The sequence below is a fragment of the Eublepharis macularius genome, chromosome 1 (genome assembly GCF_028583425.1).
Source record: "Eublepharis macularius isolate TG4126 chromosome 1, MPM_Emac_v1.0, whole genome shotgun sequence".
Lineage (NCBI taxonomy): Eukaryota > Metazoa > Chordata > Lepidosauria > Squamata > Eublepharidae > Eublepharis > Eublepharis macularius.
The window spans coordinates 195,853,024-196,141,381 of record NC_072790.1 but is presented as its reverse complement, the minus strand read 5'-3'; the positions used below and the strand labels follow the sequence as shown (position 1 = coordinate 196,141,381).

The 288,358-nt window shown below is 41.2% G+C and overlaps 1 protein-coding gene across 7 annotated transcripts; it reads right to left on the bottom strand.

Annotated features, from left to right (window-relative positions):
* Window positions 1-76,034: 76,034 nt before the first annotated feature.
* Window positions 76,035-282,147, bottom strand: EML4 (EMAP like 4). 7 transcript variants are annotated; one of them, XM_054982940.1, is made up of 24 exons: window positions 281,842-282,147; window positions 164,842-165,024; window positions 137,186-137,315; window positions 133,194-133,382; window positions 128,767-128,895; window positions 128,130-128,155; window positions 127,378-127,410; window positions 120,659-120,782; window positions 118,262-118,411; window positions 117,079-117,148; window positions 115,717-115,827; window positions 111,548-111,643; window positions 108,436-108,570; window positions 107,312-107,447; window positions 102,550-102,701; window positions 100,566-100,691; window positions 100,324-100,455; window positions 99,890-99,957; window positions 96,292-96,380; window positions 92,906-93,003; window positions 85,468-85,555; window positions 80,135-80,233; window positions 79,180-79,310; window positions 76,035-78,678 (listed from the first exon to the last, which is right to left on the bottom strand). In XM_054982940.1, exons 1-24 carry the CDS (start codon window positions 281,864-281,866, stop codon window positions 78,208-78,210), a joined length of 2,991 nt encoding a protein of 996 aa, XP_054838915.1. In that variant the 5' UTR covers window positions 281,867-282,147; the 3' UTR covers window positions 76,035-78,207. The 7 variants fall into 7 exon arrangements, with proteins under 7 accessions (XP_054838915.1, XP_054838880.1, XP_054838890.1 ...); XM_054982905.1 differs by lacking the exon at window positions 281,842-282,147 and adding an exon at window positions 182,555-182,867; XM_054982915.1 differs by lacking the exon at window positions 281,842-282,147 and adding an exon at window positions 182,555-182,867 and having other exon boundaries at window positions 133,203-133,382.
* Between the last annotated feature and the right edge of the window lie 6,211 nt (window positions 282,148-288,358).

The window sequence follows — 288,358 nt, the reverse complement described above, 5'->3', positions numbered from 1 at the left end:
TGAGAGTCTCCAAGGGCATGCGGGCGGACCTGGCTGTCTGGGAGACCTTCCTTGTTGAATTTAATGGGGTTTCCCTCTGGCGGGAGGTGTTATTACTGGAGGCCGAACTACAGGTGACATCAGATGCGTCAGGGTCTACTGGCTTCGGGGTTTATTTCCGGAAGCACTGGTGTGCTGAGCAGTGGCCGCCTGATTGGCGTGCAACTGCGGTGGTACGGGATCTCACCTTTTTGGAGTTTTTTCCAATACTGGTGGCAGTTCATTTGTGGGGACGGGAGCTGGCTAATCACACTGTACATTTTTGGTGTGATAACCAGGCAGTGGTTCAGGTCGTTAATTCATTGACTTCTAAGTCCCCAAGGGTGATGCGGTTGGTACGGGAATTTACTCTGTTATGCCTCCGGAAGAATATTTTGTTTAAAGCCAGGCACGTTCCGGGGGTGGACAATGGTCTAGCAGACGCTTTGTCTCGCCTGCAGATGGCGCGGTTTTGGAGTCTGGCTCCGGAGGCCGATCGGCAACCGGCTCGGATGCCGCCGGAGTTGTGGCAGCTTGGGAGGCCGAAGTGTGTCGGGCTATTCAAGTACCCAGCACGAGGAGAGCATACCGGAGAGCGGTAGGGCAGTTGGAGGAGTTTAGGAAGGCAGCGGGTTTGGCTGAGAGCTGGCCGGTGCCGGTGGAGCATGTGCTCCAGTTTTGCATCTGGCAAAAAAATAGGGGGTTGGCGGTTAGATCTATTAGGGGGCAGCTGGCGGCATTAGCCTTCGTTAGTAAATCCCGGGGATTGCCTGAGGCCACGGGCGATTTCCGGGTGAGGAAGATGCTGGAAGGCTGGGCTAGGGAGAGTGCCCGGAGGGTAGATTCCCACGTACCCTTTTCCCCGGCAGTCCTTCGGGGGTTGAAGGTTGCTTGGAAGGAGGTTTGTTCGTCGCATTATGAAGCGACGCTTTTTCACGCGGCCGCCATGACGGCCTTTTTTGGGGCCCTGAGGGTCAGTGAATTAGTGGCCCAGGCAGGTAAGGATAGCTCCGGTCGTGCTCTGATGGCCAAGGATTTGAGATTTGAGGGAGATGGCGTTACCCTTATCATTCGTTGGTCGAAGACGGACCAAAGGCGAAAGGGGGCCGTGGTGCGTTTGGGCCCTTGTTCTGATGTTGAGTTATGCCCGGTACGGGCGTTGCGTAGGTATTGGAGGGTGAGGGGAGATGGCCATGGATGGTTGTTTTTACACCAGAACGGTGCTCCTCTTACGCGTTACCAATTTTGGGCGGTGACGAAACGGGCCTTAGCTACGCTGGGCTTGACGGGGGTGAAATTTGGCACCCATTCGTTCCGAATTGGGGCTGCGTCCACCGCTGCAGCTATGGGGTATACCGGGCAGGTAATTCAGCGGGTGGGTAGGTGGAGATCAGCTGCCTACCGTTCTTATGTGCGCCCCCTTTTCCCATGTTAAACATTGTTAATTGATTGTTTCGTAGGTGTTGGAGTGCTTGGTGCCAGACAACGGATCCTGATCTGCGGGCACAGTTATGTTTTTTGGGCGGCCCATCAGGCGAGACGGACGTCAGTGGGGTCCCAGCTTGGATTGAGCCAGTGGGCTGTGGTTGAATGGCTGGGTCGCCGTGGCCTCAGGTGGTCGGGCTTGTTGCCTTTGCTGTTTGGAATGGGGCGAGGTGAACCCCCCCATATCCTAGTTCTACATTTGGGTGGCAATGATTTGGGGATGCTTCAGGGCAGGGCCCTGTCGGTACAGGCCCAGTCTGATTTGCGCCTTATTGCTGAACGCTGGCCGGGGGTACTGATAATTTGGTCAGCCATGGTTCCTCGTGTGGTTTGGAGGGAGGCTGGGTGCCGTCAGGCTATTGAGCGGGCACGAATGAAAGCCAATAGGGCTATTCAGAAGGCCCTGGAAGGAGGGCTGGGAGTGTACTTGCCTCATCCGAGACTCAGGGCCACGGTGCCTGGCCTCTACAGGGGCGATGGAGTGCACCTTTCGGAGGCGGGCAATCAAATATTTTTAGACGACCTGCGGCAAGGGCTACAGTTGGCTCTAGGTTATCAGTGGGGCGCCAAGGCCTAAGCAGAGGCTTGGCCGTGGCGTTGGCAGGTTTGGGGTTAAGTTAGGGTGCGGGCCGGTGAGCACCCTTGGCGCTTCCCCTTTTAGTGGGAAGAGGGGCCTGCCTGAGGGGCTGGTACTGCTTTGACGGCTGCCAGTTGGGGGGCAGGCTGCCTTTGGAAACCCCAGCTTGCGAGTCCTTACCTCACTGCTATACGGCTGAGGTGTTAGGAGCTTGGCAGGGGGGTGACCACGTTGCCTGGCCGGCCGGGTCCGCACCATCCAAGGGATGGGTCGCACCCGGGGCTTTGGGGCTCGCCCAGACAGGTCAGGGCGGTGATCTACGGCGATACCGTGGCCTGACCTGTACCGCTTTAGACCCTTGCCGCTGTGTGTTTTATGTTGATGTATATAGTTAATAAAGTGGCCCTTATATCCAATCTGGTGTCTGCCTCTTTATTCCGACTAGGGTGGCAATGCGGCACTTACCCGGTGGGCTGGAAGCCTTTGACCGGGTGCCGGTATTGCCGCCCGGGAAGGAGCGAGGCAGCACCAGCTCCGCCCTCCTTCCATATTTGGTCGGCTGGGCGGGCAGAGCAGAAGCGCGAAAGCGGCTCTGCCCGGCCCAGCCTCAGTCGCCGTTAGCTGCTCGGCCCACCCTCCTCTCCCTGTATTGGTGCAGGATTAGCCGGCTGCTGTTGACAGAGTCAGGTAGGAATTTTTCCCCCCTTTCTTAAATTGGCAAGGTAGAGAGGGGTTTTTTTGCCTACCTTGCACCAATTGATGGGATTGAGGAATTGGCATGGGGTGAGGCTATCCCTTGGGTTATGGCAGGTTTGGGGTTAAGTTAGGGTGCGGGCCGGTGAGCACCCTTGGCGCTTCCCCTTTTAGTGGGAAGAGGGGCCTGCCTGAGGGGCTGGTACTGCTTTGACGGCTGCCAGTTGGGGGGCAGGCTGCCTTTGGAAACCCCAGCTTGCGAGTCCTTACCTCACTGCTATACGGCTGAGGTGTTAGGAGCTTGGCAGGGGGGTGACCACGTTGCCTGGCCGGCCGGGTCCGCGCCATCCAAGGGATGGGTCGCACCCGGGGCTTTGGGGCTCGCCCAGACAGGTCAGGGCGGTGATCTACGGCGATACCGTGGCCTGACCTGTACCGCTTTAGGCCCTTGCCGCTGTGTGTTTTATGTTGATGTATATAGTTAATAAAGTGGCCCTTATATCCAATCTGGTGTCTGCCTCTTTATTCCGACTAGGGTGGCAATAACTTAACATATACTATGAAGAAATATATCCAGTTTTGCAATAGGGGAAGGTGTCAAGAGACACGTGAAATCTGCATCAAAGTAGACATTTAAACAATATGCTACAAAGGAAAACTGTTCAAAAACACAAAATCACGTCCTGTTTTAGCTTTGCATTTTGCACTTCAGCAAACCTGATTTTTGACTAAATGTATTTTCTACTATCTTTATGGTATAAAGAGATCAAAGTAATTGACTTAAGTGGACACTGGTATATGTCACTGTGGAACCACTTAAGGAGGCTTTAACATTAGAGATTTTATGATTACTGGTGCTATCAAATATTACCGGCTCAGGTGTTGTGGATTTGGTTTGGACTTGTGCATTGAATAATTAGCATTGCACAATATATATGCATTCTATATAACAATGGCATACATTGTGCATATAAAAGGCATACATACATTTAAATACCATATGTCTTCTGCATAAATTTTATTAAAATGCATAAAATAAATAAATTATTAATACAAAAATTTGCAGAAACTGATCACAAGGATAACATAAGGGAGGGAGAAACAAGAAAAGACATTTTCATTTGTAATGACTGCTCAAATTACAAGCTATTTAAGTAATGACTTTTAAAAAGTCACATTCAAATGTGCTTAGAATCTGTCATTGTTTATCTTCCTTCACACTTTTCTTTTTTGATACAGTGGTAAGAGTTTTCAAATCCCCACTCTGCTTTGAAGCTCAGAAGGTATCCTTCGGGTCTGTAACCTCCCTCATGGGATTGTTATGAGAATAGTGTATGGTGAGATCAAGTATGATGACCAGACAGCGCCAGATCTAGGGTTGCCCACGCCCGGGGCAACCTTCGCCGGGCCACTTTGTGCATGCGCACAGCGTGCATGTGCTCCCGCGCTACGTGATGACGCCGGTGACATCATCACGCGGGGCGGAGCAGAGGCAGCGTGTGAGGCTGGGAAGCTGTCGCGCCATTCGCCTCCCTGCAGGCAAACGGCGCGGGCGGCCTCGCAGCTCTCCACGCTGCTTTTGCCTGCCGCGCAGGGCAGGGGGCAACCGGCTTGCCGTGCACCCCCTGCCCTACAGGGCAGGCAAAAGCAACGCAGGGGGCTGCGAGGCCACCCACGCCATTCGCTGGCCCTGCAGGATGGGGCGGCCGGCTTGCCGGACACACCCTGCCCTGCAGGGCAGGCAAAAGGCAGCGCGGCCACCTGCGCTGCTTTTCACCTGCCCCGTAGGACAGGGGGTGGCCTGTGTTTTCTAGGACTTGTTTTTTAAAAAAAGGCTCTGTTGCTAGTTAATAATATAGCTGCTCTTGTCACTCTCTCTTCTTGACTCTCACTCAGGCCTGACATACAGCCTTCTGACCACAGAATTTGCAACAATTAAAACCAATGATTAGAGAAGATACCTCGTTAATCATCCCAATTTATCCCAGGTAATTTTTTTAAAAAAAATCTAATTGAAGTTCCTCTCCTTAAATGTCTGAAGTGAGACTTTTGCCACATCCTTTCTTTTAGGTCTGAGCCACACAGCCTGGAATTCTTTAAGGTTCATCATTATAAGACTTCTGTGGTAGATCAATACAGTAGGGGGGGGGTGCAGACATTAGCCCCTTAAATGGGTTTCTTCTGCTCTACCCTCAACACTGAATGCTTGGTCATACTGTGCCAAGCTGTCCTGCTCACTTTATATACTGTCTGTGGCAAAGCTCACCTGTTCACCCCTCACTTTGTTCCGAGGAGGGCATGCCAGAATGGTAGGCAAGCCAACTCTCCTACTATGGTAGGTGATTTCCTGCAGCTGCTTCCTGAACCCTGCCACTGCTCAAATGAGTAGGGAGGGGAACAGGGAGGAAAAGATATCATGTACATGTCAATGTCACTTTCAGCTAAAACCTGTCAATGTTACTTTCAGCTAAAACCTGAACGTGCTGTCACTGATGCTGTAGAATTTCACTGACCTCTATGTACACATTGTATTTTTCTCCATGCCCCACCTCCAAAGTCTCCCAGAGGTTGCAGGCATCTGGCAACTCTTCAAAACAGCTTTCTCTTAGGCCTGAGCCAAGCAGCCTGACATGCTTTAGGTTCATCATTAAAAAGACTTCTGAGGTGGAAAAAATATGTTCATGTTTTGATTCCAATGCATCTTAAAATACAATATTTCAACAATTTTATCAAATAATTTTTTTCAGCCACATATATGTTCAGCCCACCTGGTAAGCAGTCAGAAGGTATAGAGAAACTTAGGCAGTGCTGCACAATCCAGGATGCTAAGATATGAGAAAGTAAGAAGCTGCAGCTGCTACCAATTGTCTGGTCTGAATGCCTTTGTTTTGCCTTTGTTCATTCAGAAGACAAAAAAGGCATCAAGGGATTTTCCTTCCCTCAAAACTTATCCTTTTCATCTTGACAGCATCAAAGTTCCTTCAGTTTTCATATTTATCTCTGTTTCTACTCTGCACACATCTGCCCATTGTACCTCAATCTCCCCATGCCTCCATTTTTAATCTTTGGGAATCATCCTTTTTCTTTGAACTACCATAAACATAACAATATAAGGAAGCTTCAGACGAGTTTTGATGGAGATAAATAATTTCTTTTGCCATTAAGAGGCAAATACTAAATATATTCCTTCGTGTATATTCTTGTGACAACACTGCATTAGAATTTGCTTTGCCAAAATGAATAGATTAGTCTACAATCATTTCCCAAGCACCTGAGAGTTTGTTGATCAAAACAACAACAATAACAAATAACCAAGGGAAATTTGTTTGTTAAAAAGTCATATCCATGGTCGGTGTCTAGGAGAGGAGAAGGGAGGTCACTGCTGTCATGTCCTTGCAGCTGCTGAGGAAGGGGCTGCGGCTGTGGCTGCCGAACTTGGCCGCCGGCCTTGTCAGGTGCATCATCTCTAAGCCCCCCCCCCCCCCGGGACCCGATGAGCCTGCTGGAGAATGTGATTGGCTTCACTACTTTCTTTCTGGTGATCATGGGACCTTCTGGCTATATCTTGGCAAATCTCGAAAGCTACAAGAGTAGAGAATGAGAAGGGAAAACTAAGCTCCTGTCCTGAAGAACAGCTGCGATCTCTCAGCTCAGCTGCATGATTTCGTTCCAGAAGAGGAGGCTGGCATCTCCCATGCCCTTACTCCATGAGGACCAGTGTCCTGAAATATTACTCTGTGCCGTTTCCTGGACCACCGAAGATGTAGTTCAGGAGAGGTGCTCTGAGGAGACTTATGATCTGTTACAATAAATCATACTAATGATCTGTGAAAAGAAAAAAAAGTCATACCCATTAATTCAGAAATGTTGTTTGTGTGTCTATCCATCATTAATTCAGAAAGGTGTCAGAGTTGCCTAGTTGTGCCTGAAGCAAACTAGCACCTCACAGAAATAGCCTGTATTCATGTTTACCCTCTGACTAAAAAAGCAGCTGCACAATTTCTTTTTGTCCCAAAGGAGTTGCATATGCATTGGAAATGCTAGAAGGTAATCGAAAGCCCAGAACTAGGCTTAACAGGAATTGTGGCTGCTGCTGAAAGTAGGAGCCCTTATATCTTCTCTTCTTCATTTTAAGGACACACCTCAAAGACTCTACTGCTTCATTTAGAAATAGGCAGCATAACAGTAGCAGAAGATCCAACAATATGCAGATCCATTCTTAATCTTACCACAGAAAAATGGAGGAGAAGCTTTGGCGCCTTAAAGATTACTCAATTAGATCACTACCTTATGCTTCAATAGACTAGAACCCACTGCACCAGGTACAATGGATGAAGTCAGCTCTAGTCCAGCAAAGCTTATGCTCTAATAAATCTGGCCGTCTTTAAGGTGCCACACAAGATGCATTTCTGTTTATCCTCTGGAAAAGTTGATGACAAATTATGTACTTGGACAACATTTACATAAAAGTACTTGAGCAACATTTACTATCTAAGTAAGCCCTGACCTAATCTCATCAGCCCTCAGAAGCTAAGTAGGATCGGCCTTGGTTAGTAATTGGGTAGGAGACCTCCAACAAAGACCAGGGTTGCAGACGAAGACAATGGTGAACCACCTCCGTTAGTCTCTTGCCATGAAAACCCCACCATAAGTCAGTCATAAGTCAGCTATGACTTGATGGCACTCTCCACCACCACCAAGCAGTTGCGAAAGGAGAGATTGCCAACTTACCAGTAAAAATGTTTGAGGTGTTATTTTTGCTTTGTGGTAGAAGAACAAGAGGCACTGCCACTTCCCCCCAGATCTTAAAAAGTAAAATTACTACATAGATTGTGTGCTGCATTCCATCTCTGTATTTTCTAAAACATTCAGGCTCTGTCTTGCCCACTCCATCTAATTATGATTGTTTAATTTTTTTAAAAATCAAGAACTGACAATATTAGCAATTGGGCATTTATGGCGGTGTGGAGGAATTTACATCTATCTGTATTTGAGTCATGAGGAATTCCCTCTGCTTCCCATTCAAAGATGTAATTTAGAGAGTACTGAGGAAAGTGAAACAAGAAAAATGCTACCGCACATGTGTATAAGCCAATAACTTTCTTAAAAGTCACACTGAAAGCCTCTTAAAAAACTAGGGACAAAAGCATCAGCTCTTCACTAGGGCCTGGGTTGGAGCCAACTACATTTTCTACTGGCTGGATCCAAATCAATCTTTCTTATATTGTGCTTACTGAGATGGGGTGTGTATCTAGTATGGATTCTAGTATGGAAGCATCAGGAACAGGTAGCATATATTTTTAATTTAAAATTTTATTTATCATAGTCAAAGTACATAATGGGAATGTTACACAGTTTATCAGCTCCACTCTATTTACAAAGTTCATTTTATTTGCAACGTTGCATAGCCTGAAGCCCTGTTCACAAGTTACAATGAATGCATGTACAATCCATGTACAGTGTACACTTCATTGTTCTTTATCTGCATGTTGAACTATTCTCATGTTGCAGTCAACACACGCACAGCTGCACTCCATATTTACCCAGGTATTGGTCCCTACTTTGTAAAATGAATGTGCATTGGCTCTTTCTTACAGATTACACACATATAGGCAGGATTTACATGTGTTTACTGTAACATGAACAGTCCAAGCAAAAAGGCTTATTCTGAGACTATTTCTGATATGTAATATTCAATACATTTTACATAGCTAATAATGCCATTAATGCCCATGATCAAACCATGACAGTCAAAAATCAGATGAGTCTAACACTGTCATCCTAAACAGAGTTGCACCTTTCTTTTCTTTTAAATATTTTTTATTATTTTTCCAGACATATATATACAGACATGAGACAGTTATCACTTTGCTTGTCGATATCTATTTCTTTATCTCTTAGATTTCATCTTGTTACATCTTTAATTCAAAAATCAGATGAGTCTAACGCTGTCATCCTAAACAGAGTTGCACCTTTCTAAGTCTGTTGAAGACAATAGGTATAGAACAATGTAACTCTGCTCAGGACAGAACTGTAATTCATACATACTACACAGTAGAGTGTTGAAGGAGCTCTTTCTTGATAAAGTTCTGTGTTCAACTTTTTTAAAACCCTGATTGATGTGCCCTGTTCCTCCTCCTGCTGTGTGTAGATAATCCAAGAGTGGTCATGACCTACAAGCAGCAATCAGTTTGCTAAATTCCTTGCTGTGCCCCCAGTTTAAGTTCAAATCCTTTGCTGATTACAAGATTGTTCTGAGAGTTACCAGGGGCTTAAATTTAATCTTCAAGAAGCAGAAGAAGCTGAGAGACTCAAAACCCGTCTGCTCATGCATTTCTCTTATCAAGCCATAAACCACCACTAAACAGTCACTTCCTAGTTTTAGTAACAGATGAGAAAGTAATGACTTGAATACATAAAAGAAAATTAAGATACACAATTACATTTGGTTTAGCTTCTTTCACTGTCCAATTGAAAGTGTTGCTGCAATTTCTACTGTCTTAGAACTATGAACCACAAGGGAGTGAACTGGGAGTGAACTGGTTCAGATGTAACAACAAACTATTGCTTCCTGTTGCAGGTGAGTGCTGGGGGGGAGAGCGGGTAGGGGGCACGGCAACAAAAATCACACAGACACAGTGCTGGAGATAAAGAGGCCACAACTTTATTGAGATTACAGCTCAGGGAGCAAAGGCACACATAGCTGAAGGGAAGTCTCCTTTTACTACCCACTTCCTCTGCCAACAACACACCTCCAGTCTATGTAAATTAGTGCTGGCTTTCACACTTAAGTACTTTTACTAAAGTCTTCTTTAAACCTAAAGCTGTTCCAGTTAGGGCAAACTTTTCCCTTTTCCTCTCACAGAGGGTGACTAGATGGTCCATTCTTGTCAGATTCCAAACTTCAACTCCTCCAACAATTTTGTCAGCATCAATTGTTCCCTTCTCATTGGCCAATCACAGAGAGGGAGGAGCAGTCTGTCAATCATTCTTCCTTCAAGCAGTAATTTAAACCTTTCTGTTCCACAGTCTAGGTGCTGTACTTAGTAAACCTTTCATTTAAAAGCCCATTTCATCACAGCCTTAAATAAAAGCCTGGGTAAAAAGAAACATGTAAGCCTGGTGCCTAAAAGAAAGTAGGCAAGTGCCAGGTGAGCCTCAAGAGCATCCAGGTTGGGATGTATGTAACCAAAGAGACTCCATATTAATTCTTTTAGTATTCTAAGTGCTTCATTCACAGGTGCCAAGATGTTCCAAGCAACTATCTCACAGAAGAGGATTGTTTTGGCTATCGCTTTTCCAGCCTTGGGAAACTTTCGCTTTCTCAGCTTCAAAGAGATTGTTTTGAGAACTATGGGGGGAGGCTGGGTCTGCTGGGATCTGATACTTTGTACCTTATGCTTTGCCTGTCATTCGTAAAAGGACCCAAACAGCAGATCAAAGAACAGTCAGTTCCTACTCTGAACAGACCTCATGGGTCCGTACTCTTCATACCAGTAACATCGGTCAATCCCGAAAGAAAAACACATGTCCACGTTCAAGCTCTCATAGACTCGGGCTGCTCTAGAGACATTATTGCACCGGCCCTAGTAAATGGATTAGTACTTCCCATTAAAGAGCTGGAAACTCCGGTCATCTTTGAACAAATGGATGGCACTAACATGAATCCTGTCACTACTGAAACCGTGCCAGTCATCACAGGCATGGGACAGCATTGGGAGACAAGATCATTCGTAATTAGTGCCACCACCAAATATCTGTTGATTCTGGGAAGCAGATGGTTGTGGGATCACAACCCCTACATAGACTGGGCAGTTGGGAGTATCACTTTTTCCCATGATACCTGTAAAAATCACCGCTGGGACCAAAATTGGGGTAAAAACCCAACCCTCATTGAGCAAGCCCTTCTAACTCAAGAAGAAATCAACCAAATACCTAAACAGTACAGGGCGTATACCCAAGAAGAAGCAAACTCTCTACCTCCCCACAGGAGGACAGATTGTGCCGTGGAGATATTACCGGGTGCATCTTTACCCAAAGGCAGACTGTATCCCATGAGTTCTAATGAACGGGAAGAGCTCCGCAAATTCATTGACACAAATCTTTAAAGAGGATTCATCAGACCCGCTAAGAGCCCGCATGCTGCTCCAGTACTTTTCGTTAAGAAGATGGGGGACTAAGACTTTGCACAGACTTTAGAGGGCTGAACGCCGTGTCCTCCAGGAACGCCTACCCCATCCCACTCATCCGAGATTTACTCAACGTCGTGGCGCAAGGTAAGATCATTACAAAATTGGATTTAAAAGATGCTTACTTCCACATTCGTATTAGAGCAGCCGATGAATGGAAAACTGCTTTTAATACACCCCTCAGCCAGTATGAGTACTTGGTTATGCCTTTTGGCCTGGCCGGGGCCCCTTCGGTTTTCATGTCCATGATCAATGAAGTATTGCATGAATTCTTATACAAAGGAGTAGTAGTGTACCTAGATGATGTCTTAATTTATTCAGAATCGGAAGAAGAACATGTAGAGCTCGTGAAGAAAGTACTGAGTACTCTAATGTGTAACAAATTGCCCATTAAACTGTCCAAATGTGAATTTTACAAAACAGAACTCACTTATCTGGGATATTGCATCTCCAAAGATGGTCTAAAAATGGATCCGGGCAAAGTACAAGCCGTACAAAACTGGCAAACACCCACTACCCGCAAAGAATTACAATCCTTCTTGGGTTTTGCCAACTTCTATAGAGAATTTATAGCGAACTTTGCTCAAATAACACTCCCCCTAACTGAACTGTTAAAAACCAAAGACAAGGGGGACCAAGCCAAAAAACCAAGTGCCAAATTGTCCTGGACGCCGGAGTGCCAAGCGGCGTTCAATCATCTTAAAACCCAGTTTATCTCTGAACCCATCCTACAACACCCCGACGAAAATTGCCCCTTCATAGTACAGGTCGATGTCAGTGACACTGCGATTGGAGGCGTCCTCTTACAGAGGGGGGAGGATGGTAAACTTAAACCCTGTGCATTCCTGTCTCGAAAATTTTCTGAAGCTGAAAGAAATTGGAATGTCTGGGAGGAGGAGGCGTTCGCTGTAAAAGCAGCACTCGCTGCCTGGAGACACTGGCTAGAAGGAGCCCGTCATCCTTTTGAAGTGTGGACAGACCACAAAAATTTAGAAGCCTTACGCAGTCCCAGAAGACTAAATGCTAAGCAACTGCGTTGGGCGGAATATTTCTCTAAATTCAATTTCACTTTAAATTTTTTGCCTGGCAAAACTAACTTTCTTGCCGATGCTCTATCGCGCATGCCCCAACACAAAAGCAAGAGGGAGGAGACGATAGACACCGTCTTTTCACCTACGCAATTAGGGGGAGTGGTAATGACGTGCAACCGCGCAACCCAACCTCCCCAACCCGATCAAGGGTGGAGACTAAAACTGAAAGCTGAAGTGGAAAAGGAGGGGGGGAACGTACTCAAAGAGAAATTACAACAATCTGAACAAGGAGAATGGCTTTGGGGAGACAGCTTCTATGTACCCAGCAGTTTAAGGAAGGAAGTATTACAACGCTGTCATGACGCCCCTACGGCTGGACACTATGGGTACTTGAAAACACTCCACTTAGTGCAACGGCAATTTTGGTGGCCGGGCATGCGCAAAGACATTTCTCAGTATGTAGCGTCATGCCCCATTTGTCTCAGTGCCAAGTCCCGCAAGGGCAAGCCACCGGTACTGTTACAACCTTTAGAAACTCCAAGCAGACCATGGGAAACAATATCCATGGACTTTATTACCGACCTGCCCCCCTCCAAGGGTCACAATTGCATTTTGGTCGTAGTGGATTTATTCTCCAAACAAGCTCATTTTATACCGTGCACCACTATACCTTCGGCTCGGAAACTAGCGGATATCTTTCTAAAACACATTGTAAAACTGCATTCTTTTCCATCAAAGGTGATTTCGGATCGCGGCGAGCAATTCGTTGCCAACTTCTGGTGGGAGCTTTTTCAAATTATGGGAATTGAGCAAGGTTTAAGTTCAAGCCATCATCCTCAAACCAACAGACAGTCCGAAAAAACTAATCAAATATTAGAACAATTCCTCCGTTGTTATATTAATTTTCAACAGGACAACTGGGTTGATTTGCCCCCCCAGCAGAATTCTCGTATAATAACAGTATACATGCCTCCACTGGAGAAACTCCCTTTAAAGTCGTTTATGGCTTCCACTTCAAACCCTTCCCGTTTGAAGCACTCCCCCCTCCTGCTTCAGCAGCCAAGGATGTTTCAGACTGGTGGGGGGAAGCTACTCAGCAATGGACTCTAATTAAAAAGCATCTAGACAAAGCCAAACAGGATTACAAAAAATACGCAGACCGCCATCGTGTGGCCGAATGGAAGTTACAACCAGGAGATCTTGTTTACCTCTCAACAAAAAACTTGAAAGTAACACAAACCAGCCGCAAACTAGCTTTGAAATTTCGAGGACCCTTTCCTGTTCGTAAAGTAATCAATAAAGTGACTGTTGCCTTAGATTTGCCAAAGAATTTACGCCATGTTCATGATACCTTCCATGTCAGCCTTTTGAAAAAGGCTCCACCAGCAGACCTCTGGCATGCTCGAGCCCCTCCTATTCCAACTTTGATCAATGATCAAACCCATTATGAAGTACAACAAATTTTGGACTCTAAACTTAAAAGAAATCAACTGTTTTATCTTATCAGGTGGAAAGACTTTGACTCTGGGTTTGATGAGTGGGTGCACTCTGTACATGTTCATGCTCCTCGGTTGGTTAAGGCATTTCATAATTGTTATCCGCATAAACCTGGGGGAGGAGCATCTTAGAGGGGGCAGAATGTCAGGGTTGGGATGTATGTAACCAAAGAGACTCCATATTAATTCTTTTAGTATTCTAAGTGCTTCATTCACAGGTGCCAAGATGTTCCAAGCAACTATCTCACAGAAGAGGATTGTTTTGGCTATCGCTTTTCCAGCCTTGGGAAACTTTCGCTTTCTCAGCTTCAAAGAGATTGTTTTGAGAACTATGGGGGGAGGCTGGGTCTGCTGGGATCTGATACTTCGTACCTTATGCTTTGCCTGTCATTCGTAACAATACACGTGTACCAACCCAGATATTGCGTCTGGGCCAGTGGACTATAATGATTGCTTTTTCAGTAAATCTCTTTTGGAAATAACGGACTCTTGTCTGATTGCAGAAGGTAGTCTGGATTACAATTATTATTTAGCCACAGATCTGACACCTACATATGAAGTTCTCCTGTTGAAAAGCCCTGTTTCTCGTTATTACTACTTCTTTTCTGAAGGCAGGGTACACAGAGAGCAGGGGTTGTGAGGAAGATCTTAGCTGATGGGCTGGACACTATGGAAGAAATCATTTTTACATATCTTATTTAGTTATATTGAGGAAACTGAAAGAACACCCTTTAATATGCTAAACATGATTTGCCCACTATTCATCCACCCAGCAAACCAGCTGTTTCCTTCACATGCAGTGGCAGCAAAGTGGGGGACAGTGGGAGGGCACAGGCTCCTGCTCTTCCTCAGCCACCCTCTCAGGAGGCATCTCAATCCACCACACTGCACAGGATTGCCAGGTCCCCTTACCCTCACAGTGGATAATGAACCTGGGTACGTCTTTGTTTGTGCACAAAGTACTCATGCACTCCTGGGGGTGGTGCAATGACATCACTTCCAGGAAGTGACATCATCGTACAGGTTCTGGGAGCATTCCCACACTTCACAGTGGGCCATTTGGGCTGCGAAGTGCTGGAGCACTCCTGGAATGGTGCAATGATATCACTCCCAGGAGTGTTGTTGTTGTGCCGCCCCAGTGATATCACAGCAAAGCTCACTGTCAGGTGCTTGGCATCACCTGTCATACTCTGCAAGGTCCTGTGTAATGTTTGTACTCTGGGGATATGGGCTGAAGCTGTTCTCTAACTATGATGTGAGGGGGCTATTTCTGCTGTTATTTGTGTGTTCTCTCCATAGCCTGGGAAGCAGCGCTTTCACAGCCTTGACACTGCTGACATACCATCTCTGCTTTTTCCCATTTAGCGGCTTCCTCCTGAACTGGACTGTGCTTAGAATCCTACATATGCTACATATGTATTTGTAGGGAAATGCCACTCCTGGCAAGGACAGAGTAAGGTCATGATTCTAGTAGCTTATCCATAAAATTCTTTAACTCATGCAGTTCCTGGACTCATGTACTGAAGTCTTTGAGAGTTACTCAACAGATCACTCACCTATAATAATTGTATGCTGATAGACCTAATACAAGCAGTGATTTCTTACGCATCTGCTATAAGCAATTCACAATTGCTTAGTTATTCTGAGAAGCTTTGTTTAGTTACATTGAGTACCAAAGGCAAGAATTCAAATTCTTGTCTCAGACATAACCGGATAATGGCATTGTGTGTTTGCCAGATACATTCAGGCAGAAAGGAATTCTTAAATATTTAGACAATGGCTTATTCTGTAGGATCACACATGCACAAATGTAACATGAGCTGACTTTGCACTAAAAAGGTGACATGCATACTAACATTTCTGAGAGATAAACTATGAACCAATCATATTGTAACTAGGTACAATGAAGTTGTGATGTTATAATAGTTATAAAAACTCTGCTGCTCATCATGGGAGGAGCCAGCGGGAACCATTTTTGGTATTTTGTTCTCTCTCCTATAATTGCAATTAAAGTTCCATAGAGCACTCACTCCACTCCAGCCCTTTGTGTCTAATTGGGAAGGGCACAGAGAATTAGCTGTTTTGAGGCATAACTCCAGGAACACACCTGGGAGGCCTATGCCCCCGCCTTTCCCTTTGCTGGCCAAGTGAGTGGTGGCAGGTGGTGGAGGGTGGAGCGGGGGATCCCTCACCCCCACCAGGGGAGCTGGGATCCCTAACTATATAGGCCTGATCAGGAGTGGGCCTTCGTAGCATTTTTAAATCTACTTAAAATTAAAGCAGCATCTCCATGGGGGACATGATGATGTCATCACATCTAGTTTGGCCTTAAGATGGCAAGACACAAGCAAATAAGAAGAGCCTGTCTTTTTCTGCAGCTTGTATTCTTCCTTCTTCCTTTCTTCTTCACCCTTACATCACATAGAGGGGCAACCATTGTTAGCTTTGCCACCACGCCAGGGAAGCTGGGGGAGTATTGCTTTCCCATAAAGTGACAGGCTGCTGAAACTTGTTTGCTAACCAAAGTTTTAAAGTGATTTAGCCTAATCTACTATGCAATGACTATCATACTCTAAGGTTAGAATGTTATTTGATTATGTCCATTTTGTTCAGTTTAATGTACATTACTTTGCCTCTTACAAACAATTCATTTGTAAGAACCATTTCCCTTGGAAACTTTTACATGGCAGTAACTGCAAAGAAACCATTAATATGCAATGGATATACATGCATAATTTAAAATTGTTATCCACAGATGAAAATACACAGTATCTCCTTTCTAAAAAGCTCACTTTACTAAGACTCAGTTCAATATTTGACTTTTTGAGCTTGGTCAGACATCTGCTCCTGCCCTACAGTAGTTTAGCTTATGCTAAACTATTAACTTTCGCTTGGAACCCAACTGTGTGTATTGATTTAGTCATGAGTACACACCAGGGTTTGGGAGGGCAGGAAATATAATTTTTTAAAATCAATCTCATAAATATAGCTACGAGAAAAAGTTCAGCTGTCGGTAGAGATAATTACCAAAATTACAATCTGCCATCCTTTGTGATTTCTGCATTTACTTATGAGATGTAGGATCTAGCTATAGAAATGACTGCCATGTGGCACAGGTATGCATCGGTCCAATCAATGCACATATGCAGCAATCAGCTGTTTTGGAGGACTATCAAGGGTAGATTTGCCAATCTCCAGTTGGGACCTGGAAATCTCCTATAATTATCACTGATCTCCAGACAACTGAGATCTGTTCCCCTGGAGAAAATGGCAGTTTTGAAGAGTGGGCTGTATGGCATCACATCCTCATGGAAGTTCCTCTCATCTCAAAACTCTGTCCTGCCCTCAAGAATTCGGGACCCCAAGTCCCCTCCATGGAGAAGTGGGGAAGGCTGGAACAAGGTGGAGGAGCTCAAGGGGACTGGCAACCTCCAGAAAGCCCCCACACTGTTCGGAAAGCAAGGACCATGGGAGTAGCCAACATGGCTACGAAGCTACAAAAGCCAAAAGTCCGACAAGCGAAAATGAATTGAAGCGAAAACAAAGCAGATTCCTGATAAGACAAATAAAGACAACTGGAAGACGCTGCATTGCGACCCTACAAGACTTCCCATCAAGTAAGAAGATTGTTTATGACTTTACGAGGGCTAACCAGCTTGATTGCAAGGCAGTTGCCCGGGCGAAGGCTGGGAGGAGGGAGGAAGGCACAGAAGACTGATTGCAAACTCTCTCAGCAGAGAGCTGGAAAGCAATAAATCCTTTGAAAATATAAATAAAAGTGAAGCTTTCTACCACTTTGACGAGAGTCAAAGCTTTTTACCACTTGGACATAACACTTAAAAGTAACTTTGAAATGGCTTTCCCAGAAGAAGTACTTTCCAACTTGCAAGAAATTGCTAAATTGATGACTGAATTAATAACTAAAGCAGATATGATATTTGGATTGGAAATGGATAAAAACACTATAAAAGATGATGAGGCAGAAGAAATTTTTAAAGGGGCAGACCTAGCTGAAAGAAAACTACAATGGATTGAGGAAAAGTTTGGCCTGCAAAATGGAGGAACACATCAGTACGTCTCTGTAAAAAGACAAGGCATAAACAAGAAAGAGGAGGGGCAACAAAGCAAACCCATGAAGAAGAAGCCCAGCGTACCGTTTCTGAATGAGGAGAAAAGAATGCAACGTATCTTAAAGAAGAAGAATAAACAGAGACCTAACACTATTCTTACTAACCCCTTCCAGAACTGGTTAGAAGATAAGAAGAGTTGTCTTTGGGGGTGCAGATGGGGAAAAGACTTGATGTACCATTTTACAGGGAGGAAGAAGAAAAAAAGAGAATGAAATCCAGATTGTGATCCAATAATTTAAGCTTAACCTTTTATATCTATCTGTCTCTCTAACCTGTTATACTGTTAAGGGATAAGAGAGAGGGGGGCCGATGGAGCTTTTTATCTTCTCTTTTTTTTCTTGTTTGAAAGAAACATAGATTATGATTTAGGCTCCCTCTCTATGCTTAGTGATATGTAATATAGACTTATTGAAAGTTTAGATGTTCTGTAACATGTTCGATTTTGTATATTTACTGTTAATAGATTAGCGATAATGTGATAATTGGGTCTTTGGAATTCTTTAATCCTTCCTAGACTTTAGCTATTTTCTTTAGAATATAAACTAGATCTTAAGCCAAATATTTACCTGTTCTTCCCAGTCTTAGTATTATGAAAATTCAAATATATAAATGTAGATGGCTTGGATAAAACAGATGAAAGACCTACCCTCTCTAGAATATAAATTAGTGTTTAAGACAAACACTTATTTGGTCTTCCCAACCTCACAATGATGAAAATTCCAATTTATAAGTGAAGATGGCTGGGTTAAAATAGAGGAGAGAATGAGGGAAAACTGGTATAAAAATGTTCCTTTTTCCTATACTGATATATAATAAAAATCATTTATCTTTCTGCTTATACTCTCTATTTTTCTATTTTTATCTCCTACTCCTGGAATGATTAAGGGATTAACAATTTTGGTTAAAATGTAAGAGATTGGAAATGTGATTTATGCATAATATATATAAAGGAAAGAATTATTAGAAATGAATTAAGAAATAGAGTAAAGTGGATAAGAAAGCATAGAACGTAAATAATGATTGCAGAGATTAAAAGGGAAGCTTGAAGGTAGAAGGGGCGTTAACTGGGTATGTAATGTCTTGCTGTATTTATGGATGGATGGATATGTGTCTTGTACACGAATCTGCTATTGAAACCTTTTTGTCTTGTTGTAACCCTTTTCCCCACTATAAAATCCAATAAAAATCATTTATATTAAAAAAACCCTCTGTCCTGCCCAGGCTCTATCCTCAGATCTCCAGCAACTACCCAATCTGGAGTTTGCAACTCTAATCAAAGGTCTGCTCCTGTCCCTTTATTCACTCCTGGCCTCAAAAAAAAGTTGAGCACTGTGAATGCCAATTAACTCATAGCACTATGTTCACATATCCTTGGCTGTGGGTTCAGGATGAAGAATTGTATGCCAGTACTTTTGAACATATAATTCCTTAACAAGCTATCAACATGATTAGCTTTTATGTTGCTTTATATAAATGTTCAAGGAATATGGTCTGCAGAGGTACCGTCTCCAACATAACTAAGACAGAATATATATTGATCTATGTCCTTTCAATCCACTCAGCAGTTTGAAGCATTCTTTCTGCATAAATGGCTCTACCTTGCCTAAAGAGCCACAAGGTTGGAGGAAGGCTTCAAACTTCACTGAATGGAGTGGTAAGATACCAGTCATTGTTCATTAGTCTCTCTCTCTCTCTTGCAGGTATAATCACTGTCAGCAATGATTAATAATATTCTTTCAAGCGACACCTGGTAAAACTGATATCTGAAGAAGGGAGCTCTGAAGCTTACACTCTGAAAATCTTGTTGGTCTCTAAGGTGCCACTGAACTCAAAACCTGCTGGTACAACTTATTATGGAATAGATAGGGTATAGTTTAATTTTTGAATTATAAAATTCAGAGCAATTGTATAACTTTGCAAAGCTCAAATCAAGATCTGAGGAAAAACTTTTCAATTTCATACAAGCAAATATGGGAAACTGGTAAATTTCTCTAGCTCTCTGCCATGTAAATCTTTAAGAAACAAGTCTAATACAGTCTATGGTGGTGAAAAAGGAAATATCCCCTAGAAAGCCTCTGTATTGTTGCCTGGCAACATGCCAGTAGTAGGCCTGGCTTGTTCCCTCTAGGCTTGGAGGGAGAACGTAAAAAACTGTGGGAAGTACAGCGAAGAGTGCCTGCAGAGGTGCTGCCTTTCAACTTAAGCAGAAGGGCAGCATTTTGAGGAGAAGTTTTTCTGTAAGAACAACTGAAATCATACCAAGAACTAGCTGTCACTCTCAGGCCCCATTACATGAGCCTTTTCCACAACGTATCACTAAAGGCAATGTTGCTGGGAAGGAAGGATAATCTCCCAAAACCATGTGCAAACAACAATAACAATAACTTGCCAGAACATTTTTCTACTGGGTCTTTCAAAGAATTGCAAGTCAAGAGACCAAAAAATGTGATTTTTGCTTCACACTTTGACTATGGAAAGTGATTATTGGGCTACTCCTGTACATCATTATTGTTTTTCAGAAGATAAATGTTATAAATCCATCTTCCCCCTTTTGCAATAGAGACTTTGGCTCAAAGTTGAAATTCAGCTCTGAGAATCAGGAGACAATTACCTTGTGATCACCAGTAGACCATTTTTGCTGGTTGGAGACAAGGGGAAGGGTTAACTTATAGCCGTGACAACTGAAGGAATTTCAACAGATTACCTGATCCTTTTGACAAATAAGGAAGTCCTTAATTTTCATGCTCTGTTCAGAGCACCCAGAGACAGTTGACTGGCTGGAAGGCTGTGTTTGATTAATTACTGTTATAGTTCAGCATAGCAATTCCTGTGTTCTTATGTGAACTGAAAGTACCAGGATGTGAGAAGAAATGTAAATAGCTTCATTGGATTTGAAGAATTTAGTCTGAGCACCATTTGGTAACTCAGGAATAGAACTAGGGCTGCCAGATCCCCCGGTGGGGGCAGGGGATCCCCCACTCCTACCCTCTGTCCCCCCACCATTCATTTGGCCTGTGGGGGTGGGGGGAGAAGGCCTGGGGAACAGGCCCAGAAGGCAAAACACTTCCTGGGCCAGTGTGCAGCATCCTTAAGTGCCTGCTGTTGGGCACAATCACATCATTCCCAGAAGTGACATCATCACACCTGGTGGCAGCACATGTACATGAGGAAGTCAGCTATAGTAAGAGCCAGGTTCCCCTCCCCCCCAGGAAGATAAGGAGATCCGGCAACCCTAAAGAGAACTGATGGGGGAACTCTCCCTCAATTTAATTAAGAATTCGCTTGTTATTTCAGAATAAGAAAAAAAGCTCACCTTGTTTTTGTGGTAAATTCTTACAGTCAATAGCATTAAGGTAGGATCTAGTGCAGGATCGATGCATCGATGAGTTGAGAGGGAGAAATCAAGGAAATAGATTGATCCAGCGTTCAGGTGATGCATTGATTCAGCATGTGTGCAAAAGGAAAGGAAAGGGCTAGTGCTGTGATGTCACCAACGATGGTATCACTGACAAAAGCACTAGCACTCATCAATCCTGATTCCTGACACGTTTTGCCACGGTGCAGACTAAAAAGAATGGCATCACACTGGCCAAACATGAGAGGTGCAAAAGGTCTCAGACAAACTGATTCCATGCCTTTTGGCTTGCCTTCCAGGATAGTGAGGAGTTACGTTCTCGGTGCAGAAGGGGCTATGGTCTCTCTGCAGTCAACAAAATCAACTAATGAAAAATTATCCACTTTTGTGCATTTCCCAAATGGTCAGCCTGAATGCTGACCTCATATATGCACAATATCTTTTTTTACATTCCAACCAGAAAATAACTTTTCAGGGAAGAAGCAATATGAGCTGGACAAACTACTACTCTAGTACAAGATCTGTTCAAATCATTTTACTATCCCCATTGTCAGACACACAGCACAGGAGCAAACATGCTCCTACACTCAATCTGCTGTTACTCTGCTCTGAGAATGGAACTCCACAAGACGTATGGGTGCGTGTTGGGTCCTGCAAGGTTCTCTGGGAAGTGTAGTTAATTAAAAAAAAGCCAGGGAGAATTTGAACTGGAGGCAGCTCGCTCTCTCTCTCTCTCTCTCTCTCTCTCTCTCTCTCTCTCAAAAATCCTCTGGGAGCTCAGGATTGGGGAGGGAGGAATGAATGCAGGAAAATAGTAGAGGATTTTTGCATGCACAAGAGAATCCCAGTCCCTCCCATTGTTCTTCTCCTGGCAGGCAATCACAGTGCAGATTTTCTCTCCCTCAGCTTTTCTCCTAGCTCCTGTTACATTCCCAACCCCCTGGTCATCTCCAAAGTCCTGAAGGAAAACTCCGCCGAGAACTTGATTCTCGAAAGCTTATGCTAAAATAAAATTGGTTAGTCTTAAAGGTGCTACTGGACTCTTTTTGATTTTACAAAGAACAGGCACTCTACCAGAGAGATTCTCTCTTACAAAAATTCTCTCACTCGTGCAAAAAAAATCAGCTTTTTTCCTTTCTTCTGTTACATCATCCATGTCCTCCCCCCCCCCGCCCCCACCAAGCTCCTGGAGGATTTGAGAGAGAGAGAGAGAGAGAGAGAGAGAGAGAGAGAGAGAGAGAGAGAGAGAGAGAGAGAGAGAGACTCCAGTTGTGATTCTCCTCTGCTGAAAATTGCATTGAGTGGCTGGGGTTTCGTTTAATACTACCCCTCCCAGGAAAGCTTGCGAGACCCAACACATGGAGGATATCCTATCTTGGATCCAGGTAATAGTGGCATGAGTAGGAAGAGAGCACACAATTCCTCCCCAATCATACCTCTCTGGTTCCATCCAGGACACTGTGGAATGTCCATGGAGATGGGTCTAGGAGATGAAAACAACAGATACAATTCACATGTCACCTCCTGTTAATACTCCAAGCAACCGCTTGGGTCACTTGAACAGTGAAGTGGCCTGCTCCAATATGCTCACCAGGCACATACCTGTCCTGAGACATGCAGTGGCCAGTGAGCTTCAGTTGCAGACAAATTACAAAAATGCTGGAATTCAGAACTTTTCAGACCATATTGAGATCTATGACAGTCTAAGAAGTCCATTATTTTTCCTAACCTACTTGACTCTTTGAGGTCTGCCGTCTTACAGCAATATGCTGCCAAAGCAGATCAAAGATTCTGGCACTGAAAAACCATTCAGGGTAATAAGTGGATCGACAAATACATCATGATTCATGCTGATTTATGTGCCATGGGTGTTTGTTTTTGCAGGCTATTGAGCAAAGGAAAAATGATAACAGACTATAGTCCATCGATCACTGTATGGAACTGCATGCAAAGGTAAGCACACAGTTCTCCACTCCATTCATCATCATTGCCACTGGAGAATTCACAAAATGTGAATTAAGTTATCAAAAAGGGTCCCTCTTGTATCATTTCATCTGAAAAGAAGTCTTTTCCGTTCTTAAAAAAAAAATCTCCTACAGAGTATTTAAAACCAATGCTCTGGATAAACGAAACCTCTGGAGTCGGCTGAAGTTTATATCATATATCTGCCTGCAAGCTTCTTCCAAGTTTGTTTTCACTGTCATTTCAGTATTATTGCAAGGCTTCACCTGCTGGCTAACACTTCGTCATTAGGCAAGGGAAGACGTTCTTTCTCTGTGACATCTTCTGGAGGAAGAAAATCATCAATATATCTAAAAGACAGTTCCAAGATTCTGTCACTTTTTAGGTGACTGACAGTGCAGTTTCAAGCACCCTTCTAAGCCACTGATTTCAATGATGTAACTTAGGATGGCAATGTAAGAAAATAAAAACAGAAAGGGACAATGAAGAATAGGTTGCTTTGTCTTCCTATCATCTATGCAAGTAAGAGAAACCTGGCTTTCTAAGAGCTACGGAAATCCAGAGATAGAGATTAGGCTTAGCCCAGTGAGTGATCCCAAGAAAAGTGAATTTCATTGCTGTTTGGAAAAGCAAGTTGTTGCACTTGGAGACACTGCTGGGATGAAGGAAAAGGACCTGTTTTCTACACCTGACCCTGACCTCAGAAATAAGACCTCTCAGCCAAGTGTAATGTCTTTTTTTGCAGAATGTGAACTTGGTAGTCATTGTGCATAGAGGTGTATCTATTAATGACATTGATTAATTGTTGTTATAATCTAATCAATATATTAATAGACAGATTAAAATCTATTCAAAGTGAGTATTGGAACAACACTAAAGGAAATGCTGGAGCAGAAGCAAAATCAAAAAGAGTCCAGTAGCACCGTTAAGACTGTTTTTGATTTTGCTATTACAGACTAACACGGCTAACTCCTCTGGAGCAGAAGGAAGCCTTGTTCCTAGAATTACCTGGGGGCCCCATCTGTTCATGACACTGTTGACTCACATTTAGAATATGATATACTAAGGCTTCTGGATCTCTTTCACATGTACTAATGCCAAGACAAGTTCCCTCCATTCTATAATTATGCATTTGATTTTCCCTACCTAAATACAGAACTTTACATTTATCTCTGTTAAAATTCATTTGTTAGTTTTAGCCCAGTTTTCCAACCTGTCAAAATCACATTGAATCTTGCTTCTGTCTTATACTGTGTTTGCAACCTCTCTCAATTTAGTATTACCTGCAAATTTAATAAGCATCCCCTCTATTTCTTTATTCAAGTCATTTATAAAGATGTTGAACCACACTGGGCCCAGGACAGATTCCCTGAGTCTACTCGTTGCCTTAGATGGCCTAAATAATTCTTGAAATGGCTTGTTTGGCATTTTTCTAATTGATTGGATGGTTCCTGGTTCAAGAGAAATACCCCCAACAAATGATTCGAATGATCCCCCCCCTTTCCATCAACTCTCATGCATTTCATTTGTAAAGGTTGCCCTTGCATTATAGCCTTGGGGAATACATGGCTTTCTCAAGATCTAGGATAATTTGATTGCTGGACTCAGGGCATTATATCGTTCTTTATTGTTTAGTTCCACTTCACAAAAAGCAGACATCAGGTATAGCTTCACTGAGACCAAGTGAACTGCTGAAGTCATCTCCTTGCCAACAGTGACTACCAATCTTCGCCACTTAGCTTGACGAATGCTTACCCTACAGGCACAGAAGTGGCACATAAATTTGAAATTTATTTTATTTTTAATTGCAAACTAATAAGATCAAGGCAAAGGAATTTGCTTTGTCATAAAAATGATTATTATGACCTGAGAAAATTTATGTCACATGTCCATTATATCCAAACTTACTAGACCCCATGCTCTCTTGAGTTCTCAACTGGGTATGGAGGAGATGTCCTATCTGCCAACTGGATGCTGAGTTCCAGCCTTTCAGCTCCCGCCAGCATGAGTTATCAGCAAGGGATGCTTGCTCTGGGGGAACGTTCGTTGTTCCGCCCAGACTGCATCAGCGTGTGCTGGAGGCACTTCAAGTGGGACACCCAGGGATTGTCAAAATGAAGGTTCCGGTAAGCACTAGTAAGCAGAGCATAAATTCAGAAGGAAGTAAATTCTAAAACCTATTTTTCATCTTTCCAGAAATGCTTATAAAATACAAGTTAATGAAAGTCTTTTCATGGTAATGTATTGAAACGAATTGAATAGACATGCTTATTTGTTTCATGTTTATATTCTTTTAGCATGCTTTTGGAAGATATCAACATTTATTACAAGGCGAGGCACAGCACTTGCAGAACAATTAAATAAAAACTGATTGAAATTCTAAGATTTGTAACATTGTACTTTATCCTACTCCTGCATTAACTTCTGAGAAAATATGTCACAGCTGTACTGTTGGTAAAAGCCTTCTCATTTTTTAAAACTGCACTTGGTTTGGAATTAAAACTTAAATCACCTTCAAATTCTATGCATTCTTGGATGATGACATAGAATAATACTTCAGCTTGGATCCAGTAGAGGATTTTCATAACTGGAAGGGGGGCAATTTTTGCTGATTCTCCCCTCCTGCCACAGAGCTCTAACACTAACCCCTCCCTTCTCCTGTTACTGTGGGTCTCCTGTCCCTTGAGAGTAACATTTCTGGAAGTATCTTGGGCTGCAGGAGGCAAGGGGAGAAAGGAAAGTGTCACTCCTCTGATGGAAATCTGCTCTGGATCCAAGCCAGGGTCAAATAAGTGCCAGTAGACTGAAATCTGACAGCACCATTATTGTGATGAAGCCAGAACCGCCTTTGGTTTTCCCAGCCCAGTAACACATCGGATCAACCATACCATGAGACAGCCTGCCACAGGTGGCAGCTTTGCAGAGGCTTGGTAATTTTGTCATTTTAAAAACTTCATTTATATCCACGCTTTTCTCCCCAGTGTGGACCCAAAGTTATACTCTTATCCTCACAACAACAACCCTGTGATATAACCTAGTCTGAGATCGTGTAACTGGCCCAAGGTCTTCCAGAGAACTTCTGTGGCAGAGTGGGGAATCAAGCCTAGGCCATCATGCTAGCCACTACACCCTACCGTATTATTATATGTTGCAAGGCCCATAAACTGGGACAGTTCAGCTGCCTTTTCTTTTAGTTGTCAGGGACATTATAATAAGGCACACATATGCACCAAAAGAGGAGGTTTCAACATAAAATGTCAAACATTATATTTTTCCTTATAAGAGTGTACACCTTTGAAGTTAGAGGTGGCAGCTACACAAGAAGTAGGAAGGGGCCCAGCAGCTGTGAGAAATCAGCATGTAATTACACACCTGAAGTAATCTTTCCCCCAAGATGGACTTTTTGGATGCAAACTAACCGATAGTTGAGCATTCACCTCCCATGATCACTACCTGCATACAGGACACAAATCAAACTGGTGAGTAATTGAGCATCCTTGACCTTTCAAGACACTCTCAAAGTACTGCATATTTACAGATAAACTCACAAGAAAGCTGTTTTTGGGGGGAAAGAATATCATAGAAACATGGGTGAATGGTCACTTTCAAATTCTCAAGCCCTTAATTTAATTGGGAATTTTAACTGTGAGTGGGAAGACCCTGAAGGGTAGCTAATGCAGAAGTAATGAAGCATGCCTAGAGAGTGAAATTATTTCCATATTGGCCTCATATTTAAATGAGCTAAATGATCTCTGAGAATCAGCTCCATCACCAGCTAAGAATAACACAACTGTCAGGTCTATGGATGACAGGCTATGGCAGATAGATCCCTGTACCTTCACAGCAATGACTCCAGGGTCTTGGGTGAAATGGCTTTATTCAAGGAATCAAATCATGTTCATAGATATGTCCACAGGTTGATCAGAAGGTTGACAGGAATAACAAAATCTGTAAAACTATGGCTCATGTAGGTCCTAAGTACTCACTCCCCCCCCCCAATCAGGAAAACACAACTTTTGGCGTGAATCAGTCCTGAGAACTCCCTAAATAGTTTACATGCTTCGTCTAGACAGGAGAGAGGCAGTAGATTAAAAATGAAACACGGTATTCTTCTTCCCCCTGAGAACTAGCAGGTTTGCAAGGTCAGAGACACTGAGCTTCAAAGCACAAGAGATAAGACACTCTGGATACAGCAGGCCTGTGAATACAAGGCAAGTTATAGCATTAGCAATATGATATCAAGACACAGCATAAAACAATGGTTCAGTACAAAACACTGGTTCACAGCAATACTTCTGCTGAAAATAATGGCATGGATGGGTGACAGACATGACAACAACTGGATTCCAGCAGCTAGTGACCTATTAACTGAGAGAATTAAAATTTAGATTAAATGGTCAAACACTCCCAGAATGTTGGAGAGCACATTTTGATCCTTTTTAGTACCAGGGACAATTGGGGATTGAGATTCTATCTTCAGCTTAACTTGCTTGAATTGGAAAAGATGTCACTCCTTGGCAAATGAAAAATTCTCCATAGAAGTACATTTTCTCTTGGGCAAAACAGTTGCACAGTTTGACAAGAGGCTGGACAACTATTAACAGATTGCCAAATAATTTAATGTTCTTTACAAGCAACTGTGATGAGATCATTTGGGCCAGAGCCAAAGTGCTGGGAGAGCAGGGGAGTTAAACTTCCCCCCCATTGTGTCACATTAGCTGCTGTTAGCATGCTAGGGGGCGGGGAGAAAGGTTGTCTGCCCCTCTCTTTTTCCTATACTGGGGCTAATAAAGGCGGGGATTTCTCTTGGGAGAAAGGGATGGAGGAAACAGTTAATTCTCCCCCACCTAATTCCCAGTCAATATTAGGCCTTCGCCTGATGCTTTTAAAGTATTATTACTTAATAATCAGATGATTTTAGGCAAGATAAGAGAGTACAACAGATCAATATTTTGTATTCCGTTATTTGACAAGTAAATATGCCAAGGATTTGGAGAAATAAACCTTTTGTTGTTTTTGCCAGATGACTCTGACAGGATCAATTGTGATGAATTATAGCAGAAATTCCAGAGTAGTTATATTGACAGAGATAGGGAGGCTCTACACAGCCTGAGACATCAATGCAGCTGGAATGAGGGGCTGAAGGGCATCTTTTGGGGCTGGTCCCCAGTACAAGAGGTATAAAGCAGGTCTTCTAGTTCCTTTTTGTATTTAATCCCAGCATGATCACTTGTCCATCAGGTAGTATTGAGTGGCCTATGGAGATCTTAAAGAGCCCACTATCAGTAGCAGGGTACAGCTATAGATCAATTCTGTCATGATACGTATGACTGGCTTTGGAGCCTGCCCCAACAGGATTGCCAACTCTGAGTTGTGAAATTCCTGGAGGTTTTGTGATGATGGTGGGGTAAAACCTGGGGAAGGTGGGGTTTAGGGACGGGAGGGAGCTCAGCAGGGCAATGTCAAGCAAGCTAAGCAGGTTATAATGCTATAAAGTCACCCCTCCAAAGTAGCAGTTTGGTGTAGTGGTTAAGAATGCGGGACTCTAATCTGGAGAACCGAGTTTGATTCCTCACTTCTCCACTTGAAGCCAGCTGGATGACCTTGAGTCAGTCACAGCTTCTAGCTCTCTCAGTCCCATTCCACCTCACAAGGTGTTTTGTTGTGGGGATAATAATAACATACTTTGTAAACTGCTCTGAGTCGATATTAAGTTATCCTGAAGGGCAATGTATAAATCAAATATTATTATTATAATTATTTCTCCAAAATTAATCTCTGTCTCCTGGAGATCAGTTGTAATTGCAGAAGCTCTCCAGGCCCCACCTGGAGGTTGGCAGCCCTATGACCCAAGCATACAAGTGAACAGCTGATGACCAAGAGATTAATCAAAAGCCCCAATTTTAACTACCTAAGGGTTTGCTCTTCAGAAACGGAGTCATTGAAAATTGCTTTGTTCCGCTCCACTTTTTAATGAGATCTGTTGATTTTATTTTTATGGTTTTATTTATGATTTTATTTATTGTATTTTAAATTGTGGTTTTTATTATGTGACCCACCCTGAGCCCGTTTGCAGGGAGGGCAAGATATAAAACCAATAAAACAAACAAACAAGTGATGTCTGTCCAGGGTTGTCCCAGCTTTTAAATAATTCACTCGAAATAATTTCCCCAGTTCATTTAGGAGACAAAATAGGGAGGTTATTTGAGTTGGAAGGACTTGAAATATTGCAAAAACATTTCACAAGCTCTTCAAGGTGTCTCTACTGGAAACCCTGATGCAGTAATTTGAAACATGAATAGGATTCATGACTACTAATCTGCATGTTCGTGTCAAGTTTTCTTCACTATTTTGAAGAAAAGAAGATGGGAGACCATAGACTTTCCAAACTATGCACTGAAACAGATCAAGTCTAAACTGCAGAACAGCTGGATGCCTTATTGTGAAATCAAAATGTAGGCATTTGGCGTTGATTTTCTAAATATAAATAAATTTTGGAGCCTGGATCAGGTGCATAAATTTATTAAAAACAGTAACTGCACATTTTATGTTTGCATGGAAATGGAATCAATCAGAAATTCATTATTCTCTCACCATATTTCCATTTCATTAAAGTGCCTCATGCACTTCAGAGCAGCTTGTATGACTGGAATCTGCCTCCCTCCAAAAGTCCTTTTTTGCTTTATGACTCCAAATAAGTTCCTGAGGAATACTTTTGGAAAAGTGCTCCAGACCAATATTTCTATCTGTCAGAAACTGGGAGGGTTGAAAGAATACAGCATTATGTTGGTTCTTGTGACATACCTGCTGTTCCTAGGGGAAAAACAAATGTATTGCGGACCTGCTAATTAGGTTGCCAAATAGACAAAAGAGTTGCCAGATTTGCACCAGCCATTCAGAGACTCAGAAGGGATTTTGTTGAAATACGTGTAGCAACAGCATCTGTATGCATTTTGTTTCTTTGTCCCAGTGTAAGAAGAAGCATGGTCAATTTAATTTCCTGTTTCAGTCATGTCATTTAAATCCTCAACCTTTTAAAAAGTTTTCTGGTAACTGTCTTAGTTCAATAATAAACTTTATACATAAACAAGTGGTGAACCCACAAGGACTTTCAGGGGCCACTCCATTTATCGCTGTATCCCCTTCCTTACAATATTTCTTCTTTGTCTTCTCCTGGGAGCCCCCATATCTCCTTCCCTTTCACTGCTGTGTTCTTTCCTTCTCACTCACCAATTAACCTCTTTTTTAACTCCCTGTTACCCTAAATGGGGGACTCCTTGTCCGTTGGTGGAATTACCATGCAAGAAAATGCAGCAAAAGGGGGTAACTGCGAGATCCTCCACCAATTTTTACCAGGTTCCTTCCCTCAGAGGACTCTTGAAATGACCAAGTGGGTGTTTTAAGAATGATTTTTATTAAGGGGTATCAAAAAGCAATCATACAAGAACATACACCACACACATGTAGAGCTTCCTAGGAAAAGCAGAGAGGAGTTTGGATAGAGTTTCAGGGTTTGGGGGTTATAGTTACCAGTTCAGTGCTGTGCAGCAAGAAGAGAGAGCTCAGACATGCCATCTGAGAGTGGTCATGCATGGATCTGAAAGGCACACACACACTGAATGAGACAGCGGGTAGTCCAATTATACTGTGCCCCAAAACAATAACTTAATGGTCATCTCCAGGGTGAGACAAAGGACTGGAAAGCTATCTCTGGAGAAGGCTGTCTCTGGGGTAAGACAAAAAAACTGGGAAGGTTTGATTAAGCCTTCCTGAGAGAAACTAAAGTTATCAGTTATGATTGCTGACCCACAATAGCTGGATAGGTGAGGCTATCAGAGCCCTTAATAGTCCAGGATGGGAGATTGGATAAGGGAATGATTGGCAGGTTGTATTAAGGAGATTAATTCAGGAACTCCTGGAAGATCCCATTGTCTTAGGATCTTGGAAGATCCTGGAAGATCCCATTGTCTTAGGATCTTTGCGCATCTCCAGGGCATGGGGGATGAAAGCTGATCTTGCCTGGTGACTCATATATCAGTAATTTTCCAGCTCCCAGCTGCATGCCCCATGAGCCTTTGCTAAACATGCAAATTAAACAACCCTAGGTACAGCTCAGTTATCTGCTAGTCTGGTCTATCTACGTATCTGCAGTCTATTAATCAGGCCTAGATCCTAGGTCCCAAACCCATTTTCCAGTACAGGCTTACATTTGTATTATTGCTTTAGTTCATTAGTACTGCATCTTTTTATTATTTATTATTATTTATTATTATTTATTATTATTTATTATATTTATAACCCACCCTCCACGCAAGCGGGCTCAGGGCGGGTTACAACAGAAGATAAAATATACAAGATAAAATCAAAATAAATTAACACAGCTTTCTAATAAAACACCTGCTCACTGTATAAAAACCATATAACATCTGACTGAGGTGGAGGTGCGGCTTAACCATGCGTGGTCGCTCATGTATGGGGGGTAGATGGTCAATACCCCTTACAGACATGGAGTCTGGGAGAGAGGCTCATTTGGTGGAAACCCTGATGGCCTCAACCATATGCCTGGAGGAACATCTCCGTCTTACAGGCCCGCCTGAAGGAGACAAGATCTTGGCGGGCCTGGGTGTCCTCAGACAGAGAGTTCCACCAGGTTTGGGCCAAGACTAAAAAGGCTTTGGCCCTGGTTGAGGCCAATTGAGCCTCCCTGGGGCCAGGGACCACCAATAGGTGCTTACCGGCTGATCTCAGCACCCTCTGGGGAGTATATGGGAAGAGACGGTCCCTCAGGTATGCTGGTCCCACTCTGTTTAGGGCTTTATAGGTTAATACCAAAACCTTGAACCTAATCTGGAACTCCACGGGAAGCCAGTGTTGCTGCTGCAGAACTGGATTTACATGTGTCCTGAAAGGCACACCCATCAAGACACGGGCAGCAGCGTTCTGGACCCGTTGTAAGTTATGGGTCAGACTCGAGGGAAGCCCTGCGTACAGCAAGTTAGAGTAATCCAATCTTTCTCCCCAGTGGTGACCCAAAGCAGTTTGCATCATTCTCCTCTCCTTCATTTAGACTTACGATAATCATGTGACATAGATGAGGCTAAAGTCACCCACCAAGATTCCATGGCAGAGTGGAGATTTGAAACTCAGTCTCCCAAATCCTAGTCTGACAATCTAACCAGCACGCCACATTGACTTTCAGTTTTCCCTCCCTCCTTCTCTTCCACTGGCAGCCTCTCCCTGGGAAAAGTCTGGCCAAGTTGTAAAAGTCATGTGGTAGCATGTTGCTCAGGTAAGTTGTGTGGTACCACTGCCAGACACAATCAAGTCATGCAGAGATTGCCACTGGGTGCAGGTGAATTGTGTGACATAAAGTCATGTGGTAGCTACCATTACGCCTGGGTGAGTCAGACAAATTGCACGGTAGCAAGTTGCCTGGTGGTTACTGTTGGGCCTTACTCCAATGAGTTCTCCCTCCAGGGCAGGAGGGAGGAGAGTGGGGGTGAACTGGGAGGCCAAAAGAGCCCTTTCCCCACCTTTTACTGACAGAAATTAAGGTTTGAAGGCTGTCAATATTGTAGTTGCCTAGCATCTCTGATTGTTACTGAGCATTTCTTTCTTAAAGGTACAGGACCAGCTTCTATTATTTGGGAGGTTAACCCCCCTCAATGCTTTTTAAAGAAAACATTTCAGGTTTTACTGCAACCTTGGGGCTTTATTAGGTTTGTAGAAAGATGTCATATGTCTTCATGGCTCCCATCTCCAGATTTAAGTGATGGGGCCACATTGACAATTAGATATATTGATACAGATTTTGAACACCACAGAAGCAGTTATTTGGATTTTCTTTCTCAGACCCCAGTATTACTTGGACCATCTCAGGTACCCTTTGTGACCTTGATCAGCTTGCCAGTCTCATCTATAACAACAGCTACAGTAAATGAAAGTAAGATGAAAATACAGTCCACTGGAAAAATACCGTATTGTGCCAGTTGTCAACACGACTATGTGACTTGACGTTTGAATACATTCTTGTCCGCTAACGATACATTTCTCTTCTCTTTCCAAATCTGAATTCCAACTGCTTCAGCTGAATGATGGTCTGTGTTTGCCGGTGTGCTTTTGCAGATGAATGGCAACCAGTCATTGCATTTAATGTTTTTAATCATCCCGTATGATTCCAATGAGAGCAATCTACCAAACTGCTCTGGAGGAATGCTGTACTTTCTTTGCAACATAAGTATCTGAAAATGAGAGCCTGGCTCTGCAAAGTAGTAAAGTTTTACTGGCCAAATGAAAACATTTTTAACCAACTGGGTTGCTTTCACTTCCATTTGAATTTCCCATGAAGCACTCATCTTTCATAGCTGTTATTAACCACCTAATGTCATATTAGTGTTATATAGGCTTGATCACAATACAAATAAATAATTGCAGCTCCAGAATTACAAAAGTGCTCTGAATATGAGTGATGAAATATTTCCTCTTCTTGGCAGTAAATGAGTAATAGCAATAATTCCAAGATCCAAAACTATAAAAAGTAAAAAAGTGAGACTTTCTTCAGTGAAAGAGGAGAATCATAAAGATAAATACCTCAATCCAACAAATAAGCATGGGAACTCCAAGGTGTGCATCTTGTAAGGGAGGTCAAGTCTAAATGTGCAAAGGAAATTCTTCTAGCCACCAGGGCTGCTTCATTCATTTCAGTGTTTGCATAGCTCTATGCCCTTCATAAAAGAAAATGAAACTTCCCACACGTATGCATATAGAACCTGAACACCTCCAGAGCATTAAGGTTGAGAATTTGTTCAAAGTACACAATGGGTATCATTTTGAGAAAAGATGCTACATGGAAATTATTGAGCAGTATTTAATCTATGCATTCTAGACCTGGGTTGACTCTTTGAAAACCATGTGCAAGTATGGAGGAGCACATAGACTGCAAATTTCTGATTTTCCACTGTAGTTTCATACACTGCGTATGGATGATTGTCAGTTTCATACAGCCATATGCCAAGGGACATTTACAAGCAGAATTTTACATATCAGGCAGCCATCCATAAGCTTGTGCTCTCTGTGAATTCATCTAATTAATGTTTAAAGCAATCTTACCTCATAGTCATTGCAATGCCTTGTGGCAAATGGATTTCTTGTGTTAAATTCAGTGCTGCACAATAAAATATTTCCTTGTTTATTAGCAACTTCACATGATGGCTCTGAAAGTTATTGCTTTGCTAAAGAGAGAAATGTCTATCTTTTTGCTTTCTGTAGCTTTCAAAATAATTGGGGGGGGGGAGGTTACCATGGGATCTGTCCCCAGCCCCATTGTGTGGATTTTTAATCCACTTTCTATAATTAGATATAATGATATTCCCTCTCACTGGATTTAGTGCAGGACAATCCTGTATATTTACTTAGAAATAAATCCCATTTTATTTAATGGAATAATGAGCATAATATTGCAGCCTTAGTTGTCTTTTCTGTGTCTTCTGCAACTCAAGAGTATCCATTTTCTAACAACCAATAGAGCACGCAATATTTTAAATGATAGTTGCCATGATGACACTTTTCCTTTCAATTCTGCTTCTAACCGTACACCTAATTCCCAGATCCTCCCCCCCCCTAGAAATCTACACAATGAAGCCACTCAAGGACAAAGCAGCTGTCTCTGCAGTCTTGGGAAACCCTAAGTTTGCAGAAAAATCTGAACATTTCTAATAATTAGGAGGGGGTTAACCCTCCCAGGTGGAACAGTGCTGCCTGCACATGCACAAATGTCGTGGTGGAGGGAGGGGGAATGGATGGCATTCTCCGTTGTTATAAGCATCCCAGAATGGTGCTTGACAGTGGAAGGAAGCAAGCAAGAGTGGAGAAAGGAATGGAATGTGGAATGGAAACTGTGGGATATGTGAGAGAGGAAAAGGAGGGAAAGGTAGTTAGGAAAGAGTCTGAGTGGAAAAACAAAAAATAGGTGATTGGGTGGGGGCAGAGAAAGCAGAGATGTGGATGGGTAGCCAAGCAACTAGGTGAAGAGGAGATGAGAAGTTCCCTGCCCATGAGTCCTTTCAGATGACTTGTATTTCAGAACATAGACTATCCTTTCACACTGCTACAGCATTACAAATCCAACTATACAAACTTTAGAGGCTGGCATAGTCCCTGCAATTCAAAGACTTCATTGTTTCCAAGACGTAGCCGCCATTCTTTGTGTGATCTGTCCCTTACAAAATCAATACATTAATTAAATTAAATTCATATTAAAGATGCCATCTGAGATTCTGCCTGAGCATGGGACTCCAGATTGCCTGTTCTCAAAAGCCAGCCTATAGCAACAGGAGTTCATACATTTTTAATGCACCCCATCTGCATTGCATAAGAATAATCACAATCAATAAAACATTACTTTCCAGATCAAGGAAACCCTGATAAAAATTACTTACTTTTGAAGCTGGAGGCTTCCATACAACCACTTCTGGGAATAGCCACCCACCATGCTTCAAAGAGTTGTTTCCAGCAAACTCATTGTTGGGGAAATTACATTATTTACCAACAAATATTAATAAAAAGTAGAAATTGTAAAACCAGGAATAAAGTCAGTTCATTTCCCGAAAATGACAAGGAAAACATCTTTTAAATCAGAACTCTCCAAGTCCAGTTGAAAATGGAAGGCAAATGGGCTTCTGGGATACAAATGACCTACATCTTTTCCACAGTGTGACACTGAGAGATCTCTGTCTTTTGGTGCTACACCTCTGAAGATGCCAGCCACAGCTGCTGGCGAAACATCAGGAACTACAATGCCAAGACCACGGCAATACAGCCCGGAAAACCCACAACAACCAAATGGGCTTCTGATTTCAGAGAAAGGGAAACAGCTAAATTTACTGCCCTTTATGTTTGAGCCAGCATGTTATAGTGGCTAGAGTGTAGGATCTGGGAGACCCAAGTTCAAATCAAGCTTACAAGGTGGGTTGGAGCCTATCATTCTCTCTCAGCCTCACTACTTAGCAGGGTTGATGTGAAGATAAAAGGGGGGAGAACTACATACACCTCTGGCTGTTTTGAAGAAAAATGCACCAGATAGATACATCATTTTTATACTGCCTCACAGCCAAGCCTCTCAAGGCAGTATATGCCTGCCTGCCTGCCTGCAAATCATTTGTATACCAATGTTCAGTCTTGTAGTGGTAAATTTTTAAAGACACAACATAATTACGTTACAGTAAAAAGATTTTAAAAGATGAAATTAAGAAATGCTATTTGTTCAACTATCTTTTATTGATCAAGTTCTAAAAACAACAAGTTACTGAAAACTGTAAAGGGGAAAAACTAATATAAGGATATGGGAGCCACAAGGTGACACTGTGTGGCATCAATACAAACTAGCTACATGACTGTATCATTTGGAGCCATGGTGAGGAAGAATTGATGGAGTTTTTAAACCACCTCAACAATATCCACCTGAACTTACAATTCACCATGGAGAAAGAAATCGAGGGGAAACTTCCATTTCTAGATACCTTGGTCATCCGCAAAGCAAACTTTCAGTTAGGTCACAAGGTCTACAGGAAACCATCTCACACAGATCGGTATTTACACAAAAACTCCAATCACCACCCTCGACAGAAAAGAGGCATAATAAAAACATTAGTAGACCATGCAAGACGGATATGTGAATCGCACTTTCTCAATGAGGAAACTAATCTAAACCACACACTTCAAGCAAATGGCTACTCCAGAAATGAAATCAGAAGAGCAATTAAACCAAGAATAAATCAAACAACCAAGGAAAAACAGTCTCCCACGGGAAAAATGTTTTTGCCATATATCAAAGGAATCACTGATCAGATGGGAAAGCTTATGAAAAAGCACAACCTTCAAGCAGTATTCAGACCCACCAGAAAAATACAACAGATGCTATGATCAGCAAAAGACAGTAGAGACCCCCTCACCTCTGCAGGAGTATACTGCATACCCTGCAGCTGTGGACAAGTTTACATCGGGACCACACAGCGTAGCATCCAGACAAGAATAAAAGAACATGAAAGACACTGCAGACTTGGCCATCCAGAAAAATCAACAGTGGCTGAACATAGCCTAACTCAAACAGGACACAGTATCCTATTCCAGGACACTAAAATACTGGACAACACTACCAACTACTTCATCAGATTGCACAGGGAAGCCATTGAAATTCATAAGCATAAGCACAATTTCAACAGGAAAGAAGAGACTTTAATAATGAATAGAGCATGGGTTCCAGTCCTGAAAAACACCAGGCTAACAAAATACTCTATACCCGACAATAGCCCTGCAGAGAAGATTAGCATATCAAGCACCAATCCATATGCAAAAGAACCTCCTCAGGATACAGAGAAGCCTACCCCCATTAGCATTCCACACCCTGGGAAACTCTTACAGGATGACTCAGCCCAACTCTACCTTCCTGAGTAGATATAAATTACCTGCCAACTTCTTTTCCACACTGTGACACTGAGAGATCTCTGTCTTTTGGTGCTACACCTCTGAAGATGCCAGTCACAGCTGCTGGTGAAACGTCAGGAACTACAATGCCAAGACCACGGCTATACAGCCCGGAAAATCCACAACAACCATTGAAATAAATATACACAACATATGTATATTTCCCTTAACGGAGCAAATAGCAGGCTAGCAGTGCTGTTTTGAACAGGAAAATGACACACCATTTTCAAAATGGTTCAGAGGGAATGGTTCAACTTCCTTTCTCCCTGTGCTATTTTCCTGATCAAATTAGCATTAAGCTCCGCAGCTTGGGTTACCAACCTCAAGGTGGGGCCTCAAGTTCTCCTGGAATGACAACTGATCTCCAAAACTACAGGGATTAGGTCTGCTGGAGGAAATGGTAGCATTGGTGGATCTGTATGGATCCATTCCACCCTGATGAATTATTGCCTTTCCCTCAATTCCTTCCTTGCCAGGTGCTGTCCACAAATCTACAGGCTGTGGTCACTGCAGCTCGCTCTCTCGTCACGGCCGCCACTGCCCCTGTGCTGCCCACGCCGGCAGGGACAAGGGGCGTGGCAGCAGCAGCAAGAAAGAGAGAGCTACCCGCTCTCTCTGCCCTCCCCAGCACGCATGACGTTGTCACGTGGGCACCTTTGACCCTGCCTGATGACATCACTCCCAGAAGTGACATCATCACGCACACCAGGAGCGCACGTATGTGCACTTCATGCTGTTGCTTCCTTCTTTTTGCTCCAATGGCAAAGTCTAAATATTCTTTTTCCTCTCCCCTTGATGGGGGCAATGGACAGCAAACAAATCCAATGATACAATAACAGTTGTTGGTATGTTGCTCTTTCATTGTAATTGTGGCCTAACTACTGTTTTTGATTTTTGCAATAATTTGTTAAAATGTTTTTTAAAAAGGTAGATGTTCTAATGTTTTGCTGAGATTTTTCTGCTTTTACTTTTTGGTTTGGTTTTGTTTATGTTTGTGTTAATCAACAGTTAGTATTGATTGTTTGGGTTTTATAGGATCCCCCCACCCATTTTAAAAGTTTTGTGGCACTATTCTGTATTTTTATTAAGCATTTTACCTGCACACTGAATACTGTTCCATGATTTTTAAACTCACATCTCAACCACACCAACAGCTCCAGCTGTACCATCTCAGGTTCATTCACTTGCTCATTTTCCAATATTATATATGCCTTTAACTGTCAACTATGACCTTCTGCTCTCTACATCAGATAGAAAAACCAATAGCTATGCAAAAAAAAATTGACCATGAATATGACATTAAAAACCATAACACTAAGAAACCAGTGGAAGAACAGTTTAATAATCTAGGACATGCCATTGCTGATCTAAGAGTGGCACTTCTACCAAGAAGTGAGGTTACAACAGAAGACTAGTGAACTAAAATTCATTAACAAGTTCAGGACAATTGATCCCCCCATCCCAGACGGAACAGCGTCATAGGATTCTTATTTCAATACAGATGCTAATTTTATGCATTTGTAACCTCTATGCCTCTCTCCATGTTCTAATCAAACTGATTACGTTTTGCATTGTACTTCTGTATCCTGACTCCACATGGCCCTTATTTGTAACAACCATTCCACTTTCTGACTTGAATATAAGGGCAGATGGATCTTCATTCCTATTTGTATCTGATGAACTGAGCTTTGATTCACAAAAGTATATAACCTGGAAAATTCCATTGGTCTTTAAGCTGCTCTTGGGCTCCAATTTTGTTCTCCTGTTACAGACCTACACAGCTACCTACCTGAAATTATCTTAACCAGATATTGTATTTCTAGTCCCTTCCCTGATTCTGTCAAAGTGGCATGTGCTGAGAGTTTTATGTCCAGAGAACCCAATGACTGTTGAAACATAATTTCCAGGTTCAGGGGCACCTGATTGGGCCTGAAGTGCATAAGGAGAGGAAGGAGTTTAAGTCCCATGCCATGTAAAAAACTCAAAACTTCATGTGTTTGTGTAAAGTGCTGTCAAGTCACAGTCAGCTTATGGCAACCCTGTAAGATTTTTAAGGCAAGAGACATTCAGACATGGTTTGCTGTCACTTGCTCTGCATAGCAACCCTATGCTTCCTTCATGGCCTCCCATCCAAGTACTGCTGAGACCCTTCCTAGTTTCCGAGATCTGATGAGATCAGGCCAGCTATGCAACAAATAAAAAATGGTTAGGGTTGGAGCCAAACATTGCTCTTCTGTTATTTCTGTAAGAGAAAGGCTTAAAGGTCCCATGGTAAACTTGAGCAGTATAAACTGACAATTTAGGAGAAAACACTGAAGAAAATAAATAAGAACAGACTATTTAAAGGTACTCATTAAAGGACTGGTATGCTTCCGCTCAAGCAAAAATGAACCTGAATACACTATTCCAGGTTAGTAGAGTCAGTGGCATTTTTGCAGACCAGCTTCAGGAACATGAAATGGTAACCCTTACGTTATAGCAGAGCTCCACCTAGTGCTTAGTTCCTGTGGAAAGTGTAATTAAATTTCAGCACATCTGTAAGGTGTTTTTTTAAAAAAATTAAAGCCTGCTTTTAAAGTTCTTATTCATTTCATATTGTGGTACCCTGCTTGCAAACTGGCTCATTTAACATGCAACCATGGCTTTTAGCTAGCACATCACAGTAGAAATAAAAAGGTAAGAGGCTATTTTGTCAAAGGGATAAGTCTGGCACATTGATTATTATATTCTGCCTTTCATTCCGGTCCAAGCACAGAAGTCTTGGAGCTCTTTTTCTTCCTTGTGCTTTATGCTGCTAAAAATCCCATGAGTTATGTCAGATTAGGAGACAACAACTTGCCTAAGATTACCTTATGAGTTTTGCAAGCAATGTGAGTTGAACCCCAGTCCCTATAGAAGACCCTGCTGGGATGGATGAGCTGCCATACAAATCCATGCAGGGACAGATTGTCTTTCAAGTATGATGTTCCCATTCATGAAAGAAGAAATGGACCTGGCTTGTATAACAGAGACATGGTTGGAAGAAAACTATGTGGTGTGTCCATCAGTTAGCAAGTTCAGTTTAAGTTATTGGGTATCACACATATAAAGCCCTTCATGGTCTTCATCCCTTGTATCTGCAGGACTGCCTCTCTCCCTATGCTCTGTCATTACAAGTTCGCTGATCTGAGCAGGGCTTTCTGCATGTGCCAGCCACCCTGCAAATGGGCAAAATCAACAGCTGCCTGTATATGTGCATTCTCTATTGTGGCCCCCGCTTTATGGAATGATGTGTTTGGCAAATTCAGGAAGGGTCTCACTCTCCTTAATTGTTCAAGAGAGCTTTTTTGCACAGATAATAGGGTTGTACTATAATAAAAGGGTTCAAAAAAATGCTTTGGTAAAGGGATTAGAACAGGGGACTATAGTGCTATGACTTTTCTGTTCTGTGAATATGCCCCTACTGTATCGTTTGACATGTCATGTTTAAATGCTTATGCTTTGCTATCAGGAGTATTTCAGCTCTGTTTCAAATTTTTAGTTGGCTCCAAATTTCTACAGACAAATTCCTATTACACTGTTTATTGGATGTCCCATCCTGTTAATTGTATTTGACTTATACTATGTAATCTGCCTTGAGTTGGTGAGAAAGGAGGACTATAAATAATATAAACAAATAAATAATAAGCATCTTGAATTGAACTTGGATAGAAATAAGCAGCTGGTGTTGAGACTTGAAAATGTGCATGAAATGTTTAGCCCCAGAAAGTAGCTGAACTGCTGCTTTCTGGACAAGTTGCATTTGTTTACAATGGCCATCCCAGACAGGGTATTACACTAGTCTACTTTTGAGTTTACTGGACACGGATGAGTGTGGCTAGATTAGCTGAAGGTAAAATTCCATATAATATGTTTTTTCTACCATATTATATAAACAGTTTCCATCATGTCCAGCATAATTCCAAAGATCTTAAATGTGTCTGTGCTTTATCAATCTTAATCTTACCTAGATTTAGTTATGGCTTGTTCTCCATCAGCCATTTCACTGCAGAATCCAAGCACTAGCCTCAGACAGAGATGGCAGCTTCTGGAGGCTTGTATATAAAGCTAAGTGAACTCAGCATGTTGAGGACTAAACATGAGCATGGACTGGGAAAAAACCAAGGACTATTGGTCCATGATCTGTCACGTTTCATGGACCACAGACCACAAACTTTTCACAAATCTGCCCCATTTGCGAACAGGTTTGTCGGACCATGATCTGTCACTTCTTGGTGCCCTAGGACCACCTCATTAGCACTCAGAGATGCCAAACTCACAGCAAGTCTTCAGAAGACTCTCCTCCAGCCACCCTCCAAGTTTGGCCAAGATTGCATTTCGGAGGTCTGAGTTACAGAATCCCAAAGCGGCCATCCCCAGGAAACTTCCAGTAGATAGAATAGGAGCCACAGACTCCAATTGATTTGCATTGGCTTGCAGCAATTGGTAGAGCCCTAGACTAGCCCAGCACCCCACAATCAAATAAGAATTGAAAGGGGAAAAAATGAGACAGAAAAGTGAGCCCTTAAGGAGCCCAATAAACTTGGTCCCAGAGCCTTCCTGCAGCCCTGAGACTGGGTTGGGGCAGAGCCCTAGGCTAGCCCACCACTCCACAAGCAAATAAGAATTGAAATTTAAAAAATGAAACAGAAGAATGAGCCCTCAGCTGAGGAAACCCAATAAGCTTTCTCTCAGATCCTTACTGCAGCACAAATCCCAAGCCTCCCTCTCACACAATCCAAAAAAAAAACTCCTGCAACAAGCAGTTCCTCCCTCAGTAACCAGCTGGAAAGTGAAACCATGACTCAGCACTGGGTGTTATATATATACTGCTTGCTCTCATAGAGAATAATGGTAGCTCTCTGGTTGGCAGCCAGTGCTGCCTATCAAGGTTTTCAGGGCTAAGATTGGTGTGTTCCAAAAGCAGCAGGAAGTCTGCAGGCAACTCCCCTACATTGCATAGGGAATTGATAGCTCAATACCAAGATGTCTGATTTCATGGACCAATGGACTGACGGACCGGCCCAAAAGTCATCGAGTCCGTGAAAAATGTGCGTCCCATGACTCACCTGTTTGCAAACACCGAACCGGACCTGTCCATGTCAAATTTTGGTCCATTCTTTGGTCTGTGCCCACCTCAATTGAGGACATCCAACTTCAAAGCTTCAGATGATATCATTCAATGGTCTTAGAGTCTCATTTTTACCATGTCCAGTGCCATCCTTCCCAGTCTGGCACCTATGATGCTGAACTTTCCTTCTTACTTTCCGAACTTTATTTACTTTCCTTATGTTCTCCCATGCTATTTGGAATATCATCAGCAAGAATAGTGGAGAAGGACCTCCCATGTATAATGACTTCAGGACAGGCTGTAGAGTCTCATTTATCACCCATATTTACACATTAAGGAAATCATACCAATAGTGCCTAATAGAAATCTGGGCTCCTTTGTTTAGTATATGGTGGAAAATTACCTACAGTAGTTTACGGAATGTATACAGGTCACCATTCCTGTCTTTGCTTACATTTTCCTCATGGGTTTTTTGTTAATCTTTGCCTCGGTACCTATTCCTTTTACGTTATATATTATCTTGACTAAGCCTTGTGTTAGATTTTAAGAAGTTGAGAGAGTCTTTTACTCTGGCTTAGTGAATGGGAAAATGTACTGTAGGTTGGTCTTGTTGCTGCTCTGTTATTGTAGTGTGGTTATTGGTCATTGCTTTCAGTATTATTCCTATAGATGGTTATCTTGCATTAGTAAATATTTTTATACCAGAAGCTCATGATTTGTCAAAGTGGTTCCATTAAAGTTGGTCCGATGATGTTACTTGACCAATAGAAAATTGCAACTTGAGAGAGTTATTAGATCTTTCTCTCCTCTATAAGTGGTGTTTTATCCCTGACAACCAGTGACAGCTATTTCACAGGATTCTGGTATACACAAGAAAGGCCCTGGTATAAATATTACTCTGGTGGTGTTGTGTAGGTTTGCACTTTGGACATGCTCATAGAGACACCTCTAGAGGCCAGGGAACAACCTCGGGTAGCCATTCAGGTAACAACCTGCTGGATAAATCCCAAGCTACAGATCCCAGTAACCAACAATAATATTTTGAAACCAGACTGTTAGAAAGGAAATGATGTAAGCACTCACTACTGATATGTGAAGCTACTTCAACAGCACTACATGGTCACTTCTATAAAAAAAAAAAAAGCTAAAAAATTAAAAAGAATGCACTCTTTTTATCAATCTATGCAGGTCACCTACCAGAGCACTCAACACTTTTCTATCCCATGATGTAGCCTAAAGCCAGACGGAACGGGGTCAAGGGAAGATGAGTCATCCAGAAAACCTATACTACTGTGATAACATATGAATGAAGGAGCCATATGAGCATCGTAAATGAACATTGGCTTTTATAACCAGATTGTTCCAATAAAACTAGTTTTTGTGCACTGATTACTTCTCAGCATCTTTGTGGCTGCATTCTGATGTCGCAAATAAATTGCAACATGTTTTTTGTTGAGAGCAAGTCAGAAATTCAGTGTTCCTTCTCTCTTCCAAATTCCTCCCACATATAGCATTAAATGGAAGATTCCTTCACATAAAAAGTCCACAATCCATCTGCAATTTGTTATGTCATATCATATTGGGTGCTTTAACAATCAGCAATTGATTTCTCATCTATAAACCATAATTAAACCAAGCCTTAGAATCCAAGGGTATAGGCAAGCAACCAACTGCAGTTTGTTAATGCCCCCAATTTGTACAACACAACAACTTGCTATTAAACTGAAGACTTCCTAAACCAGAAAGCCTCAATCTCAGCCTAGCACATTAACCAGAAAAGAAATACTGTTGACCGAAGGCTCATCACAAAGAAACAGGTTGGTTTCATGATATCTGAATGAAGATGGGGTATCCATGAAGTATGCTATGTATTAGCAACTTTTAATAAGATAAAATGGATTTTTTGTCACTGATTTGTTCCACAAGTACATATAAAAATCAATGAGAAATTACTGGAGCAAAACAGAGATTAATTTAGAATGCTGATGCTGTGCTTTGCTATTGCAAGAAAATCTCTTTTGATTATTGCATTTGAAATATTTTAGGCTTTCGGGCCGTGCTCAGCTGTAAAGTATTTTACTTTTTGGCAGCTTGAGATCTTGCTCCGAAAGCACATGTGAAATGCATTCCAGGGTAATCTTTGGGAAAAACGGGCCAGATGGTAGCAGTCAGATGTGACCCAATTCTTTAAGCTTGCACATTTCAAACAAGGGACCCTAGAAGTCTTGTGCTATTCACTCATTCAGCACATAAATACACATTGTTCCAGAACTGGTAAAACCACTGATTTTTAAGGTCATGGCACAGGAAAAAAGCACCAGGCGATTTGCCTTTGAGCTTAAAAGGTCCCACAAATAACAGCTGTATATGAAAGCCATCATGTAATCCCCAAACAGTTTGCAATCCACTTCCTGAAACAGAAGGATCAAGGGGATGGCCATCAATCTTCCAGCGGAGGCAAAGAGGAGGAAAGCAAATACTTGCTTGGGGCTTTATTGGAAAAGGAAGCACTTTTTTGTTTTAAAGGAGGCTTTGATGACAACCGACTTGAGCTGTCATAAAAATAGAGGAACTCTTTCCCAACAGTATTGGGATGCTCTATGGTTGATATTTCCATTGTATTATTTTTGTAAGACTTCCTGGTCTGTTGGAAATGTTGCAATTTCTGATTTTAGTCTGGGTTAAAAAGTTAGCATTCTTAACAAGATTTAAAGACCCTGTCTTGAATATATTAAATTAAATGAAAGTATGCATTTTGTAATTTAGGCACATTTAACAATATTATTGTGAGGTCATAGATCCAGAGGAGTTAGCCGTGTTAGTCTGTAGTAGCAAAATCAAAAAGAGTCCAGTAGCACCTTTAAGACTAACCAATTTTATTATAGCATAAGCTTTCGAGAATCAAGTTCTCTTCATCAGATGCCTGCATCTGATGAAGAGAACTTGATTCTCGAAAGCTTATGCTATAATAAAATTGGTTAGTCTTAAAGGTGCTACTGGACTCTTTTTAGTATTGTGAGGAGCACTCAAGATAAAGTCTTACATCAGAAATGGTTAGACATTTTATGGGAAAATAGAATTGCCACAATTTTTCTTGGTCTTTCAGCAGCTGCATCTTTTAGCACATGATAATATTTAGTTCCATGCTAGCTAGAGCCATAGGTGGAAACTTCAGGAGGGCTGAGGGGCTCAGCCCCCACCCCCACCCCAGGCAATCAGGGACACATGAAGGACTCAGTTATACAATGGCAGCTGAAGCACAGGACTGCCCACCCTTCCTGTTATATCATATTACAATTTTGATGATTCTTTAGTTCTTTGTTCCTGTTTGTTAATATATATTTGTGTTTATTAAGAATGTATATATGTATGTGTGTATATATGTATGTGTGTATGTATGTATGTATTTCAAATTTGTATTCTGCCCTCCCCACAAGCGGGCTCAGGGCGGATAATAACATATTAAAAATACAATTAATAATTATAATAAAAAGGAGTCACAGTTTATATAAACAATTAACAAATAAATGTTACAGAATAATTAAGAGATTCTGAAAGAAGATATATGATTCTGAAAATTAAGCTTCTGGAAGGATTTATGCACTAGCAACAATATATGTCCCAAACATTGTAAGAGAAAAATTTTATGAAAATGTTTTCCAGTCCATTTTAGATTTTCAAGAAGGAGAGATAATGATCTTTGGAGTCATGAATGGGGTAATGGATCTAAAAAAAGATAAGTGGAAAAAAATGAAAGAAGGCAAACTTCCCAAAAAAGTGTGTTTAATTATATGAAAATGTTACAATTGGAAGATGCTTGGATCTGAATACTAGAGACTTTCTTTTCTGAGAGACACCAAACATATTCAAGGATTGATATGTGCTGAATATCAAAAACCATAGTTATTAATCTAGAGAGTTCAAAGATACAACCAAACCCTTTTCAGATCACAATCAGTTAGTAGTTACCAAGTAATAAAACAGAGGCAGAAGGGGAAGATGGAGATTAAATTATAATCTTTTATTACACAAATACATAGTAAACATAGTTGCTATTATCATATAATTTTTACCATTTACAATATCATTGTTTATTATATATTTACTCTAACATCTAATGTGTACTTGCCAGAATATTCAGACTACATCCAAAATTCCTTTTTATTTTATTTCAAAATATAGTAATATATATATTATTTGAAAATGTGTTTGTACTCACTTATAGGATTTGAATTTAGCTTAACCTATAAGGAGATAACTCAAGTAGAATCTTCAAAATTGAGAATTAAAACAGAGGAGGAGTTGTCTTCATGTTACAGTTGGTTTCAATATAGGCAGATCAGAGATCTTTACAATTCGGATTGTTTGAAAGGAGGAATAAGAACGGAGAACTCAGAACTAGAAGAGGTAATTTTTCAAGAAGGTAAAAAGGAAATCTCAAGGATTTATAAAGTACTTTTAAATGGTTTACAGAAGATGAGACAGTAAAAGTACAGATGGTGAAGTGGGCTATAAATTTTAATAAAGAAATAACAATGGAGGCGTGGGAATATTTGTGGGAAACGACTCTGAAGACTACGGCTTGTACAAGTATTAAAGAGAATGTCTACAAAATGATTTATCGTTGGTATTTGACACCAAAGAAAATTGCATTAGGAAATATTAACATGTCAAATAAATGCTGGAAATGTAAAAAACATGAAGGATCACTATATCATATGTGGTGGACTTGTGAGGTAGCGAAGCAATACTGGGGAGATATAATTGAAGTAATTAATGAGGTTTTGCAAACCCAAATAAATAAGAACCCAGAATTGTTGCTACTGAACTTGGGAATGGAAGGTATTCCAACACAGTATAGAACATTGTCATTTTACATGATTACAGCAGTGAGACTCTTGTATGCGCAGAAGTGGAAAGTACAAGAAATACCAACTATAGAAGATTGGATGTATAAATTGTTGTACATGGCTGAGATGGATAAAATGACCAGAAAACTTGATCCAGATCTTGATCCAGGACAGTATAATGCAGACTGGGAGAAATTGAAACAATATTTAGAAAAAAAATGGGACGTGAAAGGAGCACTGTGGCAGTTCGAGAATTATTGAAATGTAACAGAAGAGAGAAGTGACTTTACCGAGGGGGGAATTTAATTATAAAAATCTAAGCTATTAATGGAGTTATGATAAAATCAAAAACTATAGAGTACTAAATAATGGATGTTTCACTATGGATATATAAGATTAAGATAGTTAGATATTATTTACAATATATAGTTTAAGTAAAGTGTATGTAAGAGATATTTGAGTATAACAATTACCTTATAGATTTACAAGAAGCCTAGAACAAAAATAGTAAAAGACGGATGAGTAATAGAGTATTAGAGTCTAAGCTAATATTAGAGTTAGGATGATGGTGGAGATGGCAAAGAACTTTGATGGCGAAGAACATAGGTGACTGGAAAGTAAAATGAATACAATGTTATATCTTTTAATATCTTGATTGCTAATATATATTATTATGCCAGTATTATTTTATGTAGGATATGTGGTTTAATTGAGGCATCCAAAGGGAAATTTATATTATAGAGTATTTTTAGTAGAGATTAAATAAGTTTAGAGAAAAGAGTATTAAATGTGTGTATAATAGGATATATGAGATATTACGTAATTAAATAATAAGATAGACTTAGGGTTGGAAAACTGTTGGAAGTCCACAAAAAGGGGGGAGGAAAGGGAGAGGGTTAGAAAAAGATCTATAAGGGGGTAATGTATGTTTTGAATAATACTATAATCTAATCCAATAAAAAATTTTGAAAAAAAAAACTTATAGGATTTGAGTTTGAAGTAAGAAGAAGATTGATGTATTGTCGAAGGCTTTCACGGCCGGAGAACGATGGTTGTTGGGGGTTTTCCGGGCTGTATTGCCGTGGTCTTGGCATTGTAGTTCCTGACGTTTCGCCAGCAGCTGTGGCTGGCATCTTCAGAGGTGTAGCACCAAAAGACAGAGATCTCTCAGTGTCGAGAGATCACACTGAGAGATCTCTGTCTTTTGGTGCTACACCTCTGAAGATGCCAGCCACAGCTGCTGGCGAAACGTCAGGAACTACAATGCCAAGACCACGGCAATACAGCCCGGAAAACCCCCAACAACCATCAAGAAGAAGATTGTTACTACTCTGAACTCTGTACATTGCTCAGAAATTGAGTGCACAGCAATTGTTTTGTATTCTGCCCTGGCTCAAAGACTTCAACCATAATTTAGTAAAGTAAATGCCATAAAGGGCAGCTCAATCCTAATCCCCAAGACAACGTCATCACGTGTGTGTTGATGTAAATGGGGTGCTGCTCCATGGCTCCCTATGAACTTCTTCAGGAGAGTCCCGCCGGTGTCTGAGCGCGACAAGGTGAGGTGTGGCCACTGCCAGAAGTGCCCACCCGCCATTCCCCTGACAACCCCACTCACACCAGCCAATGGCCACACCCCTCCCCAGGCATGCAGGTGAGGGGCAAGCAGCAGCACAGCCAATGGGAAGGCGGTGATGCCCGCTGCTGCCAATAGACTCCCCCTGTCAGAGAGCAGACATCCCTGCCAGGGAGGGGGGCAGAGGTGACAGTGAAGGTCCAGATTGAACACTCACCCTCTTGCCCATCCAGCCCCCATTGTCAATGAGGGCCAGGCTGGTGGCTGCATCTTGGTAAGCCTGCAAATCCCTGCTGCCACCGCCATCATTACAAGAAATAGGTTCCCCCTCCTTGAAAAGTATGGCCAGATAGTAGGGAACTGATCTCTGTTTCCTGGAGATTGGTTGTAATTCTGGGAGATCTCCAGCTACCACCTGGAGACTGGCAACCCTAATTAGTCCCCAGGTTCCAGAGAAGCAGGTGAGGGGCGGAGCCTTCAATGAGTTACAGGACTGCATGTTGGGAACCACATGGCAGGCTGGGAGGCCGTTTGGAATCGAGGGGAATGAAAAGCATGCACAAACTTGTGGCGGCGTAACTTGAACACATCACTACACCTCTACGATGTGAGAATGCTGGTTGGACCTCACCAGCCATGTCCCAGTCCTGGGGTGGACTAACAGGCCCTCCCCACACCGGATTGCCCAAGTCCATCCCTGCTTCAGCAAACACATCCCCCATCCCTGGCTGCAACTTCCCACATGCAGCAATCATCTTCCTGGCTTATCAGATGCCAGCAGCTTAGACTATCAGAGAATGAAAGTCATCAGTGCCCACCACCTGCAGACATTCATGGGCCACAGTTCAATTTCCACCCCACTGCATGAAGTTACATTGAGGGGAGGAAGGGGGCAGGGAGGCTGGATGGAGTGCCACTTGAAACATTTGCGAGAATGCGTGAGAGGACATTCTGACACGGAGTTGAGAGGGCAGCTACTGGCGGACTTCCAGCTTGGAGCTCATGGAGGGCTGAAGCAGCTCAGGGAGCTGGGCTGTCCATGCTGCTGTTTGTGAGGGCTAGTGGGGTGCCCACTGCACATAGCCCCCTGTTCTCAGGCGGAGAACAGGCAAGTACGCTCAAGACTCTGAGAGTGTGAGGGTCTCGGCTGTGGGGGGGGATCTACGCAACGATAACCCACCCAGCCTTGAGACCCCGCTCGTAGACGGGTGGCAAAGATCTCTGCAGTAGCTCTGAAGTCAAGTTTTTGGCTTAAGACCTCCGTACCCAAGCTTCAGCACTAAACTGGGAATACTGGACTACCATAACTACTGAAACAGTGATTACAACCCATAAAGAAGATTTAATAAGGTAAAGATTGCTCTCTCTCTTTGTGAGAAGAAAAATGGTAAAAGAAACTGAATCAAATTAGAAGACAAAAATTGCAAAAGACTTAATAACTTACTGTAAATATTCTGGCAAAGTAACTGAGAAAAAAGAATTTTTTAGAGAGGAACTAATGCGGAAAATAGATTATTGTTTACATACCTGTGGCTTGTAAGAGATAGCAAAGTGTGAGAAAGTTGAAACATCGCAAGAAACGCTGTGTCGAGAAGAGAAACCGAAAGTGCGTCAGTGCAATAGAAAGACTGGCTGGAAGCGGCCTCTGAGGAACCGGAAGAGGACATGCGCCATTTTGAAGAAGGGAAAGAGCTTGACCTCAAATTGGGCAGAAGTAGGACATTTTGGATAAGGGAAAGGGCATAAACTTCAAGTAAAAACCATAGAGAAAAGACGCCTGACATTTTGGATGCTAAGATCGCAAATTTTTAAAAGACTTTGTTAAAATTTGACGCTTAAGGTGAGGAAAGTAAATCAACCACGCCACGGAGTTAAGGAAAAGAGCGGACTCGTGGGAGCGAGGTAAGGCAAGCCCCATGATGTCGAAGAAAGAATGGCAAACGGCGCTGGACAGTCTTGATAAAAAAGTCGCAGAGGGGAATAAGGAGATCAAAGATATGATGCAAGAGATTGTGAAAGACGTTAAGGAGCTCAAAGAAACTTTTAAATCAGAGATGGTGGAGCTGGTTAAAAATATTGATGAGGTCAAGAAAGAATTACAATCGACACAGCAGAAAGTTAAAACAGTGGAAGATGAAACTGACAAGTTGGCTGTATCACACAGGATAGAAACCAAGGGTTTGAAAGAGAGAATGGCCATGGCGGAATGTAAACACATGGAAAAACAACTTAGATTTCGTGGAGTCCCGGAAGTGGAAGGGAAATCAACCCAAGAGCAGATTTCAGAAGTACTAGCAGAATTTTTGAATAAGGAACCGGAGGAAGTGGCAGCCTTTCTGGATGTGACATACAGAATCAACTCAAAATACGCAGCACAAAAAACCTACCAAGGGATATAATAGTCCAATTTACAACGAAAAGAACAAGAGAAGAGATTGTGAGCAAGCAATTTCAAAACCCTCTGGAAACTGGTGGAAAAAGAGTGAGAATAATGAAGGAACTTCCCAGGAGGGTTTTGTTGGAGAGGAAGAAATACAGAGAACTAGTACAAATATTGAAAGAATTGAACATCAGATATAGATGGGAAATACCAGAAGGATTGAGTTTTGAGTTTCGTGAGACCAGAAGAACACTCAGATCTGGACAGGAGATGGAAATGTTCATAAAGGACTATGAAAAAGACTTACCCAAAAGATCTAAAATTTGATAATGGAGTGCAAAATTATATCTTGGAATGTAGACGGACTAAATTCACCTTCGAAACGTAAAGCTACTTTCCACTGGCTATCTAAACAACATTGTAATATAATTTGTTTGCAGGAGACACATATTAGGAAACAGGATGTGAAATATTTAAAATTTGCTAAATTGGGGAAAGAATTTGCAGCAGCGTCAAAGCAGAAAAAAAGAGGAGTTGTTTTATATATTAAAGATGAGCTGCAACCGAAAGTGATTTTAAATGATCCAGAAGCTAGATATATAGCAGTGGAAATAATTTGGAACGCAAAGAAAATACTTTTGATTGGGATTTATGCACCGAATGGCGCTAAAGAGAACTTTTTAAAAGACTTACAGAACCAATTGGATGGACTGACATATGCTCAAATAATTCTGGCAGGTGATTTTAATGGAGTAACAAATTTGGATGATGATAAAAAAATGAAAGGCGCTCATAAAAAAAGAGGACTTTTGCCAAAATCCTTTTTTGGAATTAAAGATCAGGAAAATTTGGAGGATGTTTGGAGAAGAAGTAACCCTAAAATAAAACAATATACGTTTTACTCAGCGAGGCACTCGACACTATCAAGAATTGATATGATCTGGGCCTCTAAAGATCTGGAGGTATGGACTAAGGAGGCGGAAGTAATGCCTAAGGTAGGCTGAGATCACAATCCAGTAATGTGGAAATTTGGGAAAGGTACCAAAAGACGAGGATGGAGGATAAATGAAGACCTGCTGCAATCAGAAGACAATATAATGCTACTACAAAGAGAGACCAAATTCTTTATACAATATAATCTAAATAAAGGCGTTTCGACTGACAAAGTATGGGATACCTACAAAGCAGTAATCAGAGGAACTTTAATGGATTTAAACGCAAGAGACAAAAGGAGAAAAGAAGAAAAAAGGCAAGAAATTATGGAAAAGATAAAGGCCAAGGAGTTACAATTAAAGAAAAGACCTGGGAAGAAGAAGTTGTATCAAGAAATAAAAATTCTGCAAGAACAGTTGAGAGTAATGAACAATAAAGAATTTGAGTGGGAATTGAAAAAATTGAACCAAAAATCATTTGAAGGTGTGAATAAACCTGGGAAATACTTAGCGTGGCAATTGAAAAAGAAAAGGGAGAAAAAAGTAATAACTAAGATTCAAGAAGATGGTAAGACGTTAATAGACCAACTGGCCATAAGCAGAGCCTTCTTTAAATATTATGCAAAGTTGTATCAAAGGAAAGAAGTGGATTTGGATACTATTGACAAATATCTGAATAAGATCAACTTACCAATACTATCAGAAAAATGGAAGGAAAAATTGAATGCAGAAATAACGGAAATGGAAATAAAAGAGGCTATCCGGTCGACTAAGTTAGGGAAGGCACCAGGTCCGGATGGAATTACGGCTAGATTCTACAAATTATTGGAAAACGAACTGGTACCTTTTCTGAAAGAGGTAATGAATGGAATTTTAAAAGGACGAAAGATACCAGAGTCTTGGAATGAGGCCAATATATCATTGATTCCAAAAGAAAATCAAGATTTGAGTAACGTCAAGAATTATCGACCTATTTTGTTGTTAAATAAGGATTACAAAATTTTTGCAAAAATTTTGGCGGAGAGATTAAAGGACTGGTTAGTTGAGATTATTGCAGAAGAGCAAGCAGGGTTCCTTCCAAACAGGCAAATCAGAGACAATTTGAGAACTGTAGTAAATGCTATAGAATACTATGACAAACATTGTGAAAGGGAAATTGGTTTCTTCTTTGTGGATGCAGAAAAAGCGTTTGACAATTTGAACTGGAATTTTATGTTTGCCACAATGGAAAGGTTGCAAATGGGAAAAGATTTTATTCAAGCAGTAAAAGCAATATATAGAGACCAATGTGCAGCAATTGTAGTAAATGATGAGCTAACAAAAAAATTGGAAATAAGAAAAGGTACAAGACAGGGGTGCCCATTATCTCCATTGTTGTTCATCTTGATTTTGGAATTGTTATTGATTCAAATAAGAGAAGATGAGGCTATAAGAGGCATAAGGATTAAAGAATTTACCTACAAGGTTAGAGCTTTTGCAGATGATGTGATGGTCATAGTGGAAGATCCAATACAAAATATGCCAAAGTTGCTTGATAAGATAAAAGAGTTCGGAGATCTGGTTGGATTTTATGTTAATAAGAAGAAATCAAAGATACTATGTAAGAATACGACTAAACAAAAGCAGCAAGAATTAATGGAAATTACCGATTGTGAAGTAACACATAAAGTTAAATATCTTGGAACTGAGTTAACTGCGAAGAATATTGATTTATTTAAGAATAATTATGAAAAGCTATGGCAACAGATTGATAGATATATGATTAAATGGAATAAACTAAATCTATCATGGCTGGGAAGAATAGCGGCAGTTAAAATGAATGTGTTACCACGGATCATGTTTCTATTACAAACAATTCCAATTATTAGAGACACTAAACAATTTGAAAAATGGCAGAGGAAGATCTCTGACTTTGTGTGGGCAGGCAAGAAACCACGAGTAAAAATGAAAGTTTTGCGTGACGCTAAAGAAAGAGGTGGACTGCAGTTGCCAAATATTAGACTATACCACGAAGCAATATGTTTAGTTTGGTTAAAAGAGTGGATGTCACTGAAAGATTGTAAGCTCTTAACATTGGAAGGTTATAAGAAGCTGTTCGGATGGCATGCCTACTTGTGGCAGGATAAAATAAAAGCTGATTCTATGTTTTTGCATCATTATATCGGAAGGAGCCTCTTCACGATCTGGAAAAAATATAAAAAATGTCTGGGTGAAGGCATCCCCTCTTGGGTGGTACTGTTTGAAGTAATTGATCCGAGAGCTATCTACAATGAAGAACAACGTTTACCATATAAAGAGATATTGATTATGGAACAGAAAATGATAAGAATTAAATCGGAGGAAGAGTTATCTTCTTGTTACAGATGGTTCCAATATAGACAGATCAGAGACCTTTATAATTCGGATTGTTCAAAAGAAGGAATTAAATGGGAAAACTCAGAGTTGGAAGAGACTATACTACAAGAAAGCAAAAAGAAGATATCTAAGATTTATAAAATACTTTTGAAGTGGTATACAGAGGATGAGACGGTCAAAGTACAGATGGTGAAGTGGGCAATTAATTGTCATAAAGAAATAACAATGGAATCATGGGAATATTTATGGAAAACTACACTGAAGATTTCAACTTGTACCAGTATTAAAGAGAATGTTTATAAAATGATCTATAGATGGTATTTAACGCCAAAGCAGATTGCGCTTGGAAATGCTAACATGTCAGATAAATGTTGGAAATGTAAAAAGCATGAAGGATCATTGTATCATATGTGGTGGACATGTGAAATAGCCAGACAGTTCTGGGGAGATATTATAGAAGTAATAAATGAGATATTGCAGATTCAAATAAAGAAGAACCCAGAACTATTGCTATTGAACTTAAGCATGGAAGATGTTCCTACTCAATACCGAACATTACTATTTTATATGACGACGGCAGCAAGACTTTTATATGCGCAAAAATGGAAGGTGCAAGAAATACCAACTATTGAAGATTGGATGCATAAATTGCTGTACATGGCGGAAATGGATAAAATGACAAGGAAGCTGAGAGATCAGAATCCAGCGGAATTTTTTACGGACTGGGGAAGATTGAAAATATATTTAGAAAAGAAGTGGGACGTAAAGGGGGAATTATGGCAATTTGAAAATTATTAGAATGGATTTGTTATTAGAAGAGATAGAGTCTTTACCATATGAAGTGAAGTATTAGCTAATTGTTAGCCCAAATGTAAGTGGACTTAGAGTTAATAGATATTGTTAGAATTACTAAAGTAGATATTTTATCCGACTGTTAGTTAGTTTAAATTTAAATATATGTGGAGCTAATATAAAGTAATAGATAATAGATTTTAAGTTTATAACAATATTTTTGAAGTTAATAGATAGGGCTTAGTTGAATAAAAGAGTAAGTAACATGAGATAAGGAGTTACAGAAAAAGGGGACAGATTGGGAATAGATTAGGCTATAGGGTTGGAAAGCTGTTGGAAGTCTTGGAAAGGGGGGGGAGGGAAAGGGGGGGGAAAGGATAATGAGATGCTATTTGAAAGTTGTATATTAATATTCTCACCTAATAAAAATTTTCTTTAAAAAAAAAGAGAGAGGGCAGCTACTGGCAATGTCAGGCAGGCATGCAAAACCAGAAATTTGTTCTTTTTCAACACCTTTTATTAAACTGGAAAAAGTGCCAATGTCCCTCAGCTGGAAAGAGAGCCAAGGCAGTTTGCGCAGCCCTCATTCTGTGCTCCTAGGGGCGAGGCTGAGATGCGGACTGCCTTAGGGCTCCCTGGGCTGCATCTGAATGGCGCTTGTGGAGGATTCCGGGGAGGGGGGGGGCTGAAGCAGACATGCTCTATCGTCTCCCGGACGAGTCACAACGTGGCTCCAAGGGAAAGAGACATACATCGTGCCTGAAAGGGAAAGAGACATATGTGCTGCAAGTAACCCAGCCCGGTCCATGGCTGAGGCCAAGCCCACACTCCAACATCTTGGAAGATGCACATAGTAGAAAGCAGCAGCAGCAGCCCCACAGGTGCAGCTAGTGACCAGCTGATGCAAGACCCTCTAGCGAGGAAGCGCTCTGCCTTGGGGTGATTTTACCTTTAAGGGAGAAAGTCAACAGGTAGCTACAAACACCCGGTCAAGCATAGTTTTCTGGGCAACTGCCTCTGGGGCAGACAGAAGCTGCTGCCACCATCTCCTCCCTTGCTGGGCCTCACCTGAAGAGGATAGCAGTCAGGCGAGTTCAGGTGATGGGGCAGCCAGCACAAATCAGTGAGCCGGGTTAGCCACTGCCCCATCTCCTTCTTACCTGTAAGTGCTACCTCGCTCCTTACTGAGCTGGAACTTCAGAGTCAGATAACCTGCAAGGCGACTTGAGTAGTTATTGTTAGTTAGCCAGACATTCTGGACTTTGCCCTTCTTCCATTAAGCAAGTTCAAAGTTCTCCCAGTTTTCCTGCTGAGTCCCCTCCAGTGCACTCTCCCGCCTCATGCACAAAATCCGCACAGCAGATGGCTGACAGGCAGAGCCTTTGGTCGTGTGCTCACCTACCTGAGGTTATGAGCAGCGCAGCTGGACGTTTTGTAGGGTGCGTGAGCAGGTGATTGGGTGCAGGGAGGGGGGCTCACCCATTCCGAAAGCGCACACAGATTGGCCACCATGGTAGTTCCCATCCTGTGCGCCTTCAGGCAGCGGGGGCAGGGCTGGGCACCGTGAGAGGGGCTCAAGTTTTCCCATTCAATGGGCGCCTATGGGCTATGCTTCCTTTTTTGCTGGAGTAACTTTCCACCACTGCAGGGGACATTTCCAGGGCTGGAGTGGCTTTAGAAGCAAACTAACTTGCTCTCTGCCCCCTGCCCCGCCCCTCCCACATCAGCATGGGGACTTGCGCCTCTGCCTGGCCACCAAGCGTGCCCACTGGTGGCAACCCATTTGCAGTAATGCACCTCGGGCGGGCGCCAGCGGAGTGGGGTTTATGTCGATGTAAGTGCCATTTACCCGCGTGCAAGGCTTAGTTCTCTCCCTATGCAGTTTCCACCATGCTTCTTAGGATTGCACTATAAATTGAAGTAAATGCCATAATTTCATAAATGTCAGTACTAACAATGAAATCCTAAACAGAGTTACTATGAAATCAATGGGTTTAGTCTGGAGTAACATTGTTTAGGATTTTATTGTAAATCACCCTTATGAATAAGGCAGAAAAAGACTCCTGTAAATAAATGTCCAGGAAAATTTCTAGGGAGCAAGTTTGGTGTAGTGGTTAAGAGAGTGCAGAACTGTAATCTGGAGAGGCAGATTTGATTCCCCACTCCTCCACTTGAAGCCAGCTGGGTGACCTTGGGCTAGTCACAGCTCTCTGGAGCTCTCTCAGCCCTACTCACCCACAGGGTGTTTTGTTGTGGGAATAATAATGACATACTTTGTAAACCACTATGAGTGGGCATTAAGTTGTCCTGAAGGGCGGTATATAAATCAAATGTTGTTGTTCTTGTCGTTGTTATTAAAAATGTTCCCCTACAGGCTTTTCTGTGTTGCCTTTCTTAGTGTCAAATTTGTGACCATTCGTTTGTCCTATGCAAATGGTATGTATATTTGCAGATCGTAAAGTGACTATCCCAAAAGTAAATTTCAAAACCAGGACACAGGCGATTGCTGAAACACCACTATAACCACTGGCCAACTCCCACCTTTTCCTAGGTTTGGCCCAGGCCAGGAGTGTTGTTAGGGGTTGCCCAGGGTTGCCCCCCCCCCAAGTGTCTGGGGAGCCCCTCCCTAAATCCCTCATTACCCTTCCTCCATAGATAGTGACAATGGATGTCTGCGATGTCATTGGCTCCTCCCTATGATGTCACTTATAGAACTAGCATAGCAATACCTTTGGCCCAGCCTCAGATTCCCCACCCCTGGGAAATTGGAAAGTCTACGACCTTGATTAAACCTTAATTCTGCAGTATAAATCCAGTTAAAAGCATGGGGATTCTTCTGATCAGTTTGTGAGATAGCAGCAGCTCTGGTCATAACAAGTGGACAACTTTGAGAAACTTCCAATTCCACGGGGTTTTATTATCTGGGATTGTTTTTTATTTATTATGCTACCTAGTTTCATTGTTTGATGTAATCTGCTCTGAGCCTGTTTTACAGGGAGAGCAGAATATAAGTGCAATAAAAGAAATAAATAACACATGGAACTGGGCAAAATCCATTGTTTCCAGTCTACAATTGATTTCCCACAGGGGTGATTCCCCATTTTGGTTTCATTGCCAGTGCACATGCGAAATTATTCACAGTGGCAATGGAGCCTCCATGTGGGTCAAATCCCTGTTCTTTCCCCTCGTACATGCCATTTCGCGCGCCCCCCGCAGTAATTAAACAGGGAGGGGTTGCAAGTTTTTTAATGGTAATTTGTTTGGTGTAAAGTACACTGGTGGTGTGGAGTGGATGACAGCTGGAAGGAGAAAAGGAATCTGATATGGTGCTGGATGAATGAAGAAGCAGAAATCCACACCATCTCCTCCACACTTTCCCCAAACCTATTTTGAATACAATCTTTTATGAACGATCATATCAGAGTAGGTATGAGAAACTGCAGGGCAGATCTGGAAAGGAACAACAAAAGGATGATGTCCTGTGGAAACGCCAAAAACCTGGTGCAGTTTGGGAAGCAAGGCAGAAGCTAAAACATTGGTTCTAATGGCTAGGCAGAAATATTCAAATTTTGAATATAAAGAAGGATAAAGCCACAGCATACAAAAAATCATGATGCATGTGGATGATAGCACAATGGGTCTAATAAGTTAAGTCATTGGTTTTAATGTGGCTTAGGGTCTCTCTAGATGTGCAGGTTTTTAAACAGTTTGGTCTAGGTTCTGCAGCCAAACAGCAGTTAAAGAGCAAATGGCTGTTAAAAATAAAGGAGAGCTCAAACAACCTCAGTATGCCTCTGTAGGGGGAGAGGCTCCTCCCACATACAGTTTCCCCAGGTCACAATAGCAGGGGGAGTCCCCCCCCCATTTTTACTGCTCCATGTTCATAGAATACGCCACATGGAGCAGAAACAATAGGGGGGAAACGCCCTCCCCTACTCTTTTGACATGAGGAAACAGCTTGAGGGGGGAGGGAGGAGTCCCTCCCCCCCCCCAGGCGTTCTAAGGCTGTTTGAGCTCTCCTTCATTTTTAACAGCTACTCCCTAGCTGCAGGGAACTCGAGCTGGGACTGGGGAATCCTTTAAAAACCTGCAAGTCTGTCTTGGCCCTTAGTCATCATAAAGTTAACTACATTTAACTGGATCAGGCCCAATGCATTTATTATATGAATGAAGTATAATCCCCCCAGCCACACTCATATCAGCCACCTCTTCAAATTTCTCTTATCAATGCTTTTTTTAAATCCCTCCTTCTTTGAGAGGAATGTTTTCAGTTGCTCTTAGACAGGATTAAATTTTGCTGAATCTAGCCAGTCTCTCCCATCTATTAAATGAAACTAAGGCTTATCTAACTAATTCAAGAAGTGGAGAAAATTAATGAAAGGATTGCAAGAGACTTACATGCTCAAATGTGTCCTATCAGCAGGACATGTCTCTCAGCTCTAGCACATGTATTTGGGTTCCACATGATAAAGCATTTGGATCAAGCACCAGAATTCAATAGCCACCAGCAATCAATCAAAAGTTTCCAATAAGCATCAAAGCCTCCCAATAGGGATGGAAGTTAGACTGCTTCAGCTGTAGAGTATATACAGTTTCTATCCAGTGGGATCCAACAGAGAAAATGCTCTTTCTTCTTTGGGAAGCAGGGTAAGCGTTCTCTTATATAGCAAGGTTGTTGTTACTTCTGATGCATAGACTACCTTACACACAGGGAGAGTTCTCTGTGTGGTTTTCACAGTAGCAATGGAGAATCCATATAGCAGTTTCCTCTGCACCTTCCTTGCCTCACCCCTGCCCCCCACCTCCAAGGTCTCCATTCTGTCCTGCATAGCCTCAAGGCTTTAAAAAGAAAGGGTAATTTAAAAATTGCTATACGTAATATGTCAATTTCTGTTTTTTTCCCTTTAAAAAAGCCCTCCTAAGCCCTCCTGAGGTGTTGGAGGCTGTTGGCTGGGGCCCTAGGCAAGAAAAATTATGTCCCCACTAAAAAAAAAGGTTGCACAAAAGCAACTTTAGGAAGTGTGCAGCAAAGTGGAGGAAATGCTGAAGAGTACACAAATGCATGATGGTGCTAGGAAAGAGACTCATCCTGATAGGAAGTTCCAGCACAGCAAGACATCCATGCAGAAGCAGCCATGGAGATTGCTTACAATACCACCAAAAAGACAGATGAAGTAGAATATTCCCTCTACAAATTATCTCTGTAAGGAAGAAGCAGGATCAAGTCGTCAAGCTTTGCTTACACTACATCCCTTTGAGTTGCACATTTGAATGTTCCTTTCTGGGCAAAAATGCCCAGCATATATATAATTAACATATCAGAGGGTTATCATAGTTTTCACACTCAGCAGTGTGGGTGCATGTGAATGTTCAGGCCTATAGGCTTCCCCAGCACCGCTCCCATACAGCCTGAAGAAGTACTGCAAAAGCTTTACCACGGAGATCCATCACCTGCTGTATGATAGGGCTCTTGCTGAGCTGAACCATTACAAGAGCACATATATCCAAATGAAGCTGTCTAATAACTGAATCAGACAATTGGTCCAGATAGTTTTCTGAATGGCAGCTGCTCTCCAGGGTCTCTGGCAGATCCTTAATTTTAATTAAAAAATGCCAGGGATTTGAACCTGTGGGAGCTTTTGCATGAAAACATGTGCTGTACCGCTGAGGTTTTCCCTGTTCCAAAGCGGCATCTTCCTGATCCGCTTTGAGAACTCACCTCCCACATGCATCATCCTCATGCGTGTTTTGTAGGTGTTTGTCACAAAAAATGTCTCAAAACCGAAAACGCATTCTTTATCTGTGTCTCGTCACAAATGATGTTGGTGCATTTCCGCCTCACTTTCTTTTTTTGAGCACAGGCGGGATTCCTCTGTACCATTGTCTTGTCCTTCAGCTTCTGTAGAAACTATGCATGCATAGTACTCTGTTCTCCACCGTTGATTTCCCGCTCAAAGTTTTAAATGCAAAACTGATTAATAAATATGTGAACAGTAGATTAGCGCTATTTCATGATTCCATATTTAAAATAAAATCGGAAATGGCATTTCATTCTCAATATTGTTCCTAGACTGATATTCCAATTGCTGAGTGATCCAATGTAGCAAGCACTGCAGTATGTTTCCCTTTGTATATGTAGATATCATAACAGCACGACTGTTTTTTTAAAAAAAAATGTTAAAGGGAAGGAATTATATGATTGCGCATATGAGCAAGACGCATGTGTGAAGGGGTAATGGTGAGAGGAGGGGTTGGAGATTTGTGGGAGGGCTCTTCTCAAGAGCAAAAAAGCCTCCATATGCATTGATACAGAAGGATAATCGTGTGGAAATCCTGCATCAAAAATAAACAGACCAAAACGGGTCTCACAAAAAACGCTTAAAAACTGGCATCATCACGACTTGCTCACACATGGGAAATGATGACGCGTATAATGAGAGAGACAACCCACCAGAGTACCGTTGGTAGGCCATCCCATTAAGGATGTGTGGAAGCGGCCCATGTGAATCTTAGGAAGTCTGGTCCTCTTAGTTGCCAATCTAGGAGACTGCTGGTCTGGTCTCCCACACAGATACAATTTATAAGGGGAGGAGGTTTAAACAAGCTGCTTCTCATTTGCAATCTGAAATGCTGTACCTTGGCAAAATCAACACCAGGGCACTGCTATGATTGTGGATTTCTGCTCTTAATTGGAGAAGAATGCATCATATGGACATTTGCTTTTCCCCAGAGCTGCTTAGGAAAGAGAATTTAATTTCCAGCTTGCATGCGTCCCCACACAAAAGAACAGTTGTTGATTTTAGTAGATCATTCTATTGTTTAGCACGTAATCTGGGCTTGGCTTTTATTTCCTTCCTATAAATCCAAATCCATTTTATTCTCTCTTCTCAGTCCCCCCTTCCAGTTTCCCAACTGTTTTCTGACAAAACAAATTCTGATGAGATCTGAATTCACTAACATTGCAGCTGGCCTGCTGGTGAGTACACTCCGAAGAGCTTTTCTGCCTTTGTCATATGGAATCAATATTGCACATGGTAGCTCTCCCAAACATCCCAGCTGATACTGGGGAATAATGAGAATCTTGGAGCTCAGCGCAAGCTGTAGGCACAAGAACAAATTAATCGAGAGTTATGAAATGCCAGCACTGAGTCCATCAAAAACTTGCAGAAATTCTACAAAGCATCTGATTTTCATTCTCACTCTTTATTGTATGTTGTAAAAGATTATTTCAGGACAAGAGCTGGCATAGAAGAAATGTAATGAAAACATGTACATATAAAGTATGCACCACGGGGCTTAGTCCAAGCATGCTTCCTGTGAGACATGAATTGCACAGCAAACAAAAACAAAAAAGTTCCAAGTTCCCCTTCGCTCAAAGAATGTGTGTCTTGCAGCATGACTAGTACCTTGGAAATGGATCTTTGCCTCTGAAAAAATGACCTTAGCTATAGCAAAATTTTGCTTCCACTTATTGACTGAGCAGTTATAAGTCCATTGACTTTAATGAACTTAGAACGGTTCAACTCAGTTTAGGATTGTACTATAAGGCATTTTGGGTCAGTCACAGCTTCTCCAGAGCTCTCTCAGCCCCACCCACCTCACAGGGTGTTTTATTGTGGGGATAATAACAGCAAACTTTGTAAACTGCTTTGAGTGGGTATTAAGTTATCCTGAAGGGTGGTATATAAATCGAATGTTGTTGCTATGTTTTAACTGTTGTTTTTATATTTTGTATTTATTTTAAGCTTTGGTTTTAAATTGTTTTAATGATGTACTGGTTTTAATGGTTTATAAGATTGTTATTTATTATTTATAATAATAAATAATATTGTTTATTATTTATAAGATTATATTAATTTGTAAGTTTTAATTTGTTAGTTGCCTTGGTGGCTCTATGGGGCAGACAGGCAGAGTAGAACAAACAAACAAACGAATGAGTAAATAAATAAAACTCTATGGAAAATTCCAACTGTAATTGTCGAAGGCTTTCACGGCCGGAGAACGATGGTTGTTGGGGGTTTTCCGGGCTGTATTGCCGTGGTCTTGGCATTGTAGTTCCTGACGTTTCGCCAGCAGCTGTGGCTGGCATCTTCAGAGGTGTAGCACCAAAAGACAGAGATCTCTCAGTGTCACAGTGTGGAAAAGATGTAGGTCATTTGTATCTACTCAGGAGGGGTGGGGTTGAGCTGAGTCATTCTGTAAGAGTTTCCCAGGGTGTGGAATGCTAATGGCGGGAGGCTTCACTGTATCCTGAGGAGGTTCTTTTGCATATGGATTGGTGCTTGATGTGCTAATCTTCTCTGCAGGGCTATTGTCGGGTGTGGAGTGTTTTGTTGGCCTGGTGTTTTTCAGAACTGGAGCCCATGCTCTGTTCATTCTTAAGGTTTCTTCTTTCCTGTTGAAGTTTTGCTTATGCTTGTGAATTTCAATGGCTTCCCTGTGCAGTCTGACAAAGTAGTTGGAAGTGTTGTCCAGTATTTTGGTGTCCTGGAATAAGATACTGTGCCCTGTTTGAGTTAGGCTATGTTCAGCCACTGCTGATTTTTCAGGCTGTCCAAGTCTGCAGTGTCTTTCATGTTCTTTTATTCTTGTCTGGATGCTACGCTTTGTGGTCCCGATGTAAACTTGTCCACAGCTGCAGGGTATACGGTATACTCCTGCAGAGGTGAGGGGGTCTCTGCTGTCTTTTGCTGATCGTAGCATCTGTTGTATTTTTCGGGTGGGTCTGAATACTGCTTGAAGGTTATGCTTTTCCATAAGCTTTCCCATCTGATCAGTAATTCCTTTGATATATGGCAAAAACACTTTTCCTGTAGGTGACTGTTTTTCCTTGGTTGTTTGATTCATCCTGGGTTTGATTGCTCTTCGGATTTCATTTCTGGAGTAGCCATTTGCCTGAAGTGCGTGGTTTAGATGATTAATTTCCTCATTGAGAAAGCGCGGCTCACATATCCGTCTTGCACGATCCACTAATGTTTTCATTATGCCTCTTTTCTGTCGGGGGTGGTGATTGGAGTTTTTGTGTAAGTACCGATCAGTGTGAGTTGGTCTACAGGAAACCAACTCACACTGATCGGTACTTACACAAAATTTATGGAAAATAGGCACATCAATGTTTGCTTAACAGCCGAGGATGCAGAAGCATAGGGAAAAGGTAGTTTCTCATAGGCTTTCAGCTATATGGGTGCTAACTTTGGGTTGGGAAGTTCCTGGAGATTGGGGGGCTGAACTATAGGGAGGGGAGGGAGCTCTGCAAGGATGTGATACCACAGAGTTCATCCTCCAAAGCTATCATTTTCTCTACAGAAGCTGATCTCTGTCTTCTGGTGATCAATTGTAATTCTGGGAGAACTCCAGACTAGACTCCACCTGGAGGTTTACAACCCTATTAGGCTATGTGTTGGTAGTGAGAAATAAAAAGGAAAGAAAGTAGCAGAGTTTAATATGAGTGCATTGGAAATAAGTAGACAAACTTCTGTGGTTTTAGCTCTAGAAAAATACTTTTACTATATAACAGAGAAAAGGGTACGTTTAGTAAGAAAATAAAGAATATCTAACTAGTTACATCTTGATGGCTAGAGAGAAAGACTGAGATAGACTTAGAACTGAGACTGAACTGAACAAAGAGCAATAAAACCTTAGTATGTATGTTGTTTTTTTAAAAAAAATCAAACTTGTATTGATTAACCAAAACAAAACACGCAAAGTGTACAATACTCCAATATCCATAATATCTTAAAAAACTTAAAATTAAAAAATTAAAAGCAAAGGTGAATTTTTTTAAAAAATTCAATTAATTCAAAAACCCTTCCTATTTGGGATAATATTATTACACTTTAGATATTCTAATACCATATTCCACCCCTCTTCATGACTAGCATTACACATATTTATGACATTTTCCTCAAAAAAGGAATTGTTGGTTATTCTACTCATTATATACATCTCCCATAGTTGCATCTTCGTAGGTGGTGTATCCGATTTCCAGTATATGTTTGTAGCTAATTGCCCCCAATCAACTGGCTCAACCAATAGACAATTTTAGATTCCTTCATTAGGACTAAAGACTCTCCTAAGTGGCCCTATGCTAACTAGCTATTTGACTAAACAAACAGAATAACAATTTAACTCTTTCATGACTGAATGTAGGACGCTTGCAAAAAGCCCAGCGCTATGATATAAAGAACTTGTGTTGTTCATTTAGAATCCTTTAGGAATGAGCTGTTGACAAATTTGCAGCTGCTGGTACAGGTTCAGGTCTTGTTAGAATCAAGATGCCTATAGATCATACTACTGTGTACTTACTGTCTGTTGCAGTAAGTATATTTCTAGTGAGTAGTTTCTGTGTTGTTTAATATGTCAGGTTTGATTGCTTATATGATCCGTTCCAGCATTTTTTCAGGTCTGTATCAGATTTCTGCTTGTTTTCAAGTCTCTACAAATTTGCATTTGCATACCCTATTGCTTTGTATATTGAATGTCCCATCTCTCGATCATATTGACTTACGCTGTGCAAGCTGCTTTGACTCTCAATGAGAAAGGTTGACCATAAATAATGTAAATTAAAAAACAATGAAAAATTGCAATTCTTGTTCATTTCATATACCAGATCTCCCTCGGTTAATAAACACTGAATGGTTTCCTAGAAAATTGTGTACTGGGTACACAACAGAACAGTGGAATATCAATGACTAAACTTGCAGAGAACATCACAACTCAGAGCTGCCATATCACATTAAATGTGCCTCATCTTATGCTAATGGGTACCACCAAATTAATTCCCCTTTACCAACTATTAAGCATATAAAATTCACTAAAATCTGTACCCAGGGCCAGCATGCCCATTGAGACAGGTCCAGCCCCCTCCTCGACTGCTGAGGCACTGAAGGGGGCGCCAGAGGGGGCGCCGGGGGTGGGGGCATGCACCACGGAGCTGGTGTGCTTGGCCCGCAGTTGCTGCAGTTTGCCAGCCCTCCTGCCCCATGCCCCACGCCACTGCCGCCGCCAACATATGCCCTCAGCCGTGCACAGCAGCCACAGTCCAGGCGCTGCAGGCATCCGGGGCAGCATGTGGAACCTCCCTAGCCACCTGCCATGCCTGACTGGGAGCGCGGGCAGCCTCCGCTCATCATTCCAGCCGCCCGCCAGCCAATGGGGCCGGCTTGCAGTGTGATGACGTCACACGGAGTGATGTCATCATGCAGTCAGGGGGTGCATAGGGGCAGCCGCAGACACCAGAAACCCTGGCGCTGCCCCTGTCTGTACCTTCTTTTGCATTATATCAGCAAAAAATCTGTGGGTGTCTCAGTTGTGTAGTGGCTGAAATTCACACAGACCCTTTTATTGATGGCTGAAGACCAGATTGTCCCTGACGAGGAATTTTCAACTGAAGGCATTATTCTGACTGGTATAGTAAATCTGCCTCCATACAAAGACATTACTTTCTTCTTTCTTGTATAATTTTCTATGTGAAGGGGAGAGCCTTCAAGCATACAAGCCCTGGCTGTCTAAAGTGGTAAAGTGGTTCAGCTGACAGGTTTATTAGCTCAGCCTGCATCATCCAAGGAATCCCGTGATATTTACCACAGAATCCCAGTACATTACAGAACACCCTAGATGCACACAAACTGCATAAGAAGATTAACAATGGAGCATAAACTGTGTATGCTTTTTAAGGGAAGCTTGTCTGCCATTACAGACCCTCTCACTGACACACCCTAATGAGTATGAGAAATGTCAGGAATCCCCATGTCCACAATGCTATAGGTTGATTAATCATTTGTCAAAGTTGTCATCTTGCCAAGAGATAATAAACAGGCAGCCTTTAGCTGCCAAGGATTGCCACTAAATGGCCACTCTCCTTTTTTGCTGTCCTTTAGGTGTTCAGGAAGTATACATTTAACACCTAGTGAATGTGGCCCATCTCCATGGTGTTTCTCAAGAGGGGTGTTTTGATACAGACAAGGACAACTTCATGGATGCAATCTGCGTCCTACACAAACTGCATGAAGCCATATCTTACCAGACTCACCTAATTTTCAATCAAGTAAAGAGAACTCTACACTTTCTGGTTTGGTGAACACAAATGACAACTATGTAAACTGAGGGTACAGCTGGCTAATTTCTGGACCACCTCAGTGTCTAGGGTTGGCTGTCTTCAGGCTACTAAAATTATTAGCTTCTGACGAAAAGCTTAAGATTTTTTCCTTCAAAGATATAACAACAAGATGGAAATAGTGATAAATACACAAGCTCTTTAGAAATTCAGAAACTTAAATATTCTAAATACTGCCACCAGAAGTCAAGAAGCCTTCACAAGCCACAAAATTGATTTTGCACCAGTGTTTATCAATGTTAAAAATGAGAATATAGTACAAAATGGAGAACAAAATGAGAGTATGCTATACTAGAAATGGAATTTGCCAGCCAAGTGGAAAGAAAAGCACTTAATGTTCTTTTCCTCTAATAGCATGCAAATAAAATCCAATGGCTCTTCGTGAACAGTTTCAGAGAACTGATTCCATCATGTCAAAATGTTGAACATTAACCAAAGGTTTTATATGACAGATGATCAAGATTGCCATAATGCTCTTACATATTTATTTTTTAGGCAAATGGGGTAACATTCCAAGTGGCGACAATGACCAACAGCTTAAAAGGATAAACATATTCAAAAGGGGAATAAGTTTAGTTTATGCAGGTTGAGCTTCCACATTCCATGGCAGTATATCTTGCGATACCAGATGCTAGAGACAAGTGGCAAAGGAAGGCTACCATCACCTCTATGATTAGTCAGTGAACATCTGACTGGTATGCATGCAGAATTCAGAAGGGAGGGAATAAACTCAATGAGAGATCATGGGACAGAAAGGAGAATGGCACAAGAGTTTTCAGTTTAGCAATGAGTTTGAGGAGATAACTAAAGTTATTGCATGTAAAAGGACCCCCAAGAAATCTCTCTGTGATCCAATACAGCCTTTTTCATATGCTAGATATTGCCATATGAACTATTTATTCTTAAGTATTGCATAGTCCAACTGCATGCAGTTTCCCCATTCTTTAATCATTAAAACCAAAGCAAAACATCTGTCACAAATAAAAGACTGAAACAATGAAGTCCTTTCCATCTCCTGTGGAATGTGAATGAGCAAACAGTGAGTAACTGCATTCTGTTTTTCCATCCAACTTTAACTCTTCAGATGCAAGAAACTTTTGCTGTTTTCTTTTTTCAAATGCAATACAAATGGCATTGTTGGCTGCAGTTAAATCACAAATGGCAGAAAGTGGAAAATCCATCCTCAGAAGCAGTGAAACACGGATAATCAACATGTGAGGGCCAAATTCCAGAAAATGGGCTTCCACAAGGATTTAGTGCCTGCTGCTGGAGAGCAAGCATAAACATAGCAAGTTTGTTACCACAATCCGCAGATACAAGGATCACAGATCTTGCCTGTATTTCCTGCCCTAGTGGTCCTCTCTAATCCTGGGAACTTTTATTTCTGAGGTTATGGGACCTGCATGGAATAATAGCCATGTGAGTCAGGAGGCTGCAAAGAGAATGGGGCAAAATCACTCCTTTTTGTTAGAAGAGATATGCTATCAGGGAAAGGAAAAGGCAATTCCATCTCCTTCCTCTCCACTGCATCCTCACATCACCTATGACTTTTATTCCATTCAGGTACCACAACTCCTGGCAGAAACATTTCCAGGGGCAGGGGACTACAGGGCAGAGGGAGGGGAACTTGGAAAGGCTGACAGCCATGGGTGCTTTCCACTGATGAATCATATGATCCAAACTAACAGATCCTTGGTCTCATTGAGCATCACCAAGCGTATGTTGCAAGCATTCACATCTGACAACTTAGCATCTTTGGAAACTGACTTTTTAGATGTGTGTAATGATTTCTTTTTCTTGTTTATAACCTTTGCTTTTGGGCCTTCAATTGAGCTCCTCCTTATGTTACCTTAAATTTATACCTTAGGAGGGCTATGGTCACAACCAACAATCTTTTTTTTGCCATTCACACAGAGCTTCAGGTGTTCTCTACTTAGGGTTGCCAGGTGGTCGCCCTCCCCAAACCAGACCCTTCCAAAAGTGACATCATCAAACATGGCTGCACAGGCACTAGCCTCTGAGTGTCTCAGAGGTGGGGCTGCACAGTCATGGTGGCTGGAAACCAGCTTGGGCAGTCCAATCCTCCCGGGGGCATGCCTCTTGACTTGGAATGGAGAGGCGATGTTGCTGTGAATGGTGCCAGCCTCCAGGCCAAATCCAGACCTCCCTGTTCTGTGGCAACAAGTGGGACAGCTTCCTCCCTGCCACGCCACTCCTTCCTCTTTCTCATTTCTCTTCCTCCTCTTCTCCGTCCTCTACCAGGTGTCCAGTATTTTGATTGAGTATGTTTCCCCCAGAGAGTCCGACAAAATGCCAGACCATCTGGGTGAAAAACAGACACCTGGCAACCCTATCTCTACTTTAGGGTATGGCTTTTACCTTGAGAATGCCTTCCCTGTTTGGTTTGTGTGACCTGATATTGCTGTCTTCCTGACTCTTACAACACAAAGAAGGGCACCTTCCTGACTCTGTCAAAAGGTTTTTGTTAGGGGTGAGTATAACAGAAAAAAATGAGTCAAAATTAACAACAACAACAACAACAACAACAACCAATTTATATACCGCCCTTCAGGACAACTTAATGCCCACTCAGAGCAGTTTACAAAGTATGTTATTATTATCCTCACAACAGAACACCCTGTGAAGTGGGTGGGGCTGAGAGAACTCCAGAGAGCTGTTACTGACCCAAGGTCACCCAGCTGGCTTCAAGTGGAGGAGTGGGGAATCAAACCCAGCTCTCCAGATTAGAGTCCTGCGCTCTTAACCACTACACCAAACTGGCTCTCAGAACTTTGTAGTTTGGCTTGTTAAAGCAGCTTCCAGAACACTGAACCAAATCTGAGAAATGGGGCTGTAACAACTGCCCTCTTCTGAAAATTTTGTGTTTCATTTCAGTATTTACTGCATAGAGACCACTCAGCAGACCAGGCAACTGGGGGCCATCTGGCAGCATCTTGTTTTCCTTAATATCAAGTTTGTCTGTCTACATGTGCAATCAATTGGCTCCAGAGGGGAAAGAACGAGCCCTTAATGTTAATTCTGTTGACAGGAAGGGTATGTGCTTGGGGTGCATGAAGTACATTTTTTGTTAGTGCTTCCTGGGCAATGAGGTTAGATGGCATTGGCATTGAATGGCTTGTAGGGATCAAAGGTTTGCTTTGCACTGGAGAGGGGAGCAGCAGATGGAATGGTGCCATCAGTGCCATCCATGCCATCACCATCCCTTTTTGCATGCTGTTCCACACAATGCAAGGAAAGGTCAGCCTGACAACAGCACACACATGTGAATTTGAGGATGGAGGGGTCTTCTGCTACTTCTGAGACCCTGACTGCCACCAAGGCTCATGTTATGCAGATTAGGGTGAAAATGGGAAAGAAAAAGCAATTATTAAAGGAGAGCAAGGAGGTCCCAGGTATGTGGAGCTGGTTGGTGTCATGTCTGTGCCCCATCCATGCCACTACTTAATGCTGACCTGTTGTTTGCTGACCTGTTGTTTCTGAACCAATGTTTCATGCTATAACTTGATGTCATATTGCCAATGCCATAACTGTTTCCTTTCACAGGCTTATTGAAGCTCCAGGTGCCTTATCTAACGGACTGTAGAAACTTTCAGTGCTTCTGACCTTGTATACTACTCACTCCCATGCACTGCTATGTCTCAACTTTGATCTCTTGCTTTCTCAGCGTCTAGACTTGATCGTACAAATATGTGAGACGTTCACAGGAAGAGTTTGCGCCAAAAGTTCTGTTTTACTGTTGGGAGGGGGAAGGAGCAAACGTGCATGTTAAGAGGAAGGATTTTCCCACAGGTTACTGTTCCTGTCAACCTGTTCTTACTGCTTAGATGCGTCTGAGTAATTCTGCCTTGCTTCTGAGTAATTCTATGGACATATCTGTGGAAATGATCTGATTTCTGAATAAAGCCATTTAACAAAGAGCCTAGATTTCTTGCTACAATGGTACAGGGATCTATCTGCCATAGCGTGTCATCCATAGCCTGACAGTTGGTTCATATCCATTCAGTGGCCTTCTGCTGTTCCCTATGGACATCCTTAAGGAATCATGGGCAGGTTGAGAGAACATTGAAAGTAGAGATGTAGTCACCTATCTTCAGGAACTACAAGCGAACCTACAAGAACTGAGAGCAGCTGCAGTGGATAACATGCAAAGGGCCCAGCAGAAATAGAAGACCTGGTATGATGCCAAAGCCAGAGAGAGAGTCTTCAAGTCAGGAGACCAAGTCCTCGTGTTGAAGCCTTGGAGAAAGCCCAAGTTGGAAGTCGCTTGGGAAAGACCTTTTAGAATTGTAAATAAGTTTTCAAATGTCAACTATATGATAAATGTAAATTCTGAAACAAGGCAGTGTAAAATGTTTCATGTAAACATGCTTAAGCCTTACCATGATAGAGATAACCTGGTCCTTATGACCAGAGAAGGACAGAAAGAGAAATTGCATCGATGAGTTGGGGGAGATAACTCAAAGTAGCCCGATTCAAGTCAAGCAAGCCTTTATTGGCATATATAAAATTTTAAATACAGAGACTCCATACAAAATGAGATTAAAATACAGATAGTAGCCCGATTAGTGAGGTGAATTTGGCACCTTCCTTGACTCAAGATCAGCAATGGCACATTAAGGCTGTCTTAACGGAATGTCACACCATCATTTCCAATTTCCCAGGGGGAACACAGCTCAAAACAAGATTAATACTGGAGATGGTGGGCCTATTGCTCTCCCACTTTATAGAGTAACTGGCCCAAATGCCATCAGTATTGAAAGAGAAGTTAAAGAAATAATAACAACAACAACATTTGATTTATATACTGCCCTTCAGGACAACTTAATGCTACTCTCAGAGTAGTTTATGAAGTATGTTATTATTATCCCAACAACAATCATCCTGTGAGGTGGGTGGGGCTGAGAGAGCTCTAAGAGAGCTGTAACTGACCCAAAGTCACTCAGCTGGCTTCAAGCTGAGGAGTGGGGAATCAAACCCAGTTCTCCAGATTAGAGTCCTGCCACTCTTAACCACTACCTCAAACTGATGAACCTTGGACTCATTTTTCATTTCGAAAGTCTTTGGGTCTCACTGGTTATTTTAGTCCCCCTTACCTTGTGAGGGTGGTGGTGGTAATAAATGACATAGGAATTACCCAGTAGGATACTTATCACAATAGTCATGAGCTCTTGCTCTGGGCACAAAATTCTGAAGGGCACAAAATTTCTCCAGCCCCGCCTCTATACCCTCCCCGGGGCAGCCGAGGTGAGTCCCTTGTATCTACTGGGGAGACCCGTTCCTCACAATGATCCAGCCTCCCCTCCCCAAGCAGCCACTCATGCCAGATCTCTGCACAGTGCCAAATAGTCCCTCAGAATTTTGCGCCCGGGGCAAGAAGTGCCAGAACTCCGTTCCACGGTGTTCTGGCTGAAAAATAGCCGATTTTGGTGCTGTTGCATGCAGAAACAGCTGCACCACAGCCTCACAGCCAGAAGAGGGTGCATTACTGCATATGAAGCCAATGCATGCACAAGAGGCTTAAAATGAAACAACCCAAATGGATTAGTTCTGAGCCGGCACCGCCCCAGCTGGAACAAACTGGTAGTGAGCCGCAATTGTTCTGTAACCCCCTGAACCAAAACAGAAACTCTCTAGATGTGCACACCTAGCTTTTGCTGCTACCAAAGGTTTTCATCTCTAACTTGTAAAACAGGAAGCCTTTGTTATAGATCGTAGTTTGACCAAATGCTCAAAATGTGAGGGTGTAAAATTAAATTACAAAGGTTTGCACCAGATCAGATTTAACTGATAGTTTCTGAAACACTGTTCATATTGAAGTTTTTTTTACAGCTTCTCTTGAAGGAGAATTTTACATGCAAAATGCATTAGGCTAGTTTCAATTATCTGTTTCCCACATTTTTCAAGCTCACCTCCTTTTCCAATTGATTTGAGAGTTACAAGATAGTCAGCTGGTGAAGCCAAGTGAATGTTTCTTCACACACACAAGCCAAAGTTTACAGAGATCAATATTCCAACTGCTCCCATCCCTGGGACATTCTAAAGAAATGTTGATGCAGGAAGCACAAGTTAATCAAGTTTCCTCCCCCCATGCTTCTGGGTGTTGTACTGGGGGACAGAGAAAAGGAGAAGAGACAAACCTTCTTCAGTGCTCTAAATATAGGAGGAGGAGCAAATGGCCCCTTTGCTAGAGTTTTAAAAAGCTCCAGGACATGATTTATCTCTTCTATTTCTCTTCAAGGGAAGAATGTCTGCTCACCAGCTTTGCATTGTTCCATCTAGTCTATTCAGTCTACTCATGTTACGACCCCAAGTAGGATTGTTCTTTATCCAGTTACCTCAATATGAATTACATACATTGGCTGAGGGAAATTTCCAGCTAAGTGGAAATTCCCTAATGATTTAAAACTGCCCTGATATCAGGCAAGTAAGTGCAAGAATCCAGAAGCAACCTGGCTGCAAGATGATTTAGTGCACATTCTTGAACTCCAGCAGAGGGACGGCGACTTGAGACTCCAACCCAACTGATCCATCAGAGGCCACAGTTGGAGGATTTGATCCAGCCTCTTTAGACTGAAGGCAGAAGAAATGCTTATATCAAACTGGTCTCGGTGTTTGTGAAAACCCAAAATGTGAAACAAAAGCAATGAACAAATTCTCGAAAAATCCCTTCTGGCATCAAGGATATGACAGGAAGATAGTTTCCAGCACAGAAAAAGCAGAGGCGCCTTGAATGGTATTTTGTCAGTGTGGAGTCAGATTCATTTCAGAGATTTCACTGGCCAAATGTAGTTTGATTAGTGAAAGGAATAGTCTATTGTGAATCCCCATCATCTTGAGCCGTTTAGCCCTTATTAACCCTTCCCAGCATCTATTGGGGGAATTCAGTATGTGGGGGCCCCCATTCTAGATGCTACCTCTCAAAACCATAGTAAAATCAAATTTAAAAGGATTATTACTCACTGTAAACAACTCCTTACTTCACTCCATACTGCTATATATCCTTTATAAACAATATGTACAGACCCTGTATGGATAAGAGTTGGGGATGTATGTGGCTTACAAATATTAGTGAGAGGGTCTAAAATTGATGGGAATTGGTGGTGAAGTATGTGAATTTCATATTTTGCCAATAATTCAAGCATGATTATTTCCTGCATTAGCAGGAATACTTGTTTGAACTAGGGTTGATCGGTTTCCCCCCATCTATCCCATGGATGATTTAATTATACCCCACATTCCTGTGGAATTTACTTTCTTGTTTGCCAAAGTTTGTGAATCCTGAGAAGCAAAATTCTTGAAGTATAGAGAGAACCCCTCAGTAACTTTTGACCCATTCCCTCACTTGTCTGTAGAAACAGTAAACACACTTCATGGCTGTCCTAAAGTTCTTTTGTATCCATCAAGAGTGGATGATAGGAGACTTATTTTCTAAAGTCCTTTTGCATGTACTTCCACAATTAAGGAACTTCTGAATAAACACAGCCAAGGATTTATTCATTGTGTATGTATCATGCTTTCTCTGCCCCCAGATAGTCTATGGAATGCAGCCTAATTATTGTCAGAGGGCAGCTAACAGGAACACGGTGTCTTGGAAATGGGCAGCAGTTTGTTTTTGAGTTCAGTTCAAGGGGCTGGTTATTATATTTAAAACTTTTCATGACCTGGGCTCACATACATGGTCCGTCTCTTTGTCGTTGTTCCTGCACACCGACTACAGTCTTCAGGTTGCCTCCTGCAGGCTGTTCCTCTATTTATAGTGGCTTGGCAGGCATTGATCCCAGTCTAGGTCTTTTTGATTCTGGCTCCCACTATGAGAAATGGGCTCTCTGAAGAGGTGAGGGGAGCTCCCTTCAGAGGTGCTGCAAGGGTTGTTCATTCGCCAGGGGTTTTGATGGCATATGAACAGCAGACAGCTTGGGGGTATTTGGGGTTTTTATTTTATTTGGCTGTAGTCTGTAATGGTTTAATTTCCTGTAAGCTACCTTGAACCAAGAAAAAAAATGTTGTCAAACATTTTAATAAATATAGTATGCACAACAGCCACAAATGTACAGCTTGCAAACATGTAGATGCTTTGTGTGGACAGTGTATATTTAACTAGAGGCAGGGCTAGTATGCTCACTTTCTTCCTCTACACAGGCTGCCATGTATGTACACAAGCCATGAGTACATGGCTATTGAAATGTTTTAGTGTGAATGGGATGATTTTCTAATGTAATATAATTATAATGTCACATTACAGAATCTCTTGACTATAAAGATAAAAGAAGCCAAGCTTGGTTAGATTTTCATCAAAAATCTCATGGACTGAGGTTCAATGCAGTAAGCAATACAAGGGTGAAGGAAATTCTGATTCCATCATGAAATTGTTTTTATTTATTAATTAAAATGTTTATATCCAGCCTTCCCTCTTGGCTCAAGCCACTTTAAAGATAATAATTAGATAACAGTTTAAAAGCAAACAGTTGTGCAGGAAAATTCATGAAGATAACCAGAAAAAAATTACATCATTTTTGATAATTTTATTTAAATTTTCAGATTTTTCTGCCATGAGACAGGAATGCATGATAGATAGAAATGGCTCAAACATCTTCACATGACACACTCTTAAACCATATTTCATTCACAATTTCCCCCTAGAACATCTACAGTTAACACAATCCCACCGATTTCCATCCATTATCACAGATTATCCATTAAACAGCAGTTGCCAGTAATTTAAAGCTGTAAGTCTTGTTTTTTCCTTGCGTATTAGAAAATGTCCTTTAAACAACAGCATGACAATATCACAACTATTAACTCTAATTTTACATGGCAACCCCCAAATAATAGATATTTCAAAATAAAACACATTCTTTCATGGTGGAAAGAAACCTCTGTGCCCCATTAACATCAGCAGAAAACTTTCTAATTTTAGCATATTCCTTTTAAAGGAATCAATTACTTCGACACAATCATGTGCATCACCTGCTGACATTTTCTGGCAAATCTGCGACACATGAAAGAGCTCTCTAACAACATTACTATTTAACAGAGCACAGTTTAACAAAGAGATGGGTTGCTTGGAATCCACATCACTCTCCATTAGGAGAGAATTATTTTGAGGTTTTTCCAGAATGGATGTAAACAAGAGGATCTACATATATGTGTGTGAGTGTTCTTTGGGAGTCCATTTGAGTTTTCAATGTTACTAATGATGACTAGATACCTGATCTGTAGCCTTTGCTCCTGAGAAGATACTAGAAGGGAATGACAGTTCTGATGCACTTTGGAATGGCACAATCACGTAAACGCTTGCACACTTAAGACTTAACAAACTCATCCAAAGTTTCTAAACACAATTTTTAACTAAGCCCTAAAATATCAGCACATTTTTTTAAAAAAAGACCCTATGTAATCAAAATATAAACAAGTCAGAATATCTTTTCAGCAAAAACTTTTTTAAAAAAAGGAAAACTCTAGGTTCTTAAGAAAAATGTAGCAGACAGGATTTTTTTTATATGTGTGGTGTAAATTAAAAGTACTTTTAACTTTTTAACAAAATGCCATGATATCCCATAACTGGCCAGTTCTAGCCATTTCAGAGCTGCATGGCTTACAGCAACTGGGTAAGAAAAAAATCCAGCACACAAGAGAAAATCCCCAAATATCAAACAGAATCCAAGTTAATGTGACATTTATATTACAGCTATTAAATAGAGGCTGTAGGGAAAAGGCCTATTTGAAATTTTTCGTATTCTGACAGTCATCCTAAATAGTTTTCATGATTGATTTATTACTTTTATCCCAAGCACCACATTTCATTACAACGGTCTCCTGCTAGTGTTTAGCCTCTTATCGAGGGAAGGAATTGACATCTGAAGGCAAAGTTTTTAAAACTCTAGAATCAGAACTTTTGTCACCATGCAGTCAAGTCAGTTCACATGAAGTACAGTTCATATGAAGGTCACAGTGGGCATGCTTGAGTTTCAATAGGCAAACAGCTCCTCCTGATAATGGAGTTGACAGGGGTTTTTTTAACCTAAGCAACGCTTTTTTGGGTTGGTCTTTAGGCGTTGCCTTTGAGTTAAGAACATCCAGGGCAGAGCATGTCCAGAGCTTCAAAGGAATTGGTAGTGTCAGAAAATTGCATAGGTATTGATCAAGAAGGCAGCGAGCACCACCCACTACACACCTCTATTGTGATGTTGTCCTTATCTCCCCTCCTCCTCTTTTTAATATGAAAAAAGAAAGAAGAGCTTCATAAAGGCCTTGGAAGTTTTGTTTGCTTTCCTGCACCTGAGGTGCATTACTTAGCACCTCTGTTTGGTTGTTAAGATGCTTTGTACAGAAGACTGGTATTGATTTTTTTCTCCCACTCAGGATATTACTGGAGCTCATTTCCTCCCCGTCATTTGCATCATGTCTCTTTTTGACAACAATTCCATAGTTATATTTAATGTACGCTTACATCCTACCACCTTGGCTTAGCTTTTGACTGGAACGGCAAGGTGGCTTCCTTGCAATGGTTCCATGCACTGAAAACAGAAGATCAGACCAAGAAGTCTTCAACTGAAACCCAACAACTGGTGTGGCAGCTTGAGGCAGCTTCTCCTTCCTAACTTTAACCTTCTTCCTTTTTACAAAAGTACTCACACCGAGAGAAAAAAAATATATAAAGACCATCTTGAACCTGAGCTCTTAAGACACTGGAGAGTTTTCATGCTGGTCTTCGGTAATAGTGGATTCACTCTGCTCCTCACTTGTTTCATTGGCTGGATCGTCACAGTTTGGCTCACCTGGATCCAGACTACTTCCTTCACTCTGCTCCTCACTTTGCTCCTCATTAGTTTCTACAGTCTGCTCCAGATTATCTTCCAAAGATGCTGGGGAGGCATCCGCTACACTTTCATTCACTACTGTTTCATCAAAAGGCTGAGCACGGGGAACAGGGGTGCTTGACTGTACAAAGCTTTCACTGGGGTTTACTGGAACTTTTGTTGTACCCATGTCTACCATAATGTCATTCTGCGGCAAGGTTACTTTCTCCACAAGTTTCCATTGGATGATACTCATGTCTTTGCCTCCAGTTGAAATCAAGTGACTGTCATTATGAGTGAAGCTGACATTTGTCACGTGGCTACTATGGCCGCTGTATTCATAACTCCGGGCCTGTTGGAATAAACCAGGACATGAAAATTTGTATCTGATAAGAAGCAGTACATTGATTAAACAGTGGTTTCATAGCAACATCCCAACAACATGAATTTAAGCAGGAATTAAGAATGCTCCTCCACTTCCTCCCTCTCTAACTGGAGCCTACATTTTTAAAAATTCATGCGGTCATATATCCTTGTGAATTATGCCCTGTTGCAAGACCAAGTATAAACTCTATTTGAGCTTCACTGACATGACCATATAGTAGTCCATTAACAACCTTGAATGTACTTTATGGAGAATGTGGGATATAAATATTTTAAATTAACAGGTAACATTCCCAACTGCTACTCTGGTCTTTGTTCATGGTCTCCCATCCAATGACTAACCAAGGCCAGCCCTGCTTAACTTCTGAGATATGACAATAATAATAATTACCCTTCCAGATCATATACGTATGTACATTTTCTTTACCAGTCCAGCCTTTACCCCATAAACCGGGTCATTCAGATGTACCTTTGCTTTGGAGCAGGGATACTGAAATAGACGGACTTTACAAAAATCATCAGCAACTGCTATGACCTTCCTGTTATGAGATCTGATAAGAGCATTGATATCTGTTCCATCTGATCCTTCAGGCCACACTCCTTCAATATAAGACAATAAATAAATTAGGACTGTCTCCTGCTTAAGTATCTTAGGAAAGTGTATGAGTAGGTAAACTGACTACATTTGGATATTAATAAGATTAAATTAAGCATGACAAAAAAGCATTCTATTTTATATGCTCCCAAAAGCCCCAGATGACACCAACTTAGAGGAGTCATAGAGTAAACAGGCTAGGGAGATCACCACTCTGCATAACAGTGAAATGCAAGTTGCAGGTTCTCTTCAATTTCTGTACACGGCACAAATTTGAATGAGGACAAAGGTGTGCATGGAGAAGAAGATCTGACAGCTCCCCATTATGTTTTCAGGGCCTCAAACTGTTCCAGAGGGTGCTATCTTGCCCATTGGGGGACATCACATGTCCTTGGATACATGTTTTCTGAAACTACTTCACCATGTATGTTGTGGTCTTGATCTGAATTGGGTGCTGCGCATGTAGGAACTGAGAACTCACAACTCATATCTGACTGTTGCGCAAGATATGTGTATAAATCAGCCTGCATTTTCTCCCCCACCCACATTGCTCTCTCTCACACACATACTGGAAACTGTACACTTTGTAAAAATACCAGTATTTTGTTGTACCCAGATGCCAATGTGAACAAAAGATGCAATATATAACTGCCCTCCAGGTAATTAAATGATAATATTTACATAATGTACGTTCACTTCACCATGAAAAGTCGAACAAGATGAAACTGCAAAATACTTTTTAGAATGATAAACCTCCTCCTCCTTTAAACATGATGAATCACAGTTTTAAACGTGTGCACAGTAATGTTTAAAAAAAGCTGGGACTCACCAAATACTTGAAAGCCCAGCACACAAGTGTATGTTACCCAATCTACGTCCTTACAATCCGAACGATTCCTGATTAGTTTACAGCCATCTGGAATGCTCCCTTTTTAAAAAGAATGCAAAACCCACAAAGGAATTACATGAATGTGTGACATTTGTTTTTGCTTTGATTAAAAAAAATCATCTGAAAATGCTTAATTGTGCTGATGTTCTCTGCTTCAAAACATTCTGTCACCATTTTAATAATTTATGCTTAAGGGTCCCCTACAGCCTTGACACAAGGAACTTCAGAAACTTAACCTATACTGTTTCTATCATTCACCGTAGGAAGAGCTCTGGGAAAACAGAAAAGCAACGCTCACAAGTCCCTTATAGACAGAAAACGAATACCTCTGAATAATTTTTCACAACTTTGAGTTACATAATCCTAGAGAGTATTTTATTAACCACCTTCCTTTGTGGCTGAAAGAAAAATATCCTTCCCACTATGATTATTATTTTTTTGGCATAATAGTTAACATGTAGATACAACTGGCACTGAAGCAATGTGGGGCCTGCCCGAAGTGACCTTTTCTTGTCAATGTACCTCCACTGGGTTCATTTTGGATTTAACTCCTACTTGGAGAATAACCAAAGCTAGAAGTCAATCACAATCTGATTAAATCCAGACCACACCACCATAAGGAAGACTACCATGTATATCCCTAACAGCTTTTTTTTATTGCTTCTCAGCTTTTTAAACTGATAGGAAATTATCTTCAGCTTGACAGCTTGCAACCCTAAGGAATGCTGAGATGTGATCTTAGTGGAATGAAAAAGATGTTTTCCACAGTGTGGCATTCAGAATTCAATGTGCACATGCAACTTTCCAGTGCAAACAAACCCTAGTGTGACATGTCTAATGCTCTACAGCTTGTCATGGCTGGTAAGATATCCCAATGTAAGCTTGACAAGACAGAATTTAGAAATCAGCAGCATTTTGCCACCGAGATCTTCATTTTGGACTTTTGGGCTCTTCTCCTTTGGTACTCATAAATGGTGCTAATAGAATTTAAACCTACTTATAATTAAAATCTTTAATGTTCTCTTTCCTTTTTGGCCTCTTATCTGCTGTTTCATTCAATGTTCAGAAACCATCAGAGCTACCTTTTAATTATGACCTAAATAAAATGCCCATTACCAAGTTGCAGGGATGCTCCCTTGAGTCCCATGGGCTGCTCCCCCATCCCAATAGCATCTTCAAGTGCGGTATTATTTTTCTCATATAAGTTAATGAGACCCCATACTTCACAGCCCTTAAACCCCTTCATCAGAAAGGGGAATAACAGTGGATTTCCTTTATCTCAGCTGCACATTTTGGGACTTACAATTTGCCTCTTGAATTCTCATCTACAAGCTCAAAACTACTGGCAGGCCAAAGTAAATTTATTGGGTTTGGAGAAAGCTCATAAAAAATGCCAGAAATACTTCTGCTATTTGCTTGTTTAAAGAGAGCTGAAACTCATCAGGCCCAGACTGGTGCACTCCAAGACTGAATTTTTTCTCACAATGCATTTCTAATACACATAAAATGGATGCATCATTATACAAATTTCTTGTCTTTCAGGTTGAACAAAGCCTGGCATAACTCAAAAATAAGGAAAAAAGGGATACTGAATTTTAAACAATGCATGTTATTCATGACAACCCCTCCACAGACTTGCCCAGCACTTAAGCACTTTATCAGAGGCCTGGTTGTGAGTGTCACAGCTTGTAGAGAGAGATAGGTAAGCATTAGAGAGAGAGAGAGAGAGAGCACTCACTGTTGTGGCACTCAGTGTAGACCTGTGGGACTCTTCCAGGCGGTCAGGGACATATTGGGTTCTGGCCTACAGGAGGAGATAGACTGCTCTGCAGTCTGCTGTGATCATTTTGCCAAACACTTTGCAGATGAAATCTCTTGCATCCATTATGACTTGGATTCTACATTAGATGCCAACTTGACCAGATGCCAGTTTGACCAGTTGTGTATAACACCTTTCAGTTTGTCCAGTCTGAGGATGCAGACTGGATTCTCGGAAGCTTAAGACCTACCACCCACTTGTACAACTCTTGTTGCTCATGGATGCTTAAATCTGTGGGGAAGGGACAACTAGCAAGGTGGGTATTATAGATAGTACATGCCTCCCTGAGAGAAGGGGTGGTCATTGTGAAGTGAGCAGTGTTGTACTCAAAGAAGCCTACTCCGGACCAAGGAGAGATCATCTTAAAATGTACCATTCTTGAGCAAGGCGATTGAACAAATGGTGGCTGGGGAACTTCAGGGATTCCTGAATAAAGCAGATTGTTTGGAAACATTCTAATCTGGTTTCAGGCCTGGCCATGAGACTGAAATGGCCTTGGTCACCATGGTGACCTGCACCAGGAGATGGACAGGGAAGGGCAATCCTGTTAATTCTCCTTGATGTTTCAGTGGCTTTCAATACCATCAATAATTGTATCCTTGTAGACCACCTTTCAGTGTTGGGACTGAGAGGCACTGTTTTGTGGTGGATTTGGCTCCACCTTGAAGGTAGGTTTCAGAGGATGGTGCTGGGGGACTGCAATTCTGCCCCTTGGCCTCTTGCCCATGAGATTCCACAAGGTTCTATCTTGTCCCCCATGATTTTCAACACCTCTGTAAAGCTGCTGGAAGAGGACATCCAGAGATCTAGGTTGAGTTGTCACCAATATGTGGATGATACTCTGCTCTGTCTCATGCTTCCAGCAGATCCAAGGGATACTGTAGAAACTGTGAACAGGTGCCTGGGGGCAGTTTTGGGATGAATGAGGGCTAACAAGCTGAAACTTAATCCTGACAAAATGGAGGCACTACTGGTAGAGATGTTTCACCCTGTAATAGGGGGAAAGTGCTTGTTCTGGATGGGGTTGCACCCCCTCTAAAGGAGCAGTTTCATAGTTTGGGTGTTGCTAGGCCTGGGCTTCCTGTCGGATAAACAGGTGGCAGTGATGGCCAGAGGCACCTTTCACCAGCTTCAGCTGATGAGTTAGCTGTGGCCCTTCCTAGCTGGGAAAGATCTTGCCACTGTGGTGCATACCCTAGTAACTTCTAGATTAGATTACTGCAATACACTTTATATGGGGCATCCCTTGAAGCCTGTCTGGAAGTTGCAATTGGTAGAGAAAGCTGTGGTCAGAGTACAGACTGGAGTGGGTCGTAGGGACCATATCACTCCAGTCTTGTTCTATCTACACTAGCTCTCAATTTGCTTCCAGGTACAATTCAAGATTCTGGAACTGACCTTTAAAACCCTATATGGCTTGGGATCAGCATACCTTAATAACTGCCTACTCCCATATGAACCTACCTGTCCACTCCAGTCATCTTTAAAAGTTTTTCTTTGGTGCTGTCTGAGGCAAGATGGATGGGAACCTGTGATAGACATTCTCAGTTGTGGAGCCAAAACTTTGGAACTCCCTCCCCGGGGAGATTCTAATGTCCTCCTCTGTCATTGCTGTCTGCCAGTGGGTGAAGACATTTTTGTTTCATTTGGTATAAACTCTTACTTGCCTCCTCCCTGGATTGTGAGTGTGTGTGTGTGTGAATATATTTTTTATTGTGTTTCTGTATACATTTTAAATGTTAATTTAATGTTTTAAATGGTTTAATATTTGTTTGCCACCTTGAAGACCCATTTTGGGTGGAAAGACAGCATATAAATGTTTGAAAGAAAGAAAGAAAAGAAAGAAAAGATTTGGACCAACTAGATTTCCTGGGTGTGACATTTCGAGAGTCAAAGCTCCCTTCTTCAGACACATGAAGAGGAAAAAAGTAGGAGCTCACACTCTGTTTTGATTGCTCCCCCCCCCCTAATTGCCTTAACTCTCTCCTGCTCTTCTGTATTTGACCAGTCTCTGTATCAGGCATCTGACGAAGAGAACTTGATTCTCGAAAGCTTATGCTACAATAAAATTGGTTAGTCTTAAAGGTGCTACTGGACTCTTTTTGATTCTACAAATCTAGTTGGTCTCTAAGGTGCTACTGGACCCAAATCTTGCTCTTCTACTACAGACCAACATGACTACCCACCTGAAACTAAATAAGAAAACTTTTCTTCCCACATTGCTTCCAGCCAAAGTGGCAGGATAAAATACCATTTATTTTAAGGCAACTTATATGCTGCCTCTTCAGAGACCTACCTGAAGTGGCTTACAAATAAAAACAATACCACGAGGCTATAAAAATCAACATAAAATTATCAATACTAAAACCATCTAAAATTATATAAAACCTTAGGAATTTTCTCCGAAAGGGAGAAGGGTACAGCCATTAAAGAAGGCTCAAATTCTGGCCCTCATAGATGACATTAATTATGGAGTTATGATTCAAAGGCTGTCTTGCTGATCTTAATGGGTATCAAGCTCAAATGGGGAGAGGCATTACCTGAACACTCAAGGAAGTTTAGGATTTTCTAAGTCAAAACCAAACTTTAATTTGCTCCAGCAAACTATTTTGAACCCTTGAACTCCAATCAATGCCCTAATGAGCAAGAATTCTAGCACCCTGCAGAGCATCTTCCATGCACTAAAAGGGTTCTAACCTCAGCTTGGCCTATGACCAGCCACTCTTTTTCTCTCACTTGCTCATTTGGATGCAAAAACATTGGCCTCACTAACTAGTTTGTTGGAACAATTGCCCAGATAATGTATGCCAGGCCGGCACAACTTGGAACCTCCCTGAGCTGAATGGAGCCCAATAGCCATGTACTGTGTAATGCCAAGTGTTCGACAAACTTTTTCCTAAACCTGTCCCACTTTTTAAAGCCACATGCAGGGAGCACAAACCAAGAGTTTTATGAAGCTCCTAGAAGGCTTCCATACATTGCTAATGCCTTCAGTTTGGGGACCCAGAAGTTGCACAAACGGGTATGTATGTAGAGAGCTTTGAGCTCAGAGAAGTGCCACATCAACGCCCAGTATTACTGCTATTATTAAATGTCGGGATATTATAGTGTCAACACGCATCCCCAACAGTACCTGACAGAAGTCTCTAACTAGGCAGGCATATTATCCTTTTCAAAGCTGAAAGCCTGTTTCATGACACATCGCACACCAGCACCTCTCATCCCTGTAAACTGTTAAACTGATTAATGCCCTTGCAGAAATGCAAGCTATATTTGGAAGCACCATTAGGTAAGAAACAGCTCTGAATCATATCAGAAGGTCAGGTTACAGAAGGTCATGCTAGTTTCCCCTGTCAGCAAGTATTAAGGACCTTCAGCAAGCATCAGCTTCTTTCCCCCCACCCAACACTTTTCACTTACACAGGCTGCAAAGCAGAGACAGTTTTATACTCACAGTATAGTATTTCATAGTCTCCCGAATTTGACATTAGGAATTTATTGTCTGGGGACCAGTCAAGGTGTGTAATATAGCTGGAATGTCCCTAAAAAGTAAAGAACACAAAAATAAGTGAACTTGAGACTTCATTAGGATTGGAATTAAACACAAAACAAAACAACAAAAAAACAGCCACCAAAGGGGAGGTGGGGGTGCGGGGGAATCAACAAAACACTGAATATTTATTTTTTATTTTACTTCATTTATATCCCACCTTTCTCTCCAATGGGGACCCAAAGTGGCTCACATCATTCTCCTCCCATCCATTTATTCCCTCACAACAACCCTGTGAGTTAGGTTAGATTAAGAGCACGCTACTGGCCCATGGTCACTCAAGCAAGTTTCCAAGGCAGAATGGGGAACTCAACCTGGGTCTCCCAGATCATAGTCCATCAGTCTGGCCACTATACCATACTCCCAAATCAGCAGAGACAATTCTGTCCTGTTCCCCAATTAACTAATCCCTCTTCAAAAGGTTCAGATTGAAAGAACAATAACCAATGATAGGAGCAATCCATCAAGTTCTGTAGCTGTACAGAACCTGTTGGTTCATTTCAAAGGGCTCAGGAAGAAGTCCTTGAACAGCAAATGCTCGTGCTTTTGTACTCTGATCACTGACAACTGGGTCTTTTTGGACATTTCCTTCCCTCCATAATAACAAATATAACAAAAGAAGAGAAAGGAAACTAAAAGCTGGACGAATTCACAATAAAAAGAAATATCTACAATGAGACGAGACAAAAATTTTCATCTAGTACTGTGGTGAGAGGAAGACGGGAAGAGAATGGCAGTTAAACCAGGACTGTAAAATTTCTTTTTCTCTACTATACACTCAGTTTCATGGACCTGTGAAGCGTCCTCATGGCAAGTTAGCTGGGGCATCTAGCTCAGTATTGTCTTAAGCTGCTCTCCAGGGTCTTGTACAGAGAAAGATCTTTCAGAACACATGCTCCCAGAGGCCCTTTAACTGGAGATGATAGGGAACAAACCTGGATCCTTCTCTATGCCACAAATCAATGCATCTAATAGTAAATCAGCCTTCTTTTTTGTGTACACAGCTGTACAGACGGAATAGGGGGTCTCTACATACTTGGGGAGATTCCCCTAATAAGCAGGAAAAAAATCACTTTCTAAATTTACCAAAAGGGGGAGAGCCCTCAAAATCTGGCCTGATGAGGACAACTAAATATGTACCAAGAGCCAGCATTTTTGAGCAATTTGGTATCATTTAAAGAGGGAAAGGGCTAGGGAGGAAGTAGCAGTTTAATCCAGTTCCTGAGAGCTTAGAGAAGCCTGGAGGTGGAATTTTAGGGGGAGAGGTAGAATTTTACAGTCTGACCCTACCCTGAGTACTGTTTTATTGACTTCCTGTCCGTCAAATGGGTGGTGGCCATTTGACGGACAGGAAGGGCCAGAGGAGGTGGCCCCAGCCTTTCCTGCCACCCTGCGGGCCTGGAGAAGGCAGCATGGTGGCGGCAGCTCCAGCCCTCCCTGCTCCCCTAGCACCACGGTGGCCATTTGAGGGACAGGAAGGGCCGGAGGCGGTTCTGGCCTTCCCTGCTGCCCTGTGAGATGTTGCAGGCCCAGAGAAGACAGTGTGGTGGCAAATGGGAACCGGCTCTGGGCCATCCTGGCGTCATGCAGACCGTGGCAGCAGCAGAGGAGCTGGCTCCGGGCTGTCCCAGCCTGTCACATTCTGCTGCCACCGCCACCCAGGTGATCATCCCCTCCCCCTCTCCCTGCCAGCCAAGTAAGTGGGTGGGGGTGTAGGGGTTGCCCCAGGGGGGCGGGAGATGGGGGTTGCTCCTCCTCACTTCAGTATGCTCTGAATCTTTACGGAGCATACCAAAGCGAGTAAATACCAGAATTCCAAATTTCCCGTCCCCGCCATCTTTCTGGGATGTGCATCCCTATATGAAAGGACTGTGGTACACAAAAAGAGTACCATGTGACACAGGACATTTTTTTTTAAAGTTTTTTTAGGTGAACATCTTTTCAGTGTTTACCTTAAAACAGACTATTCGAAGTGTGAATGTCAACGTGTATTTGTTAAATTTAAGCTGCTATAGGAACAAATTGGGTAGGGGTAAGGAAAAGGAACAAACATCCCATACTATACAAGTTGCTCACACACTATGCCTTCCAAGGTCATTATGGTGGTAATAAACTTGCAGCAAGAAACTGGATGCTGAATTTTTCTTAAGGACAGAGCCTGATCTTTTCAGCGTCAATGGGAGGACTGGATGCTGACTGTGGCGGAAGCAATGTTGCAAAACTCATAAACAAAGATTACTGTAACCCTATTTATAGTCACCCTGCATCCAGGAGTGACATACAATACCTTCGGTCTACACAAGTTTAATACCACTGCCAAGGTTATGAGTAAGGATTTTTACACTTTGCTGCCTGGAAGCCTCCCTGGGTGCAAGGTGTACAGGCATAATTAAGGGCACAGTTTTGCAACAGCAACAGCATTTTCCGCGGTTGCAGTGATAATGGAAATGGTTTGCGGTGTGGAATGTATCAGTGTATAGTATTGTTCGTGCCAAAGTTTTGTTACAGAATTCCACACACAGGAAGGATAAAAAATGGATAAAATGAGGATGATAAAAATAAGCAACTGTCTTTTATGTCTGAACTACTTTTCATTTCCCCAAGTGGTCTTCAAGATAAACAGTGGTGTTTAAAGAGAAAAAAATTACTAAAATACAATACACAAACTGCCCTGCCCCCTTCTCAATCCTGGATCTTTAGGATCCTGGAAACTAGTTCTAACATAGGAAGGACAGAGAAAGGAAGGGATACAATCATTGACTAAATCCTGCCAGACATTTGGCAGCTGTTAAAATTCCTGCGGGAGGCAGCAGGACAGAACAAAGCAATTGGGAAGGGGCTCTGTTGTGGTGGAAAATCCCTCTGAGCAAGCAACTGTGACAGGCACAATATGAACATCTCATTGCTGCAATAGTCTAAATAGTGGAGTTCCACATTCCAATGGAAAAAATTTCCGTTCAGCAGCTACCACAATGAAAAGGACATTTCATGCTTCCCCTCTGATAGACTGTGAGAGTAGTTACTACTGGCTTGTTTGGACAGCAGAAATATGCAATGAGCAGATGCCTGCTTACATGGACACAGCCACTATATCCCATAATCAGTGAATCATTAGGTATGCAGACTTCACAAATGGAAACAAATGGTAACAACAAATTTGACAGTACATATGCAAAGACATGATTTAGTGCTCACTGGGTAAATCTGGGAGTAGAGCTAGTGGGTTGGATGCTATAAATACTCTGTTCATGCAAGGGAGGAGTGGGCAATTTTCCCGAATCCCCACTCCTGGCTGTATATTTCCATGCTACCTGATTGTTGTCAACAAGAGTTCCCCAAAGTTCCAGCAGTGAGTTTTGAGGGAGTGACAGATTGCTATCTGGGGGCGGGAGATCTACCTGTACAAATGGGAAGTTCATAAGATCCAACCCATTTTAATTATGTTCTATCGCTAGCAAAATAGCACACAGTTTGAGAGGCCTGGCTCATTCCTGATCCTCTTGTAAACATATCTGTGGGTTGAGTTCCCATTTGAATGTGAAAAGCAGAACTGGTCCTAAACGACTCCATACCACCTTTCATTCCAACATCCCCAATCTTCCAGGGAGATACTGTATGTGTTTTATCGCTCTCTTTGAAATGAGCTGGGATTTGCCTCTAAAACTCAGAAAGACGCAGTAAATGACCACACATACACAAACTTCCATCCTGCTATTTTAGTTGCCAAGGGAGATTTCATATAGCACTACATTTTCCTCCCCCCACCCCCACTCTTTGAAAATAAGCATGAAAGTTTGGCCTGGCATTCAAATCTGAAATACAAAATTATATCCTGAATGCACGTATCAGATTTCAATCATATCTCTCAAATGTCTAATGGAGTAATCATGTTGTGAAGAAACTAATACACAGAATGCCAAAGAGTCAAGTTAAGCCAGGCCTTTGTTCACTCAGCCAATTATAGCATAATACAATATACATAAACTGCACCTGAAAACGTCCTTTTGGACTCAAAGGAACTCTCAAAACTAGCAAGTTCTAGGAATGTATCTTGGGAGCCTTTATTACATTTAAACTGGAAGAAACATCATGTAGTTCTTTGCATGGTAATAGCAAAATAAAACAGGAAAGCAATTTAGAGATCATCACGGGAAACTCCATTCTGAAAAGGTGTCTTATTAGACTCTCTGGTAGACCAATCCTCCAAAGCAAAATGTGTGCCTGAAACATGCCTGCAAAACAGCTTGTGAGATTGGCAAAGCGGAACACAGCCAACCAGCCAAGTACTTTGGCCTGCAAGTTAGTTTATTTCCCAGCCCCTCCATTTATGCAGCCTTTGACTGATTACAACAAAGTGAATAGCATCAGAAAGATCAGAAGTTGGGAAGCACACTTTACTTGCATCTGTAAATGGGCAAAGAGGCTTTGCCCTTCATACAGGGCTAGGGAGAAATTCAAGGCAGACAAGAAAACAGGACAGGCCTGGAGAAGAAGCAACAAAAACTTCCAAAACCAAAGTTAAAAACTGCAAAATACCACAACAAAATTCAAGTTTAGCAATAGTGTGTTTTGCATTAAAAGCAGGCAATGAACCCTGCTGGCCAGCATTCTTCTCCTTTTCCTTTTATGGGAGATTTGTAAAGAGATTGGGACCAATGAGAGAAAAGCACCTCTCCGACACTGCCATTCCCCCTCCCCTTTCCCGTTCTGTTAAAGTGGTGGTAGCAGCAAGAGAAGAGAGTGTACCCTATCAAATTCTTTCCTTCTTATTACTCCTTTCCCCCATTCGGTCTACACAAAAAATTATCCTGACGCATTCAAAAAGAAGAAAATAGATCTAGAGAAGCTTGACAAATTGTATCTTGTTCTGAGGAGCATGACTGCAACATTTGGCTATTGCTGTGTTTGTTGACAAATAGTTATGTATTTATTCAATTTAAAAGTAAAATTAAGACTTAAAAAATGAGAGTCCCTACAGTCTTTCTGCAGATCATACAAAAATTTGATTCACAATATAACTATCTCAAAAGTTAGAAATTTCCCCACAAGGGGGCATTAGATTCTTTAGATATGCAAACCTCAAGCACAGCAAGCTAACAGTGAGTTTTAGTGGTTAAGTCTCCAACATCAACTAGTAGTAATTTGAATGCAAATGTTCTATGCTTTTCCTGTATAGCCTCAATTGATACATCCATCACCAGATACATAGTCCTTAATAGCTATTATTTCCTAATCTCATACTTATAATCAGCAGTGTGCTTAGGAAGCTCCTTCACACAGGGAATGGAGAAAAATGGTTGAAAAGAGAGCAAACCAGCCTTATTGGCAGGTTTCAGGTTTTCAATTGTTATCAGACTCAAGTGGGAAGATGCCATGGGGAAGCTGCTCCTGTTGCGGCAGTTACATGAGTAGGTCCCCAAAATGGGGAGAAAACTAGTTCTCTCTCTCTTGAATCACCCTAGGTACAGAAGCCTGGGGCCTAACTAGGACATTTGAGAGAACTAGTGGCTGGTCATGGCCACTAACATGGAGAATGAAAAAAACTTTCCACATTGACAGGAAAGAAAATGGAGATGTGATTCTTTCTCTTGGAAAGAAGGAACTTGACAAGAAGTAATGGGAAGGAAAGTAAAAAAATGTGTGGGCTGCTTCCTTTCCTCATAAAGTTTACTCACAGTACAGCTGGGGGAAGAGGAAGTCAACGATTATACAATGGCTCCAGGAAGCAGGAAAGCCTCCAACGTGCTATCCTTTCTGTCTTTCCTTTCCTTCCCTGCCTCTCTTCCTTTTCAGCCCTTGCTGGCATCTTTCAAAGCAGGAGAATCATGCCTCTGTTTTCTCTCTGCCAAAGTAAACTCCTCCCCCTCCCTCATGCTACCTCCCTGGTAGTGGCCATAATTATGGCTATGTCTCTTGAGAATTACTAGTGACTGTACACGTATAATAATGTGTATAATGTATATGTATGTATAATTAGCCCCCAAGTTAAAGGGTTTCAGAGAGAAGTTTTCTGTGAGTAATTCATGTTGTAACATTGGACCATTTACTTCAAAATTCTGTATACAGGATGGGAACCAGAGAACCCTGAGCAGAGTGTTCCGTTCATAACATCTTTTCTGCCTTAAAAGTTGCATCTGAGGATCAGGGTACTCTTGGGAGCACGAGATGGTAGGGAAATCCACAGAAACTGCAAATCTTCCAGCTCACTTGGTGTAAAGGGAAGAACCAGTTCAAATACATCTCACTGTATGGACAGTGTCATGATCTGGCTGTGCCAGGGAGGCCTAGCAAGGCCTCAGAAGCCTGTTAGCAGTGAGAGTAGGCCAGCCCATGATTCCCAGGAGCCCCTGGGCCGTTTTGGTGCCCTTTTTGGCCAATCAGAACACAGGGGCTAGTGTTATATAAGTCTGGGAGGAAAAAAAGCCTGTGTTCTTTCTCCTAGGGAGCAGGCCACAGGAGGTTTCTGCTAGGGGGAGAGGCCCTCATCCAGGTAGGGTGAGAAGACAGGCCTGGCAGACAGAGGGGCAGTGAGTTCAGTCCCTAGGGCCTTTTGTTTATTTTGCTTTCACCCATCTATTTTTGGTAATGCACCTTGCTTGTTTGTTTGTTATTAACTGTCCTCCTTGTAAATAAATCCTTTTGTTTGTTGATACTCTGCTGGGTCCTCGCACCTGTTTATTGGCCAAGCTACGGAGGTCAGAAGGGTTGGGAGGGTACTCTGGGCCTTCCCAATCCCAGAGTGGTGGCAGCGTAAGGTGGCTCACCCCACCTGAGGCATGACAGACTGTAACTTCTTTTATCATACAAATCTCTCAACAATCCAGTCCTGCAAGTACACACTCCAGATGATGCTATCAAAAACCCTTAGCTCTTACATTTTCCCAGCAACCCCCTTTTTGTTCAAGGAGCTGAAAACTATCTTGGGTATCCATAACAGCAACACTAGGCCACACATGAAAATGGAGAATGAGTGTGCAGGACAAGGTTATATTAGATGGAAAATGCCTTGAAGCTGAGAATATCCTTTCAAACATGACTTCATATATTAAATGTGACAAATAAAAGATGTTTATGGATTAAAAATAAATTTATAATTGTAAGTACTGGTGAACCAGATGCAGTGGATGAACTCTAGGTCTGGAAGCCCTCATATCATATCCTGTCTTGAGCATATCCACTAACTCATTTACAGGTTGGTCACTATCGGGCTAGAATAAATCAGAAGAGTAGTAAAGTGTTTCTGCACTGGAGTACTCTTAAATGGGGAGGGTAACAAATAAGTTAATTGTTTAACTTCACAAAACACATTTTGATAGTAATTCATGCTATAGAAAATACTTACAGTGCACTTTCCATATCTGCTATACTTTCTTCCATTGTCTGTCACAGTATAGATATAAATGAAGTTATCATGGGATCCCACTGCGAGTAAAATGCCATCTGCAACACAAATCAGAAACCATACTATAGCAGTCACACTTTATTTCAGTGTCTAGCCCTCCCTGTCTGAAGGGCTTGGTTGACTGGATCCAGTGAACCACAACTTGAGTTCATGCTCCATTCTCTCAATCCCTCCACCCCCCAAAAATTTGGTTCCTGAAGATCACAGAATCATAGGGTTGGAAGGTAACTCTAGGGTCATCTAGTCCAACCCACTTCACAGTTACCTCCCACCACCCATACCCAGTGTGTGCCCAGAAGATGGCAAAACACCTCCAGGATCCCTAGCCAAACTCGTCTGGGGAAAATTGCTACCTGACCCCAGGGTTGCAATTGGCCTTATCCTGGGGCGTGTAAGAGGCAGTGAGAACTAAGCCCTGAAGTAACCCTTCCTGCCCTCCCTCATGATCTGCTTATGTTCATAGAATAAGCGCTGCTGTCAGACGGCCATCTAGCCTCTGCTTAAAAAACTCCAAAGAAGTAGAGCCCACCACCTCCCAAGGAAGCCTGTTCCACTGAGGAACAGTTCCGCTCTGTCAAGAATTTCTTCCTAATGTTTAGCTGAAAACTCTTTTGATTTAATTTAAACCTGTTGGTTCTGGTTCAACTTTCTGGGGCAGCGGAAAACAACTACGTGCCATCTTCTATATGACAGCCCTTCAAGTACTTGAAGATGGTTATCATATCACCTCTCAGTTGTCTCCTCTCTAGGCTAAACTTTCCGAGCTCCTCCAACCTTTCCTCATAGGATTTGGTCTCCAGATCCCTCACCATCCTTGTTGCCCTCCTCTGGACATGTTCCAGCTTGTCTCTATCCTTCTGAAATTGTCAGAGGTCAGAGGACTCCCAGCAATGAAGTGGGATGCAGTACACTGGAGCTTCAGCTCAACAGGGTATTAGCAGGTATCAGCCTTCCTTCTCTTGTATGAGTTCTTCCATGAACAGAGCAAGAGCCTGAGCAAGAGATGGTAACATTTCTGCCTAGTCATCTTCCTTGCTATAGGCCCCTCTCCTCACCCACTGTTGTAACCCTCTTTGTTCTGGATAGCCCCCAACACTCAGCTTTTCAGGGAGTGTAAGATTTCACAGAATAATTTTTTTAAAAAGACTTATTCCATTTGTTGTTGTTTATTAGATGCAACCTGATGTCAGTGGTTCAAAGTCCATGTGGTGCGCCTGCTGTTACGATCAAACATTTCATATAATCCAGTACTTTTGAGAACTCCAAAATGATTAACTAGATTGCCACCAATATATTCAACATAGTACATGATAAAGTGAATATAGTAGAAAAACACAATGTCAGAGGTCAGATCAAGAATAACATGTGCAAACACAATTGGTTTCAAGTAGACATGTTAAACATGCATCATTACAGGCACACACTTGAGTCTGGACTGAATAGAACACTGCACAGAACTATTCTGGTGAGCTTTTGCTATATAATATTCTTTAGTGAGGTAGAGCAGATTACTGTGCATTTTATCTACCGGCAGTTTTTTGCAGGGTTTTATAGGCTGGGGTTGAGGCTAGAGTGGTTTAATTATTTGTATTAGGCTGTTGTTTTATTGTGATTTTATTGAATATTATATTTTTGTATTGGTTTTAGTGGTTCTGTTGGAAATATGTGGACTGTGTGCAGCAAACCAACAACTAGGATTTATTGCACCAAACACTGAATATGTGTAATGATCCACTGAGCAATACTAGCAAATTACCACCAGGGCTGCTTGTACAACAATCTGGAAATACCAAAAAGAGGACCTGAATAGCTAAGTGCTACTCAAGCACAGGTACCATTTGAGAATTCTGAATTGGGTACTGTGAGGATTTGATGTTGTCAAGTAACCATTTTACAGGCCTCAAAATGCCAAGTCTTCTTTAAAGCGTTGGCATGGTAATTATTTCACTAACACAGTTTGAGCTGGCATATACATCTGGAATGGAAGAATTGTCAGTCTTTGTTAAAAAGACTGATGTTGAATAGATCCCAGAGATAACTTTCCCCATGAATTGAAATGTTAAGGCTAAAATTTTGTGTCTCATTTGCACCAAGCAGCTCCTCATGGGGCTTCAGTACATCCCTCTCTAGTCATCTTTCCTCCATGCCTGGGACACTGTGACAAGGACACTGTGACATAGTATCCAGGGACTTCCCTGCAGCCATCTTGAGATATCCTGGTTCCCAGGTAACTCTCCAGAGGAACTGCTGCTCATGAAGGCATTGGCAAGGACAAATTCTAAGGTGAGGTGTGGAAGGGTCTCTGATTTAAATGAACAGCTCTGCCTGGTGAAAACAGCAAGGATAAAATAGGATTATGATCTCTATGAAGAGTTACTCAGCTCACCTGCTCTCTGTGGAAGTGGTCTGCAGGATTGCTGTGTACTTTTAAATTAAGATCTGGAGATCTATCAAGCGAAAGTGCTGACAGTCATAGACATTTTCTATATTCCTTCCCAGGAGCAGTCTCTTCTGACTCCTGGAAAGTTGATTTCCAGGATTATGGGATTTGTGTGGTCTAATAACCATGCAAGTTGGGGTATGGCAGGGAGGAGTGAAATCACCTCCCAGTCTCTTTGTCAGCAGAGCTTGCACTTGTGGAAAATGGAGGAGGAGTGATTTCATCTCCCCAACCTGTGTGGCTATTGCTACATGTTGATGCCAAAACAGCAAAAATCAAATTTACTAGAGGTTGCAAAAACCTGCTAGGGGGCTGGGGGGGGGGATGGGAAGATCTGCATTCTTTGTGCCAATACAAACCCATAGCAGTGTGTAGGACAAAATCAGGACATCAATATTCACCCTAAATAGGACCTACAAAAGTCAACCCAGACAAAATTGCACATGCACCCCAGTGTAGGTGTGACAAAATAAAACCATAGATGGTTTCACAGGGCTAAGTATTAGGATAGTAGATCTAGCAACTCAAATCCTCTGGTAGGAGTTGCCAGATTTCCTTTTGTAACCTGAAGAACACCTTCACCTTTCACACAGCTCTTGCTGAAGTCAGTGGCAAAATCTCAACTGATTTGTTAAATTATCCCATGCCTCTATATGCTTTATTTCATGCAAATGAGCCAAAAAGCCAATTCTGTCTGTTCAGTGCAGTCAACATACAGTTAAGTCTCAAGTTCTGCATCTAAGCAATATTGATGGAGCATAATTTTTATAGGTATTAAATCATATTATATTACTTTAAAAATGCACCCATCTAAAGAAAATTAAATGTGCAACTAGAAAGGGAAGGAAGGAAGACCAGGCTGTAAGTCTGCTACCATTCTGCCTACCTACTGTGTAGCGCATCACTGAGAGCTGTTCGTTGCCATCTGTATGTATTGAAACCAAATCCCTTGTTTCAGCATCCAGAACAAACCATCTGTTAAGGAAAAGAAGAAAAATAAAAATTTAACCAAGGATAAATACTATAAACTGTAATCAGCCTATTTGAGTATGGGTACTTCTCACATCTGCCCCTAGAAATATGTGATGATAAAAAAATGTGTTCTTCACCAACAACGATGGATTGCATTCACTATTTCACTTTCCCCCCCCCCTTTCTTGAGTGGTTGGTATGGTAAGAAAACGGCTATCAGATTGGTGTGACAAGCTGCTGTACCCAAGGAGGTCACTGCCTAGAGCAGCCACAAAGGGGAACCATTCTGAATAACAACCCTGAGGCCACTAGTTCTCACGCACTAATTTTTTCTAAAGTGCATAGAGCCAGCTTATTCAAAAGCTGCTGAATTAGCGCATATTCATGCTACATGAATTCTGTGCATTTCCATTGAGTTAAACCAACTGCTAGGGTAATTTACGTATACTACATGTAGACCACAGTGCTGCCGTTCCAGTATCATAAATAAATTAAAAACACGGATAGCGAAATGAAGTTGACATTTAAAAATCCCATCATGAGAAATGCTGCTCAGTCTCTAGAAGAAGTCATCTCTCATTATTTTCAAAAGCCTCAAGCTTTAAAACCAGATATCTGGAAAATGGTCTGGTCCAAATGGCTTAAAACCAAATTTGTGGTTAAAGGACCACATGAAAAGCATAAAACATGAAGCAGCTTAACATACCACCACAGCTTGAGAATATGCTGTGTGCAAGATGGATGGAATCAGTGGAAAAAATAGCTGAAATGTTTTCATTGGACGGCAACACAAACCACTTTCAATAATATCATTGGGGGCAACATAAAAAAATGTGGGTTTGCCTGCAGCTGATTCTGTACTGCAGCTGGAAGAATGAAGAGTTTCAGGCTGAGGCTCAGTATTGAATTACATTTAAAGTCTTTGTTTTTTTACGCTACCCAAATTACTAGAAGTGTTTTCTTCTGTCACCTGGGTTAAACCTAACAGATCCAAAGCAGGGAAGGTGATAAATTCTTACTGGAGCATATGAAACCACTGAGCAAACATGCATATTCCTTAAGCAACAGTGGCCCATTTTGGATCTCCTATCCTTTGGGAACAGTATAGCAACTTTGAAAGGCGAGTGCAATAAAAAGTCTATTCAAGAACAGATAACTGCACCCTTGCTACTATAAAATTGACACTATAAATTATGATAGACGATGACAGGCCAACGATACAGATTTTAATGGGCTGAGAAAACAATTCCACCAAGCGCCTAAGAGAACTTCTCCATTCATTTCAATAGAGGGCACAGATTCATGCATGCATAGGCACGCACACGCTATTTTATTTGTCTGCCTTTCTCACCGAGACTCACGGTAGATTACAAAATTTAAAAAACAGTTCAATCAGACAACAAGAACCTCCAATAAACAATGCAGTAGACTTGGATTACATAATTGGAAAAATAATGTAAACAACAGCAACAAAACCAACAACAAAAAGTATTGTCTAGATATGACATGCCATGATGCATAAAATGGGTTACAAAGGTAGACTACAATGCAGTAAAAGGAAGGTGATAGGTACAATAACATTGCAACAGACTACAATCTACTCCCTTATAAAGTGACCTCCTCAGCTGTTCCATTATACTACAGCTCTAACCCTGTTATAAAAATCCCCTCCTCAATACTTCCATTTTGCAGATTCTTTGAAATAGCTGGCAGACCATTCCACAAGGTGGGAACCACCACACAGAATGCACTTGAATGGTATTTACAGATCTCACCCATTTACAAGGTGGTACTTCCAAAGAGGTTAGCTCTGATCAGTGAAGCTGCTGGAGTGGGGCATGGTAGGAAATACGATCCTGCAGGTATATGGATCCAAGAACATTAAGGACTTTCTAAATGATAACCAGAACCTTGAAATGAACCCAGTAACTGAACTCTATAACCAATGGAGTGTCCATAGAATGGACATGACATGCACCTGACAGTAATCGGGTTGGGTTGTGCTGTACCAAGTGAAGCTTACGCATGCGCACACAAAGCAGAGTCAACACACCCAGAAGAAGTTACTGATCTGGGACATTTTATGCATTGTGTGTAAAGTCAGTTTAGCATTTTATCTGTTGCAAGAGCCTGACCGCAACAACCAAATCTGATGTACTACAAAATTTGACGCCAGTAGTATCTCAAAGACTAACAAGATTTTCAGAGTATAAGCTTTTGAGAGTCAAAGCTCCCTTCATTGAATCTTGCTGTTCTACTGCAGATCGGCACATTGAAATCATTCTGCAGTAAGCAGATGGTATACTAGTCTTGGCTGCAAAATTAATCTTAAGAATTCTGACTAGTAGAAAAGTGGAACATGTAATTGCTCCAAGAACACTAGAATCACAGGCCTTCGGGCTTGTCTGGATTTCAGTGACAATCTCCTTCCCTTGAGCCTAATGGCTTCATGATTGAGACAGCAATCCTATGCACACTTATCTGAAATTAAGCCCTGCTGAATAAAATGGGACTTGATACAATCCAATACATGTTAACTCAGAATTGTTAGTTGTTAAAAAGATAATGAATGTTTGACAACTTGAATGCAGAGCAAGAGCAAGCAATGCTCGGAGGACTGCCTCCCACAGGCGTCACTGGCTCTCTTTTACCAGTCTGATGTTTTTTGCTCACAAAATCTGACCAGGATTGCATTGTGGTGCATATGAGTGCTCTCCACTCCTCACTCCCCACAAAGCAGAGGGACAAAGTCCACAGGATCTTCAAAGCTGATTATAGAGAATGATGAAAATATCCTATTATTTCAAGAATTTAATTTTGTTTCCATGACACAGATATGAATGGGTGATCGCCACCTGGAATAAATGCCCATTCCTGCTTATATTTGGGTAAATTCTTTGGACTGATGTTAAAAACAAGAACTTGGGTAAGTTTTATATTTTTATGACCACCCTACCCTCTGAATATCATCTTTCTTTCTCCTTCATACATTAGGTTTAGAGATGGGCACGAACCAGAAAAAAACCAAACCATGCGGTTGTTGTTTGTCACGTTTCATGAACCATGAACTTTCATGAACCTGCCCTGGTTCATGAATTCGTTCATTTTGGTCCGTGAAGATGTCACTTTTGGGTCAGCAAATCACCACTTCTGGGTCAGCAGAAGGTCACTTTTAGGTCAGCAAAAGGTCTGCAGGAAGTCCACCCCTGTTGCCTAGGAAACTGATCGTTTGGCGCCAGGCTGTCTGCAGTGATGAACTGAAAAACGAACCAACGGACCATCCTAAAGTTTCTGGCGGTTCATCAGAAATGGGATCTGACGAACCACTGGTTCATGAACCACGAACCAGCCTAGTTCATCACGAATTTTGGTTCGTATTTTGGTTCGTGCCCATCTCTAGTTAGGCTACATATAGGAAAAGATTGAACACTAGGACAAAAAAATCATCATAATCATCGGAAGGATCCTTTCATGAGTAGCATTTCACCTAAACAGAAGTTTAAGTCATTTACCTTCCTGAGTGTGTTCCTATTGCCACAACAGCTCCACTTGGATGGAAGTCTGCACAGTGCCCTGGTTCCTGAAAAACACATTTAGATGCATTTGATTTAACATTTATATGGAGATATAGAGTGAATTGCCCACCACAGAAAAAAAGATGAAATGAAGTATGAAGATGTCTAACACTAACTTGGACTACTGCTTCATCAAACCCACTACGATCTACTTTGATTAGTAGCACTTCTCCCAACATTTTAGGAAGAGAAGTCCTTTTCAAGAACATGCTACATGAGATCTTTGGGCGTACCATTTCTCATTACAACAGACAGATATGAAACTAGCTGTTTTTCTACCTGAAGTAGGCAATCGGGAAGCCTTATTTGAACATGCATGTAAGGCTCCTATGATTACTGCTGGTGTCTGAACAGAAAAAAAGCATACATACATCAAGTAGGCGGGTCCATTCCAGTGTGTGGTCTGCTGAGTTCCACATACAAACTTGTCGGTCTTGAGCACATGTTAAGAACAGATCTTTGAAGGGATGTGTTCCCAGGCCCCAGAGTTCATCTGTGTGACCCTATGAAAAGTAAGTAAATATGCACACACCCGAGTTATTTTACAAAACTCAGCACCTGAAAAGAAACAACTCAAACCTTTCCCCCTCAGTTTGAGAGAGGAAGAACTCACCTGTACTTCCACTCGAAAACCATCATTAAATGTACCCCGCAAAATAAAGTTCCGTGATGTGCCAATGAGAACTTGATCTGCTTTGCCTTCTGCCACAGCTCTGATTGTCCCATACTGATCTGGAACCTTAAAAAACCATAGTTCTATAGTTCATAATTCAACACATATTTTAAGGGTTACAGCTGTCTTCGCTTATAATATTCATGCACTCTTTTCAATCACGCTGAAATTTTATTTTTATAGTTTACTGTGCATTTTCCACATTTATATACCCCTTCAACTTACTTTGAGATGCTCCAACTGATAAGTATGGAGCTTTTCTATTTAGTTTCAGCAACTATTTGTTTGTTTGTTTACTTACTTCATACCCCACCTCTCTCCCCAGTGGGGACCCAAGGTAGCTTACAAAATTCTCCTCTCCCATATTTTATTTTTACAAGCCTGTGAGTTAGGTTAGGCTGGGAGCGTGTGACTGGCCCAAGGTCACTTAGTGAGTTTCCATGGCGGGAGGGATTCAAACCTGGTTCGCCCAGATTCTAGTTCAACACTCTAACCAATGCACCACACTTGTTCTCATTATCCACTATATGAAGTGAATTAGGCTGAGAGATTGTAACTTGTCCAAGGCCCCTCAGGACACTTCATGGAGAACTAGAAATTTGGTTCTGGAATTAATCCTTCACTTAGCTATTTCCAGTCCAACACGCTACACCATGCCAGCTCTCAAGAAAACGTTCTCAAAACAGTGGAAGAAGGATTATAGTCAACCCATGCCATTTAAAGGTTAGCTAATTGGAGCTGCAATCCAAGCAAGACTGATGTAGTGTCAAGAGATTTCCATGCGATTACAACACTATGCACTAAACTATTTTGTCATTTACACCTGTGTAGTCCCACTGACCTTCACAGTATTTAATTCTAACACTTTTGAACAGACAACGTTAAAAGCCATTTTTCAACACTTGGGTAAAAGGCATCTAAGAAGTGATTTCCCACTTTGAGTTTCAAAGCTGCGTCTGAAGCCATGTAGTATTATATTAGGATTTTGAAACAAAACAATCACGTGCTTGAATAAAACTGTAAGAATCCCTTTTTTACCAGTGCTTTGCCTATTCTGAAATGCAGCTTGTAAGAACACTATTCATTTGAACAGATGCCAAAGAGATAAACCTAATTATTATTTTAAGTACTATTTTTTATTCAAAGAGCTGGCTGAATTTTTCAGCATCAAATAATGACTTTGTAGACAGTACATGGCACATTAACAAAGGGAATGGGGAGATAACAATCTATACCACTCAAGTCAATGTTTACAAAGCACAATGGTGATTTATATTCAGTTGGCATCTGTATGTTGATTTTATTAATTAGCCTCAAAATAATTCTTTAAAAAGACTATTTCCCCTCTCTAATGGCTATATTTATCTTCCACAAAGGCTATGAATTTATCATTGTGATATGTTGTTTATTTGCTAAAGACAGAATAAGATGTCATTTATTTTTATAACTGATTGACAGATTGCTGTAGGGACAGATCAGTGCTCTCTCTCAGGCACAATTCCCTGTTTGTAAAATGCGAGCCACAGATCCCTGGTTCACAGACACAACTAGCCAAACACCTTGACAAGTACAATCAGTATTCAAAGTAATTCTCCTGCCTGACAGCCACCAAAATGATTGCACTACCAGCATGGGATAGTTTTTATGCAGCCTCAACTCAATCCAAAGGGATGGGCCAAGAACTTTTCAGTGGACTAGGCACCATGTTTATTCAACGTAAAACGTGTAGGCTAGAACCTAATACCTTGAATGGATGAAGCCGCCTGGAATTGAACAAAGAAAAGGTACATGGGTGCCACAGAAGGAAAGGGGGAAAATAAGAATCAATTACAGTGTATTTGAAAATTTAAATAAAGTTAACAATAGTCCTCCAAAAGTTATTCTTTGCCTACATTTCTCCTCAGTTTAGTAAGCTCTCACCTACCTCTATTTCCCTTTCAGGGTTCAAGTCATGATCCCACAAAATGATTTTTCTGTCTTTCCCACCTCCAGTTAGCAGCATCCCGTTCCTCATTTGACATAGTGTGAATACGCTGCCATCGTGAGCTTTGATTTGCCTGCTTATTTGATACACACCTGTAGTTGTGAAAGAAATAGTGCTAAATTATTGCCATGATTTTGCCAACCTACACAGAACAGGAAGCAAGAATTATCACTATGCAATTAAACTGAACCTTTTGTGTGCTTCTATTGAGTTTGCTCAATAATGGCAAGATTTCTTCCTTGTTAAAGCAGAACTTGCTGAAGTCACCCTGCTAATTTCCAACAGTATTTGGAAATTACTGAAACATGTACTGAATACTTAACTTATAGTCCAATTCTAAGAAGAGTTACTCCAGTCTAAACCCATTGAAGTCAATGGGCTTAGACTGGAGTAATTCTTAGGACTGCAGTGTTAATGTCTAAAGTAAGAGGGATCAGATGGTCAAAACCTGCCCGAAAGTGTACTTGTTGTAAGCGGGGTGGTGGTGGTGTTGCTTTTATAACCTGGTGATGTCAAAGGTTTTCTGTTCTCTCGCAAATACCTTTCCATACATTCTCAAGTGGGGCTGAAACCTGGCTCTAAGACTACATTCAGTAGCTAAACTGTGTTGAATCATGACTTAAAATTAAGCCCCAGTTGTCCTTAACTGGTTCTGAGTTGAATCACTTGCAACATCAGAAAGTCATATAGTGACATTATAAGTGATATAGTGACATTATAAGAAAAAATTTCCTGCCTTAAGATAATAGATACAAAAGCTCTGAACAACAGCAGGTATGTAAAACCTATTCCTCAGTATATAATCCGATGGGATGCTGGAAAATCTATGAACAGGTATCATTTACTAGAAACGACAAGCGATAACCAAACAGGAGGAATTAATATTGAAGATAATGGAAACTGCAGAAATGGACAAATTAACTTCTATATTGAATGGACAAGTGGAATAAGACTTCTTTACACCTTGGAATTCCTTTTATGAATGGATAAATAATAAATGTACAGAATAGAATCCAACATGATGGCAATGATGTATGAAATATCAGAACTTACAGTTGTAAATTTTATTGAGATTAATTAGAAGCCTTGGATAATTATAATGTGAAGTTAAGCAAGCCTACTGAAACTGTACTGAACTGTACTGAAAACTTTATTGCTCCTTTTTAGCTGTTTTCTTTCTTTCTTAGCTGGAAAAAATAATAAAAATATAATTAAAAAAAACAGATTATCATCTACATATAGGTCCTCCCCTCCTTCTTGGTATACAGCAGCTGTGAGAAAGGGAGTCGTTTGGATCCTGTGTTGGGGGTAAAAATTCCTTCTTTCCCCTTAGCTACTGCCTGGACTTCAACCCCCCTCCCCATTGTCATTTGCCTGATTGAGGGGGAAAATATAGTTTGACTTGGGCTGGGGGGAGAATGACACCAGAGGCCGGGGAAACAACAAATGGGAAATGTTAACTCCCTTCTCCTTCCAGTTCCAACTGGAGAAAGGAAAAAAAACACATCTTGCCTAAATCTTCAGGCACTGAAGGGACTCACGAACAGGCACTGAGCCAGCAACATCAACATTCCAATACAGAATTCAAGCATGAGAGTGAAGTTTGTCTGGGCCTGAGGTGTCTAAACAGAGGTTTCAATCTCAGGTCAATATGTCACTTTTTAAGATACCCTTTGGATCAACTGCACTGCTTGTAACTGGTGTTAATATCCAAGCAATGACTTTCTGATTGGATGCTGCCTCCTTGGTATTTCACGAAAGACAGCTAAAACAGTTCACATGAGATAGGGAGGAGCAGGGATGATACAGAGCACGTAAGTCCATTAAGTGTCAGCAGTAAGCAAAGTCAGCACTCAACAGAACATGCTGCCTTTTTTTTTTTTTTACACAAACCTTTAAAGGCAAAGGTGCGGCCATATCCTCTAATATTTCAGTGTGTTATTTTTCAGTCTAGGCTTAGAGAACAACATAAAAATGGGAAGCTTTGCTTATTCCTCACAGAAACTGCAAGGTGAACTGAGAAACAGCCATCGTTTTCAAATGGAATGTTTGCAAAAGAAAGGTGATCAGATCAGTTTTGACCTCTGAATTGTAAGTGGCTTCTACATTCTCCAGAACACTAAAAGAGATCGGTGAAGAGTGAAGACTAACTGAAGTATTAGGCAGAAAGCACAATTTTGGCCTAAACCAGTGAGTCAGTCAGCATCAGAACACCTTATCCCTTTCTTTAGCACTTAGAAATAAGCTTCCATTACTACTTCTTTAACAAAGCCTTTATACAGAAAACTGGATGAAACAGATTACTGGTCTGAAAGTTACTGAAATGGTAATCTCAGTATGAAATGTTCAGGAGGACCTCCGACTACTTCAAATTTATTTTTTCTTTCATCTTTATGCAACAGCTGCATTTAAAACTACAAATCCTCCATTAAGAGCAATTTAGGTGTAAATTGGATTATTGAGGTAAAGGCTTGCCATGTAACAGTATGTCCAAATATTTAATTAGAACACCTTGCAGAATAACATTGTCACTTGGCTGCTACAGCAAAGAGGTTTGTTAATCTTCAAGATTAATATTTCAAGGGCAGATGCTATTAGGTGCAAATTGCCATCTGTTATAAGATACAAAAAAATAAAATGTATAGCTTCGAAATGCCCCATAAAACCCAAGAAAAGTACAAGGTGCCAACTTTACTTAACAGCCTATCCCCAGGGAGCCATTTACTGTATTTCCAAGTCTATTTAACCCCTTCCCCCCAACACATGCAGGTTTAAACCTTCATAAAACCCATGATCTATTCAATAACACACTCAAACTACAACAAGTCCAACTCAACAAAATCCTGCATCCATTTAAAATAATTAATGTAGCCTACTTTTCATTATGAAATATTTGCTATGACAACCATAGCAAAGGGCTACTCGCTTCATACAGGCTAAAATATTAAATATATGATCACTCTTATAATTAAATTTTCATTTTAATCTTTTCTTTAGAATGAAAAATTTGCTTAAACATACATTTGGCAGTTAAAATATCTTCTTCTGACACTGTTTTTTCTGGCGTGCACACTTAGGCCTCAACATTTAAATCTGCTGCCAAGGAAAATAATTACTCTTGGATTTAAGAGCTACCTTAGGGTTCAGTCGTGCCAGACCTGCATGTGCCTGGTTGCAAATAATAATTTTTCTTTAAAATTTTAGATTGAACAAAAATGTTTGCACTATAAAAGCAAGTTCAATTCAAAAGCCAAAAAAAATAAAATTAAAGCATGCTTTAATGCCAGGACAATACTTTGCCAGAAGATGAACTGATAAAGTTCAACAAAATAGACTTTAAAATACAAAAGAAGCCCTGTTCACAAGTTACTGTGAATACATATACAATCTGTGTACAGCGTACACCTGTTTTTTAAAAAATGCATGTGTTAAGTAATTCTCATGTTACACTCAATGCAAATACAGCTGAACCTGTGATACAAGCCCCAAATTTATCTAGGAACTAATCCCTGCGTGCAATTGCAAAGTGAATGTGCACTGGCTCCTTCTTACAGATGTGCATGCCCACATGCAGAAAATATGTGCAATCACTGTATAGTGAATGTGCCATAAAGTTGCTAAATTTTGCCTTTGGGCGTGTGAGATGTGCAAGCGGCTGACTGAGCCTCAATAACTTTATATCTTTGTTGGAGGAAGGTATTATCTCTCCGTTCTCCCCAAAATCTGTGTTCACTGCTCTTGGCTTCTTGCACTGCATGTGCTCTCCCTATTTTTATCTTATTTTTACTTCATTTATTTTTTATCCTTATTTCCATTACTGCTGACTTTCCAGAGCTGATCTTACATTGTAATAAACTTGATTGATTGATTCTTCTCGAACAAAGTAGAATGATTCATATGACATCTCATAGATTAATACAATAGCATGAATGCACATATACCTGTATGTTGTCTCATGAACTGAAATGACCATAAATAGAAGAGGACATGGTCTCATTTATGGGCTAAATAAAGGATAATCAAACTCTAATTTAGCAATTTTATAGAAGTGTCTGCCTTTGAAAGCTTATTTGTAGAATGGTGATGACTTGTGCAGTTAATACAGCTGTAGGAGAGACGTGTGTGTGTTTGGGGAGGATAAAAGAAAACAAATGAGCATTGTTGATTATTTCTGCCTTTTCATTAAAAATTAGCAAAAAGCAGTTGCAAAAAAATCCAATCTCTCTTTTCACTGGAATGAAAAGCAACCAGTGGAAGCAGTAATTAATAGAAGGCAGATTTATCCCTTAATATAATTTATACTGTTTATGTGGCCACCTGTCAATTTTTCTATCTGCTACAGTAATTTCACAGCATCTTTTGTATTAAGATTTGTACCTCTTTGTAATACTCCATCATTTTGTGAACCCAGGCTAAGATGAATCAAAATCCTTCAATCTTAACATAACAAGGGCATCACAAGAGAGTGCAAGCATCACAAGAGAGAGTGCTAGCAGTGCAGATAATTCAGACAAGGAGGCAATCCATTAATTGTTCTCACTGAAAGGGACTGGCTTTGACAAGCCAGTCAAAGAAAAGAGCCTCAGTAATACATAAGGGGCACCTTAAAGGAAAAAAAAACCCTAAGACAACACAATGTTTTATGTATATATATCTGGCTTTGGTTACAACCACAAAACCTATAACTGAACTCTTACTTTACCTTTGGATCCTTTCCCTGGTGTGGTTTCTACAGTAGTTCTGCTCCATATAAGCATTATCCCACCCGAGTCACCAGTGAGAACTTCTCCATTTCCCAAAAATGCTAAGCACTGAACAAATTTGGGCTTTTCATATTTCTGAAAAGGAACACCACAATGTGTTTGAAGTAGCAGCTCATGTGCAGGCAGACATACAAAAGTGAAAACATACAAAGCCCCTCATTCTCAAAACCTTTCCATTTTAACCTATGGGCTAGTCAACATATACAGCACTAACTGCTCTGAAACTGTGGGGGGATGTTGCCAGTTTCACAAGTGAGATTCATGGCTGCATGAAAATTGGTGCCTCCCAGGAGCGGCTACTAAAGATGTTGGCAGCACTTGTTTTTAGATAAAATGTTCCATAACAGTCAAACATACCTGCTGCATGCACAAAACAGTACCTCTTGTACAGGAAAGCAAGAAGTCCCTGTCTTCCTTTTTATTTGGAAAACTAGTTTAGGGGACCAGTTTGAGAAGAGAATTGTTGGAAGTACAGAGAAAGATGCTCAGTCCTCTCTCAGCTGGCTATTTTTGCCACTCAAAATCATCTCTTCCCTACTGCTTTTCTCCTTCAGGGTTTCAGCTACATGATTACTGACCACAAACACCCACCTTGTACACTGCAATGAAAGCAGCAGTTGGATGTGAGAGCGTGGATTTTGGAATTAAAAAATGGTTGGTGAGAAAGGGATAATTAACCAACTCCCCACATCATTTTTCCATTGAAGACTGTTTTCTCCAAAGGTGTTTTTCCTTACAAAAAGCAGCTGTTAGGGCTTTGTTATATGTGTATTTAGATATAATGCAGTGATAAAGCCTTATTGTTCATGGAAGACACCTCCATCAACACCTGATTGTCATGATGGCCCCAGAAGCAGTACTGGGGAAGAAGAGGGGGGTCAACAGTAAGGTACGGCTACTACCCTCATCCATAGATACATCGGGCTACATCACTATGGGAAACAACTGCTGAACTAGATGTGATCTAATACAGCTCTTCATGCTCCTCAGCCACTGCTGAAAAAACTCACATTCTCTCCAATTTCATAAATTTTAATAAAACTTTGAATTTTAAGTTTGTTACCCCAAATATCCCTTGCTTCCTTGCTAAAGAATTGCCATTCCAAGTCCAGAAAAATATATGAGATTTTCCTGATGTTATAATTGTGTCTTTATCTGTTGGATGGAATGCTACTGCAAGCACAACTTCATTAGTAGTCTGCGGAAAGAGAAAAGGGGAAATATTTATATTAATATTCTTTTTGTGTAGTTAAGCAGAGAATATGCTATAAACACACAAGCACACAATAGGATAGATAATATCAGTGCTAATAAATACATCTCCTAATGACAATGCATTTTGCCCACAAATTATTGTCCGGTCATCCATCTGTTGGCATATGCATGCCTATTACTACATGGAAAAAGCAACTGGGCAGTACTTGGAAGTATTACTATGACTGCAAAAGTATATATATATTTAGAACAACTATGATAATGAAAAATGCTGCAAAGTGTACTTTGAGTTTACAAGGCACTGACTAAACAATTCAGCTTGCATGCAACAGAATAATACATTCCAAAATGGACTGGTTCTAAGATCTAGCAGCATTTTACTACAATTTAATTGATGCAGTTTTGTGAATACACTTGTGCTATCATACACACTTAAGAAAACATTTGAGACAGTTGCAGCCAGTGGGCGCAGTGCTGGGGACTTAGGTTCAAATCCCCCACTGACATGAAACTCATTACAGGGTTGTAGTGAGGATAAAATGAAGAGGGGAAGAACAATGTACATCACTCAGAGCTTCATGGAAGAAGGGCGAGGACAATGTGCGTAACATACTGGTACAAGAGCTCATGTTAGGTTCTCATGTTCAACATCAAAGTTGAATTACAATATTGGTTACAATATTCAGAGACAGGGACTGTCTTTGAAGACTTGCCAGAACAGGTCCACAGTGTGCTGTTGCACATGTATCTTAAAGATCTTTATTGGCTTTTAAAGATCTTTATTGGCTTTTATTGGCCTTTCTGTGCACAGTTCAAGGCGCTGGTTTTGTTAAACCCCTAACTAGTTTGGGACCAGGATATCTGAGGGACTGCCTGATCCCACAGAGCACTGTCCATGCTTCAAGAGGTCTTGCTTCAGGTTCCTCATTTTTGAACTGGAGATACTGATCACTTGGGAATGGGCCTTTTCAATAGCGGTATCACAATTTTGGAACAGCCTTTTCCACGAGGCTTGCCTGGAGCAATCTTACTACGATTCTGGTGCCAGCTGAAAGATTTGTTAACTCTTAGTTAATGTTTTGCTTTTATGCTGAATTACCGCTGCTGTGATGTGGGTAATGCCAAAACAGTATTGTTTTAGCAACTGTTGAACTTTCATTGCTTTTTATGGAGAATTTGCTTTATTTTATTGCTGACTTTTCTATTAATGTTGTTACTGTTTTAATTTTACTTTATTCTAATATATTTGCTGCCATTTCCATTTAAGGTTTTCCGAATTGTTTATTCGATTTTTGTTAGCCATTTTAATGGACATTTTAAAGAAAGGCAGGGTACAAATTTTTAAATGCATATATGTTACTCTTTTGCACACCTTGACCTGTACTGCTATGTGTCCTTCACCTCAACAGAGAGAGACTGTGTGATGTGACCAACTAGGATCTGGAAGACCCAGATTTGAATCCTCACTCTGCCATGGAAGATCACTGGGTGTGACCTTGGGCCAGTCACACAATCTCAGTCTAACCTACCTCACAGGGCTGTTGTGAGTAAAAATGGAGGGCAGACGAATGGAGTAAACTGCTTTAGGTCCCCATTGGGGAGAAAGTTGGAATATAAACAAAGTAATACACACACTGAGCTGTGGCCTTGCTTTAAAGTGTGCCTTACATGTTTGTACTTTAGGAATTTTTTACCAAGCATAAGTCAGGTTCTAAAAATTCAATTAAAATAAAAGCAAAGTAAGGGAAATTGGAAAGTTATTCTTTTTACATTCAATGTGGAAAACAACAATTGGGGTGACCAAATCAATCAAGTACTGTTGCCTTATGAGTAGACTATTTGGCACCTGAAATTTTGAAATAGTGTTTCGATTTTTGCCTCTAAATTAAGGAGAAGCACATAACTTAGTACATGGCAATAAAAGAGGTTGCCTGTAATTGGATGCATTGGTTCAAAGCAAAATCCACACACAAAAACCATGCAATACATCATAGATCACTGGGGATATGTTCCTAGAAAACAGAGTGCTGTATGAAATCACGCTCTAAACAGCGGGACCACAAGTAACGTCTGACACAGGTTGGACACTAGTCAGCTTCCTCAAGTTTTGATGGGAAATGTAGGCATCCTGGTCTTGCAGCTTGACTCTCTGACTGCTGTCCAATGGACTTTTCAACTGTCACTTGTCCAACATTCTGCCAAGCTGCCTACATTTCCCATCAAAACTTGAGGGAAGCTGGGCAAGTGTCCCAACCTGTGTCAGGCGTCACTTGTGGTCCCGCTCTAAGAGGCAACTATGACACTCCAACTGGGATGTATTCACAGGTTCCCATCTGTATTGCGGCTTGTGCTGGGGTACGGTAGGGGACACTTTTCAAAGCTTTCAAGTTTCCTTGAACTCTTCCATTAGGCCTTAAGGTCATGGCCTAGGACATTCTTTTTGTTGTTGTTATTTAACATCAATCCAGATGACAAGTTCTGGGGAACTTGAAAGTTTGCACTCTGTTTTGTATTACTTTGGCTAATCCTAATTAGAAGATATTATGCTGCTTTTGTTTTGGGACATGGCACTAAACAGGCTTTCCAATGGTATTTTGTAAACATGCACATTTCTCAAGGGGGCTAGTACAGTGCAGAAGCAAAGACATTGATCTATGATTAGGATGCTCCTGATTCAAATTTTACCATTTCATCCTAGTTAAGATTCCCACATTAGGGCAAAAAATTAAACCTATTAGTAAATCACTTGCATTTGGGGTCGCTGCACATGCACAGAAGCCAAATGGGATTCCAGACTGATAATCATGGCATACCATATGAATGGGGGGGGGGGGGGAGCATGAACCTGGCAATTAGCCAAGTTTATGCTGTCACAAACAAATCTGGATTTCATGATAGAAACAATTTGGATTCAAAAGATTTAAGATGGATTTGCTGTCAAGACAAATCCTGCAATGTACCTTTATTTCAGCTACTTTTGATTTCTTCTGCCAATCCCAGACTGTCAGCATGTGCTCATTAGAATCATCAATCACACACAAATGCATACCTGAATCCTTTAAAAAGAAAAGCAACAAAGTTATTTTATATCATCTTTAAATGTAAAATAAAATACATCAGACAGAATAAAAATTGAGATGTGAAATGAAAGGTATATGAATCTTTTTCTATTCTTTGGATAGGATCATAATCTATGATACAGATGACACTCCACGGTGCAATATTTAACATTATATTTAATTATATTTAACATTATATTTAACAGACCAGGTGTAAGAGCAAGCTTAAGTTCATTTGCTTTCCCTCCCCAAACAGGCCTAATTTAAACAGGGAGTGCAAGAAAAACATTTCAGTGCAACACTGGATGCTCCCACTTTCAGATGTAAATTAAGCCCCTCAGTCATGATGCATGCAGCATTAGCACATCAGAAAGACACCTTTCTGAAGCCTAAAATCTGTGATGTGCAATTGCTGCATGTAAGATTGCTCCATTTAAATAAGACGCCAAATGCATAAGGTCTGGTAACATTTTGTGCCTTCCCAGCAGGACAACATAAAGAAGGACTTTTGGTGCTACACCTCTGAAGATGCCAGCCACAGCTGCTGGCGAAAACGTCAGGAACTACAATGCCAAGACCAAGGCAATCACAGCCCGGAAAACCCACAACAGCCATCGTTCTCTGGCCGTGAAAGCCTTCGACAATACAAGAACTTGAAACTTCAGTGCATCTATGCAAATAGGATATCTCTCACATTACTACATCTGGTTCACAATTGGTCTCTGTGTGGTGGTTGAAGGTGTGCCAGCCTGAGAGTCGCTCCAGCACCAGCCAAGTTATAACCAATGCACCCAGAACTACCATGGAAGCTCTAGTCTGATAGTAATGGAACTTTCTAAGCGTGCAGCTGAACACGCTGTGCTAGAAGAGGATGCATGCAGCAGGAGAGGTGGTAATGCTATTGTACTCCATGAGTACAATTGTATCACCTAGCTATTGAGTACTGTATTGTCTGCTGATCAAGATATGTGCCTGTTAGGGAGTTTCCATGCTGTTTCAGATAGATTTGTTTCAGATAGATTTTATCTCTGTGCTTGGCTTTATGCTTTAAAAAAAATGGCTAACATTCCCTATCATATGTTTTCCTGAATGTCCTGACGGTTGTTCATTATTGTACTTTGCTAAGTGAATGTCCCAGCTGTAGATTATATTCTATTTTCACTCAAACCGTTGTAATCTGCCTTGGATCTCAGTGAGAAAGGCAGACGATAAATAAATAATTACAATATTGGAAATACCTACTATTATCAGAATTAAATTCTCTCTCTCAATCACATTTCCTTTTCTCATTTATAAAAGGCTGTTATTCCATTATGTAATGGGAAGAAGTAGAGATAAAATTAAGTGTGCTTTTCTAAATTGTAAATAATATTAAAGTTATTATCTTGCTATAGAACTAAATGAAGATATAGGAAAATGTTATGATGTTATGGTAAAGTGGAAAAATTCAGACATGAGTTTCAAAGAGAATATGGTGAAACAGCAAAATGACATCCACAGCGTTAGACAGTGGTAAGCTCAAAACACCTAAAAATATGTTTCAGTCTTCAGATCATGTAAATAACCCCTGAAAGAAACATGGTTCTAGTCAGACAATATGCTCAGTGTTAGAAATGCTGGAATGTTTCATCACATCTGTAATGATTTTATTTTTTATAACCTTTGCATTTTGACCTTTAATTCATGTCCTCCTCATGTTACCTTAAACTTTTACCTCAGGAGAGTTCTAGTCACAACCAACACTCCTTTTTTTCTCTATACAAATAGAGCTTTCAGGTGTTTTCTACTTTACTCAGGCTTTTACCTCGAGAACATCTTCCTTTTCTTGTTTGTGTGACCTATATATTGCTTCCTCCCTGACTCCTTCAAAAGGTTTTTGCCACCATCAAAGGCTTTTTACCTTAGACCTCCTTTGTTTAACTGGCAGTATAGGAAGGTTATGTTATAGATGGTAGTGTGACAAAACAATCAGACTGTGAGTGTGGTTGTGAGGTAAAAAAGGGATTTTTTTTTCCTAAACAGAAGTAGAATTTATTTATAAGTACTTAAGAGTGAAAACTGCATAGTTTTGATAAGAGTATTGGTTTAAGAATAGTTAAGAATAGTGGTGGTTTCAAAAATAATTATATCTTCCTAAAGGCATATTCACAGACTCATCATCACACAGACTAATTTTCCATACAGATCTTAACTAACAAAATAAACTCTCATCTCATCCACACAGATATAGATGCACTCAGGCCTTTCCACACAGTTTGTCTGACCTTGATAGAATAATCTCTCTTAGATATATGCAGACTGACCCCACACACACACACACACACACGCACACGCACACGCACGCGCGCACCACACACACACACACGCACACACAGTTTGCCTGTTTTAGACAGAATAACCTCTTTCTGAGATATACAAAGATTGACTGAAACCTTTTCTGTCTGTACTAACTAAAAGCTGCAGTTAACTCTGCTCCCTGGGTTACAGCTACTGTTCAATCAAAGCAGACTTGACTCACTCATCCTTCTTTCCTCAGTGGCCTGTATTTAAACTAACAGTAACAAAGATTTTTAAAAACCTACATTTAACAAGCAGAAATAAAATCCAAACTATTTAGATGCAAAACATTGCAACATCAAAAGTCAATCTTCCTTCCTTTTGCTTAGATTTTTACCTACTGTTACCATACACCTAAGTACAATTGCAAAGCTTAAGGTGTAGGATTTACCTGCACTAGTACATTCACAAAATGCTAAAGCAGACCAAAAAAAGATCATTCAAATCAATTTAACTGGAGAAATGTGTGGGTATATTATTTGCTATTCTCCACATATTAACCTGACAAATGTAAGCAGAAGACGATTTAACTGCCACCACCACCAATTTATAGAAAAAATTTTTATACTACAAACACTACTCCAAATACTAGCTTACAGCCAATACTGAAGCAACAAGACAAAGGAGTTGCTATATAAAAACACAGATAGGGCTAGCTACTTCTGAAATGGGCAGAAATGCAAAGCAAGGGTTTTTATTGTTTCCTGTTCTCGGACAGCACTCAAGCCAAACATCTCCGAGAGAAAACTAATCCTTTGTTTCAGAACTTGCCAAGATTAGTCTTTCTGAACTTGAAACAAATCATTCAACATGTATTGAATGTTGAAACTAATATATAATTCTTTTCTCCTCCATTTGTGAAATATACAATTCATTTCTATTCTAGGCATCTGGTGCAGACTTCATGGTGCTCTTACATGTGCGGAACACTGCTGTTCTTCTATTTATTTGATGCAACAGAGATATTTATTCATAGAGAATCAAGATCTAAAAGAATAGACACACTTATTGCTATACTCAATACAGAATTGCTGGAGTAACTTTTTACAGGATCTGTCAGATCAAGAGTTATATCCTGGACCCAGATGATTGTGAGCAGAATGGACCTTTGCTCCTTCCTCCTAGTTTCATTCTTCAGTGCACACCTCCCCCCCCCCCCCAAAAAAGGCACAGAGTCAGGGAAGAGGGAATACTCAGTGATGCTGCAGAATGAGGAACTGGTTGAATATGTGCCCTTCTGCCCATGTGAAAATACAGTCCTGCTTGCACAAGGAAGAGTATGTTTAGAAAGGAATGCCACAACTGCTAAGCTACCATGGCTGTAGCAATCCATTATGCCCAGTTTCGAGCCAGGATACTATGCCTGTGGCAGATGGGTACCACCAAAGAAAGATAAGGTGGAGTTCTGTTTGACCAAAGCTGTTATGGGCTGGAGTAATATTCACTAACAACCTCAAAAAATTAAGATGCAGAAGTTAGCTGTGAGAAATCCTAAAAGCAGTCAGGCTCCGAGCACAGGAGCACAGATCTCTGTACACAGTGTGGTAAATACACCACTGGATGCTGCTGCAAACAGCTGGGCATAACCTATTTTGTAAACCTTCACAACTGCTTACATTTGCTATAACCTTACAGATATAATACAAAATACCAATATTTTGTTGCTTAAATCACCAAAAATGCATAATAACTTAAAGTCCAGGTTTTTTTTTTAAAAAGCAGTTTCTCCTTACCGCCTTTGAAAAATCCAGACATCCCACTCCTCGCTCGAAAGTTCCAAGGCCAATCACTTGCAGGCTCACCAGGCTCACCGAATCCCACACTCTAACATGGGGATGTAAAAGCTAAGGAAAAGCAATTTGATATGAAAAGTTACTGAACTACCAGGATTGCTGCATGCAGGATTTATCTTGTGCTAAGCAGATAATGACTTTAATTGATTTGGAAAACTTCTAGTTTACTTCCGTAATGTAAATAATTGACTGAGGTGAAGTAAAGAACAACTTTAAAGTGGTTTTATTCTGAGGATTTTCCTCTCTGCAATTTGTTTTAACTTTGAGGGTTATAACATGGGATTTATTTATTTTTAAATGAAAAGAGATGAATTTGATCAGCATTGAATCAGAATCAAATTCTGGCATAAGAATCTCCCTTATGACAATTTTGTTTCTGGCTTAGTGCAGAGAAATGCTGTTAAACTGCATTCCAGGGAACCATGTGGCTCCTTGGATATTTGTTAGGAGCTCCTCAATGAAAATATCAGTAATAGCAAGCCGTATCTCATAAAAAGATAGGTTGCCCACCTCTGGCCAACCCCCCCCCCCCATCTGCAGAGAGAGACTGCCTGACATCTGTCATGCATTGGGCATTCCTGGCAGACATTCAGAGGCTCCCTCAGTAGACAAAATGTTCTGGAAAGGGCTCCCCTGAAGGTAAATAGTTCATAAACGCCTGATGTTGCCTCTCCATGGCATGATTCCAGTGGAACTGTATTCAGGCTAAAGCTAGTTTAATTTCAAATAGTACAGCACAGATATAATAAAACAGGGATAAACTACATAAAAAGGCCATGGCAATGGAAGCAAGAGCTATTTCAATGAATCTCCAATGGCCAATCAGAAGCTATGCTTAGCAAAAGTCCCACCTGGCCCCAACCACTTTCTATAAACACTTGGTAGGCAGCAGGAGAGGTGTTGGCAGGTGCAATGGTGCCCACAGGCACCACACTGGAGACCCCTGGGCTAGGAAATAAGATTATTTTTTCCTTTTCCTCAAAGCATAAAAGCACATGAGTGGCCACAGTTCCACTAAGTTATTTTTCCTGAGTGGGGGGAGGAAAGCCTGCTTAAAATAAACTTTAAAAACCCATGGCCTTCAACAGTCATTGTGGAAAATATGCAAAGCAAACTATAAGATAATAAGATATGTGAATGCTCTTGAATTAGGAACAGGAGGCGGGGAGGGTGAGTTAAAAGTCGAATGAATGAATGAATGAATGAATGAATGAATGAATGATAAGTTTGGAAAGGGAAATTCGTCAACGCTTCCCAATCTTCAGATACAGCAATGAGCTACTGAGACAGTTATCAACTTACTCTTCCATCTTTATCCACTCCTGCCAGTTGTCCAGTAGCAATTCTGATTTTGTCGGGATGAACAGCAAGGCTAAAGAAATAATGCCAAAACATTGATATATTCACTGGGAACTATGGTCATAGTAATAGCTTGCTAGTAGAAATTTTCTTCACCAAACTGCCCATTTCAAAATGTGAAGAGGAGTACCATAGATAATGATACACCTCTGCTGGACTTTTAGCAGACAGTTTTGTAGTGAAGCAGAGAATTTGCATGGCTCAATGTAGCCTGCAAATTTCAGCTGCAAACAGCCACAGCCTAAGCAATTTACAAAACTTTTTAAAAGACCCAAACAGCTATACAGAGAATACCATTCTCTTATATAGACCTTAAAGCAAAATGCTGCATGAAAAATACTGGAGATCTGATATAACCACATCCAACCTTCTGTTGGAACAAGTAAAATGTTGTAGACAAAGCAAGCTTCTTTGTACAAAGATGATATTCATTTACTAATTTTTGGGATAATAATTAAATACCATCAGAAACATTTCATGTATGTAAAATTTCCTAAGATACTTTACATAAACTAAGCTTTAATCCTCTTAAAATCATAAATGATAGGGAAGGCAGGCATACATTCTAAATGTGGAAGGAACAATGCGTGCATATCTTACATCTGTTTGCACTTCTGAGATACTACTGTCCATATGGCAATCTTTACATATCAGTGCTTGCCTATACTTAGTGCTGCACTAATTTAATTTGCAACTCGTAGAACATGTTGATATCTACTTCCAAGGATTTTCTGAAATGGAACACTAATTGGCCAGATCCTCCAGTTCAAATTAGAAGAAGACATGTACGAAACCTGGTAGATAGACATTTGGTTCCACACTGAATTTTTTTTTTTTATCATGCTGGGAAAAAATGCATGCACATATGTGATGCCACAGTCCTGCCAGAATCAGCAAAGTAACTAATTTGCAGCAGCAAATCCTTCACGACAGTGATTTTGGATACCTGCATGAAACATCTGTTCTCTTTCCATCCACCCTGCTCAGAGACATGTTGCTTTAATCCAGATTCACAACGGTCTTCATTAACATTCTTGGCATATTACTGTAATTTGCGAGTATTTGGTACAAAATCGTATCTTAACAAAATTACATACAAACAGGCATTATTGAAGCAGAGACTAACCATTTGACACAATCACTATGTCCCGTGTAGTGCCGTTGAGTCCACTCTTCATAGTTGAACAGTACTACAATAGATGCTATGAAATACACTATTTCTCCAGTAGGCAGGAGGTAAACATTGGCTCGACAATCCCTTCCACGATAACCGTATCTTTTTTTTTAAAGTGAAAAAGTCAAGGATTTTAAAATCTAAGCTCGTACTATGAAGATGAAAACATCTCTCATAAGTGCCTTCTAACTTTACGTACTGTGAATAGACTTCTGAACAATAAAGACGGTTTTCCTTTTCATCACTTTTTAGTTAAGCATTACATATGTGAAAGTATAGGAAACAAACTTACTGCAAGGTGTGCACCCATGACTATGAGCAAGCTTCTGGAGACTATACCAAAGGATGAAGTATAAAATAAGTGTTAGTTTGTAAACTCAAAATATGAAGTTTTCATTAGGTAATAATAGAAGTCACAGCACTACCTTAACCTATTTCACAGCCACTGAATTGCATCAGACAGCAGGCCTTCCCATTGCTGCATTCCTGAGAGGAATTGTATCAGTTCCATTTGGCCTTTTAAAACAAGTGCGTGAAAATTCCAAAAGCTCCCTGCAAGGCAGCAAGATATACTAAGCAGATCCAGAATACTGGAAATATCTTTAAGCATCTGAATAAGAAAAGTAACTCTTAGCTAGGGACTTACTTCAGAATTCCTGCACAACAGAAACAAGCACAGAAGTAGGAAAGTAGTCCAGGGCAGTCTAACCATGGTTAGAACACGAATGTGTTGTGGGTTAGCACATTCCTCCCTGCTCCCCTTAGACATGTCTACCATCCCTTCCTTTTTTTGTTTAGCTGCATATACACAGGTGTTCTTGGTAGTCATGGTTTGGTCATTTCCAACCATGGTGAGAAAGGGGTTTTATGTGCACAAGGGAGAAGAGAGTACCGGGTCAATGGGCTGCTCTTGGTCTCTTAGCCATGGTAGCATTTGCACAGGCTTCCATTACTGCTGTTTTCACTGTGCAGGAATAACACGGGATCAAGTCGCAATGGAAAAATCGCTTTCCTCTTCTAAAATCTGATCAGGCTATTAGGCAGGGTTATGAATATATCAAGTAAGAATGGGGAAGGTATAGGAACTTTTACTTTAATATTACAATTTATTTTAAAGCATTTTTGGACAAAGCTTTAAAAAATGTTGTCAAATAAGCAGCATAACAAACAAGAGGATGCTAATAAGATATACTTTGGTGTCCAGCTACCTTTAAGCCTCATATGAAATCTTTCCATATGAATGTTACATTGTCTTCCACAAAGGAAAAAAAAAGGGTGATTCTAAGAGCTAAAAACTGAGTTTGTTTTATAGTTGTGCTGCTGTTTTTTTCTAATCAGCTGACAAGTCCACAATGAGTGTTGATCACCGCTACTCCAAAGACAGTCCATAAGACAGACCAGAAAGGATACCTTTATTAAGAAAAACAATGTTGAGAATTCAATTAACATTGTTATAAAGAGTAGAATCGCTTTGCTGGATCAGGCTAAAATCTATACTGTCCAGCATTCTATTTGAAACAGCTGCCAGCCAGATGTTATTGTGTTTGATTTAATATTCACATTGGAAGTTTTCTTCAAGGGTTGCTGAGTATGATGGCAGAAGTCCATCTACGGTCAAGAGATACTTCACTCCTTCCAAGCCTTACTCAAATACTCTACATGGCCTACTCTGATTAAAAAAAAAAATATTATCCTGACCTTTCTCCAAGGCTTATGTATGGTTCAGTCCACCTCCATTTGATCCTCACAACCATCCAGTGAGATGGATTAGGGTGAAATATGTGACCAGTGCAAGATCATTCCATGAGCACTGCAAACTGGGGATTTAAACCAGGCTGGGTTTCCCTGGTCTTAGTTTGACACTCCCCTGGTGGAACAGGACAGACCAGGGCATTTCCTCTCATAATATTCACAAATTAAAGGAACTGTATAGGAAGAAACAGTCTTCATTTTGCAATGCTCTTAATGATAGGACATTTTGGAGATCATTAATTCATAGGGTCGCCATAAGTTGAACTTGACTTGATGTCACATGATACGCACAACTTTGTGCAACAGTTTGGTGAATATATACCCCTGAAATAAACTTCAGAGAACTGTGCCAAACTCTGCAGCTTGGCATAGAAGAAATTACCATGTACAGCAAAACACAAGTGGTCATTGCATGAAAACCTAGAGCCCATTATTTAGTGAATATAAAAGAGATTTCCCAAGATTCAGAGCTCTGTTTTTAATTTGTAATTATTAAAATAAGTAAACTTCACAGTCATAAGGGAAACCAGGAAACGAGAAGGAACAAACAAAAAAAAAGCACACAAGTATTTTTGCTGAGTTTTGAGATAAGGATACACCCACTCCAGTTTTAATTTCTCAGAAGGCAGCTCTGTCTTAATTTCATAATATTTGTCCACATCTGAAGGAAGAAACATTGTGATTGGTCGTCCTCGCATGAACATCTTGATGTATTCTCCCTCTGTCAAAATGAAAATGTGTCCTTGAGTGAATTTGTTTTACAAATAGAAGTATAATGGGCTTTGCAAAGAATTAAATGTTTAGCATAAACTCTGTTTTAAACTAAGATTGCAGAAGATCTGACTTTCAAAATGAAAACACTCAATTTGTTCATAGATGTAACTAATAGTGAAGTATAGTCCTGTGTGACCAAATCCGGACATTTACAACAGTTGTAACCCAATAAATATGAAGAAAAACCTGTTTAAGCCCCCATCAAGATTAAGGATAAGAAAAAGTAAACATGAACATGGAGGCAAGAGCAGTGCTTAATTCAGGGAAAAGACAGATTATGATCACAACAGTTCTGCACTGGTATCTTATCACAAGAAAAAAAATCTTCTCATTGAATGCTGTGATCTGCATATCCCATTTAGATCTCCATAATGGTCTATCATCCAAAAGAACAGGCAGGTGACCAGTGAGGCTGAAGCATCTTCCAAATGTATACTGAAAAACTGCATCTCATGCTCTAACACCCTGCTTTCCCACCTTTTCAATATGGTGACCTACAAGTCCAAATTTACTTGGTACAGTGACCCACTTTAAAGATACAAACCATGCAACAATCTATAAAACCTGGGACCTATTTTCATAGGCTTCATGACCCACTTTTGGGTCAGGACCCACAGGTTGGGAAACTGCTATAATAAAGAGCTGCATGCACAAAGTATACTGTATCCCACATACAACAGCTTATGGGATACTTTGTTTCCATCTAGTCCTCCATGCTGCTTGCTCACGTGGAGCAAAGTACCATCAATATGCTAGCTCTCAGCACTCCTACCCATCTAAATCTAAGAAAGTGGCGGAAATAACAACAGAGTCTGTAGTGGGTGAACAAATGGTAAATGGAAATGTCACCAGCAAAAGATGGAAATGCTGTGAAGCTGGAAGTAAAGCTGATATGAAAATAAGTCTCATCCTGTCCTGAACAGAGTTACAGAGTCACTTTCACAACTTGTTTCACCATCTCTGGATAACCAGGTTGCAGAGGTACCTGTTTGGACTGGCTCACCAGTGGTGGCTGCTTCTGGAGAAAGCTGATATGGTCTCTGTCATACATGCTTTGATAATATCCAAAGTAGACCACTCTAACACGTTCTAGATGAGCTTGCCTTTAAAATACGACTTTTAGAATTAAAAGTCTTGATTGTGACTGATGTGCAATTCATATATAAAGTCAGCACTGTTCTAGGTGTACTGGCTGCTAATTTATTTCTAGGTCTAACTTAAAGACTTCAACAGCTTGGAAGGAATACATCCACATATCAACCTGCCCAAACTGGAGTATCGAGGTGGCCTTATATCAGACCTGAGTTTAGGTTGCTGGTTACTCAAGTGAAGGTTTTTTCTGCAGCTGCCCTCAAGTTATGAAAACCCACATAGGAGGGTTGATTAGTACCATCTTTTCAAGACTTCCAGCACAATCATATGACATCATTAACCAGCAGGCCACTGAATGATTTGATGAGAATGATGACCATTATGGTTCCCAAAGATAGTTCCCAAATTGTGTTATTTTATGCTTTTGGATATGGTTCTATGGATGTGGTTTTAATTTTTGACTGTGGATTATTAAAGGTATTTGTTGCTTCAGTGAGGGAGAAATAAATAAACGTGGCACAAAATCCAAAGGCAATAAAAAGGGAAAAGGTTTTGAGGTATGGTATGAGTACTCACTGATGGACAAGGAAAGAAAGTTTCAAAAGAAACACACAATTTGGCATACAGAATGCAGAAAAGAGCCTCACACATGGATCCAGCCCCACAGTCTGCAGGACAAATGCTTATAAGCTGCTCACTTTTAATAAACATGATTTTTATGCTTTTAGATCAGGAGATCTACATTTCATGGTTAAAGGAACTGAACTTCTATTACAGCCAATAGCTCCCAACACACATTACATCTAAATTGTTCCAGGCAAGTAATGCGCTGCTCCAAAGAGAGCTCAGTGGCGTCATCAGAGACAAACAAAGGGTTTCAAAGTGGTGCCTGTGGAGGTTTGGGTTATAAATAGCATCTTCAAACCCACCAAGTATCTCTTATACTTCCTCATCCCAAAGAAACACAGTCAGAAAAGAATAGCAGCATTGTTTTCTTCTGGTACACTATGCAAACTGGAGAGCTCACTATGCAGACATTTTGATTGAAATGCCTGGAAAAGTATTCAAAGTTGTTATGAGTGGAAAAGAGATTCAAAAGCATATCATTGCTTCTCTTTTTGAAATTCAACACTGAAATTTCCTCTTAGGTATACAAGCCTGAAGGCAATTAGAACATTAATGCAAAACCTGTTTGGAAAGTGTACAGAGAATGGGAGCATATCAACAAAGCATTTTCAAACAGAAGATGCTTGCCCAGGGTCAAATTCCTGTAAATACAAGCTAAGAGAAACAGCAGCTTAACTCCCTTTTAATTTATATTAGCTTAATTACTGTGTTCCAGTACATCAAACTGAACTGCACTGGTTCCCTCCCAAACTGTGTAAAGTTTTTTAAGGATACAGTGAGATGAGGTACTGTATTTCATATTTATCTCAAATATGCTTCCTGCGTTTTTCAGAAACTTGTAAGAAAAAAGCAGACCATTTATTAAAGCAAGTTAAAAAAGAGTGTTCCGTTTTGAAACCAAGACCCCCTAAGTGTGGGATTGGTCTAACTCAGAGCCATTTATTTGGCAGATTCACTTTGGGGAAGTAACATGCACAATTCAAGAAGTGAATCTGTTTGCTTAGATACAGGTGGGGTCATTTTCCGCTGCTTTTCTATATGCACTTACAGGCAAACAGAACTACAGCAGAACAACATGAGAATTTGGAACATGGTGTGTGTCAACTGCTGGAGCTCTGTTACTGTTTCAGATCAATCGCCACAGAAATTCTAAAATAACAGAAAAAATGCTTCTAGAATTTCTTCATTTGCCTCAAGGGGAAAAATATCTTCAATGCACACATAACAACATGAACTCTGTACAAAGTAATTTAAAACAGAATCGGCCTTAAGAAGGGGGTGGTCCTAGTAACAGCATGAATTCCTATCAGGTACTTAAACAGATAATCCTCTATCTCATTACCATCCTTACTGCTAAAGGAAGCAATGTGCAGAGACCTGCTGCCCCTTGCAGTGAAGCATGAAATCTGCACTTCACATGCAGTCACGTTAAAAGAAAAGACCTTAAAATAGATGCTGGCTCATAGTTACATCCTTGATGTAAAGCCAAACACGGCAGAAAATTTATTAAACCATTAGAACAGATTCTAAAAGTCATGGCATGTTCTTCATGTTAGTTCTGGCAAAGGATTTCAAGGATTTCATATTTTTGGGTTTTTTAAATGCACACATAACTGGTATAGATGCGGAGGAGTTAGCCGTGTTAGTCTGTGGTAGCAAAATCAAAAAGAGTCCAGTAGCACCTTTAAGACTAACCAATTTTATTGTAGCATAAGCTTTCGAGAATCAAGTTCTCTTCGTCAGATGCCTGATACAGAGACTGGTCAAATACAGAAGAGCAGGAGAGAGAAGAGGCAATTAGGGGGGGAGGGGGAGGGAGCAATCAAAACATTCCTTTGCTAGTATATGTAAACATCTCCTTTTAGTGTGTGTATCAGTTGGTTTCAAATGAGTTTGCCCTGTTAGTTTGTAGAAGCCAAACAGCTAGACCATCCAATTCCAATGCAGTATGGGCCTTCGATAACCCCCAACCTTAAACGACTTCTCACTCACAACCATGAATCGGCGAGCAGAGTCACCAGCACAGGTACCAGGCCCTGCAACAGACCCAGATGCCAGCTCTGCCCCTATATCTATCCAGGGAATACAATTACAGGACCCAATGGCATCAACTACACTGTCTCTGGCTCTTACAGCTGCTCATCCTCCAATCTGATATATGCCCTCGTGCCAACAATGTCCTTCTGCTCTGTACATTGGACAAACCAGCCAACCTCTACGCAAAAGAATAAATGGACACAAATCTGACATTAGAAATGGAAACGTCCAGAAACCAGTGGGAGAACACTTCAATCTACCAGGACATTCCATCAAAGACTTAAAGGTCACTGTAGTTCAACAGAAACCTTTCAAAAACAAAATCCAACAGGAGGCTGCTGAACTGGAATTCATATGCAAATTTGACTCTGTCAAGCTGGGACTGAATAGGGACTATGAATGGTTATGACATTACCACAGGTAACAGATTTCCTTTACAGAGGTGGGGTCTGGGGGAGGAACCACAGATCTCTTTGTCAGATGCATCTGGCAGGGAGAGCTGTGGTTATCGAAGGCCCATACTGCATTGGAATTGGATGGTCTAGCTGTTTGGCTTCTACAAACTAACAGGGCAAACTCCTTTCAAGCCAACTGATACACACACTAAAAGGAGATGTTTACATATACTAGCAAAGGAATGTTTTGATTGCTCCCTCCCCCTCCCCCCCAATTGCCTCTTCTCTCTCCTGCTCTTCTGTATTTGACCAGTCTCTGTATCAGGCATCTGACAAAGAGAACTTGATTCTCGAAAGCTTATGCTACAATAACTGGTATAGTTGTTGCAAGAACAGAATCAAAGAGAAAGGTGAAGAAAATTTTGTCCCTCAAGTGTTTCCAGTATTCTGGACTTAGCTAAGGCAAAAATATCAAGAAAGAACCGATTTCTACAATTCCACTCTGCTATGTGCAGTTGTGTTACAACTGTTATCTTTTGGCAAGAAAGGATAATTTCAGGAAGTTGATAAAAGCTTTCATGCAAGGCAAACATTATTTGAGATTTATTTTAAAAACTCTTTCCCTGGAATAAAAGCATTTTTTTTGCGTTGCTTATCCATACACCCAACCAAGCGAGCATCTGTGCAATCTAAAAATGCAAAGAAATTCATCAGAAATTACATCTGTGTGTTCCAGGGGGGAAAAAAAGGGTGTGGGGGGGGATAAAGGACACGTTTTTGTGTGTGTTGGAGGAGAATGAATTTGTAATTTTGGAAATTACACTTTCTGAATGTTTTGCATTCTGAGATGTAATATAACTACCATTCAAACTCAGAGCTGGGGCATGCGGTTGTGTTTCTTTGGCTCCTGTAATTTTGAAGGGATTGGATGGCACTGAATGGGGGGTGGGTCTCTGAGTATCACCGTAACAGAAACGTGTCAACAATGCATTTCAAAGAAGTGTCTCATTTTATTTCAAATTGGGAGATATATGAACATCATTTCAAAATTCAGAGCCTAACTAAACGTAAGAATAATGCTGTTATGGTGGTGAACAGACAACAAATATAGCAGTATCATTAAAAACAATAAACAAAGCAGCATAAGAGCAAAACAGCCATCAGCAAGAGTGCCATCAGAAGCTTTTTATCACATCTAATTCATATTATTCTTATTTTGAATTTTCTATTTATTCAAGCAAAAACATGGGATCAAAATAGAGTTGCCAACTCTGAGATAGGAAATTCCTGGAGATTTGGGGATGAGCCTGTGGAGGCTGGGGTCTAGGGAGGGGAGGGAGCTCAGCAGGGCATAATGCCATAGAGTCCACCCTCCAAAGCAACCATTTCCTCCAGGGAAAATGATCTTCGTGGTCTAGAGATCAGTTGTAATTCCAGGAAATCTCCAGGCTCCACTTATATGTTGGCAATTCAAGACAAAACTCAATAATGAATCACAGGGATGGAAGAAACTAGAAGTCCATCTAGTTCCATTCACTGCTCCAGGAGATTGCGTATATATTGCAATGGATAATCTGGACAACAAAATGCCACAAGAGAAGTGCAGGAGCAAATAAAATGCATTGTCAGAAGGTGCTTGCAAAGCAGAAAGCTACAAATATGAGCCACACAGTACAGGGGAAATTTTCTAAAGTAGGGAATTCTGCAGACTGTAGAGCTATGAATATGCAATAAAGACCAGATTTTTTTAAAAAATGCAAGGACTAAACTATATATATTGCCATGCACTTGAGCCGACATGCTCCAGTTTCAAGCATCATGCTTCAATAACATTTGCAGATCAAAGTCAGTAATTCTTAATTACGTAGCTGACAATAAGCATACATACAGTCTGTGATTACTAGGCATTCTTTTTCTCTCTAAACAACATAGCAGCACCCACAGCCAGATAGGATTTACTTATAGAAAGAAACTTTTGGTCTTCTTTTTGGTGTATTCAAGTAGAAGGTTATTTTTAATACCTTTGGTTTCTGTTATTCCATTATGTCACATGATTGGTAACCCCAAAAACCAAGGACAAGAGGATCTTTTAGTTGGCATTTCAAGATACCATTAGAAGGCAACAGTCTGAGTAATATTTCACCCAGGTGCATGTCAGGTTCATTCTCAAAAATGGAAAATTAGATGCATACCAATTAACATTTATCTTTCTGGGAAAAAACTGCCATGCTTCTCAATTCCAATATTGTACTGAGGTTGAACATAGGAATATATTCTTAACAGAAATTGAAAAGGCTGAACCCATGTGTTCTGAGGTAGCAAAAAAGCCAAATAAAAGATCAAAAAAGCTTTTAACTAGAAAGCAACCAACTAGTATAGCTCAATCCTTACCTTGGCTGTTCTTTTCTCGGGTAGACATTTTTGCTAGTTATGGGACAGAAATAAAATAACTTACAGGTGTTTCCTGTCCTGGGTGAAGCCTAACATTCCAAGCCCAATCTAGTATTTTGAAAAAGTAAATATGCATAAGGGAAACAACTCCAGAACTTCAAATGAAAATAAGAAACACTGTATTTTAATTTCTCTGTTTTAATTTGTTGGCTGCCTTGGTGGCCCTATGAGTGCAGAAAAGTGGGATAAAAATCTTGATAATAAATATATTTTATGAAAGACATAAAATGCATGATGGGCAGAATCATATACATAGATATTCATGATGAAACTCAACAGATTTCAGGACGCTTTGGATCTCAGTCATTCACACTGATCCACACCCTAATATGCTCTCTGAAGACAGCCTGTAGGCAATGCTTTATGTAAAGGGAGAAGGTCCAAATCCACAAAGAAGCGTACATGCAGATCTGCCTCTTCCATAAAAGTGAACGAGGAAGCCCTATGGTTATAAAGAGTGTTTATGTGTGCAGTGTTTCCATGGCTCTCGAACTGATGCTCCCTTTAACTGAAGTCAGGTGAAACAAGCCTCCTAGACATCATATATTTTAACCACACTGTATATCATATCAAATACAAGACCAATTTAATTCCCAGGATAAATTCATCACCTAAATGTGCTTCAGAAATACATTCAGAAAGAATGACAGTTTAGCCCAGCTTTCTATTTAAAAACAAGTCTTTCCAATTACCTTGGCTGACAATGACATCTTTGTGTCTGGAAAGAGAAATGCACAATATTTTAATATAAACAAACGGTTTGAAAATATTATTACTGACATCTACATTAAATTTTTAAAAAGCCAGACATCAAAAATAGCGATTTAGATAAAATAACCATGCATAAAATGTCTGCTTTTTTAAAAAATTGACTTTTACTTAAAACCCAGGGGTTTTTGGTTAATAAGCTTTAATGATACACAACTTTTCATCTCTGAAAAAGCAACCTGGTTTAATACAAATTGTTAAACTAATGCAAATGTGCAAATGCAAGCTGACTCTCACACTCACTAAAAAACTGCTTGGTAGCCGTAGAAAGAATGGTTTTGTATGCAAGGAAGGAACCAGAAGAAATTACCCAGCCACCTAACACTTTGAAAGCAAGGTGTCACCATCCAGCTACTTCCTTCAGAGGGCTCTGAAGATAGAATTTCCCCCACTGATAAAGATAGTACTTCCCACTGAAACTGACTGGTCAGTGAAACACCATGTGCACAAAGCATTCATGGACTTTGGAACACAGAGTGTATAAAAACATACTTATACAGACCTTTTGTATTAACCACCCAAGATAATACTTTCTGCACCAACTGGCAATCAAGTACTTACTTGTCTGCATTCTTCCCGCTTTTGGGCATCAGTTTTGATGCTGAAGCTGCTCTCATTAGTTTATTGCGACTATCTTCTGAACTTTCCCATGAGCCATGTGATTTTTCAACTGTTGAAGATCTCTTTACACTGAAAAACACACACATTTTTTTGCTCTTATTAGACCAACATGGCAACCCAGCAGCTGGAGCTGGAAGCATAATGGACAGAGCAAGCAGCAGGAGAAAAGAAGTGCCAGAGTAGCCTTCAAGCAAAAAAAAAAGAAAAAGAAAAAAAGAAAAAAGCAAGTGCCAGAAACAAGATATTCTAACTGAATGTGTAAAAAGGGTCAAATGGGGCAACCTTTTTTAAACTTCCTAACCACCCTTCCCCCCAAAAAGTTCCAGTAAAGATATTTTGAATGAAATATAATAATGCTTCTTTGCTGCTATTCATAGAAATGGAGGGGGGAAATCCCAGCACAAAAGCCAGAAATCTAAGACCAGAGCACTAAATTAACTAAGCTGAGCATGTGAACTCTGAACCAGCAAATTCCTTGTTCAAATCTCAGCCATGAGCTTAACAAGGTGGCCTCAAGTAAGTTACTATCTGAGGGTCATTTTCTTTCACCTCCATTGCAGTAATCTTAGGGATTTTTAAAAAAACGGTGCAGCTTTTAAAATGGTAGGATTTTTACATAACACTGTATGAGAAGCATTCTGAACACTAAAAAATCAAAACGTTAAGTCCTAATTATGTGCTAAGAGTTGGATCCTGCGGATCCCATCTCCTCATGGCGAGGCCTTCTCCCAGTGCAAGGAACCTTCTGCTGATGCAAGATTCCAGAGAAGGCTTCGCAGACAGCAAAGAGATCCAACACTAAATTGCCTCATACAGATACTTCTTATGACATAACACTAGTGGCAGGCAACATACTTCTGGTGAATGAGAGGTTTGAATATTCATCATACTGCCCATAATTTAAATCATTTGAGTAACTCTTAAAAGCATGCTTCTATTTTTGCTTGACTAAGAAGTGTTACTTTTACTAAAGTAGGTTTTGTTTATGTCAGTTGCCCAATCAGCCTTGTAACTCATCCAGTTTTTTGAAAGACTGATTTCCATAAGAACTTCAGAAGCTAAGGAAGGGGGAGAAAAGTGGTTAAAAAGATATGAATTCAAGTATTCGAAAAGAAGGGGGGGAGGACCTCCAAATATTTCTTTGCTCACACATCAGCACAACAATGCAATAAACCTAATAACAAAACTCCTTTTTAAAGTAAGATGTCAGCAGGAGGACATATTGAAGTCCATGGTCACGTAAGCTGGGACAAGACAACAGAGAAAGCATTCATGAGATACTGTTAAACATGCACTAGTTTGGGCTGCGTCAAATGCTATGAACTTGCTTCACAGAAAACTTTTCATACTGGGGAAACAGCATGCAAACCGACCACAGAATATTCACATGTGATAATGGGATTTTCTAAACGTTTTTTCCCCATCGGTTCTGACCCCATACTGCTTTGATTTATCCCCCAATTTCTGCACATTTTTTGCCTTTAGTTTTCATTTCGAGTTTTTGGGGTCTCCCCCTTTTTTGTCCTGGTTCTTTTTAGACTACTTTTATCCTGATCTTTTTCTAAAAGCCAATTTTTAGTCAATTTTTTTCTTGTGCATAGTACTTCTTTCAGGTTTTTTTGTCCCGCTCCTTCCCTCCCATCTCCAATCCAGTTTTAGTTGATTGGAAGCTCATGATCATCGAACCACTCCTCTCCCCCAACTCCCCCCCTCCTCGTTTTGTTTTCTATAATTTTAAAAACTGTCATTTTCATATTGCTATATCAACCTACAGTTGTAATAATAAATGCAGCAGATTCTCTGAAATCTCAGCTTTCATTTAAAAAAAAGCCTAGCCCATTTCATTGTTGAGATATGCCTTTTTCCTTATATCTCTGCACAGGAAGGGTTGGGAGTTGCTTTTAAAAAAATGTCAGCTGGAAATTCAGAGAATCTGCTGCATCTATTATTTCAATGGTAGGTCAATATAACAATATGAAAATTTAAAAAAAAAATTGGAAAAGCCCTGGAGGCATAGGGTGGGGGTGTGTGGCCATTTCTGGTGCCAGAAAAAGCAGTGCAGTTTGTAAAGCACATAGTTCTGCTGCTCCAGGCTCTGTCCCATCAGAAGTTGATTTACCCTGCTGGTGCCAGTCTCTGCCTCCTGGCTCTGGGTCAGCCCGAGCAGGGCTCTGCAATTTGGACCATGGGAGGAGGGGGATTAGATACGGGTGATGGAGCTGTTCCCTTTTTTAGGCATCCCCATGCAAAGACTTCCCCATGTGTTCATTTTTGATCTTTTTTTAAAAAAAATCAACCCTTATTTTGATATAGCGATATAAGCATGTACAAAAAATAAAGGGTGTTTGTGTGCTGTGACGCTACTGATGGCAGCACCCTCACTTGAAAATCCTGATTATTTAAGGCATGTGCAGAAAAACTGCACTGACTCCACAAATTTAAAAATGCAAAAGGAAGGAAGACATTTAGAAGACTATGCCCAAATGGATTCCAGTGCTTCAGGATTGACTGGTAAGAAAATCAGGAATAAGTCCAGTGTACAGAAAAGCCTAATAAGAGATGCATATATTTTGCTGTGCATAAAAAAACTAATCAGCTGTGCCTTCTACAGCATGCAGATGAAGCCACATGGATTGTTACATGTGATGTTATTTGCGTGGTTTCCTTGTAGAAATTCATAATCTTTGAAGCAGCCTTTAAGCCTCTCCTCCCCCAAGTGTGAATCCAGACAAATGATGTCACCTTCCTCTTGTACTTCAGTGTCTAATGAGGGCTAAAATATGTAGTTTAAATACTAAAAGTCGCCCACTGGAGGCAAATTACACACTTTACTATTCCATTAAACAATACTGTAAAAATAATTCAGAAGAATCTCATTCATGATTGATTTTGAAGACTTTTGCATAGAAAAACAAGAGCAATGATTTTTAGAAGTATATAAATCAGTCTCACAATGATTCAATTACTCTATTTCTACATTCTGGAAGGCTTTTGGCCCAACTAATTCTAATGGTTTACTTCATCTGAAGCAGGTTTAAATTTGATTCAATTAAATGATAATGATATTGGTATCAGTTAAAAGCTAATCTACCTGCATTATTTATGAAGAAAGGCAGGATATGCACTTTTTAAAAAAAATTAAATGGTGCTTTACAGTATGCACTCACAAATAGGTGTGCATACCAGAACTGCAGAATTCTACCAGCTGTTTCTCTGCTTGACTCCCCCCCCCCCCCCGCCCTTTGCCTGGCAAGACATGTCTGAAGTGCTTGAACTTCATAAAATCATTTACTGTGTAATGAACAGCTGGAAACAAAATGGTCCACAAAAGTTTTGGTCCAAAGGTGCTTGCATGTAAGAGGGTGTTAGCTAGTATTGTGTGAGGGGAAAAATACAGACAGTGGCACAAACCTCAGATGTAGATTCACATCTGCTTCTAACGAAAGCTGGGAAAGATGTACCTTAACCTGGCCAGCAGAGGTCATTGGCAACCATATACAGACCACAATACTATTCCATTTGACTGGGCTGCCTGGTGTGCCAGCATCAGAAACTCCCTAATGCGCTTGAGGGCAGATCTCACATTTAAACATACAGCAACATCAACCTTTTTCGGCGCTTGGAAGGCAATGGTTCTTTTAATATGTATGTACATTTTTGTTTGTATTAGAATACTTTACTGGATCAAAGCCCAGTGCTTTTTATAACTGCTTGATGGGGGAAGGAGAAAGTGAATCTGGTTATGAAGAGTTTAACTTGAACTAGAAGGGTAAAATAGGGAACAGAATAAGGATTGCAAGCAAGGACCCCATGCAAGGGCTGGGAAAAGGTGCCAATCTAAGTACCTTCCACACTGAGCAGCAGTCTAAGAAGCAAGTTAATGAAATTAAGGATTATCAAATATTCCCAGCCCAGTAAAGAGCTATTAGCATACACACAGATTGGGGGAGGAAGGTTACACTGTTGATTGTGTATGTTTACAGAGTGTATTTAATGCACTTAGAATCATTTGTTGCTATTGTGGTAACAGAACTGAATGTGGTGAATAATCTCATGTAAGGCTAAACATGAAGCCCATCCATTGCAAGTGTGTTCCAGCCATCACACTGCCTTCTGAGAATGTTCCTTTCTCCTTGATGTCACACTGTAGTAGGGGCTCAGGGTAGTAGCCTGGAGAGTGAACTACCCTTCCTAAGCCCACAGAGTTGAATTCCCAAAAAACCTGGGAGCTTTGAGTAGAGGGATGGGCATGATTTCTACCCCTTACACAGAGTTTTTAAAGAAAAGGTAACACACACATGCTTTTAACCGGGAACAAAGCATCTTGTTAGTAAGTGAAACCACTTCCTAGCTCTCTATTTGGGTACTTAGGAAACCTTTTGCCTGGAGCAGAGCTCTTGACTTCTGGGGTCTGCCTGTGTGTTGGGAGAGTCTGTGCAGAGGGCTGGGGAGAAGGTGAAGGTGATGCTTGAGTTTGTGGGTTTTGATCATTAGACTGAGAGTCCTCTTTTTTCTCTCTGTGTCCTTGAAGTTTTTCCTTCTTTTTTTCTGTACCGCTGCAAAAGAAAGTATAAGAAAGGTATAAAAAAATTAAAAGAAAAATAAGCAATGGAGAAAAATAAAAAATGAAACATAACATAATGGTTTAAAAAATGATGATTAAATGTGTCAGAGTAATTGCTCCTGAAACCAAATCCTTAATCATATTTTATGCTTTAAGAACTCTTATTTAAACTACAAAATAAAATGGACCGTGGCCCCATGAATGTACCTAATTAAAAATGTGATTGTTTTAAGAGCAGGTAACAACAATTATATACTGGATTGGTTGTTATATAGCATTACACATAGTTTTTTTTTTTCTTCCTGAAAGCAGCAGCCACTTAACTGGAATTCATGGACTGGATTGTACAATTCCTTTTGCTGGCAGAAGGGCTCTCCCTCTAATAGCGGTGCTATTTTTATTTTGGAGAGAAGCATTGAAGAGTTCACAAAAAATCCAAGCTGGTCCCTTCCCTAGCAAGGGAATTTTAGCAGTCTTGTTCTAGTAGTTGCCTAAGCTTGCAGAACACTGTTAAGGTAAGTCTGTGTTCTGCTGCCAGTTCGTGACATCAGGTCCACTGGTAGCATTCCCAGACGGTGCGGGTGGGGATGTTTCTCCATCTTCCCTTTCCTCAGGCAGCCTGGCTTTGTCCTGAAACTCCTCTCTGAGGACAGGAACGTTTCACCGCCAACATATGCCAGAGGATGGAGGGGCTGAAACATTGAGAGGAAAATTTACTTGATTCTCCCTCATTGCCGCAGCTCCTGCATCCTGAAGCTCATTTTGTTTGCAAGGCTTTCCCACTGATCAGATAGGCAAAAACTACAAGAAAAACTCTTACAGTGGTTCCAACCCATAGGATCCAGCCCTAATTTTTAATGCAATTCTAAAAATATCTAGGGTTTTTTTTCCATTTCAATATCATACAAATACACTGGATCTTTGCCCTCCAGGCTCCCCAAAATCTATTGCGCATAATAACGATTAGATCAGCGCTGCAGTTCACTTCCAACTTTTTCCAGGATCTCTGACAAGGCAATAGAATATGGAAAAACAAACTGTAGGAAATACCTTACCACTAAAGAAAATAACTTTAAAGAGTATTATTATGACAGCTGTACCGGCAGCTTTTACTTAGTGATATTGTGACAGTCTTCACACTGGTTACCCTACAGTAAATCAGATTGCCTGTTTGGCTCCCTTGATCTTTTCTTCCTAGTTCAGAGTTCATTTTTGACTGGTGCTGTTTATGTCGGCTACAACAGGACCTTACCTTTCCCCTTCTGCTTCAGTCCCAAATGCTCTCCTGAACTGCTATTGAAAATCCCAGTTAAGACACAGCATGGCTCAGCTACATTCAGTCATGTAATGTCATGATGTGCTGGGGCCATTTTGAAAGTTGATCAGGTCTTGGCCTGGCCACAGGGCTTATGGTACTACAAGTAACAGCAACACCACTGATTATCGCAATCAGAGGTGGCTCAAGGGCTTGTGGCGCTCGCGGCCGGCCGGGCGCCCCCCCCCCGCGTGCACGCAAGCACGTGCGCACCGGGCTGCGTGATGTCATCACGAGAGAGAGCGCTGCCGCTGGCCTGATCGCTGCGGCGGGCGGCCTCCAAACTCTCCTGCTTGGTAGCCTGCACCGCCGCAGATGCCTGCCAGCGGTGGCTGTGCCCGGCCGGGGGCTTGTGCTGGCGGTGGCGTGGGGTGGGAGGGATATGAGGCTGCTGCTTTGTGGCACATGCTCCCGCCCCCTGCGCCTCCTCCGGCGCTCCCTCAGGCACCCCGCGCCTGAGGCCACCGCCTACCTGGCCTCAATGGGCGCGCCTGCCCTGATCGCAATACCAAAACTTTTACCTGGCTTTCCTTTACAGCCTCCCCACACAGTTCTTGAGTTTTACTCTTACAGCTCCATACAACTACCCAGTCTACCAAGTCATTGGTAGACCAAGGTCGTTGTGTTGCCAGTGTAGGGGAAAAAATATATATACTGTGCTGCTTGGAGAAAGGGCAAAAGACAAATAATATAAATGAAAAACAAAATAAAAATAGGTAAAATAAATGACAGCTAGCACAGTATATAATAAAGAATAAATCACTTATATAAATGTCTGTTTTCATGCATCACCCTAAATGTGAAGCTTTATTAAATATTGCAGAGGAGTTAGCCGTGTTAGTCTGTAGTAGCAAAATCAAAAAGAGTCCAGTAGCACCTTTAAGACTAACCAACTTTATTGTAGCATAAGCTTATGCTACAATAAAGTTGGTTAGTCTTAAAGGTCCTACTGGACTCTTTTTGATTTTATTAAATATTATTTCCCAAATGTTTAAAAATAGGAAAAAGTAGAGTAGTGTCATGTAATAGTCCCAATCTTATACTTGTTCTTTATTATATATTATCTCCATTTAACAACCATTTTCTTTTTTAAGTTATTATAATTTAATTTTAAAACAGCTTTCTTAAACTTTGTAAGTTATCCTGGGTGTGAATATTGGTGAAAAGGTGGAGGACAGAGGCATTAAATAAGCAAATAGTATCGTAGAATTTTTTAGAAAATAAACCAGAGGACTCTATTGGTGTACAATCATTCAGAGATTATTTATCACATTGAAAATGGTTAGACATTGCCTGCACCATCAGCTTCGATCTGAAAGTAGTTCCACCCATGCGGGTTGCGGCAGTCTCCACAATTTCTCCCTCCTATTTCACAAAAAGCCATGCTTGAGGTTGCTGACCAGAACAGGAGAGAGGCAGGGGTACAGCCTTGGATATATATATATATATATATATAACTTATCACAAGAATGAAAGTGCCTTCTGCTCAAATAGCAGTTCCTTAAATACAAGTAACTGTATCTAACAATTCAGAGCTCTCTGTGGTGGACCCTACCCTGTAGAATGACCTACCTGAGGAGGTCAGGAGAGCCCCCACTCTCTGGGCTTTCCGCAAACGATGCAAAACTGAATTATTCAAAAAGGCTTTTTACTCAAATGGGAGAGCTGTATTGTAGGGAGGAAGTCTCAGATGCTTTGCAAACGAGTTAGGGACCATAAACTTCACTACTATGTTGCCTTACATTCTATCTGTTGCTTTAAATGTGTGTTCCTCTAAGCTACCTGTGCTTCATGTTGTCTAATGTCAGCCTCAGAATTGTTTTTGTTTCAGCATTTCTTCAGCTCTATTGGATTTTTGCTAATATCATGTCTTTGTAAACTTGTATTTATTTACTCCATGGCATTGTTTATGCACACCAAATTTATTATTAGTATTATAGAGCAATCCTAAAGAGAACTCTTAAGATTCTTCTAAGCCCACTGACATCAATAGATCTAAAAAGTTATAAATCTGCTCAGGCCTGCACTGTTAATCTGCATACTGAAACCTGTTGTTGTTTTTAAAAAATATTTCCGTATGTGGTTTTCCAGGGGAACAAATCCCTATTTTTATTTTTTCAAGTAGGAACAATAAAATATTTTTTCAAAGCTGTAAAAACAAAAGCCTCTAAAACATTTCCCTCATCTATGTAAAGTTGCAGTTAAATACACATGTTCACGTGTGTATCTATTCACATACAGATGCAGATTATGGCTACATTAAAATAACGACAAATCCTTAACAAGTGTCTGTTTTCATAAACCATGCTGGGAACACTTATACGTTCCACAAAAAGCACTCAAACCATTAAAGAAGTCAGCTACATTGGCTTGTTCTCTGCATGAGTTATCCTAGTAAGTAAACTTTTCCATCACAAAATAAACCAGACAGATCATTTGCTGGGAGGAAGGGAGCCTATATATTGTAAATGAAGATATACCTTTTAGCAGCAGAAGAAAGCGTTTCTTTCCTGGCTATTGGTACAGCAGGGCTATGGCTAGTTTTCCTGTTTCCTGTACTTCCATTGGTGATGCATGACATGGAGATGGCTTCACGGAGGCCTGGCTGACCTACAAGAAATTCAACAAGATGGTAATTTGTGGCAGCCTTCAGAACATCCATATGACATTCAGACTGAGATTTATCACATTTGGGATTACCATTGACAGAACAGCAGCAAAGATAAAAAGGCTACACATCTGGAAGGAGTGTGGCTGGCTTGTCAGTAACAGCTACACTTGAGCAGACTCCAACTAAAACAGCTCTTTGAAGTTTTTTTTTTTCAAATCAATAAAGGCAGTATTTGGAATAACAGTTGTAATTTGTAATTTTTTTGTTTTGTTTTCTAGGGGAACATTGTGTCTTCTAAAGCTTGAAAAAACATGATAGTTTATTTTGTTTTAACAGTTTTCCATTATGCTTAAAGCTGTGAATATGGTACAATAGTTAAAAAATATGGCAGAATACCATCACACAATCCTGTTCACACAAAATCTGTTAATGAAAGAAAGAGTAGCCATAACAACTTAAGATGCCTATATTAACTTTTCTGGATGTGAAAAACTTGGCAACTTATTTTTAAAAACTTTAAATACCATATATTAGGAAAGAAAGATACTGAATGAGCATTCAGTTGCCAGATATTCTTGATTTTGAGGTATTTGTTCCCCCCCCCATTTTAAAAGATAGCACAGATCACAAATCAAGCTATCAACAACAGATACCCATTATGGCAGCAAGTGGCATCTAAACTGAAGTCAATGGACAAAGAATTAATGTTGCTGGATCAGACCAAAGTATACTCTTATACAGCATTCCATTTCCATGGAAGACTGAATAGACATCACCTATGCAACAGATGTCAGATTTTTAGTTTCTTTCTCGCTCAAGTGACTTGTTTCACAACCTATTACATAAATGTGTAGTGACTGACAAGCAGCTCGCTCTTATTTTGCCTGATCCCTCTTTTGTGAAGAGGAAGATTCAATTAGAACTCAAAGAAGGAATGTATTCTAACCACTACACCATATTGTCTCTGATAGCTCAGGGAAGTTCTTAATGCATTCCCTCAGTTATGTAAATAATGAGACATTTTCCACTGTTGTTATCCGCCCTGAGCCCGCTTGCAGGGAGGCCGGAATACAAATTTGAAATAAATAAAATAAAATAAATAATATCCTTTTCACTGCTGCCTTTTCCCCAAGCAGTTTATATTGATCTCTTCTTCCCCATTTTATCTTCACAACAACTCTGTGAGGCCAGTTAGGCTGAAATTATATAATTGGCCCACTCAGGAAGCTTCCATGGCAGAGGTGGAATAATCCAGTTCAACATTTCAACAACTACACCACACTGACTCAATTTTTATCGTCACAAAAACCTTCTGAGGTAAGTAAGGCTGAAGTTACAAAATGGTGCGTAGAGCTCCATTGTGTGGTATAAACAGAAATTATGCTATCAAATGGTTAAAAGAGAACCCCAAAACCTGAAAGATAAATTAATGAGAAATCAAAGAGAATTCCTCTTTTGAAAGACAAAAAGAGAACAAGAGGAACCAATTGCAACATCTAAAAAAAGAACATTTTGGAAAAGCCTCTCTCCCACAACAACCACACCACTAACCATCACATTTTCCCAATGTATATATCTCATCAAGATGTCCCTCCAGTATCTTTAAAACTTGGCATACACCTCTTTTCTTATGGAAATGATGCTATCTATCATATTTACCACATTAACAAAAGATTGAACAAAAATAAGTGGATAAATGGTGCACACTCAGAGATTCAGCAGTGCTTGAGCAACAACATGTGTACATCATCACTTCCATATAAAAAGATGCGGCTCTCATGTACTGGAGGTTCAGGAAGGTTTGGTAGAGTATCACAGAATACCATTCGCAGAATCTTCCTGTTGACTGGGAAGATTCTCAGCTTTACGTCTGCGGGCGGTTGACCTGCAAGTGAACTTTCTTTCATTCTGCATTATCCTAACAGATCAATAGCTCAGAGACTGTTATAGATGCCATTATGCAGAGACATGGAGGGAAGGGACACTGCTCTAAATTTCCTTTCATACATAAAAGCCACCAACAAGGTGCATTCAGATTTGATATGGAAAAATAAATTAGGAGCAGATATTGGCACAGACATTTATTGCAAACAGGGGTATGAGAGTATCACAGATAAGAAAGTCTGACAAAAACAATATAATGAAGCCTAACTAAGACAGAATTTGTATTATCATTCTATAATAAAATATTTTAATGCAAGTTTGTGTATAGTCATTCAACAGGTATATCACTGCACCCACAGCCTGTTAGTCCATAAAGTGCATATACCTACAGAGAGCCTTGAACACACGTATACCAATCCTATAACATACTGAAGTGCGAATGCCATTCAACAATACATATCTGTATTCCTATATCCTGTACCTGGAGTGTACAATAGAAAGTGCTGTTAACATGAGTTCAAGGCTCTCTGTAGGTATATGCGCTTTATGGACTAACCAGTGCCTTAGGGCTCCCCCTAAGGCTCTGACTCCGGAATGCCCATGCTGGGTGGCTGTGGTTGGCCTTTTAGTGCTATTGTTTAGTTGCCATATATAAGTGGCATCTTGAAGTGGCACCTTGAAGTCTCACCCCATACTGGGTCCTCCCCTCCTCACATACTGCTGTGTACAGTGTGCATGAGGACAGGGCTGGTGGATGGCATGGGGGGGGGAGCTGCTCAGGGAAGGGAGGGGGCCTCTGGTCTTCACATTCTCCCATAGCACTGTGGGGGTCGGAAATCATGCAGCTTGTTGGTGCAGAAGTGGGGAACCCATGGTGCATGTAAGTGAGTTGCTTCCATAGGTGCAGGAGTGGGGAGCTGTGGATGATGGATTCCCCAAGGGCAGTCCATTGGCTGGGCCATCCTATTCCCATTTCTGCAGTTTACAGGGGCAAAACATCGGCACTGGCCTTTTGTCTGTGTCTTCTTGACTCTTCCCATATGGGGATCAAACTGGGAGCCCTGACTAGAGATGGGCACAATCGGAATCACGATGTGAAAACCCCCCCGATAATGGCGTTTGAGCCATCGGGACTCAGCTAATCGGTTCCATCCATGGCAACCGATCCAGCATTCGGGGGGGGGGGCTTGATCGGGGGGGGGGCATTGTGATCTAATCGGAGAGCCAGACACTCAGGTGCCAATAATCTAGTCCCCTAGCAATGGAGCCAGGGGAATGCCTGAGCTGTGTTTGCCCTCCTTCTGTCACTTTGGAAAACCGAATGGAAGCCCAGCTTTCCTTGATTAGCAGGCTTCCTTCCAATCACGGAGCAGCAACCCAGGGGAGGGAGGGGGAAGGGGGTGTTCTGAAGCCATGGGCACAAAGGTTTTTTGCTTTTTTAAAAAACGGGGCTTTGTAGGAGGAATGGGTGTTTTTCTGTCTGTCACTCTCTGCAAAAGCCAGTGCAGGTGGCTGGGAGGCCACCTGCGCCGTTCATCTTTCCCCAGGACAAGGGGCGCACGGGCAAGTCAGCCACCCCTTGTCCTGGGGAAAGGCAAAAGGCAGTGCGGGAGGCTGGGAGGCTGCCTGCGCCATTCGCCTTTCCCCAGGACAAGGGGTGTGCGGGCAAGCCGGCCGCCCTTTATCTTGCGGGGCAGGTGAACAGCGCAGGCAGCCTCCGAGCCACTCGCGCTGCCACCACCTCCGCAGCGCACCGGCACAGCCGGCTTGCTGCGTGGGTGGGGGGGGCGACCCATTAGCGCGCGCACACAAGAGCATGACTATGGTTGCCCTGGGTGCTAGATCCGGCCCTGGTGTGAATGTTCCTTCCCTGAGGGGAGGCGGATTGTTGACGGGTTAAAAACTTTCCCCCCCTCTGCTCTAAGTGTGTGTGTGTGTGTGTGTGTGTGTGTGTGTGTGTGTGTGTGTGTGTACGTCCCCTCCTTCCCTGAGGGGAGGCAGCTCATCGCCGCCTCCCCGTGCCCGCCGGGCCTGGTGGCCGCGGCCACCAACCACCATTCCTATATCGCTGGAATCAGCGGGGCGCCCTCCCACTTTGGCCTCCTCGATTCCCGATTCCGGATCAGAAACGGGACTTGATCGGTTAGAATCGGTGACCTGGGTTCGGCGGCGGCCTGGATCCACGAACCGCTTGATCGGTATTTTTTTTTTTATCGTGCCCACCTCTAGCTCTGACTGAGCTATGCCAGTGCCTTTCCACTAAGCCTTTCCACTAAGCCATGTCTGTCTGTGCAATATTCTCTGCCTGGTCCCAAGTAGCTGCTCGTGCTCTCAGTGCTGCAGTGTGGTCCCTCCTTTGAATCTACCCTCTTGGCCCCAGTGGTTAAGATGCTGGTGGGGGGTTATGCATTTGAGGATGGCCTCTGTATTTTTTTTGTTTCTTTTTCCTTTTTTGTGGGATGGATGTGCGTGGCTTGGAGCAGGGATGATAGCTTGGGAAGGGGTGGGCATCCTGTCTGCAACACAGGTGCCCATCCATTATGGGCTGGGGAGGCAGCTGCTCGGGCATTGTGCTTCTGTTGGGGCTGTGCTGTAACTTTTTGGGGAGTGGGAGTGGCATCAAGTGGCAAGATCAGTGGCTGGTGATTGGCTGAGGCTGTATGTGCCACTCACAGGGCCATCATTGGCTGCTGTTGCTTGACAGGTAGATGTTGCTGGTGTTGCTATGGACACTAGTGCACTTGCCTATACTGTCTGTTATTTCCCCCTACAGAATGTCTATAGGGAACAGCCCTCAGGATTGTATCGTAAGTGTCTTAGACACCACTTGCAGTTCCAAAAAAGCTATGCAAACATGACCAAATGATGTTTTTAAAGGTTTCACTGAACAATGAATTTGCAGGGATATTCCAGGGCCTCACAGACAAAAATAAGCTGCGCCGAGCCTAGCTGATCAAACATAGGAAAGTGTCTCAGCTCAATAACTAATGCTTTAAAGAAAGACATTTGAGACAACTATGTTTGGGAAATAACAAGGAAACGAAAACTAGAATACATGAAATATTTAAAACGTATCAGAAAGAGATTTATTTTTTGTGTTCAATTCACTCAAGATGGGGAGCCTGCCCATCAATATTAATGAATGACTGGCCAGTGGTGAAGTCAAACTTACTTCATCTTGGTGGCACTCATTAGTTCCAGGGGGTTATTACAAAACAACAAACTCACTCTGCTTACAGAAAAACTCAACTTGGCTAGCAGAAACAACCCAAACACAACAACGTTTTTGTGCCTCCTATACGTGTCTCTGCCAATATATCAGGCTGTATGTCAATTACCAATATAAACAGACTGAAATGTTCCAGCCTGAATAGCACTCAGCTTTATCTTTTGGCTCAGGACATGAGCCAGATGTGAGCTGAATGTAAAATGAGATCCTCTCTACGGGTGATGAGAATTAAAGCCAAACTGCTGGAGATCAAAGTGGTAAAAATGCCTTCCGTGGATAATGGATTCCATCTTCATACTGATAATTTTCATAGAACAATATCTGCAAACTTCAAGAGAGACCTTTCATTAAAGACCAAAGTACACAAGTGTGTGAATGAAAGATAACACAGACAAAGGCCTGCAGAAATCTCTGTGCTTTTCTTAAAGGAACAGAGATCAGAAATGGCCTATATTAGTAAAACTGGAGGAAGATGAAGGCAAATTTTGTGCCAAGAGGACATTCACAAATCCATTTAATTAAATATGATCTATAAAGTATGTTGTTTTTAGAACTTTAAAAAACCCCTAACATCCCACATCAATTAGCTGAGGAACGCTTCATCAGAAGAGCATGTCTCATATACATCTAATTCTCAATGTTGCCCCATCTGTGGATACTTAAATCAGATGACTGGGGCCATGGACTGACAAGTCAGATCTTTCTACAAACTTAAGCCCAAGTTTGCAGAAAAATCTGAAATCTTTTATTAAAAAACACATTGGAGGGATGAAATTCCCCTAAATAATAGAAACAACACATATATCTTTCAGAAATGAATGTCCACTGCAGTGGCCACTGTGGGAGTTGCTAGGCAACCATAACCACAAAGTATTGTCAAGCTTTCAGACTTGGTTTCTGTTACTGAAAGGCAAGGGAAAGGGGCAGAGCCTGTTCTACACCTGTTTTGAGGGAGGATTCATTGGAGCTAGGCTCAATAGGAAATATGCCTGGTTGATTGCTACTGTTCAACAGCAACCACCCCTCAAAAGCCAGTATGTATAGTGGGTAGCGTTTCAGATTAGAATTTTGGTGACCCAGGTCCAACTCACCAATTTGTTGTAGAAGGTCACTGGTGACCTTGGGCCAGTTACATATTCTTAACTTAACATACCTCACAGGGTTGTTGTGAGGATAAAATGAAGGAGAGAATGGTAAGCTGCTTTGGGTCCCCACTGAGAAGACAGGTGAGGTATAAAGTCAAGTAAATAAATAATAAATATAGCTAAAGATGGGGGAGCAGATAAAAGGTAGGTTGGGTGATTGGTAGGGAAAGAGGGAAGCACAAAAAGGTGGTATGAGTGCTGTCAGTAGGAGGAAAAGAGGAAATAGTGTGGGAGAGAGATACCGGAGAAAGTGAGGTGCCCCTTGGAAGTCCTTGTGGGTTCTCCACTAAGCAACTGGGTCTGATATGGCACCTGGCACCACATAGCTTCTCCAATTAGAGGCTGCCAGAGGGAGAAAAAGAGGCAAAGCTGAAGACAGAAGAGTGGACAAAGGTAGTTTCGTAGGTGAAAAGGAAAGAAGAAAGCATGCTCTGGATCCACAGACCCATCCTCAAGTTCGCTTGAGCCTTCTCCTTCTTCCCATGAAATGTGAGTGGCACTGAGTGTGGCCTTGGAGAAAAACTCTGAGTTGTTTGTGTTTTAGGTTTATAGAGAAAGTAGACCAGGTACAGGGTGTGGCTGAGATTGGTTGTAGGGAATCTGAAAGCATTAAGACAGCATAGTCCCTCCTAAAGTTACTAGAATGGCAGAGCATTGGCAAAAATGAAGGCAACTAGGAGGTCACAAGGAAATGAGGTGAAAGCAAGAAAAAAGGAAATAAACCTGTAAGTAATTCAGGCACGTATTAAATGATTGCAAATGGATGAAAGCAAAATTCACTTCAACCAATAACCTAAACTCGTCCTTTCTTGTAACAAAATTTGCTATCATTTACCCTCCACAATACATTAACACAGTTTATAAATATTAAGCTGCAGATTATTGCTGCAAGCTTACAGTTCATTTCGTAAAGTGCACTTGCCAATACATTCATAGATATTTTTAAACTAAAAAAAATCTCCAAATTGCTTCAAAGGGAAAACTAATTCAGGTTTTTCTCAGTAAACAGAAATTATGGTGCTGAGGAAATCCATTTTAAAATTTCGTATGCAACACCAAAAGTATGAGTAGCCCATAGATCTCTCCACGGAGGTGTGTGAACTTACACTTAGGAGATTACACAGGATGCACAAAGAGAAGCACTGCAAGGCACTTGTACTTTTTTTCCTGAGAAGTAGCTCAAGCAACTGCCGCCAACAGTCTCTATGGAACAGTGAGCATCTAGAACAGTTAAGAGGGGGTTCTGTTTTATTTTACTTGGAAGAAACCTGACTATACCTGCATCAGACTGCTCTGTTTGGAAAATGGGCATAAGGCTTGGGTGATTTGGGATCATATACCCACAAACAACATCAAGGTTCTTTTTTAACAGCAGATCGGCAGATCCAACCATTGTCCAAAAAGTTTTCCTCAAAATTAATTTGAAGGAAGGCTCCTTAAAGAATGACTGGATCCAGCCTATCAATTGTTAAAAAAAAAAAAAAAAACCTTCAAACTTTGCTCACTGGGATGATAGGCAGGATAGGATCTACTCTGATATTACAGGAAACCCTCTACAGGGAAAAAAATGCAAAAAGTGGCCATCAAAGTTGTAGATGCATCAAAACGAAAACTGATTTCTAGCTGTACTTTTCCTGTAAGATGATTCTATCCCGCTGTACCAAACAATTGTGTCTCATCACATTCCTTTACTTTCCTACAAAGAGAGAAAGAGAACAAAGAATACTTCCATTTGGGATTTCACTTGAGCCAATTTTCATTTTTTCCTCCATTCAATAGCAAGACATTGTATGTATCTCCTTCTAAAAGTATTCAGCTAGGAACTGGCTTCCTCAAAGGGAATCATAACCTTCATTTTGGCCCTCAATTACATATTTAATCTACATTGCCTAACTAATGTCACTGTGTGCTATAGACGTATGTTTGCTCTCTGGAAATACTATGCAACTGTCAACTGGTATAATCAATTAAATGAACACCAATATGCATAGATTATCAACTGCAACTCCGATTTGCTATTGTCTAGAGATGGGCACGAATCGAATTACGACCCAAAAAAACATACGAATCAGGCCGGTTCATGGTTCGCGAACCAGTGGTTCGTGGAAGCTCATTTCCACGAACTGGTCTACTGATTCGTTTGGGTCATATTAAAGGGGCAGTTTAAATGGCCATTTCCCCAGGGAAATGGCCATATAAACTTTTCCTGCCATTTGCAAATGGCAGGTCCCTTTAAACTGCCCAACCCCCAACCCCCAGGCTATATGTTTGATAACGCATTATTTAATTCAGTGCTTTCAGTATTGTAAGTTTGATATCTTAATATACTGATATAATATATAAGACATATACTTAATATATCTAGTGTGACTTTATGAGGCTGTTTAAATATGACCCTATTTGCTACAATGCTGGTTTTCTATTTAAACTTTTATTTTTCCTACTTCTCATATGGTAAAAATTAATATACAAGTGTTAGGATAGCACAGTTTGCAGATTTCTCTAGTATTGGGTATACTAACAATTTTGCTTGGGAAAAAAGGCATTTTTATATTCTATAATTTCACCAAATAATACAATTTTATATGCTAATTTATAAATGACATATTTTATATTCTCAAAGTAATAAAAAAGTGAAGGTTTGATAGGAAAATAAGTATTGCAAATTTCAATTTTAACCAAAAAAACAGAAGAAGTTTTCTCCCCTATGGTTTCAAAATGTCTACAAATTTTACAACTCTAAATGCAAAGGTAAAAATTTACAATGATGATGTTGTTTACAACATAGATGAATGAAATGCAAATTTGCAGAAGCCAGGACTGTAATTATTCACAGTTTCATTCCAATAACAAAATATGATGACCTGAATTAGGCATGCTCAATTCAGTTGAACAAAGACTAGAGGTCCTAATTACATTTTACTTCCTGATTGATATATTCAATAAATAAATGAGTTATCGCATTGAAATTACTAATATCAACTGTCAGACTTCTCATGTTCCTCATATGCCTCCTTGCTTATATGCCATAATTACAAGGCACTAACTGGCCCAGGGTGGATGCCAACTGGACAGGAGCATGGAAAACTACCAAAATATAAGTCATACATAGCTGACTGAGTGACGACCCAGAGAGATGCATTACTTAGAACAATGAGGTTTCCCAAGAGGAACTCAGGACTTATTTTGTCCACATCTATCTTCACTTCCCCTCAAAGCACTTAAAACTTGGAAGCTTTTATATCCAGTAATTGCTGGGTCATAAAAGCACCTTTTTACACCTAAAAGTCCACCCTAGATAAACTTATCAACTTTTTTGTGCTACCTCTGGACAAACCATTAAGTCACCGTCTTTTGAAGGAAGTCATCAGAGTTTGCCAGGAGGGTATGTTTTGCCCTATAATTAGACTCCCTAGACACCTACTCTGTGTGCATATTCTGGATCCATAGACCCACTCTCAAAGTTTGTTTGAGCCTTCTCCTTCTCCCCATGAAACACTGGTAATTTTACTGCTGCTCTCATGGACCCCTCCTTCTTCAGGACTGGTAATTATCCCCCTTCCTAATTACTTTCTCCCACTTTCCTCCCTGTTTCTCCAAGTTAGCCTTGTATGTGTATTCTATGTGATTTTCTGTATGTTTTTTATTTTTCTTTAATTTAAAAAAAAACCCTTTCCTGTTGAACATCTGCCTGATTTATTTCAAAGTTCTCTAAGGCAGGGGTGGGCAAATTGCGGCCCATGGGCCACATGCGGCCCGCTACAGAGTTTTTTGTGGCCCGCCAAGACAGTCAGAAAAATCCGCCTTGAACCGAGATTCCCTTCTCATGCGCGACCGAAGATTCGTCTCGTATTTTCCACTAGGACGGCTACGTCAATACGCATGCACAGTGTAGATACGCGCTTTTCTGGTTGATCTGGTTAATTTCAATTTTGTCTTTGCAACAGTAAAACAATAAATAAATTGAATAAAACTACCACTATTTTATTTAATTTATATTTATTGATTTTTATGATACCTTTTCTGAAATGCAAAGTTAACTAATGAATGCAATCATTTTAAAAGGTGCGGCCCTCCGCTAACCTCCGCTCCCACAAAGTGGCCCCCGAGCCAAAACAATTGCCCACCCCTGCTCTAAGGGAATAATCCCCATAAACATTGTTTGAGATTCCTAGTTACCTCCTCTTGCTTGTCTCCTTTGATGCTAATCCCCTCAACCAACTAAGGAGACCTCCTATTTGGGTAACACAACATCTAGGATAACATGGGCATATATGAAACTATCATGGGTAAATACAGTCAAGGATAAATGGTACAAAACCATAACGTGCAATTATAACATGCAGAAGGCCAGAGTGTGCAGAGGCCTACTAAGAATTCAACTTCCAATTTAATCTCATCATAAATTCAGAACACTGAAGGCACACATAAATAACTGTCATGTAAGCCATTCTGTTATTACCAGCACAAGGAACTAATTGACATTCACAACAAAAATGGCAGAAAATATGATCTGCAGTAACCTTTATTATATCACACTTTTCAATTGAGGGACTATGTCTGTGAGGATGTCTTTATTTTTCATACAAGGAGCCATAAAAACTGAATCGGCTTTCAAGCTTCAAGAAAAAATGGTTGTAAAAATGAAAAATGATTCTAAACAACACATACTAACACAAAAGTGTTAAATCATATTAAAATTATTCCAGCACAAGAAAAGCAATACAAGACTCAACACTGACAAATCACTCTTAAGAAACAGAACTCTGAGTCCTCAGCATAACTTGAAACAGCAGCATTTGAAACAGCAAGCACAAATGAGGAAATAAAACTGAACATGGAACTTTAATTAGCACCTCACACTGTCCTGGGAGTCCGTCGCAGAACACGTTTATCACTCTACCACTGAAAATCAAGAAACAAACAGGAAATTAATGTTTCTAATCTCCGTGGCTTTGAATACCTGGTAGACAGAATGCTTTGAATAGCTGGTAGGCAGAATGCGACTACCCAACTGTTAGAGAAAAGGAGGTTGTAGTAGACAATCCCCCCCCCACACAAAAACTTTAGACTTTCAGAAATATGAAGCTTAGTTTAATTGTGCAAGTCACTGTGCTGCATCCTAAACTTTGTTCTCAGTAGATGGTTACAGATGTTCTTAGGGGAAGGGGTTTAGTAACTAAACTGACCCATTGACCCATTGTGCAACTGGAACAAACAGATCACCCAGTGTGGTCTTGGCCAACCATTTTGACATTATTCTGGTCCAAGACATAGCATAGAGGCACCACATCGCACTATTCTAGGAACTACAGGCTTTCCTTCCATTTCCTTGCATTCAAGAGGCCACTAGGTTATACTTACTTAAATAGTTTAAAAATATGGAGTTTAATGGAGTTTAAAAATAATTTAGCCAACCATCTCCAGTAATAGATACAGACCGTGCAGTTCAGCCTTTTCTCCTAGAGATAATGCAAATCAGTTTACTGGGTACGTAAAATAGTTTAGAAAGCTGCCAGGGCTGTCCCTTGGGGAAAAAAAATCTCATCTGGGTCGCCTCATATGACCCTGATTCAAAACAAATATTATAATAAAACAAATCACTTGGATTTTACTGTGAATAAAATGTTAATTGTTCATTAGGTAAGAAACATTAATGGAAAATGGACATGATTATTTAAAAATAGATTTTACTAATGATTTACACAATGTACATTTGCAAAACGATACAGTACAACACCCCCTACTTTAAACAACAGTATAATCCCCCCCTCCACTCCCAACCAAGAGCGTAGGCCAGAACGCTGAAGAGTACTATCAATACACGTGAGTTACTGGGGAATAAGCCCCATTAAATAGAGATCTGTCTCTCTCAAGAAGTACTACATGGAAGAGATAGTTTAAAAACATTCCTACTAACCCAAGATGAAGTAGCAAACTCACAACTACATGAAGATGTTTAATAGAGGAAGGAAAATTGGGAAGATATGAAAAATCAGTTTTATCCTCCAGGGAGTGGAGGCAGTTCAGCCAAGACTGCATTGTGTTGTCTTCCTGTCCTTGCACTAAATTTAGAAAAAGATTCTAATTCCCCAAATGCTGAAATCCAACTAGTTCCAGTTCTCTCTTCCTTTCCCCTCTCCTCCTGCTTCTCTAGAGAGAAAGAAAGAAAGCAGACAAGAAAATTCAAATGACCCTGGGAATAATTTCCAAAGTGGGCCTATCCATGTTCCTGATCAGGTTGGTCCTTAGCAAATCAAAGAGTACAGAACTGACTAGATCTTTTAGGAAATATTCCAAGTAAGTCTCCTTTGATTTAAGTTACATTTTATTCAATGGGGCTCACTCCCAAGCCGTTTTCACATGGCCACGCACCCAGAAGATCGTGCGAAACTCACGGCATAAAAGCGTCTTTCTAGCGCGATTTCCTGGCACAATCCTGTTTAATGGCCCTTTTTCTGACGTCATCGGGCCGTTGAAGGGGATTGTGCTGGGAGATCATGCTAGGAAGATGCTTCATGCTGTGAGTTTGCGTGATCTCTCAGGGTGCGTGTGAAAACGGCCCCAGTCTTCTATTTCCTTTTCATATGTGCTTTTAAAAAATTAACATATAATATTAATCACAAGGTATCATAGTTCCATAGCATACTTTCATTTGTTAAAAACATTTTTTCCATGTGTGTAGCTATTTCAGCTAACTGAGAATTCGCTTCATGTATATAATAAACAGATTCTAACCATGAAAACTGAAACTCCAATGCATCTATTATTTTTTTATGGAGGCACAAGGTTCCTTTTTTGGTTTTGCCACAACAGACTAACATGGCTACCCCTCTAGAATTTCTCTCTTTTAAGTACATTTCAGTAGAGCTTAGCCCAACAGCTTGTTTTCAGGATGGGCTGAGTTCTGGAAGAAAAACACTTCTGGGCCTGCAAAGAATGCCCTTCCCTCAACGTTAAAAAACTGCAGCCTTCTTTCTTCTCACAAACGTTAACAATTTAGTACCATAATTAAAAATGTAGAGGAAGTAGTGGGATCACCAAATTATATTTTTAAATACCTCTGTAAAAATAAGAATAGGGCTACATACTGTGCACCTTTCATAATAAAATAAGAATCTTCCTAGATCACATCAGAGGTCTCTCTGGCCCATTGTCCTGTTTCCAGCGCTGACCAGCAAGATGCTTCTGAGAACCCCACCTTCAGAGAATAAAGCCAACAAACACCCCACATAGTCCTCCCTGCAAATGGCATTCAGGACTATACTGTCTCTGAATATGGAGATAGTTCTTGGGCATCATAGCCGATGGCCACATTGACCAGTCCATCTCCATGAATTTGTTTAATCCCATTTTAAAGTCTTCTAAATCAGTGGATGTCACTACTTAACAGTAATTTTTTCAACAAATTAATTATACAGTATGTGATATAGTATTTCTTTTTGGTGGTTCTGACCTACCAAGCTGCTGTAGCATAATACTTAAGTGGTGGGGTTGCAAATCAGCACTCTGTTGGTTCGACACCCACTACAGTCATATACTCTGCAGGTGGCCTTGGGTAAGTCACTCCTCTCAGCCCCAGCTCCCCAGCTAAATTGTAGGGATAACATTAACTCTGGCTTTTTTTACCACTCTGAGTGGGCACTAATCTGTCCAAAAGGGCAGTATATAAGCAAACTGTTATTATAATATTATTATTATTACTGCCAATGAAGTTTCCTATGGACAAACTCTAGCAATGACACAGGAAAAAAATTTCACTCTTCATGTTCTTCACATCATTCCATAGTTTATAAGTCTCTACATTTCTATAGCTTATATAAGCCTTCATAATTGTGTAAAAGAAGCAGGAGCAACTTTCATCACCTCTTTCCAATCAAACTGTTACTGCAAAAAATGCCATCCTCTTCTAAAGATTCTGAAAACTTCCCTGTTGTCTTTGTATCAGCCCTGAGGATTCCCCCTATATCAATCACTGAGTTTGCACAGCCTCTCAGTCTTTATTTCTACAGCCATGTATCTGATTTTGTAATTTTATATTTACACGCACACATACATATCTACCAATGTAGGATAGATTTCTTACATCTGATGAAGTGGGCCCGAGTTGCAGCTTAATGCCCACAGTACTAAAGCTGCATTTACAAAAGGCCAAATATCAGACGTCTAACCACCATCAACACCCATTACTTGAACAGTCTGGTTTTATGCTTGTTGTCCAGGAACAAAAATGAGAAAATACTGGGTGTATAAATATTCAATATTTTCTAATTAAGAGTTCCCCCCCAAAAAAGACAGTGTATGTGTGTGTGTGTGTGTGTGAGAGTGTGTGTGTGTGTGTGTGTGTGTGTGTGTGTGTGTGTGAGAGAGAGATTAAAATGGAAAGCAAGTGGGAAAATAAAGGAGCAAAAAAAAAAAAAGGAAATCAACCTGTGGGGCTTGGCTGTGGAGGGTTGGCTGATGGAAGGCAAAGTGTAGTTGGTGTTAGCATTTCCATTGTTCTCCACCTGCAAGGAGAAGGAGATGAAGCACCCTCTCCTTAAGCAACAGAGTGGCTTCCTCCCTTTCTTGAAAGGGGCAGGTGCAGTTTTATTGTGTTCATGAGGACTAGTTTTCTGCCCCATGCTGCAAGGTGGGCAGTTAACTTTTGCTCATTCATCTTGTTCTCCCCCCGTCCTTTCCCCTTCTTATTTGGGGAGCTGCTTCATTGGCTGTGCCTCACCCACCCCCTCCAAGCCAGCTGCCTCTTCTGGATCCCATCTGGGAAAAAGAAGACAGCCTCTCTCTCTCATTCTGTGGGAGGAAACTACAAAAAAATGGGAGGCAACAATCCAAGCAAGTGCTGTGAGTGGGCATGATGGAGAACTTAAATTCCCACTGTAACTTATAACAGTCAGCCCAACCATGACAACATTCCTGACAGTGGTGAGGAGTTGTCACAGTTCCAAATCAGTGCAGGGGTTCCCAAAATCACTTCAGTCTGTGATTTCTATAGTATCTGACCATGAATGCCTGATTTCAAGGAAATGGACATTGCTATGGTCCACCAACAGCTCTGCTGTTGTATCTTCAACTTGAACTTAAAGACAGGGGCAAGGTCACTAGTTGAGAACCTCACAAGTCAAGCGGTAAAGTGGTTGTCCTCCTGGAAGCTTGGTCTGCCAACTGATGGCCTTAATTCTTACAAAACCAGGAGCCCCAAAGCATACAACATTATAATCATGAAAAGTCTGCAGTGTAAAGTAGATTACAGGAAGCAAGAGGGTACAAACGTAAGCTGAACAAACACAAGGACAAAACAGAGCGGAAGCAGAGAATATATATCATGGATTTGCTAATGTATTCGACATAACTGAAAGCTAATGAGCTCCCAAAATGTGGTAAATACAGATGATACCATCAGAAACTTCTTGCTACTGTTTGGCGCTTGTGAAAAAATGCTGCTACCGCATGACTCTGGGAGTAAACCATCTGTAAAAACTGCTGCCTAATCACAATGGATGAACAATATTCCAGGTACAGCTGCTGGTATGCTAGGCCAAGACCAACCTCAGTGAGTCTCCAGACAGCTGGCTGGCAGCTCCCCATCCCTTTTAACTGCTTTGTCAGAAAATCCTCCTCTTTCTCTCTTTTAAATATATTTTCAGTTTTTGGGAGAGACATGGCTCAACATCAGAGCAGATACTTTGTTTGCAGACAGTCCTAAATTCAGACCCTAGCTAAAGGATCGCAGGCAACAGGTACTGGAAAAACTCTTTTCCCACCCAAGACCTTAGAGAGTTGTAGCCAGTTGGAGTAGGCAATACTAAGGAAAATGGCTTAGTATAAAGAATGTCCACAAAATTTAAATTATTTTCAATTTATTTAGTTCATAAGCATTTGTATAAATTAAAACAGAGTTTGAATCTTCAAATATCCATACCAATCACTTGTATCAATTCAGCTTACCCACTGAATCTGGGCATTCTAACGGGCCTAGATTTCTTCAAATAAATAATGATACTCAAAATAGCCCATTTCAAACACACACACATGACTTCTCAGAAAGCAATTTGGAAGTAAAATTGACAGTTCTCTCTCTTGGAAATTTCTTTCCGAAAGCTTGCTATGAGCACTGCCAGACACATGCAAGATCTGAGGGCTGAGAAGGAATTATATTTGCCAGATAGTACTGAGGTCTTCAGCCACAGTGAACTATTCTGTCTAGGGTTTTTTTTTGTTTTGGTTTTTCTGGCTTAACTGAGACATCATGCCAAACTATCGTTAACACTAAAAACATCACCATTTGCTTCAGCCAGCAGACCAACACCAGAAGTCATTATCTGAAGAGGGTTTGCAAAATAGTTTGTGGTAACTAACAATTTGTCACAATATCTGAACTGACAAGCTATAGTTGTAGGGATAGCTTTCTGTCTGGAGCCAGTTCTCCTGTTATGTTACCTGCACAGAGTAGATAACATAATGCAGCAAACAAGCAGGTCTAAACCACAACTTGCTCAATTGTTAGCAGAACAAACCATCATTTGGTGTGCTGTCTGAACTGAGCACTTTACTCTTCCAGAAACAGCCAGAGCTGGACCCACTGGGGTACAAAGTATTTAGTGATCATCAACAGCAGCTCTGCAACCATACAACATGCATGCTTTATGCACATTACATGAAGGATAAACTGAATAATGAGTACATGATCTTGAGCAAAAAATGTGTTCTCACACTCTCCACATTGCTAAACAGGCCCTTTCCATTATAGCTGATTCCAGGGAAATACCTAGTATTCTAATTAATGACTGAAACATTTATTATGCTTTTGTACTTGGACTAAGTATTTCTGTATAGCTGCTGCCAATAATAAAGCCACCAGAATGCTGCTAATGGCTCTTAAAACAACAAAACTTGTTTTTATAAACACAATCTTGCTTCATGCACTTGTCACGAAACCTCTTATAATATCATTTTACTTCCTCAAACATTTTCTGAGTTGTGTTATAATTTCAGCCAACTCATTATTTAATTTCTGAAGAGAACATATTTGGCTTATATTGAACAATATGCATAGAAATTTCGAAACACTACAAGTATTGGGACAGGGAGACAACTACCTAGTAATCTTTTTATAGCCAGATATGACTGAATATATTCACGACGAATACTCCGGCAGATAATCGTATCTGAGAATTCTTAATTCATATTAACTCTGAAAACTAAATATAAGCTATAGGCCATTTATTTATAGACATGCAAAATAGAGACACGTTACAATAACCTTATGGATTATGCCACGTTACCAGCCATTCTGATACCAATGCCAATTAACATACTGTGACAGAAATTGTTCTATATTTTGGAATGAGATCTGGAATAAAAGGCTCATTTGATGCAAATAACCTCATAGACTTTGACACTTGCATTATGGTACTTTCAAATAATACCAACTTCACTGTTAGAATGCTCATTAGAACAGTGAACCCAGATAATCTGAGCTACTGAAATGTATCTTGAGTTACTCTGAACTGGATCATGAGGATGCTCAAGGAGCAGATAAGCTTATAGTGCTTTATACTTATTCTGGAAGCGTCCAATCCCAACTGTACTCATTTGTTCTTGCACTGCTACAGCAGTGGTGGTAGGCAGGCTAGTTGTTCAGCAGTTAGGGAGGGTGTCTGTCCCTCTCTCCCACTTCGTCCCTATTGCCCTGCATGTTCCGTCAACACTGGAATGGAGTTCCCAGGATGTCTGGCACATGAATGGTAAGGGACTAGAAGTATTTTTAGCAGTCTATAGAATTGGTTGTGGATTTGTCTCACCTTCTCATTCCCTTCACAGCTTCCTGAGGGTTCCAAAAAGCTTATGACCCCTGTGGACACATTCCAATGAGCTAATGTGAAACCACTGTGGAAGAATGAGGTGAGCTAATATAGTGCCTGCTTTCCCCCTTTTCCTCGTATCATCTTGTCTCCTGTGACTCCAAGCAACAGTTTTTCAGAGATCTCAGGCGCCTACAGGGAAGGGGGGAACTTGTGAACACCCTTACACTCACAGTTCCTATGATCCAGTCTTCGATCTAGTTCACAAGCAGTGAAGTGCAAGAAAACATTCTCCATAACTGGGCACCCTCAAGTTCTTGGCACCATCTTCACCACCAAGATTGGGGAAGTAGGTTAAAGAGGAAGCAATTCTTAAAACCCACACAGGACATTTTGTTACACCCACAGACTTGATGAATGATATCTCACTCCATGTCCCTGTGAACAATTGGTTCTCACCATGTCAAAGTCTCAGCCTCTTAACTCTTTGAACAGATAAACTAAGCTCTTTTTTGTGGACTATCCTGTTTAGAAAATTCTCTTTCTGCACATCTTCCTGAAAAGCCTTCTTTACTGGAATTGTAACAAGTGCTATTTCCTCTCCTGCTGCCACCGCTACCACTCACACTTAACTCAGTTAAGCTAAAATACAGATGCAGCAAGGAAATAATTTAATTCTGCTAAAATGCCACAAGTCAGAGGAATCAAATTGGCTATTCATGAAAAAAAATTGCAGATACTGAACATGGCAGGTCTAAAGTCTGCCAAAGTCTGTCTCCTTCTCAACGTGGGAGGGAAGATGACTAGGTGATAAGCCTTTCCTTCCAGTTTTAAATACTCAGAGACTGACTTGCAGGAGAATTCAAACAAATCTCCTCATATGCATTCTAAAGCAGTGAAGAAATATGAGGAGCACACTAGGTTGCTGTGTGAAAGCTTGAATCACTTTTTGTAGCTTTAGTTATAAAAACAGTGTTTCATACCTGTAACTGTTGTTCATCTAGGTCTTCCGTGCAGTAACACATGGGACTGCGCACGCACAGGCCTGCCGATCTCGGAGATTTTTATAGCTCTGAGCCACTAGGGGGCGCCCCAGCCTCTCAGCGCACATGCGCGGCCGTCTTTTCCCGCCGAAAACGGCTTCTAAGAGGGGGGTGCCCCCGACGTACCCTCAGATCCTCTTCCGCCGCCGACTGCAAGGTAAGTACCAAGAGAATTAGCGGGGAAGGAGGGAGGGTATGTGTTACTGCACGGAAGACCTAGATGAACAACAGTTACAGGTATGAAACACTGTTTTTCATTGGCGGTCTTCCTGTGCAGTCCCACATGGGAGATTACATTGCATAAATACCTGGGTGGTAGGCATAGAGGTATCACGACAGGAATATTGATTGTAGGACCGCTGTTCCCACTGCAGTCTCTTTCCTGTCCAAGACGTCCAAAGCATAATGCTTCACAAACGTGTCTGCAGACACCCAAGTCGCTGCTTTGCAGATATCTTGTAACGGCACGCCTCTCAAGAGCGCTGCCGAGGATGCTTGAGACCTAGTGGAGTGAGCATGAACCTCCAAGGGACAAGGCAAGTTAACACCCTTGTAACTCAACAAAATAGCCTGTACCACCCAACGGGCCAGTGTCTGAGAGTTAGCCCCTCTTCCCTTCTTAGGGCCCGCAAAACAAACAAAAAGGTGAGAGTCCTTCCGGAAAGGTCTAACCCAGTCTAAATAAAAAAGGAGAGCTCTACGGACATCTAAGGTATGAAGAGATCTCTCCGCTTCTGAAGTAAAATATTTAAAGAAAACAGGTAATGAGATTTCCTGTGCTAAATGAAATTTTGACACCACTTTAGGTAGAAACTCAATTTTTGTACGAAGGACCACCTTATCCTGATGAATGCTCAGATAAGGGGGGGGTCACAGGAGAGGGCTGCTAATTCACTCATCCTCCTGGCAGATGTAACGGCTACCAAAAAAGCTACCTTGAAAGATAACAAACTTAAAGGGCAGGAAGCCAAAGGTTCAAAAGGTTTTGAAAGGAGTCGCGTCAACACTAACGGCAGCGACCACTGGGGAACCAATACTCTAATTGGGGAAAATAAATTATTAAGCCCCTTCAAAAACAATTTAGAGGTGTAGTGGGAAAATACGGTCTTCCGGTCAATAGGAGGGTGGAAAGCCGAGATAGCGGCCAAGTACACCTTGACCGAAGAATTAGCTAGTCCGGATTGTTTAAGACCCCATAAAAAATCCAAAACCTCAGAGAGAGAGGAAGCTGAAGGGTCAATCCCTCTGTCCCTGCACCAAACAGAAAATTTATTCCATTTCAGGGAATAGGACTGTCTGGTAGACAACCGATGGGCATTCTGGAGGACGTTCATCACCTCCACCGAAAACCCTAGTCCTGGAGGATCAACCATGCCGTCAGTCTGAGTGAATGTACTTGTGATGACGCACTCCTCGAAACGACAGGAGATCTGGGCAGTCCGGGAGATGACGCATTCGACTGTGCAGCCTCATAAGGGCATGGAACCATGGCTGTCTCGGCCAATACGGGGCAATCAGAATTGCTGACGCTCTGTCCATCTGGATCTTGGATACTACTCTGGCCAGCACACTTATTGCACACCATTTCGGAGAAAGAAATCAAAGCGTAGTAGACTGCTCTTAACTCAAGGAGGTTGATGTGCTCCTCACTCTCCGACTCATCCCACAACCCGTGGGCATAAGACCCCTGGCAGTGAGCGCCCCACCCTAGGTTAGAGGCATCAGTTGTAACTGTAAGGTCAGGCCGCCTGTAACCAAAGCCTATCCCTTCAAAAAGGTTAGAGTCTTGTAGCCACCAGTCCAAGGATGACAAAACTGTGCGAGGGACACTCAATTTTTTGCGTTGAGAGTCCCTTTCCGGACTAAAGGCACTAGCGAACCAACCCTGAAGCGGCCTCATTCGTAACCTCGTTAAAGGTACCACAGCCGTAGTGGCGGCCATGTAGCCCAACAGGACCTGGATAAGCCTGGCAGTTTGAAACCTACACCCTTTAAATCTCTTAATAAGGGCTTTCATTTTACTCACCCTGTCGGGGGGTAAGAAGCCAGCATTCTGATTCCCATCTATGATGGCTCCAATAAATTGTATGACCTTGGTAGGGGTGAGTGTCGATTTCTTTAAATTCACAAACAGCCCCAACTTTAAGCAGGCAGCCAGAGTGATAGCAATCTGGCGGGAAACATCATCTACAGATTGCCCAACGATGAGCCAGTCATCTAGGTATGGAAAAATACAGCAGCCCTGTGTCCTGAGGTAGGCGATTACCACCGCCACACATTTCGTGAACACCCTAGGGGCTGTGGATAACCCAAACGGGAGGACACGGTATTGGAACACTTGGGTGCCATAAGTGAAATGCAGAAACTTCCTGTGATCAGGAAATACAGACGTGAAAATATGCGTCCTTTAAATCTAATACCCCAAACCATGAATTTGGAGGCAATAAGGACAACACCATTTGCAGTGCGGTCATCTTAAATTTCTGAACCCTGATGGACTTATTCAATTTACGAAGACCCCCATCCTTTTTGTCCACTCCCTTTCAAAAGCAAGGCAGACAACTCTGAGACCACCCCAGGCTGGGGCGATTGAGAAGAGAAAACAGAGAGCGAGAGACTAGGGTAGTGAACAAACTCAACTTTATATCCAAACTTAACTATGTTCAAAACCCAAACATTTGATGTGATCTCACACCACTCATCAAAAAAGGAAAACAGCCTGTCCCCAAAAAAGGGTTCAGGGCCCTGTAATTGTCAGAATTGCTTCTGAGAATGTCCCGACTCCTTGGCTTGATGCTGAGGGGTGTTCTGCCGGGTCTTGGGCCCTTGTCTCTTCCTCAGGAAGGAGGGTTGCGGGCTGTAATGATGCTGGCGTTGGGAGCCGTAGCTATAATAAGGTTGATATCGGTGTTGACGATACCTGGGATACGGCTTGTATTGCGGGCGACCAGGTTGGTGCTGCTGCTGTGTGACACCATACGAGCGCGCCGTAAGCCTGTCTTTACATTTCTTCGACAAGTACTCGTCTGTCTTGTCTGAAAACAGGTTCTGACCCTCAAATGGTAGGTCCTCCACCTTGGCATGCGTCTCATTAGGCAAAGCCGTGGTCCTCAGCCAGGCAAACCTTCTCAGGACTAGTGAAGATAACAGTGCCCTAGCAGACAAATCAGCCATATTTCGACTAACCGTAATTTGGTGTCTTGACAACCAAACAGCTTCCTCTTGGATAACTCGGAGGAAGACCCGCTGGTCCTCAGGTAACTGAGGGACAAACGTAGCCACCTTTGTCCAAAGTAGGAGTTGATAGGCAGCCATCATAGTGGCATAATTGGCTATCTTAATGCCAAAAGCTGAAGATGTATAGACCTTCCTGGTCAAAGAGTCAATCTTTCTACTGTCCTTGTTGGACGGAACGGATAGGGATCCCTGCTTGGGTTTTGCCTGCATATCCTCTGTTACCAGAGAAGAGGGAGGAGGATGTAAGGATAAGAAAGGACACTGTTCGTCTTTGATCCGGTAAAGGTTTTCAACCTTCTTGTTAGTTGCTGGGGTCGAGGCGGGTTTCAGGTTAAGCCCAGACAGCAGCTCTACAAAGCCTTCAATCATAGGAAAGGCAATGGTAGGGGTCGACCCCGAGTACATATGCTTCAAAATCTTGTCTTTCGAGCGCGGTTCTGAGGAGACCACTTCGATTTCAAGAGCTCTCGCCATTCTTTGTAACAATTCGTTGTAAGTGCAGAAGTCTTCTGTAGGAGAAGCTTCCTCCGATGGGCCAATGGTTCCATCAGGCGACTCAGATGGTGGTGAGTCATATCTGCCATAGGCAAGGTAGTCATCATACTCGGTGTCCGAATACACTGGGGTCCATTTGGAGCCCTCTATGGACATAGCCGGTAAGAAGGGAGAGCGTGAACGGTGTCTCGGTTCACGGTCGGAACCGAAGGAACCCTCTCTATAATGACGACATGTTGAGTATCTGTCGCGTTTGGACGACCATCCTCTGTCAGACCGGGAAGATCGCGAGGACCAGGAGCCACGAGATGGTGAACGGGGCACCCCCGAGGGGGTCAGAGGTCTTTCCACCATAATAACATCAGAGTCTCGAGACCTGGCAGACACCGGTGTTCTCCTCAAAGGAGATGCGTCCCCGGAACCACGGGGGTCGGGTTCGAGGGGATGCTGTTGTACCCGCTGAGGGGTAATTACACTTTCCAAGACTTGCTTGTCAGACTTGGATGACAAGTGCTTCTTCTTCTTCTTCTTCTTCTTCTTCTTCTTCTTCTTCTTCTTCTTCTTCTTCTTGTCAGGGACAGAAGCCGGAGGAGTAGGATCCGAGACTAGCGGACGGTCCGACACCGAGCTGCTGCAGGATGTCCTCAGTTCTGATGGAGCTAAAGAGCCCTCTCTACCCAGAGAGGCGTTCGCTCTGGAGCCCGAAGGTTCCGATGCTGGCCTCAACTCCCGACGTCAGATCCGAGGAGGCCGGAAACGCTGGCGTTGAAGTGCTCCGAACCATCTGTCTCAGGCTCGGGTGACTAGACGTCGGGGAGTGTCGGGAACGCGACGACTTCTCAGAAGACTTCGAAGCAGGGGTAGAAGCTCTTTCGGGTGCAGGTGACTTGCCCTGAGCAGAAGGGTCGGTCGCAGCCATAGCGCGCCGCCACAAATAAGCCTGGAGTCTCCCTGAGCGTTCTGCCCTGGCCTTCGGAGTGAAGGTGCAGCAGTGTTTACAGACCTGCGGATTATGCGTCTCTCCCAGGCAGTAGAGGCACTCCGAATGACCATCTGACTTGGTCATTTTACGGTCGCAGGTAACACATCTCTTAAAAAGAGCTTTATCCAACATTTTCCTTCCAACGAAGTACCAAAGCAGAGCCAACAAGAACCTCTTCAGTTGGCGGCAAAAGAGGAACTGAGGGTACGTCGGGGGCACCCCGCCTCTTAGAAGCCGTTTTCGGCGGGAAAAGACGGCCGCGCATGCGCGCTGAAGGGCTGGGGCGCCCCCTAGTGGCTCAGAGCTATAAAAATCTCCAAGATCGGCAGGCCTGCGCGTGCGCAGTCCCATGTGGGACTGCACAGGAAGATCGCCGATAAACAATCTGTTCCAATTTTTTTTAATAGGTTGGATCCTTGTATTATTTTCAGGTGTGGGTTTGAAAACCCAGTAAGCTATTATGACAAGGAGGGATAAAGAAATATAAAGTTAAAATCCAAGTATTCAGAAAAGGACAGCTGGATTAAGAAAAGAAAGGTGACATCTGCTTGTTTATCCTTTAAAATAAAAAAATAAGATCAAGAATCCATTTTAATTTAATTTCATGACACTCGCACAAAGCAGTAACCTTTCCCTTAAGTATAAGAGACTGATTTCTATGCCTTAGGAGCATTACAGATACTGCAAAGTTCTAGAAGACTACAACTTTCATATAATTAATGCTTGGTTTAAAGGAAATTACTCAAATATTTCTCCATTTTCCATTCTCTTAGATTTTTAAAAAACTTTTCCTTTTCTGGCGGCTTTTCATAGTTCCTCTAAAAAATGCTAGCCATATTTTCAATAGCTCTCTCTATAGAAATATATCTATACATTTATATCCTCCTTTTCTCCTCAATAAGAATGTAAAGCAACTTATAACATTGTTCTCCTCCATTTTATTGTCATAATCACCACCCTGTATGGTAGGTTAGACTGAGGGCAAAGCTACAAGTGACGGATGACACTTGAATGGCAAGTGTATTTCACCCTGTGCACTTGCACTCCACTCAATCCACTTGCTGTTCAAGTGTCATTCGTCACTTGTAGCTTGGCCCTCAGAAGTCACCAAGCAGAGTGGCTATTCCAAGCAGGACCTCTGAGATCCTAATTTGGCTATTTCCAAGGAAGTCCATAAATGGGCATATCTGTCTTGAATCACATAGCTTTACATACCAGATCACAAACATAGGCATTAATAGCATTCTAGGTAACGACCTGAATACTCACTCAGGAGTATTTATTCTGTTGACGTTGTTGCTGCTGAAAGAAGCTTTTCTGTATGTTAAACACTGCTCACATAATTTTGCATGGAAACCCATTCAAGTCATGCCCTTTAATTTTCTGCGAGGCTAGGGGCATGTTTGAAAAATGTGCTGCTCAGAACTGCAGCATAAAAAGATGCTGAAAAGAAGTATCAGAAAACCTGTCCCTTCAATAGGGGTTTTCAAGTGATTCTTTTTTGAACCATTCACTCTTATCAAAATGTGTATTTAGAGGAAAAATTAAAAACCAAGAATTCTAATATCAGCCCTCATTGATTGTGCAGTGTGAAAAGACACATCAAAATCCTGTTAATTACTGTGCTAGAATGATTAAAGGGATGGAACACTTCCCCTATGAAGAAAGGTTAAAGCGCTTGGGGCTCTTTAGCTTGGAGAAACGATGACTGAGGGGTGAAATGATAGAGGTTTACAAGATTATGCATGGGATAGAGAAGGTTGAGAAAGAAGTATTTTTCTCCCTTTCTCACAATGCAAGAATTCGTGAGCACTCAATGAAATTGCTGAGCAGTCAAGTCAGAACAGATAAAAGGAAGTATTTCTTCACCCAAAGGGTGATTAACACATGGAATTCACTGCCTCAGGAGGTGGTGACAGCTTCAAGCATAGACAGCTTCAAGAGGGAATTGGATAAACATATCGAGCAGAGGTCCATCAGTAGCTATTACCTACAAGATATAGATGGAACTTTCTGTCTAAGGCGGTGATGCTCTATATTCTTGGTCTGGGGGGGGGGATCAGTGGGCTTCTAGTGTCCCTTCCCCATTGGCAGACCTCCAGAGGACACCTGGTTTTTGGCCACTGTGTGACACAGATTGTTGGACTGGATGGGCCATTGGCCTGATCCAATATGGTTTCTCTTATGTGCTACATCAACACAAACCCAGAATATTTCAGAACTACAACATCAGGGATTACTTAAAGTTATACAGTACTGTTAAACAGCTACATTTGGATTGCCAATGTGGCGCCCATGGGTGTCATGGTGCCTGCCAACACTTTTCCTGGAAGCCACCAAATGTTTTTAGAAAGTAGGCAGGGCCTTTGCCCACCAGGGCTTCTGATTGGCCATTGGAAATCTGATAGGCTGGGAATATTTTTTACAAGTTGCTTTGGCAGCAACTATCACCACAGCACAAGGATCTTCACTACATTACTGAAGGCAAGCTGTGTGTATGCAAGACTAAATTGGAGTCTTGGTTTATGCCTAAGAGCAAAAGCCACAGCTTATGGTTTCAATACAATGAGAAACTATGTCCTCCCATTGTGTACATGGGAATTAGGGAGGGGAATTAAATGTGTGAAAGCGACGACTCCACAGACTCCTTCACATAGCCACAAAGCGTGGTTTGATGTTACATCTGGATGTAAGTGTGGGTTGATTTAACACTCACATTCTTCAAATTTACCAAAAAAATCAGACAGCACTAGTAACCAGAATTAAACTCATACTTCTACTTCAGAGAATGGGAAATTATTTTCACCAATTCTGCTTATAATGCAAGTACATAAACAAAAAAAACATTTCAAGGTTTTGTGCAATCTGCCTGCAAATAGATGGCTGCTGGGTGACAGGCAAGTGAGATTTAAGCAAGCAATTGGATTGTGGCAGCCTGTACACAACCCACCATGGCTGTTCATCACTATCAGCTTCAGCTTTGTTTTTTAATTTAATCACATTCTCTTTTCCATAACCAGGGCCCTGAGACCAATTCAAGAAAATGCCTTAATAAAGGTTCTAATCCACTTAATATATTGAGACATCCATGAATATTGAGATACTGTGTAAAAAGTTAAAAAAGGAAATGCTACAAGCTGAAGAATAAAAAAGAAAAAAAGAACACAATGCAGAACATTTAGGAAGCTCTGAGCTCTTCTGTAAATTACTTTAAACATGGTGCCCCATGTAGCTGATCACACAAAGTACCGCATTTAGCCAGTTGCTCTCCTCAATGTTATAAAGTAGAGCAGCAAAGAACAGAAGACAATTTGCCACAGAAATTGGGACCATCATATATAGGGTTTCACTGCAACTGGTAACACCTACCAGTGAGCTTATGCACAGGGAGGAGAAACTTTTTAAGTGATGGGCCAAGACTGATGTCTAAATGTTGCTTTACATTACAAGATGGGTGTAAAAAAGCCATTTAAAAGAAATTAGTGTTTTTCAAGCTTCCTGTGACCTGAGAGATCTGCCAAGAAGCTCTTGCACAGCCCCATGGAATCTATATCTGAGGCACAGGATTATGGGCCACATTCCAACTTGTACACTCAATTCCTGGAGCACTGGCCCGTCTCAATGAGCCTCACTGTTGCATTGCTTGAACTGATGGATGAACGTTTAGAAAGTGAACTGAAAGTGATCTACACGTATAACCTCCTACCTTTACTTGGTGCAGATTTCCTTACAGATGCAACATGATCTTCAGAAATGGTGAGACGTCTCAATACATCAGCCAGGGCTGCTTTCAGCACTGTGATTTCGTCTTCTTGCTGTTGAACTCTCAGTTCAAGAGCCGAAAGGCGATCCTGGACATCAGATGTACTTGCTGCAGAAATGCTGTCATCTGTTTTTTAAAAAATACAGACACACATTTAAAGAGTCGTGCAGTGTTTTGTTAAGGTTTTAAAAACAGCACAAAAAGATCGGTGGGGGGAGATGTCAAGTGAAGCACTTGCAATATCATTGTTTCAAAAGTGTGCAGTTTAGGACAAGCAGTTGTTACAGCCATTACACACAGGCTGTTTTCAATAGCCCCACCACAAACACTGATCTTTGGAGACTGGGGAAAGAAAAACTCAGTCTGGGTGCTGAGCTGTTCTGTGCAGGTAGCTTATCATGTGGAGTCAGATGACACATGGTAAGATTTAAAGCCCCTTCTACGCAGCAACCACAGCACACACATTGGACCATACTGATACAACACAAACAGGTTTATCATTCCCACACCATCAACAGGAAGATGACATCCTTGATCAAATACATAAAGCAAGGAAATAATGACCATAGTTGCATTAGAAGTGGCAATTTGAAAAAGCACTTCTCCTCCATACCTCACTGATAAACATTAGAGCCTGGCTTCTGCCCCTGATCCTATGACACTCTTCTCTAGTAACTGATGGCCTCTTTAACAAACAGAAGACTGGATTTGGAGAACACCAGCATGCAAATACAGATCTCTTTTGAAACTATTCCTGTAATAGCTACATACAAACACAAATTTCAAAAGAATAAATGACTCAAAAATGCAGAAGATGACATACATCTGTTACAAAAAAAATCTACTCAAGTTACACGGATAGGCTTCCAGTTTACAGTAATGTGATTCACAGTGATTCATATTTAACGTTTTTGATCAAACATGAAAGTTCACTGCTAGTATTTTTTTAAAAAAATGGTCATTACCAAATTTACAGCATGAACTTTTTCAGCAATTATCTTGGCAACAATTCTGAGACCACTACATAAAACAACAGCTGAATGTATACAATGGGAGGTGATAAAGGGTAGTTCCACAGATAAAACGCTATAAAGAAAACAGTGCATTGTTGGAATGCATAAATGCAACAAGATACTTCCACATTTAAAAGTGGTGTTTGTGATTTACTATCAGAAGCATCATGTGCAAGATGGAGGAGATAAACAGAAGTACTTTCTTTGCAGAATGGTCAGCTCTGCTGAAATACAGAGGGCAGCTGAGGGTCACCACACAGACAGAAAGAACCAAAGCTGATAATGGAAAAGTATGACAGTTGGGTTGTTAAGGAGACCAGTCAAGAAGTTGTGGAATCTCTAAAGGTTATTATTAAGAGGATGAATAAGCACCTGTTATGTCTAGAAATGGTCTAGGGAATTTGCCATTCCAACACTATTTCTATTTCAACAGGAGCCACATTTAATAGATCAACATTTGTAGCTTTCAAATGCCTTTAAGGGGGACAGAAATAGCTTGCACATACACATAAATATCACACGGTTAAGGACATTTTAGAACCATTTAACATTTTTAAATTTCATGTGCTGACCCCACCCTCTTGGATTTTGAGCAGCTGTACACTTGATGAGAGAGACAGATGCCTTTGTAAGTGAAAGAAAGATCTCTTAATGGCTGAGATCTAAAAAATTAGGCAACATTTCTAAAATAGTTTGTTGTAACATCTGTTGCAGACCAAATTCATTCTAACATGTTGCAGTTACTGGCACTTGCACAGGTGGCCTAAATCTCTGATCAACAAATGAACAGATGAGGAAATAAGCATCAAGTATTCTTTCTGTCTTCAATGATGGCTGACAACCAATTGCTTGCCCTTCTTCTGTACTGGTAGCTGAAACAGGATAGCATCCTACAGCCCCTTGAAGTAGGAATGAGAAACCTGGTATCTGGGCATTTTAGAAAAAATATGACTCTTAAATGTCTTTTAGCCATAATAGTTTAATGCCCCCTGAATACAAGAAAATGAGAGAAAACAGAAACGGATACACTGTTAGAGACAGAACACCGGGCTTGAATGAACTTGTTCAGAACAACCAAAGAAGACATGCTTCTCTGGAGACATGCTTACAGGAGCTCAGGAAGGGACAGAATAGGGTTGGCATGCTGGTCAAAAGACAAGAGGAAAAAACTGGAGGAGAGGAGAATGACGTAAGCTGCTTTAGATCCCACTGAACAACAACAACAACAACAACAACAACAACAACAAAATTTGATTTATATACTGCCCTTCAGGACAACAATGCCCACTCAGAGTGGTTTATAATGTTATTATTATCCCCACAACAATCACCCTGTGAGGTGGGTGGGGCTGAGAGAGCATCCGAGAGAGCTGTGACTGACCCAAGGTCACCCAACTGGCTTCAAGTGGAGGAGTGGGGAATCAAACCCGGTTCCCCAGATTAGAGTCCCGTGCTCTTAACCACTACACCAAACTGGGAAGAAAGGTGGGATATAAAGGAAGTATAAAGGTGTGCAAGCACCGAGTCATTACTGACCAATGGGGGGGACGTCGTATCACGACATTTTCTTGGCAGACTTTTTACGGGGTGGTTTGCCATTGCCTTCCCCAGTCATCTACACTTTACCCCCCAGGAAATGAGGTACTCATTTTACCGACCTTGGAAGGGTGGAAGGCTGAGTCAACCTTGAGCTGGTCATGTGAACCTGGCTTCCGCCAGGATCAAACTCAAGTTGTGAGCAGAGCTTGGGCCGCTGTACTGCAGCTTACCACTCTGCGACATGGGGCTCTTTTATAAAGGAAGTAAAATTAAATCAATCATTTCAGCTCAGTCAAATATTCCTTGAAACCAGCGTGCAGGCAGCAGGTTACATCTTAATTCTGTCATGGTGCCCATTTTCTAGCATGTACAGGAATACAGGCTTCTTGCCACCTAGGTCTGCAGCAGGCAAAGGTAGATGGCTGCCTGCTATAAACTGCAGACACTTCTAAACCGGACTCATTAGGCAGCTACCTTCTTTCAATAGTTGCTGTTACTTTGCTTTATTTTTGTCTTAATTTCTTGTCTTCTCTCCCCAGATAAAAAGGTAAAGAACTGTTTGGCAAATCATTCATATTTACAGAAATTTTTCTAAACAACAAATCACAGTCATTATTGCTGGATAATCTAAGACTGAGCCTGACTCTCCATTTACGTACTATTTATTTTTTTCTTAGTTTGAAGGTATTAGTTATCCCAACTCATGAAAATGTCACTGGGCAGTTCATCAATCTAACTTATTCTGAAGTTAAAGAGCAGCTTCTTTCCCTATACTAAGTCTCATTGGCCTTTAACTACCTGAACGAGGCTTTCTTTACACATGCAGATAACTGTGATGAGATGTACTCAGGCAACTTGGGTTCTCAGCTGACATCCATCTCACCAGGTGTAATGCATGAATTGGCCTCAAGACACACCATAAACTCAAATAAAAGATGCAATAGTGCGTGTAATCACGACTAGACAAGTCTAATCAAAAGCCTTAAGAGACAGATGTATAACAATGCAAAATCACACCACTGTACTCTTATGAAATTTCAGTTCATTTTAATGGGATTTATATAGCTGGAAAAACTTCTCCAGTAGCAAATATCCCTTTTTGATAATTTATAAACACATCTAGGAGCAGAGTTGCTTTTAAAAAAATAAACTGATTTTCATTTCCAAATGATGACCAGGAGGAGAAGGAAGAGTCTGAGAAACATACTGGGTTGAACCTTACCGGCTTTTCTGCTAGGAAAAGGAGGAGGAGCTGCCCCTTCTGACTACCAAAACATCTTTGCCACAGAATCCACACTAGATAAGGGCTGTAGTGAGGATGGAAGTCAAGTAAAATTAAATGAAAAAGCTTGAAGGGCCCAACCCACTGTTCAAAAAGACAATTTTAAAGATAAATATAGCAGAAAACTCCCCTCATTACTCCTTCACTTGGGTAGTAAAGCAGGAAAATCCTGTTGTAGAAGGTAAATCAGCCCAAAATATGTTTGGGAGTTTATCAACATTTTCATGTTTAAGCTACCCCAGTTTCACTTAAAGATTTTTTTTAAAAAATGCCACTGCTTAATAAAATTAGTCTTGAAAGTTTGCCAGGAAAATGTTGATGCTAACATCTCACTAAAGTAAACTAGTTGTGGGTGGTTTACACCTATGCCATGCTGTGTTTTCTATTCTGCATGCCAAGTTTTGTTCAATAATTACTATGTTGCACAATGCAGAGCATATGCTTAGAGTCTGTGTGTTACCAAACAATTGCTACATTGCACTTTTGATTCTCCTGCGACATGATGAACAGATATTCTAGGTTTATAAGACTGGAATTTTTACAGAGAAAAAGGACACCCTCCCAATTCTGTTCCATCAGTGAGCTACAACCCATCCTGGAAAATGATACCTCTCTCTCAGAAGCCCTGGGTGGAAGACCTTTCCTTGCCTACAGACAGCCCCCCAATCTTAAACGACTTCTCACTTACAATCATGAATCGGCCAGCAGAATCACCAGCACAGGTACCAGGCCCTGCAACAGACCCAGATGCCAGCTCTGCCCCTATATCTACCCAGGGAATACAATTACAGGACCCAATGGCATCAACTACACTGTCTCTGGCTCTTACAGCTGCTCATCCTCCAATCTGATATATGCCCTCATGTGCCAACAATGTCCTTCTGCTCTGTACATTGGACAAACCAGCCAACCTCTACGCAAAAGAATAAATGGACACAAATCTGACATTAGAAATGGAAACGTCCAGAAACCAGTGGGAGAACACTTCAATCTACCAGGACATTCCATCAAAGACTTAAAGGTCACTGTAGTTCAACAGAAACCTTTCAAAAACAAAATCCAACGGGAGGCTGCTGAACTGGAATTCATATGCAAATTTGACTCTGTCAAGCTGGGACTGAATAGGGACTATGAATGGTTATCACATTACCACAGGTAACAGATTTCCTTTACAGAGGTGGGGTCTGGGGGAGCTCAGTGGCACCTGGTGTGGGCTTTCGGGAACCACAGATCTCTTTGTCAGATGCATCTGGCAGGGAGAGCTGTGGTTGTCGAAGGCCCATACTACATTGGAACTGGATGGTCTAGCTGTTTGGCTGCTACAAACTAACAGGGCAAACTCCTTTGAAGCCAACTGATACACACACCAAAAGGAGATGTTTACATATACTAGCAAAGGAATGTTTTGATTGCTCCCTCCCCCTCCCCCCCTAATTGCCGCCTCTCTTCTCTCTCCTGCTCTTCTGTATTTGGCCAGTATCTGTATCAGGCATCTGACGAAGAGAACTTGATTCTCGAAAGCTTATGCTACAATAAAATTGGTTAGTCTTAAAGGTGCTACTGGACTCTTTTTGATTCATCTTTACTCTGATTATGTAGTGTCTATTGCCTATTCCTCACTATTTCTAACACCCCAGTCATAAATATTTATTCAGAAATAAGTTACACGTAGGACTTATTTACAAGAATGCATGCAAACAACTACAGCATAGTTATAAATTTTTCATTAGTAAAGCACAATCAAGATACTTCACTCATCTGCATCATCCTGTGGTGTTTTAAAACCCCTCTTACGCAGAATCCAGTTTGATATAGCTAAATGCTATACCACAGGAAACTTTGATTGGCCATACACATTTTACTTCAGCATGTACACAGATCAGTAATTTCATGGCCAAAAGCAAAGAGAAATCAGTATAGAAAAAAAAGGAACAACTAGCCTAGGCATTAAGAAAAATCCTATACAGGAAAATAGTAAACAATTTTCAGGAAAAAAACGAATTGTATATAAAAATATAGTTTTGCAAAGTGATCATCCTGAGGTTTTTACTCAGAATTTCTACTGTATTCAGCTCCATTATTCCTTATGGGGGGAATCTTTCCAGGGGGTGGAGGTATCTTTTTCAAGCAAACTACATGAGGAAACCAAGTCCTGCCTATTCACTAACCCCCACCCTAGTTTCAAGTTGCTTGGGTCAAGGGGTCCAATTCTATGGGCTCCTGAAAAGGTGCCCCCAGCCACTCTGCATGATTTCTTCTGTGGGGAAAAACATTATCCATTGCTTTCTACAGGTCAAAGACAGATGCCTAAAAAACAGCCTTAGTGAAACATACAAGAGTAACTATACTGGCCAAGCCTCCCAAAGCAAACAGAACCAACAAAGCACAACAAAACTAATGTCAAACCAGAGAATCCCAAAAGATCTACTACCAAACCAGAGAATATTGCAGAACCAAACTGAAGTGAGGGATAGTGTTACCAGCTCAAATGAACCAATGTCACTCACAGATGCCAAGCAGAACCCAAGGCCAATGCAAGTTCAAGAGAACCAACGTCAAACCAGAGAATCTCATCACCCAAACTGGAAAGCCAGTAATTTCAAGGCTGTAGTATATGATACCTGGCAATAGTATATGACAAGCATACAACACTGTCACAAACAAACACAGTAACACTGCCTCCCTTCTCCCTCCTCCTATAGCCTGGGAAAGCTGCAAGAGGGTGGGGGACAAGGCAGTACAAACTTTACAATGCGATTCTGAGATATTCCCGAAAGTATCTGGATAATTCGGGAATGTGAATACAAATTTATCAGAATATACCTCAATAATACCAAATAGATATTTGGATATATTTTTAAACCAAATATACCCAATTTCATTTCCCTAATCAAGTATATACTCCAGGGAATCTGTGGAACTCAGGAGTAGACTTAACGGTGGTTATGCCTTTGCAACAGATTTAGTTAAGCCTGCTGCAATACCTGGGCTGTGAAAAAAGAAAATCACATCACTCACAGCCTTGATTTTCACACTTAAACCTTTGGATTCTACTTAACTCCTTCCTGCATATGTATTTCCTTGTATTAAATCACACAGGGATCCCTTCCATCACGTTCAGTTAATTACTGTAATTAGAAGTGGAAAAGATGTGTGGAGTAAGGCCTTATGCACTGTGGGCCCTTACCCAGGAACGTCTCGAGACCATGTTTGTTCCTTTATTATATAGCTTCTGCCACCAACTTAAAAAGATAGCAAAGACTGTTAAATTACTTAATGTTTTGTGCTTGGTTCTTTTAGACATGAGTTTTAGAAATCATTTATGTTGCCTTTAGATGGAACAACATTTTTTACAATTGTGAGGATAGCAAGTCATGCCAGTTACTTTTTATTGTGGAATACGTAGAGAAGTGGTCTCAACAACTTTATCGTCTTAGGACTTTGTAATCTGCACATTATAAACAATGTCCACAAAGTATATGGATCATGAAACAACCCCCTCCAAAACTACTGATATTGTTTGAGAGCATTTTGCCTCCAGCCCGTGCAACTGGTCCCATCTGTGTTTGGGTAGAAGTGAACAATTATAGTTATCTGTTCATTAGTGATCAATAATGATAGATACTTGAACAGGTTCTGGATGTTGTGGAACACATTGACTTCTGCCAACACACACACAGATTTTTGTTTGATGACATTTTACTACTCCAAGATAAAGTGGAACGGGGTAAAGAATATACATGCTTTTTTTAAACAGTTCAGTTTGGGTTCTTATAAATAAATACAAATAATTATTGACATATTTTCAGGTCAAGCATAAAAAGAAAACCACTTGAACTATTTCTAGGGGCTAATAACTACAAGGGTTAAACTTTGACTTACTGTTTCTGAATATAGATGATGCTCTTTCTGGGTTCACAGATAAAATAAGGATTAAGTTGTATTGGTGCAACTACTGAGTTCAACTGTATCTGAAGTAATGCCCTTATCAGATTAATAATGGCATCTTTTGCCCTATAGATCACAATGTATATGTTAAAAGCCCATACCATGCAGATCTTATTCATGTCTTTTGGGCATGACCTTTCTACTTGGACTAAGTCTCTTGAACGATTAGCTATTCAACACAATTGATTGTAAGACAATTTGTTATTTGTAGGTTAATGTTGGGAATTCAAAACTTATTATAAATTTGTTTTATGCAGCTAAAATGCCCTATCTGAGGCAAAAAATCTGAAACATCCTTAATTTTGGAGTCACATTAAAAAAATCTAAAAATCTAAAAAATAGCTTTCATTAGCTGGTTAATGTATTATACCAGAAGTCATGCTGTGATAAAGATACACACAGAGAGATATATTGAGAGATGGATTAGGTTTGTGGTATTCTGGAATAAATGTATCGGTCCACATTTATTTTTCAAAATGTTGTAATTTATCCAATTTTTTATTAATAAAAATATTCAAAAAATATTTGGGTTCTTGGAAGTTAACCCTACATGAAGCGTAAGTAAAACATTTCAAGTTTGTATCAAACTGCAACATAACTAAGCAAATAACTCTGCCATCTCATTCAGAGCAAGGCGCTCCTAAAATGTGATCTCTGCAGAAAGAGAAGGAAAGCTTTTATTTTAACTTCTAGTTAAGTCTGTTCCAAACCTAGCTACCATCTAGAGTTCTTCAGAAAAGTATATAGACAAAACAAATCCAAAGAATAACCAGCTTTTAAAGAAAAGGACACTGTAAAGCTGCATTATGCTAGAGCCTGTTCACTGATACACCAACCAAAGACCCCATATGCACCATGGGGGAGCTGTCCTTATAAAACATACATTTTAATGTGAGACCTGAGCAGTACATGCATATGGCCAATTTTAGGGTTGACAAACTGATCAGTCAAATATTGACAGCTAGGCATGTATTTGATCAATGTCAAGTAAAATAAATGTCAAAGCCAATAATGCTACAATGTAGGTGGCATGGCAATATGCCTTTTTAAAAAGATTCCACTAATGTTTTATTAGTTAGGAAGAGCAGGAAAGAAGACTGCTCATCACCTAGCAGCAGGCAGGGCCAACACTAGCAGCACAGTGCAGGTCCTCTTACCGGCCATTTACCATAACTGCAGGTAAAACAGACACAGTATGAGTGGAAATGACTGCTTTCCTGGGATCATCCATAATGCCACACTGCTTGCTGCAGAAACCAAGGAAGACCCTTTTTATGGGAGTTGTTTATGAACTCTGTAATGCTCTTGGGGAGGATTAAGCTTCAAGTCTAAAAATACTGGCTTGCTGACGACTATTTTTTTTTAAAAAAGGTTATTAACAACAACAACATTCAATTTATATTGATACTTTGCCTTACTTTTATTTTTAAATAAATGCAACTCTGGCTAATCCAGCGGTTCTTTGATCAAAATAATATTTCCACTCTTATACTTTGGCTAGGGAATCCCCAGTTTGTATAAGGTGACCTTTAAAGCATTTCTATCATGCTTTCCCAGCCAACCCCCTCAAGCTCAAAATTCACCTATCAAGGTGTTGCTTGCTCAATGAACTGAGTAACTGCAGCATGCTCCAGTGGCACACAGAAGGAAATGTGTGGCCAAGGGAACTAGTAATAAACAAGAATTAAGACAACAGGCTATTCAGGCAATTAGCCCTAATCAGGCAACTGTAAACACATGAAGATATGTCAAGCCAGTCGTGGACTTCCTGTTGCACAAAGATTGTCTAGAAAATTGTTTTTAACTATTCTGATTCTTTCACTTCTCTATAAAGAATATTCCTCACAGGCCTAGAAACGTTACTATCGTCAGGCTTTTAAAGTGCTATTTGAAATGCTGTCTGAAATACTGCCCAGCAAATTTCGTGTTCAGAGCCTTTTGAGTAAGTTTGCACACAACCAATACTACTAAAACATGCATGTATACATGCAAACACACAGCTGCTTTTCAGTAGTCCAGATTTTTAAAAACCCAGGTTGCGTGCTCTAATTATTCCACAGAGAGCTCTAATTTAGAATCACGTCACAGATAGGCATGCTTAGAAAAGTTAATTCACGCAGGATCATTTGCATGAGAGCACTGTTTAGAATGATGTTTTAAACAACTTATTTTTAATACAAGACATCACATAACTGTGTCTATGTGGGCTAACAGAAACCAGGTGGAGAATAGTTTTATCAACCGCATTAAGCTTAACAGAAGTGTGCTATTTAAACTCTTCCCCTCCAAAGTTAATTGTGATTTCAGTCTTCTCTCTGCTGTTCTAAATTAATTAATTTAGAATCTTTATATACTTCACCTTTCTCCTTACACAGTCAGGAACTACAGTGGATGACAACCACAGACAAAAATTCAAAAATAACCATGCATTATATTAAAGCATAATTAAACTCAGGTGATTAATTACCTGATTTGTTTATTTAGAAAACAATTACACTGTCTGAGATGGTTTACAAACAGTTAACACCAACAGCTTTCAGGGTGTCCCCCCCCTCCACTTTCAGTGACCCTAGTCCACAAACCCATCTTCGAACTGCATACATGGCCTATCACACATGCACGGCATATACCTGTAGAGTCAGCCACATACTGCTCTAAAAGCAACTCTGAAATAGCACCCGAGAAATGGTTAGACTACCAATTCACTATTTTACAGAACAGTCTTCCTCTTACACTCATATCCCATTCATTCACACTTATGGTACACATGTGTATTCATAGTGTAAGGAGATATACTAAGCCCAGTCTTTAGGCGGGATAAAAATGGTGTAGAACAATAAAAGATAATGATATTGTAAAGAGTGGGACCTGACATTCAGATGTTAAGGTTCTCTACTCCATAATATCAGCCACCCTCACTGGATTCAACCAACAACATTTTTTGAGGTTGGAAAACATTTGCTCCTTGATAAATATGGGGCAGTTTACACATATCATGGTGAAATCATTGCCTTTTATAGAAGCAACACACTAAGAGTTTAAGGTCTGTTTTCTATCATCAGAATAATGAGATACAGTGACCACTGTGTGACACAATCAGGCCTATAATGAAATTATCTCCCTGAGGAAAAGCATAGTCAGGAATCTAGTGCCACCTTAAAGACTAACAAATGCAATGAAGAAGTGGGCTCCAGTTCACAAAAGCTCTGGATGGAATAAAGTCTTGTTGGTCTTTAAGGTGCCACAAGAATCCTGTTTATTTTTGCTACATAGCTACCCTTCTGGAATCATCCTCACCCCAGAGGTTGAAGTGATGAATGGTTGGATGATCCATGACATGTCTTCATCAGTGTATATACAGTAGGGACAACCCTTATCACAAGCCTTGACTTCCTTAGGGGCCTCGTCCCACACACATGTAAACCAAGGCTGTTTCATCACACCGTTTCACCTTCAGTTCGTTTGCACCAATATCACATACACTGTATTTCTTGGGCTGAATAATTTCAGATGCATATAAGTAAATTGTGTTGGAATGTCTCAACAAGATAAAAAAAATGTCCCTGCACAACAAAGAGTAAGATGTCACAGGAGGCTTGTTGTGACATATTACTTTTCTATATGTATCAATTCCCTGTCTCCCCTCTCCCACTGCCCATAGGTAACATGTTTTCTCAAGGTTAACATAATTCCCAATCTATGGTTCAATGTTTCATTTTTCTATTATCCTGCCTGTGGTCTGAACAGAACAGGCCAGGAAAAATTGCACATGGCTGTACATGTGACTCAGTTGCAAGGGGATACCTGTTTGGGACAGTTTAGATAAGAGTCAGGAATGCTTATTGGTTTGTTGGATCTGCACTTCAAATGGCAAGCTGGTTTTTTTCTTTTCTTTTTTTTGCATATTACTCATTATCATGTTCAAGTCGGCCTCTTTAGTCCCTTGATCATTTGAAGGAATTATGATGTTGTTAAAAAGGGGGTGGTACAAACAGCATATCACCAATGTAATTATCATTGCTAATTTTAAAATGCCCACTTTTAAAAATATAATAACCAGACAGCATTAGTTAACATCAGTAAGTTTACCCAGAGTTTACTTGGTGCATAAAGGTAAGTGTGAGAGAAAGTAATTTTTTATATTTAGCTGCTGTAAGTATTAAGGTGCTTAAAGAAATGGCTTCCTTTTTGCTCGAATTGTAGCACCTGGAGAGGCACTTTTGCCCTGCTCTGTTCCCTTTCCTTGTCCTGTGGATCAGTTTGTTATTGTCGGGTAGATTTGTTGTATTTATGATCTTTTGCTTTTTCATATTGTAAGCCACTTTGAGTCCACACTTAGTGGAGAATAGTAGGGTAAAAGTATCCAAATAATTAAAATAAATATAAAAATAAAATACCACCAAGGAAGCTGAAAAACCACAACGAGACAAAAAGACCACACATTGCCCCAAAATTGAGCCTTAGTATGTGGTGTTATGATGTCCTCAGGTTTATGCTTTTCTAACAATCACTTGCTCAGTCTTTCATGCTGATTTCCCTCATCATTCCGCACAGTGCTGACAGAGTCTAGGTTATTCTGGGTACAGCTGGAAAAGGCAAGACATGCCCTGCAGTATCAGTTACCTGAAAAGGGAGACAGGATCAGAAGTGAACAACATTCTGGGAGTAAGTGCAATGTAAATGTGGGCCTTGATCCATGCAAGCCTGAGAACCCAGAGTGGCCCTGTAATTCTGAAAAGTTTTGAAGCCATTGTTACCTAACTAATTGGCCACATGGCCTAGAACTCCCCAAGATCCTTAGCCCACACACAGCCAAATGTACAGAGACTCCATATTGCCTCAAGCCAGTGAATCACAATCAGGCCCACATGCAATTTTAAATTGTACCTCTTGAGAGCAAACAGCCAGCTGCCTGGGCGGAAGCTGTCACTCACACTTCAACCAAAGGTTATGCAACTAGTAGAGATCCTCACCTCGCCAGGCCAAGATGAATTACCATTATTTGCAGGACAATAACACATATTTCCCTTTACTCAAGCAAATGCCTTACAATACAGACCCACCAGTAACCTAATAAAGACACTGCTCAGGAAGGTAACATCATCACCTGCCCCATTAGACTTCCCCACACAGACTCCAAGTTTCAGTTTACCACTGCTGTCAAGAACAAGGAAGAAACTTTCACATTTATACAGCTCTTCTGGGCCAGCATTTTAAGTCCAATTCTACTCCTCGGCTGCCTGCCCCTCTGCCACCCTAACAGAAGTATTTACTCTGCTTGAATTTTTCACTCCTCATGCCAGAAATCCAAGACTATGCCCATGCTACAGGATCCAAAAACATGAAACTTTTCTTCTTAAGTCCTCTGTCTTTACCACCTTAGTCCTGCTTTCCTCGCTCAGTTCCCTCACCCTCTGTTCCTTCCTCTATAGAGTTCTGCTTGGAAGAACCTCAACCCCACACCCCGTTCTTCTCCTCCAAACCCAGCACTATCATTGTCTCCTGTCCCCTTCCCCCCTCTCTTAGGAACACAAACATTAAAATATGAGCAGAATCCAGTTTTTTAGTAGCCATGGAGAAATATATCTAGTTTCATTGGATGGCTTTCACTAAGAATTGCTGTAATTGCTTGTTGGCTGCTTATTTCCCAATTTGATTGATTTGCATCTATGCGACTTATTAGTGCTAACATATTAAAAAATCTTAGTGTTTCATTGCATTGCCTTTTTATCTATTCTCTATCTGTGTGTTTTATTTATGCTTGTATATGCTCAAAAATCAAATCTAGATCAATTTATGGTTTCCTCAGTCTCTCTCTATCCCCTTCACAATTTCAGCTGAAAATCTGGAGGGAGAGAGGGAGGGAGGGAGGAAGAGAGAAGGAGAAATGTGATATATTTAGGCTTAGGGAAAACAAATATGAAATATTTTGTTTATTAGGCTAAGGAAACTTAAATGTATTGCTTGTTTTCCTCTCAACGCTATTATAACTGTTTGTTTATATGTTTATTGGTTGTATAAGATTGTATAACTTTTAATTTAGTGTCTAATTTAGAATCTGTATAACTTTTATATTATGCACTTACTTTACTTTAATTTCCTTTTTGAAATAAAATTCTTCCAAAAAAATCTGTTCCCAGGACTGCACCTGAGTATCCACTTCTGATTCTTTCCGTTGGCATTGAGAAGTGCACACGTAAAGTCTTCACATATATGCTTCCTGTGTGTTTTGACAACACAAATCTTTTCTTTTTTAATAGTATAGAGTAGATGTGCTATATGTACTAGCTTTGTAGTAGACAAGTTGCTAACTTAAGTGATCAGGAGTAATTTGCTAAAAATTATTAGACTATATTGCTCCTTGCCCGCTCTAGACAATCCCATCCATGCATGATATGCTCATTTATTTACAATCCTTAATTACATGTCCAACTTTGCTTCAACTCTAGCATAAACTACCATACTTAGTGTTTTGTGCCTAATGAAATACTGAATCTTGAAATGTGAAGTAATAAAATTGCTCCACTGTTATTGTCTATCAGACATAGTTACGAATGTGCTTGCAATTATTTTATTTTGACACATACATGCCCTGTTCTTCATTTGAAAAAATTCAGAGCAGCTTACACAAAGTTCTCCAGGCAGTTTACAGAGATAGTTTTGCCTAGCCTCAGGAATAAAACTATTACCATATATCTCCAAGACCATTCTCTGGGCTTTTTGTAAACCAGCTCCAATTTCCTTGACACCAGAATCCAATCCTGGGGCACCAGCGGGACCATATCAGCACTGCAGATTTTGAAGCACCAGCTTGGGGTCCTTGACTTAAAGGCAGCAGCTCTGTGTAATGGCAAACTACGGTTTGACCACTTGTACCCAAAGTTAATCCCCTTGTGCCATCCCCACACTTTACTCTTGATTTCTAATTCTGGAATGGGGCAAATGATGGTTTGTGCAAATCAAAGTTTACCTGATTTGGATGCAACAATAAGCTAAGTTTACCCAGAAGGAGAGGCTTCATGAGCGCAAAGCATAATTCTAACACTGTACTCCTCTTTTCATTATACATGCTACTTAAAAGCAGGATCGGTTTAAAAAAACCATCATCACCATCACCACCATGAACCATGGATATTTAGATTCAGAAACAGTTGTCCAAGAGTAAAGGAGTCTTGTTTCCACATATGTTCAGAATACTGTATGTCCTACTGCATTCTCACCTTAAAGAGAAATGTATGTGTAGATTTTTGAGTGTATTAAATGTAAGTTACTAAAAACTGCCATCAGCAAGCAAATCTTTATCCAGCATAAGCGCATCTGTCTACAGCAACATTCTCTCTCTCTCTCTCTCTCTCTCTCTCTCTCTCTCTCTCTCTCTCTCTCTGGTGGTATTGCTCTTGTTCTGTCCATTGTTTCATTTGTAACTTTAGATTATAATCAAAATTATGCATTGTATATGTCTTGCATTATCAACCTAACCGGGTCACAGCTTAGTTGATTCCCCATAATATTGATTCCGAGATGACTTTTCCATTTCCTATTGCTATATGGATAAGTGAAAAAAGTATCTAACAGGAAATTGCCCATTTTTCTTCCATGCTAGGTGTGGCTGTAGATCTAAACATGTGTGTATGTATCTATATCTAGAGGCAGTCAAGCTGATTCTGAACCAAACCCAAACCACTTTTTTTCCTGAAATGGAACTTCATTGAAGAAAAGTTTAAAATAAATTCAGGTTCAAAATAACAGTTTTACTAACACACACAAAGACATGTGTGCTTACACACATAGAGCTATATACTCAAATAGTATTAATAATGGTTCATTTGTATATTGCTCTTCTAGACAGATTAGAGCCCACTCACAGTGGTTAACAAAATTCAATGTTATTATTCTTAAATGTCCCTAACAAAAATTGTTAACATGTAAAATTAATGCCTGAGAGGATTTTTAGACAGTATGTGTTTACACAGGTTTCTGTGTAACCTTCAAAGGCTGTGGTGCAGACAAAGATCTACTGCTTTAAGAGTTAAATATTTAACCCAGTTCAAATAATTCCAGTCAAAAACATTACAAATGCACTATACATAAGGCACATTTCATTATATTTGTAAGTTATGGCTAACATTTAAGTGAAATAATTCTACACATAAACTTGATGTGCCTGTGCAATCGTATTGAACTAGATTCACAGGTGCACCGACTCATCTACCAGATTCTTACTGACATGAATCAGATCAACTCTGAGGTCACTAGACCAGACCAGAAGAAAATCCAAACATTTTGTGTTTTGACATCATGTCTGCTTGTCCTTCAAGGGCTGACCATCACCACAGGGCACATGCCATTGGAGTTCCACTTCTGATTTGAACCAAGCATTCTCTATCTCTACCCAACTATTTATTTTTTAAAAAATGGCTTTTAAAAAGTGTAACCAAAATCTGTAGATGCGACTCACAGATGTCAGTGTCAATGAGAACTGGACTGCTCCCAATGATGACACTCAGCAGAAATATAGGGTGTCAAACTGAAATCTACCTCTTCCCTTTCTCTACAATGCACTCACATAATCTGCAAGAGCAGTTTTTTTCCTTAAGGGAAATGCTTAACTAGTTAATTATGCTAACGCACCATAATTTTCTCGTCTTCTGATTACTACCTAAACAGGCACAGTGATTTAACATCTTAATGCTACATTCTATTCAGTTCTACACTTACTACAGTGGTATCTGTAGCAAACAAGGTACTGAACCTTACTTAAGGAATTTATAATAAAGCGGCATTTTTTCCTACCAATAAAAGTAAGTGTGGAAAGATAACTCTTTTTAGTGCATGAAACAGTTTCTATTTTAGCATTTTATATCTTTCTGCAGAAGTAATTTTCTCTTCATCTTAATGCACTAAACTTTTTTTAGAAATATGTATTCATTTGTGCCAAAACTGATCTCAATAAATCAGCAAGAAGAATAAATGCTCACTTATCTTTGAGTGCATTTAAAGTAGGATTAAATCTGAAACTCAAGATTTAGCTCTAGCCCTAGCCTGATATTTTTAATAATTACCACAAACTTTATGATGAAGAAAGAGTTCTACAGGCAGCTTTCTGATATACAGAGATCAAACAATTTAATGCTGGTATGCAAAGGTAGTCACACTGAGACTCTTTAGTTAACTGCTGATTAATAATTATGAGAAAGCTGGGAATAAATCGGTCTGCAAAATATTACATGCCGTGCAGAAACACAAACCATTCTCTGAATGCTCAAGACTGCAGGATACATAATGCATTACTGTGTATAGATGTTTTACTGTACTACTTCCTGAGGGCCCCCTATGCAATTCAAAACGTTCCTCTAGGGATTTAACCTTCTTCAAAACAAATCAAGTAATACTGAAAGCTAGTTTAAATGAAGCCTGTTTCACAGAAATGCAGAAACCACAGCCACAATTAAGCATAGGAGTATTTAAAATCCACAACACAACAGGTTTTCCCTTCTAAACTGCACAGTTGTCTTCAATGGGAGGGGATTTTCATACTACAAGGGCAGCCACGCTGAGGGAGAATGTTTGGTGTCTACTACACATTTTACAGGATAATCATTTAGTGCTAAAAATAGCTCTGCTTCCTTTAAGGCTACCACAGAACCTGATCTGCAATAAGAACAATTCCTAGGCTTCAATAAGGTAAATATTTTGCTTTTTTACTTATTGGTATGCACTTGTGGAAGGGCTTGTAGTACAGCTGCTTTAAAGCAGATGGGAGATGAACGTCTTTCCAGTTTGGAGTTAGAAACTGGAGAGCTCCTATGGCGTTACTAGTTCATGCACTCACTCATACACACAGGGATACAAAAGAGAGGAAGTTGTACTTTACCGGTACAGAAGTTCATGAGTGCTGAGGAATTGTTCACAGAAGCAAGACAAGGCAAACCGTCTTCCATTCTCGCCACCTAGATTATGAGAGCTACAAACCAGCTCTGTCTACAGCTCTTGCTGCCTCGCCAGACTTTTTACAGCAAGCCCCCGTTCTCCAAATCAGACAACATTCTTTGAATTCTGAGGAGATCCGTCCCGTTCAGATAGCCACGAAAGCAACTGTGTGCAGCAAAAATGCCTGTGATAAGGTTTCCTCCTCCGGAGCTCTTGCATTCAACTGAGCAAAAGGACAGCGTCTGCCTTTGAGTGAGTGTGTGAGTGAGAGGCAGAAGGGGGTGGGATACTTAGGGAAGGGGGAAAAAACTGAGACTGCTGGAAGGAGTGGCTAAAATCTAGACGTCAAACACACTAATAAAGGCACTTGGTAGCGCAGACACTGCACAGCAATCTGTCATGCTGCACAAACTAGGAATCAAAAGGCATTACAAGTTTGCTTTCTGTGTTTCAAAAAAGAAAGGAAGCCATTAAGGAGTCAAGGGGACTGGTTAACCAAGCCCTACGGTTTGGTTTACGTAGAAAACAATGGTTTCTACATAACCAAGACCTTGCTTTGTTTGAAACAGATTTCATTGGCAGAAACAGATTTCATTGGGAGCCCTTTACATTGGATCAGACTGTGGTGTGGCAACTGCTAAGGCATGATCTCCAGGTAGAACTACCACCTGGTAGAATAACTTACCAGGAGAAATGAAGACAGCCCCCACGGGTCTGCCCTTCTGTAGATTTTAACAACAGAATTTTTAGGAGGATTTGTCTGTGTGTGTGTCAGTTGGGGTACTGTTCTTTTTTAATACTGTTTTACTGGTGCTATACCTTGTGCACTTGCTAATATGTATAAGCAAGCATTCTATATCTAGTCTGATTGAGGGAATAGAAGTTGTAACTGCAACCAGAAGGCCTATATTTAAATACCCACTTTACTGTAAAATTCAATCAGTGGAATATGCCAAACTGCACTCTCTCAAGTACCTCATCTCTCTAGGAAAAATAACAGATTGTTATCTTACTAGAAAATCAGTTAAATATCCTGGAATAATTATAACGGGACAAAATGATAACCTATACAAAGATAGCTACCAAAAAGACCAGATAAACAAAGATGCGAAAAACCGAATATCTCATGACTAGGAAGGATCTCCGCTGCTAAAATTAATATATTGCCAAAACTAATTTTTTTGTTTCAGATGCTCCCAAATCCATACAGATGAAGAGATTCTTAAAAATGGCAGAAAAGGATAAATGACTTTGTATAGAATAGAAGGAAATCAGGAATAAGACTTACAATGAAATTCTAAGAAGAGTTAGGATTGGGCTTAGACTGGAGCCATTTAGGATTGCACTGTTAAAATATTACAAGATGAAAAAAGCCGAAATGGATTGGCGGTACCAAATATTAAACTGTACCGCCAAGTGGCCGCAATAGTTTGGATATCAGATTAGATTAAATCTGAACAGAAAACATATAAAATTGGAGACACCATGGAAGAAATTCATAATTATTTATGGATTAAGAAATCATTAAAACTATTCAAAGACAAGTTGGTACTCATATTCTGAGGGATGGACTATTAAGAATGTGGTTTCAATGCAGAAATAGATTAAGTCCAGTAATCTCTCCACTTACATCACCAATAGATGCCTATTATGGTATTACTAAAAGAAATAAAATCGATCATGTAAATTATGAAAATATGATGGACAAGCATGGAAAAATAAAAACATGGCAAGGAATTCAAGCTCAAGGGAAAAATCTCATGGTTGATGTACTATCAAGTAGTGTTCAGATTTAAAGAACAACTATCCAAAGAAGCAGTCGATTAAGAGAAAAAACAGTGTTCAAACAACTAATCAGTGGAGATCTAAAACATCTGCTAGAAAAAGTATATAAAATTCTATTGCAATATGAAACAGAATCAGAACAAGTTAAAAACTGTATGATAAAATTTTGAAGAAAATATTTCTATGAGGCAATGGGAAAACGTATGGACTAAAGAAATTAAATTTACAGACTGTCAAATGTTAAGAGAATTAATATAAAAGTTTTTAGATGGTATATTACTTCTAAGGAAATTGCAAAAACTAATAAGGATTATAGTGGAAAGTGTTGGAAATATCAATTTATGGATGCAACATTCTATCATATATGGTGGACATGCAAGAAGATGAGAAGATACTGGATAAAAATACATGAAGAGATGCAAAAGATATTATAGTTATGCTTTGTGCTGGACCCTAAAAATATGTTATTAAATATTTTACCAAGTAACATTACAAAAGTACACAATGAACTTTTTAAATAGATGATGACAGCAGTGAGAATAGTATATGCAACCAAGTAGAAGGCAGAATCTTGTCCAGGTGTGACTGAATGGATGAACAAATTGTACGTATATGCGTCAATGACTAAATTAACTTCTCATATACACAAGAAACCAATTTCAGTATTTCAGGAAAAATGGAAAGGGTTTTTTTTTTTTACTATGTGGCTGAAATTTAAGAAAACTAAAACTTTTTTTTAGTAAAATAGATCAATTGTTAAATCAGTAATCTAAACTGTGAAATGGTGAATACCGTGTTAAATGCTGAATATAAAATGTCGTGTATAGTGTATTTTACTATAAATAAGTATGGGGAAGGAGAGAAGAAATACTTCGTAGTTTTATTACTCTGTAACATATTCTGTTTCTGATATTTTGGGCATTGTCTAATGCTATATTCTGTGTTAAATAATACACACACACAAACACACACACGTATACATTTTTTTTTAAAGTACCTAATCACAGGGATGGCTATAGAATAATATGGAATATCCCTGTGTAATCTCCCTGAGGCTGCTGGAGGAAGAACAGAATATGATTAAGTTTGAGTGTGATGGTGAAAGATCTACCACTGCATTATACTTGCTTATTACAAAGTCAAGGCCGCCCAGGCAATACATGGGCAATCAGGAGTCTGCAGCGCATTGAAGAGGCACAGTATCTCCAAATGAAAAAAAAAAAAACAACACACCAGCTTTTGCAAGATTATCATTCCATTAAGTGCGAGACAGTGCACTCATATTACAACTGCACTACAGTCCATTTAATATGATCATGCTTTTGTCCAACTTGCAAAATTGAACAGAGCCAGAGGAAAGTTAATGAATGCAACATGTGTTCACTCTTTTGGTAGCCGTGCCTAAAGCCAACTGGCAGAACGATCACAGCAAGATAAATGTCAAAATAAAGCAATCTTACTGCAATGTGGAGGGTTTTTTCCCTTTCTATTTAATATGTTATATGAGTAATTTACATCTCTCCAAGCACACAGCTTTAAAAACGCAAGGCTTCAACACAAAGAACCCTCAAGAAAATGCAATCGATGAAAATGTCTGAGTTGGAAGACAAGAACACACACACAGACACATCAATATATGTATGCATAAGTGCCGAATTGTTATCACATTCTAGTGCTACTCATTTACTTTTGAACAGGAGATTCAACAGTGATTGAGTCGTCATTGTCCCCCCCCCCCCGCCCCCCAATACCTGCCTCACTGACAGTCCACTTCACTGGCACATGGTCTCTCCAGGAACTACTTCCAATCCTGCATGCTTTAATGGTAACATCGTTGAAAGCTGCTGTAGCACAGTGGTTAAATGGTCGGACTGTGAATCAGCACTCTGCTAGTTCGACTATCATGATCTCAGCAGGTGGCCTTGGGTAAGCCACTCCTCTCAGCCCCAGCTCCCCAGCTGTATTGTGGGGATAATAACAACACTGAGTTTGTTCACTGCTTCGAGCTGGGCACTAATCTGTCTAGCAGAGCAGTATATGATGAGCACACTATTATTATTATTATTATTATTTGAATTATCCAAAACACAATCAACAATAAGCAGAAGTCACATTTATCACCATAGTCATCATCCACATGAATGATGTTACTGAGTTGTTCTTGCAATACATTGGGCCTTCCTCTGCTACAAACCTAGGATGATCATGAGAGAATTTTTGAAACTAAGTACTAAAAACATATTAGTTTTTAAAAAAACACCAATTCAGCATAAAGCATTGTTGGTTATAGTAATGTAACAAACACCCTTCTGTTTGAATCACAACTGAACTGCAAACTGGCAGCAGCACCTTTGACCATCCAAAAATCATTAGCTTTATTTGAAAACTTGAAACATTTCTAAATTGAACTGCAGAAGTTCTGTGAATGCATGTTCTCAAACTGCTTCCCTGTAGCTATCTCTGCTCCCCTTACCTGCAATTCTGTTCAACCCACCCAAAAGAAAACCCCAATTTACAATATCAGTGTTCTCCTCTGTTGTCTAAATCCTTCTTGGAAGGCCAGAAAGTTGTATGACTTGTCTCTAGTCCAGGCTTGTCCATTGTGCCTACCTCATTTGCAAAGCTGAGTGTGTCATGTTAATGAAGTTTTCGTGTTAATATGGTATTCTGAACTGGATCATAAATACTTTGTACGGTATATTTGCGAAATGATGCCTGGGAACTGAAGTTTATCCAGGTAGTTCTGAACAGGTACTGAGCCAACATGATTACTTGTGGATTAATGCCATTGATTGCAGGTACAAATGGAGTATGCACATTCAAAATGTAGCTGATCCTAAATGATAAATGATCTGCCATAACGATTCTGGGGCATATGTAATGGGGCATACACTTGAACACTGACCAGATCAGCATCCTGTTTGCCAGTTGCAAACAAAGACCTCATTTTTCAGCAACTGATTCAATAGGGTTGGTAGATCATTTCATTGCTTACTAGATTATGTTACATTGGTTACTAATACAGCACAACACAATCGACTTTTCATGCATGCACGTTCTCACACAACCTGATTTGAGTTCTACTACCCACCCCCACATATCCTTGCTGCACAAGGACTCCAAACATCCGGAAGTTATTTAAGTACAGAATACTGCAGCCAGAATATTGACTGAAGTGGGTTGTAGGGACCATATCACTCCAGCCTTGTTCCATCTACCCTGGCTCCCAATTTGCTTCTGGGCTGAATTCAAGGTGCCTGTATTGACCTTTAAAGTCCTATATGGCTTGGGGGCAGCATACCTGATGGATCGTCTTCTCCAATATGAACCTACCCAATCCACTCTGGTCATCTTGGAAAGCCTGCTTCAAGTGCCTCCACCATCTGAGGCTTGATGGGTGGCAACCTGAGAAATGGCCTTCTTGGTCATGGCACCAAAACTTTGGAACTCCCTCCCACGGAGATTTGTCTGTCTCTCTATCATTGTCTTCCACCAGCAGATGAAGACTTTTTGTTTTGTTTGGCATATCTTCAGCAACTCTTATGGCCCTTCCTCCCTGGGGGTGTTGCATGTCTATATGTCTGTGTCTATATTTTTTTATTGTATTTTATTTTAAATGCTATTTTAAATACTTTTATGTTCACCACCTCGGGGACCTCATTTGGGTGAAAACGCAGCATAAACATTTTTAATTCTTTAAAGGTGCCACAAGACACTGATATTTTTGTTGCTATAGTCCAAAGAAAACTTTTACATTTGTCACTTCTAGGAAGGATTTTTTTAAATATTTTGTAAACCAAACCAGAATCAGAATAGAATTCTCCTAGGGTCACGTCAGAACAATACTGGCACTGTTAGAAAAGCTGAAAATGAACCAAGGGAAACTGGATGGTTCAAAAAGGACACTTGGATCTTATTATTCTCTAATCTTGCAATTTAAGACAACTCATTGGGGTGAAAATTAAGTTTGTGTGAGAATGTTCCCCCCAAATACATTTCCGAAAGAAGACTAATAGCATGAACTTCAGACTAAAAGGAACAAAGAACTGACCAACAGAGTTCTTTGAAATGTGGACGTCTCATGCTGAAGATAGGTTTTATTTGAGGAGAATGGAAGCACTGAGTACCTGAGCACTGAACTCATATTACATTGAAGAGAAACAAAGTTTTGTGTATGTTTGAATATAATAGGAAACATTTTGGTTTCCATGAAGGAGGATTTACTTAAGTAAATTATGAACACTTTGCTAGCAGTGATGCTTATGCTTCAAAAAGCTTTTAAGGTATGTTACAGGTTAGATTAGTTGAATTACGTCCCCTTTCCCACAGAAGTCTTCTGAGAAGCCCAATGACTCATTGCTGAGACCAAGGGACCCCTGGATGCAAAAAGCCACTTGGCAGAAGGGAAAATCAGGCACAGTGGCCGTTCCTCCTTTTTACCAGGGTGGAGGGGAAAACCCTGCTTCTGAGAGGTGTATCTAATTTATCAGCATATTTCCAACATTGTGAAGTAAGTGCTTCTTTAGATATCTGAACCCCACTTTCTCCCCAATGGAGTCCCAAAGCAGCTTACAATATGGTCCCCCCTTTCCTCCTTTTTATCCTCACAAACACCATCCTGTGAGGTGGAGAGAGTGTGCGTGGCCCCAGGTCACTCACTGATTGTTCATGGCAGAGTGGAGATCCAAACTCTCTAACTCACTGCACCACACTGGCTCTCGGAGCTCACAAGGAAAAAGCTTTTGCTGCTGGTTTTTTCCCAGTTGGCACTCAAAGACATACTGCCCCCACACCAGGAAGTTTGATTCAGCTACCATGACTCATAGCTGCTGATAGACCCATCCACCATTAATGTATTCAATTCCCTTTTAAGGCTTTGCAAATGAGTGCTGCCTCTCTGTAAGCAGCCTTTTCCTTCCTAAGGAATCATCTGTTCAATTTAAGAAAAGAAATCTGCTTTGTACATGTAAGGGCTATTTCATATTTGGCATTTTTTTAGGGCAAACCTTCATTACATGGTATACCTAGAAGTATCAGATATGAATGTGGCTCCCTATTGAACATACAGGGGGTGGCAAGCTTGGGTTTGCTGTCAAGTAATGTATGACTTCACTCTTCTATTTTTTGAAACATCTGGCACACAGAATTATTTCTTTCACTGGAAGTGAGTGCTACTGTCATAGCCCTGGAGAAGATATTTTGGTCAACCATGGCAAGAACAGATAAGTTTAAACACTAGCTCTGAATATCAAGGTTTTTTTCCAAGCAGTGGGATTCATTTTGCAATAGATAGATAAACCATTTCTCACTTGATCAAAGAGTTTGGCAGCTACATGTTATCTATGTGACACAATTCTAACATTTTTCCTCACACAGATGAACCAGATGCATTTGCTTTGGGGAAATATTAAATATGAAAGTAACTTTATCTAGGTAAAATAAATGTTTAAAATGGACACAGTTAACACATGACAATCACACAAGAATGTTGAAAATCCTTCATGCATCACCTGGATAAGCAAGCAAGCGAAAGAAAGAAAGAAAGAAGAAAGAAAGAAAGAAAGAAAGAAAGAAAGAAAGAAAGAAAGAAAGAAAGAAAGAAAGAAAGAAAGAAAGAAAGAAAGAAAGAAAGAAAGAAAGAAAGAAAGAAAGAAAGAAAGAAAGAAAGAAAGAAAGAACGAACGAACGAACGAACGAACGAACGAACGAACGAACGAACGAACGAACGAACGGTAGTGAATGTTGATAATGAGCATTAGGCAACTCATGCAGCCGTATCATGCAGAGTTTTCATTGTTTCTTTTTTTTTTTCAAAAATTTATTGGATTAGATTATAATATTATTCAAAACATACATTACCCCCTTATAGATCTTTTTCTAACCCCCTCCCTTTCCTCCCCCCTTTTTGTTGACTTCCAACAGTTTTCCAACCCTAAGTCTATCTTATTATTTAATTACGTAATATCTCATATATCCTATTATACACACATTTAATACTCTTTTCTCTAAGCTTATTTAATCTCTACTAAAAATACTCTATAATATAAATTTCCCTTTGGATGCCTCAATTAAACCACATATCCTACATAAAATAATACTGGCATAATAATATATATTAGCAATCAAGATATTAAAAGATATAACATTGTATTCATTTTACTTTCCAATCACCTATGTTCTTTGCTGTCCACCATCATCCTAACTCTGATATTAGCTTAGACTCTAATATTCTATTACTCATCCATCTTTTACTATTTTTGTTCTAGGCTTCTTTTAAATCTATAAGGTAACTGTTATATTCAAATATCTCTTACATACACTTTACTTAAACTATATATTGTAAATAATATCTAACTATCTTAATCTTATATATCCATAGTGAAACATCCATTATTTAGTACTCTATAGTTTTTGATTTTATCATAACTCCATTAATAGCTTAGATTTTTATAATTAAATTCCCCCCTCGGTAAAGTCACTTCTCTCTTCTTCTGTTACATTTCAATAATTCTCGAACTGCCACAGTTCTCCTTTCACGTCCCATTTTTTTTCTAAATATTGTTTCAATTTCTCCCAGTCTGCATTATACTGTCCTGGATCAAGATCTTTAAGTTTTCTGGTCATTTTATCCATCTCAGCCATGTACAACAATTTATACATCCAATCTTCTATAGTTGGTATTTCTTGTACTTTCCACTTCTGCGCATACAAGAGTCTCGCTGCTGTAATCATGTAAAATAACAATGTTCTATACTGTGTTGGAATACCTTCCATTCCCAAGTTCAGTAGCAACAATTCTGGGTTCTTATTTATTTGGGTTTGCAAAACCTCATTAATTACTTCAATTATATCTCCCCAGTATTGCTTCGCTACCTCACAAGTCCACCACATATGATATAGTGATCCTTCATGTTTTTTACATTTCCAGCATTTATTTGACATGTTAATATTTCCTAATGCAATTTTCTTTGGTGTCAAATACCAACGATAAATCATTCTGTAGACATTCTCTTTAATACTTGTACAAGCCGTAGTCTTCAGAGTCATTTTCCACAAATATTCCCACGCCTCCATTGTTATTTCTTTATTAAAGTTTATAGCCCACTTCACCATCTGTACTTTTACTGTCTCATCTTCTGTAAACCATTTTAAAAGTACTTTATAAATCCTTGAGATTTCCTTTTTACCTTCTTGAAAAATTACCTCTTCTAGTTCTGAGTTCTCCGTTCTTATTCCTCCTTTCAAACAATCCGAATTGTAAAGATCTCTGATCTGTCTATATTGAAACCAACTGTAACATGAAGACAACTCCTCCTCTGTTTTAATTCTCAATTTTGAAGATTCTACTCGAGTTATCTCCTTATAGGTTACGCATTGCTGCTCATTATCGACAGTCCTCGGATCTATTACTTCATATGGAACCACCCAAGAAGGAATTCCGTCCTGTAGGTAATTTTTATACTTCTTGAGTTTTCATTGTTTCTTTATGAATGCCAACAACCTTTACACTTCAAATATTCACTTTAACATTTACTAGCATGCTAAACAAAAACCCACCTATTTTAAGAAAAGAAAAAAGAGCAAAATAGTAATAATTTTAAACTAGAGTAAAGGCAAAAATGATATGCAGTTTAAAAGACTAACTGGGTTAGGCTTCAACAGATGTACAAATAGACTCAAGGTGGTAGAGAAGTAAACATAAAAATAATTAATCAAAGTATGTGTATGTATGCACAGATGTGTATAATAACCTGAAAATCACATCACAAGATTAACCACTCCCAAAGAGTCTGCTGACACACTCTTGATGTTTGAAGCATTAATTGCAGTGTTATTTTCTTACTACCCATGGGTTGCATGTGGCATTGTGAAAACAGTACATTTGCCACTATTATTGTATTATATATAACTCTACACATTTCACAGAATACAATACAAAATAACAGGAAATTTGCTTCCAACCAGATGTGCTGGTCAAATAGATAGCCCCAACACAGAGTACAGATTAGCATCCAGAAAACCAATGAAAAATTGGCTTAATTCAGGTAGCACAACATCAAACCATGGCCAAAGGAAAACTTACACAGCCGGCATAAATCAACAACTCAGTTGTGGCTGTTATTCTGTGGACTGAAAACAAAAACAGACTAGCAGTCAGGATTTGGGTCTTGAACACTGTAGTGCACACTGTAGTTTGGGTTAAGACTGAAGTGAACTATTTTTACTACACTTATTAGCTAAATGGTGATTACGAGGCATTTTTTAAACAAAAAAAATCATGAGAGCTTATATTTAAAATTTTCTTTCTTCATGTACACAGACCCAACAGCTTCACAAACTCAGTTCTTTTAATAAGACAAGCCAGACTTCCCAATGGCACAAACAAGTAGAGAAAATGCTAATGTCTGGCTCCTTTGAAATCCTTCCCAGGAGTATTAATTTGCTCTGTTGGTGGAAATAATGTTCTTTGGAGCATTAACATAAAGATTCAGAGTGGAACATCTCCTTTATGAGCATCAGTATACTGCTCACTTGCAGAAAAAATAAAAGGTGATGAGTTATACAAATTTAGGATAGATTAAAAGAAAGATCTTGCAAAGTGTATATTGTTTTCAGATTTTGGGGTAAACCTATGGCCAATTCAGTCTTAGACATTCCTGAGATGCAACATTTTGATCATTGTGGCAGATCAGAAGCAATGTTTTTCCGGTTGTGTTTTAGCATAGTAACTTCAAACTCTTTCCTCCTTCCACATGTAGCTAGCAGAAGCAAATTTACTACAGTTTGGTGTAGTTGTGTAGTGGTTAAGAGCGCAGGACTCTAATCTGGAGAGCCGGGTTTGATTCCCTACTCCTCCACTTGAAGCCAGCTGGGTGACCTTGGGCTAGTCACAGTTCTCTGGAGCTTTCTCAGCCCCACCCACCTCACAGGGTGTTTTGTTGTGGGGATAATAATGACATACTTTGTAAACCGCTCTGAGTGGGCATTAAGTTGTCCTGAAGGGCGGTATATAAATCGAATGTTATTGTTGTTGTTGTTACAGCTCAAAACAGATGCAAATCTCTAGTATTTAGGGTTGTTTTGTTTAGTGGAGGTATTGAAGAGAAAACTATTTTTTGAAAAAAATATGATTTGCAGTATCTTACATTTTAAGCAAGTTCCTTTTGCACAACAGCTGCAAGCTGGCATGTACTTCACCTATATACTAATAGCAACAGCAAGAAATGCTGACCTGCACTTAGTAAAATAGCTGAGTATCTTTTGCCACCTGTGGAAGCAGAAAATAGCTGTCACAGAAAGTGTTCAACAACACCAACAAAACTACACCACAGGTAGACAGGCTAGGTTCTGTGAGTTTCGGTCACACCTTTGATTTTTCTAGCTGGAAATTAATTCTTTATTGCAAGAGAAAAAGAAAAAAAGCACGGAAGCAAGGGGCAGAGTATCACTACTACCACACTGGTTGAGGTGAAAACCTTTTAAAACTCCAAATTGAAAAATGGTGACCAACTCAAAGAAAATGTCATGAGATCTTACAGTACACAGATTCTTTTATAAAATTCAAATTGCAAGATAGTTTCAGGTTGGTGGCCATGTTTGTATGCAGCAGAACAGCAGGATTTGAGAACAGTGGCACCTTAGAGACTAACAAGATTTTCAGGGTATGAACTTTCAAAAGTCAAAGGTCCCTTCTTCAAATACAAAATACAAACGTTGCTGCCAACTTAATGTGCATGCAAAATTGCTTTCAGATTTCTGGTAGCAAGCTCAAGGCAAACAGGAAGTTACTTTGAGATAGTTCAAAAGGAGGCAAAAGCAAGCAATACTCATACTTCACAAACTGTGGGCATCGTAAATTCAAACGTGGTAACATTAAAACACTTGGTTGAATAAAATGATTAAATTTTGGATACATTCTTTCTGGATTGAGCTTCACATGTAAAACTATATTGGGTTCAGATATTCACTGGATTTGAAGGTACTGAATTTACACGGTGCTGCACAAAAACTTGACACATGGGAAGTTATTAGGCAATCTCTTTCTCATAAAAATACCATAACTTTCTGCACTCATGGTTATATTTTAAACTCTACTATCAAATTGATTCCCACTGACTAGATTTAGGTTAGAGATACCTGGCTTGACCCCAAGAACTATCAATAGCGGACAACTAACAAAACTTTTCCACCTCTGCCAGTGCTCCCCAAAATGCTGCCCCTGGAGAGATAATGGAAATTGCCAAAAATTACTGATCTGTTGGTAGGAATATGTTACACTATCAGAAACTGACCTTTGAATCCAATCCACAGATTAAAAAAAATATTGTTCATGCCATATATGGTCATCCTCCATCTGCATCAAGGAAACAGGTTTTTATATTGTATCAAAAAATCTTCAATACCCATTTGATGGAGATAGTGATGTTAAATAAATGTTTATGTAACCTGGAGAAAGACATTGCTCCCCGATAACTTCCATCTATCTACCTATAGTTGTCAGGCTCACAGTGCAACCTTTCAGAATCCTGACTTATCAAACTATCATTAGCAGCCATAGAATTGAAAATATTTATATGTAACATCTGCAGTGTCAATAAATCAAATGTACCCTTCCTGCATCACAGCACAGATCTGCTCCTAAGAAAATCTAAACACATCCCCTGCTCAATTAACAGCAGAGAACATGAAAGTAAAATGGATTAATGTAAAATAGATGGGGAAGCTGGAGGAAAAAAATACAGGGAGGTTGCACATGACCAGTGCTATGATTCTGCATGGAAAGAGCCAGACTTTCTACAGTGACATTTAGTAATGAATAACTAATATGAGCAACAGAAAGGGGGGTGCCTAAAATATGTGTGTTTTTTAAAGCGTCAAAGCACACCAATAGTCATGGCTCAATTCGCTTTACAACTTTTCATATTCTGCAACAGATTATCCTTTTTATTACTACTCCAAAATATGAGTCAACAAGAGCCCCTACGATTAAAGGTAAGCACTCTCAGGTTTGTTTCCTCCTGTTAAACACTAAAATGATATGCTTAGGCTGGGTGTCTTTTCTACTAAGGAAGGAAGTTTTAATTACTGAATCGGTTACTTCAATGCCTGGTCCTTCAAATACTTTTCCATTAATAAACCTCCCTCTTGAGCTCTCTGTTCTAGCGTTAACTTTCCATCAGAAATAATTTAAAAGCCCCAAAAGAATCAGAATTTTTTTGCCAAAAGGGTAACTTCTCAGATATACCCACAAAATTCATACGAAAAAGACGTTTATAGAAACCTAAAACTAGACAAGAACTAGTGAAGTTCCAGAACACATGGCTGTTCTCATTCTAGCATTAAACAGCAAGCAGATTTACACTCTACACATTCATCATAGCAGATTATCGATGAATTATCACTTTCACCACCCTCTTTTAAGATCTTACATTATTTGCTGACAATCTGGATTTCAACCCATTTGTGGAAGTTCAAACATGACACCATGCAAAACCATCAACCATCATACTAATGAATTAAAATCAGGAACAGAGTTTAACCGCAAAGCCCCCTACCACAAGTTTCTAGAAAGAATTGCAAAAAGGAACTTTCAAGCATTTGCTTACTTAATTTATAACCCATCTTTCTCACTGAGACTGAAACCAGATTACACAGTTAAAGCAGTATAATATACACAATCAGCGATGCATAAAAACAGATTACAGAATTAGAGAATAGCACATTAAAAACAGTATACTGATTTTATATGAAGACACAGGACACAAGTTAAAAGTACAGAGTATTTTTGTTTGCTTGCTTGTTTCAGTTATCAAGCTTTAGTGCGAACATACACAGCTGCATTTACTGTGAATTACATGTAATAGACTCCAGAGGATGGGGGGGGGGGGAGGCTCTCTCTCTATAAACAGGATGATTTAGCCATTTCCTCTGAACTACTCTAACAGAACTACTTAAACAGAACTGCTATAAACATTCCCATTTATTTTAAATTACAAACTTCTACCGGGGGGGGGGGGGGGTTGCAATGGTAAATTGTAAATAAGGATTTTTTCAACTTTACTGTGTTCTTTACCCTATATATTAATTGGACTGCTTCACAGTGCCAAATCTGCAAGAGCAAACTCATATACAGATTAGATGCTATCAGATTTGGGCTCTACAAGATCTGTGAATGGTTTGCTTACTATGAAAAAGGTCATTGCCATTCCTTACAAGTTTATATGCACTATTCATATTCATCTTACTTTGTCAATTTATGTCCTCTTGGGAGTGGTCTATACAAACTCTTCATAATTTTTCATCTCTAAACAGGTCTTATCACCTCACCCTGCAAATGTCCAAATCTTTTTCTTAGAATAGAGGGCCTTCCATTCTCTCTTTAAAATAACTACACTCCACTGGCCTTCTTACTGTGCTGTTCCTCATATACATAGTTAAACTCATGAATAACACTTCATATATTTGATGAAGTGGGTTCTGCCTCACAAAAGTTATGCTGACATTAATATTAGTCTTTAAAGTGTCACAAGATTTTTTGTTTTGTTTTGGCTCTAGCAGACCGATATACTACCTCAGAGGCCTTTGCCAGTTAACACTGCTGTACAGTCAGCTCAAGAATAAAACATTTTCTGGGCACCGATGATGCTTCTGCAACCCCCTGTGCTAGTAAGGGCTCCATCAGAGAATTCGGGTATACCATAATTCCCTCCCCCAGATTGTTGGTTTTTAAGGTGCTACTGGACTCAAACTTTACTCATCTACCACAGAACAACATGATTACCCAACTGAAACTATATTCAGGGTGGAGTTTACTGCTACATGGGGCATTCTGCTCACAGAATATATCCAACATGGATACTTAAATTCCCCAAGGCTCCCTTCAGGCCTTCCTATTTTGTTGTACTATTAATCTAATAGAAAGGAAGCTTCAACGAAAGAGGCCCTATTGCTATTTTCCCTGCCTTGGTGCAACCTGGACATGGCATTAGTCTGAATCTTCTTAAGATAATTACAAACCACAGATACCTGAGACTTCACCTCCTTCAACCTGTGTTTTCTTTATCTGACCACGCAATGAAATCTAATTGCTGGTCATCCCAGAGTTTGCTGTTTAGTAGTAGGTTGATTAACATAAAACTTCAGGTTATGTTAACACACAGTCTTAAACACCAACAAGATCTCCAGGGTATAAGCTTTTGAGAGGCAAAACTCCCTTCATCGATACCTGAAGAAGGGAACTTTGACTCTTGAAAGCTTATACTCTGAAAATCTTGTTGGTCGTTAAGGTGCTCCAGGACTCGAATCTTGCTCTTCTATTGTAGCTTAACAAAGCTACTCACCTGAATCACAGCCTTCCCAGGGTTTTTCCACTATTGCAAACACCTAGCATATTCTGAGGCAAACTGAGAAGAGTTCACACACTGATATACTAGTATCATTCTTTATGTATGAACTGTATGTTGCTGGAGGGGCCTGGGAAGCCAGGATGCCCACTTACCTCATTTAGCTATGCTGAGAGAGCAAAAGAGCAGCCAGCATGCCTATTGACCTGGCCCAATCTCAGGGCTCCAACAACAGCTAGAAACCTCTTTTGGGCTCTCTTAATTACTCACTTTAGTCCTTGGCCTGACTTGCAGTCATAACAAGTGCTCTGCTGTTGCAAAAGAGCACAATTTCTAGAAGGGTTAAAATGAGAGAAGTTCTAGAGGGGCATTGCCTGCTCTTTTTCATAAGGATCTGTGGGCGGGTGAGCGAGTGGCCCTTTCTCTCCCTAGTTTGCCATGGTGAGGGAGAGCAATGAAGGAAAAGAAAATCTCACTGAGGTCAGCCAGCCAGACTTACTTCAGCCCTTATTTTTTCCATCACTTTTCTTTTTCTTCTTAATTTTAATGTATGAAGGAAGGGCTGAGAGCAAAAATCTGTCCAGCGGCATGTGGTAGCTCTCAGCAGCTCTGGCAACAAAATCAGTCTTGTATTATCTTCTCCCCCCCCCCCCCCATTTGCAACAAGGCAGAAACAAAAGGCTGCATCCAGGAGAGGAAAGTTTTTAAACTTTGCTTCTGATTTAGCGCCTTAGTGCCAATCTCTCATCAATTCAACAGGCACTTCAGAAGATAAAAAGTTCAAGAGATAACAGTTTGAGATTTGGAGTACTATTTAGGTAAAAAGAGAAGTTTTAGAAATATTGAGAGGGGGGAGAGAGCGAGAGAGAGAGATGATGCCTCAGAGAAAGGATAAGTTTAAAATGTGTTACAAGGACTTATTGTACAGGATGTAGCACTTGTCTCCCCAGTGTGACCCATTTCCCTTTCCTCTCAAGTCAAAAAAAGATAAACATCATAAATCAAAACAAACTTGTAACCAATGCAACAGTACCCTGCAGGACATCTATGGCTATTGTTGCAGTCTATGACCCCAATGCCCATCCAAGCATTCCTGATGTTCTACCTGAAGAATATAATGTCTATATAGCAAATCACACAGCTTGGAAGAAGTCTAATTAACAGTTTTTCAATGCTCTTCTCTTAAAGGAAGGATGGTAAGACCAGAGTATTGTGCTCGACTAATTTGACAATTTAATTAAAAAAAAACATTCACAATAACTTGTCCACATATGTAAGGAGAGCTTTACTTTTAGTACTACTGATATCTGGTATTTATACAGAATTCAAGAGCATTCAAAACACCTCTTGTGCATCATCTCATAAAACCTGTAGTGTCTCCATGTTACAGAAGTCATGTAAGGGGACAGAGGCATCAACAGAAGCTTCCCTAAACTCACTTTGTGAATTTATAGTAGAAGTAAAATTTGGACTGGGAACTTGTCACCTTACAGTTTACACTTTTTGCATCTTTACTACAAACTTTCTACAAATAACTAGTGATACCATAATCCTCATTCTTTACTGCCAGGCCGTTGAGTTGGTTACCTGTTTGCCCCATATCTGCCTAGGCTTTAACTGGAATGTTCATATCTGAGTTCACTGTGTTACAATTTAAAATGAGAAGTTTAAGATTTACAATATGACCATACCTTCCATATTCCCAAGAATGTAAGAGATCTTTTATCATTCAGTTCCCACATCTGCTCATCATGCTACCATGTAAATTGGTTCCCTTTAAAATAAGCAAGCAGTTTCTGCTGTAGTGTGCAAATAAAGAAATTCATATCTCTGCTGTATTTTTAAAATGCATATGCCATTTTCTTGCCCCTTCATGAGGCATTTATGGTTGTTTATGACACCTAAAACAATATTAAAACAAACAATGGGCAATGGCAATAATTAATACAGCAGTATTAACCAACACCAACACCACCTTCAATTAACAAAAGTGTAGATGTAGAGGACTTTTAAAAAGACAGACTGCAAAATGTCTTTTTATTGTACCTCTAGGCCCAAGCTCTGCTTCTGAATTCATGCCGTTCTGCCCACAATGACATCATAGCCATATATCCTTTCCTACTCCTTTTCCACTGGCAGACATGCTCAGCACCCCATTTCCAACTTCTACACGGACTATGCCAGCAGTCAAGGAAGAAGGGAGATGAAAAACTCCTGAAACCCTGGTGGTGGCAGCAGTAAAAGAGCTCAGTACCAGATAACCACAGCACCATTTTTAGCCCACAAGTGAGCTACCGTGCGCTATTATACTAATATGCCAAGAATGCAAGCCAGAGTTTTATTTCACTGAAACTGATTGAGCAGACTGGCATCTGGAAAGGGTTTTGTTAGTTTTTACCTTCTTCACCAACTGTCCATGTACTTCCTAAGAAATAAGCCAGAAAAACTAAAATCCCATCACAGACATGGTAGCAATATTACCTCTGGTTAATTGTGTACATATCTGCAGTGATTATGGTCACACAACCTTCCAGGTAGTGCAACCACTAGTGGCCGTGCATATCATGCTCTTCTCTTGCCACTGATAGAGTGCCCTATGTCACCTTTGGTTACACAGATGCTTCCTTGCGCACCACATTATAGTTGCTGAAGTGAATGGTCACATATGCATTCTCAGAAAAAAACTTTTAAGATTAATATTTAAGCACCACCGGTGTTCTAACTTCCCACAGGCTACTATGTTAGACACAAGTTAAAAAAGACAAAGAGAAATTGCTAACAAAGCTGTAAGTACGCTTCTTGTTGAACTCATCACTGGTGGGAAAAAACACAGCTCTAGTGCTGTAGAGGAAGGGCTCTTTCAGCACCACACTTGCAGAAGAGGCGAGAGCCAGAGGGCCTTGTCAAGAAAATGTGCAGATAGAATGTCAAGAGGCTTCGCTGCAGGTTCCTCTGCTGATACTTGTCCTCTCTCAGCACAGGAAAGTCTATCTGCTTTGCAGAAGTGAGCTCTGAGCTTTACCAAAGAGGGATAAACAAGTGAGAAATATACTAGCTGGACAAATTACAGAGGGAACGCAGAAGGTTTCTGGATTCAGTCTCTCAGAAGGGCCTTTAAAGAGGGGAAAATATTGCTGTTGTAATTATTGAGGAACTACAGAATTATATTTCGGCTTCCAAGAAAGCATTAACCGTATTATGTCGACAGACAAATGTAGTGTTCACCAGGAATGTAAAGTATAGAAGAGTGAAGGCCAGGGTCATTCAAGATCACATAAGATGAAGACTGCAGTTACAGTGGCTCAACCTACATTTAATATTTGGACTAACCAGTTCTAACAAACCTAGGAAAAACTAGCATGGTCATTCTGTGTGGGAATTTACATCAGACAGTCTCTGAAACAGCTAGGTGAGAAGGATGGGAGAATGCTGTAAGCTGCTCTGAGTCCCCACTGGAAGAAAAGTGGGGTACAATATCTAAATAATAAACACCAACATTCTGAAGATGGTCCTAATGTTAAGAGTATTGTGGCTACAAAAGAGCTGGACAGTGGATGAATAAGTGGATTTTAATGTTCTCCAGCTGTTTCATACCTTGAGGGCCCTAACTGGGTGGAAAGGTGGGATAAAAACATTATTGATGGTTGTTGTGGGTTTTCCGGGCTGTATTGCCGTGGTCTTGGCATTGTAGTTCCTGACGTTTCGCCAGCAGCTGTGGCTGGCATCTTCAGAGGTGTAGCACCAAAAGACAGAGATCTCTTAGTGTCACAGTGTGGAAAAGATGTTGGCAGGTCATTTATATTTACTCAGGAGGGGTGGGATTGAGCTGAGTCATCCTGTAAGAGTTTCCCAGGGTGTGGAATGCTAATGGCGGGAGGCTTCACTGTATCCTGAGGAGGTTCTTTTGCATATGGATTGGTGCTTGATGTGCTAATCTTCTCTGCAGGGCTATTGTCGGGTATAGAGTGTTTTGTTAGCCTGGTGTTTTTCAGAACTGGAAACCATGCTCTGTTCATTCTTAAGGTTTCTTCTTTCCTGTTGAAGTTTTAAAAGAACATGAAAGACACTGCAGACTTGGACAACCTGAAAAATCAGCAGTGGCTGAACATAGCCTAACTCAAACAGGGCACAGTATCTTATTCCAGGACACCAAAATACTGGACAACACTTCCAACTACTTTGTCAGACTGCACAGGGAAGCCATTGAAATTCACAAGCATAAGCAAAACTTCAACAGGAAAGAAGAAACCTTAAGAATGAACAGAGCATGGTTTCCAGTTCTGAAAAACACCAGGCTAACAAAACCGACAATAGCCCTGCAGAGAAGATTAGCACATCAAGCACCAATCCATATGCAAAAGAACCTCCTCAGGATACAGTGAAGCCTCCCGCCATTAGCATTCCACACCCTGGGAAACTCTTACAGGATGACTCAGCTCAACCCCACCCCTCCTGAGTAGATAAAAATGACCTGCCAACATCCTTTCCACACTGTGACACTGAGAGAGCTCTGTCTTTTGGTGCTACACCTCTGATGATGCCAGCCACAGCTGCTGGCAAAATGTCAGGAACTACAATGCCAAGACCACGGCAATACAGCCTGGAAAACCCACAACAACCATCGTTCTCCGGCTGTGAAAGCCTTCGACAATACAAAAACATTATTGATAAATACAAATATATAAATAGCAGATGCACCATTGCCTAAGGCCAATGAGACAGGTATACTTACCTTTATTTTTTTTTCAAAAATAGCAGAGTAACATTTATTTATCCCTCTCAAAAGCACTCTGTATTTGCATTGTATACACTTTACTTTCTTGTACTGAATATAATGCTGTTCATTTGAGAAAGTGGTGCAAAAAGTGGTGTATGAAGTTCCAGCCCATGGTCCTTCAGGTCTGAATTAACCAGTGTGCGGAATATACTATACACAGGTGGGGCCAGGTTGTGGTTGAAAACAGTAGGCACAAACATAACTAAATTAAGTTTGCAGCAGCTTCCCCTTTTCTCTCTCCACCAAAACATGGACAATAACCACTTCTTTTAAATGCAGCCCTCGGTGAATGAATGAATGAAACTTAGATAAAACTAGACCTCCTGCCCTTCATCCATTACAGCATCAAAGCAGGATGCTAATACAGGAAGGAAGGCAAAATACTAGCAAAAACATGGAAGTGAAAGTAACAGTAAGCATTTGTGTGGGTGGGTGATAAAAAGGCCAAGCAGTGAACAGGAAGAGTACAGGAAGACCAGAGAGTAAAACTAATTACAAAGAATCTTACAGAGAAAGGCCAGTTTTTCTGTGAATTTTCAGTTGAAAATATAGAAAGTTTTTAAAAGTTAAGAACAAACAAGCATATCTATATTTTAATATAATTCAGCAATTTGTCATTGGCTTGTGAGTTCTTATCTTTTAAAAAGGTTTCTATATTTTTAACTGAGAGAGAAAAAGTCTTTATAACAACCTTTGTCATTATTCTTTGCATAAGTTGTTTGTATAAACTGTTCAAATGGCAGAGTGTACATACTGATTGCAATACATGGAGCAGAGCAAGCTTTCTAAACTGCAATTAGCACAGAAGCCATTCCAGGCATAGGAATAATGTATGGTGCCAGACCCCTTGCACAACAGAGGAGGTCCCAAGATCAAAACGGTACACCATGCCTTGTTTTTTTTTAAAAGCCAAAACTTTAGATAGAACTGTTTTTCAGAAATTATTTCCACCCAATATTTTAGAATTACAACATTTCACTGTATATATAGCAAAAATGCATTTGTCTTAAAGCCCCATAGAAAAAATAGAACCTGAATCATTTTGTGGCCAAATTAGAAAATGAACTGCAACTCTGCACATAAATGGACCTTAGTCTTAAATTTCAAAAGAACATCCATTGTTTTAAGAGGCTACCCTTTATTCCAGCCCACCAGTGTCATAAAGCATAACAGGCATTGCTTCTTTTAGTAAACCACAACTCTTCATATCTAAAGAACAGATGTTACATCTCTGTGGTTTGATCTTGATAAGGAAGATTTCCATCACTGATTCTTAGTGGAAATCCTATAGTCCCCTTGATGGTTCTGACAACTCACTTTTCTGAGAAGTCATAAATGTATTCTTCTTTAAGAGAAAAAATATCTCACAGGATAAATTTAGCTCTTCCATTGACATTTTATCATATCCATGTGTGCTCCCTGCTGCCACTCTATTCTTGTTCTTAGAACATGCAAATCAAATGTTATCTGAATACTAAACCCAAGATATTCAGCAACAGGTGGACACATCAGTGTGGTAACAGCAAAGAAAAGTTGACCATGTCACAATATAGCAGTAAAAAAAGCAAGCCAGCCCCAAAGATATCTGGTAATATAACTAACACATTATCAGTGAAATCCTAAGAAGAGTTACTTCAGTCTAAGCCCATTTATTTCTCTGCTTAAGATTTCACTGTAATTCAACTTCCCACCACCAACGAAAAACAGCTCTGGGTTAAACTGTTCATACAGAAACAGGCATTCTCAAGAAATGGGTTTCATCCCACCAGCTTATTTGCTCAAGTTCACCAAATCTCTTCCTTACTACAACATACTGACTTTCCAGTTGCAAAGCAGATTACAATATACCAACTACAGAATCAATCAAGCCAAGACTATAAGGTAAAGGTAGTCCCCTGGGCAAGCACCAAGTCATTACTGACCCATGGGGGGGACCATTGCATCACGACGTTTTCTTGGCAGACTTTTTATTATGGGGTGGTTTGCCATTGCCTTCCCCACTTTACCCCCTTCTACACTTTACCCCCAGGAAACTGGGTACTCATTTTACCAACCTCGGAAGGATGGAAGGCTGAGTCAACCTTGAGCCGGCTACCTGAACGCGGCTTCCACCAGGATCGAACTCAGGTCGTGAGCAGAACTTGGACTGCAGTATTGCAGATTACCACTCTGTGCCATGGGGCTCATAAAATATACCAACGACAGAATCAAACAATCAAGCCAAGACTGATTAAAAGAAAAATAAGTTTTAAAAGTATTTTGTAAATCTGAGTGATGCCTAAAAATGATGTGCTGTGCAACTACCTAAATCCTATTTTGACTAAAGGATGCTACGAGGTAGTCATAGGAAACAATCCTAGATAGGCCAGAAGTCTACCTAGCTTAGTACTAAGAGTGATTTTCAGACTGAGAAACGCTTTCCCAATACCTGCAAATCTGAGATACTTATTTGAATGTTCAGAAACCAGAATAGGTATTAAAGACTAATTCTGTTCTGACACTTTGCCAATTTAAAATAAATATACTGATGTAAAGGATAACCAATACCCTGGGCAGAAGGCTGCACAAGTAGGAGTCATATGAAGGGATGTGCACCTCCCCCCCCCCCAAAAAATCTGAGAAATCCAGATGTGAGTTTCATGGTTCTCCCCCAAATGGAAGATTTCTGAAATGTGGGAAAGATTCTCTGAAATTTCTCTGAAATTTCTGAAATGTGGGAAAGATTCTCTGATCCAGTTAAGACAGATCAGAGAATCCTGGATTTATTCAGCCACTATTCCTGAATGGGAAAAAATATCTGGGGTTATCCTGGGCATTAGGGGGTGACACTTTTCATGCAAATTCTAACAAATTTGCAAGGAACCTACTCCTGACTGTCCTCTAAAGAATCCCCATGTTTCAGGAAGATTTCATCCCAGGGTCCAATTCTATGGGCCCCTGAAGAATGTGGCCCCAGCCACTCTCCATTGTTTGCTATGCTCCCACCCCTCCTTGCCTCCCTCCTCCTCCCTCCTGCTGCTGCCTCTGCCTCTCTGCTCTCTGGAAGGAGCCAGCCAGAGGCTGAAGCCACATTTTCCAGATCTATCTGGAGGTTCGGATCCAGGTTTCCAGATTGGATCTCAGATTCTCTTATTTGATTTGGGAAAGCCAGATTTAGCGGGATTGGCAAAAATCCAGCTTCTTTCCCGAATCATGGATCTGGATTGCACACCCCTAGCCATGTGCTCTGAATATCACATAAACCTGTATTTAAGGTAAAACATTCTCTCTTGTAGAGGAATTTTAAGTGCCTAATTAACAACATGTTTAAATTTACATGGCTCCAGTTTAAGTGGAAAACCCACAGCACACCCTGACCACTTCTCAAAAACACACACGGCATGGACAGCATCCTGGATATACATTGGTCATAACATTTAATCCAATTCTAGATTTTGTATCATTCTCCCAGATATTATGCTGCTATCGATTTACAGTAATAGTACAACACCAGGATCCCAACATAAACGGCCTATTATTGATATTCCAGCATCAACACAGATTTCCAGCCAAAGCAGGTTTTTGAACAATCCAACAATTGAACAGGATATTTGGAAGGGTGTTTACAAGAACCTAAAGGATGAGCCACAACCCTGTTTCTGTTTTTTAAAAATAGTATGTAAAGTCTACTGAATAAATCAGCAGAAAATGTTTTAGTTACCCTAATAGTGAAGAAGAAGCCTCACAATACGGAGTTTTCATATCTGTCTGAGCAAAGAAGAATAAAAAGATGTTCCTTACAATTTTTACAACATCTATAAAATATCCCATCACTAATTATGTTCAGACATGCTGGGAAAGTGTTAATCATGAACTTGGCACAGAAATATTTGCCTCTGGGTCCACATTTTCAAAGTGTTTGAATAGGAAAACTAACCGTTTCGATATGCAAACCAGCCATTTGCTTGGACTTATTTGGTACTGCTGCAGGCATAAGAGGAACATATCCTTTTGATATTCTGATTTAGAGTTCCATAAATTCAACAAGCAGGGAATTTCCCCACTCTTAAATAATTGTTCAAATAATTAAATTATAATAAATTGGGACTAAGTTTAATTTTTTTACATTTTTGCCTGCAGCATATTAGCTTCTAAAGAACTATTCTCTGAATTGTTATAAAATGCGAGAAACAGATGTACAACGGAAATAAGGAAGAGGAAAATTTATTTTTTTTATCCCAACATAACCCCAGAAATAAAAAAAAGAAATGTTCTGAACATGCAATTCTAAATCTAGTTGGTCTTTAAGGTGCTACTGGATCCCAATCTTACACTTCCGTACACATTCATTTAAAAATAATAAAAATAAACTAAATAAGAGGCAAAGGCAAACATATAACCTTGCTTTCCATTAAATACAGAACATAATATACTTAACATAAATTTGTAGTAGTATTTTTACATTTATTTAAATCTCTTGAAATTCTCAGATTAGGTTAAATCTAGCCTTTAATGAGTATACTAGCTTCGGTCATGAAGAATCAACCCTACTATTGTCCTCATAACCCTACCTCCTTCATCTGCATAGACCCATCCTGGGCTCTGTTTCGTGGCCATGCTATAATGTGACAGAAGGATGGGAAGAAAGAAACTATGCAAAATTATTCAGTGCCTGAAGTTTGTAGAATGCTTAATCCCAAGCTAAGGTTTTTAAAAGGCAGCTTTACTGCAACATTCTCCGCAATAAAAGCTTCATCTGCAATGGATCAGAGTACCGCCGAGACTTGCCACAGTGATCTGGACCAGAATCCATCAAATCCTGCTGCTACAAATCAGCAAAACGAAGCTTGTAAACAAATTTGTGCTCTTTTCAAGGAATTTTATAACTTCCAGTGCTTTTCCAAAGAATGTCTGTTAATATGTCTCAGCTGTTGTTTTACTACAGCCGACACAGCATACCACATATTGCAAGGAAAGAACAAAGGTTTCAAGGAAGACCTGAGTTCAGCTTAGAAAAGGCATTGTTGTTTAAACCTGATATGGTCAAGTCAAAAGAATTAACTTTGGCAAACTCAGCTTCCTGTATTCAAGCAACTGAGAGTTATCTTTTGTTCCAGTAATAACAACAGTTGTGTTGATTGGCATTCAAAGGTACTAAGAAAAGCTACAGACAAGATACCGCTAAGACAATAATGAAAATGAATCAAAGGAAAAACAAATTACTTATCTATTTACTATTACTATGAGTACACAGTTCCAGTTCACTGCAATGGGATTTTCACAGGGGAACTTCTCAAAAGAATTTAAATCATGTCACCTTAACATGAAAGAAAAATGAGTGATGTCAACTTTTCAAAGGGAGTGTGAAAAAGAGATACTGGATTTCAAATTCAAAGTCAAAAGTTTTTAATGCAAGGTATTTGAGCATAAACTACTCAACTGCCTAGACCAGTTTCATTCTGCAACAATCAACACCTCAATATGACTGAGAATGACCGTCAGCAAAAACACTCATTTTTATCATGCAGAACGTTCAAATAACCCTAGTTCCAGTTGACTATCACTACGCAGTCTGGTTTTATAGGAAAACTGTGGCACTCAAGATATCCAATGTCCTCCTCGCCCCAATACATCCGTTTCAGCTTACTGACTGTAACAAAGCAGAATTAAAATGATTAAATATTTTAAGTTACAATAAAATACTGGAAAGAGCTACAGCACTTTCTACTGATTGATACCAATGTCTGAGAACAATTAAGGGGGAGCCAGTTCATTAAACATGAGGTGTTAAGGGAGATTATAAATGTTTTGTTACTGGACTGTATTAGGAAAATGGTTATTTGCAATTTGAATTCTCCCATGAACAAGAGATGAACAGGAGAAATAGTAACCAAAATTTCTCAGGCTGCAACATACTTGAACATTAATTATGTCTACAACTGAAAAATCCATAAATCTACACATTTGTTTGTATTTTCTGGAAATTGGATACATCTCTAAAAGCATGAAAGGTGTTCCAGTCTTGTCCATTTTGCCTCCTTGACTAACTCCCAAAGTGGAGTATATTTGTGTGCATTTGTATTAATCTAATTTATAGGTTCTTGCGCTGCCACCTGGGAAATGTAGTTTGATCCAGTCAATTTTCCACATGCAAAAGCAGAATGGATGATGTTGACTGACGAACACTGCCAACTGCACACACACAAAAGTAGAACGCACATGCTAATAAGCTGATTTTCACTGCTGCATATAGCGGGGATCCAGGAGTATAGTTAATTCAAGCAAATCATGACTATGAGCATCAGCTACCAGCCATCATGCTGAAAGCTGCCACTGCACAGACACAGAACTATTTGCAGCACCTTTCATTCTGAATTGGAAGCTAGTAATCAAGGCAATCATATGAAGTGTTTGCCTCAACACAAAATGAGCACTGAGAACAATGTTAAATTCTATATATCTATATATAGGTCCAAAGTTTGCAGCAGTTCTGGACAACATATGTGAAAAAAGTGACGCTTGTTTTTTAAAAAGTTATAATGAAAGAATATACTGGAATGACATTCTGTTGACTTTCATCAAGGAGGGACAGATTTGTTGTTTGCAGCAGAAGGACTGCATCCCTCACAACATCTCCAAAGCATATAAATGCAGCCACACTATTTGCTCAGTTGCAGGTCTCATAGGACAGAAGAGCAGGTGGGTGACATGGCCTGGTGTGGAAAGAAAGCTCTGGATCAAACTTCTCTCACTGCTTCCCTTCAGCTTGAAGATCTTGCAGAGTGAAGACACTCTGCAAGAATACAGAGGCACAACCTAAAAACAATGGCTCCTGAAAGCAACCCATGGCCTATAGCTTCTAGTGTTCTGTAAAAAGAACACCTGAACCAGAGTTGCCAAGTCCCCCATTATGGTGGGGATCTCCCGCCCTCAGCCTCCACCAGCCACTGCCATTATAAGTGCTCACCTGCTGGTGGGGGGAAGGGCATCCGGGAACAGAGAAGGCAGGCTGACAAGCATGCACATAAAGCACGTCCTCCAGTGGATTCTTTATTCCTGGTATGACCCAGAAGCAATGGGTTGCACCAAACCTGATTTTTTAAAAACTCAACCAAAACATGGTGTATTGGACCAATTTTTAAAGAATCTGCCCCTGTCATGATCAAAAGCTTCCAGGTCACACTGGGACTGATGTAATCACCAGTGGATGCAGGTGGGGCTTTGTGTGAGTGCCAAAGTGAGTACCTGTGGCTCCCTGTGCCCCCCACACCCCGTTTTGACTAGCAATGTGCAATCCAGATCCAGGATTCAGGGGGGGGGGAAGCTAGATTTTTGCCAAACTGACTAAATCCAGCTTTCCTAAATCAAATAAAAGAATCTTGTATCTGACCCAGATCGTGACTTCTAAATAAATCTGGAACACATGGCTTCAGACTCTAGCTGGCTCTTTCCTGGGCTTTCTTGCTTTTTTCCCTGAGACCCAAGCTACAAGTGACGCCTTACACAGGTTGGACACTTGTCAGCTTCCCTCAAGTTTTGATGGGAAATGTAAGCGTCCTGGTTTTACAGCTTGGCTCTCCATTACAGCTGCAAGACGAGGATGCCTACATTTCCCATCAAAACTTGAGGGAAGCTGACAAGTGTCCAACCTGTGTAAGGCGTCACTTGTAGCTTGACTCTGAGATGGGAGGTGGAGAGGGGAGCGGCTAATCCATGCAAGAGCTCTCCTTGTCTGCCTGCCTTCTGTGAGTGACACTGGTTCAGCTAAATTGCAACAGTGTCCCTTGCTTCAGTTTGTTTTGGATGGAAATCTCTGTTTTGACATGAGTTTCTGGTTTGATGTTGGTCCCCTTGATTCACTTTGATTCTTGGGAGATTCCATCCATTCCCTTCCATCAGTTTGGTTTTTTTGGGCTTCCTCTTGCAATTGCGAGAGTGTCTTTGGCCACTGGAAGACTTACTCCTGTGTTTTTCCATCTGATAACCTGCTGGGAAATATTTCCCCCACAGGAAACAATGGATAGTGGCTGAGCAATTTGTTCATGGGGCACTTGGATTTTGGAGTGACTTCCACATAGTTCTGGTGGCCCTTAACTGGGCTGAGCTTTCATTTGGGAATGCACCTTTGGCCACTGGCAGTCTTGCCCCTATGTGTTTCTGCCTGACAGTCAACTTGAAAATATTTCCCCCATAGGAAACAATGGAAAGTGGCCGGGGGCTAGACATGGGCATGAACCGCATTATGAACCAAAACAACCCACGAACCGCCTGATTGTCTGTTCGTGATCCAGTGGTTCGTGAGGGTCCATGGCCAATGAACCAGCATTCATTGGAAGCCCGGTTCACTGCATTCGCCCACAGTTCGTGAAGCCAGACAGTCAGGCACCATCTATCAATTCTCTTGGAAACAGAGCTGGGGGAATGCCTGAACTCTGTCTGCACTCCTTCTGTCGCCCTGGAAACCAGAATCAAAGCCCAGCTTACCTTGATCGGCAGGTCTTCCTTCCAACCATGGAGCTGCAAATTGGTTACAATTGGTTCCATGGGAGAAGACACCCGGGGGGAAGGAGGGGGAAGGGGGGGTGTTCTGTAGCCATGGGCACTCCAATCTCAGCCCTGCAAACCCTGATAGGCAGTTCTGACGGCTAATCCCTTGTACACCGGGCCAAAGTCAACTGGTGGCTCTAATTGTATTGAGTGGGAGTTTCCTGGGTGCCTCGGATTGGAGAGGGTATAACTCCAAGATCCCTATTGCAATCTTGACCAAACTTGGGTGCTGACTGGAGGAGAGCCTGCTAAACACTCCCTGTGAATATGGGCTCTCTAAGTACAATGGAGGCCGTTCCGACGCCCACGAACCACAAACTGTAAACCAGTTCGGTAACGGGAAATGTTCGTTACGGTTCATTTGTTTTGGTTCGGCAGTAGCACCGAATCACAAACCACAGGTTCATTAATTTTTTTTGGTTTCTGCCCGTGTCTACAGGGGGAACCTCATTCAGGGACCCATAGAATTGGACCTCATGGGCCAATCTTCCTGAAATTTGAGTGGTCTTTAGAGGACAGTGAGGAGTAGGTTACTTGCAAATCTGCTTGAAAAATTCTCCCCCAACCCCCCCTTCCTCCCCAAAGGTTTACCACAAATAAATCCAGGATTTTCTGATCTCTCTTAACTGGATCAGAAAAGCGTTTGCAGATTTCAGGAATCCCAGTTGGGGGGGGGCGGGTCTCTGAAACCCAGATCTGGATTTCCCAGATGTGTGTTGGGTGGTGTATACTGCTAGGTTTTACATGGGAGGGGACCTGGCAACCCTGTCCTGAACTAATATTTAAAAACTCACCATCTGAATGTAGTTGTACTTTTGCCAGCTCATTATTAGACTGTATGCAGTGCAGCAGGTCCATCTACCACAATTAAATTCTAGAGGGTAATTAAAATACTTCTGCAAACAAAATCCTAAAGCTAATACTTGATCGGAGCCCCAATATCTCACCTCAAACATCCAGAGGAAAAGTAAAATATTAAAGACACTCCCCATGGACATACAAGAACGTATCCATATGGACATACCCCAGGAACCACGGCTAGGAACAATCTACCTACTACCCCAAATCCACAAACCAGGTAACCCAGGACACCTCATTGTTTCAGGAATTGGCAGTATCACAGTAGGAGTCTCAGGATATATGGACTCTATCCTCAGGTCCTATGCCACCAGCACTCCCAGCAATTTACAAGACACTACTGACTTTCTCAGGAAAATACAGCCCATTGACAACCTACTGGACAACACCATCCTAGCAACTATGGATGTACACCAACATCCCATATGGAGACGGACTGCAAACCATCAGGAATATTATCCCACACAAAACCACAGCACACTTCGCCGCTGAACTTTGCCACTTTGTGCTTACTCACAATTACTTCAAATTTGGTGACAGCCTATATCTACAGCTTAACTGCATAGCCATGGGCACACACATGGCACTGCAGTATGTTAACATATTCATGGCAGACTTGAAGCAACGCTTCCTCAGCTTCCATCCACTGAAACCACTCCTGTACTTAAGGTTCTTGGATGACATCATCATTTGGACCCATGGGAAGGAAGCCCTTGAGAGATTTCATTAGGACTTCAACAACTTTCACCCCACCATCAACCTGAGCCTGGACCACTCTACACAACAGGTACACTTCCTGGACACCACTGTACAACTACATAATGGACAGATAAATACCATCTTATACCGGAAAACTACCATCCACTATTTATTCCTGCATGCCTCCAACTACCACCCAAATCATACCACTTGGCTGATTGTCTACAGTCAAGCTTTATGTTACAATCATATCTGCTCCAATGTTCTTAATCAGGACTCTCGCTTAAGAGATTTACAACAAGTATTTTGGGGGGTTCAGTACCCACCAAATGAGGTGAGGAAACAAATTAACAGGGCTAGACTAGTACCCAGAAACAGCCTGCTCCAGGACAAACCAAAATGAACTAACAGCAGAACACCACTGGTTGTCACCTATAGTTCCCACTTCCCAGCTCAAACCTATCTAACATATCATCAGTGATCTACAGCCCACCCTGGAAAATGATGCCTCTTTCTCACAAACCCTGGGTGGAAGACCTCTCCTTGCCTTCAGACAGCCCCCCCAACCTTAAACAACTTCTCACTAACAACCATTAACCGGCTAACAGAGTCACCAACACAGGTATCAGACCCTGTAACAGACTCAGATGCCAACTCTGCTCACATATCTACCCAGAAAATATGATTACAAGACCCAATGGCATCAACTACACTATCTCTGGCTCTTTCAGCTGCTCATCCTCCAATGTGATATATGACCTCATGTGCCAACTGTCCGGGGTCTGGGTCCCAGCCCCCAGACTTGGTAGGAGGGAACAGCAGGTCAGCCGGGCTGACGGGCAAACAGAGGGGGCAGCCAGCAGCCAGCAGGTCAACTGGTCAGCCAGCAGACAGCAGGTCAACTGGTCAGCCAGCTGACAGCAGGTCAACTGGTCTGACTGGCAGGCAGAGGGGGCAGCCGGGGGACAGCAGGTCAACCCCTCCCATGGGCAAATGGAGCCAGAACCTGCTGGTGCCAGGGGCAAGGGGCAAAAGCCCAGGGCCTCAGGAGGCAGGGGGAGACAGAGAGAGGCCAGCGAGTCCCACTCCCCGAGGGAAGGAAAGGGGACTAAGCAAGGCGGAAGGGGGCAAGGGAAGAGGGATTGGGAGCCCAGCAGTCACCCACCCAAAGACCTTACCTGAGGAGGAGAAGCAGCAGCAGCCCCAACAACCCAAAGCCACGCCCCAGCTAGAAAATAGTAGCCTGGCCCAGGAGTTGCCAAAAGCCAAGCCACTCCAGGTGGGGCTATTGGAGGCACTCTGCAGGAAGCCCTGGGCAACCAGCCAAGGAGCCGCAGCTGGACCCACCTTCAGCCATCAGCTCAGCCAGGGAGGCCGGGCTGCTAGCCAGGGGACTGCAGCTGGACAGGCCTTCAGCAATCAGCCAAGGCAGGGAGGCTGGGCAGCCAGGGAACAAGGCACAGCTGGGGCTGGTCAGTGGGGCCAGATCAGCTACCCCAGCTGCAACTGCTTGGTGCAGCCCAAGACCAGGCTGGAAGAGGGGTGGGGCAGTAGAAGGAAGCCCTATAAAAGCTGGCTGGGAAGAGCCCTGTGGTGGTGGGTGTGAGTGAGGAGTGATGATGTGGAGTGAGAGCAGTAAGATGCAGGGGTGGAGGCTTGGAGGAGAGTTCTGGAAGGAGGAGATGAAGGAGGACACAGAGGGTAAGCAGGCCAGGTTGAGCAGGCCAGCGAGTGGACTGAGAGGGAGTCTGGGTGAGGTATACCGCCCCTCCTTCCACAGAGCAGGGTCCTGCAGAATCCCTGGCCCCCCTATGACGTCAGGAGCAGACCGCCCAGTGCCACGCCCAGCGGCAGCGGCGGCAAGCCCTGACACCAACAATGTCCATCTTCTCTGTACATAGGACAAACCAGCCAAACTCTGCGCAAAAGAATAAATGGACACAAATCTGACATTAAAAATGGCAACGTTCAGAAACCAGTGGGAGAACACTTCAGTCTACCGGGACATTCCATCAAGGACTTAAAGGTCACCATAGTTCAACAAAAACATTTCAAAAACAGAAACCAACGGAAAGCTGCTGAATTGGAATTCATTTGTAAATTTGACTCAGTCAGACTTGGATTGAATAGAGACTATGAATGGTTATCTCATTACCAGAAGTAACTGCCTCCAGACATTCCATTCAGAGCGGGACCACAAGTGACGCCTGACACAGGTTGGACACTTGCCAGCTTCCCTCAAGTTTTGATGGGAAATGTAGGCAGCTTGGCGGAATGTTGGACAAGTGACAGTTGAAAAGTCCATTGGACAGCAGTCTCAGAGCAGAACCACAAGTGACAAAAGGCACAGATTGGACACTTGTCAGCTTCCCTCAAGTTTTGATGGGAAATGTAGGCAGCTTGGCGGAATGTTGGGCAAGTGACAGTTGAAAAGTCCATTGGACAGCAGTCGGAGAGCGAAACTGCGAGACCAGGATGCCTACATTTCCCATCAAAACTTGAGGGAAGCTGACAAGTGTCCAATCTGTGCCTTTTGTCACTTGTGGTTCTGCTCAGAGAGTCAAGCTGCAAGACCAGGATGCCTACATTTCCCATCAAAACTTGAGGGAAGCTGACTAGTGTCCAACCTGTGTCAGGCGTCACTTGTGGTCCCGCTCTCAGATTCAGCAATGAAGGGAAGGGGTCACACCCAGCCTGGATTTTGCACGCCATCTCTTTCATGACTTTTTATAACTGATTTACATTTATATGACCTTCACTCCCTGCACCTTCTCCGCCCCCCCCCCACCACCTATATCGCTTTGGCCAGTTTCATATCCTCCATGCATCTGACGAAGAGAGCTGTGGTTCTCGAAAGCTTATGCTACAAATAAGTTGGTTAGTCTTAAAGGTGCTACTGGATTCTCTACTATTTCACCTCAAACAGCATCTCTCTCCAAAAGGTATTCTCCCTCCCTCATCCTCTCTCTTTCACCCTTTTTAAAGGTTCATGGTGGGATTAAAAGCACACCCTACTTCATGACTTGGCTAATCAATACACTGAGATACCAGAGAAGAGCAAAACAGCAGTAATAAATGGTTTTCAGAATTAGCAACAGTAACGACATAAATGTTTCAAAGTAAATGCAGAAGAGAACAAGATGCAAACTCCAAACTCGAGATAAAATATTTCTAGAAATTTTGAAGCTATGGGGAAGGTGTAATATTATTCCTCAAGTCTTCATATCTCCAAGAATTAACTACGAAAATAAGTAAAGAGCTGTAAGTTTCTTTGAAGTCTGCATTATATACGGAAGAGGCCAGGGTTGTCGACACAAAGGCTGCACTATGGCTCCTAACAAATGCAGCAGTTGAATTTTAAACCTGAACCATTTCATAGGGAATTTATACCTAGAGATATGAAGCCCTGGGGGGAAATCAGACAGCATTACAGCCTCTTCCCTACCTTTTAGGGACTTTCCCCCTCCCCCCCCCCTTAATTCAAAAGTTTGAGGGAGCAATAAGCTTTCACTGGCAGCTCAGATCAATGGGATATTATTTGACTCTTCTAGCTAATTTACAGGGGGATGTCCAAATAACCACTAGCACCACAAGAAGCTTGATTACATCCTATTAAATCCTTGTTAATTCTTTCAACAATATTCCTAAAGCCCATAATATGACTTTCACATTTCTTATTGCAAACATGCCTCTGATCATTGTGCAGCATTTCTTAGTTTTCAGCTATGTGGCACTTAGAAGAATGCATACTGCACCTAAGTCAGTGTTAGTGGTCTCACAGAGGAAGTAGGGGGGTAGCAGAATCGATCGCTTTCGCCTGCTGTCTCAAATATGCTACGTTTGGACTAGGATGGTTTAGAGAGATTCTCTTAATTCCTCTTCACCCAATTTCTCCCTGAAATCCAACAGTTCTGTTCTTTTCCTCTTTTTGGAATGTGGAGTCAATTTCTAATACGGAAGGGAGGTTTAGCAAAATTTCGGAATTTCACTCTGTAGATGTTCAGAGGCAGAAAACGTCTTCCCAAGCCTTCCTATCTTCCTGCTAGAGCACCACCCCAGGGTGCATAACATAAAATTACTGCAAGGGCTAAAGTTACAAAAGGACACCTTGATTTATCTTCAAAGAGAAAAGAGAAATCCTGCTCTTAAAGGAGAGGAAAAAGAAGAATCATCACATATAAAAAAGTGAATTTTAAGGAAAAGTTCCCTGTACCATAACAATCCTAGTTTGGACACAGAGTCTCTAAGATTCACACCCAACCCGCCTCTGGTGCATTCAGCTACAGGAGTTAATTATACACCTTCAGAACATTATATAGATTGAAGGTTGATCTTCATAACATAGCCTTGCAAATGATAAACAGAAAACAACTCTTTATATTCTATGTAATCCCTAGCACTCCATCACCCCATGTTCTTCCTCTAGTTCAATTAGGACAACTGAAGAGATACAGGTTGCATCCAACAGCTGTTAAATACAATTATATTCCTCTCATCAAGGCACACTTTTGACCTAGGGTTCTGCTGGACATCATCAGAGATTCCATGAGAAATCATGGGATAAATAATTTTTTTTTAAATATCATGATGAATGTTTTTACAGGAAGGGGTTCCTTTGCATTTGAAAAATTAATTTAGGGGTTCCTTCATGGAAAAAAAGGCTGGCAAACACTGGGAAACGCAAATGCATTATGAATTCAAACATGAAAATGCTTACCTTTAAGTCACAAGCCTACCTTATAATTCTTGCTATCCTGAGCCCTCAAGATATAATGCATAATATATCCAAACATAGCAAAGATAGTACATCCAGACTATCACATCACGTGGAATAGTAATCAATCACTAGTTCTTTGCTAAGAAAAGAGATGCCAGCATTCAAAACTAACCTGGAAATTCTCCCTCAGCTAAGTGAAGGCCTGGTGGAAGACTCCATATACTGAGAAGTATACTTTTATTATTTCACATATTCCTGGACTAAGAAAACAGTCAACAACCAAGCTATGGCTCAGATTCAATTCTTTTCTTTCGGGGGGAGGTAGATTTCACAAAAATGGTTCACTTTCCACCACATATCTGAAACCAGCCACTACAATATAGTCACATTGAAAGTTTTCTGTTCTGTGAACTAAATATGAGCCAACTCTAGTCTACACTCTGGACATGGCAAGTTCAAACAGTTATGTGGGGGGGGGGTTCACTTCCCTCGAAAATGCTCAGCTTACCCATACAGTCCACATTTTACAAGCTTTGCAGAATTACATCTTGTAAAAGAGAAGGCTTTCCGGAGCACTATTAACTCTGCAAAACCTATTTTAGTTCTCTTAATTTCCTCCCTGCACCTTCTAAGGAATAAGGTTCTTTTATTGGTTTCACTGGGGCAAGATTTCCATTTGGGTCTATCTTTTGTTACATCACCACCATTTTTTTTTTGGTCTCCTGATTCTCTTTTCATTTGCAATTACATGCCTGCTGAGACTATTAGTTCCTTGAGTAGGATACATTGTGAATTTAAGTTGTTGTTTTTTTAATTCGATGAAGTGCTTTTTACTTGCTGGCTTCTTTCATCTTCAAAAGATTTTTATTTTATTCCACTATACTTCTAAATGCATGCACCCATCCAGTCCACAAATACTGAAAACGGGTAACAATAGCAATACTAAAAAACTTACAGTAAACAGGGAGAAAAGCCTTTCAGCTGTTTGGACACAAGCTAGATGCTATTTATACCTTCAACACAAGCTTATTTCCTGAACCTTGTTCTTCAAAAATTAAAATGTATTGGTGAGCTATTCAAAAAACCTATTCTTCAAAGCACAATCACACATTGTGCTGAGAAAAGGAGCAGGGGGGACAAACACTAAACATACACACAGCTCAAATTTCCTCTGACTAGCGTAACATTCACAAACTATATTTCCAAACAGAACTAATCCCCTTTAGCTCTACATAAATGGGAAAGATACACACATAACCCAAAAATGCTAACCTCTGTTTTAAATCTAAAGTCATGGCTTGACATGTCTTAAAGCACTAAAAATAATTACGACACAGTCAGAAATAAAGAATTGACAAGTGAGAAAATTTAGCGCACGTACAAGGCAAGTACTCAAGGGGTAGAACTTGTCCAAGCATGTGGCGGAGCAGATCTTTTAACAGATTAGCAAGTTTAAGTGCTACCTAGTTTCTTAAAAGCAGAATGTCACCTCTGAGGGCAGCTACTAGAGGCAGTCTGGGGACCCTCTGCTTGCATTAGCCTTGGCCTACCCTCATGCAGAAGTCATTGGTCTTTAAACGCCAAAGCTAGGCTCAGATCACGGCCCAATTTGAAAAAAGAAGAATTTTGCATTGTACAGAGCAAAGCAGGCCATATCCATCCAGCTACTGCATGTAACTGTTAATACTGTTTATGGAAGTGAATAGCTCTAGGGTGGCCAAACTGGCTTTACAATGGTGGCCCTTGCACCAGAACCTGCAATGCCATGTTTCCCCTATTAACGTATTATTATTATTCCCTATTAATAGCAGTTAGCTGTTGAGTTGAACTTCAAAGGTGAAGCGAGGCAAGTTAAACCAAGAATGGTAATGATAGTAACAGAACTGTTTAAATTTAACTGCTGAGTTTGGGTTTTGTTGCAGCTGCAAATTAATTTGTCTGTATTTTACAAGAACAGTCTATTTAAACAAAGGTTGCTCCAGACTGATTTTTAAAAAGACCTGAAACCTTTGGCACAGCCCCATCCCTACTGAAACCAAGCCCGAACACCTGTAATTGCAATGAATACACATTCTTCCCTCATTTATTCCTAACCCTACCACTCCCTTATTTTAAATTTTAGATTCCAAAATTCTCAAGGCAAAGGTCTTATATTTTGTGAAAAGCCATTTTCATTGATTGTATTATGAAAGTTATACAAGTAACAATGCAATGTCTGCTAAATTCAAGGGTTTTTTTCCCCCTAACTAAATATTTTTGACTCATCTTTCCTCTAAAAAGTTCGAAATTGCATACATGATTCCCTTTCCAGCCACACAACAAACCCAGGAGGTAGATTAAACTGAAGCACAGTGATTAGCCCAAGGTCTTTTTAACTGGAGATAGAACCTTCTAAATGCAAAGCACCAAATCTGCTACTGACCTACTGCTCTTCACAAGCTACCCACACAACAGTAGCACCTCAAGCTTGGAAGGAAGCATGTCACTATGGCAGAGGTACTCTCTCCATGCTCACAGGCAGCCACATTCACAGTTGCCATCAGCCAAAAGAGCATTGATTTCCGTCTCTGGCATGAGGCCTGCGCTTCAAGGAGGCTTGCAGTTTACGCATTCATCCAGTAATCAGGCACTTCAGGGTAGGAGCCACTTGCCAACCATAAGTCCCACCGAGCGAGGGCCTTGAGCACGGCCTACAAACAGAAAGCAGGTGGCACACTGGGGAATGGTGCTCAAAAGAGCCACAGATGGCGTATCAAAGAGCCACATGTTGGTCCTGAGCTACTGAGCATCACTGCTGTATTGAAAAGTTAAATATGCATACTTTTCCTTACAATCTACCCTAAAACAAGAACAGAAGGATAACATTCAACTGGCCTGACAATTAATGAACTGGAACTCTATATGCACGTAAGACAGGATAATTACATTTATCCAATGCATTAGCACAATGTTTTAGAGCCTCACCTTCTGTCTTTTGTATTGCTGAAGTGACAACAAGAACTTCATTTGTTTGCTTATATTCAATTACAACTTTGAGAAGGAAGTGAACATTAACAGAACATTCTGTTCCAAAGTAGCACTTTCTGGCTTTTTAAGCAATTTACCACAGTTTGTATTGGTATACTGCTTGCCCAAAACAAAGAGTCCAAAAAAATACGAAAACTCTTAATGATACTGGGTATAGCACAAGTTGTTCATAGTTACACATTTCCTTCCCACACACACCTTCCACAAACACATGGTGTAGAAAAGCTATATGTTTACACAAACAAGCTCCCCAGCGTCTTTCTGAAAGTACTCCCTCACACTTCTTGTCAAGGTGCTTCTTAATCTTGGGAGAAATTCAGAGTAAGCTGCAATGTTCTGAGGAGGGTTGTCGTTTAAAAGGAAAGTGAGATGTGTTTGAGCTTAAAAGAAGATTTTTGCATCACACTTTGTGCCAGTTGCATGCTTTGGGCCTCTGGGTATGCGACTTTTAAAAGGCTTCTAGCCCTTTTATGGTTGCATGGAACACTTAAACAGTTAATTAGATTTAAGATGAGATGGGATTCCTTCTTTCATGAGAAGCAGAGAGAACTTCATTACTTTGCAATGCAAACTGGAATGGATGGATATTGAACTTTAATCTCAATGAAAAATTATATACAATACACAGAAGTCTGGAACACCTCATGAGGTAGATTGGAAGGCACTTGGTACAGCAACCGCTGAAGCTAAGTAGCTACAGGTGATTGCCTGGGAATCCTATATATGTGTCATAAAGAAGAATGGTGGAATACATAAATAAATATTGAGACAACCATGCAAAGTGTTATGCTGGATCATACACACACATGTACATTACATTTCTCATCTCTTAGCTGCTTTTAGCCCAGGAGAAACTCTAAGGAAAGGCACCACATTTAGGAGCTTGTTCTCATTCACACATACTAGTAAACACTTGCCTATGTCTCAATGCTAGCATCATCCTGTGAGAACCACTCGATTCTGTTAGTATTGAGGCTGGGGGACATGATTACCAGAGGTGAGCAGCAAGAATATGTCACAGTCATATCATTTGGAAATGCTTCTTCCAATTGTGCAAAATATAAATCTGCCAATTAATTCATTTGATACTCAGTTTTTGAGATGTTTTCTCACAACCCTGCCTTGATGTCAACAAAACATAGTCAATTTCAGCATGACGAGTGATTCTGCACACTTTGGATAATGCACTTCTAATCCTCTTTATAGATCATTTGGAATGGATTTTTTTGTGTGTGGAACAAAAAATCCACCTCAAACGATTGATAAAGTGCATTGAAAGTGCACATTATCCAACATGTGCGGAATCAGCCAACATCAAACAAAACCACTGGAAATGCTTTCTACAAGTTTAGTGGGAGTAGCTGTGGAAATAGATATAGAAAGAAAAAGGTTTGCTATAACAAAATGTCAGTGATTGTGACAAAAGTTGATCAGTCAAATGTTAGGAGGATTAGCCCACTGAAACAGCAATTAAATAAGTGGAAGCAAACATGTAGGCAAAGACTGATCCATTGGCAAATGTTTGTGAAATGGGATAATTGCAATCCAGAAGATAATACTGAAAACCAATGGCTTGCAGAAAGTAGCAAACATTGCAAGCAGATAAAACTTAGTTGACTCTCTTAGGAGTACCTATTTATAGTGATCTCAGGCTATACTACAATACGATAAAAAGGTACTAGCTGCAGGCAATATGGATACAAAAAGTGCACTAGTTTTTCTCCTTCAAAGTAAAGATCCATTACTTTCTGAAACATTTGGAAAGTAGAAAAGCAATAGGGGCTGGAGTTGTGCAATGAGAAAATTTCCACTTCACTTTCAAATCTGGGGTTTCCAAACAAACTATGTACCGTTATTACTTTTTCCCAGGTGGATTGTTGCCCGTTCAGTTCTAATTTGTTTGGGTTTTTTTCATTATCATGAGTTTCGGCCCTTTTCTTTGCAATGAGGCCACCGAGGCCCTTTGGGGCAGCTGTTTTTGCAGTTAATGGCACCAAAATCACAGTCCTGCCTTTAAACCATTGACCCACCCAGTTGACACAACAATGCTCACACAACAATGAGGTTCATCATTTACAGACCTCGGACAATGCTTGGGGAAGGAGAGTGTTCGAGCACATGCATACACTGATCTTTTCAAGGGGAGGCTATTATCATTCTTAATCAAAAACCATTATCCCCCCTCCCTGAAGTAGGCAACTGTTGGCAGAGGCACACTATGGCAGAAAATTGGCTGGCAAAGCAGTAAGGGGCAGCAGTGGCATTAAAAAGAACCCTGCTTCATGTTTATTATTATTCTAAGTGATGTTAGTGCCAATAAATAATTACCTTTGTATCCTCATATTGCTGCCATGTTTCTTTGTTCTTTGCAGTTTAGTTTCCACAAGGAGAGGCAAATCTTTCCTTTTGGCATTCAGCATTCTGCTGCAAAATGGGGTGCTCTCACATTAACTGCCACCAGTCTCTATCACCCAAGTGCAAGGGCATAGACAGCATGATTGTCTGAATCTCAGCCCGCCTAAACACACCTGTGTTTTCCCATAAGATTTCTTTTTGCTGTGGGCAGGCAGGATTGTTTTTGAAAGGGCAGAGTAAGCAAATGGCTCATAGGGGGCTTGACTTAAGCTTGATGTGGAGAATTTGTTTTAAATAATGTTTTGGCAGATGCTGGATGGGGAGGGGAAGCAATTCTAAACAGGTCTACTCAGATGTAAGTTCCATGTTATTCAATAGTGCTTACTCCCAGGGAAGAGTCTTTAGAATTGCAGTGTATGAGTGAACTCTTCCAGGGCTTTTATCAAGTTTGTCTGACTGAACAGACCACTTGCACCCCCACCCCCACCCCACCACCAGCGGCATTTTCCTCGCAGCAACCAACCTTCCAAGTGCCTTGATGGGGGTAGAGGGAGACAGACTAGTGCCCTGGTAGTGCTGCAAAAAAAAATGCACTCATGCACACATTCCCCCTTCCCTCCAACGGAGTTAATTAGGTGGCATAACTTAAAAGCTCTCTCCCATTGGGATCCAATTGGTAGAATGCTGTTAAGGAAAACAAGATGCTGCTGGCCCTATGCCTGCCTGCCTGCTTGCTGCATGGTAAGAACCCAAAATGAAACACATGAGCTTTTGGTGGGAGGGTGCTCTTCAGTTTTAGGTTTAAAGTTCATTTGAAAGAGAAGCTTTATTTTAGCAGGCCCTTATTTTTCAACCATTCCAGTCAACAAAAGCATACAGCAAATAAATTGTTTGATTTACTCTACTTTTGAATCTTATCAACCAATGCTCACATACATAAACTGCATGTGCTCCATATATTATTAGATCAGACCAATTCATACTAGATTACATAAATTATTAAAATGTACAAACATCTGATCTCATCTATTCAGGAACAGAGTGATTCCTCAACAGCCAGATTAGTGCAATTTAAAGCAACACCTCCAGGCACAGTACGACCTCATCTACATAATACTAAAACTGATGGATTTCTTATTAACGAGGAAGCCTGTTCAATACAACTTATATTATGCCAGAGGCCATGAAGAGTATTTCTTGCTTCCATGAGATTAAAAAACATAATACTAAGAGGATAATAAGTTTCCACAATATATATCTAATATATCTAATAAAATACTGCATGGCTATGCAAGTAAGAAAACCTGCATTTTAAAAAAAGTGAACTAAAAATCACCCTTGCTGGCTTATTACTTGCAAAATTTGCTTAGGTGGGTTTTGAGGTACGTACACCATACAATTTTGAACCAAAGCGGCTGGCTTGAATGTATTTTTATTCAGTTTCATAAAAGGCAGCTATGAATTATAAAATTACTGCCCAAGTTTCCTTTGCAGGTGTTCCTTTGGCTGTCAGAAGCGGCCCTGTAAATTAGTATCTTGCCTTCATCAACTTGGAACTCACAGCAAACAAAGACATCTGTTCACCAAGCTGCTAACGAGAGCGAGCTTTCCACAAATCCATTTTTACTTCATATTCTAAATCCTTAATTGTTCATAAAGTCAACATTTTTATTTACCATTTCTTTTTATAGTCTAAGCTGGCTGGCATGGTTTGGTAGAATGCAAATATATTTTTTACTATGTATTAGCATTTCTAAGTCCAAAGTAAACAAATTTTTAAAAAATCAAGTCGAATAATTGATCTAGTAATGTTAACAAGCAATTCAGATTGAGTAATGGATGATGATTAATGTTTGGCTGGAACTAAAATGTTACAATAATAATGTACAATAAATCAGAAAATTGGCCTCTACTTTAAAGTTCATACATCATCCTAGTTTATATCAATATAAGGCATGGGAGGAGGAAGAAGGATCCTGAAACAAAACTGTGTAAAGCTGGCAAATTCAGTGCTGCAGATGGACATGGAATAAGAGGGGCCGACACCATTAACTGAGATGATCAAGGGCCAGCTTTATTTAGTTTATCAGCAGAATAAGGGAACTGTAGCAACCACTGGCAAAACTCATCCCATACTTAATCATAGTGCAGGCAGCTGAGGAGATGCAGAAGAGTCTGGCCTCCTCTGTCTATGCATCCTGTCCTGTCGAGGCCAAGACCTAAGCAGTCAAGTTACGTACCACCCAGGATTCTCCTTGCCAAGCATTTATCAGTGCTCAAGGGTGGTGTCCTTTCTTCCCTAGCCACAAGGTGTCTGGGAAACGGCACCCCATTTAGGTCACTACAATTACAGATTCATTATGTAAGTGAGCTGAACATCCTAAGGATGTTGCTCATTTGTCTGATAAGGGTTTGTTCTCCCCCAACCCCTCGGTAACAATATGAAACAGGAGCTGAAACAGATTAGATTTCAAAGTTTACTAAACTCTTATTCTTGTTACATAAAATCTACGTCCCTTTTAACAGTAACTGATACTATTATATTTTCATAAACTGAAAAAAACATCAGGTTAAAAATTAACAACCTCATGCTTAGTTCAACCACTACAGAGAAAGCTTGCCTATATATCTCCATCTTTTTTTCTTCTGTGCTGGAAGGCACTATAAAATATTCACATGCAGCCAACCTTGGAAATCATGGTAAGAAAGAGAAACCAGTATCTGTTTCTAAACTGTAGCTAAGCTGCAACTGTAAGTTTACAATTCTGTGAAAAAGACATGGATCCAATATGAACCCCATTCCCGTCATGAGCAGTCAAAAGTACATATATAGAGAGATGACTGTATATTTGATAATAAATTACAAAAATTGGAGTGAAACCAATTTTTCCCTATTTCTTCCTACCAGCTATGAAGAATCATACCTGATTTTTCCAATGGCCCCCGTGTTCCATCCATGCAAATCTTCTGTTCTCTGACGTTCATAGATATAAAAATGAATATTCAGACTTCTTTCAGAAACTGATTCTGATGAGGGAGTGGAGGTGTTTTAAAGAATATAATTCTTATTGTTTAAGTAACAGGCAGCTTTTTTTGTTGTTCTGTTACTTTAACCCTATGTGTAATGATTAGGGGTGTGCACTGGGGGAAAAGATTTGGAATAACCCAAACCCCCAAGCAGCAAGCTGCTTCAGATTCGGGTTATTGGAATCACTTCGGTATGCTTCGTAATGATTCAGAGCATACCAAAGTGAGGCCCACACCCCCGTAAGCCCCCCTTCCCCCAATCCCAACTCCACTTACCGACTCCTGAAGGCAGGAGCTGCTTCCTCTGCCTCCGCAGCAGCCAGCTGGGCGGCAGGGAAGGCCATAGTCGGTGCCTCAGTCACCCATGCCACCGCTTCCATTTCTGCAGCGGCCAGTGGGGTGGTAGGGAAGGCTGCAGCTGGCGCAGGCAGCACCACTGCAGCCAGCAGGGCGGCAGGGAAGGCTGCCACCGGCACCTCCACCACCAGTGCCGCTGCTGTTGGATGTCCCAGGTAAGTGGGGTGATGGTGGGAGGGAGCCCTTTAAAAAGGCCCCAAAGCTTCCCAAAGCAACCTGAATCACTTCAGGAAGTTTTGATTTGGTATTTCCGAATTGGGGGCCATCATACCGGCCCCGATTCGGAAATACCAAATCTTTATGAATCAGATCAAATTCGGGTTTTTTTCCGAACTGGGAACCCAAAGCGTACACCCCTAGTAATGATGATATCTAAACTTTAGAACACTGACTTTAAGCAGCATAGTTCAAAATCCAGATTTACTGATGGGTCTTAATAGTTTGAATCACATACTGGTTTTTCTTTCGTTTTCCTCTTACAGAGCACTGGAATACCATGGAGAGGTTTAAAAGCTTTAAAACGCAGAGGGCGCTCCTTCACTACACTGCTTCCCTGTCTTCTTCCAGCATGAAAAGGAGGGGAGGAGAACCCTTCTCTCAGTTCCTTGAAGCCCCTACTGGAGAGAGGTACCATTACTCAAAATTGCGAAGAAAACTCATAGCCAGGCAGGAGGGAGGGATATGTGGCTGCACAGGTAACCACTCAATGAACAACAGTTACCATGTGTAACCAAGTTTTCATCGCCATGGTACCTGTGCAGTACCACATGGGAGAACAGCAAACTAACTTACCATGTCAAGGAAGGCAGGTGTGAACTCTATTTGAATATGGATTGAAACATTGCTTTTCCAACTTCCATATCTTTCATGGAGTCTACATCCATGGAGTAGTGCTTTGCAAATGTCCAAGAGGAGAACTAGGTTGTTTCTTTACAAATTGCATCGCTAGAGAGATCACAGCAAACAGCAGCAGAGGTCCCGTGTGCTTGAGTCGAATAAGCTTTGAGCAGCAAGGAGCAGTCAACTTATGTGAGCTCATAAGAGACACATGCAGGTGATGATGCTGAAAAACTGTGGCCTGATTTGGGTCCTATGCAGGAAATGAACAACTTTTGGTCTTTTCTTAAAGATTTAGTTCTGTCCAGGTAGAACATAAAAATTTTGTGTACATTAACGTGTACGCAGAGCATGCTCCTTATCATCCTGGAGATGTGGAAAAAATATTACTACGATAATATCTTGATTGACATGAACCGTGGAGACTATTTCAAGCAAATTTGGACATAGAACAACTCTGGTATAGAAAATCTTATTTATTTAATTTACAGTCCACTCTCCTCACAAGTGGGCTCAGAGGGGATTTACATCAAAAATTTAAAAACAATTTAAAACATTGGTAGCAACCATAGGATACAGCATTTAAATATAAACAAGGCAGCTCATCGTGCCCCTACATTGCACCTCAGGCCCACAGGGCAGGGAGGTTAAAACTCCGCCAGTGTGGTATTGGCACATATCCCCCCCACGCTGAGAGAGGCTGGTTGGGTGGTGTCAGGTATTGGCATCACCTGTCATGTACAACAAGACCCTGTGCAATGTTTGTACTCCAATATGGGTATAACTAAAGGCTGAAGCTATTTCTTGACTATGATGCGAAAGTATGCAAAGGGAGGGGCTGTCTCTACTGTTATCTGTATGTTCTCCTATACTCCTCTCTCCTTAGCCTGGGAAGATGTGCTTGCATGGTCACTCATGACCTTGAGACTTCTACATCAGCTCTGCTTTTCCCACCTAGAGGCTTCCTCTTGAACTTAATTAACTGTTACTTTAAGGGGGTGGGGATTTGGGAATTCACCCGGGCTTAGAATTGTATACATGGTTTGTGCTTGTAGAGAAATGCTATTCCTGGCAAGGATAGCATAAGATCCTGAAACTGGTAGCTTATCATCTGCCTCAACCTCCATAAGGCTGGTGGAACATCTCCGTCTTGCAGGCCTGGCGAAAGGACAGCAGATCTTGTTGAGACCAGGCCTCCACAGACACAGTTCCACCAGGTAGGTACCAGGACTCAAAAAGCTCTGGCCCTGGTTGAGGCAAGGCGAATCTCCTTGGGGCCGGGGATCTCCAGTAATTGTCTGCTGACCGAAGCAGTCTCCAGGGAATATAGGGTGAGAGGTAGTCCTGTAGGTATGTCGGTTTCTGTTCACTAAGGGCCTTAAAAGTAAAAACGAGAACCTTGAACCTGACCCGGAACTCCACCGGGAGCCAGTGTAACTGATGCAGAATAGATGTAATATGTGACCGGAATGGAATTCTGGTCATAATATGCACTGCTGCATTCTGGACCAGTTGTAATTTCCAGAACAGACACAATGGCAGCCCAGCATAGAGGGAGTTACACTAATCTTGAGGAAGGGGATGTGTGTCAATGATGGAGGGTATGGAGCTCACTGACCCTTCAGGCAGATATTATTGCTACAGGAAATATAGCTGTCATATTAAGTGGTTGGAAAGGGCAGGTGGCTAGGGGCTCAAAAGGCATTCCCATTAACTTAGCCAATACTAGGGAGAGACTACATTGTGAGACAGGAAAGAGGACAGGAAACTGACCTTTCTTTAATATGGATGTGGAAGAAGGCTATAGCTAAATCTTTAACATTTCCTTTAATTATTTCTTCCTGGGAAACAATTGGGCTAAAGATAAAACTGCACCCGATTCTGTTTTTTTCCCCTTCATTTAGGCTAAAAATGCTTGCTATGGAGAAAGATGGTTGGTCGGATAAAACGATAAGCCCTGGAAGTGCTTATTTGTAAGCCCTGGAAGTGTCAATGTAGGATACAAACCCTGGGTTCAAATTTCCTTTCAGGACCAAATTTCACATTGCATAAATCATGTGATTATCAAAGGGACTTGCAGCAGGATGCCAGCTGCAAGTTCCTCAGAGGAACCCAAATTTGGATCCAGGCTACAGTACAGGGGAACGGACCTTTGGACACTTACCGTGAAGGGTCCTTCTCCTCTGAGGACAGGAGGACATCTTGGGTGTTTCCCACCATCCAATCGGGGAGGCAGGAAGTTGAACCTTTCTTCCTCTTCCTCTGGTAGGTGGGACCACCCTCTCACTCCTCAGTTCGGGTGAATCCCCTCAGCAGTTCCAGAGCCTACACCTGAAACTAGTCTATACTTAAAAAACTCAAACCTCCTAAGAGAAAGGACAAAACAGCATGCAAGAAAAAACATGGTATCAACAAACAGACATGTATAATAGAACGTGTTAGGTAAATATACAGTAAATACAAGAAGAATGTAATCGGAAAAGATTGAAGAAGGAGAGAGAGAGAGAGAGAGAGAGAGAGAGAGAGAGAGAGAGATCATGGGAGGGCAAAATGTCCTCCTGTCCTCAGAGGAGAAGGACCCTTCACAGTAAGTGTCCAAAGGTCTGTTCTCCCTCTGAGGCAGAGGACATCTTGGGTACTCCCAAAGTAGTCCTCTATTGTCTGGGTGGGATTGCATCTTCGTCTCCTACGACATGTAGCACTCTCCTTCCGAAGGCCGCATCCACCGAAGCATATGTATGCAGGCAATAGTGTTTGATAAAAGTGGATATGGAGGACCAAGTGGCTGCCTTGCTTATATCCTCAATTGACGCGTTCCTTCTGAGAGCTGCGTTAATAGCTGCACTCCTCGCCGAGTGCGCTGTGATTCCTCATGGCACTTCTAGCTTGAGAACCTTATATGCCTCTCGAATGCATGACTTGATGCTATTGGCAATAGCTGACGAGGACATGTGATGGCCCCTCTTAGGTTGAGAGATGTTGATGAAGAGAGAGTCTGTTTGACGCAATATCTCTGTCCGGATTAAGTACGTCTTGAGTGTTCTTCTCATGTCGAGATTGTGCCATTCGCGTTCCTTAGGATGCTTGGGCTCTGGACAGAAGGATGGAAGGTTGATCTCTTGAGATCGATGAAAAGTGGAATATGCCTTAGGCAAGAACATAGGGTCCGTCCTCAATACCACCTTGTCTCTGTGAAAAATGCATAGGTCGTGTCGAATCGACAAGGCGCTCAGTTCCGAAATTCTACGTGCTGATGTTATTGCCACGAGAAATATTGTCTTAAGCTTCAGCCATCTAAGATAGATGGTCTTAATTGGTTCAAAAGGTGGTTTTGTTAGTGCTGAAAGCACCACATTCAATCGCCACGTCAGAAAATGACGTACTGTAGGTGGATTGAGCAAGGTAGCCCCTCTGAGAAACCTCCGCATGTGTGGATGAGACGCGAGACCAGTGCCTTCCACCTCGGGCATAACTGAACTAATTGCCGCAACCTGTTTCTTCAAGGTCGCCAGCTTCAGCCCTCTGTCTAGGCCCTCTTGCAAAAAACCTAGGATGGAATTTAGGGATGGTTCAAGGGAAGTCACTCTCTTGTGCCTGCACCATCTACGAAAGGCCTTCCAGGCACAGTTATAGATCCTAATGGTAGATTTCTTTCTGGAAGCCAGCAGGGTATTTATGATGTCCGGAGGGTAGCCCTTGCGTTGGAGATGGCTCCGCTCAATTTCCACCCTGTCAGAGACCACCATTCTGGACGAGGATGCCATATGGGGTCCTGTTGTAAGAGGTGTGGCTGCACCGGCAGTTGAAGGGGAGGTGCCACTGACAGTAGCTGAAGAGTAGAAAATCACGGCCTCCTTGGCCACCACGGTGCGATCAGTATTATGTTCGCTCTCTGCTCCCTGACCCTTTTCAAAAGTTTAGGGATCACTGGTAATGGAGGGAAGGCATATAAGAGAACGTTCGGCCACGGAGAAATGAGCGCGTCTGTGCCCTCGGCTCGTGGATGGAAGAACCTGGAGAAGAACCTCGGAACTTGATTGTTCTGATGAGATGCGAAGAGGTCCACGTCCGGCGTCCCAAAGTGCGCCGTCACCAGCAGAAACGTTTCCCTCTTGATGGACCATTTCCCTGGGTGAAGGGACTCCCTGCTTAGCCAATCGGTGTGGATATTGTGAATCCCTCTGATGTGCTCCGCCTGAATCGATGTGAGGTTGCTTTCCGCCCAGAGTATGATTTTGTTGGCTTCTCTCTGCAGTCGAGATGACCTGGATCCCCCTTGCTTGTTTATGTACGTTTTGGCTGCGATGTTGTCCGTGTGAATCAGAACATGGTTGTGTACAATCAGTCTGCTGAAGTGCTTTAGGGCTAGGAGAACAGCTCACATCTCCAGAACGTTGATAGGGGGGAGATCCCTCTCTTTCTCCGACCATTCCCCCTGGGCGGGGATGCCCTCCAGTGCCGCTCCCCAGCCCTTCAGGCTGGCGTCTGTAAATATCTGAGTGAAGTGAGGGGGAAGGAAACTGTTGCCTTGGCGGAGGTTGGAGTCGACCGTCCACCATCTCAAACTCTCCTTGACTGGACGAGGAACTTGAACTTTGATGTTCAGCTTCTGAGCGATTTGCCATTGAAAAGGTCGCAGGAGAGACTGTAGAGGTCTAGTGTGAAATCTTCCCCAGTAAATGGCCTCTGAGTTGGCTACCAATTTATTACTTGATCTTTACTCATTGCTTATCTCATCTCCTCCATCCATATCATAGATTGTCTCATTCTTTCTAAACCACGCTTGGGAGGAGTGTGTAGAGCTGCTAATTAACATTAAGTATCATTGAGAACCATTAGAATGATGATTATTTCAAATACAAAAGCACAACAGTGATATCTCCAATAAATTTATACTTAATATTTAATAATGGCCACTAATTTACATAGTTTTGAAAGGGGACTGAACAAGAAATCAATGAGCCATTCTAACAAAATGAAACTTCCATACTCAAGGTCAGTGTAGCTCTGAACACCAGTTACTGGAGAGGCACAACAGGATAGCTGTTGCCTTTATGACATTAGGAAGCACACATGCAGGAAGACTGATTAGTCACTTTGAGACCTGATGACCCTCTGGCTGGATACAGCAGGACTTTTATGTTCTTATACACTTTAATCAAATGATCTCTACAATGACTTACGAGCAATTTAACACAGTAACCCACACATCTCTAGTTCCAGGACAACTTGAAGATGAAGCAGAGATATTTCTGGCAGGGACAGGAGGGAGGTGTGAATTTTAGCCTCGGGAGTACATAAGCTCGCCCACCAACCTGGCAGGGCAACCGAGTCTCCCAGAAGTACAAGAGTCTATCCGCTAGCCCAGCCAACCAACCACTAATTTCTGAAACAGAAAACTGCCTTTTGAAATTAGCTGATGGGATTAATTTCAGATCACTTATATTCAAATGCACACCCCTAGTAGGATGGCACACTCCTACCAGGGTGGCCTTTTCAGACCTATAGATTGCCATTAGCACCGAAATTCACTTTTTAATTAATGAAATCTGCTAGGGATGAGGGATTCTGTAATACCATCCAGCAACAGTAAATCACATTATGAGAAACAACAGCACTCTCACAGACCAGCATTTAATCCTGTATGTGATTTTATTTGCACACTGTCAAGGTGCCATCTTTATTTGAAAAAATTTCATGTCCTGAGATTTGACTGCTAGATTAACAAAACTCCTCCTTCAGACTTCAGGAAAGTAATCAGGATTTCTCTGGCTATGTGCATGCAGAAAGCATTCCAGCTTTCTGGGTGGTGTGGGAGTATCCTTGTGCTTTAGGCAGAGAGGCCCAAGCATCTTTCAACTATACCGCATACAAAGTTGGCAACTCTATTACATACACAGCCTTTACAGAATGTTTTGAACTATCTACTCCAAAAAAACAGGTTTAGTAGAGAGTAGAATAATGCAGTTTTGTTCTACCAGAACTTCAGAATCAATTATGGAATTCACTCTGCCCTCCCCAATCTACTTTGGATACGCATAAAGTGGTAGAGAGACAGGCAGAATTCATGGGGGGAACTTGAAGGTCTTTGATAGGAGAAGGAGTTTCCCATTACTGCAGCTATTAGGAAAAGGACCGGACACAGCCAAGCACCTTTTCATCATTCTTGGATCCAGCTCCAACTAAGAATCCCTTCCCTGAGGAAGATTTGCATTGAACTTTGTCTTTAGTATTACATTTTGAATCCTGTCAGTCCCTCTGGGATGAATTGTTGATGAAAAGTGAAATAAAAGTAACAATCATAAACCAAATCATGCAGGTACTATAAGGCTGTTGACGGAAGAATGCTCCTGAAAACGTAGCAGTCACACATTCCAATTAGGAATGGCCGTAACTTCATATGCTTACTTCAGTTGGCAATTATTTATAACTTTATTTATTTTAACTAAATACTGGTATTACCTATTTACATATCATCTTGTACCTATTAAGATTCTCAAGGACCTACATAAATCTTAATCAATAAAATAATGTTAATACACGGGCAGGGAGAGAGTTCCATAAATGCAGTGCTGCCACTAACTAGGCTTGTCTGTCCCTTCTAGCCACCAGACTCAATTAGGGGGAGGCACTCTCAGCAAGGCTTCCAGTGTTGATCTTAAGGTTTGGACAGGTTCATATTGGGAGCAGTCTTTAAGACACACAGATCCCAGTCCATTTAAGACTTTAAAAAGGTAAGCACCAACACTTTGGAGCATGCCTGGAAGCTAAATAGCAATACATCTCTTTCAAGAATGGTGAGATAGGATCTCATGCTGATGTATTAGTTAGTAATAGAGGTGGGCAGAAATCACAATACGAAGCAAAAAAACGCACGAACCAGGCTGATTCGTGGTTCATGAAAACGCGTTTTGTGGGACTGTGTTTTCCATGAACTCCATGACTTTTTTGGCCCGGTTTGTGTGAGTCATCAGCGGTTTGTAAAGTTAGACAGGCTGGCGTCGCTCAGGCGGCAGGGAAACGGGGATGTCAGTTTCACAGACCCTGCACTGGGTTCAGCCGATGGGCTGAAGCCGGTGCGGGGTGAGTGAAGCTGACAGTCCTGTTCTCCTGTCCCCCAAGTGGCAGGAGAACAAGAGCTGTCAGTTTGACAGACCCTGCGCACTGGCTTCACCTGATCGGATGAAGCCTGTGCGGGGTGTTTTGAAACTGACAGACTTCTCCTGCCGCTTTGGGGTGACAGGAGAAGGGGGCTGTCAGCTTCAAACACCCCGCACCAGCTTCAGAAGCAGACACCGGGTGTTTAAATTCCACGAACTATGAACCATGAACGGATTCGTGAACTGGTAAACTTTCATGGAAGCTCGTGGTTCCTGGTTCTTGTCCCCTGAGTAGCAGGAGAACGGGAGCTGTCAGTTTGACAGACCCCATGCCCGCCCCAGCCCATGAGCTGAACCCGGCGTGGGGTCTGTCAAACTGACAGCTCTCGTTCTCCTCCCACTGGGGCGGCAGGAGAACAGGGCTGTCAGATTCACTCACCTCACGCTGGGCTCAGCCAATGGGCTGAAGCTGATGCAGGGTGAGTGATGCTGACAACCCCGTTCTCCTGCCACTTGGGGGACAGGAGAACAGGGCTGTCAGTTTCACATGACCCGTGCGGGCTTCACTCGATCGGATGAAGCCTGTGCGGGGTGTTTCAAAACTGACAGACTTCTCCTGCTGCTTTGGGGCAACAGGAGAAGGGGGCTGTCAGTTTCAAACACCCGGCACCGGCTTCAGAAGCCGGTGCCGAGTGTTTGAATTCCACGAACTACGAACCATGAACTGATTCGTGTACTGGTAAAAGTTCATGGAAGTTCGTGGCTCCTGGTTCATGGAATAGCAATGACCCACGAATCAGGTGGTTCAGGGTTTTTTTTTTCAGTTTGTGCCCATGTCTAGTTAGTAACCTTGTTGCCCTGTCTGGCATTTAGGGTGGATAAAAATCAATGTTTTTAAAAAATATATTAAAAATTGGATTTTTAAAATTTAAAGATAGTTTTCTATTTAAGATACGTTATAGTCCATCGAGAAATAAGGGTTAGTTTTAAATTATGTAGCATGAGGCTATATATTCATGCAATGTTTAAATCTGTTGGTAAATGAATTCCATTAATCCATTCACAATGTCATGCTCTTCCAGAGGTTTCTGTAAGATTATTGGGCAATTTTTCTATCTAGAAGATATTATCACAGAGGCTTGGGTTTTTTTTAACAGACCTCAAAACTATGGATTTGTGTCTGCAGAGATCACATGCCTCTTCTTCACAGAAAAAAGTTATAAAATAAACATACAGAGCTGAAAAAAAGATCGTGATCTCATTGTTCCTTTGCAAAGCTATGTACACAGAATAAACCCCTTACCTCTTAAGTGCTAAGTTTGAAAAAATGCAATGAACAGAAGATTGTTGGGAGTGGAATAGATCTGCAAAAAAAGCTAAGTGTGAGAAGGGAGGGACAAGCAGTAAAAATGAAAGTGAAAGCTTTTGAGCAGAACACTGTATATAGCCTGAGGTTTATCATATTATTCTTTTCTTGGAGGAGAAAACCTATAATGTCAGCAGGCCGTAAAAGAGACCCAGTTTGGAAATAGACGACAGTATTTTCAGTTTTTCATCTGTGGATGGGGAGGGTAGTCTTAAGTACTTTTTAGATATTTTGTTTAACTATATCAGTTAACAAACATGGATATTTAAGCAAATACAAGAATACATATGCTATAATGTTATTGTTTTAGTTAAATAAAACTATTTAACTTATTATTATTAAGGTAACAATTTATTTTTCTTCCTCCAATAAACCTATTAAACCTATTAATAGCCTATTAAACTGGAGATAGATAATTATGAAATTATTGCGAGGTGAACTATCTATGATGTGTTTCTAATAGTATAACCAAATCAGTAATTTTTGATATAACTGTAAAACTAATCAGAAAAGTTATTTTAAAAATGAAACCTTCATCTGGTTGTAAATATTAAGATTATACCAGCAAGAATGAGTCTTTATGTAGAAAACCATGATTTATATCTACTCGTACTTAGTGATTTCATAGAGTCATAGAGTTGGAAGGCGCCATACAGACCATCTAGTCCAAGCCCCTGCCCAGTGCAGGATCAGCCTAAAGCATCTCTGACAAGTATTCATCCAGCCTCTTCTTGAAAACTGCCAGTGAGGGGGAGCTCACCACCTCCCTAGGCAGCTGATTCCACTTTTGAACTACTCTGACCATGAAAAATTTTTTCCTAATATCCAGCCGGTACCTTTGTGCATGTAATTTAAGCCCATTGCTTCGGGTCCTACCCTCTGCTGCCAACTGGAACAGATCCTTGCCCTCCTCCAAATGACAGCTTTTCAAATATTTAAAGAGAGCAATCATATTCCCCCTCAACCTCCTCTTCTCCAAACTAAACATTCCCAAGGCCCTCAGCCTTACCTCGTAGGGCTCAGTCTCCAGACCCCTGATCATACTCGTCGCTCTCCTCTGCACCCTCTCGATTTTGGCCACATCCTTTTTGAACTGAGGCCTCCAGAACTACACACAATACTCCAGGTGTGGCCTGACCAAGGCAGTATAGAGAGGGGCTATGACCTCCTGCGATTTCGATGCTATGGCCCCTTTGATACAACCCAAGATTGAATTAGCCTTTTTTGCCACCGCATCACACTGACTGCTCATATTTAGTTTACAGTCCACTCTTACCCCAAGATCCCTTTCACATATACTACTGCCCAGAAGTGTATCCCCCATCCAGTATTTGTGCTTCCCATTTTTGTGGCCCAGATGTAATACTGTGCACTTGTCTTTGTTGAATTGCATCCTATTCACAGCTGCCCACTTCTCCAGAGTATTCAGGTCTTGTTGAATTTTAATTCTATCTTCTTGGGTGTTTGTTACTCCTCCCAATTTGGTATCATCAGCAAATTTAATGAGCAGCCCTTCCACTCCTTCATTCCAGATCATTGATAAAAATATTGAAAAGTACCGGGCCCAAAACCGAGCCCTGCAGCACCCCACTGGACACCTCCCTCCAATCTGATGAAATGCCATTGACCACCACTCTTTGAGTGCGGGCCTCCAATCAGTTCCCTATCCACCGAACTGTCCTATAGTCCACTCCACAGTCTTCCAGTTTCCCCATCAGAATGTCATGGGGGACCTTATCAAAAGCTTTACTGAAATCCAGATAAATCACGTCAACAGAGTTCCCCCGATCCAGTAAGCTGGTCACTCGATCAAAGAAGGAAACCAGGTTGGTCTGGCAAGATCTGTTAGGAACAAAACCATGCTGACTTCCCCGGATCACTGAGTGGTCCTTCAGATGCTTACAGACTGATCCCTTTAAAATCTGTTCTAATATCTTCCCAGCAACAGAAGTCAGACTGACTGGCCTGTAGTTTCCCAGGTCATCCTTCTGCCCTTTCTTAAAGATTGGGATAACATTCGCTCTTCTCCAATCTTGTGGCACATCCCCAGGCTTCCAGGAGGTCTTGAAGATGATGGACAGGGGTTCTGCAAGTTCTCTAGAAAGTTCTTTCAGCACTCTTGGGTGCACCCCATCCAGCCCAAGGGATTTGTATTCATCCAGTACAGCCAGATGCCTCTCCCCAACCTCTCTGTCAATGTCAATTAGCCACTCAGGTGTCCTGCCACATTTTCTACTATCTCTAGATGTGTCTGAGTTCTTCAGGGAGAAAACAGAGGCAAAAAAGTCATTAAGCCTGTCTGCTTTTTCTCTGTCCTGCATCAGAGTTTCTCCATCTACTCCCAACAGCGGTCCAATTGCCTTTTACCTTGCGTTTGCTTCTCACATATCTGTAGAAGTTTTTCTTATTGTAGTGAGCCCTCCTGGCCAGACCCAGCTCGTACTGAGCTTTGGCCTCTCTGATGGCTGATCTGCAGTACCTAGTAACCCTCATATACTCCTCTTTAGAGGTCTGTCCTTCTCTCCATTTCCTGAACATTTCCTTTTTCTCCCTTAGCTTATTCTGGAGCTCTCTGTACATCCACATAGGTTTCTTGGAGCCCTTACCATGTTTCCTTCTTGCTGGGATAGTGAGGGCTTGAGCTTGCAAAAACTCGTGTTTGAGAACGGCCCACCCTTCACTCGCTCCTTTCCCTTCCAGCACACTCCCCCACGGAATGACTCTCATCAAGCCTCTGAGTTCATCAAAGTTGGCCCTACAAAGTTGGCCCTAAGAAAATCTAACCTACGAGTCTGGCTACGAACTTCCTTGGCCCCCCACAGCAACTGGAATTCAAGAAGAACATGGTCACTTCCCACTAAGGTCCCCACCACCTTCATCACATCTTCCAATTCTTCCCTGTTGGTTAATATCAAGTCTAGTATGGCCGAGCCCCTTGTAGCTTCGTCCACCTTTTGAAAAAGGAAGTTATCGGCCAGGCAGGTCAGGAAATTGCGTGATTCATGACGCTTTGCTGAGCCTGTCTCCCAGCACACATCAGGGAAGTTGAAGTCACCCATAATTACAAGGTTCTGATGTCTGGATACTCTACCAATCTGTTCAAAGAGGGCAGCATCTGTTTCTTCTCGCTGGTCAGGTGGTCTGTAGCAGACTCCAACAATAATACCCTTTGTCCTTCCTCCCCTTATTTCTACCCATATGCTTTCCACCGGGCTGTCCGCTCCTCTCCTAACATACAACGCCACTCCACCTCCTCTTCTACCCTTCCGTTTTTTCTTGAACAACTCATACCCATCCACTAGCACATTCCAGTCATGGGAATCATCCCACCAAGTCTCAGTAATTCCTACTATATCGTAGCCCTCTGTTTGCAATAGAAGCTCAAGCTCTTCTTTCTTGTTGCCCATACTTTGGGCATTGGTATCTAGACACTTGTAGCCTTGTACCTTTGTTTGACCTTTCCTGCCCAGGTGGGTCCTCACTGTTTTCACTTTATCATTGAAATCTCCATGTCTATCGTCCCCTTCCACTTGTGGCATCAGTTTAAAGCTCTCCTTATCATCTCTTAAATTGTGATTTAAATCGATTTGATTTAAATCAAATCCACTCTGCTGGCATTTCTAGAGCAGGCCCTCAAAGCCCTTTCTTTCTTTCTTTCTTTGAGATATCAGTGCCACCCCATCCCAACCTTCCTCCAAGGAATTCAGGGAGGCATACATTTTACTCTCTCAACAACCCCATGAGGAATATTGGGCTGAGACTGGCCCAATGTTATACAGGATGCTTCATGGTACAGTGACGATTTGAACCTAGGTCTTCCAGATCCTATTATATTTGCAATGTGTAAAATTCAACTCAAAGGAAGTTGTTAGAGGAAGGGTTTTACGCATAGCTGGAAAAGGTCATAAGCTAGATATACAATTATTGCCACACTTCAATGTCACAAGTAGATCTTTATGTTAACAGAAATTAGATGTTTTAACTTTTTACATCTATAACTAGCAGCTTTAATTGGCTAAGCAGTATCATGATTGGAGCCGATCTCCAATTTGTAAGTCTTCTTAAATAAAAAAGTTGTGTAGCTCATTAAAGATGAAGAAAGACAAAAATCTTTTAAAAATCTTTTAAAGTGTTCTAGGACTCCTGCTTTTTTTCTGCAATAGACTAACATGGTTATTCCATTGGATACTGTGTCAGCTTCACATGTTAATATTACCATTTCACAGGCAAGTTAAACATATGTTTATCATCAATGTTTTCCACCACACACATTACAGGCATATACACACACCAAGGACCCAGGTTGGTTTTGGCTCCTTTGCATACACACGTGGCCCATATATCTAGAGTTCACAGTGTAAGCATAAGCAAAATTTGAACCAGAGACACTGATGTGTAGCTCAGTCCATGTCAGTATCACTATACCAGTTCTTACACAGGTCCCTGCAAGTCTTTTCCCACAACTAATGAACAAGAACAATTCTGCATTTTAACATTTTACCCTGCAAAACAGCAATGCAGTCATTTTTATGTAATTAAAACCATGACATTTTCACATGGAATATATACCATTTGTCACAGCATGCATAGAAGTATAAGCTATAGTTAGAGCCAATAACAACATTTCATTATCAAACTCTTTTAGTTACTCATAACTTTGACAAATTGCATCCATATGGCCTGAAATTCTATGTATTTGATTTTTTGCCTACAGGCAAGTTTAAGACTTTGAACCTAGCCCACTTTGCCATTTTTGAGCTTGTGTGTTTAAGAAAAATGATCTCTGAGTCCTGACAGTCTGCTCAAGAAAACTGAGCTATCATAAAGCAACGATGAACCATTTTTTTCCTTCATACCATGGTCTCCTTTGAAGAGTTCTGAGCCTCCAACAGCAAGTTACAAATGAATAATGGAAAGCTGCCTTCCAACCAGATGTCACCCCACCACCCAAACAAGGAATCTTGTTTTGTAAAAATCTTCATTGGCATCAACAATTTCCTCCCTTTGGTGATTTTTCAGATGTGGCTCCAAAAATGTTTGATTTGCTAGGACTGATTTCACCTAAATGCTTGGTTTAACTTTAGCAACATCAGCACATAACCAGGTTGAACAGGCTATGTAACCATGTGATGTCATGTCCACCATGTTATCCCTCGCAGAAAAAAGAGGACAAGTGTCAAGTGGTAGCACAGAGAGTAGGATACCATGGCTGCACACAATCCAGAACAGCCATGAAGAATGAGGCAGAAGGAAGAGAAAGGATTGCCCTACCAGATTACATGTAAACCAGTTAACCAAATGAACTTGAATTTGTCTAAACTATCTACAGATCAGCTTTTTAAAAACCAGCAGATGGAAACTGCCTTTGGAGTAGGGCACTTCACTGGCATTTGTATAACCTAACACTAGAACATGTTTACTTTGAATCAAATCCAACAGGTTTCCCATGTATTTTTACATCCAAGTAAGTATGCAATGGTCTGAAGCCTCATGGCCCAGTCTTAAGAATATCTGCTTGGAATTAATCCAATTTGATCTTAATGGAACTTTCTTTCAAGTTAATACATTTAGTATTACAGCCTGAAAGAAAGAGGGAAAACAGTTTATAAATATACCTGTAATTCACAGTTATTTGTTCTTTTTGTAAATATATTTTAGTGTTTTGGACATAATTTTTTTTTGAAGTTTGAAATACACATCAAAAGTTGCAGTTTCTCCCAGTACAAATTATAGCATTGACTATATGCTCTTCTCATTGAGGATGTTCCTACTGGTTTGCTTCCACATCATTTAATAATGTTATGTGAAATTGTTTATGTTTGTTTCAACATAGTTTCAGCTTCGTATCAGATTTCTGCTCGTTTTCAAATTTCTCCAACCTATACTTATCCAATGTCCTAGCCGTTGATTGTATTCACTGCGTAATCTGCCTTGAGTCTCAATGAGAAAGGCAGACTATAAATAATGCAAATAAATACCACCACATTTTGCTTTCATTATTCATTTTTGCTACTTCCCAACTTTTGGCTACAACATTCACAAAAACATCTGAACAAAGGTATGTATGTAAGATCAGGCTTACACACATTTTACAATTTTATCTAAGTGTTCAGCATCCTTCCAAATTCCTTAGATGTCTTGCCAAACGATAGACCTGTAAATTCACTGTGAATTTTGATGTGGCTGAACTTCATGGGCATCTATAGCAGCAACAGCAAGAACACACACATGCACTGCATACAAGACATACTGAAAGCCAGCACAGAATAGTGGTTAGAACACTAGATTATAATCAGGAAGACCTAGGGTCCAATTCCATTCTGACCTAGGCCAGATGTACCACTCTCTCTCAGGCTCTCTCTGAGCCTAGCTGACCTAGGTCTGCTGTAATGAGAAAATGGGAAAGAGAAACTACAAATATTGCCCTGAGCTCCTTGAAGAAAGGTCAAGATAAATATAATAAATAAAGGAGAATCCCTTTAAAATATACTTAAATCTAATCTGTCCCAGTTGCCACTTCAATCTATTTTAAAGGAAGTAGTAACAAAGGTTTCACATATGCACCGTTAATGTTTTGTTTGTTCCCAGCTTCTCTTTACCCAAGTGTAAGTGGTTACATTTATTAAAAACTGTGTCCTCCAGTTCCAATGCAATTAAGGCTCAGACTGGAGAGCAAAATCTCTCTTGTATTTACTGCATTTTGTGCCATCATGGCACATAGCCAACATGATGCATGTTTATGTACAAGTATTACTTTTTTTACATTCGTATATCTACTCTAATTAGTTTGGGGTGGGGGGTGCTTGTTTTTTGGCATGGGAGAAGCCTTGGGTCTAGGAGAGAAAACTCAGATTTGAAAATAGCTCAGACTGAGGCAAATAGTACTGGTTCCCACGCAACCATACAGTGAACCATACAGCACATTCCCCAGCAATTTTATATTTAAAAATTGAAATATATTGGACATGCTTGTTTCACCGCGGACTGAACTCCCCCAAAGCCTTCTGCTTTCCCTTGAAAGAACTATGCTGCTTTTTTCAGGTTCATGAAAACACAGTTAATTAAGATAACAGAGTCAAGCTTTGTCTTTGCTTTTGTGTGTCATGTTTGGAAGGTGTTTTTATCTGGTATTTATCTTCCCTTGCCCCAAGATGAGTCATAGGGAAAGGTGGGAAGGGAACTGCAGGAGTTGCTGCCGTAAAAAGAAAAACCTGGGAAGTGATTCTGTATGGAGTCTAAAAGCTACACAAAATCCACTTTTGGCTACACAGGAATAAAAGAAAGACACTTAATGGTTTCTGACCATTTGCAATTTCAAATTCCATACCACACCCTCACTCCGGACTCATCCCCCAAAAGAAATTACGGTCCCATTTCCAGTGAATCCTGGGAAAATTAACAGAGGAGAAAAAATATGTTCAATGGCAAAGCCCTGCACAGTTTTGATGCAAATAGGTGCATCTTATTCAACCTAATTTTTAAGACATTAAGTCTTTTCTATTTGTTTGACATTTTAATCTGTTGTCTTTTTAAGCAGTTTTTAAGTGTGTGTGTTTGTGTGTGGGTACGCTCATGCACATATGTATTAATAAACAGGCTAGTAAAATGTGTAGGCTAACAGCCATTATAAACTTATTTTGTAAAAGACATGGTTGGAAAGAAAATGCCAGAGAATCATACCAAACAATTACAGAACAGTAACATTTAAAAATGTTATTTTAATTCATATGATTCACACTGTGTTCATCATACCCATACCAGTGCAAAGTGAAGAAAACATTACCGGTCAAAGAGTGTTTCAAAAAGTTCAGAATCAATTGACAAACTTGTCCAGATTAAAAAGCTTCACAGTAGGTTTTATGCAATTTTTAGAAGTTTCTCAACTTTGAATGTCAATTAATCAAATTTAGCTTACAAAAACATAGACCCTGTGAACACTTCAGCAAGATAACTGCTTTAACTGTTCAACAAAACCATTTACCTATTCTTCAGATTACATTTTTAAAAATAGACAGGATTTTCAAGTCCAACATCCTTATCTAAGAAGCACTGTTTTGTGATGTCATGTGATTTTCTATAAATAAAATCAGACCTAAAAACTTCAAAAATGCTACAAAGTTCTCAAAAACCTCTATGTTAAAGGAAGGCTTCCCACCAGAAAAGATCATTGGAGACAGGGCTTTTTTTCTGGGAAAAAGAGGTGGTGGAACTCTCTATTATCACATGTGCACGTGGAAATGTGTGGTGACATCACTCCCAGAAGTGACGCTGCTTCCCAGAAGTGATAGCTTCCTGAAAGTGACACTGCTTCCCAGAACCCAGCACAACACATTACAACGAGATAAATGTTAGTAAGCTTGGAAATTACACTACTATGAGAAAGGGTTTTCCAAACATTTCCCTCTTTCGAATCATATTTTAAAATACGCAAGGAGGGGGCTTCTAAAAATCCAAAACCCACCTCACAAAGCTAAATTCTAACAGATTTCCTCTGCCAGTGTAGAAAAAGAAACCCAAAATTCTTTCTCAAAATTCCACAGAGTCTGAAATTCCTAATCTAATGAACATTGAATTTTCAAATTTTCACGGAGGGTTTTGCTTTACTGGAGTAATTCAAAATTAGATACTTAACTTTAGCTGCATTAGATTTATACTTAGTTTAAAATGGTTTTTTTTGTTGCCTGCCAACCCTATCTTACCAATGGTTAAGCTGTTGTGACACTGTGAAATGCTCATAAACATTCCAATGTCCCACACAAACAATATTCATAAAAACTTCCTTAACACCCATATGTCCACTGCAATTTCAGTGATGTTAATCAGCTGAGGATGGGGAGAACCATTTGAGTTACAGCTATTAAGACATAAGAACACCTATATGCTGATGAATATATTGATGAAAGCCTTCTGTGACTTGGGCACAGCTATCCATTCCTAGCATAAAACTGGAATAACCATAACTGATATTTTAACTAATACAAATAACCATAACTGATATATTTAACTAACACAGAATCAATCTGCATTCAAAAGCTGTGGGAACCATAACAATGTCAACTTCAGTCAACAAAAGAATGAAAGCAACACACACACACACAGTGCCACCCACCCCCCATGAAAAGAAAGCAGAGTGAACTCAAAGCAGCAGTGTCATGCGCCAGCCTCAGCTGGGCTCTCCACCTGCTGGCGAGACCTCCTCAGAGAAGGAGGGGTTGGAAGAGCCAATGGAGCCAGCAGAAGATCCGTCTGCGGTCCTAGAAGAGCCATCCAGCAACCAACAACCAGGCCCCTCTGTGGAAGCTAGCAAGGGTCGCATAAAGAAGGGGAGGAACTAGTGCCTTGGAGATCCAAGCCCCTCGAGCCGGCAGCAAGGCAGAAGGCTTGAGCGAGACAAGCTGTTTGGGAGAGGAGCGCGCACCTGCAGACTCAGCGATGGACGGAGCTGGACAGCGAGGGCGAGGCGGGGCAATCAAGCGAAGGAAAAACACCTGGCCCTCATCCTCTTATGTTGTCCTGAGCACATAAGGAGAATGCTGAGCAGAGTACAGCGTGGGAGCAATGCCGCTCACCACTCCTTGCATCCAGCAGCTTGGCTCCTGGAAGCTTTGCCTCTGCCTAGTACCCTGCCCTTGCTCAGATAGATTTCCTGCTTCCTGACCTCAGCTTCGTCTGTAACTACTCCTTGCTCCTCTCCACGTGTGACTGACGACTTGGCTCTCAACCCTGGCTCGGCTTTTGGACTCCCCTTTGCTCTCTCCACTGATGGACTAATTTCCTGGCTCTCAACCCCAGTGTGTCTCAGACTCTCTCTCACTCTCCCACAGCTAAGCACCAGAGCAGGTGCCCCTGCCCTGCACATGACAAGCACACACACACACAGCCCCCCACTCCCATGAAAAGAAAGCAGAATGAACTCAAAGCAGTGCACGCGCACACACAGCCCCACTCACTCACCCCCAAATGAAAATAAAACAGAATGAACTCAAAGCAGCATACACATACACAGAAACCCCTGAATGAAATGAAAGCAGAATGAACTCAAAGCAGCACGCACACACGCACACAGCTCCACCCCCCCTAAAAAGAAAGCAGAATGAACTCAAAGCAGTGCACGCACACACACAGCCCCACTCACTCACCCCCAAATGAAAATAAAACAGAATGAACTCAAAGCAGCATACACATACACAGAAACCCCTGAATGAAATGAAAGCAGAATGAACTCAAAGCAGCACGCACACACGCTCACAGCTCCACCCCCCCTAAAAAGAAAGCAGAATGAACTCAAAGCAGCTTAGCATCCTCTGCAGAGCCCGCATCAGACCCCAGCTTGCTCTCTTGCTCTCTCGCTCTCTCACTCACAGAGGAATGAAAAGAAAGCAGAATGAACTCAAAGCAGCTAAACCTCCTCTGCAGAGCCCACGCTGGGCCCCAGCTCTTTCTCTCTCTCTCACTCACAGAGGAATGAAAAGAAAGCAGAATGAACTCAAAGCAGCATCTGCTTGCTTTCTCTCTCTCTCATTCACTTAAGAAAGCAGAATGAACTCAAAGCAGCTTAACCTCCTCTACAGAGCCCACGGGGCTCAAGGAGGAAGAAATCATGTGGGCAGATTCTAGAGCTGCCGGAACACCGTTCTAGAGCATTCCCCCTCAAAAAAAGCCCTGATTGGAAAGTAGAGATTTAGAAAGTCACTCTGCATTCTAAGATAGCCTCCACAAAAACAGCGAGAAGGGGAAGAGAAAGTGTGTACACATGTTTAATTTCTTCCAAAAGACAACAGTTAAAACAGTTTCACTCCAAAAGGGCTTGTACATTCTAATACTACCAAACAGGCAGTCAGAAAAAAGGGGAAATCCTCCTAAACAAAAGGTATTTAGACACCAGGATTATTGCGACAGTTGCCAACACAAACATCATCATGGCCATCACTCAAAGGAACACGTATGTCTCTAACCAATGTAGCTGGAGCATAATCATGACTAACGTAGGCAGTTAATTTGTTCAAAGTGGTAGCATACAATTTTTAGGACAATGGATTCAACATGATCTTCTGTTTCCTACAGAACTAACAGGCATCTGAGTTTTTTAAAAAAATAAATTTAATAGTGTAGTTGTTCTCTGCTAAGACATGCTCCAGTGTAACAAGACTGTCCCTGATTTTTAATGCTGTAGCATAACAAACAGTCACCACATTGCATTCTCAGAGCTGCAATGAAACTGCACCACACAGAAGAGACAAATGAGAGAGGAGGAGTGCTGGTTTATACAACATTTCACCCAAAATCTCAGCATCAGACCTTCAAATTATATTTAGCATGGAACTGGAGAAGTTAACCTTTTAATCTTAATTCTGTCATGGCTTCATTTGGAGAAAGCATGAAGTTGCAACTAGAAAGGGCTATTCAATTTTGATTCAAACTAATCAGTTCTTTATCATTTATGTCACATATTAAGGATTTCGAAATCACAGAGTTGGAAGGGGCTATACAAACCTTCTAGTCCAACCCCCTGCCCAATGCAGGATGAACCTAAAGCATCCCTGACAAATATTCATCCAAACTCTTCTTGAAAACTGACAGTGAAGGGGAGATCACCACCTCCCTAGGCAGCTGATTCCACCTTTGACCTACTCTGACCATGAAAAAGATTTTCCTAATATCCAGCTGGTACCTTTCTGTATGAAATTTAAGCTCATTGCTTCGGGCCCTATCCTCTGCTGCCAACTGAAACAGCTCCTTGCCTTCCTCCAAATGACAGCCTTTCAAACATTTAAAGAGAGCAATCATGTCCCCCCTCAATCTCCTCTTCTCCAAACTAAACATTCCCAAGGCCCTCAGCCTTTCCTCATAGGGCTCAGTCTCCAGACCCCTGATCATCCTCGTCACTCTCTTCTGCACCCTCTTGATTTTGTCCACATCATTTTTGAAATGAGGCCTCCAGAACTGCACACAGTACTCCAGGTGCAGCCTGACTGCGGCAGTATGGAGAGGGACTATGACCTCCTGCGATTTTGATGCAATGGTGTTACCAGAACTGCTTTTTTATAATGGGGAAATTAGCTTTAGCAGTCTGGAACTAAAATTAGTGCGGATCTAACCAACGTTTACGGAGGTCCCGGTTCCAGACACTCTAGTGACAAAGAGGCAGACTACAAATAGGTTCAATAAACACGTGTCTTTACTAATAGTGTGGCGTAAGCCTGAACTTGCACATACACACAAGAAAGCATACAAGGACTAAGAAATATAGAGTAAGAAATACAGAGACGGTCGCATTTGCAGGTACCCAACGATGATAGGGGAAATACTCACAATCCTGAAGCAGAGCAGAGACACAACAGCGAGGTGGTCCAATGCCAGCAATGGATCCACGGACAGACAGCAAGGGGTTCTGGATAGGAATGGCCTGAGCACCGTGTGGTCTGAGGGACCAGCTTAAGTACCCCAAAACGTACCCTGGGGCTGGTGCTGTACTTGGTGGTTCTCACAGATTAAAACAGAGGCTCTAATGGGTTACTGAATGGCTTAGATGGGCCACTTTAGGAATCTGATTGTGCTAAGTGACAACTCAGGAAGAGGGGACAAAAGAGGGAGGGGGAAATCCGAGTGGGCTGAATGGATGTTCCAGCGGACAGGGCTTGTCCTGATGTCATCAGCTCTGGAATGCGGAGGTTTCTTTGAGATGCATTCTCTAAGTGCTTGGGATGGTCGGCACTTAGCTTCTTCTCCGGGGCGGCTCCTAAGATATGCAGAGCGGGGCGAGGTACTCTCGCTGTGGACGTGGTGTGTCCGCTTCGCCAAAATGGCTTCTCAAAGCAGTCTTTTCCTCTTGGCCTTCTGGCTGCCTAAGAACATGGTTGCCGGCTGGTCATGGCAGGGGCTGGTTAGCAGGTTGCCCGGTAGCAAGGGCAAGCTTGGGGACCGGCCCGCGGGAGGCTCCAGGCGGGAACTGACCAGGGAGCGCCTAGCCAGGCTCGCTGGAGGTTTCCCCGGCAGGCGCCCGGCTGCTAGCAGCGGCTTGGGCCCAGATGAGGCAGGCTTCCATGGAGGCAGGGGGAACAGCACGTAAAACACGGTCCATAGCAGGGAACAGGCACGGTTCGTGGCAGATGGCAATGCAGGCACAGGGCACACTGGTAACAAGGTCCAAACACACACTGGGAAGTCCAGATATAGGTCAGGGCAGGGTTGCCCAGGAAGAGAGTCCTTTGTGTAGTTAACCAAGCATGGAGTCAGGGAACTACACAGTCTATTGTAGCAGCAAGGTAATTAAACAAGCAGGCAGGAAACTGACACGTGTATTAGAGCACACACGTGCAGGGCAATCTTGGTGTAGCAGTAAAGCAGCAATGCAGGAAACTTTAACACAAGTCCATGGCAGGCCTTAAAGCAGGAGAGGGGGCCTGCTTGGCAACAATGGCTCTTTTGATACAACCCAAGACTGAGTTTGCCTTTTTTTGCCACTGCATCACACTGACTGCTCATATTTAGTTTACAGTCCACTCTTACTCCAAGATCTTTCGCATACACTATTACCCAGAAGTGTATCCCCCATCCAGTATTTGTGCTTCCCATTTTTGTATCCCAGATGTAATACTGTGCACTTGTCTTTGTTGAATTGCATCCTGTTCACAACTGCCCACTTCTCTATTCAGGTCTTGTTGAATTTTACTATATTGTTTACTATATTGTTGAATTATACTATATTATTTACTATATTATTTGGAGTAAAGACACTTCTATCAAAATTCTTTACACAGAAGAAGTTCTACAACAAATTATTACTGACTTCAAATACTTCCATTTGGAAAATGAACCATGTTCTTTCAAGAGAAAGTATTTAAAAGTAGTAATATTTTTCTGTAGAACTCAAGAACACATTCTCTTATTTCTTAAAACACATGTTGGAACAGCACTGCTGAGCTGTGATTTTTATTAGATTCCCATTAGTTCTGTAGGAAAAAGAAAATCATCCTGAATCCATGTCCTTGAAAACTGTATACCATCACTTGGGACAAATTAGGTGCCTACATGTTAGCCTTAATTATGAACTGCATTGGTTGGAGAAGCGTACATGCCGTTGAGTGATGTTTCTCTGTTTCTCTAAAAAGCAGCAAGAAAATAAAATGTCTTGAGGAACTTTTACAAGGAAAAAAGAAATGATCCTGTTTGACATCTTTGCCCTCCCATTCCATGCTTCTACCATTCCTGCTTCTCAACTTTTCCCCATAAAACGGAGATTTCAATATGGGCTGAATCATTTTATGTTAGAGCCATAATTAACCCTTCTGACAATACCTTAGCAATATGAAGGCTACTGAGGTGTGAGCCCTGCCTACATTGTATGAGATGTTTGAAATTATGTATGAGGAGCCAGCAATGCAAATTCTTCCCAAAGCAGCATCACCACCTCCAGGTATTGGGGAAGAGTAATGTTGACTAGATACACACCCTGGCAAATGTATAGCATTAGGGGGTTTCATTAGCCAACTTTAATGACTAACATTGTGACAGACTAAAGAACTGGAACTTTCACTATCTATGTGTTGAATAGTCTCAACATTTTGGTATCCATATACACACTTTTAAAAAAAAACAGGCTGTGTGTGGCCCTGGTGTTAGACATCTTTACGAGGGACTGCACAAGCTTATGGCAGAGATTAACATACATTGCATGTCTGCAGAAACACACAGTAGAAAAAACATATAAGAGAAAAATGTTACACCAGCTCTTCATGCATTCATTCAAGACTCCAAATGGGGTGGGGGTAGAGATTTTAACTCCCATTCATATCAAGGAAATTAAGAAAATAAAGATGTATTTCACAGAGCAAAGTTAAGAAATAATTAACTTTAATGTCACTGGGTATAATCAAGACAGTCTTTTTTTAAAGGCCACACAGTCTTCAGTGCTCTGACGTTCTACTTCCGTGCAGGCTTCCTGCTGTAAATTGAAGCAATGGGAGTCCTTGAAAAATGAGTCATCTCAAACAAAACCTAATCAACGAGATAATCATTAGCTAAGAACTGGCACAAACCCTAGAGTGGAATACATTTAAGCCAAGTATTCACTCTTAAAGGGAGGGAAAAGTCACTGTAGCACAAAATAATACATCCTCCAGCACTTTTGTCCCAAAGCTTATTTTGTGATATTATTTCATATTTTCATAATTTTAAAATTCAGTCAGTTAAATCTCTTGTATGGTATGAAATATGCTTTCTGAAAAGTTTATTTAAAGAAGTAAGCTGTGGCTCATGAAAGCTCATACTCTACCATTAATTTTGTTAGTCTTATAGCTGCTACTGGACTCTTGGTTTTTTCCACTTTCTGAAGAGTGTACTTCAGTAGTATTTGCTCTGCTATCAAACAAAATTAGACTAATATATTCAAACAGGGCCCTGGTTAAACATGTCAACCAATGATACTGTCACTTTAGAAAGAAGATTACAGAGGTACTCACATATTATAATAAACATTGTATCCTAAAAGAAAAATACTACAAATTATATTTAACTTAAAGTTGTACAGTAACTACTATGAAAATAGAGCCTGCAAGAACATATGGAGATTCACAGCACAAAACATGAGTCCTAATTAGGGCTGTGCATGGGTGGAGGGATTCAGTATTCCCGCTTCAGGTTTACCCGAAGCGGGAAACCGATTCAAGATACCCCTAAATCTGAAGCAGCGATTCGGGTTTCGGGAATCACTTCAGTATGCTCCGTAAAGATTCAGAGTAGACGGAAGCAAGGGGGGGAACTCCCCACCACCACCCACCCTGGGGCAACCCCTCTACCCCCACCCCCCCTGGGGAGACCCCTCCAACCCCCACCCACTTACCTGGCAGCGGGAAGGTTATCAGCTGGGTGGCGGGCCGCTGCTGCTGCCATGGCGGCAGCAGCACAGCCTGGAGCCAGCCAGCTCCTCTGCTGCCACACCGCCGCCCGAGCCTGCGGGGTGGTGGGGAAGGCCGGAGCTGCTTCTGGCCCTTCCTGCCCCTCAAATGGCCGTGGTGCACCAGCGCCACAGCGGCCATTTGAGGGGCAAGAAGGGCTTTCTCCGCCTCCTCCAGCCCTTCTTGTCCCTCAAATGGCCACCATGGCACCAACGCACCATGGCCATTTCAGGGGCAGGAAGGGCCGGTGAAGGTGGCTCCGGTCTTCCCCATCACCCTGCAGGCTCAGGCGGCGGCGCGGCAGAGGAGATGGCCCGGAGCCACCACAAGGTAGGTGGGGGGGAGGTGGGGGGTTGATGTCTAAAGGGCCCCGCCACTGCTTGCAAGCAGAGGCGGGGCCCTTTAAACAAGCCCCAAAGCTTACCAAAGCGACCTGAATCGCTTCAGTAAGCTTCGCTTCAGCATTCCCAAAGCGGGGCCAGCATGCTGGCCTCGCTTCTGGAATGCCAAGGCTTGCCGAATCGGGTCCGCTTCAGGTAACTTTACCCAAAGCGAAACCCGAATAGCACAGCCCTAGTCCTAATATAAAATAGCTATTCTTGGTCAATTGAACAGGGGCTTGTTAGTATATAATGACTTTCGTTCCTTAAATAAATATACCATGAAACGGACCTTTGGACACTTACCGTGAAGGGTCCTTCTCCTCTGAGGAAAGGAGGACAGCTTGGTGATTCCCACCATCCAATCAGGGAAGCAGGAACTAACTTTCTTCCTCTTCCTGTCTAGCCTGTGGGACCACCCTCTCTTCAGTTCAGGTGACTCCACAAAGCAGTAACATTGAATTTATCATTCAGCAACTGTCAATACTGAGAGAAAAAACACCTGTTGCATTAACATGTACTTTAAAATAGAGCATAACCCGGAGGAGGTATAAGAATGAGGCAGCAGGGTAGAGAAGGACGGAGACCCGGGGAGGGCAAGATGTCCTCCTTTCCTCAGAGGAGAAGGACCCTTCACGGTAAGTGTCCAAAGGTCCGTTCTCCCTCTGAGGCGGAGGACATCTTGGGTGCTCCCAAAGCAGTTTCCAGTTTCTGGGTGGGATATGGTCTTCGTCCATGATCCTGTACTGCAGTACCTTTCTACTAGTCAGTATCCACTGAATCATATAGATTCAATTTGTAGCATCTTAATAAGGTCAAGACTGACAATTTTGCAGCCTTTTTCTACAGAAGTGTTCCTGTGTAACGCTGCACTGGTAGTAGCATTCCTCAAAGAGTGAGCTGGTATTCCACAAGGAACTTCTGCAGAGAGTTTTTAGGAGTTTCAATAGTGTATGTTTTGCTATTGGCACCCACTGCTGCTGAAGACATTTTCTTCCCCAAACTGAGATGATATATTTAAGAACAGTAAGACTGACTTTCTAATTTGCACTACTCGGAGCAGAGGCCTTTAGCCTCCTTCTGACATCTAGGTTGTATCAGAGCCTCTCCCTCGTCTATTTAGGGTACAGGTAGAAATATGGTAGCCTTATCTCTTGCAAACTATGCAATTTGGAATATGCTTTTGGAAGACAGTACGAGGCATCACTTTACTATTGGGAAAGATATGGAGTTCAGGTCTGACTAAATCTTCTGGCAGATGCGAACATAATAAGGAAGATAGTCTTCCTTCTCAGCCTTCTCAGGGGAACATACTTGACCAGTTCAAATGGATGCTTGGTCAGGGCTGTGTAAAATGTCTACAGAGTGAGGGCTTTCCAATAAGAGTTGTAAATTCTGAGCATAAACTGTTTTCTGAATGCTAGGAGAGTGTTGGCCACCTCTCAGAAATATCCCCATCTTAGGAAGGTGTTCCTTTCTATTCCCACACGGTTCAGCAGAGTAAGTCTAAATGAGAGAGGCAAATTGGTCCCTGCTGTAACTTGACCGAAGAGGTCAGTGGGATGAAAGATGGAAATATCACCATCTGTTGGAGGGTGGAAAGGCATAGTCTGTTACTGGTAAGGGTAGTAATACATAGAGGAGGCATAATAGCCACTGCAATGTCAGGGCATCTGCTTGTGAGTAGAACAAATCTTGTCATCTACCCCAGTAGTTGATGGCTGTGTTGGGGCGCACACAGGTTCATGAGGTGTTGTGAAGCGCAATGTTATGAGATGTTTCTTAAGGGACTATTCCCCTGTTGTCCCCTCAGCCAGTCTGCCTGGGCATTGGATATGCCTTTGATGTGTACAGTTCTGATTGAAGCTAGGTGACCATCAGCCTTGAACCTTCTCCACAAATATTCAGGAAATGGGAGGACCTTTTCTGAGGAACCTTCACTAGGAAGCGACTCGTTTTCCTGGGTTGGATTTGGTATTCCCAGTCTAAGGGTCCTACTCCCCCAAGGCTAATTTTTACAGCTCTTAGGCTGAGAATGTCTTAGGTAGTAAACACTGGTAGACCTCAGATTCTGACAGCTGGGCTGACTGTTCTGGTAGGGATATTTCTTCCTTTTCCACATCTGAAGGAATTCATCCTTCTCCCTGTCGTTACAAACTCTAACTAAGGGTGATTCCCCTGCTCCGTCGGGATCCCTGACTGATAAACGTTACAAACTGCCTTATTCTGACTCAGACCATCGGTCAGTGTTATCTCCTCAGACTGGCAGCAGGACACCAGGGTCTCAGGAAGAGGTTTTTACCCTCATCTACCTAATCTCTTAAACTGGAGTTAATGGGGAACAAACCTGGATCTTTTGCATACAAAGCAGAAGCTCTTCCACAGAGCTACAGCCTTACTCACGGAGGGAGGAGGAGGTAGACACCATACCACTATTTCCTCTCTCCTGGTTAGTCCTAAGAGTTAAAAGGTTCAAAGACACTGGCAAAATTGCACCCTTTATACATTACCCATCTGACAGGGAAAGGCAGGGCTAGATCCTGTAGTAAAAGCAGGGCTAAATCCAAAGGGGAAAGGCCTGCTGTAAAATCTCCAGCCAGGAGATTGGCATGGGCACATTCACATGGTGCCAGGGCTGAGGAGATTCCTGGAATCTTTATAGGGCCAAGGTGCTTCTGACTGGCAAAGTCACAGGATTTCCTCCCTCATAGTCAGTCTAATTGCTGACAGGAATTCTGAAGGTATAACACACTCAGGGGAACACTTACGTGGCCCTCCTGGCTTGTCAGATGGAGCTCTGGGTGTCTGGATTATGTTTCAGCCGAGTCTCTCCTGCCAGGAGATTGGCAAGCGCCTTGCGATGTTTCCCGCCAAAATTGAGCTCCACCAGGTGGCGCTGTTCTCAGCTGGCTGGCTGAGGCACGCTGTTTTAACAAGCTCCCTCTCTGGAAGATGGAACTGTTGAGAGGCCTGTGTCTCTTCCAAGGCCATTTCCTTGCTGGGGAACCCATACAGCCTCAGAGGCATGCTGGTGCCGGCTGGGCCTGTTCCCACCATCGGTAGGATGGCACTCCATGGGAACAGCCCATATCCTCCTTGCCAGGGAACCCATACAGAGGCATGCTGGTGCCGGCTGGGCCTGTTCCCGCCATCGGTAGGACGGCACTCCATGGGAACAGCCCATATCCTCCTTGCCAGGGAACCCATACAGCCTCAGAGGCATGCTGGTGCTGGCTGGGCCTGTTCCCGCCACCGGTAGGACGGCACTCCATGGGAACAGCCCATATCCTCCTTGCCAGGGAACCCATACAGCCTCAGAGGCATGCTGGTGCTGGCTGGGCCTGTTCCCGCCACCGGTAGGATGGCTCTCCGTGGGAACAGCCCAAATTCTTCTCCATGAAGCTTTCCTCAGAGTCTGATGACTCTCTAGAGACCATCTTGTCCTTTTCTTTTCTTTCTTTGGCAAGAGTAAAAGAAGAGGAAATGGGAGGAGAGTAAGGAATGAAGTAAGTTAAGGAGTAAGCTAAAGGAGTAAGGTAAAGAATGATTTGAGGAAGAAAAAAGATAAATAAGAGATAGAGAGAAAAAAGGCAGCAGAGCTAGTCTGCTGCAGAACTGCTCTCCCTGGAGGCAGGAACAGAACTGAAGAGAGGGTGGTCCCACAGGCTAGACAGGAAGAGGAAGAAAGTTAGTTCCTGCCTCCCTGATTGGATGGTGGGAATCACCAAGATGTCCTCCGCCTCAGAGGGAGAACCTCATATTCATCATTTTTCTCTTATATGTACTATTTTGGTGTTGCACTACTAGCAGCCTCATACCCATATTTTACATTTGTACCAATTCAGAAAGATTTCATACTTCAGGCCATATCATGAAGCTATTCCATAAAAAAGTGTCAATGGGCTTGGATCCTATGGAACACACATATAAAAAAAAAATTATGCACTTCCTTCTCATCTTCCCTTTAGCCGAGCAGTCCTGAGATTTTCCAAACCACTGATGCTGGAGATCGCACTTCTGTGGAAAAGAACGGGCCATGAAGCTGAGCAGGATGTGAGGAACGAAAAAATCAAATCAAATCAAATCAAACTGTCCTTGCCCTCCATCAAAAGTGATATAAGAAAATCTATTGGCACAAGAATAGTGGCAGCCCAATTACCCATCCTTATTGCAGCCCCTCCATGAGGATATATGAGTCTTTGCCACATAAGTCAGCTAACCAGTATCAGCAGTTGTGAGGAGGCTCCTTGGGAAAAGAACTGCATCCACGAGTAACACTAACATCTAAGCTACATAGATATAAATGCATAGAAAATCCCCCCATTGTTTCCACTACTACCACAACTCAAGGATTTTTCTTCAACTTTTTTGTAGTGGAAACATTATAGACATTTAGGAGGACACTGAAAAACCTGTCACTAAACATTATCTGTTTTGAAAAGTGCAATGTGCCTTTTAAGATTTTACTTCATTCAAGTTGTTTTCTAAAGACTGAGCAGTATAAAGATGTTTATTATGTAAAATAATCTACAGCATTAGATAAAGACATTTCCTGGGAATTTCATCTCTCCTCCAATAAGCTCAAAGTGAGGCAAATAACCCCCCCCCCTTTTATTTCCAGCAATAATTCTACAGGTTAGGCTGAGCAATTATGAGTGCCCTCAGCTATTATAAATGGCTAAGTCAAGCTCACCCAGTAAGCTTCAAAGCTGAATAGAACTTTGGACTTGTGTCTCCCCAGTCAGAAGCTAATATTCTACCCACTGCACTGACTTTCACAATACTGTGCTGTGCTCTGAGACTGCATTTCTCCAGAACAAGGTTTCTGTAAACAAGTACCTTCTAACATATATTAATAGTTAGGCCATCACAGGTAAACTTTGGAGAGATCATTTATTTCTCCTCCTGCTCTATTACTTTATTTCTTTTGCCATGCTATGCTCCTTCAGCCAGATTTGCTCACACATGGTGAAACAACAAGGCAACATCCATCTGGATTGTCGTAGATATGGCCAGGAATACAGTAGAATAACTGCTCATACTGACAAAAAATCAGAGGCCAGAAACAAGGCTATCCTAGTTTTCACAGAAACATGCCAAATAGGGAGTCCAGAGCCACAGAATAGAATATCCTTGCAGAGGGATAAGGAACAAAAGAGTATCAGACTAATATATCTTCTAGTAGATTATAAATAATATAATATCAACAGTTATGTGTCCAGACCCAGGAGAAAGAAGTTACTGAGAAGAGCAAAAATGTCCAACAAAATATGAAAGTGACATAGAAGTCATAGAAGTGACAATACAGTTCAGACACAGAAGTGACAATATAGTTCAGCACTGGTTGGGGTTCAACAGATTTATGAAAAACTTTTATATTATTTGTTATGATAAAAGTAGCAAAATGAACTAACAAAGCTTTAATATATATTATAAGAAGATATTTGAGTACAAATAACTTTGTATGGTGTTTGAGGTTATAAGATAACATGCAGAAACCCACAAGACACATGGTGGGAGGAATCTCATCACCCCCCACTGGCTCACCAGATTGCCCATTTGCCAGTTCCTGCAATTCACAACGCAGTGCGGATTGGGGGTTGTGTTTGCATCCTCCCCAGCTCCTCCAAGGTTGACCCAAAGGGAAGATGGGTAGCACTGGCAGCTCCTGCTCCTCCCCCATCTTGTCCATTTGACACCCTCCTTCCCCATCCTCCTCCTACCACCTGAGCCACAGATAACGGAGGTGTACTGTCTGGAGCGCTCCTCTGTTTGGGCTAGATTTAACACCCAATTTTTAAAAGTTTCATATTTTTCTGCAAACCTGGATGATCACTCAAGTTTGTAAGAAAATGACCTTTTCCTCTATAGTAAAGAGTCCAGTAGCACCTTTAAGACTAACCAACTTTAGACTAACCAAGACTAACCATTAAAGTTGGTCAGATGACGAAGAGAACAGTGGTTCTCGAAAGCTTATACTATAGTAAAGTTGGTTAGTCTTAAAGGTGCTACTAGACTCTTTACTATTTTGCTACTACAGACTAACACGGCTAACTCCTCTGGATCTTTTTCTCTATATGTCCCTTACCCACAGATTTCAATATCTGCAGATGAGGCCAGGCTAATTAGATATTTTTTTATTTATATGTCATTTATAGTCTGCCTTTCTCACTGAGACGCAAGGCAGATTACATAGAGTGAGATTAGCATAGTCAATATCATATTAATTACTTAGACAAGAATCTGAGCCCTATCAGCTGGGACTGCCAGCTGTTGTTGGAAGATGATTTTGATAACATATCCAGAACTATATTGATCTGAAGTGTCTTATTTAAAGATGTTCCTGCTTACTTATGGTAAGGAATAATTAACAGCCTCAAGTAATCACTCTCATTTAATTGTTTATGAAAATCTCTGGGTGGTAATTCGAGTCAGTCAATGTTAATATATAATTAATTAATTATATGAAATTGAGGCAAAGTTCACCAGTAATACTTTTACTTGTATACTATTACGTTTTAATAAAAAGATGGAACAGAGGAAAGATTCTCTAGTAATATTTTTACCTGCATACAAAACAAACAAACCAAAAGCGTTGTTGAGGTGTACTTCTTGCCTGGAAATTAATGTAGGAAAGCCAACTAGACACCTAGGGCTTCTTGTGCATGCCTATATTTGAATCAGGCCTGACCAGAGTCATCTAGAACAACATGCTCTCTGGAACAGAACAGCACTCTCATACTTACGCAAGCAAGCTCCTTCAAACAGGAACAGCTTCTCCATAACTGCATTATGGGGTCCTACAGCCTTTGTGTTCTAAGGCCTTCATCTCTGATTACTGCTATCATCTGCCTATTAGTACAAGAATAGGGAGCACTTTCTTGACAATTCCCATTCCCATTCATGCCTTTAAATTATATAGTCCATCAATACAGAACTTAAGTAGAGCTGTGCACAGAATAAGCTACTACTTGCATTTAAACTGCATACAGGTATTTAGCACTAAAACGGGGACACCCTTGCCTCTTGACCACCATTATCTCTGTATCTTTCTACAGCTTCCATGCCACTGTGCCTCCGTCTTGGGAAGTACAGTGCATACATTCAACCAACTATAATCGCAGGTGATGGGCAGAAACCAATTTGAGCTGTTCTGTTTGTCTGTGTGTATTAGTGGCTGGGTCTAAATGTGAAAGTAGACTTTTACATAAAATACATACTTTCCATCCTACCACCACATTTGTTTTCATAGACTCTGCCTAGCATTTGACAATTTATATCAAAATTAAGCATTAGGCCTATCGATTCAAAACTTTCTGGCATACATGCTTAAGGTATTTTGTGGTTTTTCAATGAACATTTTAAGACTATAACAGTCCTGTGGTATCATGTAATCCAGCCATCTCTTTCTCATGTCCAGGCAAATATCCCAGAAGGTCCACAAGCAGGACAAAGCCTCACTCCAGAATTTATTATTAATTGAAATATGTTCCATGATACTGAATTCTATTTAACTTTTAATAGCTTTGTTTTCATATACAGTTAAATTTGTCCCAGGAAAGAAATAAATGTTTCTAAATTTGAAATGCTTATATTCCATCTGTAGGAGAAATTTCTATGTATTACTGTTGAAAATGTTTATCCTATTAAGGAGCTCAGGGCCATATAGTACACCCCTCTAGTGCCATGGCCCCAGTTTAATTATACAGTATATGCAATGTTTTTTCCCTTGGTCTCCTACCTGTTCTACCCATCAACTTCATTGGGCACCCTGACGATCTAACACATCAAATACCATATTTATTTGAACAAAAGAAATCCCTGAATGAACAAAAGAAATCCCACCCCCCCAAACAAAAAAAGGACAAGAGATGTTCCGCCAGGCTTTTGGTGGTTGAGGCGGGCGGGCCTCCTCTCGGCCTCCTGGTTTTTAGCTCATTGCTATGTATTAACCTCCGTAGACCCAGTGATCTTGCAGGACAGTGAAATCCACTGTCTGTTTAAATTTTGCTGCCAGTTTTAAATTGCTTTTAGGTATACGTTATTTATTGTATATTGTATTGTGTTTTAATCGGGCTGCAATCCGCTCTGAGCCTGAACTGCAGGGAGAGCAGACTATAAGTCTAATAAATAAATAAATAAATAAATAAATAAATAAATGTATTGCTGTGCATAACTTTACATGTACTTTGTATGTAACAGCTTTCTCTTTTTCTCTATGGCACATGTAGAAAAATCCTACTCTTCTTTTCATGCAGGTTCTGTTTTAGTCAGAACAGAAATGGGGTAAAAATATTTAAATACATAAATCACTTGGAATAGCACATCAGTAATACTACTTTTTGTCTTTATAACTAGCACTTACGCTTTGCCTTGGCCAGTAATTGTTATGGCTTAGCTACCATATCTCTAGTCTCATTTGTTCAGCCATAAAGTCTCCCTGCTAGATAAAAACAAACAGCCATGCAACATTAGCCAACTATAGCATAATTTCCTTCTCATCTCATCTGTGAAAATGAGTGTATTTGTTAAACCTAATTAAAAATAATCTGGAAATTACTCCCAACATTATTAACACATGGATGGAGAAAAAGAGAACAGCCAACAAGCTGACATCCATCCTTTCATTAAGCATAATGATAATAATGATTATCTGGAACCCTCACAATTATTGCCTTATTTTAGAATAGTACTTGACGTTCAAAGTGATCTTTGCTTAGCAAAGAAAGCAGGTGACCTCTACCAGCTGCTGACATAGGTTACAAAGGCTGCATCACTCAATGGCAAGAGCTCAGAGAGACATCTTACTACAGAAAAAAAAGCCATACCTTTGATTTTAGAAAAAGATGGCTCACAAAAAAAAAAAAACCTTAAAAGCACCAACCCATTACAAAATGGTGATCTAAATAACAAGTCCCAAGAAGAGAGAGAAACTTGACTCTGAAAATGCTGGGAAACACCAACATGCCATGGCAAATTTGAATAATTGTGGAAGATCCAAAACAGGACCTCCTGTCTGTTTTTCAATGAATAGCAACCATGGAAAGGGGGCACTGCCAACAGGACTGGGAGGGGGATTAACCCTTCTCCCCAATGTGCTATTTTTGGGATGTTTCCTCTATGGAGGAAGAGGAAGTGATGGAGTAAAGACTGTCATTACTACACATCAAAAAAGTGTTTAAATCCTCCCTCCTCTGGTGTCATGGCCCTAGCTCACAGCTGCTTACAGAAATGGGAGACCCAGTCATAGATCTTCTCCACCATTTTGCCTACTTCACTCTGTGTCAGTATAAAGGCAGAAACTCCCTGACTGTGTTCTAGAATACTCAAGAGAACTGTGACTAGAGTTGTGCACCCAAAAAATATTCTGGGGTGTGCACCCGAAAAAAGCTTCGGAAAAAGCCAAGAAATCCAAAGCAGCATGCCTCTTCAGATTCGGGTTTCTAAGTCGCTTTGGTATGCTTCCGGAAAGATTCAGAGCACACTGAAGTGATGGGGGAGGGGGAGGGGGGAGGCCCACTCCCACCTTTAAACCCCATCCCCCACCCTCCACCCCACTTACCTGGTCATGCTGGAGCAGCCCAACACCGTGCTGGCCAACTGGCCAGTGGGGAAGGCCTTCCCTGCCATCTTCGCTGTGCAGCCGCAGCCAACACAGCTTGTTAGCAGAGAAGGCTGCTGCTGCCACTGCCAGAGGCCAGCGGGCAGGAGGGAGGCTACCTCCTCCAGCACGGTGCCAGCGGTAAGTGGGGGTGGGGAGAAGTGAGGGTGGGGTGGTGGGGTAAGGGTGGGAAATGGGTAAGTTTAAAGGACCCTGCTGCTTGCAAAAAGGCCCTTTAAACTTAATCCCCAGAGACCCCAAAGCTTCCCGAAGCATTACGAATGCTTCGGAAAGCTTTGCTTCGGGATTTCCGATTCGGGCCCAATTCGGGAATTTTACCTGAATCACATACCCGAAGCCCATACCCCTAACTGTGACCACATCACATGATTTTCAGTCCAAAACACACAGCTAGAAGTAGCTGCTCTGTTATCTTTGTATGCTTCAGTGTTACAGTTTTGTCTCCTTCTTACTAGAAAATCTCTCTCTGCACCTTGCATCAGAGTAGCTCTTCCAACCAATGCAGAAGTACATTACAGTTACCTGCCTTCAAGGTGGCATGTTCGGAGACTCACACAAACCTTTTTTTGAGGAAACAAACTTTTGCTCTTACACATACTAATCCTTTTTTGTTGCTGTTGTTTTAAATTTTTTGGTATAAAGCGTGTCTCCAGTTTTAGTTCAGAAAATGTATGTGAATGTGTGTGTGTTGTATCACAACAAGTTTTGGAAATGCTAATATAAAACCACTACAAAAGTTATCCAACTTGAAACAAAATAGCTTGTGATTGCCTTTAACCATGCAAGCAGACTATGGTAAGCATGTTTGGCACAGCCAGAATTAAAAAGTAAAAATGTTTTCAAGGAAGAATCATACTGCATACAATATAATAACAACCAGTTGGTGTGTCAAAGACTGCAGTTCCACAAGGCTTTGGGTCTAGCTGTCTGGGAAGGAAAATTCCAAATCACAAACAAGAGCTGATTCAGCAGTTTGTAACACAGGCACCAGGACCATTCTCAGAATACAATGCAGATAGTCCTCATAGTTCTCATTCTTTTTCGCTGTGATCAAAAAGAAAGCTGCTGCCATCCGTATCCTTGCAATATTTCCCCATCTTCCCAGAGAACTGAATTGACACTGAAACTAGATGAAATATTAGCAGATTAGTGACTGATCTCCCCAGAGCTTTTAAAAGCTGTGGAGGAGGAAGTCAGTCTTTTTCACGCAGGAAAATCCAGTTTTAAACGATTGCTAAAGTACGACAGTGCATTATCCAGCATGTATGAAAGTAGCCCTGGTCTACACTTACATCAGAATAACGTGGATTTATGTGGTCAGAGAAACAAAATGCCACTTGAGTTTACAAGTGGGAGATCTCTGAATGCTAGACAGATACACACTTAAGAAGCTTTTTAAAATGTTATGAGTAAACAAAGCCTTAATTATTTCGTTTCTGCACCAAACTGTATTAAAAAGCCAAACTTAAGAAGGCTTTTAAAAATCCAATTGGTATACAAAGGTAACAAATATTTTATGTCTGATGTAAGCATTTAGCACATATTTTTGCACAGCTCTGTTGCCATTAATTGCAACTCTTAACCTAATTTATTTTTTTATTTATTTTATCGTATTTGTATTCCGCCGTCCCTGCGAGCAGGCTCAGGGAGGGATCTTAAGATCCCTCAACTCCTTTATTTCTGAAGCTATTTTGATTCTAGAGAGTAACTGTTATAGGAAGTACTATGTATTTCATAGTCTGAAATATAATAAAAAGTAAAGTACGGCCCTTTCCAACAAAACCCTATTATTTCTAGAGACATGCACACTGTAGACAGGAGCTATGTTTTCAGCAACAGAATGCCACTTTCCAAAGAACAGATAGAGAGAATGGCTTAATCACTGGTATGAGCCACATTCCTGACATTACAGTATTGGTATAATACTGGGAATTGTGGAGATATCCGGGAGAGCTGGCCGTTTTGCTCCTATATATCTGCATGTATCTAACAGTGCAATCTTAAGTGGAGTTACACCGTTCTCAGCCCATTTAAATCAGTCAGTCAATCCTCAATTATGTTTTACTTAGTTGCCGGTTATGTCGAATCTGTTCGGTCTGTTTTTTCTGTTGTATATATTAGTTTTACAAACTCTGCTTTCTCCCCAATAAAATATGATTAGTCAGGACACCTTTTGGGCGGGGGGGGGGCTCTCCCAAGTCCTGAGGGTGGAAATCAGTGCAACCTTTTGAGTACCAGCACACAAACCCCTCTCTTTTTTAAAACAAAGAAGCACTGTACTTTATGAACCCAGCCTTTTCTCTGAGTCTCACTGATATACCCCAGTCTTTATGCTACCTTCACAGGAATTTAGTGGAGCTGATATACAATTTTCTTGAAGAGAAGGAAAATAGACTGTGCATATGCTGGAAATGGAGAAACACAAGAAGCAAACTACTATAGTTGAAATAAATGTGTTTGACATAAAGAGACTGAAGAAATTTAGTAATTTCATTTTTCAAGAAACAGACAGACACTGAGCAAGTAAAGTAAAGGTAAAGGTAGTCCCCTGTGCAAGCACAAAGTCATTACTGACCCATGGGGGGATATTGCATCACGTTTTCTTGGCAGACTTTTATTATGGAGTGGTTTGCCATTGCCTTCCCCAGTCATCTACACTTTACTCCCAGGAAACAGGGTACTCATTTTACCAACCTCAAAGGATGGAAGGCTGAGTCAACCTTGAACTGGCTACTTGAACCCGGCTTCTACCAGGATCGAACTCAGGTCGTAAGCAGAGCTTGGGCTACAGTACTGCAGCTTACCACTCTGTGCCTCGGGGCTCCTCACTGAGCAAGTAACTGGATTTTAATGTAGATCATTTCAACCCATTTTACCTTTGCTATTGGTAATTTATTATTCATGTTTTGTGTTTATTAAACTACTGTATTTATAGCCTTGAGTTTCAGCTAATTATTCTATCACAAAATAGTTCGTATCAAGTCTTGTCTCCAGTCTATCTAAAAAGAGAAGAATAAGAGATACGAAAGAAGGTGAATGGAAAAGGCAGACAAGAGAGCAGCGATGTGGGTTTTCCAGAAAAATTGGAATTAGAACTTTTTCCAACAAGTTGTTTCACGCCTTAAATACAAGAATGTGCTCATTCAAACTTCTATTTCATAAACAAATTTTAGTGCCACCCCACGTTAATTTTATGTCCCAATACCAACAAATGCATGAACTGAAATATTAGGGGGAGGGATGTTTTAACTGTCACATTCAAGCAAATTCACAGATTTATGTGGAAATTATTTTTATTGAAATAGCAGCTGTAAAAATTTAAAGATAATATAGCAGGAACTTTCCTAACATTGTCTCAGTCCAGTCTCAGTGAGAAAGGCCGATTATAATTAAAAAATAAAATGAAAGAAGAGAATAAAGTCACTGAAAACTGCTGATACCCTACTAATTTTAATACACCCAAAGGGTAGGGTTGCCTAATGCCCTATTTTCAACTGGGCAGTCCGGGGAGGGAGTAGCGCGGCACACAAAAAGCCAGCCATGGAAGAAGCAGGACTTGGCCCACAGTGCCCCAACTCTCCACTCCCCATCAAGGGGCACCCCCAGGAGAGCTGGGCTGGCCAGGAAGGAGAGGGAGTGGCATGGTGCGCAGAACACCAGCCCGCTCACTGCATCCCACAGAGCAGGTGGAACTTGGCCAGTGGTGGGCAACCTCCAGGAGTTTGCCACCTCCCACCTATCCCTGGGTGATTGGCAGATGAAGGGGCAAATTCCTGGGAGTTTACCTGCCATCAGTAGGCCCCTAGGAACCCTACCCACAGCTCCTCTGCCTCTCCACTCCCTATCAATGGGCACACCCCTGAAACAGCTGGGCTGGCCAGGTTGGTTCCTCACTGCTGGCCTCCAGCTATGTGGCCCAGCTGAGAGACTCCTGGGCCTGTGTGGCCTGGTGTGATGCTGTCACTTCCAGATATGACTTTATCTTACTGGGCCTAGGAATGAACACACTTGAAGAACTATTATGGTGAGTTCTGGGGGCCTCTGTGTCCAGTATTTTAAAAAAAAAACGATCTGGCAATCTTACCAAAGGGCTCAAACAATACAACTTTGAAACTGCCATCCAAGTCTAATATTGTATTGACAATAGCATCTATTCATTGTTCTATGAATCTTTAGAAATGGAAACATTTCCACAGAAATTTCCCACCTCACATCTCTAGAAGGGAGGCTCGTTGGGTAGTGGCAGCAATTACATTCAGTAGGGGCCTAGGTGATCTTCCCATTGAAGATGTACTCTTCTTGAGATAGAGAAGGGGATGCCTCCTAGTGGCCCTTAGTTGTGTGGCCAGTGATAGAGGCCTGAGTGTCCTCATATCTCTTGTCTCTATACTGGGAGTTAAAACAGAATTCTACTTGGCAGACAGGAGGGGAAGCAAGCTCTCAAACTGTTTGTTCTCTGGCCAATGACTAGGGCCAGACTGGTCTTAAATAGTTATCTGCCTTTTAATAGGTGTTGATGGTTTAATAGTTAAATCTTAAAATTTAAGCTGTGGAACATAAAGGATGCTTTGAATGGATTTAAATAGCTAATACATGACTCTTTTTACACCAAGCAGAATGGTTCAATGTCTGCCAAATGAAAATTAATATTAAAAGTTTCCGAACAAACTGATAAGCATTTTGAAAAAGGACAACAAGAAAGCAAGTTCAGTCTCGTTTTCATCGTCAGCAAGTACCCAATTCAGCAACACTTTGGCACAACCATATGCCAAAGACATTTTATTGCTGAAAAATCACTTCATTAAAAAATTACTAACTACTGTCAGCACTCTTGTACTGAACACGCTATCTGAAGATCTACGTTAAGAGAGTCACGATATTATCCATATTAATAACACGCAGTCCAACTGGCAGGACAGGAGAATATTTGATGCATTTTTTACAAAACACTGCTGAGAAACAATTATATACAACAAAATTATATATCTCAAGATTTAACTGGAGTTGAAAAATGTTTATTGTTTTGGCTGCAAATTTCTTCTTTAAACCATCTGCTTCATCTTGGAAATCTTAAGACACCATCTGCAAAGTTGAACAGCGTGTGATCTGGATGCAGAGAATACCAGAAAGGACTGCTTCCCTCTGTATAAGCTCATGTGCCAATTCAGATCAATATTGCAGAGCCTGTTTGCTGAGTGGATATGTTACAGAGCAGCCAGAGACAGGTCATTTACGGTAATGACACCCAAAATTGTGGAATCTTCTTTCACAAACTATTTGGCAATCTCTACTTAGTTTCTAGAAATAAACACAAAAGATTCTTTTTCTAAGCATGGTTTTCTCTTTTAAAAGACTGTTTTAGGACCTATGCTTGAGAAGTTTTTAATATATTTTTGTAATTTGATTATTAAATTCAGCTGACCATACCAAAGAAAATCAGTGTAAAACATTTTAAATATAAAACTTAAAAGTGGCTTCCCCAAAAACGAGCTCTTTGTGTCACTAGCTATATATATTTACAGCTTACCTGATAGAGTACCTTTCCCTTTTTTAAATTATAAAACCAGAAATGTAGTACGTTCCCACAGTAGGGCTCTGACAAGATTAAGCTCATATTCTTTACCCATCTTACTGCTGGCTCACTAGAGACTGCCTGAAATCACTCTAAGCATTGCGCTTGCAACCAAGTGAAATATTTTTCCTCAAGCAAGTTCCTGTAGATTCAATCTTAAAAACTGCCCTATACTTAAAATCATCTTTAAAATCTACCTTCATAAACATGCTTAAATTGTCACTGAAAGCAAGAGGGAAAAAATCTTACTAGATAAAAGGTGTGTCTAATTAGCCTAAAGGAGGTATTCTAATGCAATAATGTAAGGAGAAAATTACAATGATTCTAGTTATGCAAGACACATAATCAAGCCTAAACAAGATAGACAAATGGTTTTATTACACTTGTTATTTAATGGGGGGGGGGGGAGAGTAAAAGCTTTAAAGAAGATATCATGCACTGAAGATGTTTATAACTGCCAGAACCTGGGAGAATGTTACCTTTTTAACTCATATCTATAGGTACATTTAACTAAATAAAACCAACAGCTTATTCTTCTCTAAGCCCCTATTAATTTTTTTTAAAAAACTGCCTTGAACTTACAGAGTTTATGCCTGAATGATCAGCTTTGTACATCACATGAAAACATCAACATATGGTCACCACCATTCTTATACATATGTGAGGTCACTAGCTAAAGATAAGGCAAATCTCACAGGAAGTACCAGCTGAAGGTATTGCCAGGTGAGGATGAGCTGCGATGTTATCATCCAGTTACGCCTCATTAAGCGATAGCAGTTCAATTCCATACTCACTAAAATATGTCATAACAGTCACTAGAATGGATATTCAGTTTTAAAGTTTAAATTTTAAGAAGGACAGAGGAAGCTTGCTAGTTATAAATGGTAGTTTAACAAGAGCAACAAGCTCAAACGCTTCAAAAGTATACTTCTAGGCTGTTTTCACACTGTTTACCAGCCATGGAACATCGTACCAAGCTCCCAGAATGTCAGTGTCTTCCTGCCGCAATTTCGCACAAGAACTTCTGTTCTCGCATGAAATCATGCCAGGAAGACGCTGTCATTCCGGGAGCTTGGCGTGATGTTCCGTGGCTGGTAAGCAGTGTGAAAACGACCCCAATCTTTTGAATAGATTGATGGTTCTCATACTGTGGGGTGTCACCCCAAAGCAGTCCATGTGTCTCTGAGAGGCAAGTCACAAGGCTCAAAACCCTGAGTTGGGGAGGAGGTTCCAGCACCCATCTCCAACAGCGAGAAAAGGAGAAGAGAGGGTGGAGCTGATGGATACAGCTTATTTCCATTCCTTCATGACTGCACAGAGGGTGTCTACATCCAAGCCAAGCCACAGTATGCAGTGCTGACAGATCGCATTCGCAGGGACTCAATTTACTCACAGCTAGCAGTGACAAGGGAAGTACAGGTATAATCTACATTCATTGCCTTGTAACCCAGGCCTAAGGTGCTGGAGTTGAAGATCCCAAAATTCAGACGTCAGTCTGACTCCAAAAAGTTTTGAGAACTTCTAACATAATACATGCTCCTTTTAGAAAGTAAAAATTTGTCTTGCTTTAAAAGAAAGTAATTCCTATGAAATGTTAAAATGCTGCACATTTTTGGGATCATACAACAACAACAATCCCCCCCCCAAAAAAAATTTGGAAAAAAAAGCAATTTAACTACTAACAGTGTTATGTACTGGTTAGCATCAGACTAGGATCTGGGAGACCCAAGTTCAAATCACAACTCTTCCACAGAGGCTTCACCTTGGGCCAGTCACAATCTAACTCACAAGGATGTTGTGCAGACAAACTAGAAAAGTGTAGAATGGTGTAAGCCTCGCCAAGTCCCCATTGAGAAGAAAGGCATTTAGAAATGAAGTAAAATTTAAAAATTTTAAAAATACTAGGCATCAACACAGCAGAGAGGGGTAAGAGCAGGTAGTAACAGTGCTTACCTTCATGGAGCCAGACTCTCCACAAGGTAGCACTCACTAAGTTAATTATTATTTCTTTAAAAGGTTATTTTTTTTAAAGAAGAAATATATCAAAGAAATGTTCTTTGTAAAAAGAGTAGTAAAGGTTCAGAAAAGGTCCCCAACACAAAAATTGATAGTGTCCTACCTAAGCTGCTCAGTATAAATGAGCCACCTGGTGCACCAAAAGTAGCACAGGTATGTTCTTTTGCTTCACCACTGCCATGTTTCTATCAGGTTTTATTTAGTACACTCACACCTGTATTAAATTGCCCAGTCATATAGCCAACAACTAACTTACTTCCCTTCCACTAAAGGAAAAAAAAATCCATCCCAGCTCTTACTTGTCTATATTTTCCCAAAAGCAGGCCTATTAATCACATTACAATTAACACATGCCCAATATATGTATTTATATAGATCAGAATAAAACTTATTTAAGACTAAGAAGAGATGACCAACAGAACTCTGGAACCAGACTAGAATAGAAGACTATTCTGGATGTCAGGTCAGACATTGTGTCATGCCACTTTCTAGGAAGCTTCTTTGGCCTATGTCTGAATTAGGGTTGCCGGCCTCCAGGTTGTGGCTGGAGATCTCCCGGAATTACAACTGGTCTCCAGGACACAGAGCTCAGTTCACCTTGAGAAAATGGCTATTTTGGGGGGTGGACTCTATGGAATTATGCCATGCCAAGGTCCTTTCGCTCCCCAAACCCCACTTTCTCCAGGTTTCACCCCCCAGATCTCCAAGAATTTTCGAAGTTGGAGCTGGCAATCATAGTCTGAATTGACAGCTATATTGCAATGTCTGTTCCACTACCATAAGCTGCTGTACTATGAACATGAAAATTTATTTCTATATTTGTTATTTATTGTCTACCTTTTTCACTGAGATTCAAGGTGGATTACACAGGGCAATGAATGAATTTATAAAGTGAATATCAGAGAAACAAAACAAAAGTAGGAAAATACCCCTAAACCTTGATTTAGCTGTCCTATGCCTGAAATACCAGGCCATGCTTTCGGGTTCTAAAATGCCTTGGTTCAGATGTAACAGCTAACCATGGTTTGAGATAACATCAATAACCCTAAGGTAATCTTGGGCTAAAATATGCATATACCCTGCTCATCCTGCATAGCAAGTTAACTAGCTGCTTCCTTGATTGTAGCTGTTAGTTCCAACTGGCAAACTTATTAACTGACTCCTTTTATACCCCACCTTCTTCCCAATGGGGACCCAACATAGCTTACATATTTCTTTTTTCCTCCATTTTAACTTCACAACTATTCTATGAGGTAGCTAGGCTAAGGGCTTGTGACTGGCCTAAGGTCACCCAGCAAGCTTCCACGGCAGAGCAGGGATTCAAACCTGGGTCATTCAGATCTTAGTCTGGCTCTAGCCTCTACACAACCCTGGCTTGTGCTTGCCTTGTAAACCAGAAAAAAAACATAAACTGGGAAGTAACCAATTAGCTCACGGTGTCTGAGAGCAAACATGAACCCATAATTTGTGTTCTGCCATAAAACCAGAAGATTTTTAAAGTAGACTCATTTTCAAGATCTGGATTCAGAACTCTTATGGACCAATAAAATTGCACTTAGCTGCAATGAAATGAGAGGGGACTGGAAGAAGTCAGACTCCTACAATTTTACTTGGCACTCCTATTTTTGTTTGGAATTTTGGCACTGAAAGATATATATTATAACAAACTGGCAAACTTACATATCTTATATTACATACATTACCTTATCTCTACTAACAGAAATAAAAGGGAAGAAGGCTAATTAACTTGTTCATATTTGAGAAATGTTTGGTTTTAAAACTAGGTGTATTGTGTATTATAAATTTGCCAGAGGCGTCAGAAAGACATTGCACAATCTTGTTTCATCCTTTACACCCCCTTGTGACACAGTTACAGTACTTGTCCAGATTAGAACTTTCATACCCAAGCCCAACTTCTTACTCCAATGGAGGAGGGGGAGCTATAGGGACTCTAGATGTTCTTCAGATCATTTCCCAGCCCAAAGCTCTTGTTTAATTTTACTGATAGATGGCAAGCCCATCATATTTTCATATTCTCTAATAAAACAGAGGAATGCCAAAACCCATACCCTACCCTAACATGTTGTTAGTCACAACAATATTTAATTTGTTCTAAAAACCCACCCTCACACTTGAGGATAGATAAATCTGTCCGAAGTTATCCCTTCAAGGTAAGCCAGATTTTTTAGCTTAATGTACTAGACAGCATTTGTTCAATCAATTGGGCTTTCAAGTCCCCATTTTCCCAGGACATAGCTGAAAGCCTGCCAATTTAGCTGGATGCACTAGAAATGCTCATATAATTCCGAAACAAAAAAATACAAGGCACATTACTTTAAGTAGTATTTCAAAGAGGAGTAGAAAGTATGGAGATCACGAATCCAGGACTAAGCAGAAGTTCCTAAGGAAACACTGAATTTCCATAAAATAGTTAAGGAACTCTACCAGTTAGCCTACAGGAGAAAAAAAGAGCATGCACTCATATCCTCACAATGGATAAGATTCTCTTACCACCTTTAACCTTTGAAAGATGACTAGGTTTCTAAAGAAAAAAACTGGAAAATGCCAGGTATGTTCTTGCACTGGCATTTAAGCTATTAGGGTATAGAGAACAAAACTATTCATTAAAGTAGCAAATGCTTCCCAAATAGAAAGAAAGAAATACATGTTCTGGTTACAGTCAAACACAGGGGAAGAATCAGTAGACCTCAACACCAAATGAGTTTCAGCATATGGGTTTCCTTTGGCAGCGGACTGATGATTGTTAGAAATGGGATACTAGATTTGGAGCTTTTCCACATGCTTGACTTACTCCTGATTTTCTTCGCAGTCTATCTACAAACACTGGAATTGGCTGGGCACTGTTCCGCACATCTGCCTTCCCTCTGCATTTTTACAGTTGTGGAGTTGGTTTATTTTCTTCCTCACATACTTCAACCTCCCTTAAAAATCCTGATTATTTGCTGTCATCACAACATTACAGCATCTCTCTTTTTAAATTTTTGTGCATGCTTACATTGATATATCAATATAGGTAAAGGTCCCCTGTACAAGCACTGAGTCATTACTGACCCATGGGGGGATGTCGCATCATGACATTTTCTTGCCAGACTTTTTATGGGGTGGTTTGCTATTGCCTTCCCCAGTCATCTACACTTTACCCCCAGGAAACTGGGTACTCATTTTACCAACCTCGGAAAGATGGAAGGCTGAGTCAACCCTGAGCCAGCTACCTGACCCCAGCTTCTGCCAGGATCGAACTCAGGTCATGATATTGATATAATATTGATATTATATCAATATAATGGCTGATATTTAAAAAAATTGAAAATGAATACAACACACATTTAGGGAAGAAGAGAAAGAGTGGGGGGCTTCATTGACATACTCAAGACTGCAGGAGGGACGACAGCATTCTCAGACAGGGATGGCTGCAGCTGAGTATGGGGCCCCTCGAGCCCCTCTTCATACAGTGTGGGGATGGCAGTTTCAGACAGCATTCACTTACCATATGTGAAATGCTACGTCCCTTTCAAACCACACCATTTTTCTGTCCGCCACCATGGCTTTTGCAATGTTTTTCTTTTTAAATCAGCACTAGAATATTGTTATATTGATATACCATTATAATTATAGGTTTAGCAGATTCTCTGAAGTCCCTGCTTTCATGTTAAAAGAAACTCTCAGCTCTCATTTTATCTCACAGATATACTTTTTTAAAAAGGCATATCTCCACAAGGGAAAGAGACCTTTTTTTAAAAAAAAAATGAAAGCTGGGGATTCAATATACCTATTGTTACAATGATATATTACTATAATAATATTCTAGCACTGAAAAACCTTTATTGTGCATGCTTATACAAATATAAGAGTTAAATCATTGTTAAAAGATCAAAAACGAAACCATTCATCTTCAGGGTCAGTTGGGGGGAGAGTAAATAGTACTCTTACTATTTCAGTTCAGGGTTTACAACTAGAGATGAGCACGAAACGGGAAAAAAATGAACCGTGTGGTTTGTGGTTTGTCGCATTTCACGAACCATGAACTTTCACAAACCTGCCCTGGTTCGCGAACCAGTTCCTTTGGTTTGTGAAAGCGTCACATCCAGGTCAGCAAATTGTCACTTCCGGGTCAGCAGAAGGTCACTTCTGGGCCAGCAGAAGGCCACTTCCAGGTCAGCAGAAGATCTGCAGGAAGTCCATCCCCTGTTGCCTAGGAAACTGATTAATCGGTGCCAGGCTGTCTGCAGTGACGAACCAAAAAATGAACCAAATGAACCAGCCTAAAGTTCATGGTGGTTCGTCAGAAATAGGCTCTGATGAACCGCCAGCTCGCGAACCACAAATCGGCACAGTTCATCAGGAACTGTAATGTAATTAAATAAATGTAATTAAAATGTAATTAAATAAACTTTGGTTCATATTTCAGTTTGTGCCCATCTCTACTTACAACACTTCCTCAACCAAACATTTTGAAACATTTTCCCTCCAGTAAGAGGGCCATTTTTACACACACAAACCTTCATACGCAAAAATGGCTGCAAAGCAGCTTAGGGACATTTAAGCAGACATACCATAATTTAGCTGTATTTTTTAAAATAAAAATGTGAGTTAAACTACAGCTATTATTTTACAGCTTTCTATTAGGCACAGGTTTGGTCACAGCAACTTACCACTAGAATTCACATAATTTCCTACAGGTTACCTAATGTTAATATCTGCATAAATAATTTTTAAATGTCTTTCATTTAGCATGCATGCACATCCCCCTCTCCATTCTACAAACAGATCTCCCTAGCCTGATCCAGCATACTTTTTTGATCAGCAGTTAAAACACTGAACTTAAGGCAGGTGGAGTGGGGTTGCAACTGGGCAATGCAATAACAAGCAAATAGTCAATTGATAGTTGATATGTCTTCCCAATATATAAGCAGAGAGAGGAACAAGGTAACACATGAAAAATAAATTGCATAAACTTAAACTGATGACATAAATCCAAAACCAAAGGCCATGTTACACCTTTTATTACATGGCTTTTGTTTCTGGATTTTTTTGTGAACCTCAAATATCTACCTGCATCAACACATTTATTTTATCCTGCATGCTTACTATTAATTCACTGCATTCTAACTGTAGCACTTCAAATCACGGTTTTCCTTGTTAGTAAGATTTTTTTAAAGTTCAAACTTCAACTGGGCTTTTTGGCAAATAAACTAAGAAAATTGTTTTCCATCACAAATTGCTGATGACTAAAAAGGCACTGTGCAATTATGCAAAACCATCCTTTTTTTTCTTCCAGGAGGCATGGCTGTTACCACATTTATGTCAAAATTCTTCTCTTAAAGGATGAAGAAAGCATCCCAAGAAAGGAAGAGGCAAGCACAAAATCCCAGAGCAAGCAGATCAGGAGCCCATTTTTAGTGGAACTTCCACTGAATTTTGGAAAGACCACTAGAAACATAGAGATGGGAGATGGGAACCCCTCCAGGGATTCCAGTAGAGAGAAAGTTAGTAATCGCTTCAGCTGTGAAAGTCAGAATTCACAACATACACATTTCCCTTTCATTCTCCATACTTCGGCACTTTCCCACAAGCAACTGACAGTTGTACTTATTCTAATATTAACCATAATTTTTCAGCAATTATGTGTAGAAATGTATTTGTTTGATCTCACAAGTTTCCACAAGAAAGTCCAAATTCAGAGGACAGCTGTGTCATATATTTCAAATGGCAGGAGACATGCTCAGAAGGTATTTCTGCCTGCGCTGCAGGGGTACCATCTGCAGTAACGTTTTTGACATTTAGATAACAATGACAGGAGGAATTATTAATGAGGCAACTGGCTCTGAAAAAAGCTTGCCTCACTAGGAGAACACATGCTCACAGTATCTATGTCAATTGCCTTATTCTCAGACAGTTAATTAGTCTGCAATACTCACAGCTTTCCTGAAAAGATGCTAGACAAATGTACTTAAAATGTACATGACTTGGATTCCCAAGGTGTGTCTCAATTCAGCATCAGCTTCACAGGTAGAAATGGATCTCAAGATCCCAAACATGATTACTGTTAAAAAATGTCACAAGTAACGAAGATACCAAAATACTATCACCAAGTCCAACCAGTATTTGAGTCAGAAGAGCATTACCCTCAGGAAATAGAGCAGGAGCAGAAACACAAACATCTGTAAAAATGTTTTGTTCTCTAATCTCAACCTGGAATATACCCTTTGCGGGGGGGAGGGGGGACAGTTAAGAGCTAAATCACAACAACCAATGAACTGCACCATCCTGTCAACAGGCTGCGAAGAGCATTCTTCCTTTATGCCCTGACAGTTCCAAATAAATCTGACAGTATGAGGCTGCCAAATTTGGCGGAGGAAGAACAGGCACTGAGCAGCAGTGGTAGTTGCCATCATGAACAACTAGAAGTCTATAAAGCTATTCTACTTTATGGATTACACTGAAAATAAACCAAGAAAATAACCCCTTACCAATAGCAAGGTTTAATTTCTAACCCATATTTCATACACCATCTGTATTCTTTAAAAAAAATAATCTACTATATTACCTTTAGCCATAATTGGAAGGCAGATATTTAAGGGGTTAAGTGAATTCGTGGTCTTTGATATGCTGATCAACCCAACACTGGAATAAAGATGCTTATAAATATTAACCACTATCTTTGCATGAGTTACCCATAGGCACAGTATCTTGTTAAGAAAAAAGGAATACAGCCATAATTTCCTTGTGCGTGCCTTTTTGATCGTAAGGCTCAAAATGACCATGAAAATTATTCAAGAGGGGATGAAATAACAGGCAGAAAGCCAAATTTAAATAGCAAACTGTCAATTACAGTCCACCAATTTGGTTCAGCCAGATGCCCCAACTGCCAGGATCAACATTTTAAAAATGAAGACAGTACGGCTCACACTCAAGATGACTGGAATAAGTAACTTTTTCCAGAAAAACCAAGATGAAACTATTATTATGGGTTTTAGAGTAGGGCTGTAAAACTGAATTAGACATCTTTTGCCATATGAGATCCTCATCTAAGCAAGAGAGTACAGTACAGTTGTTTCTGTTCCTGCTATAGATATACCATAGGAACATGCACACTGGCAGCAATGGGTGTGCAACCAACACACTGGGCTATCACTACACTCAGCTCATGGTGTCAGCCAACATTTCAGCAGAGATATAAACAGATAAAGCTTAAGTTTTAATCTGCACACAGGCTTACAGGCCCCAACCCTAAATGGAGAATGAGCTGAATTCAATGGAATTAACTTTCATGCAACTGTGCTTTAAGTTTAGCTGCATATTAAAAGTGGCATTTATTTTGCTTAAACCTTATCTTCATTTAGCATTTACACAGCACTGTAGAGTGTTCAAAGCTTATGCACCGTATGGAAGTTTCTACTACATGCGTATTTAATTCTCATGGAGATATCCTCTTCTTCTGCCACCATCAGTGGAGGTTTAGCTGTGGCTACAAGAAGCAGAACTGATTCTGCTGAAGCTTCACACTTGTGTAACTCCTTTTCCAAAGTGGCTCATTTGGGCCAAACATTTGCCCCCCCTCCCCCATACACACTTTTTAACAGTGTTATTACAATGTTTTATAAGAGACAGGTAATAAATAAAATAGTCATTGAACTAATACATTATTCTTAAATTGCAATTGCCTAGGTGGGGGTGGGGGGAGACAGAGAGAGAAAGGGGATTGGATTTTGTGGTTTCCCTGTTGCTTCTGGCAGGGCTGCAGATAAAGTTCAGCAGCAATGGGACTTCCACACAGCAGGTTTCCCTCCGTTTCCTTGTTCCAATCCCGCCCATTAACCACGCCGCCTCAGTGCCAGCAGGACTTTTGCAATATTATTTTAAAATCAACATTAGTATATTGTTATATGGATACATGGTTGTAACTATAGATATAGCGGGTTCTCTGAATTCCCAGTTTTCATTATTTTAAAAGAAAGCCTCTAGCTCTTTCAGTTGCGATGTTCAGCCAGGCATATGGTTGAGGCCAGTCCAACAGTCATTGGAAAGCCTCCCAACCAGCCTCTTATGAGGGGGCCTTGTGATCATCTGGCCCCCCATATGAGTTACAGCTGACTGAAAGGCCTATCCCCCCCCTTTGCCCACCCATTTGTATATTATTGGCAGGGGTGGGGTGTAAGGTTGCTGTCTGGGGGTGGTGTTAATTCTGTGGTTTTACTGAAGTTTTTAATATAAATTATGTTTTACTGTTATAACCCACCCTGAGCCCGCTTGCAGGGAGGGTGGAATAGAAGTTTAATGAACAAATAAATAAATAATAAATTGCAAAAATAAGCCTTTTTTCTTATATATCTGCAAGAGAAGGGGCTACTTTTTAATAAAAGCTGAGAATGCACAGAATCTGCTACACCTACCGTTACAATTATATACTGATATATAACTATATTTTTGTGCTAATTTTTTAAAAATACTGGTGGCAGGGAAAGAAACAGATGTCACACGAACTGGGAAAATGGCTGCCATGTGGGCCAGAAAATCCTAATTTGCCCACCCATAAAGCAGCCATCCAGGCTTTACTATGATCTTTCCCAAAGCTTTGGAGCAGAACAGTTTTGAGAAAGATCAGAGAAAAGCCGTGGAGACCCCCAGAGGTGTATGAATGCACCACAATGCTGCAAGGAAGCAAGGAAAAAAACATACCCCAAGGGCAGATTACCCATGTGGAAGTCATCAGAGAGATACTGAGAGACATGCCAGTACCAGTATTCAGTGAGTTCCTGGCTGAAGAGAAATGTGAAGAGGGAATTTTCTGGATCTCCCCTTACACACTTTGCCACTATTTAAATATATATGACATATAAAGCAGAAGTTCAATCTGACAATTCTTTATGTATTGTTCATAAAGGGTTTTTCTTCCTGAATTGGAACAATATACATTTTTTCTACACTATTCAACAAAAACATCATACCTTGGATTCATTTCCACGTTTTATCAACTATTGCAACAACATTGGAGAAGGGTAGAGAAACGCAACCATGGAACCAGCACTTTAAAAAAATGCCGCAGTAATCTAGCAGGATTTGGGTCCAGTGGTACCTCAGAGACCAACAAGTTTTTTCAGAGTATAAGCTTTTGAGAGTTAAAGCTCCCTTCCTCAGATATGAGTGGAATGGTGATCCCTGTGCCTATATACCCCAGCCAAAGGTGAGTGGGACGTAACAAAGGAGGGCATCAGGAAGTAAAGATACCTTTGTTGGTCTCTAAAGCACCACTGGACTCAAACTCTGCTCTTCTACTTCAGACCAACAAGGCTGCCCATCCAAAAATAATTTAGCAATTTAGCTGAAGGAAAAGACTCGGGGGACAGATCTAAAAGCTATATTGTCTACCTTGTCAAAAAGCTACGCCCTACTGAGCCTCTACACCCACCCTCCAAGTAAAATTAAAATTCGTAATTGTGCTATGATGCCTACTCTCACATTAATGTTGCAGTTGTAAAATGTCCTAATTTGGGAGTTGAACTCTATGGCACTCGCTTTTAAATAAGTATAGAATTGTGTCGCATCCTGACATCAGCCAGAGGCCAAGTTGTCTCTGTACTGGATTGAGCTGAATGGGAGGTCACATTATTAAATGCAACTCCTTATTTTTAAAAAATCCTTGCACAAAGAAGACTGGTGTGCTAAGGGAAAGGGTTAGAGTCTGGTATTTTCCCTCTCAACTTTGAGCACAGTAGGACGAACACTACATCTTGCAAATCCCCACCTGCAATTTTCAGAAAATCCACCCTAGTTCTGTATGTATGATTAGTGCCTGTTCAAATACTGAATCTATGCAGCTAAGTAATTCCAGATTTATTTATTCAAGTCTCAAAAAATTCAAAAGGGATGAAGGATGCACAACCTGAAGCCCAAGTCACAAAGGTCAACAGTGCTGCCTTTGTATTCCCAGCGTCAACATCTGCATTTCTGTTCCTTGGATCTTTGTCCAGTGAAATAGAACAGCTTCACTTATGACCCATCCTTACATAAAGAGATAAGATGATTTATGCAATACAGCTCCATGAAGATTAAAACTGATTGCATGGGCTCAAAGGGTGGGGAGGGGGAGAAAAGAATGAAAGAGGCTCTGCCAGAGCATTCTGAGGTTATATACAGACAATTTCTCAAGAGCAACGGGAACAACTCCCCTTTAACACTAAACACAATGGTGGCATTACCCCAATCAAGGATTAGAAGCTTTATTACCCATTGGGGAATAGAAGCTCTGAAAAGTATGTTAAGCCTGCATGGAGAGAATATCTTAAGAGAGTTAAAAGCATTTGAGCAAGGTTTCATATCTCATAGCACACATCTTTATTTTGTCCCAATGTCAAGCAGGTTTTGAAACCATGTAAAACCCAGAAATACCCATTTACAAGAAAATCTGCTCTTGTTCTAATTCTTATCCTAATTCTTAATTATGACCACCATCCCTAGCCACAATAAGTCAAAGGAATGGTAATATTGTCTACACCATCAGATTGCATTGCATGCAACTTCAAGTCAAGATCAATTTCACCCCTGAGGAAAGGGCAGGATTCTCTGATGCCTTAGAGCTGCTTCCACACAGGGACAATTCCCCATTCTGTTCTCACTGCTGCGGTAAATGGAGAAGCATCTGCAGTGGCAACAGAGCTCCCCCATCAAGTATTCCCTGCAGTATCCCCTAAGGCCCCCCATTACTCCTGCTTGTTGCTTGCTCTGGGGAGAAAGGCAGGCTTTAAATGAAGTAAATAAATATTTTTTTAAAAGGGAGTAGCTATATCACAACAGCAAAACAATACTACACCAATATTACTGCCAATTTTTAAAATTGCTGGGAAAAGTTCACTGGTAACATGGCCGGGGGGGGGGGGGCGGGGGGAGGAATGGCAGGCACAAGGGGAAATAATGCCAGCATTGACAAGGAGGTGCAGAAATGCTGGACCATAGATGGCTGCATGATGATGTCATGCAGAGGCCTCAAAAAAACCACTTGCGGTGGGGGGGAGAGATAAAAAGCAAAACCTCCACGTAGAAGCAAACCTAGGCCTTCACTTCCTGTTTGGTTTTAAATGGCTATAGATCAAATATATGTCCTGCGCTGTATGATTACTTCCCCCCCCTCTTTCTGTACCCTGTAATCTTTAAATCTCAGTGAGAAAGACAAGCTATAAATAAGCTAAATAAATAAATATTGGGTTACGCATTCATCTTTTCCAGATACTTAAACATGAAGTTTTAGAACTGCGGGATGAGGGCAAATTACTCATCATGTGTGTGATACAGCAGTAATCGTATACTGTCACATTTACACATGAAGGTGCCTTATACTGAATCAGACCAGTGGTCCAATGTCAGTATCATCTACTCCATCTGGTAGCATCCCTCCAACATCTGAGGTCTTTCATATCACCTCCTACTTGTCATTTTAACTGGAGAGGCCAGGGATCAAACCTGGAACCTTCCGCCAGCTCACAGCGCTATCAATACACAAACGTGTTGCAATGATGTCAATTCTGCTTCTGGAAGCAAACCTCACGTGCTGCAAACACCTGGAAGACAGTTCGGTCCCTACACAACAGCAGAACAGAAAAATGGCATCACAGGTAATGGCATCTGTACAATACTGCCTTCAGTTCTCTGGGAAGCTATTAAACAGGGAAGCTTAATCTTGCTTCCCAGAACAAGTATTTCAGAAGGCTAAACCAAACTTGGCAGCAGTAGATATGTGTCACAACGGGGCTGCTGCAGGTTCCTCTATGAAGCAGGCAGGTGGGGGAAGATTTAAAACACAGCCAGGGTAAGCAGGAAAGTAGAATTTGCTACTTATCCTTAGGCAACATTAGCTAAAGCAGCATTTCCATTAGGCCTCAGGTCTCTCCAGTATTGTGGTTGGTATCCTACCTGCTCACGCTGTGTTTAAAATCCAACACATACAAACACACACACTTTCCCACTTTACAGGGAACCAACATAACACAGACTGAGTCATGTCACCAACATAATCTTCTTGTAATGTAGGACTGCACAATGCCACTATATAATTAAGGGGCAGTATCAGGAATATTGCCACCAGAGAGAGTTGCGTCCACCTAACCCAGTGGAAATGCTGTTTTAGATAACATTGCCTAAGGAAAAATAACCTCACCCCTCTCATGCAATAATCTCTCTAGTTCTACACCAGCGCATACACACCCATGCGTACACACACACCCTATTCACAGAGGCTGTGCAGGAGAACAGGTGCTACTATGATCAGCTAAGCCACTAAAAGAAGCAGCAGCATATTCAACCCAAACCAACAAAAGAATATTCCTCTTGACCAAAAGCCCTCCCTCGCCCTCCTGCCATCCCAAACTGAATCCAAATTGCGATTCTGGCGGCTAGATAAACTCTATTAGGAAAAGTCGGGCAGCATGACGTTAACAACTTAACACACCCGCCTGTAAGCAAACAATGACATTTATGCAGGTCTCCCATCGCTTTCATCGAAGAGGAATCCGGAGGGGGGAGGAAGGCTCCGGCACACAAAACTGGTGCATGGCTCGCCCAAGATGCATCTATACGTTCGGATGGGAGGAAGGATCGATAATGGCACGAAGTCAATCCCTTCCTTCCCACAGCAGTCAAAGGCATTTGATATGCCTCTCACTCAGGTGGGTCGCCTGGCTGATTGCGGATAGACAGAGAAGCACTTCCCAGTTGCGGGGGAGAGGGCTGCTTGACAGCTTTAGGGACGGCGAGTGGAAGAGGATTCGAAGCTGCACCCACCCCCCCCACCCCCAAAATCTAGTCAGTCTGGTGCATTTTTCACCAGCCCACACCCGCTTGCGATTGGGGGATGCACCCAGTGCCGACAATCCTACCTCCTTTGCCCCAGGCGCACATGCTTGTTGCAGGAAACGTTGCCCTTCACAGGCTCGGCCGCCCCAGACATCGCAACTTACCCAAACTGCCGGCGAAACCGTCCATTTTGGGAACAGAGGAGCTGCCGCCCGAGCCCGAAGGGGCGCCGCTGGAGAAAAGAGGCAGCGGTCCGAGGGAGGCTCATTCACCCGCGGAGCGGCAGCTGCTCCCTCGGCACGCGGGGCATGGGCGCCTGTCTGCTGGGCTCTTCCCCGCGCCACCAAGGGTCTGCGGTTGCCGTCAGCCCTCGCCGGAGATGCAACGCCAGGCGCGACTCAGCAACCGACGCGCGGCCGGGACCCGCCTGCCTGCTCGGTCCTCCGCCTCCCGCAGCACCAGCCGCAGCCGCCAAGCTTCCCACTCCTCCTGCGGCCGCTCTCAGGCCCGCCCCGCAGCACCCTCTCGCTTTCGCGCTTCCGACTCCGCCCCACTTGGCAGCCGGGGCTTCCCCTCCAGCAGTCACAGCGCGCCCCGCGGCGCAGCCAGACCGGAGGTGGGGCGCGGTGTGGACGGCTTTTGTGGCGACGCGCGGGAAGACTTGCTTCCAAGAGAGCTAGACGGAAATTTGGGGATAGGCGTCGCTGAAGTGAGAGCGAGTGCCAAGGAACCGGCTGTAGGAGCCCATGGGATCGCACCCTTCCTTAGCACAAGGTTGAATGAGTGGGGTGGAGACCCAAGATAGCTTACATAATTCTCTCCTCCATTTTATCCTCACAACGATCGTGTGAGGTAGTTTAGGCTGAGAGGGTGTGACTGACTAAAGGTAACCCAGCAAGTTTCCTTGGCAGAGTGGGGGTTCGCACCTGGTTCTCCAAGATCCTAGTCTGACGCTCTAACCATTACATTACAACGGCTAGTCCAGCATCGTGGTTCCACAAGCCGAAGCCTTAAAGCAGAGCTCACAAACAACAGCCCTCAACCGCTGTGTCAATCAGAGGCATTTTGTTTGCAAACCCAAAGGCCTTATTTATGAGTTATATACTGTGAGGGTGTGCATAGCCTGCAGAGTGTGAACATATATGCAAGAAGATTACATTAAATGGAACTGAAGTCAAACATATGACAGTTTGCCATTAAACAGAATGATGATGGAACTGCTTTGAGGATAATTAACTCATCTCCTGTCAAGACCAAAAGATGACTGGAAAGAATAGGTATTGGCTCAGATCAATTTCCATGATATTTCTTCAGTTTAAAAAAAACTCTTGTCACTAGCAACAGTCATTGGGAAACACCACTAAGAGGGACAAGGGAACTTTGTCCTTACTTACCCAGAACCCTGGAGTTTTTATTACATGAAACCCCCTGCTCATGCTTCCTGTGGATCTGTGGATCTTGCCTCTAGTAACTTCCTTTCTGCCTGTGTCACAGTCTCAAGAAAGTCCAGCTGCTTTGTCAGTGGTTTCCTGAAGCCATACTGACAACCCATTCCTTCTGAAGTAGAACGCCAAGGTCATAGTGCTGACAAGTTTAACTTTTATTTTGCCACCAAACTTTTTTGGTAACCTGGGGCTAGAGCTCTTTATCAGTTCATGAATTAATTTCATTTACTCGAAATTATCCAACTGACTATGATAATCAGAGGCAAATTGAAAATATATGACATTTTATAATTCCAGAATCTTGCCAATGCAAAGAGTTAACTTAGGTCTCTTCCAACAGACAGTTTCTCTGCGGGAGAACCAAAATGCCATTGGAAAGGGCAGGGGAAGGGGAGGAGAGGTTGTCTTTACAGCATAGTCCTATGCTACCCTCCCAGGCTTTACGAATGACTTTAGATGTGGTCAGAGTCCTTGGGGAACTTTCTCATTCCCAGTTTTTCATAACTTCAACATCACATGTGAATTCTGCAGCAACTCAGTGTAAACTACTTCCATGCTTTCTCAGGAGTGAAGATGTATTTCAAGATAATTTATGATAATAATCCCTAAAGGAGTTCATTTATGGTTCCCAAGCTAAAGGTTTCCAAATTACACATTTGAGCGCTGCAAATATTTTGTCAAGCAATTAGGATAAATTCAGAGAGAGAAATGCCTTCTTTTACAGCATAATTTTTAAAAATTATACTAGTTTTCATAAAATAGCTTTTTACTTTTTGCTAGTATTTACTTAGAACCATTTTCATGGTAAAGCCATAATCCATCTCATCAGTTCTTACAACTGATTTCATCTCCCCTCCCCCCCTCCTATCTTGGTTACCACTTAGTGACTTCGGCATTGTACTCCACACTTCCGCGCAAGCCATGCTTGCCCATTGTAGTCGGTACTTCTTTTTGAGCTTCTCCAGATTTGTTGCTTATTCTTAACTTTCTTCTCACAAAATCAAATTATTGTAACTTTCTTGTCAGAATACAGTAGAACTTTCGTTAATTAGCAAATTTCAGTTTATGGGTTGGAAAACCTGTGATTTCCAAAGCCAGTGATTGTTCTTCCTGAACCTCATGACGTTTAAAAAAAAATCCAAACCATTGTAATTCACTCTAAATGTCTATATTTGGAACAAATTCCAGAGTTGTTTTACAGTATTAAAACAAAATAAAGCGTGACGTCCATAACTTCTGGAATGAAAAAGGAGTCTCCTCGTCATCACACGAACATAAGAAGAGCCCATCTTGATCAGGCCTGTGGTTAATCTAGTGCAGTGTCTTTTTCAGGCAGTGGCCAACAAGTGATTCTGGATGGCCACCTTCCCCTCATATTGCCTCCTGGTGTTGATATTCAGAGATTCATTGCCTCTGAATGTGGAGATTCTCTTAATTCACCATGGCTACTACCCACTAATAGGCTAGTCCTCGATGAATCTGTCTAATCCCCTTTTAAAACCATCTATGCTTGAGACCATCATTACATCCTCTGGCAGCAAATCCCACATTTTAAGCACTCATTGTGTAAAATCATGAAAATATTGTGCAATGTGACTACAAAGAATGTAGTAGATTTATGGTTCCACTAAATTCAGTAGCAAAATTTCCATCTGATGCAAGGGCAGAAAAGCGTGCGTAATGAAATTTGAATGATGAAAAATTCCTCAGTGACTAGGAAGACATAATAAAAGATCATGTATAATTTATTTGAATTCTTGAAACAGTCATCCCCAAGAGGTTTGGAGCAACTTCATACTATCTTGATGTATTCAGAATTTAAAATATCAATAATAAAAAAAGAAAAATCTACAATTAATTTAGAAACAATACCACACAATTGACCCATGTACCTGGATGTCTGAATAGGAAATTACTGTGTTTCCAAAGAGCTTGAAGGTTTGGCCACAGATGAACTTCTGTCAAGAATGAATTTCATAATCTGGTGGCCAACATTCAGAATGCTAATCTCAGTATCTGACAAGGTGAATTCACACGTTGCAAAGTTTATGGTGCAAATATATACACTGTCAACAAATGTGTGTCTATCATTCTGTGCTGGAAACAGTTTCTAGACAGATGGGGGAAGCTCGCCTCAAGCCATCTTCCTAGCCTGAAATTGCAGCATGAGTAAACTCATATGGAGCCCTCAGTACATACAGATTTCCCCATCAGGGTCTATAGCATTTCCCTGGGTGCTTTGCAAGTCAATGGGGTTAGGGTGGAGCAGTAGGTTTTTCCCAATGCACCATGGTCCCAATCTGAATTGGACTCCTGCACATGTAGACATTGAGTCCCCATCTTAGAACTCCAGGTGCCCATCTGATCCAAAATCCTTGTAGGGACTACTTGCCTGCTACATAGGCTATTTAATATGTGATTTAGCCCTATCAGAGGAGCACACCTGACATAGCATCGTCCCCCCTCAAACTCAGCTCAGAGAGCTGAGTCTGGAAGAAGCCTGCTTGTGAAACACATTGGGGTTGTACAATTATTAAAGATTCTTCTGCAGTAATTATCTCTTCATCTTTGTTTTGCCTTGGTGAGCCCCCCCCCTTTTTTTTCACTGTCTCTTTTAACCCTAGAGATAAGATTGCCAGTTGGCCAGGACAGAAATATCCTGCCCCTTCTACAGAGGTTTCATATGTGGAAATAAGCAATAGAAGTGTTTCATGGCATGCAGTTAAATAACATAAATATATGATAATTGCTTACAGAGCAAACTGATGTTGAGGGAACAGCTAGAGGGACCAGTTTAAAAGTTTGCAATCCTAGCTACAGAGCTGCTATTTGCCTAGAGGATTCTGCACCAAGAAGAGGCTAATGAACATGGAAAGAAATGGACGTGTAGTGGGAGAGGCCCAAGGATTGGGCAGGAGGGAGTACAGAGTGCTAGGTTGTTCATATAGGGATGCTGTGCCCTTAAAAGTTGTTGAGCAAGGAAATTCTTTCAACAGGTTTTTTTCCCCTTCCACTGAAGCATGGAGGCCTGTCAGTCATAAAGGGACTATGAGAAAAAGCAGTGGAGGGTAGATGGGATTGGGGCTTTATTTCAAAAATTGATTGGAACCAACCAGCTAATTCCTTGGCTGTAGGCTTCTAGTTTGGATCTTAACTGAGCTTGGCTATAATATGTGTTTCTGGAATAAAAATGCGTTTTTCCTTAAGTCACGTTATGGATGCCAGATTTCAGAAATCAGTCCTTGTTTCCAAGCTGTACCGTACTGAGTTTGAATTGCTCCTAATTAACTTCTTGTACAGAAGTCATTCATTTGACAGCTTTGGGACATTTCCAGTAGCAAAGGACTGAAGTTGTGCAAGGACAGTTCTTACAAGCTGGTTTTTTGTTTAGTAATACATTAAAAGGCTTGAAATATGTCTCAATTACTGTGTGTGGATCAACCATGTAAATGGGTTGTTGCCTGGTTACCTTTGGTGAATAATAATGGCCTACAGGAGAGTAGCTAAGAAAAAAGTTAAGCAGAAAAGATGGACTTGCTCTCTGTTCCCTATTTCAAAGCATTGTTCCTTCCTTAGTATTAAAACACTGCGGTCCTTCACACGTGCATCTTTTTCTTACAGTCTCACAGGATTGCATTCTGCACCTGGAGGTGGGGGGAAGTGAGGGAGTCCCAGCCAACTGACAGAAATGCCTCCTATCAGTGGAGATTTATAATGAATCCAAGTGACTGTGGGTTCCTTATTTGGAAATCTTTAAGGACTGATTCTTTCCCTTGTTACATATGGTAAACAAAGACATGTGCAGCAGACTGGCAGACTAGTAAGATTTTTGTGCAGGTGTGATTGAGAAAAGGATCCGGCATTGGTGAGATGGCACCAGCAGTCAACGGTATGGGAATAAGTGTGTGTGTGTATGTCGTTTGCACATATGCCCTTTTTACTTATTGCAGCTGCTGCCATGGTGAGGACTCATTTTTGCACGCCCATGTGATGCAGCCATACTGAGCTGATGGACAAATAAATTGATCCAGTATAGGGCAGTCTGGTAGGTTTAGTTTGAGGGCTTTGGTGAATGTAAAACATGGCTAAAGTAGAAACAATATAGGAACAGGAAAGCTGGGGGTGGGGGTTGTTCTATGGATGTATATACACTACAGATTGGTTTTATATCACTTCAGTTGCCCTAGGTTACCCTGGAATTTTTATCGTGTTGAGCTGCTGTGGACTCTGTGATTCTTATCTGTGCACACACATGTGTGCATGCATGCACACACACATACAGACACAAGCACACACCAGAACTACTATTCCTAATATTGCCCGAGCAGCCATTTATTGCCATTTATGGCAAGTTTAGTGTCATTTTTCTGCTTGCATTCCTGCTTTTGATGTGTGTGATGCAGAACTCCAGTTATCTAAAGCAGGGCTGAAGAACTCAGGTATGCAGGGCTCGTTAATCTCCCTGTTTGGACCTTTGCAATTCCCCAATTTATCCAGCACCACCATCTCATTTTTGTAATATATCTGGCTTTACTGCATCAGGGATGGAATTTGTAAAGGACATAGGCAAGGCCTAACAATCTGAGATTTCCCAGGAGAGAAGCAAGGATGTGGGAGTCCCTTAGGCAATTGTTAGAGCCATCCCTGCAGCAGTTGTTGTTCCTCTAACCACCCTTCTCTGATCCGATCCGATCCTTGCACCCCAGTAATCCAACTGTTTTGATTTATCCCAGACAATCTTAAGTACTGGCTGACACTGCCAGATATCTCTCTGTCCCTACTAAAGAACATTTTTTGCCTTCCTATCAATTCATGTCTGTACAGTAAGGGAGTATGGGAATATTGATTCTATTTCTAAGACCTGGTGAGGAATAGAAATATATCCTCTAGTAGATTCCAGACCAGGAAGAAGTTGAACTGTCCTACCATCTCTCCTTACCAAGGTCTTTTTAAAAAATTCATTTCGCCATATACTTTCACTGAAAAATCATGTTAGAATCACCCTTTAAAAGAAAGGCTCAAGGTACCACCCTGCCTCATTGCTAGTGGAAAATTCTTTCCCCCACACTGTGTTTTCTTCATGCTTAATGCTCTGGTAAATGTTATGACTTAATAATTCCATTTTCTCTCCCTCCCCACCACCAAAAAATTCAATTTCTCTACCTCCTGTGGGCAGGCCACTGGAGTTTGTGATCTCAGACTTCTGTCTTATGTTCTCTAATCACCTGGGGTTCCG

Coding starts and splice junctions, on each gene's coding strand:
- EML4 (XM_054982905.1), bottom strand. CDS start 182,621: ATGGAAGACGGTTTGCCTTGTCTTGCTTCTGTGAACAATTCCTCAGCA. Junction 137,316..164,841: donor GAAATCTGCACCAAGTAAAG/GTAGGAGGTTAT, acceptor AATTTCTTGTAG/GTCAGCCAGGCCTCCGTGAA. Junction 102,702..107,311: donor ACCAGGGAAAGGATCCAAAG/GTAAAGTAAGAG, acceptor TCACAACTACAG/GTGTGTATCAAATAAGCAGG.